This window comes from Talpa occidentalis, unplaced genomic scaffold (assembly GCF_014898055.3).
Source record: "Talpa occidentalis isolate TD23 unplaced genomic scaffold, MPIMG_talOcc4v2.1 talOcc4.2, whole genome shotgun sequence".
Classification (NCBI taxonomy): Eukaryota; Metazoa; Chordata; class Mammalia; order Eulipotyphla; family Talpidae; genus Talpa; species Talpa occidentalis.
Window position 1 is genome coordinate 148,180,917 of NW_023602073.1, and position 273,339 is coordinate 148,454,255.

The 273,339-nt window shown below is 44.5% G+C and overlaps 1 protein-coding gene across 4 annotated transcripts; it reads right to left on the minus strand.

Annotated features, from left to right (window-relative positions):
* Positions 1-2,517: 2,517 nt before the first annotated feature.
* On the minus strand, positions 2,518-199,720 carry PLEKHG1 (pleckstrin homology and RhoGEF domain containing G1). 4 transcript variants are annotated; one of them, XM_054697956.1, is made up of 17 exons: positions 199,671-199,720; positions 146,913-146,971; positions 80,022-80,527; positions 51,998-52,098; positions 38,602-38,671; positions 31,899-31,945; positions 28,918-29,068; positions 27,486-27,617; positions 26,633-26,815; positions 26,440-26,535; positions 26,148-26,234; positions 21,028-21,061; positions 18,288-18,383; positions 16,800-16,838; positions 15,296-15,318; positions 11,161-12,805; positions 2,518-5,923 (listed from the first exon to the last, which is right to left on the minus strand). In XM_054697956.1, exons 3-17 carry the CDS (start codon positions 80,427-80,429, stop codon positions 4,908-4,910), a joined length of 4,128 nt encoding a protein of 1,375 aa, XP_054553931.1. In that variant the 5' UTR covers positions 80,430-80,527; positions 146,913-146,971; positions 199,671-199,720; the 3' UTR covers positions 2,518-4,907. The 4 variants fall into 4 exon arrangements, with proteins under 4 accessions (XP_054553931.1, XP_054553932.1, XP_054553933.1 ...); XM_054697957.1 differs by lacking the exons at positions 146,913-146,971; positions 199,671-199,720 and adding an exon at positions 103,236-103,568; XM_054697958.1 differs by lacking the exons at positions 146,913-146,971; positions 199,671-199,720 and adding an exon at positions 93,775-94,297.
* Between the last annotated feature and the right edge of the window lie 73,619 nt (positions 199,721-273,339).

A 273,339-nucleotide genomic window follows, 5' to 3' on the forward strand; every position in this document is an offset into this window, starting at 1 on the left:
TAAAGATTAGCTTGTAGTCAACTCATCAACTTTTTGCATTTTGATAATTCTGGCTCAACAAGTGCATCACTGTTTTCCCTTCTAAAGGAAGGGAAAATGATCAGTGATGTTCTACTTTCCACAGAGAATGTGAGTGCCATCTCAAAGCCTGTAGGAGATTGCAATTGAATTGCAAATATATTCAATTGCAATTGATTGCAATTGAATGCAAATATATATTTGCATTGCACTGAATTGGCTTTTCCGTTATGCAGAGCCTGCGCAGTAAGAGGGAGCCCCAAGACTCAGAGCTCTACCCTCCTGAAAAGCCGGGGGTGGGGGAGTGGGCTTATATCACATTTTGGGAGGAGGGGCTTGGGAGAACAAGAGCTGACTTCCTTTGCGTGGGGACACAGGCGTGCACACTTAACAGGAGAAGTGGGCAAAGTGGACAGAGAATTGCAGAGTTGGCTGAAGCCCAGGGGTGTTGGTAAGCTCTTGCCTGAGTGTGGGCTGGGCCTCAAATTCTTCTGATACGTGAGCACCTTGTGGACCTAGGTTTTCTTTGTCTGGAGGAGTAGAACTTCCTTTATCAGGAAGAATAGGTTGGGCTTGATATTATAGCAAAGGGTCCATTTGTTATCTGATTTAACTGCCAGGCTGGAGAACAGAAACTGGTTAGACTTGGTTAACAGATAAGCAGTGGGCAGAAAGAATCGAGGCTCAGTTTGGGATGGATTTCGACGTTTGGGGCTGGTTTCATTTATAGAGGATTTGATTCTGCATGTGTTTGGAAACATACAGACCAAGATTAGCAGATATTAAAGAAAAGAAACAACAGCCCAAAATGGAGTCCTTCATGCCAGGTCCCACCAGGACTTACTGAAGTTTCAGCCTCTCCCCTAAGTGGGAATTTCAACAAATCAATCTGGGCAGCACCAGTGAGTTCATCTGCATGGTAAGAGCTCTTGTCTTCCCCCAGGGAAGGTGGCTTTACCGGAAAGAATCTTTTCTTTTGCCTTCTTCTGACCATAAAACCTTCCATTTTGTACACCCCTTTGCAGAACCTTCCCACCTGCTAGATGGGCTGCTGCCTGCTTCATGAATTGTTTGATAAAACCAGTTAGATCTCTAGGTTTGTGAATTTTGCTTTTTAACCTTCTACACCAAGCAAACTGCATTCTATTAACTTATATCGATTGTGCAAGACTATTTTGCATTTATTAACCTTTTATCACAGCATAGTTTCTGTGCTATTAACCATAAGTAAGGAAAGAAAAATGAGATAAATTAAATATGAGAAAATGCTTATGTCTTCATACTTGGGAAAAAAACAAGCAACTGAAAAACAATACAGAAGAAAGTTCCAGGTCTCATAATAGGGCAGTGTTTGAGTTAGAGATATACAGTGGAAGAAGGAGGTGCCTCCTTGCAAAGTACCTGTCCCTCAAGAGGTTACATTAATATAAAGAGGTGCTGGTTTTGGTTCATGGACATGCATGTGTCTCCTCAGAAGACTACACTTTCCAGATCTCCTTTCTACTGTTGTTTATGCATAAGCCCATCTTGTAGGTGATAGCTGCTTGCTCTTTGTTTAAGGTTACCAAACTCTTGTGACTCAGAGAAAACCCTATATTCAACCTCAAGGTAGAACAGTAATGTAAGTCTGGTGGGTCCTTAGTGTGAAGTTTAGGAACTCTCTACTCATACACACTAAGGAAGAATTTAAAAGCCACTTTCCTCTATATGAAGAAAGTTAGACAACTTAAATTTTCATTAGAATTGAGTTCGGTTTTGTGCTTGTGTTTGGAAATAGACTTGCTTTAGAAAGTATCTACAATTAACAACTTATATTAACATAATTTTGTTTCCTATAAAATTATTGTCTATCCAAAAAAAAAAAACAACCCAGAACATGAAATTACATGAACACAATCTTACTTTGTGCCAAAATTTTTACATCAATTTTTGATTCAGTAATGAAAGTTAAAAGGACATCTTTTATTACTATAAGAAAAAAATCTAATGATTGTTTTAACTTAGCCACTTATCAGGAAAATAAATATTACTGCACACCTGGGCCTCCCTTGTGGTACAAGAGGTAAAGTCTCAGCCCTATGAAGCTATTGGCAGCCACTGCAGTATAAGTTGGATCCCCAGCCAGGGAGCTGACCCACATGGTGCAGCAGACCTCTCCTGACTCACCCACTGCTCCCCTCGGCAGTGTATTTCATTTAATCACCAGTCTGTCTCTGGTGAATCCTCTCACTGCCCCACCCCCACACCTCTGGCCTACACCCCGATTCTTGCATGCATAAATAAATCTCTTTTTAAAAAAGAAAATAAATATTACTGCACACCTAAATACAGTATTTCCAAAGATAGAGAAAATGATGTATCAGGTGCCACTGAAAAACAGCCTGACATTGTTACCTGAGCCATTTTCTGCTCATAAGCAAGACAAGTATTATAACTAAATGCAGTTTGGAATACTCTTGAAACTTTCTAGAACAAACACATTAATTTACACTATAATTTGCTTTGTCCTTTACAAACTTTATTAAATAATGAGCATTACTAACTTTCATTATCTTATATACATTATTTAAACTATGTTTTCTAGGTATTTTGCACAAAGAATAGAGTAGGTGAAAAGTGAACTTATAAAAAAAACTGAACATTTAATACAGAGACCTAATAAGAACTTGCCATACTTTTAAGTACATATAACTTCCCCCCAATTATATACAACCCTACCCCACCTCCAGAAGAAAATGTTTAAACAAAAGCACTTCATTGATAATTTTGAGGGAGTCTATGAACATGATTTTATACATATACACACAGCTCTCAAAATCTTCAACCTGGCAAACAGAAGTGATTTATAAAACTACAGATTTGTTCTAGAACCTAAAGACAAAACACAGACATTGAAGACAGCAAAATATTCACCTCGTGCAGCTGCGGGGTGGGGGGCAATGTAGGAGATATCAAAGTTATGTAATAAGACACTGGTGTGAAGAATGAATAACTTCTGCAAAGAAGAACAACAGCAATATAGAGACTATAGAATTTATGTCATACAAACTGAAAAGCAAAAATAGGACACTGCTTTCCTGGGACAAGAAGAGTCTTGTAAGTTTTACAAATGCACGTACAGATACCTTTAAGTCAAGAATATCATTTCTCGCAGTGTATCTCTTTTCTGATACTGCTTCATCTTACAAAGTCACATTATGTGCAAACAAAGGCAATGAAAGAAATGTTTCCAGAATCCTGCTATCCAACATGGATGTTGTTTTACAAGCTACAAGAAGAAAGGATGGGATGGAGATGCAAGAAACTTGGATTATTTTTTGTTCTTTGAAAAGCAAAACGCCTCTGTAAAAGGATGGCCTCATTTCGTGTTTAGCAGTTAAGAGGCACAGGACTTAAAAGGGGGAAAGAATTATAAGGAGTCATTGATTCAAATCAGTCTCACTGCTTACCTTGAAATGAAAGGCCAGATCCCCTTTCTCTACACATGTTATAACTTTCAAAAATGAAAACGGAGAGGGTAGAGCAGGGATCACAGAATGTAAAGTGGTTGACAAGGAGAACACACTGGCCACTGTTTGAGCAAACATTTTGTTGCATTGACTGGAGTCTTCAATAAAATAGTCTTTCAGAAAGTGGCAACACACATGGCCATCATTTTCCTCTTTAGCTTCTTTGATTTTGCTCTCTATTCACAAGGTCTTGCTTTCTCCAGTTTTCTTCCAAAAAGTCCTATTAGTACATAATATCACAATGAGCCTCTCTGAAAAGAACTTAATTGTAACAAAAAAGTGAGGTGCTCTGGGTCAGAGCTTAGTAACCCAAGACTGTGTCCTTTCTTGTGCCTCAACACAGTAAGAGGCCTCCATGCTCTACCTGGTTTAGAAATTTCAGTGCGGCCAACCAAACTTTCAAGCTGGAACTGGGTCATAGGGCTGAGTACTAAACTTAATAAAATACATAGGAGAAACATGAAAAACAGGAAAAATACAGGAAAAGTGCTCTGTTTTAACTTAGCTTGTGGTTTGCTTTGTGCTGATCAGACACGGCACACAAAACATGGGACGGCATTCCTGCTCCCACTTCAGGGGTCACACAGGAGACAGTCACATGCCCAGGGTCAGCCCATCTTTTTTATCGGTTAAGTCAAGTTGCCTATCCTTGCACTTGGTTTTCTTTAAACCATTAGGGGAATCATTTACATTATTCCAGAAATCAGAAAATGAACACAATGAGCAGCACATTCTCCAGGTCTGGTCCAGGAATACAGGTAAGGATTTTAGAGAAAATTGGTCCTGCTACATTCTATTTCTAAGGGTTGCAGTTTCTGTGTTGTAATGAAGGGGTGCAGGAACACCAGCAGAGAATCCCCACACGGGCCCTGGAGGCAACACTCCAATTGGCTGAACTGACTCTAGGATCATGGGGAATGAACATGTCAGAAGCATAATCCTTCAGACAGCTTCCCTTTTCCTTTTCAAGACATGAGCATGGGCGAAAAGGCCCTTTGGGTACTCGGACAAAACTACTCATGGCCCTAGACCACAGGAGAGATTATTGCATTCCATAAGGCCTGGGCACTGTTGTCAGGATATGGGAGAAAATATTGCCTCCATCATGTTTTAAAAAAGGCCTAAACATTTTCAAGTAAGACTGACTGACGTGAACAAGAAGCCAGCGTCAGGAAACCTGCAGTTTCCGTGCTGACTTTGCTACAGTACGATCCTGGCCGCATGGCCAGCCTCTCAAGGAGCCGTGCTGTAAAACAAAGTATAGTTTACACCTCTGGTTTTTACGAAAGGGTTTTCATCTGGCTCACAGAAAACACCTCACTGGTCTTTGTCATTGCAAGCATGCTAAGAAGTCAATTCAGGCAGCTACTGTGAGGAACCCTAGGCAAAGCTGCTTGAACTGAGACACTGAAACTTCTCCCTTAGAGACTGGACAATATTCTGCTGATTGGGAGAGGGACCCCTCCAGAGATAATCGTTCAGTTTGTCAGAGTCGTTGTACGGGGTCAGGTAAGGCGGAAGTCCAAGTTTGCCACCGATTGCCTTTTTTGGGGTGCGTGGACTGTTCGCCTCCATAATCTTTGGGTCAGATTTCTTTCCACAGCTGTGGGAGAGCTCTAACTCTGGCTCCTCCTCTTCTGACTTGATTTCCACATAGTCTTCTTCATCTCCGTCAGTCTCTTTGAAATTGGAAAAATAGTTCTGTGTAGCTATTTGGACATTTAAGGGGACACTTCTATTGACCACCAGAACCTTCTGTGAGTCTTGGAGGGTGAGGTCTGAGCATTTTTCAGAGCCCTGTTGACACAGGTCAGTGACACCTGGCAGCAAGTCCTGGTGGCTCTCACACCTGGAGCTGGCGTGTAGAGAGAACAGCTGTTTCTTTCCCACTTCACCAGGGTAGTTAATGGAGTCCACAGACTTGTTGATCAAGATGGAGGAAGATGACTGGGACCTGTTGTAAGGCTGAGTGTTTGTGCTGACTCCCTTCCGGCCCAGCGAGTTGTAAAGGCCCTGGCACGAGCTCTCTTTGTTGGGCTGGCTGACCACCACACTGTGTCTCTGCATGGGGCCCAGCAGCGGGTCAGAGGTTTGCAGAGAAGGCACAGAGCAAGCTGTGGACAACTGTCTAGGAGTACTCTTTATATTGATCTCAAAGGTGGGGTATCTTGACTTCAAGTCTTGCTCAGGCTGGGGACAGAAATCTGCTAACTCTCCATTACTGTAGGTTGAATGCAAAAGCCAGTCCTCGCTACCACGCTGGGTCTGGGAGGGTGAGGAAGACCTGAGGATGGAAGGTTCCTGAGAGATGGCCCAGTCATCCTTCGGCGTTTTAAAGGGAGTCTCTCTGAACACAATCTGGTCATACAGTTGGGAATACTCGGCAATCCTGGCACCTGGAAGGCAAATATTGTACCATAAGTATACACAGGATTGTTTCTATATGTGACGATTAAAAGTGAGAATATAACATTCTAACCAGCAGAATATACAAATTTAAACAGTAGAAAGGACTTGCATGTAAGTTTGAGACTGAGTCATCACCAACCACTAAGCAACATTAATCAAAGGCTCTAACGTTGAAAACAAAAAGACCACTTAGACATTCATTTATCTGATCCTGGCTTGTTGTATTTCAGCAGCAGGTCTACACGTGGTCACTATTTGTAATGAAAAACGTCAAGTGTTCTTTACAAGCACAAAATGGTATCTGTGTTAAAAAACACACATCAGAAAAAACAAAGCCAGCACCGACCCCTGGCCAACGGAAACACACTAAAACAGTCACCAGAATGGCATGGCTGCCTCCCACTACGTGCCAGCTCCTCACCCAGCTCGACTGCACCCAGACGTTTACTCTCCAGGGTCTGCTCTGGTTGACTTTCCTGCATCGCTTGCTTCCAGCCACCTCCACAGCCACTGGGGAACCAGCCTCGGGAGGTCCTCACTGCCTGTCCTTCAGAGCCATCTGTACTGACCGACCTTCATCACTCCCCATTACCAAGGAGCCAAGCACTGCGGCCTATGGTGCCGAGACATTAAGAGTGAACTATCCAGGTATATAATTGATAACCTGAGGCTCTCTGTTAGCTCCCGAAGAGGATTCCACTGGGGCTCTCGCCACTTCAAATAAAGCTCAAAGGCCCTTCCCTCTCTGCTCCACTTCTGAGTACAGGCATTTCTAAAGACATCAGCTGAACACTGACATGGGCATCCCTCAGGCTAGCAATGATGTAAAAGGGGGATACCAGAGATGTCAATTTCAAGAGCCATCTTCCCCTACCTCCCCCATCCAGGTAGTTACGCAACCACCCAGAATCAAAGAATTCCATGAACCACAGGCTCCACACAAGGGTGTCTGTCCCAGACACAGTGACCAGCAGGGGACGTGTCATTCTCTTCTTTTATAAGCTACGTAAGTTTTTAGTAAACTACTGTAGTAAATTATTCCTTGAGTTTAAACTAAATATTTAGTTGAGTTTCTGCTATTTCTTTGGAGTCTCTTTTCTATGAGGACAGAAAACAGTCTGGTTTATTTCATGTGCCCTTTAATTGCAACCACCTCAAATTTCTTGCTCTGCCCCACCCCAGTCAGGGTAAACAATGCTTAATTTTTCATTACAGGTTCTATATTCAGATCCTTTTGGTTTTCCAAGTCCAAATTCCTTGGAAGTACAGAGATGATTAGTTTAGAATTTCTAGTAGCAAAACCTTGAGGCATTACTCCTCAAAGGTTAAAGATACTTAATACCAATGAAGATTCAGCAATCCCTCACGAAGCTGGAAGTCTCCATGGCGCCTGTGTTAGGCGGCCTGGAATCTGTAATGTTCCATCCACTAGGAAATCCAACCCAAGACACTAGACCTCAGACCCAGTCCCTAGCAGACCCCTGGAGGGCAGCCTGCCCAGACCTCTCTCTCCCATGCTATGGCCTGAGTCCAGCCCCACAGCTGCAATCAGGAAGGTTCTGAACTTTCACAATTTCCTGGGAAGATGACAATTTGGGGAAAGCTGCGAGAGCTAATTAAAACATTTGGTTGGAACATACCGGTATCAAAACATAACCATAACGTCTTAAAAAAAACAGCTAAGTCTTGACTTGAAACACCGTCGCCCAGATGATCCAGCCTATGCACAGTATTTCTCATGCCTTTTCCTGCTTTATCATGCTCGCCTCTTCTTCCTGTGCTTGACCAAGTCCTACACATCTCTCAAATCCCTCCATAAGGCGGACCCTTCTATAAATCCTTTTCTGACAGATTTCTCTTCTATGAAGTCTTGTGAACATGTGTCCCATACCACGTAGCTGTTGGTTGTGTGAGTACATGCGTCCTGTGCTGCTTTTTTATGTGGGTTAGTTTATTATCCCAGTGAGTCCATGAGCTTTAAATCTTGGAGCACCAGCCCCACATTGTACTGAGCATAGTTCTAGCCAGAAATTGCTCTCAAGAACTCCTTAATCACACAGGTAATTTTTGGACTGCCTCCTTTTATTTTCAGTACACTGTTAAAGTGGATGTGCCTTTTCTAAGTTAGTACCAGCGAGTGGAAAGGTAACCCAGCAGTCAGTACAGCAGGGGAAGCCTTTGATTAAAATGCTGCCAAAAGATATTTCAAAATGGGCATTATTTGAATAAAAAGTATCTCACAAAGTAGATGATATCTAAATTGTTGGTTTTTTGGTCTCGGCTTGACCTTCTAAGAGGATCTCCGGCTTGTTTTTTGCCAATATGAGTAAGAGGCAGGGTTCCAGAGCAATGCAGGCCATGAATGAGAGCCCCTGAACCAAATGCCCAAGAACTGCCAGCCCACAATGGCATCTCTAGACTACAATGCTCAGTATTAGCCAGCTGGCTCAAGTCCTCCCTCATCCTCAGTTGTGGGATCAGCAGTCTTTACCGAACATGTACATTATCATTCTATGGCGACCCCGCAGCTGTCTCTGGCTTATTCCTCTTTTAGCAGGTTGAACAAGTAGAGTTCTTTTGATTATAGGTAAAAATCTGAGAGCAGTAAGAACAGACTGTTTTCCAGACAGAGAATTAAAATCAATACTTCTGATGTGGCTTGAAATGGAGACCAAAGCCTCTGTGCTCTTTGGCTTCCCTAGTTTACACAAGAAGCAGCTCCCCACACCTGTATGGAAATGTCCTCATGGCAAACATCACACACACCACACCAAAGGACCCCAGAGGCCTCCCTGGCCCCAAAGACTACCAGGAGGAGGCCTGACTGAGAGAGGGCGAGCATGCTACCACGGGCTGTAATGGGGGAGTGACTAGACCTGGTTGGGTGACTTAGAGGCGGAAATCTGACCCGGGGCCTGTAGACCCTGGCTAGACAGCTCAATAAAGGTGCTCGAGCGTTTCGGCAGGTGAATAGGGTGCTCCTCCGTCCGCACAGCACCGAGAGCAAGCTCCTGGCAAAGAGGCAAGGCCCACACGAAGAAGTCTGGAGAATCGGTCCGCGCGACGACGACGTCCTGTGCCCAGATAAACAAGAGAGAGAAAAGGAGTCATCATGTCAACTGATCGAAAGCCTCGTGGGCACAGGAAGTGGTCTCGGTGCACCCAGATGGAAGGCTCCTCAGGTCCGAGAGATGGCAGGCCCTAGGGACGTGCTCCTGCGGGCAGCAGGAGGAGACTCCGCTCTAGAAGATGCCTTTGGAGAGATCTTCTCCTCTTAGTTGGGGAGAACGTCGATAGTAGCCCACCATGTCAAGAGGACCCAGACAAGCTGAGAAAAGATGCTATGGGATTCCCCGGAAGACGCCAGGGGCAAACCAAAAAGGAGAACAAGCCCCATGTGAAAAGAAGCAAAAGAAAACCCCAAAGGGAAATGAACTTAATACTTAAAAAGGGGGGGGGGGTTTGGAAGACTATTCCAGGTAGCGGTAAAGCTTAAGGAGTCAGTATTGAAGGACCAGCTTCTATCAAGAGGGCAGGTATTCATTTTAATGGATGGTCTATATTCACAACAGCCTGGCCCCAACGATGGTCACTTTTACAGGGCGGTCTGCGGGCAGAACTCATCGGCAGGACCGCAGTATCACAGCTTTGTTAAGCATTAGCCCAGATTCCCTTAGTGCTGGTGTCGCTAACACGACTGTTTCCACCGCTGTCCAATCCCCCCTCCCTGCCAGTCTTCCGCAGCCGACTCTCAGTCACTCAGTCCACATAGAACAAGAGACCAGCTCAGCAATACTAGCACTGGAAAAAGGACATGAATTCACTCTCACCAGGAGAAAATGTATGTGACCTAATCTCCCTCACATTCATACAAAAATCACTGTTACCTTTCATTTAAAACGAACAACTCTAGGGAGTCTGTGAAATCCAGGGCTTACCTCCCCTCTCTTTGAAGACACTTTACTGGATGATTAACTCAAGAAAAAGAGTATAGCTTTAGACAATTCTAAAACTCTACCAAATTAAAGAAAAAAATCCCTATATATTTTCAACACGTAACTTGTGGATTTATTTTGGCCTCGGCTGGCCCCTTACTATTCTCTGGTGTCCACAGAGATAAAGACATCAAACCCAAAGAAAGAGGTTAGGGTGTCAACCTGGCCAGCTGGGCCATGTGCTCACGGAGCTTCTAAACCTCCTTGATAGAGAACTTCACCTTTCCTGTTAACTGGAGAATTATCTCCTGATTTGATTCTGAGGTGATGCTTTGTCACAAAATTTAGGGCAGAGAGTCTTAAAAGATGATTGAAAGGCCACAGTTTTAAGGTTCAGATTCCTGAGTGCAGCCCCAGGAATCGCTCCAGGTCTGGAGGTGAAAACCTCCTCAGGTGAGCACCAGAGTCCTCAGGAATTTTCTTTCCATGACAACCACCTGCTTTATTCATAATCATGCTCTTCCCGAGATGAGTTAGTTTGCCCTTCAGGAGCCTCTCTAACTTAGCTGGGGTACGTGCTTCTTTATAACAGAACAATGTCAAACCGTGACCACCTTGTCCTTTAGCCCTTGTGGGGTCAACATCAGACCTGAGATCTTAGTTGAGTTGTGCACAGAAAAGGCGGTGTGCCTGGAAGAGGAAACTTCTTAGAAGCGTACATGAGAAAACCGAATGAGATGGTGTTACGTACACAATAACAACTATTTAAAAATCCAATGACAGAAACATGTGAGAAAACACTGAGTCACAGAGCAAGCAGCTCAGAAAAAAATACAGAAAAGGACTTTGTCTTTGTAGAATAATCTCTACAGGCATTCCTGTAGAGATTCTAGAGCAGAGTGATCCTGCTTCTAAGGCCTGACGCTCACGCCCGCTTCTCCTCTCTCTCACACATTGCAGACACAGAGAAAGCACTAGATCCCCCAGGAGAAACCAGTTGCTATTTTTGGTTCACCAGTGAGCCAAATACTTCAGATTATATGAACATCATAACACCCCAATTCTGTAGTGACAACAGTACACACAAGACCCCGGAAACCCAATCAGGATCTGACTCTTAAGACTTTGGAGGTGAAGCGGAGATGCTTAGGTGTGTCTGCGTGTTCGTAAACCTGTGGTCTCCCTTTAAGAAAATGAACATCTGAGTGACAATGTTCTCAAGCTCTAAGCCCATCGAGAGCCCAGAAGCTGCTCTCCGCAAGGAAGACAAACTGTGTGGAGGAACCCACCGATAGCGGGCCCTCCTTGCTTCTTTTCTTCTAAGATGGCCGCCAGGTCTTTGTGCATGGATTTGTGTTGCTGGGAGGCCGGTGGCTGTTCCAGCTCTGGGCTTTTCACTTTCAGAAGCTGATTGGCCTTCTTGATCTTCTGACTGTACTGCCTGGCCATCATAAAGACCCTGCTCTTGGTCTTATCTGAGGCATCCATCCCAGGGTCAGGGTTTTCCAGGTCTGTTTGGGACAGGCTGCTGTTGGCCAGGTCATAGGGATTCTCCATGGGAGGCATTTCACTGGCCAGAGAGAGCTGGTGAAGACTCATGAAGGAGTCTTCCTTAGAAATCAGGTCTTCTTTGAAGGGGCAAGGAGACCTGCTAGCTCTGCCGGGCCTGTTTGTCGGCGGTGTGAGGAAGGCCGGGCTCTCGGGCAGCGAGAGGGTGGACAGGGCATGGGCTGTGTCCCTGCTCAGCTTGGGCATGCTGGCGGGGTGCAGCCGGCTCTGCATGTCATCTTGGCTGACTGGAAATGCCGCGAGGAGCCGCTCTCTGGCCTTGTCTTCATTCTTCTTGATGTAATTCTCCAAGTCATTCCAGATTTCGTCCACTTCCTCGGAGAGTTTGTCAGATACTGATTTGTCCGCCATTGACAAGTTGCAGCTGGGGGAGTTGTACAGCAAACTCAAATACTCGTTCTCAGTGGCTGCCTGGTGGTGAGGCGTTTCGTCCTCACTGAACTGGAGGCTGTCCTGGGAGACGAAGGGCCTGAGGCTGTCGCAGCAGGCAAAGTCGGCCTCCAGGCCGAGGAAGGTGCTCCTCTTGGGCCGCTTCAGGCTGCTGCTCTGGCCGCCCAGGGAGGGGGCCTCTGGGAGCCCGATGGTGTCATAGATGTTTTCTTCCACCACCTCAAGTTCATGTGTGCTTTGGTTTGATGCCTCTTGACCTGTTAGAGTTCCATCTCTTTTGGGGTACAGAGAGCTCTTATCGTAGCCAAGCTGCCTCTTAGAGAAGACTAATTCCGGGGTGCTCTTGGGGCGAACAGACTCCCTGGTGGACTTGAGGGGAATGGATTCAGCTGCCTCTCGTTTAGCAACCATTAGTTTTAAGTCCTCATAACTTATATTATCATAGACATGGTCTATGTCATCAATAGTCAACTCGATGGAGGACCCAAAGGGAGTCATTCCATTCTGCCCTTCGGTTTTGGGGTCACTGTGCAGTGTCCTTTGGGGGCTGTACTGGGAGCCATCAGCGTCCCTGATTCTGACCTCAGGGGCACACGTGTTGCTCTCGCCAGCGCTGCTGGCCCGCCGAACAACCCTGTGGCCTGGGCCGGGGGTCTCTGTGGACTCGATCTGGCCCATATGCCAGCTGCAGGGCCGACTGGAGGTGCTCTCTTCGCACAGCCTGGTGGAGTTCAAGTCCGAAGAGGAGAAGGATGGCATGAACATCTGGTAGTCGTCATCATCATCCAAGTTCTCCTGCGGGGAGCGCCGGCTGGGGAACAAGGCTTGCCGGATCTGGTGGTCAGTCCAGATGTTCCTGGCGGCCCCGCCCCCGCGAAGCACGCTGATGATGGCAGAACTGCTCGGCTGACTATTCCTCTGGGCGGGAGACGGCCCTGCTGGAGTCAGATGGGGAGATCCTTCCTCCCGGGAAACCTGAGGAGCAGAGAGACACATTGATTGGCCTGCAGCGCCATGGTACATAAACGATGAAGTTGTCTCATATTTTTACATTGCTTCTCCCCCCTCCCCCCAACCACAGCATAATCTTCACAGAGAAAAGTCAACACTGTTGACTTGAACTGAACTGAAAGTCACTTGAGATTTTTTGCAACAGGAATAGAAAAGACAGGAGCTAATATTTATTTAGAAACTAATATTATTTAGAAACAGGTGAGGTCACCTGTAGACATTCTGCAAACTTTAAGTTCACCATCACTCGGAAGCAGATATGATTACACCAGTTTCACAGAAAGGAGATTCAGATTCATAAAGATTCAGTAACTTGCTCTCCTTAGTCAGAGGTAAGGCTCTGACCCTATCTCTTGCTCATTGCAGGAATCCGCTAAATACAGAAAGCTCTGAGATAATTCAAATAATTCTGATGTGCAAATAACAGATAGAGATAATTGGCAAATGTTATATATATATAAATATGTCTATCTATCTCCAACGGTATCTGATTTCTATTTGGAACTCTACTCAGAGTCTTGTTTTTTAAAGATTTATTTTTTATTTATACAATAGCTGGGGTACAGGTCAGAGGCACGGGAGGGTGAGAGGATTCACCAGAGTGAATCAGAGAGTGGGGAGTGGGGAACAGAAAAGGCAGACTGACTGAAATACATTGCTGAGGGGAGCAGTGGGCATGACAGGAGAGATCTGCCACACCATATGGGAATCTCTGTGGCTGATCTGGTATCGAACCCACGCTGCAGAGGCTGCAGACAACTTCACAGCGCTGCACTCAACCCGCTGCACCACCGGGGAGGCCTCTACTCAGAGTCTTACCATGGTTTCTGATAGACCAGAAACCCCTTCAGGGGCCTGACTGTACACCCCAAAGTCTGCAGACCCACCCTGTACCCCATCAGCACTGCCTTGGTTTATAGATTCTAGGCAAAGAGCCTTTGTTAAAGGAAAGCAATTAAGTCTACTACTAAGCTAATGAGATTTTCCTTCTCTTTCAAAATACGCTTAATTAAATACTATCTAGATGCCCGTTAGGAAGTAAAATATGAGTGAGATTAATGATTTCTAATCAAAGAAAACAGTGGGGTCTTTTATAACTTGGAATTTTTCTTGATCTAGCTTGCTGGTGCAGAGAGGAAGTGGGTTGCCCTCAGCAGGTACAGGATTAGCTTCAAAGAGTTGAAGGGTTAAGACCCTTTCAAACTAATTATTATCAGAGGCCTATTTTCTGATCAAAACACTATTGTAACCTATTGGCAATATCAAATTAACAAGAATTTTTCATCACTTCTCAATGAAACTGGGAAACATTGCCTTGACTATCTACCCACCAATATATTTGTCTGCCTGTCTGTCAGGGAAGGGAGAGAAAAATTGAGAGGGTAAGAAAATTTCATCCTGAATGTCATTTTTTAATTAAAAATTTAAGATAAAAAACCTAATGAGTCTAATTCTTTGTTCATTTTTTTCCACAAAGAAAAACCATGGACCACGCATGATCTCAGAATAACTGAGCACACACACATATGGATGGATAGGTATGTATCACAAACCATATAATATTTTATCTATGGTTACTTATTTGTGCTATTTTTTGGTAACCCTTTAGTATAGCTCTCTCTCTGTCCACCTTAGATTTTACTGGCATACCGCTTTATAAAATGTAGCCAAACTAAAAGAGCATTTATGAGTGGGGTCAGGATACTGTGGCTGTGTGCTCAGGAGTGGAGAGGCAGGATCCCAGCCAAATCGTTAGAGACAGAACATAAAACAAGAAGCCACAATAAATTCTCTAGGAATTGTTACTTAAGCCACGTGATCAGCGGCCATATTGGATGTGGTTTGTTCAGGTCAGGACACAGCATCTACTTTACAGGTAATGCATTTGGATATACAGTTTCTTATTGAGCCGACCATTTTTATTCTCCCTCCCTCCCCTTTATCAGAGGAGGAAAAACCAAATGATAAGCAGAGTTTCATTATATGACAGGTGATCACACCTCTTCTACCAGCAGAGGACTAGATCCCCACCCTGTGACTGAAGGCTATGCTGTGAGAAGGTGGCAATCCTCAGGATGCAAGAGCTTCCATCTCACAGGGGCAGAGGCACAGGGGATTTGGGGTGGCCACACCGGCCCAGAGCTATACTTGGGGAACTTTCTAGCTTCTGAGGGAAAGGTGGGGTAGGTAGCAGTTCCTCAGATAATGTAGTTCAACATCACTTGTTTATAACATTCATGGAAAAAAGGAACAAAATGTTTTTCAAGAACCTGATTTCACTATATATGTCCTTTCATTTTAACTTGCAATTTCCAAGAATCTATTGATGAAGTTAAGTGAGGACTTGCTGTTGTCAAATGTAAAATATAATTTACCCTTGCAATACAGGCTAGGGATGAGATAGGTAAAGAAAGGTAATAAACATGTTAAAATAAGAAATATAATGGTGCTTACCTTTTGGATGTCTTGTACTGTTTCTGAAAAATAAAGGATTTTGTTTAAGTTTGAGGATTGGAAATTATCACACACGGGGTACACATTTATTTTATAGGACTTTTAAACTTTGTTGTTCATAATTGAAGCACAATAGGCTTCTGTACCCTGTAACGCTAATTTTCTAAAAATGCCTCTCAGTTATTCTAGCCGGATACCATGTATTGCATGAAAATGGTTTCATATGTCTGCGTGTTATGGGTCTTCCTTATCCCTGAGAATAGTGGACCAGCTCATGTGATAACATTTCAAAAGTTTCCCTCCCTCAGCCACATGCCTATGTCATGAAGATCACTTACACATAAGACTTTGCTTCTGCTAATTTGTAAACAATTTATTGGTTTCAACTGAAAGGCACGGCAGTTAGCCACAGGCTCCCGTGGCTGTGCTGTGTGACGCGAGTGGAATCGTGGTGAGAGATTTAATAACCATGTCCTTAGAGAGACCCTACAGGCACCCGGATTATGTGTCTCACCTTTAAAAATGGTTCAGTTACAGAAGCATACAAGAAAAACGTAATTGGACCCTCACTGCAAATCCCACCCCATACAGGTAACCACACTTAACAGCTGGTCCCATGCCCACTGTCCCCATTTAGCCACCAGCACATTTTAAAAAAAACAGAGGTGCAATTTGCAACGTTTTTCCTACTAAATATATGTAGACACCCCTGTGAGTAGACAGAGGTGCATGCCATTCTTTGTAACAGCTACAGAATATTCCATGTTGTTTTCTGGGGCATGCTAGGACTTATTTTACCCTTGCACACCAGATGGGCATTTTGAGAAATGTGCTATCCAATCACGTTACCAGAGGGAGAGAGGGTAGAAGTAAAGATGGATGTGGTCTAATGGTTGGTATTTTGTTTTTAATTATTTGTTTAATTAAAAAAAATTGGGGCCAAGAAAAGGGCCCTATTACAAATGCTGCAAAGAACACACACACACACACACACACACACACACACACACACGTGGAATTGACCAAAGTGAAATTGTTGGGTCAAGGTCACTATCAATTTTTGCTCCAAAAAGTTTGCAGAAATGTATGCACCTACAGGTGTGGAGTGCCTGTTTTTCTGTATCTTTTGGCCAAGCTCAGAGTTTTCTCCCCTCTATTTGTCCAATTTAAATGTGTGATTTCTCTGCTTAATAATTTGGGTGACTTTTTATAAATTTTGTGGGCAGTTGTGTTTCTTGTGAGAAACTGCTCGGTGATATTCCTTTTGTCTCTTTTTTTTGATGTATGGGATTTCTTTATATAATAGGGATGTGAGTATTTTTATGCTTGTCACTTATATTGCAAACATTTCATGTCATTTGGCTTTCCATTTTATAATAGTGCACCATTATTTATAGAATTATTCAATCTTCGATCTGTAATTCACCTAGTATTTATTTTGCATATGATTTAACTTGGTTGACGTCAACAAGAATAAAAACAGAAGAGATATTTTAGGACTTACCACTGGTCTTCAAAATTTTATGTGATCTTGAGGAAGGTTCTGGGAAAGAAATGACAGCATCATTGCAGAATCAGGTCAAGACTTTTCTCCTTATAAATGAATTATTAGTTCATAGACAAATAAATTACATTCTAGAAATTTTCAAATTTACTTAAAATCTCATTGCTTAGAGATACTTACCAGCAAGACACACATTAAATTATGTAATCAGGAATTGCATAGCAGAAACCTAACCCTACCAACTAGGGGAGCAATTTCCTTGGCCTTAACTATAAGCTGATGGTGTTTAATTTTATATTCTCATGCCAATCCCCTGTCCCAAGACTCAGATCTCTGATGCTGCCCACCGATCTGACATTCACCCTACATGCCCACAGATCTAGCAAACTCAACGTGTTTCAAACTCAACGTATCCGTCCCTCCCTCTTCCCAACCCATAACTGTCCTCAGCTGCATTTCTTATCCTGGGTTCAGTGACATTACCCCCCAAGATAAGGGATCATGACAGCTCAAATTTCTCCTGTTTCACTCATCACTGTCTTGTGGGCTCCCAATGATGCTCCACCCCAGTAGGCGCTGCCTGACTACTGTCTCCACCATCTCTCACCAGACGACAGAGACAGCCTCCTATGTGGTCTCTCTGCCTACTTTGTCTTCCACATCGAACCAGATTCTCTTGTTTAAAAGGTAAACATTTCATAATTTGCAGGACCAAGTTCAAACCCTCCACATGGCCCACTCTGCTGCCCATGATCAGGCCCTCGCCTGCGTCCCCTGTCATATCTCTTTCCATTTCACCTGGCCCACATCTACCTGATGCCCAGCATCACTGGTGGCCCAGCCACCCAAACAACTAGCAACAAAAGTCTGACCTAAGGCTCCAGTCCAGGGACCCAGCAGGTGCAGTTCCTGCACCACCTGCTTCCCCAGTACCAGCCTCCTCTCTCTTTCCTAGAGGGGGGACCTAGTCACTCCCCATGTTTGCCTCTCCACTCCTCCTTCCATCCAAACTCTGCCATAACTTATCACACATATCTGTATCTAGTCACTGTTTTGATGCTAGACCACAAACTCCTCGTAAGCAGAAATCCTGCATATTATTTATCCATGCAATCCCGGTTCTCAGCATAGTGCAGTGGATTAGGTAGGTCCTCAATAATTAATGATTTGAATAAAAAAAGTCTGGAGTTGGGTTCAGTTAAACTTTAGGTTTGAATAATCTTTTGCACGTGTCATTTACAGGATATAACTTTCCGCTGGTGATGGTTAACGGGTTTAGGTACCTGCAAGCTAAAGGTAAGATGCTACAAAACTAGTCGATTGATAAGTTTAATAGCCACTGGGAAAACAGAAAATTAAATAGAAAAGTGTATTCATATTGACGGTGAGCTCAAAACCTAGAAGGAAAATGCCTTCTTGTCAGACTGAAAGGGACTTTCATGAACATTCCCCAGAATTGTTAAATTTTGATCACAACATCGTACTCACCGGATTTTCTTCTCAGCCGATATGGAGCAGAACCATCTTTGGCAGCACAGAATGCTTTGGTCTCTCCCTCGGGACTGTAGCAGAAGCCTGGGTGATCTGTGAAGAGAACCATACATGTCTGTAAGAAGGAGGTGTTCAGCGAGTTCTCAAGAAAAGCAGGCGTGGCTGGTTGTGGATATCTAAGGATTTGTGCTTTTCATCGGCTCTGATATCATCCTGCATGCTGTAACCAGTGCTATATCTCAGACTCTGTTTACACAGGGACTTCTTTCAGGAGCAGTGTGTTAGCAAGTTAAGCTCCCTCCCACGTGCACTGCATTCTCTGTGTGCTCTTTTTTTTCATTCTCTAACCAAGAGCGTTAAAGGCTCTACTTCAGCATTACCCCCCAAGAAGGTTAAAATATCACTTCTGCGGCTCTTTGACCCACAGAGATCAAAACACAGAGGTCAGAAAACTCCATTAAAAAAACCCAACGCCCACATGGCTCAACTTGTTATCAAGGCTTCTTACAGATAAGTGGCTGGGGGTGCTGGGCCACAACAGTGGAGAAGACTTCTCTAAAAACGTCTCGAGGAGTCTGTGCCAGGCTGTGGTGCTGCAGGCAGTGGTGCCTTTCAGGAAGCTATGCCCCAGTGCGGTCTAGTATTTTTCTAGAAATTGCTTCTGTGACCGTGTGATGAACACTTCGACCATTAAAGGTTTTATGTCTTCAAGAGACATGCAGATTTTGGATTAAGAAAATCTGATCTAATTATAAATTTTTAAAATTTTTTTTAAAGATTTATTTATTTATTTAAGATTTATTTATTTATCTATACAAGCACTGGGCACAGTCAGAAGCGCGGGAGGGTGAGAGAATTCACCAGAGCCAGAGCGGGGAGCAGAGCAGGCAGAAGGACTGAAGTACACTGCTGAGGGGAGCAGCGGGCGGCAGGAGAGGTCTGTGCGCCATGTGGGACCCATGTGGCCGGGGGGCAGCCGGGGATCGAACCAGCGCTGCAGAGGCTGCGGGCAGCTTCGCAACCCAATGCTCAACCGCTGCGTCACCAGGGAGGCCCTGATCTAATTATAAATTATTGCAGCATATCCAGTGACATCCATTTCAGGACACAGGCAGAGACTGGTATTCTTCAAATTGGGGAGAAAGCTTTTCAGGGGTATCCAACATAGTTCTGAGGGCTGTAAAGACTACATGCTCTTCTCCCTTGGCAATTATATACATTTATATATATAACATATAATACAATTATATATATATTATTTATAGTCACAGAAATAAAGTCATTTGGTCCCACGGACTGGCCAACTCCATTCACATTCAGCCAAGTTCAAAGTTAAGGAAGACAAAGCAGCATGTTTTCTTAGGCTGGCTGCTCTAGCCAGGCTGGGCTCAGAAGAGAGGCATGTGGCACCACTTCATGCCTTGAAATCATTCTGGGTACCCACGGAATCTTGCTGGTTTCCAGGAGCACAGCCAGAGCCCAGGATCAAGTCCACAATGTTATGTGAAGTTAGTCACAGCAAGAGCAGCCTCTTTACCCCCTCTGCCTTCATCTCTGCTCCTCATTCTCATATGCCCACCCATGACCTGGGCTTCTCTTCAGAGTGTGCTATAAAACAAAACCTTACAGGGCCTCCCTGGTAGGGAAAGGGGTTGAGCGCTACACTGTGAAGCTGTCCGCAGCCTCTGCAGCACGAGTTTGATCCCCGGCCAGGGAGCTACCCACATGGCGCAGCAGACCTCTCCTGTCTCCCCACTGCTCCCCTCAGCAGTGTATTTCAGTAGATCCACCTGTTCTGCTCTCTACTCTGTCTCTGGTGAATCCTTTCACCCCCCACACTTCTGGCCTGTACCCCACTTCTTGTATGCATAAATAAACCTTAAAAAAAAGAAAAACAAAACCTTACAGAGATGTCCACTGATGTGGGGGCTAGAGAAGACGGGGCTGGGAGCCCCTGCTTGCACCCTGGTCGGGATCTCCAAGCACCCTGTTCTTGGGTTATGTTAGACATGAAGTGGGAACTCCATACCATGGCTGGGCTCACCTTTCTCCTTTTGTTTTATTTCTTTCTCACCCTGCAGAGTTAACAACTGGTTGGTTTGTGGGTAAATGAATCAGTATTTGCCACTGAGCAAGGGTTCCCCAAAAGTAAGTTATTTCAAAAGTTTTAAGTAAAAGCGTTTATATGAAAGGTTCTGGAAGACCTGGCTGTAAGTCTTAAAAGCACTCATTTCTCTTTCTGTTGTTTAATCTGGGAGGCCCCCAAGATGTGATTTATGTGGTAGAACAAGGTATGGTTTTATAGGAAAAACCTTCCATCTATCCTTGGCCTCCTCTTATAAATCTAGAAATACAATCACATGTGTGAGGTGGTAGGAATTTTAGACTTCGCTGCTGTATGAGGAAAACCAATAACCATCTAGTTGGTGATTCCTGCACATAATGAACACAGCTTTTCCCTCCGAGGAAATACATGACAGGACCTTCCTTGTGGGTGGGGTCTGGGTGGGAGAAGAGCAGACCAAGAAGAATATCTTACAGTGCTGGAAACTCAGACTGTGCCAGGACTCACGAGGTGAGGGAGGTAGACTCAAAGTTGCAACAAGAGTGTGTGTTAGGAAGACATTCTATGGCCTGCCAGCTCCATGTATTAAACGGTAAATAGAGCACTGCTGCTTTCTTATAGCTGACATTTTTCAAGACATTAAGGTAGAAATGGGAGGAAAACAAAACTTACGAATGGCATCCATTTCAAGTATTGCTTGCTTGGCCTGAAAGAAAGAAAGTGTAACTATAATTACAATGACCATTTTTCTTTAAATGACTAATCCTAATGTGGGTTTCATTTCACGTGAATAAGTGGATTTTTAAAAACTGAAAAGAAAAGAAAAGAAAACAAAAAAACAAAACCTGAGCATTTCTTTCAGGCATGGGATAGAAGAGCGCCCTCGTGTGGGGAGAGGTGTTACACAATTGACACACCACAACTAAACTTAATAGAGAAGTGGGAGGGAGAGAAAAGGAAACTTCTAGCAAAGGTTCCCAAACCTGACAGATCATTAGCATCTATTGGCCGGATTATTATAAAATGTGAATTCTTGCTCCCCAAGCCAGGTCTATGGAACCAAAACTCCCCTAGATTTATACCACCAGACCTCTCCCATATTGTTGGGGCTTTATGATTATTTTAAATTGATGGCAAGAAAAGTTGCTGAAAGTTTCCTCATTTTGGGTGGTGTACAGTCATCACCAGCTGACTCTCCTGCTCTCTAAGCACCACTGCACCCCCTATCTTTCCGTGTACCCCAGGATCTCCCAGAGGGGGAGAGAGACGCAAAGTCAGGCTGAAGGCCATGGCTCGTGATCCAGACTTGGCACATTTCACGCCCGCCTCTCAGTGTGTTTTCTCAACTGTCAAAGTTGCTACTTGGAGCAAATGACAGGCACTCAGCCCAGAGTTGCTGCCCTGTGACCTCAGGGCCTGGTCTGGGGAAGCTGGATGCTGGCTTCCTCTGCACACACATTTCTCCCTTTCTGCCCCGACCTTCTGAAGATGAATTCTCTGAGCTTCTTCTTGCTGCAGTTATTGCCACATGTTGTCAATGTTTAGGGGAAAATAAAAGATAAGTCAATATCCTAGTGTGAATCACTTTGCCGTAGGAGTCAAAGAAAAAAACTCCTTTAGGTAGTAGCCTTTCTCACCTCTTGAATGTCATTTTCATTTTCAAGGGTGGTATAACAATCTATAAACATGCTAAAAATAATTTAAAACTAATTTTATTTGCATTGTGTCACAATCTGTAATACTGCAGTAAAAAATACTTAGACTAAGTGGCAATCATTTAGGGAGGGAGCGGAAGGAAACAGCCTCAATGCAGTCATCTGAATTTCGAGAAAACATTTACATTTCTATAATATTCATATTTCTGCCATACATCAGAATTTCGGATTACTAATTGGACTTAACTTCAAACACAAATGTGGGCTCAATTTCTGTGAAATGCATTCATAGAACCATGGTGACATATGACACGCACTCTACCTTTATTCTCCATTAATTTGGGTGAGAGCTAGTTGATAGCTCATGTGGAGGAAGGGATGCAAACCAGGTCTGTCTGACTCCCAAGAGCATCATAACCCATATGGCTACTTCCCAGGAGTCCCCTGGTATCTATAAACCTGACTTCAAAAATTCAGAATTTCCTATCCACTCTTTCAACATTTAATTTTTCAAAAGTACTGCTTTCCCGTTTACCACCAGGGGTCACCCAGGGACCGTCACTGACATAAAGGCCTGGCGGGAAGTTAACAGGTGCTAAGTCAATCTGTTCCCAGCAGTCCTCATGTGCACATGTGGAAGAGTGAAAATGTAACCCCCAAATTAAAAAAAAACCTGAAAACTAAAAACATTGTCAAGTGTCAGATGGGTGATACATTTTTGGATGTCTATAATTTCCCTAATGCATTTCTTTAATTGGAAAAAATATATTTGAAAGTTTCAGGAAAATAATTGAAGAAATGTGAAAAGTTCAGCTTAGTAATCCTGCTTAAATAACAGAAAATTATTGAAACCTTATAGTTGATAAATTATATTAAATAAGTGTGTTTTTATTGTCACTGGGGGCCAAGTGATTACAATGGTCTTGGGAGTCAGCCAGACCCGCGTTTGAATCCAGGCTCGGTCATATATTCGTTGCATCTATTTTGGCAATTAGTTTAAAGTCTCTGAACCTCTATATTTTTATTCTTCTAGAAAGGAAAGAGTAAAACTTAATAAGGTTTTTTTCTTTTTTTTGGGCTGAGGGTGACATAAGAAATATAAAGTCTGTAGTATAGTGTATGTGTATGTTCAAGAAGCCTAAAGCTGAAAAATTTTTAGATTCTTAAAGGATCAGGAACTTGAGCAAAAAACAGTACAATTTTCCTGTGACCAATATTAACCACTGTAACACATAAAGGTAAAAACTGCCCGGAATACACACACCCTGCGTGGGAGAGGGACAGGTATGTCAGCTGGTTTCATTTTGCAATGGTCTGTAGTTGCCTTTGGCAGGGCTGGTTTTGCCAGGAGACAGGTAAACACTAGGTGGGGCATATCAGAGCTACTTTGCCATTGCTCAGAAGGGTATCCCAAGGCACAAGGCCAAAGACCAAATGACTATCCACGAAGAAAACATGATCACCTGTCTGCCTGAGCAACCTCACGTCTCCTGACACTCTGATGAAATGGGACTGCAGCTCAAGTCAGAGCACACACCTATGGACAACCATTCCTGGGGAGAGAATCACAGCTGAGAATGTGTTTGCAATGCTTTCCGCGAAATAGACAAGGACCAAAACTGACTCTCCTTTCTTGGAAATCCCAGTTCCTTCTTCCATCCAGTTCCACCCTCACTCATGGTCAACAACCCCCTTTTCTCTTCCACCTCGCTCCTCCCTAGCCCCACAGGGACCATTTCACCATCCAGGTGGATGATCCATCCTCCACGCTCACCTTGGTTCCTCACTATTTTACTTTGATCACCTTTTCCTCCACTGCAGAACAATCACACACAATCACAGTCATCCCAGAGCCTTATCATCGCCCCACACTACCCGATCTTTAAGACAGGAGCTCAAAACTTCAGCTACAGATCTCCATATTTCTCTCCCTCCACTGGGTCTCCTGCTGGACTACTTCTCTGGCCTTGTAAGACCAGCAACCCTTCTGCTCACGGCTATTTCCCCAGCTGGCTTCTCTGCGCATGGAAATCAGGCTCCATCAGAGCAACTGTGCTGATTAGCACCCCCTTCTGTTGCCCGGTCACCCCCTCACCCTCACCACCTCTGCCAGTCCCCAGCCCTGTGCACCAAGGCTCCTCATCACCAGCTTCCAAGTCTTCTAAGAGGATTTTTTTTTTTTAACCAGCTCATCACACTGAGCCATAGATCAGCTGGGCCTCTCCCCAGGGATTTTGCTCCCTCCCACGGACTGGCTAGTCCATTTTCTGCAGCAATTGTTCCGAAGCTTTCCTCTCTCCCAAGCACCCAGCCCCACCTTAGCTTCAGCCCCCCAGCAGATGACATCAACTGTGGCGCAGTCAAACCCTTTCTCTCGCCTCACGTCCACGCCACATTTCTTGGTCTTCGGTCTTTCTCCTCCCCCAGCTCACGTTAGGCTTTTTGAAACCCTGTCACGCTAGACGTGTGTTTCCGCCTCTCCCGGGGCTGCGTTACTGCAGCATCCCTCCTCTGAATTGACTATTTCCTGTTTCCTTCTCCTCCCCAGTCTTCTCAGGCCCAGGTGATCCTCACTACACAATGCATCTTGCTTTGATCTTGCTGCTCCGCAAACGACCACATTTTGTCACTTTAGAACGTCATCAATGAAAAAAAGAAAGTCAACACCCAGCCTGTTCCTCCCTTCCCTCTGACGTTATCAGCCCGATGCCACGTCTCCTGCACCCTCTGTGCCAACTCTCAACTTCCTCTTTGATTGTTTCGACCTCTGGAGCATGTGAGACTGTTCCTCTACCCCCTCTCTTTGGGATGCTTTCCTTCCTTTGTTTCCACCCTGTTTCCTTCAACTGGTCGTTCTCCAATCCTCCTTCCTCTTACAGACACCTGGATGTCGAGATTCCCAAAAGTTCTTTGTTTTACACAGTTAAGGGGCATCTTCTCAAATCTCGGGGCTTCCACTCCTCTCTGCGTGGAGCCAGCCTCGAGATCCCCAGCTTCCAAGTCTTGAATTCCCACCTGCAGTCACCCCACCCCTGCACATGTAACCGTAGATTTCACCCCTCCCTCACCCACCTACCCGGTTCCTCCCCTTTGCTGCCTATTTCAGAACTCTCCACAGCATCCACTTGGCGCAGCTCCTGACTCATCCTTGACTCCTATTTCTCCCTCTCCTCATGCGCCCCGTGGGCAAAATCCTGTTTCCTCCAAGCCCATGATAAACAGTCTGTTCTCCCTCTCTTGTTGGGGATCCTTGGCAGTGCCCCCCCCCCTTTTCTGGACTAGCACGCTGGTTTGTTCATTCTCTGTTCATTCTCCTGCCTCCAATGTCACTCTTCCAACCCATGTATCTTACTTGACCTTATTTGACCTTACACTCTCGGTTCACAGGGGAGACCATGCCACCATCCCCCAAAACATTCAGCGGTCTCCCACCACTAATCCAGTGCAGACTCCTTAGCATGTGATTTCAAAGCCCTCACAGCCTGGCCACCTGCCTTCCACCTTTCAAGTCTCACCTCCCACCCCACCTCCGAGGACCAGGCACAATCCCAGTGTGCTCATTGACACCTCTTTGACTTGTTTATGTGCTTCCCTCAGTTGGCTTACCTTATCCTTTTCCCCTGATTAATAAAACATTCCTCTTCTTTCAAGTCTGAGGTAAAAGGCATATGCCTCCTCTCCCCACTGTAATTGAAGACCTACCCTTCCACAACACTTAGCTTATACCTCTATTAATTCATTTTGCTTAGCTAATTGCCGATGTGGCTAGCTCTCTAAGTTTATAAGTCCCTTCAGGGCCGAGTCTGGGTCTTATTTCCCCAGCATTACCACAGACCCCAAGCCAGCTGTACTCACAATAGGTTCTTAGTACACCTGTGACTAATTCTCATAACTCTTTATTCAACTATTTCTTAGACACTTTCTTAGGGCTTTTCCTTATTTTTCATCTTTCAAATTCAAAAACAAACAGCAATTTACAAAACTCAACCCCTTCACAGAGAATCTTTTCAGATATGTGATTGGTTTGGTAGATCCCCTACATGTCCCATTTTTCAATTTTCTTTATATTGAAGTTAAAAATCTACTCCTATCAGGCTGCCTTCTAGAGTTGGATTTCTTTTCATTTCATTGTCTTACCTTGGCTGGAATCTTTGCTGCGTGATTCTCCAGGATCAGTCTCTTCAGGTGCAGAACCCACAGGCGTTTGTCTTGCTGGGATTTAGCCTAGCAGAAGGGGATTTGGGCAGTCAGACAATTCACATCTCTACCAGTCACAGGACACAGGTGTTACTTTAACTCACGACAAAGTGGGAAACACACTATGTGGCTGGGAAGTTTTGGTAGAAATGCCTGAAAAGTTTTGTGAAGGGACATGGCATTCATCATGCACAAGAGAGAGCTTGCTGGGTGGCAAGGGAGCTCCTGTTACCTGAACTGTGTGCTGCAGCTTGGGGTTCTTATAGTGGAAGACACTGAAGCTGAGAGGCTCCTTGGGGATCACTTCCACAAGCATGAGGTTGCCACACTGGAGGGAGAGAGAGAGAGAGAGAGAAGGTGAGAGTCACTTGGAAGAGAATTAACAAGCCCCAAAATCCTCGGCTGTCCCAAGTATTCAGGCCTACCAGGATGTGAGCTTTGTATGTAAACGTGTCATCTCTCTTCTTCGTGATGAGAAGCAGCTTGTCAAAGAGGAAGAGTGTCCGCTCATTCTTGGCACGCTGGATGCGGAAGGTACCCTCGAGTACCAGTTCTCCATAGCTGGTCAGGTCTGGCCCCTTCCAATTAGTGAGCAAACTCTGTATCTCCTGTAAAAGAGAACATTCCATGTGGTTAAACAGGAGGTAGGAAGGTAAGACTTTGACCTGGCATGGAGGTCACATAACTTTGTGTTTTGTTTTTTAATAATGCATCTTTTGAGGTGACCAGCACATGATCATTGGCCCAGAACCTATCAAAATTTCCCAGTGATTTAGGACTCAAAATGTTGTTCTGGAGAGAAATTTAGCAAACTTCACATCAGTCTTACTTCAAAAACGAGGAGTCTGAAATGAAGTCTTGGCCTGGGTGAAGGTGCAAATGACCTGGTTCCAGACTTCATGCTCCTTTTCCTGAGTCCCTGCCTCATTACACACACACCATCATGTGATTCTGCATGAATCAGTGAGAGAGGCTCACAAACCCTTTAAATAATTTAGAGAAAGCTGCTTTCAACAAGAATTACTTATTTGAGATTAACATGAGGTAAGGCCTTGGGAGACTCCCTTTCCTAAGTTGGCCCTTGAAGGGGCTATGAGTACACTATTCACTTAGAAGTTACGCTTAAACAGTCGTGTTAAACAATGACCACTGTTACTGGTGTCCTAACCTCTCTATGAACCATGATGACGACCACGAATGAAGTGAGCAGCCTGATGCTTGAATGGGAAGATGATAATGAACTGGTGCACCCTCCTCCCGCCGACCCTGAGGGCTCACCTGTAATCGGACTGCATGCTCATGTTTCCGCTTCATGTCATTTATGTGCCAGGCCACTCGCTGCATGGTGTCTATTGCGTCCAGCACCACGTCATAGCCTTCTGTGTCCTTGTCAAGGTGATTTTCTATTTCCTTAAACAAAAGAAGGACTAGTTATTTTCCTCTTTTGTCTTATGTAGCCATGCAACAGAGGGCACCTCTGTGACCCCCGTGATAAGTTCTTTATATTTTAGTTTTTTATTGATGTAGATACTACCATTATTACTTAACATTTTGAGATAACTTCCTAGACATACCTGCAACAAAATGGTAAGCTAGGCTCTCTGGATGAAAGTCTTTTTAAGAAAAGATTTTTAAAGTAGTATAAAAAAACAAAAGTCATAGTTTACTTTTATTGACTACCTGTGAGCCAGCAGATATTGGCAACTGATAGAATTTGAACATAGACAGGGTACTCTTGCCTGGAGCCCTGCCCTAACCACCCTGCTACACTGCCTTTCTCCTGTTGTTACCCCTTCTAATCCCACCTACAGAGAGATTACTTTCATTAAAACTTTTTTCCAGGCCTCCCTGGTGGCATTGGGGTTGAGTCTCTGCGCTATCACACCATAGCTGCTGTGACCTGAGTTCAATCCCCGGCCAGGGAGCTGACCCACAGGGCCCAGCAGACCTCTCCTGTCTCGCCGCTGCTCCCCTCAGCAGTGTATTTCAGTCAATCCACCTGTTCTGTTCCCCACTCTGTCTCTGGTGAATCCTCTCACCCCCTAGCATCTCTGGTCTGCATCCCAGCTCTTCTATACATAAAAAAATAAATACATCTTTAAAAAAAAAACAACTTTTTTTCCACCTTGTCAACTTCCCTAGAGGATTAGACATGAGAATGTGAGAGCCGTGTCTACCTTTATTTCTAAGGTCTCCTTGCATTTTGGACAAATCACAGGATGTGCTATAGAGAAAAGACATCTTGAAGTGAATCTAAACCCAGCCCTAAGATCGCTCCACTTTCTGCTCATCTGTCATCCGTCACCTTCCTTTTCCAGTCCCTTCTCTTTCTGCTCATACTAAAGCCAATCTATGACGAATAGCTTCTCCCTCCCTCCCAACTGCCTACTGAATCTGGGCTCATGGAAATAAAATAAAACATAAAAATCTGTTTTCCATTAAGCTGAGTGTTCTCTGCCTGAAACTGTCACTGCCCAGTGCAAAGTTCTCGAAAGACCTATCACAATCAGAGCGAAAAAGAATCTTTTCTTTGGGCTGTGGTCACTGGGGCTGCAGGCCCGGAATATAAATGTCTCTAATTCCTCAAAGCAGATTAGTCAGTTGTAAAGCATGAGGGTGGAAAACACTTCCATATGTCCCCCGCCATTTTGGCTATTTTCTCCCCTAAACTTAAAAGATACACAAGTCTCTGTCCCCTGCAGAAACTTACATGCAGAAGGAGATGATACTTGAGAATCCGCTGAACTGGCTTCAGGAGATAGGACCCCAGAGGCAGGGAGTGTTTCAGAGTTTCCTGTCGTTCCCTGAAGAACTTGGCCAGCACCTTGTTCCTCATGCACTCCGTGAGCACAGCCACCGACCTGCAAGAAGCAGTGACGTTTTTATCTAAATTGCAATGCCGAACGTGGGTACTCAGGCACTAAATACCCTAAACTGGGCAGCGCAGCAACAGAGCTAAGCTAGACTAATGTGGGGTATATGAGAGAAGGGCATCCATCTGGGCGAGCGAATCAGCAGAAGGCACCCTAACGGTGTGGCTGGTGGGGGAGTGTGCTGTAAGCCCACACGCCTGCCTCCGGAAGACACAGCCCTGGCCAAGAGACTGCAGCATGCCAAAGGAGAATGAGCTGGACGTCAGCCCCAAGGGCGCCCCCATGGGTGTCTTTGTGCAGTGCTCACTTTCCACTGGCTAGATGGAAGGCATGGGCACCTCCATACTAAGAAAAGGGGTTCCCTCTTCCCATGGTCACAGCTTCTGCTGGTCCAGTTTGCATAAACTGCACGATATAACGGCCCTTGGGGACCTCCTAGCACAGTTGGCTTCCCTTTGGGCATCTTTGCACGGCTCTCTCTCATACCTCTGCTGGCTCTCCTCATTCTAAAGACAGCGTCTGAGAGGGCGAGACAGCCTCGCTCCTCAAGAGTGAGTCACTCAGCAGTGTATTCGCAAGGTCACTCAGAGTCCTCTTCCATCCCAGCGGGCCCAAAGGTGATGCGTAGCCCCTCACATACCCAGGGGCGTGGTGGCAACAAGGCTCACATCTCCTACGTAAAGCAAGCTGCTGGGCTGGTGGAGTCACACGCACGTACGGGAATATCTTGTGGTCTTGCAAGAAAGCAGGTGGAAGTCATTCTAGCCCCTCTGTCCCCAAGTCAGTCATATATTTTCAGGATTAATTTGAAAATCAGAGAGAACCAAACCATAAAGTGAGATTCCTGGGAAGGCAGAGAAACAGTCTTCCTGATGAAATTATTAGACTCTCCAAGTCCATCTATTTTGAGAAATATCAGTCCAAGCAGATCGCTAGCCTTCTACGCTGAGATGTCAAAACTGTTCTTCATCCGAGGCTTGGGGACATCTCTATTAACAAGTAGAGTCAGAATCAGTTTCCGAGTAGCCCTTTGGTCATCTGAGGGCTTGAGCTTTGCGTGAATATAAGAACTGCCAGCAACAAGTTCTGAGCAGATGGGGGTCCCTGTTCCCAGAAGTCCCGGGTTGGGGGGGTGCATCGGAGGACCCTGACCTGACTGGGCTGTGCCTCTGCCTGTGACTCTTCCCAGCAAAACTGCTGGGAACACCTGTCAAGGTGGCAGGTGACATTTAATATCACCAGCCTGGTCCAGAGGGGGAGAGGATGCCAGCTCGAGGGGAAAGGAAAGCTGGGCCCTCAGACAGCAGCTGGATGGAGACAAGGAACAAGTGGACACATTTTTCTATGAGTATGAAAACAAAATTGGGCAGGAACCAGACACTCTTGCTGCACTGAGAAGGCCTTGGGAGCATGTCTGCTCAGACGCTTCTTTTCTTCTTCAAAGTGAGAGTCAAAACTCAAAAATACTCCCCGCAGGAAACCGTCCTTAGCTCTCCTCACTGCGGCTTGTTCTTCCTTCACCTCGTGCATCTTCAGCATCCGTTACACACGACGGAGCTCACACTGTGTCAACTTGCATCTGTTGATTGGATTCTCCCCAACACATGAGTCTACTGAGTCTAGTTGTATTCTGAATCCCCAAGAGTAGAAACTGCTAGAAGGCAAGCGGGGTTCATCCCTACTTCCTGCCCACATCCTCCAAGCTTGCAACTTTGCTCCATCCAGGAAAGGCTCTTAAAAATATTTGTGCACAAATAATGTTGCCTTCTTTGACCCTGAGGCCACCTAGTAGAGAAACAGCTGCCTTAATTTTGTCCTCTCCTCTTTCATTTCTCTGTTAGACACATCTTAATATAAACTTCCCAAACTGCCAATTCAGAAGGTATTTCGTTGAATAACATGCTTGTAGGGAACTTGACACAGACATAATCCCCTGAAGAGCTGCTCTGGTGGCTTGGGTCCTGAAACTGAGTCCAGAACTTCATTGATTCTCTAGAGTGGAATGTTTTCCCTTCCCTTCAGGAAGAAGTTTGGTGGCGTTGAGGGCCAAAGCTGTGATTTTCCTGAATTTGAGTGTTGGGGCAAGGCAGGCTTTTTGCTCCAGGTTCACGGGACTTAGCTGAGCATCCTGACATCTTCAGATAAAGGTGGAGACAACAGGGCCTCCCCTGGTGGCGCAGAGGTTGAGTGCTGGGCTGTGAAGCTGCCCGCAGCCTCTGCAGCACCAGTTCAATCCCTGGCCACCTGTGAGGGTCCCACATGGCGCGCAGACCTCTCCTGCCGTGCCCGCTGCTCCCCTCAGCAGTGTATTTCATCAGTCTGTTGTGCTCCCCACTCTGGCTCTGGTGAATTCTCTCACCCTCCTGCACTTCTGACTGTACCCAGTGCTTGTGTAAATAAATAAATAAATCTTTAAAAAAAAAAAAAGGTGGAGAGAACAGAACCTGTCTTATTCCCAACTAGGCGATGGTCTCTCAGTGTTGCCCATACCCATAACAACACAACACACACACAGAAGGGTTCTCTGACAAGCCTTTAACGCAATGGGTTTCCTTTGTTTCCCACTAAAGTGCCAGCTATCTTTTGGCCTCATTCAGGGTTTTCACAATTTTCCCCTACACTGATCTGTGGGGAGCCCCAAAGTCTGAGCAGGTCAATGTCTGAGAATCCCTGGATTCTACTATCAGCATGTCTTGCTGTGCTTCCCACAATGCTCTGCTCCAGGCAGACATTCCTCAGAGCCACATCCACTGGACTGATAGGCTTGCCACCAGGTGGGAGGGGACCAGGCAACCCCGCACACACACACACTGGGTACCTGGGGTAGTTGGTGCAGTACTGGGTATAGATATGGAAGGCTTCACTCTGCAAGGAAACAAGAGAGGCATTAAAGGCAAAAGGCAAAGGCATCCACACTCCTTCAAAAACAACAAAGGGCCCTCCGTGGTGGTGCAGGGGTTAAAGACAGCGCTATCAAGCTATGGCCAGTCACTGCAGCCGGAGTTCGATTCCCTGGCCAGCCAAGAAGATGACCCACATGGTGCAGTAGACCTTTCTTGTCTCACCTGCTGTTCCCCTCAGCAGTGTATTTCAGTCAGTCTGCCTGTTCTGTTCCCCACTCTGTCTCTGGTGAATCCTCTTACCCCACCCACCCCTGCACCTCTGGCCTGTACCCCAGCTCTTGTATGCAAAAATAAATTAAGAAAAAAAAAAGATTGTACAACTGGATCCAAGAAGAAATAAGAGCATCACACTTAGGTCCCTGAGGAATGCTGAGATACATTTACAAATAGATTCAAAACTGCCTTTTTCCTATCAAGATGGGTGGGTAAAGAAATCAGTTGTCCCTCTGCAGGACAGTTTTCATTTGCAAGTCTGATGTCAAGCAGCACTTACATGATCTATAATTTCAAGACTTGTTCAAAGACGATGAAGGTGCAGACACCTATCGAAGCATAGACTTTAGGAGGGTAAACTGGAAGATGCTCAAGGTTATTTTTTTTGGAGGCACCCAGTAATCTTTTTGGTCCTGTTCAAAGCCTTTCACAATTTCTCCTACACTGGCAAGGAAAAGCCGTAGATGAAACAGTGAAACGTCTGAGGCTACATTTTCACACTTTGATTGTAAAGCGGTCAATGAGAATAAATAATTCAAGACCACTGGATTACCAGCTCTTGTAAACTCAAAAGGAATTACATTTTGAAAAAGAGTCACAGCCTAATGCTTTGGTAGTGTTTCACATTCTGCTTGTTCTAAAGCCACTTCACACTGGAATCACCTGCGACTCCCAGAGAATAAATTGTGATAATTTTAATTTTTTTCAGACTTAAAAGGAATTCCAGTTAAAGTCCTTTTTGTTAAACTCAACTAGGATTAATTGTTTTCTTATTAAAGTTGCGAGCATATTTAAGAGGAGAGAAGATGGCCTATAGCACCCCCGAGTATCATTTCTGAAGCAAATTTGAGACATCATGTCACTTGTATTTTAGTAACTGTCTCTGAAATATGGCCTTCAAGGCGCATCACTGCAATGTCATTTCATATCACATTTAAATAATTTCCTAATATTATGCCTGTCAGTTTTGGAATCCAAACAACAGTCACGAACAACTGATCTCCTCTAATCCATCAGATCCCCCTCGATCTTTTCTGCACTTGCAGTTTGGGTGAACACACCAGACGGCTTGTCCAGTAGACTCCCCAGTCTTGGTTTTGCTGACTTACCCCTACGGCTTCCTTTCATGCGTCCTCTGTCCTCTGCACTCCTGTGGCTTAGTAGAGGCTTAAACAGATTTAGGTTCCATCATTTGGCGTGAATCATTTCCTAGGTCGCATTGTACTTCCATCAGGAGGCAGGGCCTGCTCGATGTCTCTCTTTTTCTAATGTTAACAACTCCTGGTAATTATTGCCTAGATCTATTAATTCACTAGGGGTTGCAAAATGGTGATACTTCAACTCTATGGTTCCTTCTTCATTCTTAGCTGGACTCTCTCCAAAGGGAATATTCTGATATTAACTCTTTGATACCCTGCAGTTTGTGGTTTCACATGGGAAAGGCAGGAAAAGGTTTCATTCTTTTCTTTAATTTTCAAAATAATGCAGTGGTTCACTAGCATCCTGCAAAGGTCACCGGCCTGGTTTTCTAAAATAGTACCGTGAATTCATGAATATAAATGCATTTAATGAGTTTCAGTTGTTTTCAGTGAGTTCTCCTTACCAATGCTCAGATGATCCTAGCTTGGGGCACGAGGAGTGTCTTTTTGAGACTGGTGACCTGACCTGGAGTCTCTGGCGGTGGCTTCCTAGTTTCTGGTTGATAGGATGTTCCAGACCATCCTATACGATCCTGCCCCACTCAGTCTTCCTGGAGCCCTGATACTGTTTTGCAGGAAGTATTTGGAGCCTCAATCTGGGCACTAGGGATCCTCGTTTACTGCCAATCATCGTTACTTCTAGGCCTTCCAGTGGACAGAATTAGGAATATGGCATTTTTAAAAGATAAAATGCATCCTCAATTCAAATTTGCAATTCATATTCAGGACTACAGTATTTCTTATTAGCCTCATTCTCACCTTGCCTTATCTTGCTCTCACAGGTCAAGGACACTAAAGAAATCCTCATTTGCTTTACCCCACAGCACGTTCAACAGATTCAGACCAACAACACCAAACCCCCCATGTGAAATCATTACTGAAACCAGCTAAAAATGTATTTGCTTTATCTTGTCCATTGTGCCTTTTAAAATCGGTTGGGATTTCCTCTGTGTGATTATACCACAAATTAGATACACCCATCTGGCCACTGCTTCATTTTGCTTTCCATTTTTTGGAGACCACATCTGTTTAAGGTCAATTATAATTAGGTAAAATATGTACATGGTTTCAGAGTTAACTCAGCAAGGCATATTAAAGATGTCCAGTTTCTATTCCATTCCATTCTAGTCTATTCTACCCTCCCCCTCTATAACCAATTTTTAATCTTACAGTTAATCTTTAAGAAAATATATACACATTTAAATAGATGGATATTCTCCACCATTCCTAGACAAACAAAAATAAGGTAGGCCAGTGAATTCTCAAACTTGAGTGTGTACCAGAAGCACCTGGGGGACTTTGTAAAACTGGAATTACTGTGCCTGTGTCAATCTGGACTCTCACCACCAGTGTCTGATTTAGTAGGTCTAGGTTGGGGCTGACTTTGCATTTCTAACATGTTTCCAGATACTGCTGCTGCCAATGATGTAGGAACCACACTTTGAGAAGCAGAGGCTTCTATCATGTACCCCACTGCTTCCTAGTAATACATAGAGATATTCTTTATCTGCTTTTACTATTTCCTAGCATTCCATTATATGGATAGATCGTGGTTTCTCCAACCAGCTTCCTGCTTATGAACATTTGGGCTATTTCCCTATATTGTGCACTTCTAGATGTAAATGGATACATGCATGCAGAAAAATGAAATCTACATAAAATATATCTATAAATTATACCTATTATTGCAAGGGATGGAATCACATTTACTGAATTTTTGTTACTATATCTTTGGAATCAATTTCTGGAAGCAGGCCTGCTGATGTCAAGAGTGAATTCCCCTCTAAGGGGTCTGTGCTACTCTCATTGCCCCTAGTTATAGGGGGACCTGTTTCTCTCTGGTCATGCCCACTTAATATGCTGCCAAATTTTCCAGCACAGTACTAAAGAAAATCTAAATAAACTGCCAACTTCAAAAAGGTGGAAAATAAACATATCTTGATTTGTGGCACCTCCTGAGAAAGTATATGATCTACTGGCCCTGAACCTACAGTTTCAATGCCACTATGTCCCCAGGAGACCAGGCAAGAGCCCAGATGGTTCTGGCCTCCACCTGGGCCCTTCACACATTAGGTCTATCTGTCTGGCTCCCCGAGGCACTGAGCACCCAAGCCTGCTCCATGAACAGGAAAGACAAGTGATTTGGCCAACGTCTTCTAGTAAATGCAGATCAGACTGGAGTCTTTCTCTGGGTGAGCTCACATACGCTCTTTCCTGCCCCCTGCACAACTCAGTCTTGGGTTGAACAAAATCAGGCTGATTTTCCTTAAATTTAGAAACTTCTGGATCATTTGAAATACCAAATTTTGAAAAAATGGCCTCCATGAAAATAGGTGTAAATTATATTGTATGCTGGACCTCTCCTGAATGAGGTCTCCAGACGTCTGCATAATTGTCTTTCTGAGCACTCTGACACCACGGCGCCCTTGCTGTCTTAAATTAGGGGGCTGTGATTGGAATCAGCTATGTATACTTAGCATAGAATCAAATGCATAATTCATCTCAGATTTATAAACTCCATGGGCAATTCAAACAGTGGTTTTACACAAAGATCAATAGCCAAAAGCTAGTTAATCCTTTAATGCTTTTTATTAGATAGACCACCCCAAATCATTTTCAGAAGTGTTTAAGAAAAGGCAATAATAAAGAAATGACACAAAAACAGACATTTCATTCTGTTTTTTCAAATTGCCATTAAAGAGCGCATAAAAACAAGACATTTGATTATGAAAGATTCAAAATATAAGTGAGTCAGAGCTGGCCAAAGGGACGCAAGCGCACTCACGTTCACTGAACGAACAACCAGAGTAAAAAAATCTGTACGATCTTAGGGTTCCTTCTGTCACAGGGTATCTCTGTCCCCCTTCCTCTTCCTCTCCCTCTTTCCCTGATCCTTCTCTCTCCCTCATGTATACACATATATACACACACATGTATACACACACATGTATACACACACACACACACACACACACTTTTGATTCCTGAGCTTTCAGTGGACACTATGAGAAAAGCTTAAAATGCAAGAAGCGTAAGGGTAAGATCATATTGACTTGCATTCACTGTGCTGATGCTGATATCAGCACTTAAGTGAGGATAATTGCAGTAGGTGGGTGAGGTGTGGTGTGGCGGGACACCCCAGGAGAAAGGAGCCCAAGGAAGGGAGCCGAGCAACTGGGGGGAGCTGGGGTAGGGGGGAGATAGAGGGAGGCCGGATCTCTGAAAGAGAAGCTTAGTCTCTCCTAGACGCTTCCCAGTGTCACCTGACTGACAGTCAAGATAAGGGGTGTAAATGAGGGTGGAGAGGACAGGACCCCCAAGGAAACGGGGTTCAGGTTTTGCAGAGGCCTGTGCTGACAGCTGCTCAGCTGGGAAACAGTTTGGCCTGCTCAGTGGGAACTTATTTCTGCCCCTTAAAAGAATGGCCTCCACAGCTCGTTCTTTCACGAGCAGCAGGTGAGACGCCTTCTCTTTTTGTCCCGAAGCGTTTCTGTAGCCTACACTACCCCCACACCCCAAAAGCCAGGTCAAAGATGAAACTCCGTGTCAGCCCCGGTGATTCAGATAAAAGCAAAAGTCAACTGCCAGATTTACTTCTTTCATTAATGGCCTCTCAATTAAAGCAATTTTCCATTCTTCCTCGGGCTTGAGCAGCTGGTTGTGTTTCAGAAAACGTAACATCTCCTAAATCTCAGGGTGCTGAGTGAGAAGCAAGTGGTGCCAGAAGCAAACACTCCCTTACCCGGCCCTGCTTCCATGTGAGAATGCCGAGCCCTCGAGTCGGTCTTCTAATTAAACTTGGCATTATTACAATGAAGAAGATTGGGGAGTTGGCAACGTGGCACATAAACAAACTTTTATGTGAATAATTAAGCCAGAGTTAAGCACATGCTGGACCGTCTTTAATCAGCTTGTGATTACAGTTACCAGTAAAAGCCCAGCGTTTCCGAAAGCGTCCTTGCTGTTTATGTGCTGCGGTTCTTGTGACATCTCTTCTTTGATATACTCGGCCTGGCTTTTCACCCACTTCTCCCGATTCCATTTCCCTTCTCCTTTTCAAGTTCCTTTAGGAGGGTGAATTCTGACCCGGGTAACTTGGGCACCGGATGCATGTGTAAGCAGGTGTGCACATTTTACACGTTAGGCCCCACCACCGCCACACACCCCCACCCACAAAGTGTTTTATATACAAGCCCAACCACTGCCTTTAAGGGATCACACTTCCATAAAACCCAGAGTGTGATGTTTGGATTCAACACCACTGGGCCGAGCTGCAGCCGTCAGAAATGACCCCCTGGAACAAGTTCGGAGCCAGATCAGGCTGGGAGCTCACGTCACCTTCACCTTGGACTCCAGCACTCTAAACGAGGTGCTAATTCTCAGCTGATCCCAAAGCACCATCCTGAACTTGGCTTAAACCTTTCTTTGCACATCTGAGAACACAACTGCAGAAATTCCATGAAGTTCTGGCGTAAGACAATTTGCCTGAGGTTTTCCAAACAAAAGCTATGGAATATTTAAGAGAAACTTTAGGATGCTGTATGTAGAAAGTCATGGGAAGGACTGCCTGGTATGTTCCAGAACTCGACCTCCTATCCAGGTACAGAGTATGGACGGTCATTTAACCTTTGCAGATCAAATCCTTTCTTTCTATTTCTCTAACTCATCAATACTGCTTAGGAAGAATCGGAGAATGAGAGTACATTTTTAGGTGCTCTCTTCACCCCACCACCTCCAAATGGTAATTACACGGCTTAGCGACTGTTACATATATTGTATATAAAGCATTTATATTCTATCGGATTCCTATCGCTTCTCGGCCTTTTGGCTAAGATCAAGAGTATATTCTATTGGATTCTTGTAACTGGTCTAGTGGCATTTTACAAATATTCATTTTTCTAACATTCTTCTATTTTGGATTCTACTTTCTCCAGGTTTTAAGTTCTGCTCAGGTAACCTGGGTAATATTCAGTTACTACACGAAATCTAGCACCACCATTATGCTGGCTTTCCCAGCTCCTGGGGACAGTAACTGTATACGATTTTTGCATGCTGGTGAAAAACAAACAAACAAAAAAACAGAGTAAGACAGATCAGTGGTTCACTTCATCTAACACAGAACACGGCAGTCATTTTAACTTTAAAATGCAAACCATTTGTCCTCTGTGTCTGTCTTGCTTGGCCTGGAGAAATGAACTCTGCTCACCTTGGACACGAAACATTCTGCTATGGCCACAGGATCATTTTCACAGTTTTCCAAATCTTGCAGAAGTTCACTAATAAAAAAAAAAAAATAGCCAGAAAGCATTAGATTGTAGCCTTATGGTTGAGGACATTTTAGTTAACTTAGAAGTTTAAACATTTAGGTGGCATTTATCAGGAATCCTATTTATAGTTGCATAACTGAGGATCCATTGTCATCACCAAGGTCTAGATAAGGAACTTCCCCAAGGACTCCCTGGAGCAGAGATTTAAACGGAGGCGGACTTGTAACTCTTCTACCCAGAAACAAACCCTGCCTGACATTTAAGTCTTCTAGAGGCTTATAACTGCTCACATTCTCACACTCATTCACTCACTAAACAATTGTGTAGGTTCCATGTACCATCCAAGCCAATGGGAATAAATGCATCGGTGAATAAAATGGAAAATGACCCCTGGTATCCAGAAGCTTGGAGGCCATTGGAAGTCAGTCATTCAATGAAAAATTACATAATAATTGTAAAATTATAAATGGAAATAGAGCTCTGATGGAAAGATATGCTGAGGAGGAATTATACCTTCAGGCATAGTTCTATATTATATTTAATGGCTTACTATTGTAAAAAACTGTATATCTCATGTGGATATACTATAACTAATCTGTCACTGATAGATAAAATTCTAAACATGGAATTGTGGGTCAAAATCCACCACCATAGGGCCTCCCCAGTGGCACAGCAGGTTGAGCGCAGCACTGTAAAGTTGTCTGCAGCCTCTGCAGCTGGGTTCGATTCCCAGCCAGCCAGGGAGATACCCACATGGTGCAGCAGACCTCTCCTGTCTCCCCGCTGCTCTCCTCAGCAGTATATTTCGGTCCATCTGCCTGTTGTGTTCCCCATCTGTCTCTGGTGAATCCTCTCACCCTCCGGCACCTCTGGCCTGTACCCCAGTTCTTGTATAAATAAATAAATCTTTAAAAAAAATCCACCACCACAATCTGTTGTGCTTCCTTTCTGCTTTGTTCTTACACCTCCCCCAGTTTTTTTGGCTCCAGCTATTCCTTTTCTAAACATACTTATACTGTATTTCATTATGTTTCAATTTCAGATGTCCCAAACTTTCCCTTTTCCTATTTTCTCAACAAGTTCTATTATGAAATTTGATTGGAAGTCAGACTACATTTTTAAGAATATGTTAATATAATTTTCAGCTGAGCCTCAGAGTGTGTCATAATTACATTTCCTTTTTTTGTACAATCATGTTTTGTCTGGAATTAACATTGCCTCCTTTTTTGCTTTGTTTTCAGAGCAAACACCCCTAAATTATCCTCAAACATCGTGTCAAAGGTACGACTCTCTTCAACACCAATCTGATGATGCTCTTCACCTTGACTTGTGGGGGATGACTTTTGTTTCTTAGACACCATTTCAGATGCATTCTGTCCTTTGGGAGGTAACAACCACCTATTTAGAGGTAATAAGGGTAATAGGTAACAACTCAGAATCTTCCTACTTCAAAATGTTAAACCCTTCACATTGATAATATCAGTGGGTAAATAATTCTTGGTTGGAAATCATTTTCTCTGTCTTGAGGGAACTATCCTTTGCCTTATGTCAATTCTATCTAGTTGCTATTGAAAGGTCTGATGTCATATTATTATTTTGGACTTTCCTTCCCTGCTCCTTGCTTTCTGCACAGCTCCCCTTTCTCTGATTGAACACTGTGGCTCCTGTTGTTCATGCAAGACACTCCTCAATCATGTGGGATTTGTACTTTCCTGTTTGAAGGTGAGACACAACAATGTTCACCATAAACTCTGTGCACGCTCGTGGAATGTTCCTTGACCCAAAGCAGCAATTCTCAAACTTTTCCTGGGGGAGGGGTCAATTTGGTTTACACTCTTAAAAATTCTTTATCTGGGTTATATCTATCAATACTTATTCTATAAGAAATGAAAATCAAATACTTTAAGAATTTTTCAATTAACTTAATAATGCATTCAGTATATTAATATAAATTGCTTCTGGTGGAAAATTTTATAAAACAAAAATCACTGAGAAGCATTGTTTTTGATTTTTTGTCAAATCTCTAATGTCCACCTTAACAAAGCACCAATGAATTCTCATACCTGTTTGTTTATTCTATCTGTTATAATTTGTTACTCTGGCTGAATCACATAGAAAACAAAATTCAGTCTCACATAGATGTGCCAAATAGACCAGCCTCTTCAGATCAGGGTGGATAGCCTTCTTTGAGATCACAATGACACTCCACTGACAAACCCAATATGAAGCCACCAATGCTCCACACCTGTTACTGTAAAACTCATTAGTCTAGGTCCGGTCTGGTGGGCTTAAGTCTCAGTGCTATCTCTGCTTTGGCCTGAGTTTGATCCCCAGCCAGGGAGCTAACCCACATGGTGCAGCAGACCTCTCTTCTCTCCTGCTGCTCCCCTTTGTAGTGTGTTTCTGTAAATTCACCTGTTCTGCTGCCCATTCTGTCTCTTGTGAGTCCTCTTACCTCCTGTACCTCTGGCCCATACCCTAGTTCTTCTATGCATAAATAAATAAATCTTCAAAAAAACCCAAAAGCCCATCAGTCTATCTCATACACTTTGACAGGATCTTTTACAGTGAATAGTTTCGGGATAGTCCCAATTTCAAACATTTTTTTCTAATATTCCAATAAAAATCACTTTGTAATATTAATTTTAATTAGGAAAGCTGTCTAACATTTGCATTAATCTTTTTGATAGAAAGATGAGCATGATTGAATTAAAGGCAGTTGAAATCTGATCACTGGGACCTTAACACTGGATGAAGAGGAAAAAGTCAAAGAAAAAAAAAAAAAACAGCTAAGAAGCAACATTTCTGGGTCAGCAGTTTCCATTATTGGAGGATGGAGTGCTCCTAATATAGGTTTTGTGTCCAGATCTTTCAACATAAACATTCTTTCTGAGCAGAGAAGAATTCTGAGCAGAATCCATTGTGTTACTTCTCAAAGCTTAAGAGAAATGGTCCTCGGCAACATTTAACTCCTTGTGTGCTAAATGCTATCCCCAACAGTGGACGTACTGGCAGGCGGAAGTGTCTGGAGGGAGCCACCCAGCTCTGGGGATGGCTTACTGGTACATGGATGACTAGCATTCATTGCTCAAGAACCACAGAACTGGGATCTTTGATTCCCAGACCCTAATTTTAAGGTGAGGAAACCACGGCTCATAAAAGGGAGGCAGCTTACTTTAGGTAACACAGTCAATAATTAAAGGTCAGAGCTGAGGTTAGTATCAGGGCTCGTGGAGCACCCATCTTGCAGTCTACTCTAAATATGTCTGTTGAAAGATTTATTCCAGATTGAATCATGAAACCATTAACTCAAAACATTATATGCTCTACGGTGTTAGCTGCAGTGTTAGTTACAATAGCTATGGCATGGAAACAACCCAACTTCCCAGTGACAGAGGACTGGATCAAGAAGCTGTGGCCTGTCCACACTATGGAAGACTACTCAGTCACAGGAAAGATGAAATGTTGCCATGTACACACCTAAATGGAAGGTGTGGGAGGGAATTATATGCAGGAAAGCAAGTCAGAATGACAAAAACAAATATTATTTACATAGTGGATGATTCAACAAAGCAAAATACTTACAAAAACTAGCAGACTAATAAATAAATGAGGTTTTTGAGATTAAGAGGGAGGGAGAAAGGGTGAAAGGGCTATAAGAGATGGTGAGGACATGAAATTTTTTTTTTAAAAAGACAGGAAAAATATCTTTATCAGAAAAAAATAAAAGGTAAACAATATCTACTTCCCATTAAGGGTCCTAGATGCATTTACCCACTGTGTTACGTGACTATGAGGATCCAAGAAAAAAAAAAGTCTTGTGTATCAGGCATTATTATAGTTACTGAGGTTATGGGGTAAAGAACACGGACTAAATATAGGTATCCTTGGTGCTTATATTCCAATCGTGTTAATCTCTGAACAAACAAACACAACATCCTACAAAAGACAACAGTGTTGGTAAGGATGAGAGGAGCTGGAATCCTGTGCACTGTTGGTGGGAATGGAAAATGGTGCAGCTGCTATGGAAAGGTGTATGGAAGGTCTTCAGAAAATGAAAAATAGAACCACCACACGTTCCAACAATCTAACTTCTGGGTATTTATCCAGAAGAACTGAAATCAGGATCTTCAAGAGATATTGGCACTCCCATGTTCAATGCAGCACTATTTGCAATTACCAAGATATGGAAACAACCTAAATAACCATGAGTGGATAAAGAAAATGTGGCATGTGCATACAACAAAACATTACTGAGTTTTGAAAAGGAAGGAAATTCTGCAACATGCAACCACATGAATGAAACTTGAGCAGGTTATGCTAAGTACAATTAGTCAGTTACAGAAAAATAAATCCTATGTGATTCTACTTATAGGAGGTATCAACATAGTCAAACTCACAGAATAAGAGAGTAGAATGGTGGTTACCAGGGGCTAGGGGGAGGGGAAATGGAGGTGTGCTAGTCAACGGGGTAAAGTTTCAAGCCAACAAGTTCTAAAGATTCCCATTCCTGAGCAGCACTGTTCCTAACAGTGACGTATTGTAAAGAGGGTAGTTCTCATTGTAAGTGTTCTTAGATAATGAAATAAAATTTTAAAAACCTATTTTGCTAAAAGAAAAGAAACTAAATGAAATTACAATAGAAAAGCACATACCATGGTGTATTAATGCTTATAAAGGAATGGTGATGTGAAAAATAAAAAAAGAATTGGTTCTACTGAAAATCAAAGCAAAAATAACATAATATGACTTTGTAACTTGTGATATGAAATAAATTACAAAGGCAAAGTCATAGCGAATGAGGCTGGGTGAGGGCAGGAAAGTGTTGGAGTAGTCAAGGAAGGCTCTCTAAGGAGGTGATATTTGAGAGCAGGGAAGAGGAAGTCATTAAAGGACTCAGTTGTGTGTCCAGGACAAAATGAACTTAGTGTGTTCTTATGTGACGTACAGAAAGGAAGCACTTGTGGCTGGAGTGTAGTGAATAATGGGGTGTGGGAGACACAGGAAGACACTAACCATTCAATAGTAGGTCATGTCCGATAGCAGCACAGATGGGGTCATGGCAAGTGGTTTATCAGGCGCTTAAGCCACTTCCTAAAGACCAGAAAGAGGACTGTCCTTCTAGAATTATGACCTCTTGGGGTGGGGACCAAATAATTTCAGTGCATCAGCATAACACACAATGTGCACCCACAATTCTGGAGCACACTGGCCAGAAGGGGTAATTCACGGACTGTGTTTTCTACTCAAAGCTAAAATTAGATTATCCTACCTTCAGGATTTGGGTATTTTCCCTTTTCCCTGAGTAATTGTTCCAGATATTTCCTCCTTTTTGAGTATGACTATGAGAAAGAACACAATTAAAATTTCTTGGTTGAGCTCAAGTCCCTTGTTTGGGGGTGACTACAGAAAAAACTCTTTTCCTTTACAGACCATTTTTACATGTACAGTTTTCTCTGACCACTGATGTGACCTTGAAAGCAGAAACCACTGATTCTGCTGCCTCATATTGCTGAAAATCAGGAACGGGGCCTCTCCGCTTCCTGTCTGCAACAGACTCCAAGCACCACTTCCTGTCACCACCCACCTAATGAGGTCAGCTGACGTTTTAACTTGTTGCTTCCACAGAAGTACATTTGCTTGTGGGAAAAGAAAATGGGTGAGGTTAACAGGACCAAGTGTTCTATTAACTTCACCAATATATTAGCACTGGCTGGAAAAGTCTTTAAAAATTGTGTGAATAAAAATTTTTCTACCATCATGTGTTAAAGACAATTTTGGTGAAAATGAAATGCTCTTTAAGAGGAGATAACTAGCCCCTCCTGTCACTGCCTAGCTGTTTTATATATCACATGATTCACTTTCTAAATAACAATTCAAAAAGAGAAAAAAGCATGGCTCAAATAATTTTTCTGCTTAAGACATATGGTACTTTCTCTGTGAAGCTTTTATTAGTCCCCTCAGACAAAATTAACTACACAAAACTTGGAGCTCTCAAAGCAATACCGTCCATTCCTTAATTATATGACTTATTACCTCGGGTGCGCAGTGGTGTCATTCATCTTTATATTACTGGACTTAGCCCAGTGTTTTAACACAGCAGTGACTCAACATGGTATATGGAATAAAGAGAAAGTGTTATAGGAAAAATGAAAAGTTTTGCTCTCACCTTTTGAGAAAGAGAGCTTAGATTCATTTGCTAAGAATTAACTTAAAAATAGATATTCAGTATGGAGGAATGGTCTCTATATCCTTACTCTTCAAACTTAAAGAAACATTCACATTTCAGTTCAGACAACTCCTTTCTATTTAAAAGGCAGATGCTGTATCAAACAGTTGGCACATCTTTGGTTACCAGAAAAAAAAGTTTTTAGATTTTAGGGGTAAGTTAAAATGGGGAGAGTGGTTTCTTTTGACTGACCTAATTTTCTGATCATTGGAGGATTTATTCCAGACACCAAACCAGAGACTTAAATATCTAGGGATTATGAAAGAAAGAGAGAGTTGGCTAAAAAAAAAAGCAAACAAAAATAAAGTCTTGATTGTAATTTATGACATTGTATATTGGGAGATTTTGTGATATAACAATTTAAACCTAAACATATACCAAAACTGAAACCTCATCATATATCAGGACAGCACAAGAAAAGAAGTTATAAATGACTGTCATTTATGAACATGTATGAAAAAATTCTTTAAAAATACAAACACATCAAACTCATCAGTACATAAATATATAAAACATCATGACCAGAAACCATACTGGTTTATTCCAGTAATGTATGTATGATTCAAGTCAGAATGCCTATTAATATAATTTACTACTCTGTGAATAAGAGAAGAATCATAGGCTAATTTTCTTTATAAGAAAATTAATTTATAAGAAAATTTTATAAGAAAATTTCTTTATAAGAAAAGACAGGTCAAACATTCAATAAAATTCAATATTCACTCATAATAAAATCTTAGCAAAATAGGAGCAAGTGTTTACTTAAATTCCATAGAAAACATTGTACTCTAAGGTTAAATAGTTAAAACATTCTTCCTAAGGTAAGAAATCAAATAAAGACACCAACATCTACTCAACACTGAATGGGAACATTACCCAAAGCAATAAGACATAAAAAAAAAAAAAATAAGAGGTAGAACAACTCAAAGGGAGACAAAAAAATCTTCCTTGCTTTCAGATACCATTGTCTACATAGCAAATCTGAAAGGATCTGTAAACCAATACCAGAACTGAAGGACAATTTAGAAAGACAGTCAGATATGTGTCAACATATCCAAATACATATTTGATACCCATAAATAAAAAGCATTCTTAGATGACAATTATAGCTCACTAAAAAACAGAAAAAATATTCTAGTCAAAATAACATCAGAGGAAATAATTTTTTTTAAAGTTACACATATAAAATGATGGTGAAATTCTTGTAAGACTTTATTGTAAATCTTATAAGACTTTAAAAAAAAGCTTGATTAAAGCGATATATGCTTACAGATGGGATGATTCAGAATTGTAAAGGTGTCAATTCTGCCAAAATTCACCTATAAATTAAGTGCAATTTCAATAAAAATCCCAAAGGACTTATTCACAAAACCTGACAAACTAATAAAAACGCAGAGTTAAGGACGTCAAAGCCAGCAAGAAGAACAATGATGGATTAAATAAGAAGGCAATGTAGTTTAGGGCAGGGATGGATAAAGAGACTGATGAGACAGAAAACTGAGCTTCAAGATAGAACCACACATAGAGAAGGAAGAATGTGAAAATGTAAATTAGCTTAGAAAGAATGTGGAAATGCAAATTAGCTTTTCAATCAAGTATGACAGGAACAATGGTGAGGATTATAAAAATAAGAATTTGGATTTCCTATCATATACCGTATACTTCCATCCATTTTAATACAAATAAGGACAAATGTGAAAAGCAACATTTTAAGGCATTTAGGAAAAAAGTATATTACCAGAGGGCAGGAGATCATTTTTTTAACACAACCAAAATTCACAGAGTATAAAAAGCACATTTATGTACTGTCGTCAAACATATATTAGACAACTTCTTTTCAAAGAAAGCAAAATAAAACTGAAAGGCAAGTCTCCTTCCAGGAGATGTCTATCATACACACAATACACAAATACCTTGATAGAATCTACCAAGAACTCCTATACCACAGCAAGAAAAAGAAATACCCTTGGGCCTCCCCAGTGGAACAGTGGTTGAGCGCTGGGTTGCGAAGCTGCCCGCAGCCTCCGCAGCGCTGGTTCGATCCCTGGCTGCCGGGTGAGGGTCCCACATGGCGCGCAGACCTCTCCTGCCGCCCGCTGCTCCCCTCAGCAGTGTACTTCGATCCTTCTGCCTGCTCTGCTCCCCGCTCTGGCTCTGGTGAATTCTCTCACCCTCCCGCACTTCTGACTGTACCCAGCACTTGTATAAATAAATAAATAAATCTTTAAAAAAAAATAAGAAATACCCTGATTAAAAAATGGGCAGTGAGTATGAGGCAGAAATCCACAGGAGAAATCTAAGTGATAAACCACAAGAGAGCTGCCCAGTCTTACTGCACCATCATTCCACAAAACAGTAATAACCTCAATGGAATATTATATCACAGTTAAAACAAGTGACATAGAACTACGCATCTCAAAACAGTGTTGAGTGAAAAATTTATAAAAGGCTGACACAATTTGCGCCATGACCATGTTACCTATTTTAAATACGTCCACATATATGATAATGTCAACAAAGATCTTGGATAGTAGTTAGAGTTTTTGTGGTAGAGTGGGCCAGATTATACTGACATACTATGCACATCTCTTCCAAGTTCCAGCTTGAAATCTGCTGTTGAGGAAGTGTTTATGCCATTAAAATTGGCAAACATTATAAATTCCAATTTCCTCTCCATTTTTCTCACCTTTGGACAACTGGTTTACCAGCATATGTTTCTCTACAGGGTGGAATTCAATTTGAGGGGATAGAGAAGTTACATGTACTCTTCCAATTACATGTAATCTCCTTATGCTTCAGGGAATTTCTAAAGCAAATATGGCACAAGGAAAGGCTTTGACAGAGTGGGGGTGGTTTATGGACATTTATCATATTACTTTATGCTTTTCTGTATTTTAGAAATATTTCCTGAAAAAAGAATCCAGTCAGCTGAATTTTTCAGTTCAGTATAAACCATTTCCTTTCTGCCCTCTTTAATTTTAGAGATTTAAATCTTGGTTAGTTGGTCAAAGTAATATTATTATGTTGAAAACCTGGACCTTAACTAATAATAGAAACTTTAAAGATTTTATTTCAAGCACCAACCATACATCTGCCAGATAGTCATATCTTTGAAATCAATTGATATAGGGTAGATAACAAAGGATTCATAAGAGGCATTATCATAAAAAGTCACATCAGTACTCTCATTTAACCAAATACATTGTAACAAAGAAATGTGGAAGCTCTAAATTTAGGCTCCCATTTTAAGAGAAAGGAAATAATGAATAGGGACAAAACAGTACAGACAATTCAACTGTAAAAATTAAACAAGAAAATATTTTTTAAAATAATGATGATGATACTAATAATATTAATAAAATTAGAAAATACCAATACCAAGAGAGATTTGATAAATCACGTATTCACATTAGGCTAAATTTAATTTCACATCTTTGTCCTTGAGCAGAGGACTTCCTCTACTCTCCAATTGATTTCTTGTCAATAAGAAGTATATACAATGTGCATCCTGTGTCCCCAGGAGAGCTGGTAAGAGAATTAAGTAAGATGATGCTTGTGCATATAAATGTGATTACAAAAGGGACAGGCACGAACACGGTTGTGTGGAGTTGTGTCACTGCCGATGTCTGACGTGTCATCTTTAGGGTGCTCATTTACTTCGACTCAGGTTTGTCTTAGACATGTCTGACTTCCTTGTTCAACAAAAAGAGCAGAGAGCTTATGCAAGAACGTAAAGCTCTTCTCAGCCTACTCACTTTTGCAGACTGTACAGCCGAGATCCCTTCTTATTGAGTCAAAGGGCTTCCAGCCTTATCTTTCTTTAAATTAGGAGAAACATGAAGCTGTAAAGTCCAGGGAGCAAACCCCCCCTGTGGAGTATGCCCCAGGATCACAGGAACACAGGAGGGAGTGTGGCTGATGGCTGGGGCTGGAGTCAGAGAAGCCAGGATGAGGCATATAAAGAGATACAGCACATAAAACTCTATGGCTTCTGGCACGAAGCAAACACTAGATAAACAGTCATTACCATCAACTTACAGCCAAACCACCAGAAGGCTTAGGTCAAGGGCTTCCCATCATTTGGCCTCCCCATTTCTAGAATTCCAGTGCCATTAGTGGGAAAACACTAAAAGGGGAAGCTACTAAAAAGTTCAGAGGATTTTACCATCAGCAACTACCAAAAGGCGGTCTGCTTTAACACATCAATAGTGAACAGGTAGACTCTACTAACAAGCATATGGATTCTCCAGTCCTGGTTCAGTTTTCTATGCCCTGTCTCTATTGTCTTTCTGTGTTTGTTTCCTGTAGAGAATATTTCTTAACCTTGGCCACACATTACAAATATCTAAGGACCTTTTGAAAAATTCTGATGTCCTGCCCCACCACAGGCCAAATGACTAGAATTTGTGGGGCTATTTTTTTAAAAAAGAGCTTTCCAGGTGGACTGAAAAAAATTAAGAGAAGAATTCTACTTTCTGCTGGAAATGTCTCCTCGCTGACAACACTGCACAGCCTCTTCAGAGACTGGTGGCAAACACAATGGTTGCTATTTGCAGGCAAGAAGCAAAAAAAAAAACAACTACAAAAAACCAAAAAATAATCTGGAAAGGTTCAGCAAGATCACCCCTGTGGTGCTTAGATGTTGCTGGAAGAAACAGCACGAGATAAGGACCTGGGTGCAGCTTCACATCCATAGGGTGTTGTATAGAATAAGAAACCTTTGGAACTCTTCTGCACTGTTGGTGGGAGTGCAAACTGGTCCAACCACTATGGAGAGCTGTGTGGAGATTTCTGGACCTACTAAACATAGAGCTTCCATAGGATCCAGCAATTCCACTCCTAGGTATTTACCCAAAGGACACAGAAACATCAATTCCAAAGAGCACCTGCACCCCTATGTTTATAGCAGCACTGTTTACAATAGCTAAGCTTTGGAAACAACCCAAATGCCCAAAAATAGATGACTGGATCAAGAAGATGTGGTACATATATACCATGGAATATTACTCAGCATTCAAAAAAGATAAACACATGCAATTTGCAGCAACATGGATGGCGCTGGAAGGGATCATGCTCAGCGAAATAAGCCAAAATGAAAAAGAAAAATACCGGATGGTCTCACTCATAGCAGGAATCTAGAAAACCTAAATAAGGGACCAAGAAAATGAATATAAGAAAGTGAAAATCAAAATCAACAAAAAACTATGAACCAGAGACACTTTTTTGGGGGTGGGGGGCGGGAGGGGAAGGATTGGGGTCAGAATGGGGCGTTTGCAATTGTATGGGGGAATATAAAAATAAAATTTATTATTAAAAAAAAAAAAAAGAATAAGAAACCTTTGTCCTTACTTCTTCCCATATGCAAACAGCTCTGACTGTTGACTTTGTAAAATTAAGGGACTGCTTTGGTGTTGTGAATCATGCTTCTCCTTTGTCAATTAACCAAGAATGCTAGAAACCCACCTCCTTTAGTTAACTGAAAATGTTAGAAATTAACTGGGAAGCAAGGCTTTTCTTTGTAAAGGAACAATTATGTATTCTTTCTGTGCACGTGATTTACCTATAAAATTAAGACCAAACCCCTGAGCGTGGACCAGTCACTCAGAGAAACCTGACAAGTCTCCTGGGTCAAGGTCTGTCATTTGGCACTGAACACCTTCTTCAACAAACGTGTCTGGTATTAATCTTAAATTCACTTCACTGCAGTGGTTATTTCAACTGACAGCCTGGTTGAGAACCACTATCTTGGAACATCCCAACTGGTGTTCACAAAGTCTACAGAGTTAAACGACAGAGACCTTGCAGCACTGACATTTCTTACATGCCAGGCTTTCAAAATTAAAGCATGTGCTGATGCAATTCAGCAAACATGCCTCCCAGTGGTCAGGCTCCTGCTAGGTGTTAGGGATTCAAAGGTGACGAGTGAGATGTGGATCCTGTTTCTGCGGAGCTCACCTATACCATTTTCAGCAAGCAAAGAGGGGCAGGATTTATAATTTGCATTATAGTTGAGTACCCCATTGATAGGGCATTGTAGAATTTTATATAGGGATTTTACTGTAGCAAAATGACCGATCATTGGATATTATTTTGGTGCTGACACTGTGCTGGCAGTGAGCTAGGAACTTTGTGCATCAGCTCACTGAGATTCACAATAACCTTGACACAATAACCTTGAAGTCGATGTCCCTATTGTTTCCATTCATTCAGTCCACAAAAAAGTCTGAATGCATGTTAGAATAGTAACAAAACAGACAGATCTTCCCCATGAGGTGTGTGAATAGGTATGAGGAGGAAGGAAACCACAAACATTATCCCAAAGTCAATCATATCGTCTGTTAGAAATTGCAAAATGCCAAGTTTCACTGAGCAAGGAGGATCTGAGAGCAGATTTAAAGTAAGGAGTGGTTATTCCACATCATTTAAGGACTAACCCTACAATATATATACGGCTCAACTGTGATATGAGCCCAGAAATCTGTGCTGTTAACGGTGATATTAGGAAAACAACCTGTTCTTTCACCTGCCCATTACCTTGTCTTCCCAGAGGCTTCACATTATAAAAGTTGATTTACTTGATCCAATCCTGATCCCTGTTTGCTCTGTTCATTACGGTAATTTTTGAGCCCAGTGCCTGCTACATAGTAGGTACTTAATACATGTTGGAGTTAAATCAATACTTTTAATTAATTTGAATAAATATATATTATGACAAAGTATTTATTGATTTATACTGTGCCTTGCCCATTCTCTAGGCAGAACATTTGAAGAAAAAATCAGTGGCAGTGAGGCTGGACTGCACTAAGTAAACATGTACTTCTAGAAGGTGCTGTTCATGTTGGGTTGTGGAAGGAAGATGTGATTGCTCTGTCCAGGGAAGAGCTCTTGTCTTTGAGCCTGGAGGGTAGATGCAATGGAATATAGAAAAAATGTAAGACTCATATAAAAGCAAATATGCTGCTGGGTGGAAGAGTTCCTGGCATGGTAGCCCACAAAAATCTGTAAGTTGAATCAAGGATTGTGGGGAATGTTTTCTTAGGCTGCATTCATTTCAGAGACATTTGTAATGTTCTCCCATGAGAATAATCTTGCGAGTGTTAACTTACCTATTGAAGTGGTAGATATCCTCTATGTTTCCAAAAAGGGCTGAACTTTCTTCCGTCCCCAGAGGAAGTTTTGCTTGGTCCCGTATGCAGTCAAGATAATCCTGCGAAATCATGAGAAGAGGTCTTAAGTATCCCTGTGATTCTCTGAGACATCTTCAGTGACGTAAGATGTGTCTTTAATATCAAGTTCAAGTCATTATTTACCATACTAACATGCTCGCTAGCTCTACTATGAGAATACAATCTTTTATTTGTTTTGATAATGCCTTTTATAGCAAGGGGAAAAGAGGATGGTGTACACTGATTTATTTAATATTTTAGAGCTTCCTTAGATGGATAATATAATGACTACAGCTGTGGAAAATGTCAGAGTTTTGCATAACAAGTCCAACTGGAGTTTCCTTGACTAATTCATGTGATAAAAGATACTCCCAAATTCAAAGTGGGGCACCAGAAAAATAAAACTCACGACATTTCTCAACAGAAAAGGAACTGTAACTGTGTGAGGTGATGAACATTTACTTACTGTGGTAATCATTTTGCAGTATATGTATGTATCAAATCATTATGCTTTCTACCTTAAACAAGTATGTTACATGCAAATCATATCTCAATATAAGTGGGCAGAAAGTAACAGAGTTGTTTTAAACATAAAGCTATCAATTGTTAAAGTGCAGAACTAAATTCTCCCTTAAATACCAATTTAGAAAGAAAACCTTAAAAAAAAAAATAAGCACACAATTCACTTCACGCTACCAGCAGGCTATGTTAACAAGCCACAGAAAAATCTGCAAGGATTTTACACGGTTTAACACAGAGCCAGTTTGTAAACAGAGCTGATGCGGGCTCAGACCCACAGTGGGTTAAACGTACGTGACTTAGAAGCTATTTGAACTGCTGAGAGAGGGGAAAAGAGCTTTCCGTCCCGAGTGCTAGAGTTCATAACTCAGTGTTCCCCTCTCTCCCTGCAATGCTCGCAAAAAGCACTCTGTAGGAGGCAAGCAAACAATAAAGAAAAAAGTGAAAACAGCTGAAATAACGTAAAATAAAAAAATAAATACAATCCCCTGCCCTGGGCAGAACAATGTACTGTGGCTCTGGCCCAAGCAGCCTTCTGCAGCCTTTGAAGGAAGCAGCCCCGCGCAGAGGCTGCTGGGCCGTGGAAGTCCCAGCCCTGGACTGCATCCCAGCGACCCATTGGGAACACAGGAGATTTCAGACACGACTCACAGACAGCAAAACAGAAATTCAAGAGTCGTAGATAATTGTTTATCTTTTAATAATCCGCCTTTGCACTCCTGCTCTGTAGGATGCTCAGGTAAGACGGGCAGGGCTTCATTGTTAACTTTCTGGGGCAGCATCAAACAACTCACCATTCTAGCTCTTTAATAATAAACTCATTGTCATGCAGGACCTGATGTTCATAAACTTTTTTTTTCTTTTTACAGTCGTTGTGGTAACATCTTCTCAAGAAAATGGCCATCCCTTAAGAAATCAGCTTCACATGGCTGAAGCGTAGTTGCCATTAAACCCCACAATGTAAGACCTCGTCTCCTTTGTTTTATGAATGGAACAATCATAGGGGCTCAAGAGTCTGCATAGGATCTGGAGTGGCCAGGCAAGAAATGCTAACGGCTTGGGTGGATGTCATAGCACACTGAACAACACTAAAACCAAACCTACAGTTCCTCGAAAAAATAAATGAGTCCTTGATGTTTTCATGAAATTCCACATGGTGCAAAAGAATGTGGTGATATTTAAACTGCATTAAGGGTTTATAGCTGCCAGTCATTGCATACTCTGCTTTAAAAGGACACAATGTCTTCAAAATTAAGAAGGATAGAAGGCCAGAAAGATCTGGATAGTATGAAATTAAAAAGTAAAACAGAAGGACACGGACAGGCCTAGTTCACACAGATAGCCTGATGAAGGGTGGGACGCATTTAACAAGAAAACAATCTTTTTTCTCACTTCAAGTGCAAAGCGCGCTCATTTGCAGAAACCCGATACTAGATTCTTCATGAGGGAAAGATTGAGTTAAGGGGCTTGAAGAATTTCAGCTGGGGTGAGAGACAAAGAACCCTGGCCCCCGTCCAACAAAGGGTGGCCCATCTCCAACTGAAAGCAGTTCAAAACCTCAGAGCTCATGGTAGAGAAACTAGATTTTAAAAGCCGCTTGTTTTCGGAAATTGTTGAGAAAATAGATCGTTACGAGTCCAACTTTTTGAAGGCCACTCTCAAGAGCAGATCAAAGTTGTATGGCCACAACTTGTTCCCCCACTGATCATAATTAAGTCTTTTAAATATGATACTTTGACCCTACACCAGTTACTGAAAACTATCGTAGCATGCCCTGCATTAGCAGCTGTGGTCGTCTGAAGCCAAAATGAGAGGTTTGCAGCTCAGTGGTAATAACAGTTCATTCTGTGCTCAAATGACAGAGTAAAGCACCAATGAAATTTATTAAAGCTGGTCATGCTGCTTATTAATTTTATTGGCCTGACGTCAGCATCCATGGTTTCCCTACTGTTCGCAATGAAGGATCAATTTTAAGCCTCTGCCTTGAAGACAATTATTCTCTAAGAGGATGAAAGAATTCACTTTATTTTGGGGAGAGAAGGCTGAGGAGATTCACAGATAAAAGAGCTTTTCACCATCTGAATTTCATCTAATGTATTTACTTTCTAATCCATTATGGCCTCATGGTCTCCCCTGTTATAAGATTTGCATATGAGTGCCCTTGCTCCCACTAGCTTTTCCATTCCTGTAATGTCTGTTATTGAAAATATCCAAAGCCTAACTCTAGAAATGAACAGGAGCCAGTTTGCAAATTGCTTACTGACCTGCAGCAAGTGTGGAAACTGAGAGTAAATGTGTTGAAATTTTAACAGAATATCTGTTACATGTAATGATAAATTTGGGGTTGTATTTTGCATGATTTCTTCTGTTTTACTAGTAATTTAGTTTTGATTATATTTTACAAAAGTGTCAGTGTGTGACTCACTGGGTGCGTGCTCTCTCTCTCTCTTTCTCTGTGTGTGTGTGTGTGTGTGTGTGTGTGTGTCTTGTTCCTCACCCTAGAAGGCTAGAGAAGCCCTTGTCTAGAGAACCATCCAGCAAAGATGTGGTAGAAACAGAATTCAAAATCAGATTCAAATTCAATGTCCTCAGTAGTTTGCCTTATTTCTCTAAGATGCCCTGAGAGAAATGAATACCTCCTGCCTCATCTCCCTTCTTCCTCCATAAAAATTTCTGAACTGTTTCAAAATTATAATCTATTTAACATGATAGTGAAGATGAACCATAAAAAAATGTATTTAGAATTATAAACTATATCAAAGTGTTCTCTTCACTTTTCTTTCCCAAAACAGCCCCATGGGAGAAACAACACAGGAGTTTCTGCTTCTCACATTCAAAATTCTGATTTGTGGTTTTATGGTTTATTCTTTGGTCTAATGTTTGTTGTTAGCATGTCCAAAACTCCAAGCTCTTTGATATAACACTGAGGTAAGATTCTTTAGTCTTTGTTTTGGAGGAAGCACCGTTTTTGTTTCTCCGACTCCTCCACCTTTTCAAGAGAGTGGCCATCTGTTTCATCCAAAAACCTACCTTCCAACAACCCAAATGCCCCACAATAGATGACTGGATCAAGAAGATGTGGTACATATACACAATGGAATATTACTCAGCATTCAAAAAAGATAAACTCATGCCATTTGCAGCAACATGGATGGAGCTGGAAGGGATCATGCTCAGTGAAATAAGCCAGAAAGAAAAAGAAAAATACTGGATGGCTTCACTTATAAGAGGAATACAAATAAGGATACAAATAAGGGATCAGAAACAAAGTTATTATAACAAAGTGAAAATCAAAATCAGTAAGCAACTATAAACCAGAGATATTCTGCAGGGGGGCAGAAGGGAATAGGATCCAAATGGGTGGGAAGAGCGCCAGGGACTATGGTGATGGTACACGCGTGAATTGGTGGTGGGAATTTCATGGGGACTATAACCGAGATGAGAAAGCATATATTGTAAAAAAAATGAACGATGTGAAATATAAATTAAAATGATAATGATTAAAAAAATTATTAAAAATAAATAAACATACACCAAAAATAAAACAAAAACCAAAACCCACCTTACAGATGCCATGTATTGTAGTGGGATGCCATTGACACTACAATAACTGACTTTTCTATATCGATTTACAGTTTAAAAGCACACTCACATTCATTCATACAAGCCCCCTTCCCTCCCTTTGACTGAGGACATAAGAGTGCATGCCTAGCTCCATTTTACAAGCTAGGAATTAAAAAAATGAATAAAACATGATCCTATCCCCTAAGGAGCTCGCCATGTAGTTGAAAGACAAAGGTAAACAAACAAGTACCATACAGTTAAGGTCCTATGACTGATAAATATTCAGCAGAGGAGAGAGGAGGCAGAGGAGGAAGTGGCCAATTCCAGGGCCTGGGGAGGCTTTCTAGAGAAGGCCCGAAGCTTCGAGGTTGACCAGCAGTCTGAACAGAGGGGGCGAACACAGTAGGAAGAAGACACCACCACCAAGGTAGAGAGGAAAGAGGCAAGAGTAAAGGAATCATGTGTGGTCAGAACACCAGGGAGCTGGGAGGGGAGGGGAACAGATAGATGCACCCGGCACAGACCCAGGTGGGGCTGCCCAGGGAGACGGGGCTGGCCAAGGGCATCGTGAATCTTGGAGAATCCTCCACACTTGAAGGTGGTGGCCATCACCGATGGACATGACAAGACCATCCTGACTGTGGCAGAGAAGAAAATAAGAACAGAAGCTAGAAAAGTGCAGGGGAGGCCGGTGGGACCTGTGATCTGCACGGTGATCAGGCAAGTCCTCAACAAGCTCCACAGAGGAGCATGTTGGAGGTGGCAAAAGAGAAGCAGGAGTCCAGGGAAGACACTGCTGAACTGTAGGATGTGACGTGCTGACTCTCCGACGGGCATGTGGGTGCCTCTCCCTTCCCACAGGAGGAGGAAGGGTGCTGCTCCGCCAGCCACCAGCAGGGACACCGTCTCATCCAGCATGGCCATGAGCACATGAGAAGGCTGAGGCTAGCTCCTTGGCTTCTCTTCCATTTGGCTGCAGCCTGGAGACAGCCTGATGCTCCCTCTGGGGAGAAGGCCCAGCCAGCTCCGTCCTTCCTTCTGGTTTTCTCTCCCAGGTGGCGGGTGAGAAAAACAGCCAAGGCTACCCCTGCAGGCACAGACTGCAGAGGCCCTGCCAGGGTGGTTCTAGGCCTTCCTGGCTGGCTGCGTCCTGGGTCCTGTGTCCTGTGTACTGCGCTTCTCACACCAGAGAAAAATTTAAAGACAGCTCTGGGGAACGTGTGATGAAAAGGAGACCAGGCATATTTCTGGCTCTTGCTCATCTGGTAGGTTTTTAACTGGCTAGGGCTGGCTCATCTTGTTTTTGGGAGAGAAAGCTCTGAGAAGAGACTGGGGTTCTCTTTTCTAGCTGTTTTCCTCTGTACAAACAGTGCCCTTAATGACTTTGATAATGGCCATGATTGGTTCACAGGCCTCTTTCCAAGTCCCACATCTGTATTTTTCTCTTCCATTCCTGATGGAGTAGAATAGAAGAGGTTGGTGGTCTGAGGAGAAAGACAGAGTGTCCATTTGGGACATGGGAAGATGGTGGGAACTGTAGGACACCCCCAAAGAGGGGCTTGTCAGCACAGGATCTGGGATGCGAAACTGAGCAGTCTGCCCCAAGAGCTCAGTGAGGCAGCAAGGCCCACCAATGCCTCTTTGGATCTAGTCTGATGAAGCATTGATGGAACCAAAACGTTTCCCATGTTTCAGGATCAGGGCATGTCAGGAGCTAAACACAAGACAGTAGCTTTGGAGCATCTCAGTGCCTGCGAACTGCAACCTTGGCAGCTTTGGCAGGCCCAGGCACCTTGGGAGAATCTCCCCTTTGCAGCAAGAACCCCAAATGGCCCTCATGAGGGGAAGTAGCAAAGCACAGTCACAGCTGCAAGGCCACGGGCAGCACAGGACCCTGTGCCCTCAGTCATGGGAGACTGTACCCTAAGTGGGCGCGTGGGAGGGGCTTATGGAAACTGGTGTACTAGACAGACGTGTGCATTCCACCATTTCCACATTGGTCAGGGAACTGAGGGAACCATGGAGTCCTGAGTCCAGTGGTTAGAGCTGTGCACCTGATTTGGAAGTGAGGGACAGCGGAGGATTAATTTTGAGATACTGGGAGGAAAGTGGAAGGAAAGTGGTGAGATGTAGGACTAGAGAACTGGCTGATCCATTCATGCACCCATGGAGCCACCCATCAATTTATGCACCTTGGCATACATGCATCTATCCAGGCATCTACCCATCCCCACATCTATCAAACCATTCATACTCCGCCCACCATGCATCCCTCCATCTACTGAGCTATGTGCCTATTCATCACTAACACCCATCCATCCATCAAAGAGAGAGAGAAAGAGAGAGAGAGAGAGAGAGAGAGAGAGAGAGAACCCCACAAGACCAAAATGAGAGTGAGAAGCTGCTGCTGCTGAGATGACATGACTTTGCCTTCAGAGCTTCCCCTGAGGGTATACTGATGAACGGGGAAAGCTCTGTGAAGGGTGCTGAGAAGGCTGAAGGACGGCTAAAGCACTGGAAGCTTTCAGCCTCACTTACCTCCTAGCCTCCTTTTGATACTAAGACATCAGCAAAAACATCAGGAAAGGCCTGGTGTTAAGCTGTGGCAGTGACACGGCTGCCCTGACTGTTTCACTTACTCCTCCTGAAAGAAGGTGTGCTAGGAAGCTCCCCTGGGGGTAAGGTGGGACCCCTGGGCTGAGAGGGGGCAACTGAGCAGTTCTTTCTAGAAAGAAAACTTGCAGGGTGGGTACAGGCCTTCTGTGGAGAAGAAAGAAAATACCTTTTCGCTTGTAGACAATGGGTAATATCTGATTTTTCTCAAAGACTTCAAGCACAAGGTATTGTGACCTGGCACATAAATATATGAGCGAGAAGGAGAAACAGGATTAGCGTTAATAGAGTGAACTTCTGAGGGCAACACCCCCATCTTTCCTACACTTTAAGGACCATTATAAACAGCAATTGTCTCTACTCACTTCCTGTGGACAGCAGGAGGAGTGACTTGATGTATATAAATATAACTCAACCTAACACGTGATCCGAATTAAAGGAAGAGCTTGGTACAAATAGAACACTAATATCAATATAACACTCTTGTTAGAACAAGTAGGAAAATTCTTATGTGTCTCACCTGTCATAAAAACACAGCAGAAAAACTTAATATTCTCTTGCTTTGTTAAATATTTACTTCGAAAATGGCACTTTGAGTCTTTGAATTACCTTGACAAAGTTCTCATAGGCAAGAGCTTTTCTTGAAATGAGAGGTGGACACGTGGCCATGGTCTCTATTACATATTGAAGTAGGGTCCTTATTTATAACCTACGAGTGCTTCTCAACCCCTACCTCGTATTCTTTAATACAATCATCGCTCCTATCTACAAAAAAAGCGGAAAGCATTTCTGGGACATGCTTTGATGTATACAGCATATGGGATATGCTGTATGTTTATATACATCTATGTGCTAACTGAATGCACATAAATGTAAGAAATGCTTAGAATCTTAAAAATGGGCAACCAGAGAACTTGCTGGAAATGCTGGAGTAAACCATAGCACCTGCCCCAGAGTGCTGACTCCACAGGACCAGAAGGAAGGCGCGCCCCCTCCCCGGAGACTCGTCCTTGGTCCTCCTACTTTTTTCCAACTCGCTTTGTATTTTCCCTGCTCCCTGGGGGGCTTCCCACAGCCTAACTTTTTACTGCCTCCTCACACTCTGGCTCTCAGACTGGGCAAGGAAGCAGACATATACAATTAAATGTGGCTGTAACCTTTAAAGAGGAAAAGGGAGAAGTCTGATGAGGTGGCGGAGGGATGTGGTGCCTTGGCAACGCTTTAAGTACCTGAAAATAAGAAACTGATTCATCTCAATTACAATCAAGGTATAATTTGGAACATGCTAATTAAGAAAAATTAAATAAAGCCCAAGGGGCTTTGTATATGGGAAAGAAAATAAAATAAAAAGATCAGTAAAATAAATTACATTATTAGATCATCTGAAGTTTAACTCCCTGCTGCTATTTATTATTATCATCATTATTATCACTGTTATTATTTTTATTGCTAGGTACTAAGCTCATTGCTTCACATGCATTATCTCATTTAATCCTCTCAGCAACCCCAGGGGGTGGGTCCTTGATGAATCCATTTTGCTGGGAAGGTTCCAGTGCTTCCCAAGGTCACACAGAGAGTGAGAGACCTGCTCACTGTCCAGCCAGGACCAGTGGACTCTATCCTGGGCAGTGAAACCCACACTACTGTTGGACGGATGTAGTCCTTCACCTAGCGTCGTGAAGCTGTAGGAGAGGTTTGCTGCTGTCATCCGGGCCTAAATGTGGTTTTCGTTAGGTACGAGGTGGAACCCAAAGGCAACTCTATTTGACTAGCACCTGCCACAGGCCAGGGTGGCCACATGCTGCCCCTGAGGGCCAGTCTGTTCCACGGGGAACCTGCTTCCTTTAAGTCTTTATCAGCCCACCTGCCAGGGTGTGCTTTTCCCTCAGCAGAGAACACCAGCATTCCAGCCCCTGCCACTCCGCTGTCTGCATCTGCTCAGCCTTCCTGACCTGCTCACGATGGCTCTGCCTTCTCCCCAGGGCACGGCTCTCCACTCCTTCAAAACATCCATTTCCCTTCCGGCCACCCGCAGCCCATCAGCCCAGCCCTCGGGATGCGCACAACTGTCTACAGCTCTCCCCATATGGGAGTTCTCCCCCCACTGTTAAATCCAGACTAAAATGGGGCATGACGGAGGGCCTGGATGGCGGAGCGCAGAAGCTCTAGAATTAGGAGTTGCTACAAAACAAAGATCAAGCAGCAATGAGCAGAGGAACAGCAGCTGGGAAAGACCAGATTTCTTCGGAGACATCACAGGCTGGGAAGGCCTGTTTAGGGCCTGCGTGGGAAGCTCCTGGAAGCCCACGCGGAGCAGCGGCTGTGGACACGGGAACATGTGCAAGCAGTGAGCTTATTAGAGCGAGTCCTGGCACACCCCACACAACAGACACTCCAGGTTTTCTCGGCGGAGCTCCCACTATCCCTGGGGGCCCCCCAGGGCGGCCACTTCTGAACACGGATGGCCTCGCGGCCTTCACGCAACATCAAACACGTTGCCACCGATTTCCGTGACAAAAACACTTCCTGTTTACAAATCAAATCCCAGACCACCCTTTGCAGGAGCATGCCTGAGTCCAGAGCACCAGGAGACTAGACAGATGACGGGCCCGTTAAAACTGTCTTGTTGCCCCCACAGCCCCAGTTGCCGCCCGTTCACCCAATCTGGACGTGGCCGTGAGGGCGCCCTGAAGGAGCCAGGAGAAGCACTCTAGATCATTCCCACAGTAATCGCTGTGTACACAGCAGGCTCGCAAGTAGTGCTCACTCAGTGACTAAAAAATAAGGGGGTAGACCCCAGCAGCCTCGTGCTGTTTGTGCCAATGTGCTTGGGACTCTAAATCCGAAGAAAAATTTTCTGTAGGCCAAAAGGTGGGGGCCGCCAGACAAGAGCTTTGAGGAAGAAACTGGGAGACATTAGCTCAGCTTCCCCCGTCCGTCCGAGTCACAAGACTGACTAGGACCTGCAAGGTTGGGCTGTTCTACTTGGGGATCACAATGCAATGAGGCTTTTTATATTAAATGAAAGAGTCTGCACAGGATAGCTCTCTTCCTGGGCAGTTTTTCAGGCCACGAATGTGATTATGTTCCGGCGGCATTAGGTAATCCGCTGCTAAATATGGGGATGCATAGGCTAAGCTGTTCCGTCCATTGTGCCAAAGACAATGGCAGCCCCAACCTGCCGTGCTGCTTCTCTGGCGGTAATTTTGTGATCTCATCACAGTATAAGCTTGAGCAATTTCTTGACCCAGAAACAGCCCTGGGCTGCTGATCTACTGGGGAACAGGGAGAGGCCCCACCAAGGGTAAATGGGGGTGCTGGTGGCCCCATGATGGGATGCCCCCAGAAACTTGACTTTCTCAGAGTACTGGGGCTTTTGTTGGGGTAAGTTCAGAGACTTCGGTCTGTCGTCCGGGCGTCCTGGTCCCCATCTGTGGGCACAGACTGAAACATGTGATTTGAGGAAAGTGTTTTTCTTCCTCTCAACTCTAAAGCACATGTCGAAGGCCATCTTGTTACTTAGAACTAAGAGAGAGAGAGAGAGAGAGGTTGATTAAGGATGAAGTTTTCCTAAACGATTTTTCAAGAAATTGTCTATGATGAATTTCTAAGGCAGCAATATTACTGTAACAGGGGGGTCCCCAGGAAAGGGGGAGGTTCCAGGTTCCCTGCCCCACCCAAGGGAGGGTGGAGCTGAGCAGGGAGAGAAGTAGCTGCAGAGGAGGCTGAGGAAGGAGGAAGCAGGATGGGGCCAGAAGGAGGCCTGGAGGAGGCACATGGAGCAGAGAGACGTGCGAAGAAACTGCGCTTGCCTTGTGGTCGTGGACGGGGTGACACAGATGTGGGTGAGACCCGTGGGGAGGTGACAATGGCAGGTTTTGTTTTAATTTTGATTTTGCTCTTTTCCTCCCAGACTTGTCTGGTTGCTTTTGACCCTTTTCTGTGGGTCCCCACTGGAAGGTACTTTACAGTTGTGGCAGGCTTTGGGGCCTTTCTCTGGGCCAATCCCATTTGGATGGACTTTTACCCATGAAGGGATGGGTCACTTTGGATGCCTGATTGAGAAACTAGATTCTTTGCCTTTCCTGTATTGTTTTCTAGTTGTATTAAAGTTCCTTCTCATTAAAGTCTCCTATGTTTTGTGTTGATACGGCGGATGGCAGAACCCATTTAGAACAGGCAGGTTTGCGGGGTCTGGGCTGCCCCTCTCCCTGCCCTGTAACATTACAACCTGAACAAAGGTTTTTCTGGCACTAGATCCAGTTTCCATTTGCAAATGGGGACCATTGGCAGATCTGCTTTCCCTGGACAGCAGATTTATCCACACTACATCATGGCACGAGGGAGAGAGTAACTCCCTCCTGGAAGGACCCAGCCCTGGGTGGGCCCAGATGCAGTGTGATGGGATTAGGTACCAGCCCCAGAGCCTAGGCCCAAGAGCTGGGCCATAGGCATGTCACTGATCTCACTGAGACCCCAGCACTCTGGTTACTAAGTACAGATAACACCATCACCTGCTCCTGGTCTCTCTCTGAAGGGTGAAGACAGGCCATGACAGAGGTGCCCAGCACACCTTGCAGGTAGCAGTGACTGCTGCGTGTCCACCTGAGTCTCAGGTTCCTTCTCAGTAGAGAAGGAAAGTAGGCAGATCAGAGCTTCTTTTGGCTCAAAAGCAAACAAATTCCTGCATGCGGGCACTTTATGCAATTCCCCAGGACCCTTGCCATGGGGCTATGGGCACCTCAGGAGGGCAATGCTCTGAGCAAACAGGTGCTTCTGGTGGACGGCTCTACAGACTGTTAGGGCGACATCTGCAAGAAGGGCCTGACGCATCCAAAGCTTCCAGACCTGGTCCTCTCACTTGCAACATCCACCCAGATAAAAAACCTGGCTCTCCTTCCTCTCGGCCATCACTGTTCATCTCCCACCAGATACTCAAGGACACCCTCACTAGCCCCTTGCAGTGGGTTGACTTCCCCTCACTTTTCAGATGTACCCCGTCTGATGCCTCTAAAACTCAAATTTGACTGTCCCTTCTGCACAGGACCATTCACTGATTTCTCACCGCTGTTACTAGAGAGGGGTCCTGCAAGGTCACACCCCTGCCTATCAGCCAAGGCTCATCTTACCCCCTTCTCCCTCTTCTCTCCAACACAGAGACCCTCACTTCTTGTACTTTCAAGTCCTCTGTCTTTGCATTTTATTTTTCTTTTTTTAAGATTTATTTATTTATACAAGAGCCGGGGTACAGGCCAGATGCACGGGAGGGTGAGAGGATTCACCAGAGACAGAGTGGGGAACAGAACAGGCAGACTGACGAAATACACTGCTGAGGAGAGCAGTGGGCGAGACAGGAGAGGTCTGCCACACCATGTGGGACACTCACCGGCCAGCTGGGATCACACCAGTGCTGCAGAGGCCTCGGACAATCTCACAGTGCAGTGCTCAACCACCTGTGCCACCAGGGGAGCCCCCCCCCCTTTTTTAAGATTTATTTATTTATGCATATAAGAGCTGGGGCACAGGCCAGAGATGTGGGGGTGAGAGGATTCACCAGAGACAGAGTGGGGAGCAGAACAGGCAGATTGACTGAAATACACTGCTGAGGGGAGCAGTGGGCAAGACAGGAGAGGTCTGCTGTGCCATGTGGGTAGCTCCCTGGCCGGCCTGGGATCAAATTCATTCTGCAGAGGCTGCGGATTGCTTCACAGTGTTGTGCTCAATCCCTCGAGCCACCAGAGAGGCCCTGTCTTTGCATTTTCTGTTCTCACTGCCAAGTTTCTCCATCCTACAGTCCAACCTGGTTAATGCCACCTTCAGAATCTTCCCAGGAATCTCTCTCTGACCCTTCCTGCCCTCAGGCTGGGTTAGGCTCTGCTGAGCATTTACATTATGATTCCATGTAAAAGGGAGCAGGGCAATCTGCGCAACTTGCTATCCCTATCTTTGTATTTCCTTCTTTCCCACAAAACTGACCTCAGCAATTCCCAGAGGTTTTGCTTTACCTTCCCCATCACTGAAAACCTGTGGATGAACAACAGTGAATTCCTGTAAACCTGGTAGATCTGCTGATGGGCACAGCAGGGCCGGCCCGGGGAGGCAAGGGTTAACCCAGTCCTGGCCGAGCTCTAAGTGGCAAAAGCTGAATTGAATTGTAACCCAACCCGCATTCCTCTCGGCCCCCTCCCCTTCCTTTTGTCTCCACTGAATTTTTACTAGCCAACCTCTCGAAGGTGGCAAAGGTTCCTCAACTCTGCATTCTGTGTTTAACTCTCCTCCCACCCAGCTCACTCCCGCCTTTGCACAAGAAAAGCAAAGCTTCCCTAATCAAAAGTAGATTAACTCTCACCCTTTTCTCGGAGAGACTTTGCATTTGGAATACCATTTATGAAGCTATCAACAGACCCCTGGGTGGAGTGATTTATCCACCGCTTTATGGAAAACTGGACAAAGCAGCCGTCTTTTCAGCAATGTTGTTTGTTGTAGGCCTTGGCGAGTGGCCAGCACCCCTAACCCATGTCCCCCTCCTAACCCATCTCCCACTTAAAGCTTTCAAAGGTTAACAGCCGAACTGTAAACCCCATTATACAACTGATGGCACACTTGTTAACATTTCTTGTTGCTCCAAGGAGAAGAAAAGGGTTTTTGAAAAGAAAATATTTTAAAGTACAATTTAAAGGAATGGCTCACTTTGCTCCCTCCTCCCCAAAGCCTACACCCCCCCCCCCAGGGGTCCTGGAGGCAGAGAAAACTGAGGCCTAATTTTGCCTCAATGTGACTCTGTCATCTGAAACCCCAGTCTCAGGCTGCAGCTTCTCCATTTGAAAGTGGCTACTTTTGGGGGGTGCACGAGGGGTGCTGGGTCCTTATGGGTTCTTTTATATTCATTTAACAATACCCGGAATCTTAACACACAGAACAAGCATTCCACAGATGCTTGCGATTTCTCACCACCTCTTTTGTTATTTTCCTAATTCCCTCCCTTACAGAATAAGGGGGATTCTCACTGTTACAAGAGAGTCGCCTCCCTTGTGAGGGACCAGGGATTGTGCAAGAATTCTCTTTCAAAAAGTTAATCATAACTAATGAGATTCTGATACAGGTTACAACAGGGATGAACCCTGGGAATGTTATGCTAAGTGAAATACATCAGAGACAGAGGACAAATATTGGTTTGTTCCATTCCTGTGAGGACCCTAGAACAGGCAAATTTGCAGATCAGGATGGACTGGAGGTGGCCTTGGGGTAAGGGGGGTGGGGAGTGTTTTGAATGGAGACAGTTTCTACTTGGGATAAGAAAAGTCCTGAAAATGGAGAGAGGTGATGATCACGTGACACTGTAAATACTGGGTGCCCTGGCGAGTAAACTTAAAAAAGACAAAATGAGAAATTTCATGGTGTATATCTTGCCACAGTTTTAAAAAAAGTGAAAAATTCAATTATATTAAAAAAAGTCCGTTTGCTAATGAAGATCAGACATTGTAAGATAATATATTTATCTTTCTCTTTGTAAGATAATATATTTTCTTTCTCTTTTTTAAAAAGATTTATTTATGCATACAAGAGCTGGGGTGCAAGCCAGAGGTGCCCAGGGTGACAGTGGGGAGCAGAATAGGCAGACTCACTGGAATACACTGCTGAGGGGAGCAGTGGGTGAGACAGGTGCACCATGTGGGGCAGCTCTCTGGCTAGGGATTAGCTTCATAGTGCTGAGACTTAACCCCTTGCGCCACCAGGGAGGCCCAGACAGACAATATATTTTTGACACTATACCAAACACGATGAAAAGTCTCCTTGGTATCTGGGTGCACCAGAAGGGACTCTGGAGATGCTCAGGGCAGGTACTGACACGTGAACTCAGCAGGGTGGAGGGGGCGGGTTTGCATCCATTCTAAACAGCCTGGCATCAATTAATCCACTCTGTCTCCTTAGCGCCTTCACGACCATCCCTCCCTTGCTGTGAACTAGGAAGCCAAATAATGAATCTTATTTTAAATATGTAGGGTACAGAGGCTCTCGGTGAGAGCTTGGGGCCTCTTCCCGGATAGAGACATAGGATTTACTGTTTGGCTTTTGAGATATCTATTTTGACTGCTCAAAGAACTTACTTATTTCTGGCTCATTCTTGAGAGCCAGGGTTGGAGGAGAGGCCTGGTGAGTCGTCCTTAGATTTAGGAGTTTTAAACCAGGCTCATTCACAGAGAATGATGCTGAGGTCAGCCTGGCTGACTGTCCATGGCACACAGCTGACAGCAGTGTGAGCCTGGAGCCCCCCAGGGCTGCCTGGGACATCCATCTCTGCTGGACTCAGCTCACGTCAAAGTTCTTAAAATAACCTCATGTCCCCTATGGCCCCCCTCAATGATACTGGACATGAATCCAACTCCATGTAGGTGTGTATTGCGTCTTACAACACAATGTAACACAGCCTTCTTAAGTGATAAAGTTCAAATAATTTTCAGAAATAAGACCTTAACAGAGATTACAACCATAGCACTGTTATGATACCTTAAGGCCTACCAGAAGGCATCGCCAAACCAATACCAATGATATGAGCAGTCACGATAATCAGAATAGCTGTCATTTGAGTCTTCACCACACGCCTCACACTCTGCTAACCATTTTACTTGTATAATCTTATTTAATGTTCACAATAATTCTATTAACTCATCCTGTTTTACAGGTGAGAACACTGAAATGCAGAAAATTTTCGTAATTTTTCCAAGAGGGAAAAGGGAAATGATCGAGTCAGGATTGGGATTCAGCTCTTGCAGACTTGAGCTTTTTGTGAGTTTGTTACAGGGGGGATGGAGAGGTGGTGGTCGGTGCTGCCGAGTCTGTTGTTTGCTTTATAACCACAACAAACTTCCTCTAGGACAGTGGAGCTCAAAGTTGAGAGCCTATCAGAATGTGGAGACCTTTAAGAAAGAGGGATACCACCCCAGAGATTTGGGTGTTATTAGCCCAGGCTGCAACTTAGGTGGCAGGAGTTGCAAAAGCTGCAGCCCTTGCTTTAGAGAAATGCCTATATTCGAGCTGTTCCTCCTAGCCAGATTTCTCAGGTGATAGCTTTTAATTGCTCAAATAACAACCCCTTTGAACCCCTTTATGAGGGCTGACTCTCCTTGCTGCAAACGTAGCTGGCGACCAGCTAATTGCAGGCTCGTCAGGGATCTTTATGATGGTTTTTACTTATCCCTGCTTTGGAAGCGGGGATTTTCTTCCACTGGATTTTCTCATCAAGGGAATTTTTTTTGAACATTCCAGATCATTTTGATAAATTTACCTTTTTAATAATTACCCTTTTGACCTTCTTCTTTTCAAAGAGGCCCTGGCACTCCAGAGCCAGATCCTCGTTCAGAACGGGAGTAGGCAAAATAGGGTCACAGAATATCCTCCAGTCTGTTAATTATCTTAAGTGGAATAACCCACACTCTCTGGTCTTGCAGAAACCAGTGTCCCACCCTCAAAAGGCTAGCTCCATCAGTGTTGGGGGAAAAGGAACTCTTCCCAGATCACTTTAGATCTGTCCCCCGAAATAACTGAGGAAGTGACCCTATCTGTTTCACTTCCCTTCTGTATCCCCACTCTAGTTTTGTCTCAACTGTGGGGTGGCTAGACACAGAAGGGACAAGTTCTTCCTTTCACACTTGTCTGTCAATTTTATTCTTCTCAATGGTTGAGATACCGAAGATGGGGTGACAGAAGTAATACGTGCCCAGAACATTTCATTAACAAGTATTTATGAGGACCCTCCCTCTCTGGCGCATATCAAGCACTCAATACATGTTTCTAAGTGAAAAGTCTGGGAGACAAGGCCAGGCTACAGTTCTGGCACCACCAATACTTAGCTGCAGGGTCTGAGGCTTGAACATCTGTCAGCTGTTGGGTGTGACAGGCCTGTGCTAAGCACTTACAGGTGTTGCCTCATTCCACACTTACCACATCCTATGAGGTACGCAATCTCTCATTTTAAGATGAAGAAACTGCAGGTAACAGAAGTTAACTAATTGTTTGAGATCAAAGGCAGTGACAGAACCAGGATTTGTATCCAGTTGGAGAAAGCACTCCATTCTCAGGATCTCTATTTCCTTACCTATAAAAAGTGCCCAGGTTGGGGCCTCCCTGGTAGACTAGAGGTTAAGTCTCAGCACCATCACTGCTATGGCCTGAGTTTGATCCCGAGCCAGGGTGCTAACCCACATATGGTGCAGCAGACCTCTCCTGTCTCGCCCGCTGCTTCCGTTAACAGTGTCTTTCAGTAAATCTACCTGTTCTGTTCCACACTCTGTCTCTGGTGAATCCTCTCACCCACTCCCCCTCACCCCACACCTCTGACCTGCACCCTAGTTCTTCCATGCAAAAATAAATAAAAGCTGTAAAACAAATGCTCAGGTTGGACTAGATAATTCATTTATCAAACATTCATCAGATACAGTGCAGACTGCTTGACATAGAAAACTTGTCAACACACCTCAACCTTTCAGAATCTGCTCCGATTTCACTGAGTTATTTTCCAGTTCTAAAATTTGGTATGATTCTACTTAATTGAAAATTCAGTGCAACTGAGAGAAATCGAAGCATCCACCTGTGATGAATGCATACACTCAATGTGGCCTCGACACAGAACAGAATACTATTCAAGCTTAAGAAGGAAGAAAAACCTGATACATGGTACACCATGGATGAACTTGAAGACATTATGCTGATGCATTCAAAAAAGATAAACACATGCAATTTGCAGCAACATGGATGGCGCTGGAAGGGATCATGCTCAGCGAAATAAGCCAGAAAGAAAAAGAAAAATACCGGATGGTCTCACTCATAGCAGGAATCTAGAAAACTTAAATAAGGGATCAGGAAAATGAATAACTATAAGAAAGTGAAAATCAAAATCAACAAAAAACTATGAACCAGAGACACTTTTTGGGGGTGGGGGCTGGGAGGGGAGGGGTTGGGGTCAGAATGGGGCATGTGCAGTTGTATGGGGGAATATAAAAATAAAATTTATTATTTAAAAATAAATAAATAAATAAAATAAAATTAGGAATTTTCAGGAATAAACTGAAAAGGGTCACCTTCTCTCAGGATTTATTGGCAAAATTTCCCTAATTGGAGATACCCTCAAAGGACAAAAAGAAGCCCATAAAGTCTTCAGGAGGATGCTAATCTACAGGTTAAAACAAAAATCAAAAAATCATATGGAAGTTTCTATAAATATTAAAAAGAACCACCAGATTCCTTGGTATCAATCTGAAGGATGCACAAAGCACTAATTCAAAGGGATAGGATAACTCCAATGTTTTTTTGCAGTGCTATTCACAATAGCAAATCATGGAAACAACCTAAGTGCCCAATGACAGATGAGTGCATTAAGACAACATGGTATCTATACATAATGGAATACTACTCAGCTCTAAAAAAATTACAAAACGGACTCTAGAAATTTGACCACAGAATTGACACTACCAGAAGGAAAGGGTGTGTGGTGAAGAGCAAAGGGAGAACAGGGCCCAATGGACCATGATGGGGATTTGGGGTGTATTGGTGGTAGGTGGAGAGAGGTAACATACATCTAAAGAGGTGTGATTTTATGTCCCTGAATCATACACAGTGTTGTAAACCAATGTTACCTAAATAAAAAATGATACAATTTAAAAAATAAAACTATTAAAAATCAAATACTTTAAAAATAATAAAAATTATCTCATATTAAAAAAAAAAGACATTATGCTGATGGAAATAGCCAGTTACAAAGGGCCAAATATTGCAGGATTCCGCTTATATGAGGTGTTGAGTGTGGTCTGCTTCATGAGCAGGAGCTGCAGGGAATTCTCATAGGTACAGTGTTTCAGCTTTGCAAGATAAAAAGAATTCTGGAGACTGGCTGTATGCACTGTGAATGTACTAATGCCATTAAACTGTACACTAAAAAAGGCTGGTGATAAATTTTAAGTTATATGGGGTTTTACGATTTAAAAAAAAAAGTTAAAAGAAAAAAAGAGATTTTCCGAGGCTGAGGGAAGCGGGAAGGGAGAGGTACTGTGTACTGGATGTACAAGCTCAGTTTCAGCTTGGGGTGGGGAACAGACCTGGTGATGGGCAGTGGTGATGGTCTACGGCGACGTGACTGTTCTAATGTCATCCGACTGTGCATGTACCTGGCTACAGGGATGCATTTTATGTATATTTTACCAGTATTAAGAGATTAAAAAATCTATGCGAGCTGCTATATAGAACAATGCTACACTCCTTACGCGTCAAGGCAGTGTTGGTGGGCAAACAACAAATGGTAAAGGCCAGAAAACAACATAATTTATAAAAGTATGTTGTTGACAAGTTGTGTGGCAATCCAGGCTGCCTCTTGCTTTTCTAGGTACTACAGAGCAGGGCTGCTTGAACACACACACGCACACACACACACACACACACACACACACGAGCTTTAGGCTTATCACATGACCTGGATAAATTCTTCTGTGTGATTAATTTCACAAGGTACAGCATCTTTTCTTTGGAAGAAATTTCTGGCCATGGGAAACTTCTCCTAACTGAAGTTTGGTTTGTTTAGAACATAATTTCCTGAATTCTATAATTTTCTACCCACTCAGTATAATTGAATATTCAAGATGGCAGACACCCAAAGAACAGCAGGATTCTAACCCAACTGAACTGGACCTGTTTTAGCAAATCTTCAACAGAATGTTGCCTAAAGGCAGTCTTTGAAATATATTAGCAGCTCTTTAGCAGACTAGTAATAATAGCTACTCAATCTCCTGAGTAAACTGAAGTTTTTGAAATGTCTTTTCATTAAAAATCAAAATGTTGTCTTAAAAGAAAAGCTGAATAGACTGGGAAGAGATTTTTAGCTGCAGGTACTTTAAGAAGTGCTCGATCTTACAAATAAAATTAATGTAGATAGTTACGTCTGTGAAAAGTACAGTTTCCATTTTTTTCCCCCCAATTATGTCATGTCTTTCCTTTAACACATTCTCTAAATGAATGTGCAAGTGTCGGTAGAAAATGGTATTTTAATTTTAACATCAGAAACACAGTAATATTTATCCCTCAGTCTCTCTGGTGAACTGAGGCTCATAGAAAGCAAATGCTTAGTTTGTGCAGGAATATTTGATCCAATTGTGCAAATCCTTTCAGTAGAAGAAAAAAAATCCCACAAATATTTGTATTTACAAGTAATCATAATTTGTCAGTCCAAGATTAGGGTAAAAAAATTTGTTACTTTTCAGAAATATGAATAAGAGATCTGGTCATTCTTTTAAACTTTTTGTTCTTATAAGGTAGAAATAAAAAAGTGCACTATGGGTTATAGTTCTTATTAGTTTCATTTAACATAAGTGGATGAGTATGGTTTTGACGAGAGGTATGGAATTCTTCACTCTCCCAGTCTGAGTAAAGAATGGAGTACAGTGAGACCTCTTTGAAAGAAGTTAAAATATTCCAAGGAGTCAGTGTACTCAGATCTGCTCTAGTATTTGTTTTGAAGACATACTATGATTTCCACGTGACTAATACATTAGGGAACAAATTGAATTTAATCAAACTTCTGAATTTTGCCTGTGCTTGTACAAAATTTCATACCAGGTGAATGCAGAAAATTGTATACCCAGTTCCAGGAGGCAGCATGGGAATACAAAGTCATGTGTATGCACCTCAAACACCATCCAGCCACAGGCCTGTCACCTGTGCTGTAGGCCACACGTGTCCACGGTGGAGTCACCACTCTGTATCTGGGACATCAGGCAACCTTCCTTCCTTCCTAATAATTCACAGGTTGCAACCTACAGATGGCTTCCTCCTAGATGAGCTGATCATTTCCCTCTCTGCTTTCCCCTCTTCTCGTTTTATCTTTAGTTTCTCACTCCTTTTTTCTTGCTCTCTTTTCTTCTGTCTTGACCATCTCTATGCTTTCTCCCATCCTTCCTAATTACCTCCCCCTTTTGCTTTCCTACTCATTCCTATCCATATTGCCACTGGAAATACTGAATATCTCAGTTCATAAAGTGGGCTGCTCGCCTCTCATAGTTCAAAGGCAAAGGGTGGCAGGTGTGGGAACCAGGTGACTTCTACAAGCAAATTCAGGTGTTTTCAAGGTGAAGCATCATATTTACAATTGAATGCATGTATTTCTTAACTACTTAGCATGCAAAGATTGTGCCTCCATTTTTGTCAGTCCTGCCTTTTTTCAAAAGCATCATGGATGATGTTTGTGAGAGCCATACTCAGATGCACTTGCTCTATAAGCTCTCTCTTCCCATATGATTGTGAGGGAGGGATTTCTAGGGACACACAGGTGAGAGGTCACATGATAGCAAAACCAACTGTAAGCATCTTGAAACTCATATAGCTCTTTCCCTCTACCACCTACACATTCGCTTGAATTTTAGACATTTGATGGAAGTATTAACAACAGTCCTTATCGATAACTGTTCCCAGATCTTGGATTCTTGCAACCTGGTAAGAATCTCTTATAAAACCTGACTTGGGCCCTTCCAGTATCCTGGACAAGCAGTTAGGCTGACCTAAACTACCTGTCCCAGTCCCAAGTTTCAAGAAACAAATCATAAGTCAGGATCATCAGGGAACCAAGGGTGACATTTCCATTATCTGAGACTTATTATTTCTCAGGGAGACACTGAAGAACCTCACTGCATCTATAATTATTGAATCAACTGATGATCACTGTACTATTGCTACAAAGTTCTTAGTGATTTGAAAATTGTCCTCCAGATAAAGATGAACAATATAACTAGACTACTGTTTATCAATAGCATGTTTATTTCTATAAGTTCACCTCTGAAAAGATGCAAGCTGACTTCTCACCTATGGAATAAGAGCAAGAGTATGAGCTGCTTCTGAGCCTGTCTCAGAAACCTCATGTGTTCTTGTGTATACCTCCATGACTTCTCTTCTAGTTGAGCGAGATGGATCAGACCACTACAGCTGTGGAAACAATGTACTGAAGATGACAAACCTCATCAGCTTGGGTCCCTGAATGACAGCATGGAGCTGAACTGCCCCCACTAACTTGTGCACACACACTGTACTGTAAAGAAAGAAATGAACTTCTATTATATTAGGCTAGCACATTTGGGGGTCTATTAGATACAAACTTCATCAGCTTGGGTCCCTGAATGACAGCATGGAGCTGAACTGCCCCCACTAACTTGTGCACACACACTGTACTGTAAAGAAAGAAATGAACTTCTATTATATTAGGCTACCACATTTGGGGGTCTATTAGATACTGTGGCTTAGCCCACCCTAATATGTGTTCCAGAGTAGTGCTTCTCAATCAGAGACAGTTTTGCTCTGCAGGGTCTATGTGGCCAATGTCACAGACATTGTGGTTGTACTACAGGGGAGGGGAGTGGTTCTATTGGCCGCTAGTGGACAGAGGCCAAGTTTGCTGCAAATGCACATGACTAACCTCCATAACCAAGAATTATCCAGTCCAATAGGTCTACAGTGCTGCTGGTGCCAAGCATTGCTCTACTGAGCTCAAGAATAAGACCAAAAACTTTGAACACTCTGCTTGATTCTAAGAATAGATTTGCAATAACAGTTTCAGTTCCAGCTCTACCACTAACACCCATGTGGACCTGGACAAGTTACCTTTCCCTCTAGACATTCTGTATTCTTGTACTGATATAGCCAAATTACAGTATACCCATATGGTGGATCAGTGAGGGAGGATATAAGTGCTTAGTCCCATGCCTAGTATATGGTAAGTACTTAAATGTTATAGTTAATATATTTCTTAGTGTTTTTGTGATTATCAAGGCACATATCTAGAACACGTAGAAGTGGTAGCTACTTGGTGTGATTACGAGTGTTGGTGTCCATTGAGATGATGTGAATGGCCATCGAGTATAAGGTGTCCCTCTGGTGATACTCACTGCCTACTATGCTCCCAGGAGGCTCTGATCAATACAGACATTTGAAATGTTTCCTCTGAGTTTTGACTCAAGGTCTGACCACAAAATCTGGAGAGAATAACCTAAATGAGCATTGTTCATGAAGTACATGTGAACTTGGGACAGCTAACAGCTACACTAAGAGCGACTCTGCAAATCTCAACTGGCTTTGCTTTTACTAAGTGCTGCCCACTTTGAATTGTCTTCACCATTCATCAGCAGTCAGTTAAATAGCAGAAGCAAACTTTCAAAATAGGCAAACCCATGAGGAATGGAAAGAAGAAAAAGACCTGGTCCCCACAGTTCCTCCCACATTAGGGTGCGTGGAGAAGAGATAAGCACTCGTAATCACTGCGTTTCTACCTTCTCTGTTTTGTCCTTGTTGATGTGGAAGAGATGTGAGTGAGGTGGGGTGGAGAGATGGGGGTCTGGTAACAACAGTGATAATAGCGAGTCAGGGAAGTCAATGCTCGTGGTAAGACTCAGGGGCATCATGTAGAGTGATTAGATTTGAAGAGCTATTTGAAGAATAGCTCTTCCCCAAGCAAACAACTATTTAACAGGTTTGCTTCTAAATTATCATAGATCTTAAAGGGTTTGAAGAAAGATCTCATTCACCCATTATGATAAAAGCTCTTGGAGGGGAAAAATTAAAGAGACACATTCCAAAAAAGTGTTCAAATGCTACGTAAAAGTGCATGAAATCATGCCAAGTACTACAGCGTAAGTTCTTTATTAAATCCACCCACATAACAAGCCTTCATTAAAACAATTCCTGCCAAGTCCGACATACTAGCCTTGAACATATTTTCCCCCTGGTATTCAAAAATCTGTAATCTAAATGAATTTCATAAAATGTGTCAGTTTTAAGTTTTGAGTGTAAGTATTGAGTGAAGCCATCTGCAAATAAAAAGAATAAAATCTAGGACAATTCACCTCTTCTCAACAGCCCTCTCCCTTGGTTCAAAATCTTTCTCCTCTTGCCAAGAGTACTAAGCAGCCAGGGCTGGTCCAGGGAATGCCCACGCAAAGTCATTCTCTCACGGCCAAGGGGAAACAGTTGCCAAGACATGAGCTGCCCTTTCCACACCAAACAATCTTGTCTGCCCAAAAAGGATCAAAAGAAGCCAGGTTTCATCAGAAACCACATCCAAATCAACAGTGTTGTCCAAATCAACAGGGGGGAGGGGAGGGGCCAGTAGCCCAGGACAAGAGCAAACCCAGATTCCATTTTATCCAGGTCCCAGCCACCTCACGGCCCCATTTCCTTGCATGGCCACTGGGTTCTTGTGTTCACTTTGTGCAGATCTTGGAGGAGACCTACTTTGCAGCAAAGACAGTTTGTTCTTCCAGCAATTTGATACCCACAGTCCTAAGTGCAGTCCCCTCCTTTAAGCTGGGGCAATAAGCATGTTACTAAGTATGTGAAAGCACCCTTCTCTCTTCTGCCTGACACTGTCTATACTATCACACAATAAACAGAGTCCAGAGAGACTAATAAACTCAAGAGCGGGGGTGGAGGGTAGTGTTCAGAGATGGCTATTCTAATCCTTGTGCAGCTACGTCTTTTGAAAAATGCCAAATGCTTTTCATAAAGCGATGCTTAAGGCTCTGAGTCTTCAAATTTTAAACATTGAGTATGATATTCCCTTCTTAGCTTTTTTTTTTAATATTAAATTTTATTTTTATATTCCCCCATACAATTGCAAACGCCCCATTCTGACCCCAATCCTTCCCCTCCCGCCCCCCACCCCCCAAAAAGTGTCTCTGGTTCATAGTTTTTTGTTGATTTTGATTTTCACTTTCTTATATTCATTTTCCTGGTCCCTTATTTAAGTTTTCTAGATTCCTGCTATGAGTGAGACCATCCGGTATTTTTCTTTTTCTTTTTGGCTTATTTCGCTGAGCATGATCCCTTCCAGTGCCATCCATGTTGCTGCAAATTGCATGTGTTTATCTTTTTTGAATGCTGAGTAATATTCCATGGTATATATGTACCACATCTTCTTGATCCAGTCATCTATTTTTGGGCATTTGGGCTGTTTCCAAAGCTTAGCTATTGTAAACAGTCGTACTGCATGGCTAAAGGTGCTTGAAAAGGATTTTAGCTCTCTAAAATATGATAGACAAAATAAACTGATGTCACACAATATTTTACCCATTTTTTTCCACTACTACACATATCTGTAACCCCCTCAAAGATGGTTTAATTTAGCCTCACATAGTTCAAAGATGCCATTTGGAAGTAGGGGTAAAACTTCGAATTACACAGCATTATGTAACATTATGAACTATTTAAAAAACCTTCCCAAAAGGTTAAAACCAGGTCATGAACTGTATTTGGGACCAAATCTTATGAGGTTCTCAAAGACTCTTTTACAGGGCCTCCCCGGTGGCGCAGTGGTTGAGCGCTGGGTTGTGAAGCTGCAGGTGACCTCTGCGGCACCCGTTCGATCCCCAGCTGCTCCCCGGCCACCTGAGAAGGGTCCCACATGGCGCGCAGACCTCTCCTGCCACCTGCTGCTCCCCTCAGCAGTGTGCTTCGGTCTTTCTGCCTGCTCTGCTCCCCGCTCTGGCTCTGGTGAATTCTCTCACCCTCCCGCGCTTCTGACTGTACCCAGTGCATGTATAAACAAAACAAACAAACAAACAAATAAATAAATAAAACATGCCTCTATTGAAAAAAAAAAGACTCTTTTACAGATCATTTAGGAAGATTAAAGAAACCCAGTCTACCCATGAGAGTAGGGAGTCAATCAAAGTTGCCATTGAACATGAAAGAGACCCTTATTTTCTACTTTCTGACTATGGATTCTCTCTCCACAAAGTGTATCATCGGCCATTTAACTTTTAAAATGTGTTTCCCTTATTTTATTATCTCATTTTATTTGTGAATGTTATCAAGAGTCATATATAGAAATGGAAATAGCAGCAGCTCCATGGTCCCTTTGAGTACAGAGACAGTCAAGACCTCACCTCGTTCTCACTTGCTGAAATATGAACAGCACAGAGTGAAAGACTAGGATGTCCCGGCAAAGGAGAAGCCAGAAGTCAGGTCTGGCCCAGGGATGCCCCTAAAGTCATTCCCTCAAGGTCAGGGGGGAAAGAGTAACCAGGATATAATCCATCCTTTCCACATGAAACAATCTTGTCCACACTAAACTAGAATGGGGAGGAAGCCAGGCTTCACCAGAAACCACCTTCAGATCAACAGGGTTGCCCTTGAGGAGGTGTGGCCCAGGACAAAAGGTGAGAAGATTCTCTTCTCAGAAGCAAGTGGCTCTGATAACCTGGTGTCAGAGTGAACTGTGCATGTCTCCCAAATGAGTGAAAACATCTACGGGTCTTTGACAAAGGAGTTTCTCCTTATAAATTCTAAAAAACTAAAATGTAAACCTGAACTATGAAGATTATGTAAGGACAGAGTATAGAGATAAAATGTCCCAGGCATGGGAAAAATGAATTAAATGGAGAAGGAGGATTGAAGGAGACTAGTTAGATGGGTTCAATTAGGTGGCGTGCAGAAGAAGTCTGAACTGGGCTACCGCATGGATGAAAAGTGAGTACGAGTCATCTCTATAAAACAGATATCCTATGAGGCAGGTATTATTTATTAGTCCCATTTTACAGTTGATGAAACATATGCACAAACTTATAGTCTTAAATGGGTTCTGGCAAATGATGGTCTTTGGAGCAAATCCAGTCCTAAAGTTTTGCTGAAATTTCCATGCCTGTTCCTTTACATAAAGTCTCCAGTCCTGAAAGTCTAAAATATTTACTAGTTGGCCTTTTCTAGAAAAATTCCACCAACCCCTAGTGTAAAACAGAATAAATGCATGGATAAAGAATGAAAGGCAAGCACACTATGGATAGCGCCACATAGACCCTCTACAAAGACTTTCTTAGAAAAAACATTCTCTTGATGAGTTTCTTTCATTCATATCTTATCGTATATCCTTTCACTCAGGACTTAGCAATCAGCCTCTGAAAAATCTCCTGGAACCCCAGTTTGGTGACTAATTTCTTTCAGTACTGTGAGTTTTGATTAGGCAGAAAATTTTTCAGAAAGAAAGAAAAAAGGACAGGCCAAAGAAACTTTGACAAGCCTAAGATCCCTGAGAGGTTGTAAATTTTTTGGCAGTTTCACAGGTATTTCTCCTCAAGTACAAATGACATCATTGTTGAAATAAAAAAAAAGAAAACAATTGGCCCCATTATTCAGCATTTGGTAACACATATTGTTTTGGTTGAACATCAATTGATCGGTCTATTTTTACTGGGAAGTTAGGTCATCGCTATTTTTAGAAGACAGTGTCCAATTTGTGGGACTCAACACACATTCAAGTCTTAGAATTTGTCCTAAAGCCATAAGAACGTCTGTATTTGGTGGAGAATGTGCTCATCGGCACTTAGTCCGCTATGATTTGGAACATATTTTAGACTAGACGTCTGAGACAGGAAGGAGACATTAACCAATGAAAGCAGCAAAGTGAGGGTACCTTTAAAATTCATCGGTTTGCTTTTGAAATATTAATATTTTTAATCGTTAATTGAAATGGGTTACATCTAAGCTGCTCTGGTAATTCTCATTTTATCCTTTAAAAGCTATCTATAAATCATAGTCAAGTTCATAATTGAATTTCCAGAGCGTGTGATCTGGCACAGGGCTCAGCTCGATTTGCATGGACTCAAATAATTTCTGTAAAGTTGTTTACTACGAAAGTGAACAGAAAGTTAATGCTGGGACAAGGCAAAGCCCGAGGTTTTTCTCTGCCCTTCACCACTTCCCCAAAACCCTATCCCATAGGGAGATTCTCCCAGAACAGTGGTTCTGAGCACCCTGCACCACACAGCCTCACCTGAGATCTTCCACAATCCCATCGCCACCATCATACCCAAGCCGATGAGCGCTCAGCCTCTGACGGCAGGACAAAGCGTCAGTAGTTTTGGGGGCGACACTAGTAGACAGTTGTGAGTAAGGTGAAGATAGCCTGCCCCCCGCCACCTGTCCATCAGGAGACCCGAATTCCTGCTCCCTCCTGGGGAGATGGCTCCAGGATTCTGAGATCTTTGCTGCAGGCCTGAACACAACATCCCGGTGGGCACACCGGGCTCCTCATTATTGCTTCTCTCACGTAATCAATTCACTAGTGCAGACGGGAAGAGGATTTGACACAGACAGTGAGCATGGCCTAGGGCTTCCCTTACATTCTGCTGTTGAAACATCTCCCCACCTCTTCATCCTAGGGCACAACGCATCGCTGACACCTGACCCTTCACTTCCCACGCACGTTTATTCCTCGTGACAACCTTGAAAAGCCAGGGCCACTTACCTCGACGATGCTTTTTAAATCTTGCACGTAAGTCCTTTCAGTCTCCAGAATTTCCTGGACAACTCTATCCACATAGAGGAGCTTGGGGCTGGCGGCCGAGTCTGCGCTGGCTTTGGGGGCCCCGTGCGCGTCCATCCTCCGCGGCGCCCGGGGCGGCCTGTCGCCGGCCTGGTCCTCGGCGCGCTGCCCAGCCGGGCCCTCGCCCTGCGCCTCGCTGCTGGACAGCGGCCTGGCGGGAACCAGCTCCAGCCTGATGGCCCCCGCTTCCTTATCCTGGTGAAACATGCCCAAGTGGCTGTTGGAAACCAAGGTCATTCTGCTGCCGAAGGACCCGTGGCTGTCCCGGGAGGAGGCCGAGGACGACGTGGAGCCGAAGCTGACGGGGCGGTCGCTGTCGGAGAGCTCCATGGCCCTGCGCTCCTGCCCGCGGGGCGGCCGGGCTGCGGGGCCGGGGGCTGGCGCGGCTGCTACAGCTGCGGGCACTTGAGGCCGCAAGGGGTGCGCATCTGTGGGCGGGAAGAAAAGGGCACGGTGAGCAAGGGCTTGCAAATTCTCGCCAACCGAGGGAGGTGTGAACCTCACCCGTGGCAGCAGGAAGTGCGAGGAGCCTCCGTGGCTGGCTGAGCTGCAAAAGTGGCCTGGGGGGCCGGAAAGCAGCCTCACCTGCCAGACGGAGAGCCCCGCAGCCTCCAGCCCCCGCCCCAACCACCGGCCTGAGTCGGGTGTTCTGGGGCCGCCAGTGCCCTCTGCACACACACACTGAGGTCTGAGCAGCCCTGCATCTAGTGCCTCGAAGTGGAACCACCTGGAATGACTAATGAATGCACCTTGACCCAGATTCACTGCATCGAAGGCCCAGGGCCCAGGGCGCCCGGGTGGAAAGTTTAGCATGCACACCAGCGATTCTCGTGGCCCGAAAACACACCTGACGGGGCCCTCTGGAATTTTGTGTTCTAGATTTTAAATAGTCCACCAAAGCCCCACACAATGGTAAGCCACCTGGAACCACCACTACATCAAGAATGCTGACAATGTCACATTTTACTTGTATCCTGTAGTAAAGAAAGCGCTGCGTGGTCGCTAACAGTGGGCAAGAACATAAAGGCAAATATTAAGACCCACCTCTCCTTTCAAACCTCCCCCTCACCACATTTCTGTAAATCCCTTCTTGAAAGGTGACATTCCGTTGGTCTACACAGAGTTACAGTATTCCCAGATTGGGCTGACTGCAATAATCCATAGTAAAGCCAGACCACATGGCACTGTAATCATAGGATTACATAATTAATTCTATAGGGACTCAATTATGAGGAAAAAGATGTACTTTAAAAGAAATGGAGCTACTGATAAGAGAATAGCTGCAAAGTCAAGAGGTTGATTCCTACCCACAGCACTTAAATCTTGAGTCCAAAAAGGCCCTACGAATGATTAGAACCTTTAGAGGGTCCAATTTTCTTTATTTGTAGGACGGGACCAACATCCCCCTCCCATACTGATAATGAGATCCTAGGTTTACAGAAACAAAATGTTTCACAATTGAGAGTGTGACTAGTAAAAACATTTGCTTCTTTTTAGCAAGTTACCATCAAAATGCATGTTTACAGGTTTTGTGAGAAAAACAGAAAAGTGTAACTTACGTTTGGAAGGTTATAATAAGACAAACACAGTAACATGAAAATAGATTGATGATCATTTTTCAAAAGAAACATGAATTTGGTTTGACTCTAGAATAAAGATCAGCCAACAGCTGGTACCAATATTTGTAGAACGCTAAAAATCCATCAAGACAATATCTTGGTGTTTTTGAGGTAGTTTATATTCATGGCAAATATTAATGCAAACTTATAATGAAAATATTAAAATTATGAATATGAAATAATGGAAATAACTTGGGTCAACAAGAAGGAATGGTAAGAAATGTGTAGGAAATGAGTAATTTATCAGCATAACCACTACCACATGGCTTAAGTTTGCCACAAATTTTTAAAGCTTTTGCAATATTCTTTCGGCTTGCTCTATAACAACTTTACGGCCTATAAAACATGGATTGGTTATAGTAGTTAAAGTGCACTTGCTCTAAAAATCATGATCCAACTTGAGTATGGCAAGAATCCAAGAAGCAGCCAGCCATTTTAGCATGCTTGCAGCAGGGACACCCACTCATACTTGGGACTGGTGTTAAGAATGTCCTGGGCAGCTGAAAGTAGGAGCAGACACAACATGTGTTTCTCCACCTCGGCTTCCACCATAACTACTACCATGAGGCTGATCTCACTTTCAGAAATGGGCATTCATTTGGGAAGTCTATGAGGATTCTTTTTAAAATTTTTTTTAATTTTAATTTTATTTTATATATTTTTACATCATTCTTCATTTTTGTACAATGTATGCTTTCTCATCTCAGTTATAGTCCCTGTGAAATTCCCACCACCAATTCACCTGTGCACCATCACCATAGTCCTTTGTGTTCTTCCCACCCCTGTTTTGACCCTACTCCCCCCACCCCATGAGGATTTCTTTTATGAGCCTGTGAGTAAGGACAACGTAAGCCGGATGTAGTCTATATGAAAGCCAGGGCATCTGGAAGGGTCTAGACCAACTTACCCCCATAAATCTGGATACACTGGCCTCTAAGGAAAGTTCTGATTTTTTTGAAGACGAGACCCAATCTGCTTTCCAATATACAAAGCTATATTTAACTCTTGGCAAATATTCACTATCAGGACTAGTGAAAATGAACACACTAGAGAGACTCATTTCTTTTCTTTCCTTACTTTCACTCCAACTTATACAGCCACATGACAGCAAGGATGAGAGAAAAACTACAGGGTGTTTGAAGGAGTCCATGTTGAGCTGCTGGGGATGATGGTGCCTTTTATGTTCTCAAGGGCAGGAAAATGTGAGATATGATGAAACAGGGGATCTCTTCACGGGTGAATCTCCAGCAGCAATGTGACTGCACCCTACTCCAAGGAAGGTTGACAGGTTCTAAAGACCAGGCCTGTATTCCAGCCACTGGGAACAACCTACTCTTTAGACAGCCAAAGGGCACTTTATAAATAGACTATTTGAGATATTTTGTATCTGTAGTATTTAGCTTACTGCTCCAACTAAACACCTTCCAAAATTACCAACAGAAGCGAACCATTTAGAGCTAAATCACATAATGGCATATAATATGAGACTGCATTTGCTACTGTTGATTCATTGCTTAGAAGATAATTACAGTTTTCTCACATAAGGAAATGTACCTCATAAAGACTGTCTAGTCTTATTCTCACCTCCCTCAAAATAATTTAAGATTTCCACCCTGTCTGGTTTATTTTTCCTGACACAACTCATCAATTATTAATATTTATCTCTACAGTTTTACTGTTCAACACAGCTGTCAGTAGCCGCATACAATGATTGGGTGCAGCTAGTCCAAAGTGAGACGTGCAATAAGTGTAACAGGTATATCAGATTTCAGAGATTTAGTATGAAACAAAACTGTTAGAATTTTTATGTTGGGCCTCCCTGGTGGTGCAAGGGGTTAAGTCTCAGCACTATGAAGCTATTGGCAGCCACTGTAGCACCAGTTCGATCCCTGGCCAGGGAGCTAAACCCTTGGCACAGCAGACCTCTCCTGTCTCGCCCACTGCTCCCCTCAGCAGTGTATTTCAGTAGATCCACCTGTTCTGCTCCCCACTCTGTCTCTGGTGAACCCTCTCATACACACCCCCACCCCCGCACCTCTGGCCTGCACATCAGCTCTTGTATGCATAAATAAATAAATCTTTTGAAAAAAGAATTTTTATGTTAATGACATGTTGAAATAATATTCTGGAATACTGTGTTGAATAAATATCTTCTTAAAATTATTTTCCCTGGTTAATTTTACTTTCTAAAATGTGGCTACAGAACATGACAAATTTTACATGTGACTTGCATTATATTTTAGTTGGACAATGATGACCTAGAAATCTTCAAAGTAATTATGTTAATCTCTACAATTTAAATTTACTTCCATTTTAATCTTTGTTCAAATAGTAAATGGAGAGGAGTGTATGAGTGTACAATTTGTACGAGTGTACAATTTGAGGATTATCTTTTTTTTTTAATACTCTGTTCCTAATACACATATTGCTATGAGTTAGTGAAAACAGAACTGGGGGGCAATTGCTGTGTCTAGATATTGGGGTAACTGATTGCCCATGATATAATGAAACACCCAGATAGAAATGTAAAAAGCAACAAAACAAGCGAGAGATTATGGAAAGTTTCTGTTAACACTTGGGTAATTTACTGCTTTGCTTTGCTTTCTTTTTTATAACCTCTGTCACTTTCTCACTAAATCTCAAACACAGAACCAGCTTCTGAAAACTTGCAAACAATGCTAATAGCTCACATCAGTGGATTTTTTTACTATAAATACGCTGAAAGAAGCTGGTTCTTCCTACCTTGAAGATCTCAGTCTATCTGACTCTTTGAAAACCTGGAGATGGGGTGGAAGAAGCCCATAAAGAGGGGTCTCAGCGTCTCACCGAGTGTCATAACTGAAGGTATTTTCAGTCTAAAGCCGTAAAAATAGACTATTCCTTCTTGTGTCATCATAAAAAAAAGGGGGTGGGGCCTCGCTGGTGGCACAAGGGGTTAAGCACAGCACTGTGACGCTGTCTGCAGCCTCTGCAGCACAAGTTCCATCCCTGGCCAGCCAGGGAGCTACCCACATGGCGCAGCAGACCTCTCCTGGCTCGCTCGCTGCTCCCCTCAGCAGTGTATTTCAGTAGATTCGCCTGTTCTGCTCCCCAGTCTGTCTCCGGTAAATCCTCTCACGCCCGGCACTTCTGGCCCATACCCCAGTTCTTACATGCATAAATAAATAAATCTTAAAAAAAAAAAAAGGCTACCAGCTCCTTCAGAGATGGTCTTTCACACAGTCTCCTTCACGACCAGATGCCTCTCTATTTTTTCTAGGTGAAAGAACTCTCATTCCTTGGCTCTTCTTTGTTCTTCAAACTTCCATTATTTCAGTTGCTCTCTTTGGAATGTCACCGCCAGAATCCAAAGCAACCGTTCTTGGCCCTCTCTTGTCTCTCAGGCTGGTCTAGGGTTGAAGCAGAACTTTCCATGGCAAGGAAAGCCCAAGATTCCTGTGACCGTGTTTACATGTCCAAGGGGCCTCGGGCTCCCTGCCCTGCTCTGAGGAGAGCGCTCCCCAGCCAGGCTCCTCCAGGACTCAGCAAGGGCTGAGGAGTGATGGGGATTTCCAGATTCTGCTCATTGTTATTCTAGACTTCAAATAGCTCGTCTGAGTTCCTTGGCAGGACAATCATGGAAATCAAGAGAATGTCTTGTGCTTAAGACAAATGAATAACGAAAATCATGTAGTTCCTTACTACACCAAAGAGGCCAGCAACAGAGACAGAAGGATCAGCAAGAAGTTATTCTATCGGCCAGCAGACTTCACTTAACACAGAGCCAGTCTCTTGTTGAACCATAAAGTTGTAAACAACTGACTTCATGGTTAAAAAAAATTAAGCCAATTTATATAGCATTGGCCAAGACAACTGTCAAAGACAATTTATGACATTTACATGACAAGGACAACAGCAGGTTTTTGAGGAGTTTCTCCCCCAACCCCCACACACACACCCCTGAGCACAATGATAGCTGAATAAGCCACCAGATAGCAGCAGGAATTCTTACCCCTTGGTTTTCTAAAATACCAACGTGGTTCTTGTCTTAATGACAAGGCTGTGACTGCAATTCCACATGCACTTTACCACTCAAGTGCTAGTCATACTTATTTGTAGAAATAAAGAAGTTGGAAATAAAGAAGTAACCATTTAGCCTCCATGTTAATTTCTCAGATTGACAAGGCCCTATGGTTATGTAAGGGGTTAGTCTTGGAGGAAACAGGATGAAGGGCATATGGGCTGGAGTACCTTTGTAACTTCAGTGTAAATTTAAACATTTTCTAAAATAAATAGTTTAAAAAAAAAATCTGTGACCATTTAGGAGTCAGTAAAGCAAGCATTTGCACCAGAAGATCAGGAGTGGGAAAAGAGGCTTTGCCAAAATACTCTTGTTCAAATAAGAGATGAAGGATTCAATGAGGGATGAAGATTCCTTCCAGTTGTAAAGTCTGATACGAAATATTCAGATAATTTGCTAACCGATGCCCAGGCCAGTCCGTGGAAGCTGACAGGTACAGATGTTAGCACGGTTGCCTGAGCTAAATGGTGACTGCAGAACGTCTACATTTGAGGGCACCGGCTTAAATAAATGAGGACCTAAGGGAATTTCATTAAGGATTTTTATGCAAATGGAGTCACATCTACTTTTACTGTCTGTTGTGTTTTTTTGGGGGGTGACTTAGTGTGGAAGGTGAAGGAGTTTTTGGGGGCAGGCGAAGGGATAAAACTATCCCTCACATTATCACTTTCACATGGTTAGTTGTCTACCCAAATCCACTCTTTTAGGAAATAGTTTCAAGTGAGCTCCCTCCCAGACTCCCTGTTCTCGGACATGGCCACGTGGTCAGCTTCTCACCAGGGGACACAGGTGCCCTCTGGGGGGGGGTCTGTCCTGCACTTCCTCTTCCCTTCCCACTGGACCCGACAGGCAGGGCCCTTTCCTGCTCTGTGAATGTGAAACCCACGTCCTGTGGAGTACGCAGAGCACAGAGACAGAGGCCTTGCAGCAGCTGGGGCTGCATTGCCCCAAGCCACCACATGGAAATGTCTGGTTGGCCTGAAGCTGCTGTGTTGGGGAGACTGTGTGGGGAGTGCACCCTGAGTGTAGGGTGATGCCCAAGGTCCCCAGCTTTCTGAGTGTATCCAGCTGAGGCACTGGATATGTGAGCAGGAAATCTTCAAAGGACCCTGAACCTTCAAATGATGCATGTGGGACTTCAACTTCAAGAGCCTCTATATCAGAACCACCTGCCAGAGCCCCCCTGAACTCCTGACCAGAGAAACCTTGAGTGATTATGAATGACTGTTTTGGGTTCAAGCCACAGCACCCCTGATTACATCATATGAGTAGCCTGACCCTCAGATGCCAGTGCTTTAACTCCATATCAAAATTATCCTTAGGGAAAAAATAGTATCAAAATTAATTCAGGTGTCATTACTACATAACAATTTTATAGATGGAGAAAAATTATGAGAGGTCAGGCAGCACCATGCTCAAAGTTGATTGTGAACCCAAGTCCATGTTTCTGATTTCTAGTTCCTTTTTCCTTGGGCTGAACTATAGATGGGCACCACAGTTAGGCAGGACAGGAGCCTAAAGCTCAGGAAAGGGAAGACTCAATATAAACACTGTGTAAAGCACATGGCCCGCAGTGAGAGTGTGTGTGTGTGTGTGTGCGTGTGTGTGTGTGCACGCACACCTGCACACGTTTGCGTGCATGCAAGAGCTCATAGGACAAGTCAGATTATAAGTTATAACTTCCTCTTGGTCAGAGGATTTGCGTATCTGCCCTGGCCTCACCATCCAGCTTTGTATTGCAATCTCTGCATCTCTGTTCCCTCACATGGAAGTGATGCAGCTGCACTTGGTGACTTCCCCAGGTCCCATCCAACCTTGAGGACAAGACTCCAATCCTGAAATAAACACAACTGCATTTGCCCACCCCGAGCTAGAGTCCCAGCAGAAGCAGCAGCCGCAGATAGCAAGTTTCTTTTACATCCTACAGCCTTTCATCATCCAGGTCTTGGATGATGAAATATTTATCAATAACTTTGCCAAGAGCTGAAAAAAATCTATTTTTAATTTAGATTAAGTAGTAAGCTCTGCTCCAGCATCAGCTTGAACAGTGCCTTCCTGTTGGTGTGGAAGCATCAGACTCGGGCAGTAGATCAACAAAGATAATCACACATGGGCCCCTTCTGAATTGAACACCATCAGCTCCAAAAACATCTCTGCATTGTTGAGAGGGAGGCATTGGGCTAAACAGCATTTTCTTCAAGAAAAAGGAGGGGGAGGGTAGAAAAGTCCAAGCGACGAACAATAGTACCCAGCGTAAGTGAATCCATCCATAAAGTACACTAAGCGTTTTCTTAAAGAAAAAGGAGGAAGGAATTCAAAGTCTCGAACAATAGAGACCTGAGTAAATAAACCCATCCTGGAGAAGGTACAATGTAAAGCTATTAAATGTCATGTCCTCTCAAATGCTTAAGGATGTAGAAAATGGTCATAATATACTGTTGAGTCAAACTGTAGTTTTTAAAACATAGTACAGTGTTATCCCAATTTTGATTAAAAATAACACATTTATTATGCACAATAGAAAAAGATAGAAAGAATATACCATAAAATATGAACACTGGTTTGACCAAGTAGGAGAATATATGATTTTCGCCCTTGGCTATTTATCTGTAAATGTCACTTTTTCCCAACTGTATTACTTTTATAATCTGAAAAGTTTATTTAGGAAAATTAAAATCACAGTCTCAAGTTGTATCAAATATTTAAATATTTTAAATTAAAATAGTGATTTTTTTATGGTCAATAGATGGTTAATGAAAAAAGTCAAACGCCTCTCTTTCACAATTATTAGTATCACTGAATTAAAATAAGATTCTTATGGGCAGCAGCACCGCAGACAACCCATGTCTCCTCCCCAGTCCTTCCTCCTAACAAAAGTATTTCTCTCCCATAAACAGCAGAAATAGAAGCTGTATTTAGCCAACTCTGGTGACCAGGCTAAATTTCATCACAAAAGTTGCTAAGTATAAAATTTGCACACATTTATTTTGCTTCCCCAGCTCCGTCTGCAAGAACCTCATAAAGAAAGCAGCTTAAAGCACTGAGCATGCCAGGCACGACCGTTTAGGATTTCAGTTTTCTCCCCAGATATTTCCACCGAACTTGAGCAAAACCAAACCAAAACAATTTGGCAAAACCCATTTCAGACTGCAGGTTAAGACGGAGAGGCAAAAATCACCTTCTAGATTAACTCCATTGCGGGAGAATTCTTTTCAGTACACCGAGCTTATGACACAACAGCTGTAATCAATCCAAGGAGCCGCTGTCCCCACCGTGTCAGAAAGAAACCCACAGCGACAGTTTCTCCCAGTGGCGGTGGAGGGTGGAGAGTCTCCTGCTGCTTCACAGAGCCGGAAAGAACAAGTTAGTCCGGGCCTGGGCTCCTGGGGCACGTTCCCATTAGCACCTACCTGCGCTCTCCCGGGGCTGAGCCACATCGCCTGCCTTCAGCTGATGCAGTGACCTCACAGGCAGGTAAAACCAGCAGCCTGACTAGTCTGTGCAGCTCCTTCCGTAGAAATATTGCATGAGTCAGCTTTTATCTCTCAAAACCCAACACACAAAGGCTTCACAAAAACCTGATTTGCAACTTTCCCTCTGCCTTTCCCCCTAGTGTGCAGACCACAGCCTTCTGCATCCCTGAGAGCCTGAAATGAAACATGACATCATTCGATTGAGAAACAGGACAATAGGCACCACTGTGGGTAACTTGAAAATGCACACTTCGCCCAGCGACGCCCTGCCACTGCCATTCTTTTGTGAACTTCAAATACAGCCCACAAGCTGCTTGGCTTTACCTTCCTGCTCCCGCCCCCGTTCTCATCAAGCATTCTCCACAAAATAAGCAAGAGCTCCGGAGCGCTGATATTTTCGAGCTCACTTCCTGAATTATAAGTTTACTTCAAAGTAAAAGGATGCATCTTTCACACCAGTCTCAACATCAAGTGGGGGTGGGGTGGGGAGCTGGAGAAAGCTCAGTGGAAGGCGGTTTGCAGCCTTTCTGTTAACAAGACATTTAATCCCATGTTAAGAAAGCAGAGTTAAACCATTTAAGCTTGACTGTTTTTTTTTTTTAACGTTCTAAAGAACCCATCTGAACACAACACCTAAAATGTAAACTTTCAAAAACCAGTTACATTCTCTGATTTTATAATCATGAATACGAAGTGGCCAAGAAAGATTTAACTCTCTTGCTTGAGAAGGCGAGAAAGTCCAATTATTATGGCTTTCCACGTCCCTAGCACCACCTATTCTTCTTAAAATGCTGACTCTGTTTTTATAAAAGATTCAAAAGGTTCATATTTGAAGAAGATACTGAGTTCCTTCCATGAAGGTCTCCAGAAGTCCAAAAATGTTACTGAAAACGGATACCATTGTACCATGGAACTAAAGCCCAGAATATGGATTACACCCAGGTGTCGACACCAAACACTAAAACTATTTCAAAGGATCAAAATCCTTTAAACAGACACTTTGTTTAAAACATTCATTTGGGGCTATGGAAAATAACTTTAGCTGACTGTCTTTAATATAGCGATTTCAGTCATGCTGATTAATTTTAAACTAACAGCATAATAGGATAATTTGTTTTAATGCCTATTTCCTTTCAAGTAAGGCTGATCGTATATTGGGCCACTTATATAAGCCATTTGGATGAAAGATTCAATTCAGAAGACAAATGTTGAAATGCTTTTCCCCCACAAAATACACCAGCTTGATAGAAAGTGACACATCATGGATGCTGAAAAGGCAATTTGAGAGCCGAGGTCCTCCCTGGGCTTTGGGGACTGTCTAAATCTTCGGATCTGACCTCCACAGGGATCTTTCCTGCCTCCCCAAAGTTGTTCCCCATACCCGTGCCCCCATGTTGCTGTTTCTGTTTAGCTAAAAAATCAGCTCAAATCTTAGGAGCGTCTAATCTTCGGCCACCGCTCCAGTCCACTGCTCTCTGCATTTGTTGAAGACTATTTATGACACTTGGACTATAAGCCTCCTGTGGTCTCAGAGTTAGTTTTTTCCTGTCTCTCTCCCTCCTGGGGTTATCAGCTGGGGGAGCGGGGCACCGTCCTATGGAGTAGATTTGATATTCCTGGGGAAGACAGGAAGGTCTTAATTCTTAGGTGGTAGGGTGGGATGAGGCTCATTCTTCTGGGCCTCTCCTCTCAGCACAAATTAACTACTTTCATCATCCAAGAAAGAATTACTATACTTGGATATTTTTGTGCCAACAGACATGTTTTTAATAAGCCATTTTTATATATAGTTTTGTAAATGAATGGTAAATCAATAAAATGTGATTGAAAAGAATAAAAAGGCCATTTCTGAGAGATACTGTGTACATTACAAGTGAGCAAAACTAGCAGCGGTGCCTGGGGTGAGACACGGGACAGCCCACTACATGGACACCTGGGACAAGCAACGCAGCTTGGAGTCAGCCAGGGTGTGACAGCACAGGCCTTGGGTGGGCCCAGGGGCCAGACACTTGTTAGGCCGCCCAGGATGCTTGTCTCAGCAGAGTCACCCTGTGTAAAAGTTAAGACCTTTCCAAACACTTGCAAGTAACTGAACCGTTACCTGCCAGCACCCACTAATGTGGAAGGGTCATAGTATTTTGCATCTGATTTTCCAGTTTATATTTTTTTATTGAGGTAACACTGGTTTATAACACCGTGTAAGACTCAGAGGTGAAGGTTCACCCCCTGAGATTATGTTGCTGCACCTCTCCTCCCTCTTAGGCACCCCTCGTTCTCCACCTGAATGTATTTTTTTTTAATGATGAGCTTCTTCAGAGTAGGGAGGACACACACAATTTTTTGTCTTTATGTTTATCCCAACACCAAGTATTTGCTGAATAAATTAGCTATCAGTCACCGTCGAGAGCCAGAGAGTGACATCACAGCTACCTCCTCTGTGCACGTGGTCAAATGAATCCCAAACCAGGCCAAAGGCACAAGCGTGCGTGTCCTGGTGACTTCTTGCTGCCTCACCATTATTTTTCCTTTTGACTAAAATTAATAGGTGAAAAGATCATTTATGCTCAGCAAATACCTTTTTAAATGTTAGTGAGATTGACCGAGATAAAATGCACATTTAGGTTCTGTTAGACGAAAAAAAAAAAGTTCTTATTGGAAAATAGCTTTTTCACAGAGCTGGTTATACATCAGGGAGCCTAGAAACTCTTCACTGTATCCTCATGTGGGGGGGGGGGAGCTAAGGCTCGGCAGCAGAGCAGCACCCCAGGTATGTCTACATCCAGCAGAACACAAATCAACCAGTGAGCCAAGTACAAACCTGCCTTGTGGCTTAATGGAAGGAAGCCCAGGAAGTCCCAACATTTAAAGACATCCTTTCATTTTTGATAGCTGTGTAGTATTCCATTGCATGCATATACCACATCTTCCTTCATTCATCTGTATGCGGGCACGTAGGTGGTTTCCACACCACACCCACCACCAAAGCATCCACAGTCCCTCCTCATAGTCCTTTGTGCTGCCCTGCTACTTTGTACTTCCCCCTCCCCACAACAACATCTGCAAGGGGAGATCCTATACCTTTAAGATGCAAATAACCAGTGTTAACTTAATAAAAAAAGAAAAAGAAGGAAATAATGAAAACATCCTTTCCCAGAGAGCTGCCATCAGGCCCAGGATTCCACTATGAGAACCAATGCTAGTTGGTTTAAGTTACAAGTTGCCAGTTCTATCTCTAAGATGGCCTGGCAAGGGCTAGGGAGGCCTGGACACAGCTGTGAGAACTGGCCTGCCCATCCTTCTTAGGAATTATCTATTAGCTAAAGAATGAGGCCAGAAGGGCACTGGTTGTTCGGGCTGGGGGCTGTGGCGGGGCGGGGGGTGAGGGGGGGCTCATATAGCGTGCAGTTCCAGGGCCCAATGGGCTCTGACCTAATTGAAACACTTTGCTGACTTTGCAGCCTGGCAACAGCCCCAAGAAGCTAGGCAGTGAAGGCTGAAAGAATGGCCGAGAGAAAGGAAGAGGTGGAAAGGCACGCCTACATTTTTTGGATTCAGGAGAAATTTTGCTTCATACAATCAATATCAGATAAGGCAGATTAGAAAATAATCTCAAATTTTCAGACCCAAAGACCTGGAAACTATAAGGGCTTCTACAAAACAATTACTATTTTATATAGAGAGCAATTTTCATGCTGAAGAAGGGACAGATTCTATTTATCTTGTGATTTACGATATTGTCATGTGACATAGGACACGAGACCAAGACAACTGGTAAAACCAACTATTTTCTAAAGCAAGATCGATGGCAAAACATTCTTAATATATAGTTAGTTTGTTAGAACTGTTTTGAAAGTGAACAGCTTGAGATTACCATCTGGTCTTGTGCCACAGCACAGAAGAAAGGTGATGAGCAGTTAATCCATTGCTGTCAAGGGGTGTCACACCTCCCCATGGATGTCTCCTCGCAGGTCACAATGACCTTGCTTCTGAAACAGGCGATGTTCTGGTACCCTCTGCATTGCAGTTGTTTGTTAACAATCCACATGCACCCTTCCAGACAGGGCAGCCCAAACCCAGAGGATATCACCAACTCCAAATTCTGCCTCGCTATCGTTAGACAAAGCAAACGATAAACCTGTTCCACAAACAAAACCTCCAACCTGGCTTTTCTTTTTAAAAGGCTACTTGCAAAGTGCAATCATTTTAACAGCATCTGATTTTGTCTTCACAGATGTCAAAAAAAATGCTTACTAAGAGCAAAAGATATAAATCTAAGGTGGGCAAAGCTCTCAAATGTAGAAGCAATTAAATGAAGGTATGGTTTTTTTGGTTCTCATGGGATATTAAGTCTAATAATGGAAACCAGACTATAAATAGCAAATCGTTACCAGTACTCAAATTATAGAACTCAAAATGTAATTTTCCATCTTCTACTGCACTCAAATACTAGTGTTAAGTCATGATCATCAGACTTGGAGAAAACAAATAAAGCACATTATTCATAGGACTTTTTCACAGCTTACCCTCTCCTTGAAATTAAGCCACGACTGAACTTCTCTATCCGATGTCAGTCTGCCATGAAAACCCACAAGAGCTTCTGGAACGGCCTCTGTTCTTGAACTCAAGATGCTGGTTTCAAGGAGCCCCTCCATGGCTCATTTCTCTGCCTCTATAAAATCACTGGCTCTATTTTTTTTACTCTGTTCTTTTATTAGGACATTTTGGTCTTCATTTTCCAAGACAATGAAATCAAGTTATTTCTGAACTAGATAATTTTTAGATATCAAGTAAGCAGTATGTTACAAATAGTCTCTGGCTTCCAATAAGATATCAGTCGAGTCTTTAAGGACACCATTGGAGGACTCGCTGTGCTAAGCACAATGAACTAATTATCCCTGAAAGAATGCAGTCTATTTGCAGGCACATTTTTCTCCAGGAGATAGCACACATCTAAGCCATTCATAACCAAAGGCATTCAACACAATCTATACTTTTGAAAACTCCCTTTAAAAAGTACTTGAACTTGTGAAATGGGGCTTGGATGCTTTGCTCAAATCCTGCAGCAATATTTTCCAAGATACTAATTCAAATAAGAATCTATTACAGTTTCAGAGCAAGAGCCATAGAAGTTCATAACCTTTATGTGAGCTTGTAAAGCCAGTTCATGTCCCGGGAGAAGAGGGGCCAGCCTCCCTCAGCCAGTCTCTCTCTCTAGGGCCAGGGTGATGAAGTGATGGGGGGGACCTTGCTTGACTTCACCATCTGCATCCCCTCCTGCCACCCTCTCCCCCCATGCCGTCATCATGGTGGACAGAAGGACAGAAGCAGCAGAGGTGAGGATGTACTCTTGTGTGAGCATAAGGGGGATATAGACAGCCACTCAGAACAGGGAGGACCCAGTCTCTGAACTGGTTCTGAATCTTCTCCATACCAACTGCCACCCTATAGGTTCATCTGTCCCCAACCCCAAAGCCACTTTCTTTCTTTCTTTTTTAAAAAGATTTATTTATTTATCTATCTATCTATTTATTTATTTATACAAGCACTGATTTCAGTCAGAAGTGCCGCAGGGTGAGAGAATTCACCAGAGCCAGAGTGGGGAACAGAACAGGCAGAGTGACGAAGTACACTGCTGAGGGGAGCAGCGGGCGGCAGGAGAGGTCTGCGCGCCATGCGGGACCCTCACTGGTGGCTGGGGATCGAACTGGCACTGCAGAGGCTGCTGGCAGCTTCACAGCCCAGTGCTCAACCGCTGCGCCACCAGGGGTGGTCCCCCAAAGCCACTTTCAATGTCAAATGCTGACAGCTGAGCCTGTAAGACATACGACCCAAGAACAAGTGGATTTATCCCGGGGAGGCCACCTTATTTCTAGAACTGAAATGGGGTGGCTTGAGCTTTGGTTCGTTTGGCCTTTTGAATCAAGTCACGAGGATAATCCCATTCCAGCAGAAATTTTTAAAAGGCCAAATATAGATCCCACCCTGGAAAGCAGAACTTACTCCTTGCTATAGGAGTTGAGGTGACTTACTACTTTTCAGGATTTTTTTTTTTTTTTAACTAAAGAAGGCAAGGAGGGCGGCCAAGCGCAGGTGTATTGTTACAATGGTCATAAACACCCATCTGTTGCCCCGTCTGCTGATCTTTGCTTTTCAGAGCTTTGGCACAAACCGAACAGCCCCCACCCTTCTCCCTTCGTACTTTGTCTACATGGGCTTTGATTTCTGGAAGCTTCTGTCTAGGGGCACTGGAAAAGCACCAGATAAATAATAACAAGTGTGTCGAGTGTGGGATGCAGCGGGTATAACAAGAATGTGTCCATAAGCATTTGCTCTGTTGTCTAAACTGTCTCCTTACTTTCAAACCGCCCTCCAGGTGATATATATTGAACGTGGGTAGTAGCTTTACACTGATGGTAAAATGAAGCAACCGCATTTGCCTTTATCTACCGTTCCCGTCCCAGTCTTGAAGTGAGCTGGCTGGATTCGTCTTTCATCTTATATTTAATTACTTGGTATCCAAGCTGAGAGCCAAACTTACTGAAAGTTCTTGTGAGTCTAAACACTCGCCTAATTCCCAGTTCCCACAGGGGTACATGAAGTAACTTGTTTATGTTGCAGAACAAAGTAAAGGAAAAAGCTCTCTGTTACCTACAGGTTTAATCTTAATTAGGCCAAGAAACAAGTGTAACCAAATTTATTTTGGTTTATTCTGACTACAAATGATTGAATCCTTTACAAGTATATGATAGGAAAAAAGAGGAGGAAGAAGAAAAAGCTAAAACAGTAATGTTACTGGTCTGAGAGGTGGGATTAAGGGGGGCGGGGTGCTCCTCACTGCCCACTGTGACTGGTCTCATGTATTGTATACGTATTTATGCTAGAAGGACAGAATTAATTAACGTGATGGTTATTCTACCATGTGCTGACCTTCCTGCCCCCACCCTCCTCTGTCCATGCCCTCATGGCAGGCCCCTGCTGGTTGACTCATGGCATTTGGCTAATGGGAGACACCAATTTTATGAAGCAGATGAGGAAAACTGGGGCCCTTTTCTGTTTCCTGGCAGATTTAGGGGTCTGGTATCCAAGGCAGTGGTTGTGTCCAAGGCAGCCTGGCCTTCAAAGTCTCAGTTCTCACTGGGCTGCCTTAAAGATTGCGCCCCCTTGTTCCTCGGGGTTCCTGGGGGTTGCCCTGGAGAAAGGTGGCTAAGCCTTCCTGCTGCTGTCTCTGGGCCCTCACATTCCTTGCTGGTTCCCACTGCTTGGATAACTAGCCCTGTCATTAAACTCTTCATTTGAACCCACTGAGCCAATTCAGTTTCTTGCCAGGTCCCTGACTGGTACAATTTCATGCTAACTCTGGAATCTCTGGTCTAGAGAGCTTATAAGGGTTTGACTTCACATGCTCAGTCAGAATGTTGACCACAGCATTTCACAGGCAGGTATAGTGCCAAAGGTTAGCCCCCTTGATTTATGGCCTGCTTGAATTAGGTCAATGAAATAAACATTTAATTAGAACCTAGTCTACGCCAGAAATATATTTTGAATTTGCTATCTACTGAGATACTCCTTTACTCAACCAAAATTTACTGACCCTCAACTATGTGCCAGGAATGATCTTAAGCTAAAGATAGAACAAAACTGACAAAAAAAAAAAAAAATCCCTGCCTTTACTGAGTTTATTTTTAAGAATATATGGAAGTTTATTTTTATATGGAGTTTATTTTTAGGAATATATGGGGGAATATATGGACTAAGATCCTAAAATGAGAGAATATCAATATTGCGAAGATAATTTGAAGTTTTCTAACCTAACTCCTTACCTGGTGTTTGAAGGATCGCTTACAAATTTCATCAAGTATGCACAGTCTCTGTCTAGAGCTGCCAGTTACAATTTGATCGCTGCCAGTTATAATCTTTAAGGGACTTTCCACATTGAAGTTTGCCAATAACACTCCAGGCAGGCATAAGACAAATCACACCCTGCCGCCATTTTGAAGCTCCATCATCACTTGACACAGAGGTTTCCCCCATTATCTGAAAGTAGAATGTTCTTGTTTGGTATGATTTGGTAGGCTATTTTTTGGGATCTGTTAAGATTCTTAAAACACTTTGGCGGAAGCTATAGGAAAACCAGATCTTGAGATAGGGAGAAGGGGATCAAAAGGTGGTAATCTTATTTAAGTATTGCCACAAAGGCCAACCCCCTCTCAACCCATTGAACCCTGCCTCCAAGAATCATTTAGGATAAGCGTATTACTTAATAAATATTTGGATGAAGAGACACATACATCTGGAAGACCTGATAGTTCTACTAGACAATTTTGTCATCTTGGGAAAGTCACTAGCCAATGTGTGTTCCAGATTCCTTTTAGATTACTCTGGAGTGAGTGCATTGAAGAACACCTTCCACAATTTGAAATTTAAGATTCCATAGTTTTGGGTGATGTATCCACACAATGACCCTCTTCTAACTCCACACACGTCTCTCTTAAGTCTCCCAGGTAAGCAAAGGATCTTAAATGTGGTGCCATTGATAGTCAGATAGCCATGAACTGATGCAAAAACCAGGAGCAAATGGACTTTGTAACTGCTTTAAATTACCTATAATTTCTTACATGGTAGAACTTGTGCTAGACACCTTAACTCAACCATTATCAACAGAAAGATTATTCCCCACAAAAACTTAACATCATTTGACAGTAGACCAATGTCTAATATCAAGATTATGCTTTTTACTTTTCAGTGATGTCATCTCTGCTTTCTGCATTTGCAATTTCTGCAAAACTGCATTCTGGAAACCTGGTTGTAACACAGACTGTGAGATAACTTGTTTTACTACAGGGGTATATAACTTGGGGTTGCATCCCGACCAAATACCTGCCCTAATGTATTCCTGTAATCACGGTACATAAGAATTGATTTAACAATGTAACTGCAACATTTATGTTCCCATAATATACCAATAATGGAAAGTGTGGCTTGGTTCAAATTATCCAAGAAACTAACTCATGTACTTTAATGCAAGCAATTATGCCGATTAGAACATATTCACTGTGCGGGAGTCCTGGTTGAGCCTCTGTGGAAATCAGGTGAGTAAGACTGGGAGGCTCTTTCTGTCTTCAACCAGGTTCACTTGCTCTGATTGACTGATTTTCAAGAGGACTATCGCAGGAGTAGAGGGAAGGAGGGTGAGGTCTTGTCCTTGTGCTGGTGACAGGACAATTAAGCAGGCAGTGTTTAATCTTTTAATGTGACTTAACCTGTACCCAGAGAGCTGGTGAGGCTTCGTGTGAGCTGAAGATCTCCCTAGAAATTGTGATCTGAGTGTGGGCAGGCAGAATGTGACCAGAAGACCTCTAGTATGTCAATAATTGGCTTAATTTTCTTTGACTTGATAAATCACATTTTGAAAATCAGGGGTATTTCACATAAAAATCTAGATTTTTTTGCTTGGGGAGGGGGTGTCAAAAAGGAAAGAAAGAAACATTGGTTACCATGAATCTTACACCTGCTGAGTCCCTTCACCTTCTTACACCTGCTGAGTCCCTTCACGTCTCCAGAGACCCCACCACCCCCATCAGTCTTACTGCTCTCTTTTTACTAGTTTCTTATCTATTTCTTTCACAAACCTACAGCATTTGAATAAATGTTGGAATTTGTTTAGGGTCTCCATGAAGGAATTAAGAGAAAGGCAGGCTAACTATTGATTCTGTCAAATCAGACACCCAAATACCCCGGAATCATAGTTTTTACATTTCAAAACCCTGAGACAATAGGGCAGACCATATCCTGGGATGAATGACAGGCAGGGCTGGCTGCCCACAGGGGATCCCTGCCACCACAGGCATCCATGAGGGACTCCTTCCTGACACTTGTCTGAAAAACAAGTCAAACTCAACTAGAAATGTCCACAGTTACACACCATTCCCTCATTTCTTAAGATATTACTTTTGATATACCCTTTTACAAATAGGTTAGAAGACTTAGAACTGGAGAGCTTCACCTCATCCAAATGAATAGCTGTAAGATGGGCTTATGAGCAATAAAAAAGGTGAAGTAAGCAGTCCCCCAACTGGGTGGACATTGGTGCATCTGGACACTGAGCATTCAGGGAGACCCCCAGAGGCATTATTTAATCACCCATCTTTTTTCTAGAAAGAGGAGAAACCCCCCGTTGGCATCCATACCACTCATTTCTGTCTGAACCCTGGAGATAAAGTTTCATGCACAGAGGATTTGCAGACGTTACCCACATCTTTCTGAGGAAAAACCTCTGTGATATGTGATCTCTTCCCTCAGGAGGAGGTGGGTGAGGGGCTAGAGAAACAAAACCAACTACTTTTCCCCTAATCCTGAGGTAGACCAAAAGCAGAAAGCTAAAATCTTCCCTGAGGGAAAAAGCTACCCCAGTCTGAGGTGGATCAAGCAAATCTCACCAACTTGTGACTGTGAAGCTGTTTATGTTTCTCTTCACAAGTCTGAAACCTGTTCACAAGGCCACCGGTTTTCAGCTCGACTCCTGGCAGGCCTCTGGCGTGCAGGCCAGGGAGCCTGGGCCACCACTGAGGGCCAGTGCGGAGCAAGGTCGGACACCGGGTTCAGGCCTCTGGGGCCAGTCAGGAGCTGACTTTCTTCTGGGATGTTCTCCAGAAACCCCATGACAAGAATGTGGTAGAGAGAAAGGGATTCTTTTTCTGTTCTACATCGATAAATCCCATTCTGTGATTTTGACAAAAGTGCCTCTAAAGAGCAAAAACATTTATAATTTATGAAAATGATTTTCTGATAGCATAGTTTCAAAATATACTTTGCATTTCATTCTTTTGTAGACATTTAGGAATTTTCCACTACTCCTTTCTTTCTTTTTTTTAAATTTATTTTTGCATATAAGAACTGGGGTGCAGGCCAGAGGTGCGAGGGGTAAGAGGACTCCCCAGAGACAGAGTGGGGAGCAGAACAGGCAGATCTACTGAAATCCACTGCTGAGGGGAGCAGCGGGGAGACAGGAGAGGTCTGCTGTGCCATGTGGGTAGCTCCCTGGCAGGAGATTGAACTCAGGCTGTAGTGGTGACAGCCTGAAACTTAACCCCTGAGCCACCAGGGAAGCTCCCTCCTTCTTTATCTACATGAACATAGTTTTTATTTAGGTGTAGTCACAGTGTGTATATTTATGGTAACTTATTTATTTTCTTGCCACCACTGTCCCTTACACCCGTTGACCTTCTCTCCCTACCCGCCCCCTCCTTAGGGAGTGTATGATAATTTGCAATTGTTTTGCTTTGTTTGTTCAACTGTGATGATTCCTTTGTTTACTCACAAATGAAAACATTCAATATTTGTCTTTGTCTTTCTAAATTGCTTTACCACACATCATCCTCTCAAGTTCTGGAAGGACTTTTGATGCACAGGGTAGCATCCCTCTTCCCCTGCAGCTGAGCAGTATTCCACTGCAGGAGCTCAGCGCAGGTCCTTGACCCGGGCCTCCATCAGCGGCACTGCCATTGCACCCATGTCCTCGCTATCATGACTGATGCTGCCATAGACACTGCGGAGCACATAGTTTTCTGAATTGATAGTTTCATCTTCTGCAGATAGATGCCCAAAGGCGGGACGGTGACAGTGAGAGATTTTAATCTTTTTAGACATTTTAGTTCATAATGGTGCTATAAACCAAATGCTTAATGAGTGAAGTCAGTGAGAGCTGGTTCACATTCTAAGCCAGCATCTTTCCAGGTATGGCCCAACACCTCCTCAGTCACGGCTATGGGCTGACGTGCCCCTCGAGAACGCGGAAGCCCTAACCCCTCGGGTGACAGCGGTGACGGCATTTGGAGACATTTGGGCCTTGAGGGAGGTAATTAAGGTGAAATGAGATTGTAGGGTGGGGCGCTGATCTGATAGGACTGGAGGCCTCCTATGAAGAGAAGATGTCAGGGAGCTTCCCGGGCCGTGACACAGAGCTGTGTCCACGTGAGGATGCAGCCGGAAGAGGCCTTCTGCAGGGCAGGAAGAGACGGCGCCTTGATATGAGGTTACAGCCACCAGAACCATGAGAGAGAAATGTCTGTCGCTCCGGCCGCCCAGCCAGTGTGCCCTGTGATGGCAGCCAGGACTGGCGGAGAGTCACCGTCAGTTGTGGTGTCCACAAGTGCACAGGTGAACTGAGGACGCAAGTCAGGTTCCCTGGGAGGGAATTCGGAATTCGGAATGGGCTTGGTAACTAAGCTCCCTGGTTGCTCAAGGCCGCCCTCAGCCCCCACGCCCTCCCTCAGACTTCTAAGCCCATCACTCAAAGAGAAGCTTTGCAGGGGCCAGTGGGAGAGACTTCAAGGTTCTCCCAGAGAGGAGCAGAAGATCACAACTAGAGCTAGTCAGGAATCAGGCTGGGGCCCAGGGCAAGATACATTCTGTTCATTAGAGCATACATTGCCCGGGTCCGGGCTTCTGCTCGAGGGACAGGAGGGAACTCGAGGCCCAGTGTAGGGAGACAGGGACCCTTTGGGTCAGAAGCCAAAGTTGAAACAAAGGGCGATGTGGTGCCCCAGTTGTTGCCATCTCCAGGCTGGGGGTGGCTGGTTGGGGGCCAGCAGGCTGGTCTTGTGGTCCCCGCCACCTTCTCCTTCACTTCCAAGAATAAAGTAAGATTGATTTTCAGCATCACAACAGGCGAGAAACAGGGTCGGACCATCATACACCAAGGATGCTTTCAACTCTGAAACTCAAAGGCCAACAGAAGATAAATATTTGCTGTAGTTAAACTTGTTTAAAGACTGCTCATGAAATTGCCAGGATTTACTAGAGTGAAGTGTTGGTTAAACCCAAGACTTGAAGTTAATTTAGTTCTCTGTCGGGGGTAATAATACCTCACAAACAAATTCAAAGGCGTAAGAACTTTCAATGATGTAAAAATGTTACATAAATCCTGCAGATTTTAAGAAATCAAGGTGTTAAACACTAATCAATTACCATTTTTTTAACAACACATCCCTCCTTTTTTTTTTTTTTAAGATTTATTTATTTGTTTATACAAGCACTGGGTACAGTCAGAAGCGCGGGAGGGTGAGAGAATTCACCAGAGCCAGAGCGGGGAGCAGAGCAGGCAGAAGGACCGAAGCACACTGCTGAGGGGAGCAGCGGGCGGCAGGAGAGGTCTGCGCGCCATGCGGGACCCTCCTCTGGTGGCCGGGGAGCAGCCGGGAATCGAACCCGCGCTGCAGAGTCTGCGGGCAGCTTCGCAACCCAGCGCTCAACCGCTGCGCCACCGGGGAGGCCCTGAATTACCATTTTAACAACAATATATTCTCTGAGGATTAGACCAGGGTATTACCATTTTTCTTAAAGTGATTCTTATTTATTTCTCCAGCAGAGACCCATAGATATGCCGCAAGAACCTTACCACATTAAGGCAAATTTAACAATAAAGTAGAACAGCTTCTTGATTTATTTTTATAAAATAAGTATCTGGGCCTCCCTGGTGGCACAGGGAGCTCACCTACATGGCACAGCAGGCCTCTCCTGTCTCCCCGCTGCTCCCCTCAGCAGTGTATTTCAGTGGATCTGCCTGTTCTGCTCCCCACTCTGTCTCTGGTGAATCCTCTCACCCCCTACATCTCTGGCCTGTACCAGAGTTCTTGCATGCATAAATAAACCTTTAAAAAATAAAATAACTATTTACTCTTCAAGTAGAATGAACGAGCTCTAATGAATAGAATAAAATTTTTAACTATGAATCAAGTCAAAATCTGAGACACCCCAGTAGGCAACCTGTCTATCCTAACCTGCTTTCGTTTGGGATAAAATCAGGGAAGGCTGCAGGTACTAAAGAAGAATGTGGTTTCCTTACTGTGAGATGGAGCACCTGCGAGTAACTGCCCTTCCCTGCAGGCAGTACCTGCACTGCACCTGAACCAAGTACCTGTTCCTGTACCTTATTCTCATCTGGCAGCCTGCAAAGATGGAGGGAGAGTGCCAAATAGCAACTCACAGGTCTGGGTGAGGTCCTTGGGTTTCTGCAGATGCAATGAGAAAGCCCTGGTTGATGGTGAGAAGCTCCAATGCCTTCTGATGGTGCTTCACACCCAGTGGTGCCCCACACAGTGTGTCCTTTGTGTTTGTGAAGTAACAGCAGAGGTCTGTGTCTCATCTGTTGGAAAAATAGATCTATATTTTGAAAGTATAACAGCTGTTACACTTTTGGAAAATAATGCCAAAGGGTGAATTATGAAGTGAGATACACCTAGTTTCAAGTCTTGGACCTAGGATTGAAGGTATGATCATGAACTTTAACTTCAACCAACCCATTTCTTTCAAGTTGGGGATCCTTTTAGTTTTAGTTTGATTTAAATGATAAATCACTTATAAAACCTGCATTATGTTGCATGGTGCCTAATACACCAGCTATCGATTAGTTTCTTCCCTCTTAAGGACCAACAACTACCAATTGTTTCAAAAAAAACCCAACTCATTTTATTCATTTCTTTCTAGTGACAACATGGAAACAAACGCAGGGCATTATCGCCAGCTGTATACTGGATGATTTAGTACCCAGTTCCTTCCTAAATATTAGTTCCCAAGGCCCCAATATGCCTTCCTACTAATACAAATTTTTCAAAAGTTATTTCTTTAACAGGTATCTGGGGGCATTTTTATGATATGGCTCAGATACAGGAAATAAAGTTCTGCAAGCTATAACTCCTACCCTCAAAATCCAGAATATTTTTAGGGGGAGAGAGAAAGGTCTGCTGATACCTAATGTGCCAGGTGTTATTTACATATTTTTTTAAAAAGATTTATTTTATTTTATGCATACAAGAGCTGAGGCACAGGCTAGAGGTGTGGGGGGTGAGCGGATTCACCAGAGACAGAGTGGGGAGCAGAATGGGCAGATCGACTGAAATACACTGTTGAGGGGAGCAGCGGGCAAGTCAGGAGAGGTCTGCTGTGCCATGTGGGTTGCTCCCCGGCCAGCAGCTGGATCGAACTCATGATGCAGAGGCTGCAGACAGCTTCATAGGTTGTGTCTTAACCCTTGCGCCACCAGGGAGGCCCCGTTATTGACATACTTTGGATGAACTCCTCACCACCCCTAGGACACAAGTGCTCTTATCTCCATTTTATGGATGAAGAACCCAATAAACAGGAAAATTCAGTAGTCTGTGTGGGGGTCAATGCAAATAAGTAGAGATATCAGGATTTGAACCAAGATAGATGATTTCAGACCCTGTCTTCTTAATCACATCACATAATTGCTAGATTTGTAAATCTGCACCACAGAGAGGTTGGGGTATGTGTCTTGGGGTTTAGAAACACTTGTCCATCAACCTTCCATTTTATAGAATAAGAAACTGGAGACTGGAAAAGAGGACCCTGAAGGCACACTAGCCCAGTGGTCCCCAAACATTAGTAGGCATCCAAATCCTCTAGAAAGCCTGACACAGAGACGGCTGGCTCCTACCTCCAGGCTGATTCTGTGGGCCTGAAGCAGGGCTGAGATTTTCCAGCAAGTCCTCAGATGTTGCTGGTGCTGCTTCTCCTTGGAACACATTTTAAGGATCGGTGACCTAGTCAGTCAGTGGCTGAGCTGCCGAGAGGCTTCTGCTCTTCCCACTTTGCATCTGGAAGCTTCTCCCAGGCACGTGGTGCCATGATTCACTAGAATATTGGTACATCATTACGACCTTCTCCAGCTCCCAACACATAACCATCCCAAACAAGCCAAATTTGTACACTGCGGAGGGCAGTATTAATCTCACGAGCTAGTCCCAAACTTGGGATCTAGCATTTGGCTCTTTCAATGCTAACCCTAGCAGGAGTTAACCGAAATAGCAGGGGTCCCTGAGTAATTGCCAGGATGTCTTTCCAGAAGTGAGGGATGATCAGACAATTTCAAAGTTTTCTTTTGTTTACATTATAATTCAAAAGGAATTTTTTTGTTTGTTTGTTTATTCGCTTAGCCAAAGGGGTCCATTGCTTTTCATTAAGATCCCAGTGGAGTAAAATATTTTCAAAATAGGGACATTAATTATTGTTTAAACTTGCCATGTTAAAACTGCTCAGTTTTCAAGCCGTCACAGGGTGTTCTGAGCTTAAGGGATTTGGAGAGTGTAGGGTATGACTGAGCTAGGCACATCCTCAGCACTCGAGGGCGTCAGCTCACTCTCAGCCTTATTGCTCCTATTATTTGCGAGAGCCCGGGAGCTGGCCCCTTCGCTTGGGCAAGCAGGTAGCATCAAATGCAATGGTCCAAGCAGACACATGTCAGAATCAAGACTCCCTTCCCCATTAGCAAGGGGATTTAGAGGCAATGACAGTCAAGAAGCATAGAGGACGCGCCTACATTTACAAGGCAATTTGTCTGTTACCCCGGAAACCTCACAGGACTTAATCCCTAGTAGTTACTTAACATTGAGCCAAGAATCTCCTTGGAAAAACTGCCAGTCACTGCAGACTCAGGTAAGAGTCCTACAGTTCAGATATTTTTATTAAAATTTTTATTTTGAAATAAGAATAAACCCATAAGAAGTTTATGTATGTTTATATCTGATATAATACGTAAGTTCTCCTATGGATATATACACACAGACATATATGCATTTCCCTATGGAGATAGATATGCACACACACATCTATATGCACATACCCACATCTATATGCACACACACATCTATATGCACACACACACACATACACACACACACACACACACACACACTGGCCCTTTAACAACACAGGTTGGAATTGCCTGGGTCCACTCCTAAGAGGACTTTTTCCAGTTCCACATTCACAGATTCAACCAACTTGATTTCCATTGATTGAATCCAGGGATGGGGAAGCCCATGAATATCGAGGGCTGGTGAGCTGTACCAGGATCGCCAATGCCTGGGGGTCGGTGTCCCTGCACTGCAGGTCCCTGACCCGTTCAAGGTCAAGTGCATATTGATATGTTGCAATATAGACACAAAGAAACCTCCGGTATCCTTCACTCAGTCTCCCCAAGGGTGACATCTTGCATAACTTCAGTACAGTAAGGAAACCAGCACTTTGACATGGCCCAGTCCACAGAGACATTCGCATTTCACTGGCTTTAAAGATGGTTTCATTTCGGTCGTAAAAGGCATATAACCAGAGCAGAAACAAAGAGCAGATGTAAAGGCGATGAACATGGTCATGGTCATCTGATGCTATTTCTGTTGTAACTATGGGAAAAAAATGAATGCTGAGCACATACATTGTATACATAAGACTCTTCCTGAAAAAGGAACTAAAATTTTTTTTTTCCAGAAATTGAGCTTAACAATTATTATCAAATTAACCTGTTTCCAGGTCATCTGTAGGTATGGGCAGGTGTTTATTTCTGAAGTCACTTAGGTGCTTTTAAAGTGAGAGGAGACCCCAAGATTTGATATATACAGAGCCTAACCCTCCTCCAACACACACACACACACACACACACACTATCTATATCTATCTATATATATATATATATATATATATAGATAGATAGATAGATAGATAGATAGATAGATAGATATAAAATTGTCATGAAAGAAGAAACAAGAAGCTTGAAAACTTTCTATATAGCCTGGCCTGGAGTGGTGCATAGGAGGATTTTGTTATTATTCTCCCAGTGGTATTTAGATACCTCATTACTATATTCATTATAAATTGGTCTTATCAACTCATTAAAGGTTCTCCAAATATTCTTTTTTCAGCATACTTTGTTTTCATATATATATATAAAACATATATATATATGAAACGTATATATATATAGGAAACAATAAAATTGCCTCTTCAATAGGCTCGGCTGGATAAGAGTTTAACTCTAACTCATTTTACAATACATAGTCAAGAGAGGGAGTCAAACCACTATTATACCAACAACTGACTAACAAGTATTTTTCAAAATTGATAGAAAACAAAGTAGTTCTCACATGATCTATTGGTCTGATGCACTCACCACCTTACATAAAACAAACAACTCTTTAATCCCATATTAAAAAAATAAAATCCTATCAGTAAAACAAAAGGTCTTCGGAAGCGCATAAAAAGCAGGTTCTTGAGGTCTCTCTGGAGGACTAGAACTACTTTCCTAGGCAGGTAACGACATGGTGACATTTTCATTCTTCACCATAAGAAAGCTGTTCTGGTGTCAGGACACTAGGCAGAGCATCTCCCTTCTGCACCGCGGGGGGCTGTCTGTGTCCATCTCCCACCCCTGAATGCGGCCAGAGCAAACACATATTTCAGTAGGTGGAGATGCCAAACTCCCCTCCACTTGTACACAAAGAGCTGGCACCCCCCGCTGGGCTCATCTGAATTCTGAATAACTAAGCTCAGGGCTCCCTGCTTTCCTGGCCAGCCCTAGGCAAGATTCTGAAATAGGAGAAGCTTGTCCTGGACCACACTGCTACCACCTCCCCAGTCCCCCAAACCCCTTCTCTCTTCCTGTTCTGTGTCCTTAAATCGCCCTGCCCCCCAGGACTGTCTCCTTCACGGTCCTAGGCCTGGCCATAAAGATTCTGCAGACACTGAAAGAGAGAGTGAGCACAGGGCACACACCCCGGGGAGCTTGGGCCTGAACCCCAATCCAGTGGCCCCTCCATTGCCTTCAACATGTCAAATTGTTCTCCAGACCTAAGGAATTGAAAATTTACTATTTTATCCATTTTTTAAGCTCAAGAATTTACCAATTGTTTGTCATGGTCCTTACTCTTTCAGAATCTGACCTTCACATACATATATTCTGTTTCAGCTCCTTGAGAAATTTAAAAATGTTTACATGTATTCTTATTTTTAATATGATTTCCAACCAATCTTTAACAAAATGTAGCACAGTGAATATAAATACACATTACATATATATTTGTATGATATATTCATATCTACATATGTGCATGTTATAATGACAGATATTCTGGTAGATTTTAATTACACATATGCATATCTACATATATATGTATAGTTATACACGTGTTATTAAAAACCACTGAAATAATCAAAACCAAGGAATTTTTCCATTGGTCATATAATTGTTTCATATTTTCTTGGTTATTAAAAAGTAACTTAATGATCTGAATTACAACCAAGTCTTCTATTTACCAGATAACATTAAAACCTCTATTAAAAAAACTCTATAAAAGCATTCAAATTTGGTTTCTAAAACCACCACCATCCCACCACCAGCAGTCTGTCTCATGCACATGACAGATACTTTTAAAGAATCCTTACCACAAGTGCTTTCTCCTCTGCACAAATGATTTCTCATAACTCTGAACTGAAAAAGTTTTGTAAAATTATCCTCCCGGATCAGTGACACGGTTTTTCAAATAGTGGTGGGCTTAAGATTCCTTTGCCTAGAGATATTTGGCAATGAAGATGCTGTAGTTCAGAAACATCCCCATAAGCTGAGATCCATGGGGTGAAGATAAAACAGATGGAACTGCATTAAGACACCCCAAGAAATGCATGCACACACGTGTGTGTGCATGTGTGTGTGTAACTAGATAGCGCAACTGTTTAATGCAAGACTAACAAGTCTCTAAAGTCACCCACTGATTTCAAATTAAAACTGCAGATTTTATTCCAGAGCTGGCAGCCTCCCTTCAATGCTGGCCTGAAAGGGAGCTGGGGGTTTCGGGGAGAGGGAAAGTCATCACCTGAGAGCAGTTCCGGCCTCTTGCCTGTGGCACTAACAGAGTCTCTTGGTTTTAGTACAAAACCCATGGCCAGACTTCCCAAGACTCCCAACTTTAGACATCAGAGAAGCCATTTCAAGGATATATGGGGACTTTTACAAATATTTATGTAGGGAAGATTGAAAATATTCTCTGTATCTGAATTCGTCCTCATCATAATCTTGATATATAGCCAGGGCTTTGGACCCTACTTTAGGCTGAAGACCAGTGTGCTGTATGCTCTGCGTGACTTAGATGAAGTGTCCCCCAAGTTCCCTTGACTGTTAGTGAACGTGGTCAAGAAAATGACAAATGAACACTTTTTTAAGGTGAAAGTTCTAAATTTGAATTATGTTAATGCCTCGTGCCCATTTTCTTCTTGACTAAAATGACTGCAATAAACACAGTTGGTCCCACTCCATCCAAGGAGGGCACATCTTGTTTCAAGAAAAAGTCAACCACCAGAAGCAGCTCCTCATAGGCATCTTGGAAGGAAACCTCAGCAAAACTCAGGAGCCTCAGTTTGGGAAGGACTGATACAGCACCTGCTGCGCCTGGCTCCTTCAGTTTGTACGTGAAGACTGTTATCCCTATTTCAAAGACGGGCAGTTCGAGACTTAGCAAGCTACGTAACATGCCCCAAACCACACAGCTGCTTAGCAAAACAGCCAGATTTTATCCAGATCTGTTTACTCTGGGGTCAGTGTTCTTCATCACTGCCTGTGCTCTAAATTTCAAGGGGAAGGAAATTAGCAGTTTTCTCTGTAAGGGAGAAGCCCTACCTGCCATCTAGGGTCCTAGTCTGTAAAACAAAGATATTTTACTAGTGAATTCTTTTTTTTAAAAAAAAAATTATTTTATTTTTTTATGCATGCAAGAACTGGGGTGTAGGCCAGAGGTGTGGTGTGGGGGTGAGAGGACTCACCAGAGACAGAGTGAGGAGCGGAAGAGCCAGATCTACTGAAATCCACTGCTGAGGGGAGCAGCGGGGAGATAGGAGAGGTCTGCTGTGCCATGTGGCTCAGCTCCCTGGCTGGGGATCAAGCTCATAGAACTCATGCCACCATTGGCTGGCGATAGCTTCATAGTGCTGAGCCTTTAACCCCTGTGCCACCAGGGAGGCCCTGCTAGTAAATTCTTAACACGCTCCATGTCCTTGTCTCAAACTAAGACCAATGAAAGGCAACTCAGTATCTAAAAACCAAAGGGCAATGTGCTATGTTTGCAGCTTTTAAGAAGTTTTTAAAAATGATCAGTTATGAAGAATTATATTTGGTCAAAATATCAAGGTAAATTCAAGGTCAAGAAGCATAAAGCGTTGAGCAACTTCTTTTAAGGAAAATGCAAACCAGGGTTGAGTTGCAAGTAGGACAAATATTGTTCTTTGGAATGGAAACTTGTTTCTGAATCTCACCATGGAGCAAAAGGCTTATAAACTTTCAAAAAAAATAAGGTTCACATGGAAACAAAAACACAATAGGAACTTCACAATGGAGACCAACTGAGATTAAGGGTCCTCCCACGTCTTTTAAGAGCTATCATTGGCTATTAAAATATCAATGCAGGAATAACAAAACACCAATAATTCTAGTATTCCAGGGGAAATGCTATGCTGAAGTTTTAAACTTTTGTTTATAAAAAGGTATTAGGGTAGGAGATAAGGGATGACTAAGAAGGAAAAGGCTGCTTCTAGGAATTCTCGGGATTTACTTACCATGAAGACCACATAGGAGCAACTGATAGAAATTACTGGCACTTGTAGAGCAAGTTCTAGGACTTGCTTTGAACTTAAAAACAATCATTAAATTCATTCTCACAATAAGTCTACAAGGCAGGTATCACCGTCATGCCTATATTGCAAAAGGAGGCACTGAGATGAAATAACTGTCCATCAAACAACAAGAAAGGGGTAAAACTGGTCTTGAACCAGACATTCCAGCTCTGGGTCTGGGGCCGAACCTTTTACTCCCTCATCTATAATAATTCCCCATGGCAGGGGTCCCCATGCAGGGGCAAGGACTATCCCCACAAAACTGAACTAACAGTGGCTTGAAAACAGGAATTTCTGCTGTGTCTCTTTGGCAAAGGCCTTTATAAATGAGGCTTAAAATGTCTCTCTCTGAATGGTTAACGGTCCAGATAGAGTCAGACTCAGGCAAACCACGAGGAACAGGTAAAACTGAAGATGAGCAAGGCAATCCCTGCATGCCAAGCAGTCCCCATTTTTGGGCAGGGGACCATGACACACAAACTCCCAGGGGGCACAGCTTCCATTTGCTGGAGGTGTTATTTGCCTCTTTAACCATTTTGCCTGCTTCCTAAGCTGGTCACAAGCCCCCTGAGATCCTGATCCGGATCCCTCGCGGCTCTGTGTCTCCCCCTCCCTCCCCCATGTCTTTGGGTGAAGTCAGTGCTTTGTGGATATCGCTGTGTGATTCCCACACGCTGTGGGCGTCTTCCCACAGAGCCAGCCCGCGCCGGCTCTCCATGGAAGCTCCATGGAAGCGATGCGTGTAGAAGTGCCTTGCAAGGGGTGAAGCAGCCAAGAGCTAGAGAACAAATCCCGGTGGCTGGAGAGAGATGGAGCTCATGGGGAGTGGCTGGTCTGAACCAAGGGACTGCGCTGGAGTGTGACCAAGGAGAGGGTGGGTCCGGAGGCTGAACCTTAGAGTGTATCCCGGGGAATCAGAGACTCTTCCGTAGTCAGCTTGGATCATTGACTGATGACACACTGGAGGAAGGAATCTGCCAAGGGTTTTGTTTGCTGACATGAGAGCTTCCAAGTCCCAGAGTTAGAATGATCAAAGGGAGAGAAGCCAAGAGCCGAGAAGCAATTTCCAGAAAGGGAGGGGATGGTGATTAAGTCACGCATTTTAGCTTAGTTTTTTTTGTGAACACGCTGAATGGCAGGCCACCACTCTACACATTCAACATCCCCACACGGTGCTCACAAAGGAAGAAGTAGAAAGTCTTACCCAGAGACCGCAAACCACACACGTTCATCTCTGCTCCTCAGTCCAGTGAGCTCTAGGGAGGCTTCTCCAGGTTTCCACCACTCCCTTTCCAGCAGGACTAGCCTCGCATCCTGAGCCCAGAGTGAGGAAATGTAACCGAGCAGCGAAGGCCACGTGCATTGGGACACAGGACCAACAGCAGGGGTTGGAGCTCGAAATCCTTTGGATTAAATCTGGCTCCAAAATCATTACTTACATTACTGGGGTAAGTGGCTGAACCACTTTGAGTCTCAATTGCTTCTTGTGTAAAATGGGGACAATTTAGCATGTTGCTGAGAGGACTGGTTGAGATAAGGTACAGAAAGCATTTAGCTGAAATCAGGTACACAGACACCAGAATTTGTGTTTTCTTGGGTCCTGTGCGCCTCTGCTCAGCATCTATAAATTGTGGGGCCAAACTAATAACCAATATTGTTCACATCTCCCCTGTCATCCAGAGTACATGCTCTGAACCACCTCTGAGACAACTATCAACACAAAAGTGGAATTCCCCCTGCCCTGCTCAGCCCAGGGCCCGGGACCACACAGTTAGGCCCAGCGCTGTGCCCATGGTCTGGTGGAATTATTCAAATGAGCCAGTTCTGGGTTGTTTACGCTGCCCTGCAGAGCCTGATTTCCATTGAGCATTTACTTAATTCTGTCCATTTGTTTAATGTGCTGCATTTCTTACATTTGCTTCTTCTAGATCACAATTTTATGAGGCCAAGGATAAGATTAATTAATTCTTTTATCTTTCAAGCATGCCCACTAGTCTTACATATAACAGGTGCTCGTTAAAAGTACTTATTACATCACAAGCCCTATGATTAATCTAATTAAAATAAGGAGTTCTTGTCAAATGGTAATTATATAGCTAATTATGGGGGGCTATGGAAAAGGGTTATATAGCTGATTTAAACTAAATAAACTTAATATACATCAGAGTATGAGTTTATTAAATTCCATCAGAAAACAGTGACAGGTATAGCAAAGTGCTTTAAAGTATTACTGTCACATTTAGTCATTACCATTAATTATCAATAGAGTTACTCTTATTTTTGGTTTACAAATATAGAAAATATTCATTTATAAACAAACAACACACCAATCTGTGAAGTATAGTCCCTCAGTGTTCATTTAACCTATGCCTGAAATTGCTAGGCCATCTGTGGGGAAAGGTTAAAAGTCCCACTTGGAGTTTATAGGAGTATAACCAGGTTACTTCAAACCACTCCTAGTTGTAAAGAAGGAAATGGGCCATGCCCTGGCTGGCACCCAGACCCACCCTTGGTCCCTGTTCCATCCGTCTAATTTGAAACTGAGTGAGGAAATCAGGTTTGGGTAGAATGAAGTTATAGTCTCTTTAATGGCCACTGAAACTTTTCCCAGCCCTCAATAAATATTAGGGGATTAGCTCACTTTATCATCTGACTTTCCTCCCAGCATAATTGTTGAAAAAGAAAGTTGGTTGAGATTTATTTACAGCCCCCTCTTCTCACGAGGTGGGTGGTTGGGCTTGGGAAGGAATGAGAACCATTCCATTGATACAAGGAGACACTGTTCCCCAGCTGACACAATGAAGGAAATGGTGGTTTAGAAAGAATCTTAAAAATTACTCAAAGATGATTATAGGCTGTCACTGAGAAATGAGGAAGGAAGGGCTTTCATTTCGACTACAGGGTGTACAGCTCTACAGTCAGAAATTATTATTTTATATTTGGGCCAGTGGTAGTCTGTATGCCTTTGAAATGTAAAAAAAAAAATAATAATTTAAGTACCTGTTATAATTTACAAAGCATCAAGATAAATTACACAGGCCTTATATGAAGCCAGGTTCCTTACTTTATAACATCTTGCATTTCATGTTTCTGAAGTCACGACTCTCCAATGGTCATTGAATGTCCACTCTATATAAGACACTGGGCATGGTGAATATAGTGGTATCGATGCAGGGAACTCTAACTGGGCTCATCATCGAGGTAAGGAGGTAGGACCCAGGGAAAACAAACAGTGCACACTGTATATACTAAGCTACAAATGCATGACACAGCAACACACCTGTCATGTGTGCATGGGAGGGCGAGCTCCTTGAGCTGGAAGAGGATTCATGGAAGGACAGAATTTCTCAAATATGCACTAAAATGAATATGACTTTGCTTGGCAAAGTAAATAACTTAGTTGCAATTTGGAAAATTCAAATATTTGGGCCTCTTTGGTGGCACAGGGGGTTAAGCACAGCACTGTGAAGCTAACCCACAGCCACTGCAGCACGAGTTTGATCCTCGGCCGGCCAGAGAGCTACCCACATGGCGCAGCAGACCTCTCCTGTCTCGCCCGCTGCTCCCCTTAGCAGTGTATTTCAGTACATCTGCCTGTTGTGCTCCCCATTCTGTCTCTGGTGAATCCTCTCACCACCACCCCCACCTCTGGCCTACAGCCCAGCTCTTGTATGCATAAATAAATAAAAAATAAATCTTAAAAAAAAGCCATAAGAAAAAAAAAAAAGACCCAAGATAAACTGCTTATCAGTTGGGTCACTCCAGTCATCCTCAATAAAAAACATGGCCAAATATTCACTAACGGCAAGAATTAGCCATTGTCACATTTGCTGAGCTAACTTTCAACACGTCACAGTGAAATATTTACATTACATAACGCATGTCCTTTTGCCATTGAGGGATTCTATGGAGTGTGAAACAATTGCAACTTTACATTTTTCTATCAAAGGAAAATATCATTGCTCCAGAGACTAATGAACTAAAGCATAAAGAGCATATTCTTTTTTTCCCCCTTAAAATCTCTTCCCTGGCACCTAAAGATTAAACTAAAAGATAGATCTGTTGAACAACTGCTCCATGGCAGGATCTGGACCAGACATTTGAGATAAAAAGATTTAAAGAATAAGATTTATCTATAGTCCCTGCCTTTAAAGAACTAATAGAAAATAAATACCTTCCTAAGTTTAATAAATATCAACATACCAGCAGATTGAAAACTACCTGGCCAGGTACCTTCATGACCAGGTTAGAAATTTAAGTATACTTAATGGATAGAGACCAATAGGAATTATGTTATAAAAAGAAATGAAGTTATAGAAAGAAATGAGATGGGGTATGGCTGAATCTTGAAAACACTAAAGAAAATAAGTCAGACATGAAAGATAAAAGTCAGACATGAAAGATAAAAGCAGTCTGATTTTACTTCTGTGAAATATCCCCACCAGGCAAATTCATGGAAACTGAAAGTAGATTAGAGGTGACCTAAGGCAGGGGGAGGGGGGGCGGGGAGCTACTTAATGGTAGGAGAATTTCTTTATGGAGTGATGAAAACATTTTGGAAGTAGATAGTCTGGTGCTACACTAAATTGTGACTATAATTATTGCCATTGCACTGGACACTTAAAAATGGAAAATTGGATGTTAAATATATTTTACTACCACTTAAAAAATGAATAATGTAATTTACTACAAACCATCGAATTGTACCCTGTAAATGGTGACGTGTTTCACATGGAAATTATATCTCAAGAAGGCTGTAAAGACAGACCATTGCTGACATGGGAGGAGATTATTTTGTCATCTTGTGACTCTGAACATTATTAAATAAATATGTCAGGAGCAGAACCAGGTGCTCAAGTGTGAAATACTATGACTCACCCAGCCTACTGAATGCCCAAGTTTTACAAATAATTGATCATACTTTCAAAAGTCAGAACACAAAAGAGTCTTCTATCTTTTGGTTAAATAACCTGGTTAAATAACTAATTTGCAATCTTGCAGTGACCACTTCTCAGACCACTTTCAAAATAGTCTCTTGGCTTGATTCTTTGTGAACACAGTCATCTTGAGACGTATGGCTGGAAACCACTGTCACGCCACAACAAATTACAACAGTTAGTGTTTGCACCATCTTAAACATAGGTCAGCTATAGAACAGAACATGCCAGCAACTAGCAAAATGCCTGGCACATACTGGCTTTCGATGTATTTTTGTTGAGATGAAAGAACACTGGCATTCACTGCTAGGGCAGGTCTCAGGCTCTGGGCTGGGAAAAGCATTTGGGGGGCCGAAGGCCAGCTCAGATGCAGACGATCCTGGAGTGTATTACCTATGGGCTCATACTCTCTTCCACTGGCTCTGTGTTTCTCGCATAGGTCGCATAGGTCGCTAATGGGTAAGATCAAAGAGTTCCCTTCTAAATAAGGACGTCATTAAGACGTCCACGCAAGAGAAGGAAGAGAATTAGGTTGGGTATTTTAAAATGTACTTCACTCCATTGAATATGTGTTTCAGAAAAGGCCACGATAACTTTTGGAACCAAGTTACCAGGAGAGCCCCATTTGGGTCATTAGTTTTATTGTTACCTCTAAACAATAGTAACAGAAAATAAAAACAATTAATGGGGAAACCCAGAAGCGAACTGCCTTTACCATTTCCATACCAGAGGGAATAAATAATGCGACTTAGGTAGAACTTGCCAAAAGCCAGTAAAACTTTTCTGTCCTACTAGAAAAATAACAATAACACGGAGCAAGGGTTACATCTTAAAATAAAAGCTTTTGAAGGAAAAGAAGGTGGGAATAATGATTTTCAGTTACTGTGTGACCGTGAGGGGACCTAGGTGTTCAAGGGGGAAAAGCAATAACCTCCCTCCCACCAATGACTGAGGCGTCATTTATCATAACCAGAGAAGGTTATGATGGACTTGCCAATATAATTGAAAGGGGACAAAGCTGGTAAACTCGTTGTGACCTTCCCCAACCCTTCAAAAACCCATCAGCCCTAGCAAAGTGCCACCAACATACCCTGGTGCGGAATCCCTTCGGGGCTCTGTGGGGTGAGAAGCTTGGATTCAGCCCTCCGAGGAGTGCTGCGGTTCCTCCAGCCTCTGACCAGGGCCCCCACCATGGTGGTTGGCAGCTTGCTCCCAGGCAGCTGCGGCCCCGCCGGTGGGGAGCGCTGGACGGCCCTGTCAGCCCGTCACTGCCAGGAGAATCACGTCCACCTGGGACAGGTGCTACACCCAAGGCAGACAGGTCCAGGCAGTTCCGCCCACCCACATGCTCATCCTTCATCCTCCACCCACATGCTCATCCTTCTTGTGTTGTTAGTCCTCCTCGGGAAATGCAGGGAAAGTTGGGGAGGGGGGAGCAGACAAATAAAGAGGAGCCTGTGAATACCTTCAAGCAGCAGGAGAGGACGGCCAATATCATCGAAGTGCCCAACTCCTTTATCGATGGTTCGAGTCTCATGTTCATTTTTACTTGGAGAAGTAAAGTTTTTAAAAATGACTCTGTGGGGGAGGGAGGGATGGGGCATGTAATGGGTCCCCCCTCTTTCTTCCTGCCCTATTTGGGACCATCAGGCAACTGTTTTTCTAGAGAGAACCATTCTTCTAGACAAATAGAATTTGTTTCTAATATACAAAAAGTATTTCTAATGTTCTGAGCACTCATGCTACCGAATGCCATCAGCTTTTGTGGATGAGGAAAACTGATGAAAGAATTTAAAATTCACAATCATGTGAACTCTCAAAAGCTTTGTAAATATGATTCAATTCCCATGACCTAATTCTTTTCTTGCTCCATCCAGGTGAGTCTCTGGAGTTGCCTCATGCAGAGGAGCCGGGACCTGCCCCACTCACCTAGTACCTTGCTCACCTATGCCCCCTACTGGCCGGGAAGCCAGATGCCATTTGTAGCGACCCATGAGTTCATGAAAGCTGTGGGCGGGGCAAGTAGTACTAAGTTTTAGAATCTCCCCAGTATCTTTGTATGTGAAATTTATTCAGGCTGGATGGTACTAAGATTGACTTCATCTTGGGCAGCCCAAGAAGTTTTGATTTTATTTACTGCCCTTATGACTTTTTATGGACTATGAAGATAGAATATCTTATTTTATTCTTTCTTCTTCCCTAGTCACACCTTATTTAATAATCAAAATTGTATTTGCAAGAGACAAATTCCCCCAATACTCCCAAATCAGTCAATTAAACAAATAAAGGCTGCAGTTTATTAAAAAGCAGCAGTGATGGAGGATATGCCCTTTGAGGATATATCAAGTTCATTCTTCTCTATCATTCACTCATTATTTTGACACTTCCAAAACTTAGGAAAACTCGACGTTACTGTCGATGGAAGGCATGCAGAAGCGCAGGATGAGAATGTAAAATGGTATGAGGATAGGGAGCTACTGGCTTTGCTCCCTCCATACTCCAATCTCAGGGTGGGGCTCAGCAAGCATCTCAAAAGTGTGCATTTTAGGGGTAGCACTGAAGAGGGAGCCCTCCTTTCCAAGGGCAGCTCCTTCTGCTAAGAGGGCTGACCAGACTCTGGCAGGGTTCAGGGGAGAGCTGCTTGGGGAGCAACTTCCACAGTCTCTCAGTTCCTGTGACCCCAGAGTCACAGCGACAAGCAGCACTGCCTTCTGTTGGTGACACTCCCTGGGGAGAATGGGGTGGCATCTGGGAAGGGGCCAGAGGGATGTCAGGCACTTAACCTGGGGGCTGGTCTTGGCCTGGAGTGAGGGATGAAGCAGGGATCTTGAGGATGGTCCAGGGTCACTCATCAGGGGACAGAATCAGAAGGTGGGAACGTGGTATGTGCATTTACCATGAACTGTCTCCCCTAGTTACTCTGGGGCCAAATGCAGGCTGACTGGGCTGGGAATGAGGAGTAATAGGGATTCCAGAAAAGATTCTAACAAGAAGAGTGGACGCCAGATTCTAACAAGAAGAGTGGACGGGGCTATACTTGGGGGTGAAGTGGCAGAGATATCATGGTGATGCTTAGCTATAAAGACGCTCGAGAGCACCACTAACCACTTCCAGTGGAGCTCGTCTTTGAGGCCTTCATGGTCACTAATGCCACATACTTGAGGTCTCACTGCCAAGATATAGAACAGGATTTGCAGCATTTCTGAGAAAGAGCAAACTTCCCCAATTCATATGTGGAGAACCCTGCACGGCTGCTGCTGGCACCCACCAAGGAGCTCTGGAGATGTGGGGGAAAGCAGGAGAACGGAGCCAAGGGATACTTCAAACAAAGCCTGAGCCCCACACTTGAATTTTCTACCTGCCTCGGGCATGCATTCTCACAGTTCTTGGGCTCACAACATCAGTTCTTCTGTGACACCCACCCACGGTGTGTGTCTGTCCCACTCACCCATCAGGAATGCTTTTTAGCATACAGATTCCCAAGTCCTCCCAGAAATGTCAGCTCTAGAGGGGTCAAGACAGTCCAGGGAGCCTGTATTTCCTCTAGCCCCCCACATTTTCTGACACTGCCAGCCAAGGAATTTTGACTCCACCCCAGGTGGGCGTCTTGAAGTCGGTGGCCCTTATTGCCTCTGTGCCCAGCGTAGCGTGTGTGTGGCCTGCACGGAATTTGCGGGATGAAGAGAATCAACGTGGCGGCCCAGCAACGTCCATCCCTCGTCACCACACCAGCCAGGCTGCCTGATCCCTCATCCTTCTCCAAGGCCACCCTGGCAGCAAAGCATCTCATGACATCATCTTGTCTTTTCTCCATGCCAGGTCCCTTGGGGTCTCCACATTCCCCTCATCTGTGACTATCTGGTCCACAACTTGGGCTGTCAAAGGCCCTCTTTTCCTGTGCCCTTCACCCCACAGGGAAGGCTCCATCCTTGCCTCAGACGGCCCAGGCCTCAGTGCCACTGAGGGGTCCACGTGAACGCTGGGCTCCAGGCTCCCGCAGCCTGGGTGGCTCTGGTGTCTTGTGGGAGGGTCGTGGCGGGGGCGGGGGGGCCTCTCAGTATGGTTTTCCCCACAGGAAGCTGTGCAGTGACCATGGCTGCTATGGGAAACGAGGTCAGGAAGAGGAAGAGGAGTAATGTCCTGCCCGGCAGGTCAACCCCGCCCTTCCCCTCCGTACACACACACTTCCTCCACCAGAACCCCGAGCCTTCAGCCTCCCACCAAGGTGCAAGGGAAACAGCGAGCACACGAGGTCATTCCACCCCCAGCCCCCATCAATCTTACTATGAGACCCCCCCTCTGCTCCTGAGAAGGGGCGCTCTGAGGAAGGAAACCCACTTTTTTTCCTTAGACAGGATATCTAGAAAACCGGAATCACGCCATAGGCCTTAAAAGCCAACATGGCTCATCACAAACCTTGGTTCATAGACGTTTGCTTCTCCCCTCCTGGTGACTGTGAGTGACCAGCAGTTCTCTCAGTTCTGCCAAAATAAATCCTGTCCCCCGGTCCTGAAATGGGCCATTTGCTTTGTGATCCGTGGGCCCTGAGGTAGCTCTGTGCACAGGGGTGCCTGGCCAATGCTGACCGACAGATGCATGCTGAGCTATGGCGCTATGTTTTCAACACACAGTAGGCCATCAGGCTTTAGGGCTCCTGCCGCCTCTGTAGCAAGTGTCTGCCCGCCTACCAGGGAGGAGCTGCCAGGGGAGGAGGCTGCGCCTGCCAGTTTCCTTCTGGCTCCTGACGCTCTCTTGCCTCCAGGTGGAAAGGGCACCCTGGCCTCTCTCAAGTGCTCACACACACTTCTCTTGGGGGCAGGAACCCAGGGTTAGATCAGGAGGGAGATGGGACAGGTGCCACCTAGGCTAGCTTTGCTGCTCTTTGTGCGGAGAGCTTGTGCTGAGCTTCACTTCACTTCTCTGAACCACGAGGGTGACACCCACAGCTGTGCTCCCGCGTGGGAGGGGCAGCCCCAGTTGAGGCTGCTGGAGGGAAGCCCGCTGATTGGGAGTGGACTCGAGGAGGCCACCTGCCCCCAGAAACTGGACACAATCTCCACGTCGGTTTGATCAGAGAAGGAGGTGGGGAGGTCAGTCTCCATCTGCTTTACTCCTTTGTTTCAAGTTCTCAGATGGCTGAGAACTCAGAGAGGAGAGGGTCCTGATTGCCTTGACTCCAGGACCCAACATCTGGCCGATTAGCTCATGGACATGGCATTTGGAGAACAGAATAACTTCTGAAGATTGATGCTCCTGGCAGATGCGGCGCCATGTGTGGGCCACTGGTGTTTATTTGGCAATTTACAAAAAATTGTTTCATTGCCACAGTTAATTTTATAGTCATGCAACTGGCTGTTTTGGTGATTGGTGAGCAGTTATAAACTTTATGCCACATGCTATTTTCAGTTTAGCAGCTGAATGAGTCGAAGATGATAGGTGCACAGGTGAGTGGCTCTTTCTAGAGGGTCACGCTCGGCCTCATTTATTTCTTCAGCCCAAACATGTGAGCACCAGGCCGGTATAGCCAAGTCACTATTTGACATCTCAGCTTTGAGACTTCACAGAAAACTGAAATGTAATATACCCCAAATGGAACACAATCTTCCTCCCAAACCTGGCCCCCTTCCAGGAAATGGCACCGCCATTCGTGTGGATGTACCAGCCGCATTGGGAGATGTCCTGTCCATCTTGTCTCTCTCACTCCAGATATTCAAGTAATTACCACCTCATTTTTCTTTTGAACTTCTTAACTCTCTCAGATGTCACTTGCTTTTCTCCATCCTCCCCCTGGCCAGTGTGCATTTGTGCAAGTGTCATGCTCTCCTGGAGGGAGCAGGACTAACACACCATGATCTTTTCAAGTTGCAAATCTTATGTCACCCTACTCTTACCCTGTTAACCCCATGGAAGCGCTTCGGGTTTTTCATTTCTTTTAGGATAATGATCAAATCATTAGCATGGTCTCTAAAATCTCCTGTGTCTAGTCCCTGCCTCCTGGCTAGCCTCATGGCCTTCTCCCCACAACCCTCCAGGCTCATTGCTCTTCTTTGCATTTCTGCAGGGAGTTCTGGTCTCCCCACAGTGCTTCCTGCTGTGAACAACCTCCCGCCCCAGCAACTCCAGGTTGCGGGTTGTCACCAGCTCCACAAGGCAATTCCTGTATAAATTATTCCTTTCTAGCATTTATAATTTGCAATCAACATCTGATTTAAAGTCATCTCCCTCACTATTCTACTCTGTAATGTGAGTGCGGGTGCCAGCCATGTGTTGTTGGCCACACAAAACCCCCAGAACCTGGAACAGCACCTGGCACACAGCGCCTCCTCAGTGAGGACTTGTTCAGTGAACGAATGACTACAGAGCACTGAGGACTTTGGAATAACTGGTGTGCATGCTCTTTCTATCACACCTGTCGTGATTTTAAAAAACATGCTATTGTTATAATTAGATCTTAAGTTGTGGTAAAGAAAATAACCTGTAATTATAAAATCATTCCCATGGGAAAACAAGACCTAGTGAATGTACCTACTTTATTTTATGGATTCTTTGAAAAGAGCATCATGGGGAAAGTGGGCTGTTTCTATTTACCTGCTACTTAGATTTCGATTCACACCATCCATGCCCCCTAGAAATCCTCTATGTGGATGAGCGTGGCTGGAGAATTCAAGAAGTTTGACAAATCACTTAACATCTCCTTGCAGTGTAGCATCCATTATAAGGCTAACACGTAGGTTAAAGTGAATTAAAAACTGTTAAACTTGCACTTGAAGAAAAACACAGCAACTCAGATAAAGTGACAGCAATGGGGCCTTCTCATGCCAAACCCCTCACATGCACAGCAATGATTTCGGCCTGAGTCTTTTCCTCTACATCAGCGGCTCTCTCACCTTAGTGGCCCTTTTGCTCACACATACAGTTTATGGAGACATAGCTAACACATTGTTTTTGTAGAAAATTATTCATGAATGTGTTTGTGCTTTAATATTTTTCAGGGATTTACTATCTATTTTCTCAGAAAGGAGAGGGTGAGGATTTTTAACTGATTTCCCGTTCACAATTCAATGCTACTCTGAGATTTCAGGCTTTAGGAACTGCATTATCAATGAGAATGTAAAATGATAAAACCCAGATTTTCTGACTAAGTTGAAAAGGCACCTCGGACTAGTTTGCATATAATTCACATACTCATTCATTTGCTCATGGATGGTTAGAACAGAGTCCCAAGAAAACCTCGACACTTAGACAGAAGTAACCACCTGCTTTAGAAAAACCTTTGTTATTTCTAATCCTACCCTGAAATTTGAACCCTATAAAACCGCAAAACTCTATTTTGGATGAGTGCAGACCCTTAAACCAAAGAGGGTGCCAACATTTTTTTCTCTCTTTTAAAAGAGCATGTGGATTAATGACATGGCGTTGACTGACCTGGATTAGCTGTCATCCCTCTCTGCACAAAATTAATTCCTACCACTTACATCAATTAGATGGGTCAAGATAGGTAATTCAGACTGAACCTAACATAAAAGCTTCTGTTTACTGAGGCATCTGAAGTTGAGATGGATAATTTCTCCTAAGAAATAACTTCTTTCTACAAGGAGAGTAATTCATGTCTAAGGAGTTAGGTTGCTCCATGCTTACCTTATAAAATTATTAAAGCTTGCTCAGGCACTGATGAATTTAGGTGTTCATTGGGAGGACTTTCAATACATTTGACTAGAAAAAGGTGGGAGGACATATTTACCTTTCATTTTGGGGGGTGTATTTTGTCCTTAAGCATCAGATGATACAGCACCATTTAAGGGGTTGCAGATACCATGTCCTCTAAAGACAAAGGAACACATTGAAAAGACCTTATAGATTTCCCTCTTTACTCTCACTGAAAACATTCGGTATTAGACTTTTAAATTAATGAACAGTTGCCTAACTTGATTTTCTAGCTGATGGAATTTGGGCAATCCCAGATATGAGTACCTTTAACCAGGTAAACTCCTTAATAGTGACCTTTTTACCTCCCAATCAATGGTATAAACCGCCTCCTGATGCTACAAGAGGTGCAGGGTACCCCCACTACCTAAAAGTTCGCGTGTTCCTAGGAAAGCTTTTTTAGGCTAATATGGCTTAAAAATAAGAAGCAATTGACATTAGTTTATATGGAAAAATTGAACATTCTCAGACCCCCAAATCAACCTAGATTTAGATCAAATTAGATCAAGTAATGCATAAAATCTAGAATCACAGTAGCCTGCATAGAAGCAGGAGTGATGCAGCAAATGCACAGGCGTCCCCAGGAGGAGCTCGGGGCCACTCCTCCTGCTTAGGTGCCGCTGCCTCTAGCGAGCGAGGCTGCTGCAAGCTCAGCACTGGAGCTATTTTTGCTTCTTGCCTTTTGTTGTAAAAGCAGAAATCCTCTTTGGACTTCTTCACTTGACAAATAATGGGGGTATTTCTGAAAAGTGAGGTGACATAATGGGAACTTTTGGAATGCAGGGAGATAAGATACCTGCCTATCCCCGCCCCTCTCCCCTTCAGGAGCCTTGTTGAAGCTTCTGAATCTGGCAGTTCCAGAGAGCTGTTCTTTTTCCCATTGCCAGCATGAAAATAAGTACAGAAATACAATTCTTATGCATTATTTACCTGGTTATAGCTACTGCTATTAATAAAATAGCACAAAAGATAGTATTACAATGCACCACATCAGGGATAAAGCAGGCTAATATATTTTGCCCTCAATATAGCCAGGAAACAGACTTTTCAGACATTGGATTTCAGAAATGAGAACTTCTTTCTCAATAATGACAACATCCCCAAGGGGGACAGGTCAGGTGTTGTGGTGAACACGGGCCCTCAACCTAGTCTCAAGTCTGTTTGTGTCAGAAAGAGGATTGTGTCATGAAGATGTCCCTAGAGGCAATGATAGAGGAACTGAGTCCAGAAGAACGAGAAGTAGGAGTCGGCCAGTTTGGGGTAGGGGGACGGGTGAAGAGCAAGCGTAGGCAATGCTTTGTGCAAATGTGGGGGTGCCTAATTGGGGGAACTGCAAGCAAAGCAGTCATGTAGAAATTGTGGGTTGTGAGTGTATCTGTGTGCGCATAGGTGTGCACGTGTGTGTGTAACAGCTGTGAGGAGGAGAGGAGAAACAGACTAGACTGCAGACAGCAGCAGCAGCCCGGTCACAAAGGGCCTTATATATATCAACCAAGAGTCCAACTTTATCCTGAAGTAATAAAAAGATTATGAGAATGTTTGAAATGGTGGAGTGTCATGACCAGATCTATGTTTTGTAAAGAAGGAAGCTGGAAAACAGCTGGAAGGAGTAGGGAGACAAGCTGGTAGCCTGGGCCCAGGCAGCCGAGGGGAGAAGCACAGGGTGTAGAAACCCACCTGACGGGCCTGGGGGGAGTGGAAGGATGGGGGCATCAGGCAGCTGAAGGCCCCGTGGTGTTGGCCCCTGGGGGGCTGGCATCACATTTCGCTCCCAGGCTGGGCCTGGAAGAACAAGGCCTCCTGTTCTTTGCTTCAGGACTGGAGGGTGATTCAGGAATATAATGAATTCTCCATGTTTAGATTTAAGCTCCTTAATATTGTTTCCCATTATCATTTTACGAGTCCTTTTAAAAACATGCTTGAAGATGTTCTGTCTAAGTGGATTTGAATTGCACTAGTCACTCCTGCAGATCAGCTGAGAATCTCTCTTCTCTACATCTCACAGTTTCTAACCTGCAGTTGCTCAAGAAACGCCGACTTCACGACATCCCTGGGATTAGTTCTCAGGAGGAGCACAGCAGGCTTAAAAGCTCAAACTTAAATAATTCTTACTAAATAGAGCCAGGCTCTACCCAAAAAGATCGGATCGATTCACACTGCCAACAGTAATGGGCGAGTCTGTTTTCCCAGCAACTTATCTAGCTTTGGTCTTTGACTTTTGTTTACTTGGTAGGTGGGAAGCGTTTTCACTCAAAATTTATTGAAATTAAATGCATCCACAGATTTGGCTTTCTAGTTGTTTTCTTTTGAGTGAGATGTTTGTATCCTTCAGCCATTTATCCAATTAGAATCTGATACTGTGCTCACCTGTATATAAATTCGTGTGTGTGTGTGTGTGTGTGTGTGTGCGGTTTTAGGCAAGTCTAATTTCCCATATGTGTACATTCTTTTTGTTATACTTCAGCTTTTTAAAGGGTTTTAAATTTGACATAAATGCATTTTGTCTATCTTTTCCTTTTTAGTGTTTTTCCTTCAAAAAATTTATTTCCTTTTATCTCTGACTATGCTACTCCAGTTCTTTAATTCTCTGGGAGGTTGTCGAGGGATACGTTATATGGCATGTGGTCTGAATCCTGGATCTTTTTCCTTTTGTATTGAACTTGAACTTGATGGTTAGTAACTTTACTACTTCTTACTCAATCCGTCTTTTTTTAATAGCTGTTGGATCACAACACTGCAAGAAATATGTATGCAGTTTCATTTTTGTGAATTAAGTCTACCTTAGATTCAAATAATCCTGTGCTTATTCTCTACTAAAAAACAACAACAACAACAAAACTTTATCATAAGAACAAGAAGTTCCAAGACTGATGATGAGTGGATCAAAAGATGTGGTATGTGTTCACAATGGAACACTACTCAGCAATCAGAAAAGATAAATTCATGCCATTTGCAGCAACATGGATGGAGCTGGAAAGAATCATGCTGAGCAAAACAAGTCAGAAGGAGAAAGATAAATACAACTAAACTATCTTAAAAAGGGCATAAAAGACTCAAGACTCCCAATTACACTGGAAAAGTGAAAACTGAGTGATGAGGTTGGAGGGATAAGGCCCGCCTCTCCCAACCCCAATCCCACCTGAAAAGCATAAGAAAAAGAACAAGAATGTCTGAGCCTTGGTGAGAAAATGTACCAGAGACAGCGCGAGTGGGTAAAGGCTTGCACTTTGGTGTCTGACACACCTGCAGAGCTGTTGCCACCGTGTGGTAGAAGAAAAATGCATGTAAAGCTCTAACCCTCACTAGCCAAACTCTCACAATGTTGCCTGTGATTAGGAGGCAACTCATACGAGGGTCAGAACTTCATCAACTCATACAAAATTTTGAGTTTACCACTACTTTTCCAAACAGGAAACAGTTCCCAATTTGTGTACCTTTTCTAAGAAAGGTGTGAGGTGTCGTCTGGAATGATGAGATTTGAAATAAAAGTGCAAGTCTAGTAGCATAAATAATTAGTATATAGTATAGTTCAGCAATAACCTGTAACCATAGCTAGAACCAGCTGGCTCTCTGCAAATCAGATGAGCTTATATAACTCCTTGGGAGTCAGTGGATTCTGGGAACCCCAGGGGGAAAGTCAGGTTGGCCTCTGAGGTCATTAGTTCTGTCATAATATATTATTACAGCAAAAGAGCAATTATCCAAATTCCTCAAGAGATGAGAAGTTGTGCTAACTGAACTTTCTGGTTACTTTAGGGTTAACAACAAAACCTTCTTTCAACCCTTGTTAATTTATTTTCTCTTTTGAACTGGGTCACACAAGTTCCTACCTCAGTAAGTAAGTGCCTTGTCTAAACTAACTTTCCCCTGTGACTCAGACTCTTGCTCAGCCTCAGGGCCAGCTCCGTGGACAAGGAGCATCCCAGCAGAGTCCAGGAAGAGGATATAGGTGAGGTGAGAGGGATAATGAAGACATAAAGGATAATACACCTCAGGTGGTTTCAATTCCCCCCAAAATAAATTCCTCAAGTATTTGCTGTGTATATAGAGGGGGAGAGCGAGGTAGATTTTCTTCTGGAAACTGAATTTAGAAAAAACAGTCCACTAAGAGTTCTGACGTAGCTAAATTTTCCTTGGTGACAGGTGCATAGAATGTTCTAAACGAGAGTCCAGCGCCCCAAGAAGTGTTTTTTGACACTCTTTGAACACCTAATAACAAGCATGGCCTACAGAGAGGCAGAAGAACGTCAAGTCTGTCTCCCAGGCTCTTCATCTGAATATTTAGGGGTTCTTCCGTGACTGGCTTGTAGGACTGGATGAGCAACAGCCCTGCGGAGGTCACAGGAGACTCAGAAAACTTAAAAATGGTGCCGTCCTCAACCGTGTGCTGCGCTTGAAGAGAAAAGAATCTTTCTATAGCATGGAGCTTGCCTTGCACGTGTTTTTGGAACTTGTTTCTATGATGATTTGCCCTTTAGAAGAGGATGCTAAAGGTTAATTTTCTATGCCATAAGGACTGCAGACAAATGCCAAAATTCTATTCCCAGACCTAATTTATATAATCAGAAATAAAGCATTCGAGCTGCACATCAAATAGTCTCACTTTCTGGCAGACTATGAAAAAAGTCAGTTTCAGTGTTTGAAGTAGGCATTTGTTTATATAATGCAACCAGCCATGACTGCCAAACATAATAATTAAATGCTTTAACAAGTGAGAAATCATGCCAGAATATGTAATTTGAGGGGGAAATAAGCAGAGTTGATATGTAGCAGAAAATGCTGAATTATTTATTTCAAGCTGCTCAGAAGCAGATGTGAATCTGGAGTCTACCTGCAGGAACACTCAGAGAGCAAGGGGAGCAAGAGAAGAACCCAGCATTTAGTTCAAATCTAATTTATAAACAGTGCTCTTTTTCTCCCACCCAATTTAAAGGAGTTCTTGATCTTCCTTTCACTGTAAGATCACCTGCAAATGAAATCAAGTATCTGCAAAGAAATAGCCAAAAATCATATTTTTCTTCTTTCATTCTTTGGATTATCATGGCCTTCAGTTTGGACTTGATCAGCATTTCTTTTCTGGAGGCATGAGTCCATGACAAGGGAGTACTTTTATGTAATTTACTGACATAGAAAAGTAGAGTTTTAGACCAACCCATCTTTAAAAATTGCTTCCAATTCTAAAATCGTTGATAAGATTTTCAATTCTAAAATCATTGATAAAGGGCATAGTGCATTAATAAATAGCTGAAGTATTATGTATCAAGGCTTTAATATTACTGAAAATAATAATTAAAGACATTCTTTAAATATGTCTTACATGTTGTTATCAGCCTAATATGTACAGTTGACCCTTGAACAACTGGGGTTAGGTTACCCTTCTGTAGTAGAAAATTTGTGTGTATAGCTTTTGGCTCGCCCCAAAACTGAGCTATAGTAGTCCCTTGGCATCTAAGGGTCATTGGTTTCTGGGCCCCTGTAGATACCCAAATCCATAGATTCTCAATTCTCCTGTAATTGGCCCTCTGTATCTGGGGGTTCCACATCTGCAGATTCAAACAATATGTGTAGAATTTGTGAACGTGCAATTGGAATATTGAATGTCAATTGTATTTATTGAAAAAAAATCAACATATAAGTGGACCCAAGTTGGTCAAACTCGTTTATTCAAGGGTCAACTGCATAGTATATGTAAATAGCAGCTTAATGTGCATATTTACATATTAAATAGCTTTAACATTAATTTTATTACAGATGTGAAAAAAACAAGGCCTCATTTTTTTGCCTTTTCTTATTTCACTTTCTTGCTATTATTGGGGAATGTGGCATCAATTAATTTAGGTTTATAGTTACAATGAACAGCTCATTAGACCTTTTCAAAGGGTTCAGCTTCCAAGACAATTGTAAAATCATCCTTAATTTTGATGATCACTCATCTCCATGAACAAACAATATAAATGCCCTCTGGCTTCCCCCAGGACCTTAAAGGAACAAAGGGGGGAAAAAAGAGGAGGCAAGAGCAATTTCTGAGATTTGCATAGCACTTCAAAGCACTGAATAACTTTATTCAGATTATCCTCTTGGAATCAGGGTCTAATTTTTCTCTATGGCACAGAAATAAGCCAGAAAGAAGAAGATGTTGCACAACTTACAAAAGGTGAGTTAGGTAAAGAAATATTGGTGTCATTCTCCTTTTCTATTACACAAGTTGTGGCTTCTTGATAACATCACATCTTTTGTATGTCCTGGAGGGTCATTTCTTTCATATCAAGGATCCCCTGGGCTTTGACTAGCCTGATTAACTAATGATTAGACAACTACATCAGAATCATATCTGGTGACTCTTTTTCTGCTCCTATCTAGACATCATTCCTACCCAAGAGTCTTCAAAAAGCTAAACTGGATGACATCATCCCCTGCTTAGAGTCTGTACATGTATCCCGTTGCATTTAAAATAAAAGCCAAACACCTTGCCATGGCCTCCAAGACCTGCAGGCTGCAGTTCATCTCTGCCCCAGTCCTATCTCATTGCCCCACTGTCCATTGCTCACTAAGCTCCAGCCTCTCTGGCTCTCAATTCACTCATGTGCCAACTTCAGATAGGTCTTCCCTAATCCCTACCTGCCAGTGAAAATCCACTCTTTTAAGTATCCTGTTCTCTTTCATGCACATCACTCACCACAATTTGTCATTATACACTTTAAAATTATTTTCAACAACACCAGGCTCTTCAATTCCCTCTATGGACTTCTATTTCAACCACCTATCCTCAGCACCCACTGCCACAGGGCCTGGCTTATGGACCCCTCCATAAGTGGCCACGTGAGAGACTAAGCAAGTGCAGGGACACTGACTTGCTGGATTCATCCACAGTCTCAGACTCTGGTTCCTCCTTACCCATCATGTCTCTGCCCTTTACCCTTCAGAGGAGCACTCCTTAGGATGGAGAAAGAGCACCATGGGAGTCATAACATGTGATCTGCCTCAGCCAACATGGGTTTCACAACCAGAAATCCTTTAGCTGTGAATGCTTGTGTGATCCAGGCTTCCCCCATAATGCTTACAATGGCTAAGGAACCCAAAGTTTGCCAAAGGAGTACATGAAAGCAAAACCTTTTTATGCCTCCAGCTCTTGATGGCATAGTTCTGTATTACAGACAGAGGGTTGGTGAAAGCCAGAGAGGGTGGCCCTGTTGGGCTTCTCAGTGTTGCTGTTCTGGAGTACACTTCCACGTCTCTGTCTTGCTGCTAAGCTTACCCTTTATTGCTAAGCTTATCCTTACCCAACATTTATCTTAGGCTGCCTTTAAAACTATGATTGAATGGATCATCATATTCCAATTAAAGTCAGTGGGAGGCAATGAAAACAGAATCTATCAAAGTCAATTTTTATTACAACACTCTCCCAACATGACTAATTTTTGAAAATTGATCCTGTTTATTTACTTTGAACACAGGCACACGTGAAAACATTGTATAAAATTTTCTTTTCTTGATTATTTTTCTTGACATGTCTATCAAAATCCCTGGGGCTTATGAAGGAAAACAAGCCTCTATTTCTTTGAGAGAGCACAAATAAAGATTAATAAAGCCACTGTTTTCCTTAAATACAGAAATCTCTCAGTAATCTCAGGAATGGTTGCAAAAGGAAATTAGAAATACATTTTAAGGTCAAAATCTGGCTTAGCACAATATCAACATGAAAGACACCTTTGTAAGAGCCCTACTGAAGTTAAGATTCATTCTTTACAATTGCTTCACTGGATTCTGCCGAAAGGACCCTCATAAATAGTTCAAGGAACTTTGACATCAGGAAGGTACTGAAAGTAATTTAAGCAAAAATTTACCCCCAAGAGCATCTCATGATTTTACAAGTTAGCTAATGAGTAAATTTTCTCCCATTAGATGGAAGGCTTGTAGGTTTCAGCAGAAGGAAATTCAAGAGTCAGGCATCAAACCCCGACAGAGAATGCCCTCTGCGGGCTCTCAGCGCCCTCTCAGAGCCTCTTCACCACCCCCGTCCCAGGCAAAAGTCCATCTTTTCTTTCCCTTTTCTCCTATTCATTGTGTACAATACAGACACTTCCCACTTGCTACAATTATAAGGCTTGAAGGCTTTCACCCCCCTCTTTTTGAGCACTAGCTCTAAGTCAGGAATCCCCTTTTGTTTCTCCTGAGTCCACAGGGTAGCTGTGCAAATGTTTGAATTACGAAAATGAACATCAGCATTTACAGGGATCTTTCTTTAGCCCATCCTATCAAACTAGGTGGAAGAGAAACAAAGAACCCTTGAGAAGGAAGCTTAAGTTAAAATGTTTAAAAATAGAGTGGGATTAACAATTGCTTTGAGTCATCACTACCATAAAATGCAAAGATTACTGCCAGATGTACAAAATATACGGGCCACGATACTTTGGCTCTAAGTTTCTTTGCATTTAAGGTCAAATGAGACCAATTCTGTTTTGTATTACTTTGTGCAAAGGAAGAGAACCGGATAAATCATGTATTTGGTATCATCAGAAGATTCAAATATTTTTTCAAGAAACAAATAAAAACTTTAATAAGTGGAGGAAACACCATTTTTCATATATTACTGTCCTATTTCCCCTCTGCCCCCTCCCCACCCCGCCCCATCAGCCTCTTTTTAGTGATTTCATATAAAGTGAGTCTGATGGTCAAGTCCTTTGTGCAAGTATTTCGGGTCAGACCTGACTGGGAGCTCTGAGCCCCGCTGACTGGAATGCTGAATTCTTATTTGGTCATCGGCCAGCAAGACTCCATGGAAACCAGTGAGTCCCAGCAGATCAAAGAAGAGTTTAGCACTCAAACAACCCAATAATAGAAACTATGCTCAAACGCGTACTATTTTTCAATGAACTATTAGATTTTATTGTGGAACTCAAAATATCATAAAAAACTCAGAAATTTACAAAGGGTACTGTTGGCTCTCAAAGAAAAAACACAATTCCTTTTTGGAACTGTCCTGAATCACTTTGCACTTTGATGAGAAGGTATCCTGGTGTTTCAGGCTTCCATGATAAGTTTTTTGTTTTGGTGTTACTAAAAGTTACAGGTAGGATAACTTAAAAAGGTAGGATAACTTAAAAGTTACAGGTAGGATAACTTAGTTGATGCCTTAAGTCCTATCCTGGCAGGTGCAATTAATAGCTAGGGTCTCTTCCAGTCTCTGTGCAGGCACCAAGACACAGTCATACATGGACACCGGAGACCTGTCCGAATTTGTGGAAATCTCTCACACCCAATAGTGACCAGTTTTAAAAAATAGCAAGTAGTCTCAGAATCAATTTACTTTTATATTCTTGGAGAGACCTCTTCGTGCATTTGCCACACTCGCACACAAGTCTATCTTCAAAGACTTCTGCCCTTTATGTCTCTTTAGATCACATCTCACATGTAGAAAAAGGGTCTTATAACCTTTTATACCTGCTAACTAAGAAATCTTTTCAAGAAGCCAGCAGCACTCAAAAACCAGAAGACAGTGTTTTTATCTGTTAATATTTGTGCATTTAATATCACATCTAGTTCGAAAGGGGGATCAGTTCTGTTTTTCATCACTTATTTCTTTCTATACTTCAGAATTCACTTCCTTCAAAGGTTTTGAGCAGCACAGAGACTGTGTAAGGAAAAACATGTGATATTTTTCCTAGGTAATTTTAATGCAGGGAAGTATTTCTGCTTGAATTAATAAAACATTGTTTAGACATATCTGTTGCAAAGGAAAAACTAGACTTCTATGAATGAGGAAAATTCATTACATGATGGGAAGTTGTCACTGGGTGCTGTATTTCAAACTATTCTTTTCCAAGCTATTTCATAATGGTAGGTTGTATATGACATACAGAAGTCCATTCTTCCCAGACTCCATTTTAGTGTGGCATTAAGATAACATCACACTGTCCCTTATAAGTGCTGAAAACACAAGACTCAATTGCAAAGATAAAAGAAACAAATCAATCAAGCCACGACACAGCAGGAAGAAATGTTCTATTTTTTCCTCTAAGGTTTTCTAATGACTATTGGGGAAAGAGGACAATGAGCGATTTTTTTGTCCTCTAGTGATGGTGGCAGAAAGGGCAAATGATTTAAATAACTGGCAAGGTGCACACAGATTGTGTTGTGAATCATTCTGAGTCTAACCTCAAAGTCAGGAACACACTTTTGCATAGACATAGCATAAAGGACAGATTGATTACACAATTGCTTACATTGGTCTAACTTGGATTCTAAATGCTGTAGAAACCTGTTTGCCTGATTATAACCTGGTACCATTTAGCTGTCCCAAGTTCAGAAGCAGCTCAATTATTGGACTGTTGTGTTTAATTCCTGTTTCTAAAGCCTATGTCTAAGTCTTGATTATAGAGGGAAGAGAGCAGAAAATATTTTCTAACAGTAAATTTTATTTAAAACCCCATGAGATGGCCTCTCTGGTGGCACAAGGGGTTAAGAAGCAGCACTACGAAGCTATCAGCAGCCACTGCACTATGAGTTTGATCCCCGGCCAGTGAGTTGACACACATGGCACAGTAGACCTCTCTTGCCTCACCCGCTGCTCCCCTCAGGAGTGTCCCTCAATAGATCTGCTTGTTCTGCTCCCCACTCTGTCTCGGGTGAATCCTCTTACCCACCATATCTCTGGCCTACAACCCAGGTCTTGCATGCATAAATAAATAAATCTTAAAAAAAAATAAAACCCCATAAGATATTAGAAGCATCTGCCCCAACTCTGCACAGAATATAGTGTGACTCTGGCACATGCTCCAAAGAATAAAGCTCCAACTGTCCCAGGGCAGACTCCCATGTGCAAGTGGCTCTGCACAGCCATGTCAGCTGGACCTCATGTCCATTCCATGCCAGTCTTAGAACAGAAGGTAAAGACAAAAAACCTCAACTGTCACAATGGGAGACATGCTCCCTCTCCCTTAAGGGGCCAAGAAATAACTTGAGAGTTTTGTAGAGGGATGGACAGTCTGCAAAAGTATGTGGGAATAAGAGTCAAGAAGGATGGCAGAGCAGAAAGATGGAGGAAAAAGCAAATCCTCAGTGGTGTCAGGCTTTGCTGATTCAATGAACCCAAAGGCTACACTCCCTCCAGGGTAGTTCAGTCATTTTTGTTTGCTTGTTTAAGCAAATTTGACTGGAATCTCAATTCTTGTTGAAAGTGTTCTATCTGATAAAGCGAAAAACCTGTGAAAGTATGAAACTTAGGGAGAGTAGGAGATAAAAGATATAATAAAGATATATGTGCTTGGCATGCCAGATAAGAAAGTGCCTTACACACATATTAAAAAAACTAGCAACAACAAATGTTGGCGAGGGTGTGGAGAAAAAGGAACTCTCCTGCACTGCTGGTGGGAGTGCAAACTGGTCCAACCACTATGGAGAGCTGTGTGGAGATTTCTGGACCTACTAAACATAGAGCTTCCATAGGATCCAGCAATTCCACTCCTAGGTATTTACCCAAAGGACACAGAAACATCAATTCCAAAGAACACCTGCACCCCTATGTTTATAGCAGCACTATTTACAATAGCTAAGCTTTGGAAACAGCCCAAATGCCCAAAAATAGATGACTGGATCAAGAAGATACATATATCCAATGGAATATTACTTAGCAATCAAAAAGATAAACTCTTGCCATTTGCAGCAACATGGATGGAACTAGAAGGGATCATGCTTGCGAAATAAGCCAGAAAGAAAAAGAAAAATACTGGATGGTCTCACTCATGGCAGGAATTTAGAAAACCTAAATAAGGGGCCAGGAAAAAGAATAACTATAAGAAAGTAAAAATCAAAATCAACAAACAGCTATGGACCAGAGACACTCTATGGGGGGGGGGGGCTAGGAGGGGAGGGATTGGGGTCAAAATAAGGGGGTTGCAATTGCATGGGGAATATAAAAATAAAATTAAAATTAAAAAAAAAAAGAAAGTGCCTTACATATCTTAGTTTTCTTATCCTGAACATACACTAATTGGTTATAGTTAAAATTCTTTAGAATTTAACTCTTTGATTTGCTGTAAATCTGAAGTATGAAATACTCACCATTTGCTCTAAATGGTTCAGTTGTGAAACACATTTTCCTGAAACACGATACCATGTTATTTAACCTGTTTACTGAGCACTTGTTTAGCATAGAAAGAGCAGCTTGCTTTTAAGGCTAAAACCTGGTGTGTGGGGTGGGGAGAGGCTAAATTCTCTCTCTATATAAGTAAACACTTGATGTTTAAATTGGTGTTCCAAAAGCATGGATGGTTTGTTTAATTCCAAGTCTGAACAAACTTCCGAGAAGTAATTGGAATTAATTAGAAGAAAAGGTTTTCTTGGCTATCTCTCAAGATGGTCAGAAGAACGATCATGGGGGAAGAAAAATAAATGAAAGTGTCCAGTATCTCAGAGGAGGCTGGCAGGTCGTGTCATGGCCCACATCCCATCTGTGTTGTGTGCTCTGATGCCACCCCCTGAGCGCCACAATCACTTTCATAAGTGTTTAAAGCGTCTCAGATTGGAAAGCTCATAGCTCATAAACATGGAAATTTTGGGAATTTTATCTTGTGTCTAAGAAACACATAGTTGAGACCAGTGTCCAGGTGTACAAAGTAGCAGGACTGCCCTTGAAATCCAAAGTATAAAAGGCCTGCATCCCCCATGAGAATCCAGAGTTTTCCTATCCTGTCCTATGCTCACTCAGCTCCAACATGCAGGCAGAGCCAACATAAAAAGGGAGCGTGTTCCAAAGAATTCCTGCTACAGGTGGAATATAAAGAAATAAAACAAAGGAACAGGCAACAGCTAAATTGAAACAAATTCCAGAAATCTGACTGCAGAATTGAGGCTTTAGCAGTGCAGGGGTGGGGGTGTGTGTGGGGCCCATGGATGGAGTGGAGGTTCTGATAGAGGGGGTAGTGGGTAACCTATATCTGAAGAGTTGTGAACCTGTACCCCTAGATCTTATACAGTGCTGTAAATGAGAAAAACAGACCATAACAAAACAGAACATAGCAGAAACAGAACGTAACAAGACTCCTGGCAAAGGGTTGTTTATTTCCAAGCAAAGCGTATTCAGGATCAGTGGGGTATGCAGTTCCCAGCTCTGCCTGTAAATGCTTTTAATCCATCCTGTTCCCCAATGAGGAATCCAAACAGAGGTTTGCAGTGCTTCTGTAGGTGAATATGTCTAAAGTACAGAGGGTGACCCTGGCCGAGGAGCTGAAATGTGGAGGGAATGGTGAAGACTGGCTTCATTCTTTATCCTGTCCCTTCCTCTCTCCTTCAACTCACTCTACAGCCAGCAAATTCTCACCTTGAGATACGAGGGAGCAGGAATCTCCTGCTTCTTATGTTCCTCCTTTCTACAGTCCACTCTTCGGAATGATTTACTCCCCCCTCTTCCTCCCCTAGAGGGCTGGTCAAACAAGCCACATTGCTGCCAAGGTCTCTTCTCAGAATCCTCCGGCCTTTGCTACTATTCACCGCAAAGCATTCCATCTCAGCGCTTGCCACAAAATAGGAATGCATGGGCCTTAGAGTTTCAAAGTTAAAACTGGGATAACATATAAATATGCAAAACTTTCCAATGCTGTATAATCATAATGTGCTTCTATTACAAACTGAGGTGTAAATGAACTCATCCCTATCACATGATTACTCATTTCTGTATTACTAATAGTTTCACAGCCGAAGCGTGTATCTCTAAATTCCAAGGTCAAGACACAGGGCCTGTAAGAAATGTTGATGCTCATTCTCTAGCTGTAGGAAGTTCTCTAGGGGATAAGGTTTTCCACAAATATTGAAATTTCAATTGTTCATGGGGTCCAAATAGTAATAATGGCAGCTGGCTCCCCAGGGACTCACATGCATTTCAGGCACAATTTGGGTTAAGCAGGCTCTGTGGGCCTGAGGATTTCCCATACACAGCTTTATGACAAACGAGGAAAAAATACTCCAAAAATATTTTTCAGATGAACTTTTGGAAAACAACCCTGGCTTGCATGGAAGTGCATTGGCTCCTGACATGTGTCCTGCATATGCACGGCTTTATGAGTGGAATTCTCATTAGTTCCCGATCTTTCCTTATAGAATCTAAATCTTGAATGTTCAAATGTTCTTCGAAAGTTTTGAATGTTTGAAAATTTTCTTTTGGAAGGTCATTTTGCCACGAGAAGCCTGGCTAGTTGGCAAGGCCTTGCCTTGGTGGTTTGTACTGAGCCAGCCCACACTTTCTTGCTTTCTCAAACTTCAGTAGCTTTGCCTCAAGTCAGAGGAGTGAGACTAAAAGCACAAAGAAAGAATTCACTCACCAGCCGGGTACCGCCAGGGGCCAACTTTCCACAGGTAGGCAGTGGGGTTCAACTCTTCACTGCCTGGTCCCCAAGAAGGGAGAATGCTATTCCCCCACCCAGGGAGCGCTGGTCCACAGTTTAATTTCCCAACATTCAGCCTGGCAGACCAAGGAAACTTCTTTCTCTCCCCCTAAGTAAATACTGCAACAAATAACTTTTTCTAAATAGGCAACACTTTGCCAAGTCAGTAATACATTTTTTGCTTAGAAATTAGACTTAGTGCAAATGCATTTGAAGGTGATTTGAGGGTGGGCCACACAGCTTGGCAGGTGAAATGTGCTCACGACTTATTTCAACTGATTGATCTTTCATCATGCCCTGTATTTTTCAAAAGGGTGCCCTCAAACTCCCAGTTAAAATTGTAAATAAAGCATGGCGTTTTAAACACTGGCTCTGACTAGGGAGTGATGAAAGGAAACTAAAAAGCCGATAATTAACAAAACCGTTCCTTCAGTTTGAAAGTGCCACCAACGTTTTTATCTCTAAGAGATCCCCTATGATGGCTCTTCCTCAGGCAGATTTTTATTGCCCCATCATCCTCCCCAGGGAAAACCTGGTTGGGGGAGGGGATAAAAAGTTATCTGGGCTGAAGAGGTAAAGAAGAAAAATGAAAAGCCTCCCAGGGGGGAATAAAAAGGAAGCTTGGAAAATAATAGCAATGAAGAAAGCTAAGGTGGTTTCTACTCCAAAATTAAAGCAAATATACAGCCAGGTTTTAAAATTGCCCAAGGCTTATAAGATCATTTCATCATGAATACTGGAAAGTACAATTTCTTTCTTTATTGTATTTTCTTACAGCTTTTAACCTTTTTATTTACAGGCTTGTCATTGTTATTTTGAATATTTCGTCATGGAAAATGTTCCACTTACACAAAGTAGAGCGTATAAGGAGCCCGCATGTGGCTGTCACCACGCTTCAGTAACTGCTAACTCACTGCAGCCTTAGAAATTCATCTCTGCCCCCCTCTAGTTCCTTTCTTCATGGAATTATGTGGAAGAAAATCCAAGATATTCTATCACTTATATGTAAATATTTCGGCATGTGACTTCAAGAGATGAGAACTTAAAGAAAAAAAAATTTCTTGGAGTTTAAAATTTTATTCTGCAACTTGCTTTACATTCTGTGAACAAAGGAATTTGGGCTGATATTTGAGATGGAAACTTTTACCTGGGAATCCATTATACTTAAAACCAACTCAGCCAATTGATTTCTGGTGAATGATGTGAAATTTCTAAATTTAAACAACACAGTTGGTGAGGATAACAAATAAAGCGTGCATGAGAGCTAGTCTTGAGACTTTGAATTTCCTTAGTCCTTCAGAGCAGGAATTCAGAGCACTCAGAAGAGTCAACTCAGTGGGCATTTCCAGAAGGATTTTTAAGATCACAAAGCAGAGTCTCCAGACACTACGTTATTAAAATTGCTGTTGGAATTGTTCAGGTACTAAAGATACAACAGTGTTACAGAAGGGGCGCATGCAATCAGACTGGAGGAATTTAAAAAGGAGGAGGAATTTGAACTGAGTTTAAAAGGATAGATAAGGTCTAGATAATAGCAGCCCTGCTGCTCTCTCACGCCATTTGAGGACCTGCGAAAGGCCGGGCTCCCTGGACCCACAGCCAAGCTAGAGCGTGTTTATTGTCATAATTGGGTAGTTGAGGATGGCAAAGCCCTGGCTGGGGCTTTCGAGAAGGACATGTGCTCAGGTGCACACTCGGGCCCAGCTGACCCCATACCTCACTTTCACACTGAACCCAAAGAGTGGAGAGAGTTCTGTGTAGTACAAAATATATTTTTCTAGAACAGTTGACTCAAAGATGGGGGAGAAAAGGTTGGAGCTCACGAGCAGACACCGACACGCCTTGGTGAGTGCAGAGCAGACACCTGTCATAATTACCCCACACTCTGGCGCAGCAGGCTGTGGGCGCAAGGAGTGGGAGGTTCACCAGTTCAGAATTATCAGAGACAAAGACCATCAGGTCCCTGGGCTTTGCTGTGGGAATCTGGGGTGCACATGGCACAGTTGGCACCTCACATTCCAGGGCAGAGGAAGGGTACTTATAACATGACAGAAAATAATTATTATAGTGTGACTTCAGGCAATGCCTTGAATTTCTGAAATTTTCTACCCCGTAACCTTATAGAATTCAATGAATGATAATAACTGCACAAAGCTACAAGAATTGAGTAAGAACAAGTATGCATAGTGTGTAGTTTGTAGTCAGTGCTCAAATGTTCTTCTTTTTAATGAAGGAGGCAGAAATGGAGAAGGGATGACACAGTTGGGAAGATGAATTTAGTGAGATTTGGTGACAAATCTGAATCAAGGCTAGGGCTAGGGAGTGGAGGAAGAGCGATACTAAATATATTTGAAGTGATGAGACAAGAGAGAGACACCAAATATATTTGAAGTGATAAGTCTACACAAAAATATCTTCATTCCTCCAAGAGAAGTTAGGAGGTACATCAAGACAAAGTGACCTTAGAGGTGATTGGCAGATTCCTAATTAAAAACACCCAAAAAGAGTTAGAACTGAGGGAAGAGAATGAGGAAGAGATGGAAAAGATGGTCTGGCAACCATCTGACTAAGAGGCTGTGGCCATAACACTCAGTTTCTGAGGACCCGTGAAATCGCTACTCTCTGAATGTGCTTCACAAATCAAAGCAATAGATATGAAGTTACAACATTTTAAGAAACCAGACTCCAGATTTTTGGAGACAAAGAAAATTAAAAGAAAATACCCTCCTTAATGCAGGACTTAAGATCAGTGGCAGCGCCGCCTCTTTGGATTTTAAAACACAATGGTTGCTTTAAAACCCGACTTGACTCTGGAAAGTCTTTATCACGAATGTAATCTTCTTCCAGAACAGGCTTTCTTTAAGGCCTACAAAAAGCTCGGTGGCATCAGGCAATAAAACACAGATTTCTTAAAGTATGTGTAGCTTAGCAAACGCAACTGAAGTCACAATGGGGGAGATCTTGCAGGCAGATAGGAAGGAGGCGCTGGCGGAGGTGGGGGTACCCTGCGTTCTTCAGTCAACCTCCAGTCACTGTGGGTCATTCTGCTTCCCTGACTTCTCAAGCTTGCTGAGTCCAGTCCATTGCTTCTTCAGGCTTCTCAGATAAGACAATTAATTTCTGTTCCAGACACTGAATTCATTATCTACAGCGGCTAAAAGCAGATCTGGCCCCAGCGGCGTATCTGGTTCTTTGGACATTTTATGTGACAGCCTTTCCGTGCTTATTAGAGGGTCTCTGAGTGAGCCCCTCGGGTCTAGCCAAGCCCCATCACCAGCTGCAGACGTTAAAGACACAACCGTCAGTGGTCCTCCGAGAGGCCACACCGCGTGGGGAGACCGCAGCCTAGCCAGACCATTTGTACCTAGCTAGGTTGCAAGTGAAGAATTTGTTAACGTTTCTGTGCCCAACACAGAGCTTTGAACATCAAAGGAAAAACGGAGAACTGAAGAAAAAAAAAATTCACCAACAATGAGATTCCAAAAGGGCTTTCTTAGAAGAGGCAAGTCAAAATAGAGACAAAATTAAGAAAGGATACACGACTCTGATTTAACTGACAGCTTTGTTCACAAGCAGTGGGAAACAAGCATTATTTTCAGACACAGAACATTCACCAGGGGGCGATTGATAGAGTATGTCTCTGGGTTCCCTTTCTACCTCCTTCGGTTCTCTAAGTTTCTGCTGTCACCTTTCACGACATGTGGCTTTGCAGATATGTTGTCTGCAGACGTGTTTTGCCTTCTCTGACACACTTTATAGCCCTTCAAAGGACAGACAGAGGCTTGTTTTCTTGCCTTTGCTTCACTTAGAATTCTTAGTGCTTCAATCACAGTGGGCATTCACTTAGAAAAGGGGTATCCTGAAACAGGTCGCTTTTAATGATGTTTTCAGAACACCTTACACTAAGTAATTTTATGCTACTTCTCTCCCAGTCATCGGTGGCATATGGACCGCATTAAAATCTATCAAATGTTACTAGATTGGAGGTAGCTTGAGAGCTACGGTGGCTTTCTTCCACATTAGAATGTCCGATGACTGAGTGAGTGTCATCGTTTGCTGATCCTTGACCCAGTGGCTAAATTCTTTAAGATGCCCCAAGTTTTATACATGAGCCATAGAGGACAGTCCGGGGGGACAGCAAGAGGTGAGGGCAAAATCCAGGGCAGGCTCCATTACTGGTTATCCAGATGGGGTGCATGGAGCTATTAAATGGGGATGTGGCCTCCAAATGTCCTCCCCCAGCGCTTCCTAAAGGGACAGGGCACAAGTCGGCTTCACCTTGTTATATTTCTTCCTGTAACTGACCTCCATGTTCGTGTGGCTCACGTCCTCCCTCCTATACTTGTCCGGAAATTTGCAGTCGCCAAACTCCCTTCCAGGGTCGATCACAGTAACTAACAGGTTAGAGAACTAGAAGGCAGTAGAGGGTGTGGGGAAGGAAGAGGGGCTCCCTAGGCCCAAAGTTTGAGAAGTCCCACCTGCAACACTGCCTGTTGAGGGTATTTAGTGCAGGGCAGCGTGGCAAGGCTCTCCAGAGAAGGGAACTCACTGAACTTTGCTTCAGTCCCAAAGTGACTGGACTATGAAGTCCCCTCCCCCTCCTTGTTTTTGACAGAAAACTATTACCATAATTTTACAAAGCTGAGGACATACCGTCCTAAGAATCCCCCAGTGCTGAATGCCAAGAATAGGAACTAGTTCCTCACTCCAAAGGTCACCCCTTTGCGAGAAAACAAGTCCTTATTATTATTAAAATTAAAAAAAAAGCAACAAACTTATATCCTTTTCCTCTCAAGAATGGCTGGAGATTCCCTTGCTCTGTTCACCAGCTGTAACAAAGGACCTATACTAAGGAACCTGCCTTCTCCCCACCTTCAAAGGACATTCAGTCTCTAGGCCAGTTTAAGGCGTGCAAACGTCTAAGGAGATTTTTTAATTTTTTTTTTTAAGATTTATTTATTTATTTATTTATACAAGCACTGGGTACAGTCAGAAGCGCGGGAGGGTGAGAGAATCCACCAGAGCCAGAGCGGGGAGCAGAGCAGGCAGAAGGACCGAAGGACACTGCTGAGGGGAGCAGCGGGCGGCAGGAGAGGTCTGCGCGCCATGCGGGACCCTCCTCTGGTGGCCGGGGAGCAGCCGGGGATCGAACCGGTGCTGCAGAGGCTGTGGGCAGCTTCGCAACCCAGCGCTCAACCGCTGCGCCACCGGGGAGGCCCGAGACTTTTTTAATTTAAAAAAAGTTCATTTTAGTCAAATACATATAACATAAAACTTATCACCTTCATCACTTTTAAGTGTGCATCCACACTGTTGTGCAAGCATCTCACAACTCTTCAACAGGAGAGATTTTTAATGGAGGAGATGCTCAATGCTTAAAGCCATTCTGTACAAGCTGTAATTTTGTGCTATATTTAGCCAGTATAATATCTTTAATCACTGATTCTACATTAAAAACAATCATTTTCACGGTATCGCCATGTCAAGAGATAATCAGGGTTTGTGCATGGGAAGAGATTGAAGCAAAGTGTCTCGACCTCGTAAAGATCTCCCACAGCACGCTGTCCTCCAGCTCTGGGTCAAGAATCACACGATGGCTGGATTGCTAGCAAAGGCGAGCTCAATATAACCACTTATTTATTCACAGTGTGAATCAGTTATGCTGTAAACCACTGATAATACTTTTATTAGCTGCCATCTGACAAATCTATCAGCCCTAAGTCAGACACTTACAGGGCCCTGGGGGCAATGTCACTTATAGGACATGTGAAGGGCTGGACAGTGTCCATTCCTCCCGAGTGAACCTTCTCTGTGTAGTTGCAAGTTTGAGGAGTAACAGGCCACATTCTAGTCTCACAAAGACTTCAGCTTGAAGACAACACATTTCCAGGTGCCCTGGGGTTGTGCACAGCCTACAAATGCTCATGGTGGGGCAGTAATAGTTGCCAGGTGTGGATGAAAGAAATGAGGGTGATGCTCACCCTCCAGAGAAGAGCACGGTCACATAGTAGGGCCACAATACACCGTGGCAGCAGTGCTGAGTAATGGCAAATCCAGTGGGGGGAGGCACACCACATCTGATCTTTGACATCTCCCCTAAAAGCACTGTCTTCTTTCCCAACCTGACAGTTTTAGGGATTTGGAAACTTCTAGCAAGACCAGTACAAATCAAGATACCCTGGTCACTGCAGTGCCTGGCACCTGCCTGGGAATGTCTAGCTGGCATCTTTCTGTTCCCCAGGTCGCTCGACCCTGTGATGGACATAAGGCACTGAGGACAAAATGGAAGGGCAAAAATAGGTCAATATGCATGTACCCACAGGCATTATTATTATTATTATTATTTTTTTTTTTGGTGATAGCTCATTTGATGCTGAATCACACACATACACTCAGGTGGTACCAACAGAAGAATTCCCCTTCTGGTGTCAACAAACCATGCCAAACAGGCCTGTCCTCCTCCGATTTTTCAAAAGTTTTTGCAAATCAGAACCACTTAAATCAAGTAATGCTAACAAAGCTTGGTTGAGTCCTTCCATTTACACCTCTACACGTCAAGAGCTGGAGAGAGGGGCATGTCTCTCTAGAATTCTCTTGCTTTTCTAGCTTAATCTGATTAAGTGGTGGCCAAAGATGTATACTGTCCTGCTATCCAGGAGAAGACAGCTCTTATAATATTAATAACCTGGCTGATTAATAGGATGATATAATATAAATGTAACTATCCGGTGGATTCTCATTTTATACGGATGGATTATATGTCTTTGTATATTTGCCCAGACCTGTGCTAGTCCGAGAATTGGAAGTAGGGGTTCATGCACATGCCCCCAAAACACTTCACAACACTCTAAAGGTTTAACTTTTTTAAAGGAGAACAATGGCTCATTCATTCTGCTGCAAACATTGGAGCTTCTCTTACACACGTGACTTTTTCTAGATATTAAGAGTGAGCCAAGCAGAGGCCCTGGCTCCCAGAGAGTTTATATTAAATCGTCACCTATTTTGAAGAGGAAGTTGGTCAGACACGCAACACATTGAAAGCTCACGAGTGACCCTCAGGAGAGGCTCTGTGCACCGTTTATGCCGTCCTGCTCCTGGAGACCAACACACGTATTTTCTCCAAACCCAGACCACTGTTTCAGAAACAAAATCAGATCAGTCACAGTAATAGAAAATGCTGTATTGTCAGTGACACAGATCGGCAACTACAGAAGAACGAAAATTCTGGATTCCCACAGCAGCGATGAGGTGGGACCAGCCAAAGTTCTCCAGGAACCCACAGAAGAATCTGAGTCAAACCTTGCTTTCCACGTGGGGAGAGCACAGTGGCCTGTGGTGGAGGAGAGCTACGGTGACCACACCTGAGGGGAGAAACCCTTTTCTATCAACAAATTAACAAGGATGCAAAAAAATGGTACTTCATGAAATAACATTAATATTAAAGAGTCCCAAGTCTTGCTTTTCAGTGTGAATTACTGAGACTCAATATCAGTGCAGACGACCTTAAGTTCACTGCTGAAAGCCCAGTTCTCTCCTTACGCACAGCGTTGTGCCCCTCTCCCGGATGCTGCACTGATGTGTAATGCAAGGTCACGTGCCATGTTGTAGCACAATGTGATGTTATAAGGCCATGTTGAATGAGGAAGTTAAGAAATGGGTGCAGGTAAGTTAATCAGGATCGGGGACCCCAAGCCCATTTATCAATCTGAATAGGAACAATTGGTTGGAGTCACGGTGCCCCCCAAGCCAGAAAAATGAAATGCTCAGAACACCAACACAATGATACAATGCTAAAGAAATGGGCTGAAGCTCTTCTGGGGAAAGCAGGGCAGGTACCTGCGAGGCTCAGTGGGTCTCAGTAACCTAGGAGACCTCACAGCCCCAACCAATCAGCAAGAGACAAGACTGTGACCCAGGCAGGGACACACGACGACACCTCCTGTGGGATCCGGCGCTTCGGCCCTGCCTCTGTAGAAAGTACTAAAAGCTGCATTTTACAACTGCCTGAGTATCAAGAAAAACATAATCCAAGCTGGGTTCATTATTATATTTTCATTATTATCATATTCATTTTATTCCTGCTTTAAAAAGAAATTATAATTAAAACAGTATCCTGGGCTCTGGGCTCTGGGCCTAATGGATAAATGCTGGACCACAAGCTCCTGACTTTTGTGCTGCTTAGCATTCCAGTCTTCAGTCAGGCCAAGGGACTGCTGGGACTTGCTTGCCAGCAGGGAAGGTCTGCGGTAAGAAAACCATTGTTTTACCAGTTAATGAAACACTGATGAACTTTGAACTCTGATACAAGCAAAGTCATCTTTACGCCATTAAAATACCATTTGCCTTTGTAATAGTGTCGAGTCCTTCAAGAATAATGCAGTGTATCAAATATTTATGAATCCAATAAAACAAGATTATTTTGCTAGTTAAAGGCAAGAGAACTCTCACCCCCGTTGCACTTAAACTTTTCATTTTGTTCTTATTTTACTGTTTTGTTGAAAAAGAAAAGGCTTTGTGTAAAATCGAAACTCTAAACTTAGGACTAAACGTGCGAACGCCAGGCCGACCAGGCCCCGTTTCGGCTTCATTTCCTCCACCCTTCGCGTGTGCATTCGATGCATAATTGACCAACATTAGCTCAACATTCCAACTCTTGAACAAATAGCTTGTGATGTGGTCAGAGCATGATAAATTAAGGTACTTGGGAAAGAAAGCGAATGAAATAATTGCTTGGCTCTAAAAAAAAAAGGCCTCTCTCTTCCCTTCCTTGGTCTTTTATCATACATTGTGGCTTTTTAAGCGCTAGATCTGCAAAACTAGATTGAGACTTTAAATCTTGAAGGAAAAAGAAAAAACAGTTTAAAAGGACAAGGAATGACCTTTCTGGCCAATGAAAAGAATTTCTTAATATTACTTAGAAGACAAAGTCAGGAGCAAGAGCATGTGGGTTGGGATGGTGGCTCCTGAGTGGGTCACGTAGGGGCTTATTCGTCATGCACGTGTTTTAAGTGCATTATCCTTGTATTTCAACCTTCAATTACCATATTATCTATTCTGTCTTCCCAGATATTTCAAAGCAAGAAAATTTTTGCTGACAGAGTGTAGTCATTAAAGAATAGCTAATAGACCGAGATTATGAATATGTTCATCTTTCAATATGTTTCATACTTGAGTGAAAAAAAGAAAGCAGCTCACTTTTGTCCTGGAAGTCTCTCCAATATCTTCGTTCTCAGACTCCTGGCATCCGTCTTCACCTGTAGTAGAAACATGAAAACAAATTGCTTTTTACTTAAATATTACTTATTAGAGTTATTTTAGTGGAATATGGATGAGATATCAGGGGGAATTTTAAGCGACAAAAGGAAGATAAGATACAAAAAACTCAGAATTTCCCCACGAAAATGCCCCATCTATGCTGCTGCTCTGTAACAGACTTACAATAGCTCTAATGAAAATTTAAAAACAAAAACACTTACAGGCTGTGGTGTTTGAAAGTCACTGAGGCCCAATCCTTGACTTTCCCTCCCCCTTGAAATTCAGAGGAGACTTGGACTTTCAATAGCACAAAGACCTTTGTCCAGTACTTGTCAAACTCTAGGAAGAACTTCCCCAACTCAGAGGAGAGAAGTAGCTGAGAGGAGCGGAAGACAATACATGGTTTTACTCAGCCGCAACCACCACAGTCTCACATCTGACACAAGCCCTTCACAGGATGGGCCAATTTTCTAAGACGATGGCCACTCAACCCCAGTTCCTCTCAAGTTCTTGAGAGAAAATACAAAGTAGTTGGGGTGAGAGCAGGGTGGAAGTTCATGGGGTGATGCTGACATCTGGTCCACTGGGGATTGCTATTTTTGTAGTCACTGCTTTTGAAAAGAACCAGAGACATTTCAATGTTTGTTAAGGTTCTGAAGGGAAAACAAATGTGCTAGAAATTTGCTTGCTGGGCACCTTCATGACAAAAGTTATGAGACTATATTCCAGTTGCTCGAGGGGCAAATCAAAAAGAATGAAAAACTAGTCAAATAGCAGTACTAGTGGTAAGTGTGAAAGGCAGGCAGGTGGGAAATAAATGTGAATTATTCTACAAATAGAGCAAATAGAGTGCACACTTTAAAAAATATACCTAGTAAAAACTTTGTGGTAATAGTTGGCTCCATCTAAGTCTAAAATCTTAGATCATGTTATCAAAAATGGGGAAATAAGTGAGGGTATATAATAAAAGTGAGATAATTTTATTTTTATACAAGGAGTAAAACAAGGTGGTTTTCTTATGACACAAGTGACTATTTTTTTCCCCTGTTGTTAACTGAAGAGAACAAAGAAATGAATGACATTTATACTTTAAGTTCAAAAACAGCAATAAGTAAGGGACAGTCAGAAATAAGAATAAAAGCCAGAATTCATAGGTTTTGATATTTAAGAAGCAATAGCCAGCTCACTGCAGAATGAAATACCTCCTAGGCAGATTTCAGGCAAATCTAGTTTGAAAATCCAAAAAGATGCTAAATTACAGGAAAATATCCCACACATGGAAGAGACTAAAAAATTGAAAGTGCTGTATAAAATATCCTTGTGAATAAATGTGAACGTCTCAACAGGAATAGTTTTCTAAATTGGCACTTAACTAGTAAAACTGAACCCCCCAAAACAAAGCTGACACATGTATAAACATAAACGCTGAAGAACACAAAAATTATACAACTTACTTCAATGGTTAGATAATGTCCAAACTCTATAAAGATTTTCTAGGCTGTAGAGCAAATGGGGTTCTCAGTGTACATAATAAGCCGCCAGAGGCCTGAGAACCCAACCTGATAAAGCACACCCAGAAAAAAATAAGAGACTTGTTTGACTTAGATAAATAAGATGGCCAAATACTAAAGAAAGTGGTCAGAAAACTTGCTTTCTAGTAGATGAAAATAATGACAGAGTATACATTGGGTTATTCTGTAAATATGTCTATTATGCTCTGTTGATAGGTCACAAGAAATCAATACAGATGCCTATGGTCTAGGATGCCAGAACTGCAAGCGATAATCTCACACGTGTCTGATAACTCTCAGGAACCTAGACATAGAAGGACCATTTACCACCATATTTTAAAAGATCTCACAACAACAGGAAATATTTCTCTTAAAAAGTCAGGAGTAAAATAAAAGATACTCCCAGTGCAGTAGTAAAAGGGAATGAGCAGACCAATTTCACCAGCAGTTGGTGACAAGGGGGAAGACATGGAAAACTCCAGAGAAATATCTAGAAAATGATCCTATGGGAAACAGGAAAGGTGCCTAAGATGGTCTGAAACACATATGCTTGACAAGCAGTAATTTATGCACAGGGGTGGCAGCGAGGCACAAAGAGTGACAAGGGAGGGCGTGATGACAAGTCATAATCAGGAAAATGATGCTCATTGCAAAGAATTTATCTAGAAAACATGGGGACAACACTTTCCTCATAGATGATAATACAGAAGACAGATAAAAATAGAGGTTTTTTTTTTTTTTTTTTAGAAAGGGGGAAAAAAAGTATCACCCAGCCAGAAAATTCAATAAGAGGTAAGCCAATGAATTTATCTTTTTGACCAGTAGAAGGAACTACCATTATAAGAACAGCAAGAGGCTTTTACAATCAGCGATGTTTATTTATAGGTCAATCCTTACCAACCTCAAGGGCTGGTCTATAAACTCAAGAGAGAATTTTTAGAAAAAAAAAAAACACATTAAGGATATTTGATTATCCGGCCTTAAGTGCAAAATCCACCAATATATTGTGCTCTGGCATTAAATACAAATAGAATTTGATGTGAGAAAGAAACCCACAGTACTTCAGGACAATTTTGAAGGTGGGCGAAATGTTGTAAGTAGCCACGGAAAGATGCTATTTTTGTGATGAGAAGAGGCTGATAGTGTTATTATTGTTTTTGGCCAAAGAACAATGTTAAACTTACAGTCTGGAATACATGCTGAGTGATATTTAAAATAAGTTACATCACAACCAAGGTGAATTTGAGAATAAAAGTAACAAAATGTCAGGGTTGGTATTATAAAAAGGAGAGACCCAAGTTCAATATATTGCCATGTTCCTTCACCGTAGTGTCTGAGATAAACTTACCTTTCATTTTCAGACAACAGAGTGAGGAAAGACCCCGAAAGTTATGTGTCCCTGACAATAACTATGTAATCCATCCTAGTTATTCTAGAATGAATGTTAATGAAAATTGCCCACAAAGGATCCAACTTTGTCCTTCATGCGTAGGACAGGATAAAAGCTCTGCTGGCTCTGGAGGCCCACGATACCCAGTGACTAGGTAAAAACAGCCTTTTCCTCTCAAATTTTATTAACTTGTCAGTTATTGGCATAACTATATAACTTGGAGGATACTTTCCACACCTCCATAGGTGCACATGTAAAAGCAGCCGTTAATGAACAGAGTTGGGGTGGTTCACACCACAAAGTTGCATAATGATTGTGCAAAGACCCAAAGCATAAATATTTTTCCCTAAAATGTCAACTATTTGAAATAGGGGAACACCAAAGATTTGCTAATAAGCATGAAATCAGTTATCTTTATTTCTTGGGTAAAACATTTGCGCGTTCATAGAAGGAGCAAAGTAAGAGATTTTCAGAAATCATAGACTTTCTACCAGTGTAGACTATCAAGTCAGACTGGTAATAATGTTGAAAAAGAGCAAATCTTCCAATGTTCATCCCATAACTATCTAGAAAGTATTATTTAAATCAGTAACAGAAGTGGTCAAAGAGACAAAAGCAAAGTGAGTATTTTTTGAGGGGATATGCAATTTGATCCTGTAAATCCAAGAGGAAGCCCTGTTTTTGGACCTGAGTCCTATATTTGCTCTACACCCTTCTCCCTGGAGCGCCCCCCACATCTGTCCATTCTGGCATGGCAATGTGAAGTCATTTGTGACTCAGAGCCACTGAGATATAAAAACCCCTTTCTTGCTTCTACCTGTCCTGCATGGAGCGGCCTGGTGTCAGCCAGAGACCATAAGCAAGTAACCACAGCTAGTGTAAGACAAACCTTAAACTGGCTTCTAAGAGTGGGCAGAATAATGTCATCTGCTGTTTTAGAAGCTGTGTATCCACTCACCCTCCTGCTGGCAGCCAATCCCTGTCCCTCTCCTACCCCTGTGTGCCGAGCGACATTAACTAGGCTAAGTTATTCATCCTGTTTCCCCTCCCTGACCCAGGAATCGTATCATGAGTAGGCACATGGCCCAAGCCACACCCATCAGTACCAATAAGATCTAATTTGGGATATTTATTTAAATTACTAGAGAAATAGAGCTTTTCCTACTCCTACAAGACGTGGATGAGAGAGGATTTAGAGATTTGAGGCAGCCATTCTGCAGACAGGTGGGGTCTGAAAATGAGCCATGTGAAAGAATCCCATTTTGATAAATTTTGTGTGCTTTTGAGCTATAAATGCAGCTCACCGTAGACTTTTGTACCATCCAATGTAACTTGCTTTCTCCCATTCACTGCCCTGTGTGTGATTCCTCCCTATTGTTTTGCTAACTATATAGTAAAATTATTTGCATGATGGACAATATTTCATTGCATTTCATTGGATAACTTGTGATATATTTATATGTTCTACCTTTGGTTTTTAGGCTGTTTCCTTTTTTTCTTACTGCAAGCCAGGCTGTACAGGGCTCCAGTTGATGGAGGTGGGAAGAGGACAGAATTGAAATGATCAAACATTTTAATAAGAGTGTTAAACAATCACTTGGATTTTTCAGTCATGCATGATTATTTAAATACCTTAGACTTGGTTTCATTCTTTAAGTATTTCAGTATTTCATTCTTTAGTATTTAAGGATTCATTCTTTAAGTATTTAAGATTTATTATGTAGAGATACACATTTCCATTTTCATTGGAACCTCCAATGGCAGAAATTCTAGAGCTTTCCTTGAAAACTCAAATCAATGTCAATTCTGATTTGATATCTCCAGCTGGCCATTTCTTGTTTTGAAAGAATTCTAGTGGGTCTAACAATTTTAGAATAAAACCCTGGAATATGGAAGTGGAGAGTGGGGAAGGGATCCAGATCCTTTAACAACTAACAGTAATTGGTTTCCCAATAGGAAATACACTCGTTCTACCCACAATTTGATTAGATTATGTAGTGAAGGTCTGATATAGAGCAGGCACTGTGCCAGGCATGGGATTACCAAGTGGATAAATCAGCATCTCCAAGGAAAACATCTCATGTTACAAAATGGATGGTTCTTGGAAACTCATTGGGAAAGCTACATACATAAGGCAATTTTTAATAAGTTTGAATTGTTTGCAGGAGCATTTTAACAGACAGATTGGGAAAAAAATTGTCAAGATGTAGGCTCTATTCCCTCGATCCTAATGTTCTATTGCAGGCCCCCAAGTCTCATCGGGCACTTCATGCTGCATGCAGAACACTCAGGAAAGGATTGAAGTTTTAAGACAAGTTCAGTTTTTACTTCGTATCAATTCCTGGGTTGCACAGGAACACACACCAGTACTCGGAGGACTTAAAGTTCTATCTGCACTGATATTGAATGCTGCCCAAATACAGACTGTATTTCATGGTAAACTGGCTATGAGTTTTCAATAAAAGAACCCAAAGGACTATAAGGACTCTGCACAGCAGATTTTGATTGTCCAGACCTTAGAGTTTTTCATTTCCCATTTATTTTTTTAAGATAATAACATGTTGGCATAGTTACTTGACAAGAGATTATTAATTCTACTAGTTAATCAGAGATCATGTGTTTAGTGGGTGACTGCTTCCTCACATTTCTTGTTTGTAAAATGCAAAAATGTCCCTTTTACATTTTTACAGAAAAGTGGGCCTAATAGCTGGCCACATAGGACTGAGGATTCCAATACCATCTCCCTTGAGTTTTCAGTGTTGGAGGTGACCCTGGGCAACATGTGAAGTAGCGGATGGTTCTTGAGTGAATGACCTTCACTCAAGTGTGGATACTGGCAGTAGGATCACAACGAGGAATACCAGTCTCATCCCAAGAAGGCAAGCTTTGCAGGGATGCTTACCAGAGAACAGAGCTGACAGCAGCTGGATTACAAGTTTTAGAATGCAATGATCGATACATTCCTAACTCACCTCCTTATCACCCAGGCAACCTGCCCCACCCCTAAAATGTCTTGAATGCACCCAGCATGAGACTGTCCCAAGGCCTCAGGCCCTGAATTCCCAGGACAGAAGACCCACCAGGGAGTGTGCTGAGGGGGCTGTGACACTGCCCAGGGGTGGCTTCGGTTACCATGTGCTCTTGAAACCATAAAAAATACAAACAGCAATATTAAAGTTGGGGGCTTGGTAGCACACCAGGGGAGAGAGATCATGGGTAAGGCAAGACTTTCCAAAGAGCGTCAAGTCCAGACATGAATAAGAAAAAGGAAGGAGGCTCTGAAAGTTTATAGGGTTTTGGCAGATTTTGTTCTTAATGAAATGGAAGAAGTCAAAAAATGGATGACATTTCTAAGCAGAACAATTTCATAAGCAACACCATGTATAGACCAGCACAGACTAACATCTAAGAGCTTCTTTCAATCCAGATCAATCACTTTAAGCAATTCAGACTGTGTTTGCAAGCGACAAAAATGAACAATGTTAATCAACATAGTGAAATTCCCTTACATGAACAGAATTCAGATGTGGCTTTTCAAGTTAGACTTTCTTGTAAGTAAAATACATGTTCGTCAAGGGAAACTGAAGATATCATGTTTCCTTGGGTTAGTTATTTAATAAACTAACATTTTGGGAGATAGTTTCAAAAATCTAAATTTGTGATTGCCTGATTATTTAAGGGTGAAGTAATGATTTTATTCTTAAAAAAATCAGGCTTCTGCAAAAACACTCCTTTTACTCAGACAACATATGGAAAAAACTGTTACATCATTTTAGTATGTTATATTTAGAAAGGTAATTTCCTTTCACTGAAGGCCTTTTTAAAAAACTGTCCCCATCCGTCAAGAAAAACAGGTTTTGACATGTAAGGTTTTTTTTTTTTTCAAATGAATGACCAAATATATTGCAGAGTTCTCATTTAACATTCATGTTAAGGATATTTCAATGAGTTTTCAGGTTCAAGGGGAAAAAAGGAAACACGAACACGGAGGGCAGATTTCCAATAAAAGCCTTTCCATTCACTACCGATGATTTATTCACCTACATGGTCCTCAGCCTCTCAGCCTCTCACTTTTCTGGAAACATTTGCTTTGCTCCTGTGGACTGTTTTTACTTCTAAAAGGAGGGGGAAGGCTAACATTGAATTATGAAGTCCATGAGGAAAACAGGAGGGTGATAATTGACATATGCAAAGAAACCTTGTCATTTTAACTCTGCCCTTGAGGAAACTCCTTTTTATGAAACCTGTCTTGGCACCGCCCGTCCAGGCTTACACAGTTATTTTGTTGACGTCAAAAGGTTCACACTGACAGTGACTGCCAAGGAGGCTGAACTTAGAACACTTTATCTGCATGATGCTTTTGGTTTTTCTTTCACAGAAAACCATTAGGATTTCCTTCAATCCATCTTGCAAGTTCTCATGGTATTAAACATGGTTATTTATTAGAGACTATATTTTATTTCACAAACATTGTGGATGTGGTTTCTCCTTCCCAATTCTATAAGCAGATTCTTCTTTCTTCGGGCTCTGTTTAGGCATATGTTCAGGTTGGATACTTAGAGATGCAAATTATACAGTATGGCCATTTATTGTATGATAATGGAGGTAAATACACCCCAGAGCAGGGCAGTGGCAGAGCACAGAAATGCCAGGGAGAAGACATACAGCACATTTCACTATGAAACTAAAATCCAGTGCCAACGAAGAAGCTCAAACATGGCACCTTCGGACATAACAGCAGTTAGAATTGCACTTCCCCACCTAAGTGCCCGGCAAGTTCAGATACTTGCTTAGCATCTGTTTCTCCATCAGGATCTTAGGAGGCCCCAATTCTTCTGTGCATGTCAGAACGCCCATGGCCACGCACATGGTGCTTATTCACAAATAGCCCTTCAGTAAAACACTGTGTGCAAAATGCCATGTGCACCATGCTCCCTGCACAGGGGGTCTCAGTGGGGTCTCAAATGGGAAAGTCAAGATGTTGTCATAGATGCTGACAGGACACAATCTTTGAGAGAAGGAGGCGTTGCAATGACAAGAACAGGGAATATAATCAATGGTATCTCTGAAAAGAGGGGAGGAACCAGGACCTGGGGTCCCAGACCTAGCATTAAATAAGCTCAGGACACTTTTGTTATTGCAGTAAGGGGCAAGTGACAGTGACTGGAGGATTAGAAGGAGTAACAGGCAGTGGTCTAGAGTGAACCTGAGTGATTTCCATCTTCCCTGGCAAGTAAGTGACAAGATCACCTTCTGGATGTGATGGGCAAGAATGTCTATTTGGGAAGAATAGAGAAAGTTGCAAAAATGTCATTTTGAAGAATTGGGTATCAGTTCCCTGGAGGAAAAGAGTAAGTGGGCCAGTGTCACACTCTGTGCCATCAACCACCATGTGGGCACAGGCTTGGACAAGGGTTTAGCAGCGACAGGTAGGACAGGTGGGTTGTGCATAGGCAAAGCTTTGGCTTTGCCATCAGGAGTCTTGGGTGCAAGCTCCAGCTCTGCTAGAAACACACTGATTTGGAGGACCATCCCTTTCCTTAGGCTTTAGGTTTTGCCATTTGTAAAATGACAGGGTTGCAAAAGAACCTCCAGTTTCCCTTCTTTATGAGGCCAAGTCTTTATACAATCACCAGTAAATGAGTCTAATGATAGCACAATTAGTTCAGAGTAAAAACTTAGAGTTGAACAGGGACCATTTTTACTGTATTGGTCCTTGGCCTTCATTATTTTCTGACCAGGATTACCCCAGTCCTTCTGGTCCATTTCCACCCCTACCGCCAACCTGTCATCTATGACAAATGTGATCAGGTGACTGCTTTGCCTCAGTCCTTCAAAGCATTTCCCACCCTCGCTGCCCACTGGGTCAATTCAGTCTCCTCACACTAGCTCAGGAAGCGCTTTGTCATTGGTTCCCGCCTCAATCACTGCTTCTCTGAAATACTAACTGCAATAATGTTCTTCAAAAGAAAGGAAAAAAAGAGAAATACAGGATTTTCTCCATGAAAGCATAAATAAAATAAGGGTTAAGCTAATCCTTTAAACATAATTATTCTCAACTGCAGTGATCTATGCATTGCCATTTTCTATTTTAAGACAGGTAGTCTAATTAAAAAATACTGAACTCAGAGGTTTGGGCCAAGCAGTTCTCAGAAGCAATAATGAGAATTTTGTGGTTGAGTTAAAATACACTAAAGTAAATTCCTTTTCACTTTTCAAGGTGAGTACAATATCAGTTAAAGCCTTTCCAAAAGAAATGGACTTTCCAGAGGAAGTGAAGAAAGAACATAAATAACATTATCCCATTCATTAAAAGAATGGTATTCAATGATGTTTACACAAGTGGTTCTCACTCTCTAAACTTAAGTCTAAATATATTTTAAAAGCTGTATGTAAAGTAGTAATTTACTGAAGCCAAACCACAAAGAAATTTCAGGAATGCATCCAGGTTATATAATTCTATTCCCTGCTATATAAAAAGAATTCTAATGGTGTCTATTTTGGTCATCTATTGACTAATTGTTACTGAGAGGAATTGTGGAGGATAAAATAATCTGAAAAATTTAGTTGCAGTCCAGTTAAGTTTCTAGGTAAGAGGCAGTAGAAATGTCAGTCCCACCGAATAGCCATTTCTAACGACCGAATAGCCATTTCTACTAAAGAGTTGCCTGGCAGGGGCAACCTCTTCCTGGTCACTAGAACGCACCTTCTCCCTCCCTTTCTTATTCTCCTGACACCCTTTTTGCCTTCATTTCAGGGCTCCTTCTCGAGCTGTGGTGCTCCTCAGCCAGAAACAGGCTCAGAGAGGAGTCCCAGAACCTTCTGTGTAAGTGGAGTGGGAGAAGGGAAATAGAATAGATTTTAGGGACTAGCAGAGAGATGGAAGAAAATATATTCAAGAGACAGCAGGAGAGTGTAGGAATGTAGAAGAGCCCAAATTGTTCCACAGAACCAAGACAGGCAACTTCACTGGAGTTGGGGTTTTGGAGGGAAATAGTAATACATTCTAGCTAAAACAATAAGTTAAAGAAGTGTTTGATGATGGAAAAGAAATTCTACACAACCCAAGAAGATCATCTGTCACGATCACCCTTGTCAGTACCAAACTTTCTTAAGGGTTGGAAAAGTATTCAGAGATGGTCCTATTTCTTTCATGCATAAAAGATCAGGAAGGAAGGAAGTGCTCATATTATTCAACAGACAGACGTCAAAACAGAGGACTCCATGGACCGAAAAATGGAATTTATAATCTATATGGCTAAAAACTCACTTAGTAGGCTACAAAATTGAACCAAGAAAATCTCCAGAACATATAGCAGAGAGAGAGAGAGAGAGAGAGAGAGAGAAAGAGAGAGAGAGAATATAAAAAAGACATGGAGAATTGATTCCAAGAGGTCCAAAACCACCCAAAGGTGGCTACTGGGGTTCTAAGTGGATATTTATTAATATTAGTAGGGAGCAAATATTCCAAGCTAGAGAAGACTTCAGATCATAAAGACACCTCCCAACTATAAAAAGAAAATTACAGGTAAAATATCAGAAGTAAGGGTAAGTAAAAATCCCCAAAAGCTTCTTGGAGGAGAGAGAGAGAGAGAGAGAGAGAGAGAGAGAGAGAGAGAGATCTGCACATACACACAATCAAAGATGTTGTAAGAATCAACCCAATATCAGACTTGAGGGCTGCACTGGATTGTAGGTATCCGAGAGGAAGCCCTCAGGGGTGAGGAACTATCATTTTGCATTTAGACTAAACTGTTGATCAAGTGTAAAGGCAGAACCAGACATTTTTAAACATGCAGCAACAGAACTTATCATCTCTGCATATTATGTATAAAAAGTTACTCAGAGAGACTAGCCTGCAGAACAGAAGTGGAATGTAAGGAAGAGAAGAACATGGGGTACAAATAAAAAAGCCAAATATGCAAAAGCAGAAGAGTGTTTATAAAGAAATGAAGCTCAGGCCTCCCTGGTGGTGCAGGGGTTAAGTCTCAGTGCTTTCAAGCTACTGCCAGCCACTACAGCACGAGTTCGATCCCTGGCCAGGGAGCTGACCCACATGGCGCAGCAGATTTCTCCTGTCTTGCCTGCAGTATTTTTCAGTAGATCCGCTCATTCTGCTCCCCACTCTGTCTCTGGTGAATCCTCTCGGTCCCCAGCACCTCTGGCCTACACCCCAGTTCCTTTATGCATAAATAAATAAATCTTTAGAAAACATGAAGCTCTTGGAAAAATCTCCCTCAAGCAATAAAATTCACTGATCCCGGATGGATGGGACTTTTCCTCTATGGATCTAATTGTGTTACTTGGCTCCACAGGGAATATCTGCATATTGACTTCTGATGTGCAAAAACTACAGATGAAACAAACATTCATATTCACACCGTCACAGTAAGTATAACAAAACAACCACGACACTAAAAATTACAGCCTGACATTTAGGAAGTTACAGGTAAGGGTTGACCCTCCTGGGACCCAGGGGGTTCCCAGGTGGGAAGTGGGGGCTTTCTGTGCTGAAACTGGGCAAGTCCTGGGAAAACCAGGCTTAGTTTGTCACCTTTGTCAGAGGGCACAGGGGATGAGTGAGGGGTGCTAACGGCCTCCTTTGGCAGAGCCAACCAATGCTTTAGAAAAGAGCTGGTGACACCAACTTGAATATAGCAACTGGCAGTAGCTAACCCCCCTGGGGAAGTTAGGTTTTTACATTCATTTCATCCCCTTGCGAATGATTTTGATTTTTAAAACAATGATCCATTAAGAGTAGAATTCATCATTTTGTTCATGAGGTATCTGACTTCCAAAACTGAGACTATTTTCCAAATGAGAAAAACCTAGGACTCCAAACATGGACACTAACTAAAAATGATTAAACAAGGGATTTTTATCTCAACTCTGAGTTGAAAGCAAGAGTATAAACAAAACCTAGGACAGGAAGGTCTGTTCCTTTGTGCAGGGGCAGTGTCTGTGCTCTTGTGAAGAATGATGGTCACAGGAAAGGGCAGGAGGAAGTCCTCAGTGAACCAGAAAAAGGGACCCACTGAACCGAGTTCATCAGGTAACAAGCCATGAGCTGCTACGCTGCCCCCCCACTGGCTGGTGGGTAAATCAGGGTGGTCCCGGTACCCCCACGTAGAAACTGCCCGGATGACACATGACTTTTGACGAGTGTGATATATTGCACTAACTCAAAAACAGCCATGAATGACATCCCGTGACAGGGCTGTTTTATGCCAAAATTGTTGTTTCCATAAAGCTCAAAGTAGGACTTCTTTTCATGAGCATTAACACTTTGAAGTTTGTCCAGTGACCCTGAAGAGGGATTCATATCTATAGATAAACTTGTTTTGTCTTTAAAGAGGACCTGAATCTTAGGTATGCTGGTCCACAGTTATTTGCACAGGAAGCCATTAACTTATCTACACATGATAACACAACCAGGAAAGATAATAATTGTTTCAGTCCTGTCAACTTAAGAATGCCCTCTGTTAACGCCCAAAAGATAGGATATTTATTTGAAAATCAGAGCAGAGAAAGCCCATCATCCCACCTTCTGTAAGTCACTAACTACCAAGCACATAATCAACGTACATTATAAATGTTGACAGTTTGCAATTGTCATCCATCAGCCCTTGATGAATTTACTAAGTTCATGGGTTCTCATGTTCCCTGCAAAGCTGTTAAATCAACTGTTACCTTAAAAATCCAAAGTCCAGAAACTGAGAAAAACCCCAAAATACCACAATCATAACTCATTGGAAATGGTGACGATGACTAAGATGTATGAACTTACAAAAGGAATTTAAAAAAATGTAGCTCCAGAGAAGCTGGGGTGTTGATCTTCCAAGTGAAGACAGCCTAAATCAAAAACATTAAAAAGGTCACAATTACACCTAACCAGACACACTCATTTCTCTTGAACTACAAATTACATACAGTTAGCCACAAACTCCAAAATGAAAAGCCAGACAACTATGATTCCTCTAAAATGTCCATCCACGCCTATCTTATTTTTTGTTTTAATTATAAGACTTCTAAAATTCACATCCAATTATTTTAGGGCATTAGAAACATTTTGATGCCATTTATTAACAATGAGATTTGCAGTATATATGTCTGTGCAACTCCCCAAACCAACACTTTTATAAAGCAGTGAAAGCTGCAATTTACTTGCTCTCCAGGAGACTAATTGAAATGTACTGGAATAAATGTAATGAAATAATGTAGGACATTTTTCCATTTGTGTAAAATTCATAGTATTCTCTTGAAGCCCTTTAAGAGTAGCCACCCTATCCACCTACATTTTCATTTCCGTTAGTTCCAGTGACATCTCTATTGAATATTCAAATTAAACAGGGCTGAGAATTAATTATTTTTCCAGGGAAAGAGTCACCCAGCTACTTTAAAAGCTGGGTTGTTTTAAGTTTCTGCATAAAAAATATATCTCCTAGCTCTTCTTGGCAGAATAATATCTTATAAGCCCTAACCCTGCCTGAAGTCAGTTATAAACCACAGCCTTGTAATTCTCAGGCAAAGATGCTGGTGTTTGTAATAATCCAAAAACATGAAAATGATGATATCCCTCCAAGAATGCACTACATTGTCTACAAAATAAAGATTTATTGTTGTTTCATTACTTCATTACTTTAATGGGTTTTCTCCCAGAATTAGGCTTAATGTCTGAATTGCATGTTAAATTTTTCCATATGTCTGAATATAAACCATTTGATCTAGTGATGCAGAAACTGATTTATTCTTTCATCTAAAATATTTTACAGGCTAATTTTTATTCACTTTATTTAAAAAAAAAGCTAAGGACTCGATGTGTTTTTCAAATTAGCCTTGAATATGGTTCAATCATAGAAGCCAACTTAGTAATGGGAAACTTACTGAGAGCATACTCTGTATCTTTGAGCCTCCCTGTTCTTTTTCCTCTCCAATTACTGTTTAAAATCTCCCCAAATCCATCTAGTTTGCCTAGACTACCCTTGGTCACATGTTTTTCCTACCTATAGAACTCTTTTCATGTTTATTATTCTTTACCGCTCCCAGGGTCACTTGATGACATCCTAAGCTTTGTTTTATCCTCCAAGGCCTACAGGTTAGTCAGCCTTTTCCTCCAAACTAAGCTGAAAATCCATCTGATGGTTAGCTGGTCTCTCCCATGCCACTTGGTTACTCATGGCACGTAAGTCATGCTCTGCAGAGACACTGGCACATAGTAGGTCCTCACATGTATTTGAGTCACAGCCATCCATGTGCATCCAGCACAGTTCTCCATTATCAGAAGGCAGAAGTAACAAGACCTGATTTTTATACTGGACATTGAGACTTATCCCGGCCACATTTACCCAAATCAAATCAACATCACAAATTCCCAGGGACACCATGAATGGTTTTCTTTCATTACCACCTTGAACTTGAATTTATATTTTGTTGTTGGAAGTTTAGACGACTTCTCGATTCGTCTTATCAAAATGTAAAATTACTACATGAGAAAACCATTTTAAAGAGGAGGAAACATGCACTAGCAGTATTTATTAGGGACACATAATGTGTCCACAGGGGCAGCCTCGCTTTTCCAACCCTTCCTACCTCCATCCCCTTGGGCCCCTGAGTACCTTCTTTTTCTCCTGGTGGGTCAGGTCCTTACTGGCTCTCCCCTCAGCCCCTCACCACTCTCCACCGGTGTCCATTCTCAACTTTGCAAGGGCCCAGGAAGAGACCAACACTGGGCTAGTTGCCTTCTGTCTACCCTAACTGAGCTATCCGAGGCCGAACACGGAAGGAAGGCCGCGCAGAACGATGCCACAATAAACGTATGAGCACCAACCTCGCTTGGGTTCTTGATGCTTTTCCAACATCTTTTGACGTAACTCAATGGGGAGTGAACTGAACACCCATCATGCACCAGGGTCTGTGCTGGGCGAGCTTGATCCTTGCTCAGCTCCTGTTGTTCCTCTCTGCAGCCTTCCAGCTCACCACACTCCCTGTTCTCAGTAGACTGTCCTCTCTGCTCTATTGAGGAAAATGAGGCCCCCAAGAACTCTCTTAGCTCCTTAGCCTTGCAGCCACAAATCTGCCTCTGACTTCTCTCTTTTTTACCACTTCCGCAGGCTCAGAGGAGGGGATGGCTAGAGTGGACGAGAGGCGCTCTTCCCCATACTTGCAACCCTTCCCTTCGTGTTGGCTGTTTTCTCCCATCTGTCCAGAGGATGGCATCTCAACCATGCTACAAAGTGTCCCTATGCACCTGACCCACCACTGTCCCCTCAGCTATTATCATCTTCCTGAGTTGACCATATTTCTTAGGATCACTGTTGATGATCCTCTTGCTCCCCATCTCTCACGGACTCTTTCTAGCTTGGCTCTTCTAGTCCACTGTCGAGATGATGGGGACACAAGCCCGCAGAGACGCCCCTCTCCCTGCTGACTCACCTGGAGCCCATCCTTGCATCTCCCTCTGTCTAGAGAACAGTCTCCAGGCCAGTGACCCAGGAGGGGAAAGCCTCATGTCTCACTCTCCCTTGTGCAAGCCTCACACAGGCGGCACCAGCAATACCCAGGATGTTGCTGTGGCCTCCTCTGCCAGACGCACCATGTCCTGCCCTCGGGACCCCGTTCTGCTCTCCTGCTGCCAGGTATGTGGCCCCCACTCTTCTTCACCTGCTCAGCTCCCCCACCTCCCCAAGGCACGGCCCCGATACAGCAACCTCCTCAGAAAGCCCCCCCTGAGCAGGGGGCCCAGAACATACTGCTCTGTCTTCATGAGAACTGTGACCTCAAGGGCAGAAATCCTGTCTCATCTGTGGGATCTTGGAGTCACTGTTCAAAAATGCGAAACTGAATTATGAGTCTTCAAAGGAGAGCAAATCCATTCTTTGGTTGTTCCCAGATGTGAAGTATGTTTTTCAGCTTAGTAAAAATAAATAACTGGAGTTTAACAAAAAAAAAAAAAAAAAAGAAGAAGGCGGCTTGCATAAGGTATTTTGACAGAAGAGTTTAAAAGCCTAAATAAATAATTAAGTCATTGGCAAAAATACCAGCTAAGTTAGTGACGAGAAATTCAAATGAAATCATTAGAAGTGCATGCAAACTTCAGGCTTCCACAGCCTCTCGCTCACAGCCAGCTAGCTTCCCCCAGAAACTTTCTGGCACATAAACCCAATAGTTAGTCATATGTATCATTTCATGGCAAAATGAAGTCTTCGAAAGTAATCTTTAAAACACTGCTTGGAGGTAGAGCTGCCGCGTCCCTCCCAAAGCACCCCCTGCATCGGGACAGACAGCTTGGCCCACGGCCGGGCAGGTCAGCCTGGCTCACCAAGCACCGCGGGTGTCCTCGGATCAGCGTGAGACGGGGCTGGTGACCCGAGGAAGGCCCAGTGCGCTCACCACACAGTCTGCAGACAGGACGGCTAGGGGTCCATTTTGGGGGTGGTGGGGGAAGATGTGCTTTCAGGGAAATATCTGGAAGGTTAAAACCAAAAGTGTTTTAAGTGCTTGTCTCTGATGGTAGAATTGAGGCGATGTGGTTTTTCCTCCGCACCCCCAAGCATTATGGATCACTCATTCACTCTGTTTTTTTAAGTCCTTTTACATAATAAATAAACCAAGATGCATCCCACAGACCTGGGCAGCTCTTATGGCCTGTGGCCTCCCATCATTCCCTGCAGGGGCCTCCAGCTGAGCCCTGAAATCAGTCCTGACAACAGACAACAGTGAGCTTCCCCCCCAAAACATGGTGACGTTTCTGGGGACTGAGATGGTGAGCAGGATGCAGGAAAGGGACTGAAGCTCCGGCATTTGTGTGTGTGAGTCTGACAAGATTTTCTAAATGCATCTGACTTCTCCCAAGACGCTCCTGCAGTTGTCCTGAGTGCCTAATCCTTCAAGACTCAGTTCCCCTGTGACATCCTCGGGGAACCCTTCCCCAGTCAGTCAGGTTTGGGTTAAATGCCCCTCCTCGTTGCTCTCAGACCCAGCCCATGTCCACCACCCGTATCTGCTCCCCGCAGTATCCCTCAGTCCTGTCTGCCTTCTCAGCTAGCGTACATGCTCCCGGAGGCGGCCACGTTTCTCTCATGTGTCACAGCAGCAGGAGAGCCTGGCCCAGGGAACAGACTAGACTGAACCCACAGGCACAGGGTCTGCGGCAACCAGGCGCCTTCCCAGAGCGGGGGGACACGATGCCCAGCTGGCCTCAAGGAGCCATGGCCTTGCAGGAGGTGCAGAGAGCTCAGCCGTGCTCCTGGAGGGGCAGGTCTCGCAACTCATGCAAGCTCTCAGGGTCTCCTAGGAGAACGCTTAGGAGGCCACGGGCGCGAAAACACAGGCACGTTTGTGACAAAGGCACATCACCAATAAGCACAACACACGTCTCTCTATACCTCCCCACCCTCCCCACTTGGCCCAATTCCTCCACCGCTTTACCAAGACGTCTGTCAGCCTCCCTCCGCTGGCACTCTGTCTCTCAGGCCAAGAGCAACCTCACCTACTGTCTAGCTCGGCATTGATGTCCATTCTTGTGTGATTTTGTAGCTAAGTGAGAGGCTATGTCCTTCACCCTCCTATACAGGCAGAGAATGGCACCCGAAATTTAATTGGGGATATCCCCAAAGTGACATTTTGGGGGCCGTATTCAGCCATGTTGGACTGATTCAGTCTGAACAAGAATTTCACCTAATGTGCCAGCGTCAAAAGTCTGTTACGGAACCGTGCTGCAGTCATGTCCCAGAATGTCCCTGTCAGGGCAGTTTCTTAAGTCTAGGAGGCAACTTCAGGCTCTGCGGATCAAGGCGTGCTTAGTACTTGAGCTGCTGCCTTTGCTGGCCTCCATTCCTGCTGTCCTCTGCTAGGCCCTCCGCGCCCCTGGTGGAGGTGTACTGAATCACCTGTGTGGTCTGGGGCCTGTTTGGCAGTCGCTTCTCTTGGTATGGGTGGATTGTTGTCAGAGGGGAGTCTCCTTCCTAGCCTTTCTCCTCATCTTCCCCAGCTTACACAGAGCCCTCCCCTAATCACTGTGTGGAACTGCATATATTTATTAGAACAAGATTACATTGTGTTTGTGGCCATGAAAAGCTCTGTTGCCATCAGCGAAAGGCAAGTCAACAGAGGCAAACTATTCCAGACAGACCTTGTTCTCTGAGTCACGTCCCCGGCAGCTGACACTCACGAGAGAATGCTGAGCTCAGGGCCAGGAGAGCTTCCCTCGCTTTCAAATGTCCATTCCAAACACAAGGCCAGGACTATGTTCTTTTGCAATCATTGAGAAAGACTTCATGAAAAAGTAATTACACGAATAAACAGTGAGGGTGATGTATGGCACTAAAAATCACAGCATCGCAGGCTGCGTATGTACTATTGATGCAAAAGATGACCCTTGTCAGCAAGTAGAGGCCTGTGTGGCCGACAGATGGTGACTATGGAAGTGGAAAATGCCAACTTACTGCTGAGCCTGAAGCCACTTTTTCTTTTCTTAAAAGGAAAGCAGTCTCTCCTCATCCTGTTCATATCAGCATGGGATAATGTGGTTTACATTAGTACTTGAGATCTTAAATGAAGCGGAAAGACTTAAACATGAGCAGGCTCAGAAGAAGATTGCTCTTCTTGTACCTTAATGTTCCCCATAAAAATAAAGGATTGGGTTCTATTTAAAATTGCCATTTAGAGCCAAGATTCTGGAATTTATATACTGTGATTCTATGGCTATGTAACATTTATATTAAAATATGTATATTTATGTATATAGAACATACATATGTGTAACTGACCCTTGAACGGCTGAGCTTGAACTGAGCAGGTCCACTTACACATTTTTTTTTTTTAAAGATTTGTTTATTTATGCATACAAAAACTGGGGTACAAGCCAGAGGTGTGGGGGGGGGGTGAGAGGATTCACCAGAGACAGATTGGGGAGCAGAACAGGTAGATCTACTGAAATACACTGCTGAGGGGAGCAGTGGGGTGACAGGAGAGGTCTGCCGCACCATGTGGGTAGCTCCCTGGCTGGGGATCAAACTTGTGCTGCGGTGGCTGTCAATAGCTTCATAGTGCTGCAACTTAAACCCTTGAGCCACCAGGGAGGCCCCACACATGGCTCTTCTTGCACACAGATGCTGTAACCTATGGCATCAATAAATACAGCATCAGCATGGTATTGTAAATGTATTTTCCTTATGATTTTCTTAGCAGTACTTCCTTTTCTCTAGCTCACTTTATTGTAAGAATACAGTCTGTAATACATGTAATATGCAAAATAAGTGTTACCTGTTTATATCATTGTAGGGTTTCCAGCAGGCTATTAATAGTTAAGTTTGGGGGGAGTCAAAAGTTATGTGTGTATGTTGTAATGTGTGGGGGTCGGTGTCCCTAACCTAATTTATACCGGGCCAGCTGTATAAACAGATTGCTGCTCTGAAAGTCAAAACCTATGGTGTAGACACAAATAGCCAACTGGTCTGTGTAAAATTCAGAACACTTGATAGCCAGTACACACAAGTTGTTCCCCAGCCAATAAAAAACTCTTTATATTCATCAATTGACTCTCCTACGACGAAAGTATTACTATTCCCCCAAAGAGCAGAGGGTCATACAGAAGCCAAAAGGCTTCACTGTGTGACATTTGCTCAAACAAGAGTCATGACTAGACCCAAAAAAACCATTAAAAAGTCCTCAAATTCTCAAGCCCGATCAGGATGCTGCTCCCAATGCTGGGCCTCTCAGGAAGGACTAGCCCAAGGGCCTGCGGTTCCCGGGCTCCACATTCCTTCACCCTGGTTTCAGGTGTGACTCTTGACTGCTTCAGCTTTCATACTGAGGACCCTTCGATTTGCCTTGATCTGGAGCTTCCACAACTGCCTAAGCACAGAACTCATGCGTCCCACCTGGGCAGGCTGGAGCCTTGCTACGAGGCCCCAGAGTCATCAGCTGAGGGCAGGTGGACATGCAGCTCTTAGGCCTGCCCAGACCTCCTGGTTGCACATTTGGCAAGTTCCCTGGTGATTCCTACATGGAGCAAGTAGGGAGGCCTCAAGATTTCACAAGACAGTGCTTCCTTGGGGGCAGCTTAGCCAGAGTAGATGCTTTAACCACAACTTCCTCATAGATGCCCCCAGCCCACCCCTCACCCCCTCAAACATCCACTGTCCCTCTTCTCTAGAACAGAGTGGTCTCTACTCTGCCTGCTCAGCAGAGACCTCACCTTCCTTCCTGCCTGTGAAGCTGCCCTGGGCAGCACTTGATACTCCTCTTCCTAAGCCAGCCTGCAGCCACAGCCCACAGCCCGCAGCCCACAGCCTGAAGCCCTAGGGCGCTCCCAGGGTGTGGAGGGCCTTGGGAGGCCTTTGGGGCCTCAAAGGCGGCAGCAGCAAGCTCTGTGAGCAGAGGCCACCTGACATCCACCGTGGCCTCAGGACAAAGGAGGGGGCCATGAAGACTCAGCCAAAGACACAGCATCTGAGGGGACCTAAGGCTAGGAAGCTAACAGGTCCCAAAGTCAGTCAAGAGTTTAAAGATCGACAGCGCCCAGAAGTCACCAGGCAAAGCATGCACGCAGTACACATCTGGAACTCAGTAAAGATGGACTGAACTAAATGAATCGGAGGTGCCCTCCTTATCACCCCTATTCTGGAAGTGGCTTTTACCAGCAGCGTAGACACCTGAGATTCTAGACACTGACGGTGTAATCGGAAGGCGGCTGGTCAATGATAAGGTGGGGTAGCCCAGATAAAGTCTGTCCTGATGAGCTGGCAAAGGCAAGCTGTGTCAGATGTCCCCATACACCTCAACCCTTCGCCCTCAAAACCGCTGAGTCTCTGCTTCCACACTTCTGTGACTGCATCACCTCTGACTTCGCAGAGATGGCTCTGTCAGTCAAGGCTCTAGACTTGGCCTCAGCCACAGACCCTCTAGTTACCGCTCTGCCTCACAGGCAAATTCATGGGAAAGGCTTCTCTTTCAACTGAGTGACTCTGAAAGCACCCCCACACAGCCTCTGGTGTCCCTTTCACCCAAACATCCCACATCTTCCCAAGTGGGGCTCAGAACACATTCCTCAGACGCCTGCTCAGCCTCTGGACCAGTCCCATTTCTGTTCATATTTCAAGGCAAACACTGAATGAGCAGAGAATTTCACTGATATGCAGTTTCTTGGGGAAATTCATTTGCCTCTTCCCCACTGGCACGGCTCCCCTCTTGCTGCAAGATGGGTTCTCACAGGTGGCAGTCACCTTTCTCTGCCAGGTGTACAGCCCTGAGCTCTAAGGTCCCCAGGCTGTCTGCAGCCCTGGCCCTGCCCCCCGGCACTCCACTGTCTCCTCCTGGCCCTTTGCTGGCTTTGGTTTCTTCTCCATCCCTCATGGCTCAGTCTGGGCTGAGCTGGTGGGTCTCCGCCTTGCTCCTTAGACATCAGCAACCACAAAATCACGTCCCCAAAGTCACACCCCGCTCGCTGCCATGGGGAAAGGGTCCTGACTTCTCACTCCAGCTCCAAGCAGTTCAATTTTGTTTTTCATAGCCATACACATTTTTCCACATAAAATGTGTTGATAAAGATCTTGTGGCTTTAAACGACTTGAAAACCATCACTTACCTTTTAAAGGATTTATTTATGCATGCAAGAACTGAGGTGTCAGCCAGAGTTGCAGGGGGTGAGAGGATTCACCAGAGACAGAGTGGGGAGCAGAACAGGCAGATGAACTGAAACACACTGCTGAGGGGAGCCGCGTGGAGGCAGGAAAGGTCTGGTGGGCCATGTGGATCAGGTCCCTGGCCGGGCATCGAACTCACGCTGCAGTGGCTGCCCATAGCTTCACAGTGCTATCACTTTACTCCATGCACCACCAGGAAGGCCCCATCACTGACTGTTTCAAGGAAACAGGGTGCAGAGTTTCTGGTCCCCATATTTAGGGGACCCACGCCTTTCGTCATGCCTTTCCTGGTCAAGGATCAAGTACGTGCATGTGAATAGCTTCTCCACTAAATCTTTGTGTCCCTGTGACAAGCTCAGATCAGGCAGTGCTGTCCAAGCCTCTGACAACCACTCAGCTGTGTCACTCTCAACCAACTCAAATGGCCTCTCTCTGGAGCTTCATGTCAAGAACTGTTGATAGATTCTGCCTGCTCAGCCACACAGGTGCTTGGGATTAGTCCATCCAGCCTTTGCAGGTGCCTTTCCACCTACCGGTGTCACTCTGTTCAGTCACGACACCGTTCTCCAAGCACAGTTCACCTGGGGTTCTGGGGCCAGATGCACACAGAGCTCAGAACACTCTAAGTCACTCTGGTTGGGCCTGGTTCATCTTGCTCCCTGGAGTGGCTGATCCTAATGGTTCTGCATGAACAGCCCTCTGGTTGCCCCACTAGCCATCACTTCCGGTGCCCCAAAGTTTCTCTTTGGTTTGCACTGGTGCCTCTTCAGGGATCTGGGCCCACTCTTGTCTACCGGGGAGCAGAGGCAGGCACAGCAGCTCGGGCTGTCCCTAGCCAGGGGTCAGGAACACCCTTCCTGCCAACCTTATGTGGCCACTGGGAGTTCAAGAGAGAACAAGTACATCAGTGCCGACACGTATGCCCCTAACCTATGACTCCCCTGCGCTTCCCCACTAGCAGCCCCGCCACCTGCACAGAGGAAGAGGGAGAAGGCGGGGGAGTGGCAAGGCTCCTGGGCAGCACTGGCCAGAGGCCGAGGGCACGCACTGCCTGGCAGCAGCTTCAGACATCTCTCCACCTTTCTCACCTGGCGCTGTGACCAGTGCCCAGCCCACCCAAGTCAGACTGTCCACCGCTCCCCACAGACACCCTGAGAGCGCCTTCTGGCTCTCCAGTTTGCCAAGACAGATGGTAAAAGAGATAAAAAAGGGATTCGGACTTTGGAAGAAGTTTTAATTTTTTTTTTTTTTAGTTTTAAAAACGATAAATGCTCACTGCAAAAAGGGCTTGAGAAAAACAAGGAAAGGCAGTGCTCCTGACTCAGACAAGCACAGTGAGCACTGCGGTCATTTCCGCCCCGTCTTCCTGTTTGTTTGTTTATAATGGAGAGTGAAGATTCCACAATTTCGTGTACTCTGACCTTTTTTTTTTCTCTTCCCACTGAGCAGAGAGCTAGCGACTGAGCCATGAAGGATGGAAAAAAGAAATCTGTTGGCCTTTTGGTGCTTGCAGCAAAAACACTCCAGAAAATGTCATTTGTTTTCAGAAGATAGAGTCCTGAGAACAGCGAGGTTGTTCCGAGTCTCAGAAGGTCAGAGACCAGAGAAACTCAGGTGGACAACCTGGTGGCCGTGGCAGAGAAGACAGACAACCTCTTCTCTGGGAGGCCCTAGAGCTGAGAAGCCCTTGCAGAAAGCTGGTCCCTACAAAGCCTTGTTCTCATTTCCTTGGGGCTTGTCCCCTTAGAGCTCCCCCCAGCCCCCCAGATACACCACCTCTTCTCACCAGCCCGGTGTGCCCCTTCATCCCCACCTCAGAAGCCTACATCCATGCCCCAGAGCATCTGTCATTCTCCGATTCTCCAGCTAGACAAGTGGGGAGTAGTTGCTGGTTCCGGGGAGCCCTGAGCCCTTTGTGGTGGTGGTGGTGGGGTGTTCTGAAATGCAAACTTTGAGCTGTGTTTTCCTAGAACTCTAAACTGCACAAGGCTGTTCGGTCACTTTGGGTCTCTTGTTAGGTGACCTAAAGAGGCCCGGTTGCGGATGACTAGCCCACTGCCCAGGGCCGCGTCCGAGGACCCTGGGTACACGCCGTCCTGCTAGGCGACGGGTCCCATCTCTCCCCGGGGGTGGGAGGTACCTCCGAAAGTGATACAGCATCATCTACTGTATCACTCCCCACAGCTTTCCTGCCACCACAGAGCAGACCAAGATCCTGGTGGCATCAGACAGGCTGAACTGGTTTCTTGGTTTCAATGAAACAAGAGAGAAAAACTGCAGTGACCAAGGATGGTGTCAGAGGGACAGGTGACCAGAAGCTGGAGCTGACATGTAGGTTTCTCTCAAATCAGGCTGGAGAATGAGCTGCTTTTTACTGCCTTTGGGGTCATGTAGTCCTGAAACCTGGACTCCCCAGGATTCTGTATTCCCAGGCCTGTGTGATTTTCTTGCCCTTTCAGTCATCCACAGTATTTAGTAAAACAGCTTTCCTTCTGAGTAAGAGGAGTGAGCAGGCTTTCACCCCCTGAGCCCACCGAAACTGTTCACGGAGGTCAGCAAGACCCCCTCATTGTAAAATGCGCAGCCTGAGCCCCGCACCTAATCCACTCTGCAGCGAGTAACATGCTTTCCCCACTTGGCTTCAGGGAGGTCATGATCCCCAGCTTTTCTCTGGTGCCAGCTGCTCCTCCCCAGCATCCCAGTCTGGGTCTTCCTCTGCCCCCTCTTTAAGTGCTGGGTGGCCCCAGGATCAGCCTGCCAGGCCTCTTCTCTGTCTACACTGTTAAGAGAGCCCATCCAGCCCTAGTACTTTCTGCCGCAGACATCTCAGTGGGACTACAAAGCCATTAACAGTTGGGGCAGAATATTAACCAATTCCATTGAACTAAACAAATCCAAGCTGACTCCCTTCAGGGGAGCCAAGTTAATGCCTAATCTAGACATGGAGGTAGAACACAGCAGGGCGAGGATGTGTGTGTGTGCACCCTTGTTTTCTTACCTACATGCCATCCCCAAACAAATGCACATTTGCTCAGGACTCTTGAAAATGGATCTCAAAGGAACCTAAAGAGAAAATAGGACAAAAGTGCTAAGTGTGGAAGGTGCTGCTTTGTGCTATCCAGGCCAGGGGCAGCCTACTAAGTCGACATCGCTTTCAAAGCTTAACACAAGGAAAATATACACAGACCCAAGAGGAGTGCGATTTACAGTGAAACAGAAAACCCCACTCAGAGAAGGAAGCAGCCAGACACATACTGCATTCTCTAAACGCAGGGATCCATTGCCAAAGTCACGGCACCACTGTCCAGTCTCACTCCAGCACCGGCATTTCTAGCACCATCGCTCCAATGGCACCAAACTTTCCGAACCTCTACTGTGGGTGCAACCTGCTTCCCACGTGTCATGTCAGACATCAGAATAGTCAAATTTGCAATATTGATTCTGTACCAGAATGGGTTCTATTTAAAACATCCCATCATCATGTGGTTACAAGAGTATCATTAAAAGGAAATATTAACGGAGGCCTATATCGAGCCTGTATCGATTCTTAAAACCCAGAATAAAGGCTACATTCCCCCAACTCCCTGCTTATACCATGAGGCGTCAAGCAGGGAGGGTGACAAAGCAGCAATTGTTTATTATTATCTAATAATCTGGGACTCAGCTTTCTAATGATGGCAGCAGGCTGTGAGTGCTGCCAAGAGCACTCGAGGCAAGAGGGGAGTGGAAACCTCCTCTAATTGTGGTGAGCGTATGTTGACACAGATATTTATTCAATCCTTGTAGGCCGGGCACATGTAGATCCAATTCTGTTAACTTTGCAATCCTTCTAAACAAAATCTGTGTCCATGTGGGAAATTTCAGGTATGAAGTAATTCTTTTAAATTCATAATTGCAGACTAGACTAGTAAAGATTTTTTTTTTTTTTTTTAAGATTAAGGTCAAAAAAACAGTGTAGTTTCCCAGAAGGAAACCAGATGTTTGAGTTTTCTTCTCAAAAATGATGTGAGTGTTGATTAAAAAAAAGACCACTGTTATATTTAAGCTCAAGTTTCGTTTCTCTTTCCTCCTGAGATTTGCATCCAAATTGTCTGTGGAAATGTCCACCCCTCTTAATGGAAGAAACCCTGATAACCTTATTTTCAAACAAAGAAAAAGACCTTTCTATTCAGAGCAGCAGTCTTGCAACATTAGCGAAATCCAGGAGCAGAGATAAGAATCCTTTGATTCCTTTACAAGTGCAAGTTATTTAAGAAGAGACTTTGTAACTTCTGAGTTAGAGCTTAGGAAGAAAAATGATTAAAAACTTTCCTTCCATCTCTGTATGCCACAAAAATGCCTTTCAAGACATAAATATTTTTCATTTTTCAAATAAATATTTTGTCCAGAATTTGACATGGTATAAACAAACATGTCTGTTTATGGACTTGCTGGCTTAACTTGTCTTATCACGTCCCTAGAAACAGGGTCTGTGAGCAAAGTCTTCCCTTGATCTCTCCCAGGCGAGCTCTCACCCCCCAGAGTCGAGACAGGGATTTTTCATCTTCCTCTCTGTCCTGCTCACTGCCAAGCTTCATGGCTACTTTTCTCTCCTAACTGCCCTGAGTTTACTAACAACTGAGTGCAAAGGTATTTGACTTTAGTTTTCCATAACCTTGACCCTGGGGACTCCCCAGGCACACACACAAGTTTCAGGATGAAAGTGGAGCTGTTCCTAATACAGATGGCCGCCTACTTACGACGGTTGGGCTTAGAATTTTTCGACTGTACAACAGCGCACAGGTCAGTGCACATTCCGTGGACACGAGCTTTGAATTTTGATTTTTTTTTTCCCCAAGCTACTACGTGGGTGATAGACATTGGGAACCACAGACACTCGCTCGAGATGCTGGGCGATCGTGGGGAGCTGAGACCCCCAGTCACAGCCACCCGATCCTTAGGGTACAACTGATACCCTACAGCCTTTCTCACTTTTAGTGCAGGATTCAATACATGACATGAGTTATTCAGCACTTTACTATATAAGATAGGCCTCGTGTGAGCTGACTTTGCCAAACAGCAAGCAAATGTAAGTGTTCCAAGCATGTTTCAAGCTAAGCTATAATGTCGGCTAAGTGGACTAAATGCATTTTGACTTGAGATAATCTCAACTCACGATGGGTTTATTGGGAGGTAACCCCAGTCGAGGGAGATCTGTGCTTGATGGACTATTGTCCTTCCATCCTTTGAGCTCTTTAATACTGTGAACCTTCTGAAACAGCACTGTGAAGTTCCCAGTAAAGAACTTGTCCTTAGTCATGTCCTGTAATGCGTGGCTGGTGTCACAGATGAACCTTGAAAATATGAAAGCCATTTGCCAGCAAGGATCTGAGTCCTGTGGATCAGACAAAGTGGGTTGGCCAGTGGGTGCAGTTGTGGGAACTTCTCCCTTCTCTCCAGAGCACCTGGCAGGGATGAGGACCCACTTCCGAGTGTCCCCACGCCTCCTTTACAGGCAGAAACACACAGGACATCAGTCCTGACTTCTGATCATAGGTGTTAGGAGGATCATCCAAAACCAGTGTGTTCAATCCACAGTGTTTAGGACAGATGAGGTGAAATGCAGCCAGGCTAATTCTGAGTCCATGCCTGAGGATCCCTGGTGCAGATAACACTGTCTCTATGTAATACTTCTATCAACCTTCCTTACAGGAAACAAAATGTGGGTCTTCATGACCTGCAGGAGACGTCATACATTTTGGACAATAACCCCCTGCCCACAGCCGATGCTGTAGAAACTAAGTCTGTGTCCATCATGGTGTTTTTAAATTTTTTTTGCCATTTTTTTCCATCACAACTATTTTTTGGTGGTTGTGATACACAGCTACCATTCCTCATCCTTATGGATGTCACTGAACATCTCCCACTGCCATTTTCCTACAGAACTGTAGCCAAGAAAATTAACAAGAATTCCATAACCCCATCGAGCATCCAGCCCATGCACAAGGTTGACCAGTTGTCTGTTACGAGTTGCATGGTACACACACCCCCAACATGCCTATGTTGAGTCCTTACCAGGAACTCAGAAAATGACTGTAGTTGGAGGAAGCATTCTCAAAGAGGCAATTAAATTTAAGTTATTGTGGGGAGGGGTTCCTAATGCAATATAATTCCTGTCCTTATAAAAAGAGGAAATCTGGAGAGGAACATCTGAGCAAAGACCAGGTGAAGTCACAGAGAAGAGAGTCAAGGAGAGAGATTTCAGGATGAAACCACCAGCACCAGCACCTTGATCTTGGACTTTTAGCTGCCAGGACTAAAAGAGGGGACGGACACTCCTGTTGTCTCAGCCCTCTGAGTCTAGTGCTCTGCTCTGGCTACCAGCTAATTTACAAGCCTAAAATGACTTTATAGTTTTTAGTCTGTGACTCCATCTAGGCTCACTCAGTATATTGGTTGTGAAGAAAATTAATGGGCTTTTATTTCAGACAAGCTGGATTTCACACGCAGAGTTGTTTTTTCATGCAAAGCAGCTCTGAGGCGAGCCACTTATTTTGGGACACCCCTCCCCTCCTAGAAGCCACTGGGAGCGAGCACTGCCAGCCACTGTGGGTGTTAGGAGGGTGCTGAGGACTGAGAAAGAAAACAAAGCTGTCTAAAGTGCCCTCACTCAAACTTTCTGCTGGAAGGTGGGAGGAAGAAATGATGGCTCTGCCTGTAGGAATTCCGAAGGTGATAATCGAGTCTCCCCACTTTTCTTTTACAAACTAGGACTGCCCCGGCTGAATCTCCTAAGACGCTGCTCTCCAGCGGTGGCACCCCAGGCTGGACAGCAGGTCGCTCCTCCCTCAGGGAGCCCTAAGTAATCACAGTCGGGATGCGGGTGAAAGGGAGCGAGGCAGCCGTTCTTACTCTTAATGGAAAGCAGTATTGAGCGTTCACTTTGCACTGGGTCCTGGGCTGAACACTCTGGAAATGAACTCACTTGTTCTCAGCAACAGCCTGTGGGGTGGGTACTGTTTTCTCCTGACAGAGTTGAGCCAGGAGGAAAGCCAAGGCTCTGGTATTGAGGGGCCTGGAATAAGGCAGGGTTCTCCCAGGTGGGGAGACTGGTATAGGGGGTCAGGATGCCCAGGGCAAGGAGTAAAGATGGGTCAGGTAGAAAGACACCAGCATGGCCAAGGCCCAGGGGCTTCCAGAGGCCTGGAGCAATACTGGGAGAGAGAGCTGGAAGAAAGTGGGGTCTCATCACAGGGGTGAGGGGCAGAGCGAGAAGGTGCAGTGAATCCTACAGGTGTCGGTGATGGCTGCAGGGCCTCACAAGGGTACTGTGCCCTCCTAGGAGCTCCATAAAGAAGTAGAGATACACATGGTTTCTACTCCTCCATTAGGAATCTTATATGAAAGGTAAATGTAAACAACCCACATATCTGACTACAGACCTGAGGTAGGGTGGTAGTGGGAGCAAGGAGGAGAAGGACAAGGGTGGAGGATGATGGTGCCCTGCTGGTGGGAGTGTTGTGGTGACAGACATCTGAGGCGGTGTGCACCTGTACCCTCAATCACACCGTGTTGTAAGCCAATGTCACTTTAATAAAAAATAGTACAATTAAAAAAAAGAGCTCTTGTGTTTGCTCATTAGTTCTCAAACTTTTTATATTACCTTTCATACTCTAAAAACTACTGATGACCCAAAAGAGCTCTGCATCACAAACAGCCATGCTTATTACATTAAAAACTAAAAAGGGGCCTCCCTGGTGGTGCAGGGGCTAAAGTCTCAGCACTGTCAAGCTATCCACAGCCACTGAAGCACGAGTTCCATCCCCGGCCAGGGAGCAACCCACATGGTGCAGCAGACCTCTCCTGTCTCCCCACTGCTCCCCTCAGCAGTGTATTTCAGTCAGTCTGCCTGTTCTGCTCCCCACTCTGTCTCTGGTGAGTCCTCTCACTCCCCGCACATCTGGCCTACACCCCAGTTCTTGTATGCATAAATAAATAAAATAAATCTTTTTAAAAAAAATTCAAGATATGTATTAATTTTTTAAAAATAACAATCATAAACCTCCTCCCTGTTAATATAAGTGCCATTTAAATGAAAATAATACTTTTCAGCCCAACATTTGGTGAGAAGAGTGGCACTGTCTTCCCAGCTCTGGGACTGTCTTGAACATCTGGCTCTGCGAGGACAGCGGGGCCCTCCCGGCCACTCCTGCCTTCAGTGGGTGGTGATGCCATGTCACACAGTCTCTGGAAAACTCCACTGTACGCTCGCAAGAGCAGAGTGAAACAGGCAAACAGTGTTCCTGCTGTATTACAAAAATAGTTTTGGCCTTGCTGACCCCCCAAAAAAGGTCTTAGGACCCTGATGGGATCTTGGGCCCAATTTTGAAGACTCTTAATGGGGTGGGGAGGGGGCAAGTGGGGCTAAGAACAAACCCGAATGCTCTGCTAATTCTCACTAACAGACTCACACGGGCCCACACCTTCTTAAAGAGCTTCCTCGGAGGATACCGCCCCGGGCCTGACAGCCCACGCTCTCACAAACTCTGAGATGTTTTTCCCCAAGGTTATTTAACTTGCAAAAGGAAGGAGAAAACCATCTGCCCATCTGTTTTCCTCTCTCTGGCTGCACCTGTGTGGTTGAAGGCACAATCACATCAAATGTGACTTAGGTGTCAGTTGATGAATTATAGAGTCAGGCTGCAGTGAGCAGACGTGAAACCTCAAGAATGTGTCCCTGACCTGCCGGCTACTTGACAAATGACAGCGGTGGCCTCAGTGAGCTTGCTCCCTCATTTCCTAAGAGCAACAAGAAAAGATGCTAATTAAGACTCCCTATCTGCAGGCACAGAAGGAAGGCGGCCCTTGTCCCTGACACAGGGCGGAAGCAACACACTGACTAGATCTCCCCTCAGCCCTGGGGGCTGCTGCTCTCAAACCAACACCCCCCCACTTTGTTTCTCTAGCCCTTTAAAGGGCCTTACACACTTTTCAGGCACCTGGGAGGTAGGGAAGCGAACATTTGTTCATTTCTCATTTCAATTTAAGGGGGAAGAATCCAGTTTCCTGTGGAGATAAAACACAGGAGCACATTTTATAGGGACCCCCTGTCTGGAGGGTATTCGGGGAGAGGGTCCCACTGATTCTGCTCTGGGAAGGTGATCTGGGAAGGGGACAGGATCCTTCCAGGCAGGTTCACTCCAGGTAGCCCCACTTGCTCATCTGGCCCAAGAACGTGGTCCAGGAAGGAGAATTCTTGAGGTAATTCTGCTTCCTGAGGTGGTCTGGACCCAAAAATGGCAAAAGGAAGGAGAGGGTAGGGGTGAACCCCAAAGCCCCACGATGCTGGAGTATATCTTGGTGTCTCCAACTATTTCGACTTTTGCAAATTTCAAAAAAAAAAGCCTGTCCCTGTGAAGGCTTGACCGGCGTAGCACAGGGGTGAGAAAACTATTACTCTTTACCTCTGCACTAAAAGGACCACTCACTCATCACGTAGCATCTAGAATGACATCTCCCCCGTAATCAATGCTCACACCACATCTTTGCTTTCGTCAGAAGCATTCATTGACCAAGATTATACTTCTGGCCCCACAGCGTGGTGTTCTCACTGGCTCTCTGCTTCTTTCCACTGCAGTATTGTGGAAGACTGGCTGGCACAGCCCAGCAGACTCCAGAAGCTGACAGAACTCTGGGGAGGGGGGTTGTGACCGGGCCAGAAAGGGAACCAAGGCGCTAGTGTGAGCGGGATTCAGACACGTCCTTCTTCTACAGCTCAGGGTCAACTGACACCACACGACTCTCATGCACAGAAGAACAAGGTGATAAGGTGTAACCCCAACATCACAGAGGGTTGTCAGTGTTCAAGTGACGAGATGAGCAGTGGAATGGCAGACGCCTCACGAAGGAAGGAGGACCAGACGTGCCGATGACGACATGTTCACACTCTCTACTAGAACCGGTCACCCTTGGTCCCTCCTGGTGCTCGGCACCACCACCTCCGTCCAGACAGCATCTCCTACTTTGCAAATTGTGCCCTCATGTTGTTTAAATTGGTTTGCATGACAAAACACTCTAGGCCAGATGGGTTGAGAGGGAAACTGAGGCTCAGTGCAAATTTTTGAAATTTGCAGATGCCCCCTGGCATCTGCAGCCCTTGGAGGCCCTGGATAAACATCAGGCGTCATTATTATTCTAACTCAGACCTAGCATTTGAGGACTTAGCCTATGCCAGGCCTTGTTCCAAGCCCACTGCAGATGAACTCAATTCCTTCTGGCGACGACTCCAGGGATCTACTCCTACAATTAAAATTCACTTAAAGTTAGAAAACTGAGACACAGGAAAAAGTGAAAGACCTTCGGAGACTTAATCCAGAAAAGAGAAGTCGGAGGTTTTTCTCTCTGCAGTGCAGGTATAAATAGCGTGGTTCTCTTTACTTCTGCTCATCACTTAACACCTTAACAGATGAGTTATTTGGGTAACAGGAAGGGAAAGAGCCTCCCTCCCCGACCCCAAGCCCTCTCTACCTTGCTTCCCACCTTCCTCTTCTCTGCACTGGTCGCTCCTGAAAACATCTCACGTGTCCTTGTTTCTATCCCGTCTCCCTCAGGTAAGGCAGACCCCCACAGGGGCTATGGTTCTGTTCATCCTGGCAGCTCCAGGGCCTGCAGGGCCAAGAATGACGCCTGGCATAGAACATACACACACACACACACACACACACACACACACCCCCCTCTCACATACCCCTCACACCAGCCCCAAAAGATAAGTAGCAGAGAACACACCACTGGCTGGGTTCACCCCCATTTGGATTAGTGGGTGTGGAGCACTGGATGGTCACAGAGGGAGTGACAATGTTGACAAAGAGCCCTTCCCCACCTGCACAAACACTGCGGGGCTCTGGGGGGACAAAGAACAGGCCAGGCGGCTGCAGCAATCTCCTGTGAGATCAGGACCCACCAGGTCTGGCCTGGGTGTGGCTGGGAATGGGCATAGTCGAGGGTCATTGCGTCGGGGCGTCTTCCTGCCCTGAGAACCCAGCCAGGCTGCCAGCATCTGGGCTTCCTGCCTAGGGCCTTGAGAGACCTTTGCAGGCATAGGGTTAGATGATTTCTAGTGGGCACATGTGCATTGGGATTTTCTTTCCCTTACACACACACACACACACACACACGCAAACACTTACTCTTGTTTAGATTAAAACTGCAATTATGAGAATTAACACAAAATAAATACGGGTAAACACAAATAAAGATGAAAAACAAACACAGTGAAAACACAACGGGCTGAGGCAGTGTGATGGTGGACGAGTAGAGCGACTCTCACCAGAGCCTAAAATTGTTAAAATCAGGTGTAGTGAGTCAGATCGTAAACCTTCATGAAATGTCAATCATAGAAATAAATTTAAATGTATTAAATGGAACAATAAATTATGACTACAAATAAAAGAAAGGCTCAGATATCCCAAACTCGTCCTTTCTGAATGATGTCACTGCAACCTAAAGCCTCCTTGGCCTGGATGGAGGCGCAGAGCCCGGCGCGTGCCCCTGAGCCCTTCCTCCAGCTCTGCGCTCAGCAGCGCCACATCCACGACTGGAACAGCCCCAGGGGGATCGCTCACACGGTGGGTGCTGGCCATTGTTGAAAATCTGAGCTGGCTTTGTCTCTTCACGTCTAGGAAACCGATGGAGAAGATGCAGAAGACATCAAATGTCAGGTGTGCCTGTCTGTAACTGTGACGGCACAGAAACAGCGGCAAAATTGAAAAAATTACTCATCCCACATTCCCAACCCATGATCCCATCGGCAGAGTGACCCGTGTCACAGAGGGAGCGAGGCTCGGGCACACCCACATCTTTGTTTCACTTTTATTGTATTAATGTAAAAGAAAACATCGAACAATACCCACATCGAAACTCCATCTGCTCACAGGTTGGCGGTGAAAGTAAGAAGTCTGGCAAACACTGACGGCAGCATTTTATGAGTCAGTTTGCATTTTTATTATTATTAGCAAACTGTGTGCTAGTCAGCTTTCCTTTGTCCAGTACAATTCATATTGAACATTCACTAACGTGTGGGTGTATGTGTGTCCCCAGTGGAGGTGTGAATGGACACATGTGAGCATATGTGCAAGTGTGCACACACACACACAGTCACCCAGGGTTTGCTGAACATTTAGCAACACACACATATCCCTTTCCATGGTTCCTGTGTTTGGATCTATTCCCGGGCCCCTCAAGACCTGTTCCCACACCCCAGGCCCTCCACAAAACAATGCCTGCTGATATACCCATCAATAGCTGCAATCACTTGTCTGTCAAACCTTCAGAGAATGGAAGGAAATCCTTTGCATTTATAAGCCCTGGTGAGCTCTGGGGGCTCCACCCCCCCAGCTTGCTCACATCAGTTGGCAGCTTTATTCACCATTCACAGTCAGCATTGCTATTCTTAACTTTCTTGGGGAGCTCGCAGAGATAAACACCTTGAACCTCACACAGGCCTATGGGAAGCACCGCTGAGGAAACCTCCAGTTAGTATTTCCAAAGGCTGCACACCATCAACACATCATCTTCTAGAAGTCCCAGGCTATTTGAGTAGCGAAATTTTTTAAAGTACAAGTTTACTTTGTACACTAGTAATTCGCTGGTTAATTCCATCTCATCAGCTAATTTTAATTTCACTAGGACATCAAGCTTGGTTTTGAAATTGCAATAGAACACAATTCCATTGACTCAACTGGAGAATAAAAGCACTGTCTTAGCAGAAACTTTTTCAAAAGGAAGTCTCTTAATTCTTCCCTGGGCCACCGTGAAAACAAGTGTGATTAGAGTGATTGTTGTTCTTCAGACTCAGTGAAGCATAATGGACCCTAAAATCTTCACCAGAAGCTTGCCTCCAAATGAGTGTTTTTCTAGCTTAACAAATCTTCCCACTCAGGATACCCTGTTACAAAGGATTTCCTGTAATTCTCTGAGAACATGCCATAGGAGAAATTTCACAGAATTTAAATTTCTGAAAAGATACGATTTAACTAACGACATATCTTCAAATTCTCAAGCTTGGCAAATCTTTGTTTTCCAAGTTCTTGATTTTTCTTTCAAATCTTCTCACTAATATTTAAACCTTCACTTCCTCAATTGTCTTAATTCTAGAATTTCAACATCTAACCAATGTTATTTTCTCCACTCATAGCAGAATATTGCCACCTTAATTTTTTTTTTTAATGAATTAATTCCATCTAATGGATTCCATCTTGGAGTCCTTCAAGCAAGTGTTTGCTGGGTTTTCTTTTCCTTTGCAACAGAAAAGCAAGTTCTTACAAAACATCAGGCTTAAGGAGGCAAGGAGACCGTATCAGTTTTCAGGTGTTTCCTGAAGTCACCCTGAGTAACTGACATCTCAGCACGATTAGCATCTTTAAGAGTTTCCTCTCCCGAAGGGACAGCAGCTGACTGTTACTAAACAGCGCTGCCAAAATGAAATGTTTGTTGGAAATGTCAGTTGTTAAGCGAGCATGAGTATTAATATTTATTTACACTTAAGCAGGACATTTCCCAGATGTTACACATTTTAAATACTTTGTTTTCCTTTTAGAGGAGACACCCAATAGCCGAGTACTCTAGTAGCTTCTGTGAGCCCCAGCTTTGTGGAGCATGTGAGCAGTACAGGTCAAGGCCTTGGGGTGCTCCCACACATCCAAGAGCCACCTTCCTTTCTTTCTTAGCAAGTGGGTTGTCCCCCAACCAATCCTCTCCTACCACAGGGCAACCCTCCACTATTAAAAATTTAAAAAAAAATTAAATTATTTTTATAACAGCGATGTTGGTTTGCAACACTGTATATTAATTAGGGGTACAGATTCACACCTCTGCAGATGTAACTTACCACACCATGCCCCCCACCATGATCTTTTGCCCAGTCCATTGGGCTCCTGACCTCTTGGCTTCCCACACTGCCCACCCCTCCCCACCTTGGGAGCCCAATTCTGCATTTAGATTTCTATGGTTTGTTGTAGTTACTTTCGTTTGTTCCTTTGCTTTGTGTCTCTATATCTCTCATATGAATGAAACAATATGGTATTTGTCTTTTTCTTTCTGACTTATTTTACTTAACATAAGCCCCTCTAGTTCCATCCATCCACATTATTGCAAATGGTTAAGATTTCTTTTTTTTTTTTAATGGCCAAATAGTATTCCATTGTGTGTACAAACACCACATCTTCTTCAGTCACTCACCTGTTGACGGGCACTTCAGCTGTTTCTATAGCTTGGTTATTGTATCAGTAAATAGTGCTGTAATTAGCAGAGCCATGAACAGAAGCAGCCCTCAATTTTACTAGTATGACTGCCTGGAAACAAAATGGCATCTCTCAGGTAACTAGATAGAAGGAACTTGAGTTCTTATGAGCAGAGAGCTGCTGTCTAGCCCTGGACATACTCAGACCTGTGAGTCCTCCTAGTCCTTCACTCCCACTTGCAGCTGAATCCATCCCTGACCCTTTCTCCAGGTCAGAACGAGCATGGAACAAGCTGTCGGGCTCTGAGCCCAGCACTGCTGCTGATCAGATCAGGGTCCATCAACAAGCTGTTAACCTTTTTTAGACCACAGTGTGCTCATTTATGAAATGGGAAGGACTACACACAATCAAAGCATTTGTAATCATGACATTAGTAATATGTGCAAAGCTTCTGGAATATCCCATGGACTCCTGAGTGCTCAGCGTTACCCATCATGCCTACTGCAGCCTCTACTCTGTCAGTCAGTCTGGGGTGGCGACTCCTGCTGCAGCAGGGAACTGCAAGACAGGAGGCAAACAGGACCCAGAGGTGAGGCATCATAAGCATCACCCCTGCTTTCTGTTCTCCTCAGACATGCTCCCCAGATGCCCAGATATGACAGCCCCTCCAGTCTCTTCCTAACCTAAATTTCCACTCTGTTCTTCTCAGCAGACTTTGCTGCCGCAGACCCTTTTCACAGAATTCTAGCCTATGTGGAGTAATCTCTGTATATGTTTTCTGTTGTAAGAATTTTATTCACTGCATGAGGCTAGATTTCCCTTGGAGAGGTTTATAAAGAAGGGGCTGCAATGGAAGTGAAAGGGAAAGAAAAGACAACAGCCTCCAGAGGCATGAAGGGGGGTCAGTGAGAGGAGACAGAGAACCTGGATGGTATTTGTGGGTGGGTTTTAGGGAAAGAGGCACACGTGCCATGGAAGGGGCCCAGTGATGGAGATTCTGGTATGAAGCCATCGGAATTGAACCATGTGCTTTGAAATCCCTGTGCTGTGGGAAGGATTGAGTTTTACCAGGTGTTAGGTCAGCCAAAGCCTTCTTCACCTCAAACGCCAGGTTATTCAGCTCAGAGTAAAGTGCGGTCTTGGAAACAGGGCAACAACTTCCAGCCACGAAATGGAGAGGGCCTTCCTTGCGTCAGGTGCGTGATGGCGAGGGAGGGCATGACGCTGGGTCTGAACCCATATGTAGGGTAAAGAAAATATCAGGCTTTTCTGCCCTTCTGCCATCAGGATAGATAATGGATCCTTGTCCTGAATGCATGCCTGATGGCGGGCACCTGGAATAGGGTGTGGGCATAGGTAGATGGGATTCAGCTGAGCTAAGACTGTGCTTTTTAAGGGCGGCGTCACGGGGACGCCAGCAGCAGCAGCAGCAGCAGCAGCAGCAGCATCAGCAGAAGCCGAAGCCGAAGCCGAAGCCGAAAGAGAAGCCAAGAAGCAGCAGAACGAATGCTAGAGAGCCCAGATAGAGGCCTGGGCTCTATCTGGAACCCCAAATAAAAAAACCTGCAAAACTACTGAGGACTCTGACTCCTCCTTTACCCGGTCTGCATGGGATCAGAAAACCTGCACTGTGGCCAGTCCGGCCTTTACACCATATGACAGTGACTTGTCAATGTGTTACTGACAAGACTCGCTGTGACCTCAAAATGGACCAGGGAGCCCAAGGTGTATGCCAATAACTTACTCAGAATGGAGTTGAAAGTGTCACCCAGTCATCCATTCAGGGGCCTGGCGGAGTAGAACCCTAATTTTGGCTCCCCCCTTACAGGAGAGTGAACACTCTGACTTTGAATGTAACTATTTTTGTTTAGTGCTTATTCAAAAGAGAAGGAAGAACTATGAGGATTTCTTTTTAAATCTCATTATTAGCAGTAAGAGTGCTTCAAATTGAAAGGACTTTGTAAAGAGCAACAACGTTTTTCAGTCTTGCAGAGACCACACAAATGTGAGAAACCCTAAAGGGTCAATCTGGAGAGAGAGGGGAGAGAGGAGGGGGCAGGGAGGCTGGGGAAGCTGTCTGGCTGAGAGCCAGCTTCCACTTGGCAGCCCTTTGTCCCCCATCAACCCTGGGGGGCCTGCCCCTCTGTCTGGGGGAACGCTCTCCTTGGAGGTTGCCAACAACAGTGGCTTGGTGACAAGGGAGGGACCACAATCGTCCATTAAACAGCTGCTAAAAGCCAGGCACTGTGTACAGTTGATTCACTGTTATTGCTGCCCCTACCAATCCATGCAGTAGTGAGAGTTGCCCTCCGCTGTGTGGGCAAAGCCAAGTCCAGTTAAGTAGACAACACTTACCCCATTCAGCTCTAAAGGGATCTTCATTCCCATTCAGGAAGGGGTGGAGACCCTCCGAAGCAAGAAAGGCAGGTTCAAAGACAGCCCAACCCAAGGGAGAATCAGTAATTGCTGATTAAAGACACTGGTGTTAGGGCCACGAGATTCTTCACCCCCACAGTGACGCCTCTGCTGCCTCATCAGTCAGGGGCTTTATTCTATTTATTTATTAGCCTGAGACCACAATCCCTGTTTATGGAATCGTCTTCCCCAAATAAAATTGTACAATACATCCTACCCACTCATTCGTTTAAACATCGCAGTATCTCTTGTGTTCTTGGATGTGACGGTGAACAAAACAGGCAAAGAAAACAAAAACCAAAAAATCCCTGCTGGAGCAGGGAAATTTAACGGCCTGCAGGGTAAGAGTTGATATTAAGGAACTAGTGCAATTATTAGGTGTATTTATTGTCGGTGGTTGGAAGGAAATGTGTGTTCTTATCCATTGGAAATGCCCATTGAAATATTTACGGGTGAAATAACAGGATTGCTGGGATTTGCTATTAATACTCCTAAGTGGAGGGTGGCATACTCCTAAGGAGGGTGCCAAGGGGGGAAACAGATGAAACAAAATTGGCAAAATGTTTCTAATTGTTGAAGCAGGCAGATGAGGCCATGATACTATTTCCTCTACTTGCACTTATTTGGAAATTTCCTTCATTAGAAAATTCCCTCCCTCCCTCCCTGGTACGAGTCACTGATGCCCTGTCGATCAGAGAACCCAAGGTGTGATGCAGAAAAATAAACAGGGCAGAGGAGTGGGAGGTGCTGAGAGGAGGGTGGGCAAACATAATGTTTCTTTGTTTCTGCACTTATTGTATACATAGACATTCATATAAAGCGTGGGTGAGCTGGACACCTCCACCAGGGCATTGATGCACATGAATAAAAGGATAATTAAAGGGCATCTGCGTTTCTGGGAAAGTGAAGAACAATTGGAGTTCTATGAAAGAGGTGGACTCTAACGAAATGGCGATGGAAAACAATGGCTAACATTTACCTCACTTTTTCTGTAAGTTAGAACCAGGCGTTGCATGTTAAGCGACGATTGGATTTGATCCTCACCATCACCTCAGAAGCTGGTACCACTGCTTCTCTATCTGCAAGGCGCCACCCCTAGCTTAGGGAGGTTAAATAACTCGTTCAAGGGCACACAAATGCCGCATGGTTGGAGCTAGTTTTAATGCAGGTAGCTCCGTTCCAGAGTCTGAAGGGTCCCCGGCCCCCCAACACCCCTACTGATGGATAAAGGTAACGAGGACACCTGCACCGAGAGCTTGACTTGCTGTTTTTCAGACTGTCTGCCGCACACAAGAGGTTGTCTGGTGCTATGGCTTCTGTGGAGAATCAAGGAGAGTGTGGGGGAGCTACCTGCGTGGAGTGGAGGCAGATGTGGGGGGACAGTTGAGTAAGGATTTTTTGTGGATGGCTCCAGATGGAAGACATTGCGGAGATCCAGGAGGACATTGTGAGACACTCCCTCAGGAGCTCAGGAGTGGGGCAGCAGGATGGTGCTTCTCCTTCGGTTCTACTCCCCACCCCACCATCACCTCCTACCACCCACCCTCACCCGCACAGCCCCGTACGGAGGCTGCTCATCTCATCGGAGAACATGGCTTCGCAGTACCAGGACAAGGAAGGGCAATTGCTAAGGAGATAATGACATATTGAAAAGAGTGTTCAAGCCTCTCTCTGTGTGGGGAGCTGTTCTGAAGCAGTGGAACCAGAGTGTGAACAATATAAGGTCTCTCTTCTCAAGAACAGACAAAAAACAAACATCCATTGTGGGTGCTGATAAATGCCACAGCTGAAAACGAAGTGGGCTAAGAAGGCTGTGGTGTACACAGTGGGGGAGGGGTTCCGAAGAAGACTTTGACAAAGGGACCCCTCAGCCTGGAACTGGAAGAAGTGATACAGTAAAGATTGACTATCCAGGGAAGAATGTTCTAGGCAGATGTCATGAAAACACTCTGGCGCTGCAGCTTGGGCATCCAACTGGGGACCTGCAAAGTGGCAGCAGGACAAAGTGAGGGGGCTGAGATCAGAGACAGAGCAGGGACCAGCCAGGGAAGTTCTTGGGGGCTGTTCCATGGACGTGCTTTTGACCCCAGGGAGCCAGACATTATACATGGAACCCATCAGAGGAGTCTGAGTCAACTGACATGTGAGCGGGATCACTTTTCCTGCTGTGCAGCTAAGAGACAGGAGAGGGTATGAGTTTAAATAAAGACACCAGTTAGGAATCTGTTGCACTAATCCTGGGAGAGAGGAGACTGGAGCAAGTGGGTAGACGGAGAGAAGTCATGGGGTTCTGAGGGAAGAGCCTATAGTTTTGGGGGTGGTCTGCCTTAGGACTAGACCTGAGGCCCAAGAGGGGATGCCAGAGAAGCCCTCTGGGCTCTCTACTTGGGACTGTCATCGCTACTTTAAGGTCTACCCTCAACCTGTCCTTTGGGTTCAGTCCTCAGAAGAGGCCTCCATGATGGATTCACATCCGTGTTCTAGATACACCAGTCAGCGCTGACTCATCAGTTCCACCAACGGCCTCGGGACAAGCATCTGGACGTACAGGAGGGGGCAGGAATGTGAATGTGGGTAGAAAATGAAATGTGAAAGTCACTGCTAAGTGTTGGACAAGACAGGAAAGGGAAGAAAATTGGTTTGTGACCAATAATTTGTAGGACTATCAACTAAGAATTGGATAAAGAGGTGTGTGTGTGGGGGGGATCCCCAGGAAGTTAGACATAGCTCTAGAAATGGAGATCATGAGTCCAATTCTGGTGAGTGACTTTGAGTCAATTGTGCAAAAACCGATCAATCCCAGAGTGCAGGTGGGTAAGAGCAGGAAGCTCGACAGGCCTGCAGAGTTTTTCTCCTGACTTATTTGGAAACACAATAGGGCCGCTCTGAACCAGAACATCTGAATCAGAATATCCTAAGAGAAATTTTGCTTCATTATTTTCTAAGAGGCATAATACCTAAAACTGGCTGCCAGAATTGACAAAGGGATGGATTTCAACATGAAGGAATCATTCAAAGACCGATCTTAATACATGACGCTTACAAATAGCAGAGCAACTATGGCACCAGAATATTAAAACGACATTCTGCAATGTGGCTTAGCTGTGTTTGTGTTTTCCAGCAAGAGTGCTAAATTCTGAGCATGAAAATAACAAATACAGACTCCTCAGACTTGCTTTTACGTTTTCAGCTCCCAATTGGGAAGCTAGAATTAAGGTTATCATCCAAAACCCACACTCCAGCAAGGGCATGGGACTTGTGAATCCCACTTTACCCTGGATCTAGAGACCTGGAGTGAACTTCAAGTCAAACAATGGGTTCAAGGTCAAGGTATCCCTGTGGCCGTGCCCTCCACTGGCAACACACGCATGAAAGCCATATTATGTCTCCGCCCCGAGAGACTCACAACCCACTCAAAGGTCCAAGATGCGCCCCACCCCCACCCTGTGAATAAGGAGCGAGTCTATGGGGTTGGAGGAGGCTGATATCCTGTCTGGAAATGCATAACCGCCACTCAACGGACTTGGAACATTAAAAAGATTTCCTACCGCTATAATTTCTCTGATAGTTGTTTCCATTCCAGAATAAACACTGTTGAGTTTCCAAGTGCACTATAAACCAATGAAAGGCAGGCATGAACACTCATATTTATAGAGCACCACATTGACTACAGAGGACACAATTTTGAAACCAACAGCTACTGGACTTCCCTTGCAGAAAATCATTTGAACAAAAACGCTTTTCTAAAGAATCCTTTATGAAGTGCTAACTCAGAACTCCTCTGGAATCTTCCATGGGGTTGCTTCCCTCTCCTTCCTTTCCCCCCACCCCCAAATCTTTCTCCTTCTTTAAATATTTAGCTGCCTACTCAGGATTTCCTTTTTTCATCTAGTTTACAAAACAGAGATTTGCACTTGGATTCCTTAAAGCTGATTTCGACCAGTAGAAGGAGAAGTTATTTTGTTCACACACTTGCTTTCAAGTTGCTCATTGTCTCATGAGGCATCCACTAGATGCTTGTCAAAAACACGGCAAAGTCAGTGCTATAGATGGATGTGATGTTAAGGAGGATGCCAAGGGGCTGGAAGGAAGGGCCCCTGAGCTCTGAGGGGCTGGGGGGCTTTTCCATCAAGGTCTCCCAGAGGGCATGGCCCACACTCAGGGACTTTGTTCCTGCACCGGGGGTGGGGGTGTATGATGGAGAGAGCGCTGTGGATGTGAAAGGTGGGACTGGAAGCAGGCAGCACAGAGCGAGTAGCAGAGGCCGCTGTGCTCCTGAACCCCCAGACTTCTTCCCCTAACCCTGAGTCCTCCTGACCCTAGTCCAGCCCCACGTCACCCCTTGCCCTTTGTGGCTCCCTGGGCTTGAATCAGATGAGGGAGCCTCCAGCTTCTGAGCCCCAGGGGCTTTGGGTGGTGCCTTTAAGCCTTTGAAAAAAAAAAAAAAAAAGCCTTTGAGATAGATCTTTTTTTGATTACGCTGTTGTTTGTTGAGGCAATATCGGTTACAACACCGAGTGTCATGTGTGTGCTTGAGGGATACAGGTTCACACCTCTGTGATGTCGGAGTACATGTGCGCACCCCTTCAGACGTGTGTCAGCAGGCCGCCCGCAGAGCTGCAGGAATCCTCCACCTAACCCTCCACGTAAGGACTTGGACACTATAAAGACCCTCCCAGCCCCCAGCTCGCCTCTCCAGCTTCATCTCCCGCTCACCCACTGCTGCTCCCTGCTCACCCGCCGGCCGCCTTTTCTTTCCTAGAATTTTCAGAGCTTATTTCTCCTCCTTAGAGTCTCCATACTAACCCCCCCACCTCCTCCGAGCCGCCCCCCCCACCCCAATGTTCTTGGCTCAGAACTTCTAGTCACTTTTTTATGCTTTCGCCTTGACTTCATGCAGCTCAGAGCAACCTTTCCGCCCACCCAGGAAAGGGAGTACCCCACCCCACCCCACCCCACTCCCCGGTTCCCTCTTCACTCCAGATTTGGGCTGTTTTGTTTCTCACTATATTCCCAGGACTTAGAAAGTTATGTTTGTTGAATAAACCAATGTAATCTAAATTCTCAAGTGTAATGAATATTAGGTCTCAACTACACTAAAACAAACAAATAAATCTGTTCTTCTTCCTTCTCTCCTACCTTGCCATTTGCCTTAGAAAACTGAAGGCTGTTCTCCCACCCAAGGTGGCTCTTTGGTTATTTTCCATGTTGATTTATTGTTCCAGCTGTCTAGTGGCAGGGAGTAAAACTTAAGTGCGATGCCCAGGTAAGCGTGAAAACAGAGCCACTATTTACCAAGGGCTTAGCATCTGTGCTCGATGCTAAAGCTACCTCATGCATTTAAACATTATAACGTGTTTATGATATGGGATTATCCCCATTTTTTTTTTAAAGATTTACTTATTTATTTACGCATAGAAGAACTGGAATGTAGGCCAGAGGTGTGGGAGGTGAAAGGATTCACCAGAGACAGAGGGGGGAGCAGAACAGGAAGATCAACTGAGCTTATACTGCTGAGGGGAGCAGCAGATGAGACAGGAGAGGTCTGCTGCGCCCTGTGGGTCAGCTCCCCAGCTGGCCAGGGATCGAACTCAGCACCAGGGAGGCAGGGTTTTACCCCTATTTTAGAAGCACTTTCCAATAACTTTCAAATGACTTGCAAAAACTGCCTAATTCTAGACTATTTCCACATTTCAACTCTGACTATTCTGACCTGAGATAAAACAAACTTATCTCTTCCATGCACACCACTTCCCTCCCAATATTAATGTCCAGAAACAGTGTTTGGACCAGTACTAGAGCAAGTAAGCAAAGCCAACAAGAGAGTGTTAGATTAGACTGTTACAGCAGTCTAATTACTTCCATACTGATACTTCAATACTTCTAACACTTCAATACTATTGAAGTATCCAGTCAGAACTTTTCTCATTCAAAAGTGTGGTGTATCAGTTCTGAACACTTACAAAGCCTGATACCTGTCTATGCCAGTAATCCAAAACCAGTAAACCAAAATCAATACTCATGACAGAGTAGGTCAAAAATCTCGTTTTGCTTTTCAGGAAGATCTGGATTGTGAAAGGCCTTTTCACAAAGACCCTGCTATTGCAGATACCATGGCAACACAATTTTTAGAGCTTCATACTATTTACTTTCCTATCAGGACACATTCTAAAAAGAAAGTTAAGGGGGGAATGTGAGGGCTTCATAAGAATGCTACTGTTTAGAAGTCACCTGGATCCTAAGTTGCTGGAGGTGACAGATCTTTCAAGCTGATGGCACACCATGGGTCTCCGGGTTCCGTGTGCCATTTTAGTTTCAAGATTAGGTATCATTAAATATTGTGGCTAAACGGCACCTTCAAGTTGAATTTGAATAATTGATAAAGGGGAGGGAGAAGAATAAGCACTTAACTTCTATAGACCATGAAAAAAGGTTGAGAAAAGCCAAGGCCATCAAGATTTGCTCCATAACTACATCCAAAGGCTTCCAGCATTTCCCAAAATCCTTTCCTGTAAGAGTCAATCTGAGCTAGCCCGTAGGCACACCCACCTCCCTGCCATTCCCTGCCCATCTCATCACCATCCAGGGCTGCCCTCTTTGCTCCCTGGCAAGCAAGTCTTGAAAAACTCTTACAAAGGAGGGGACAGACACAGCAAAGGGAAGGCTTGTCTTTAAAAAAATTAACTTTAAAAGTCTGTGCTTCCTCAAAGGTGCTCCTCAGCCACCCACTCAGTCATCCTCAACTTCAGATTGTGTTTCTTAACTTTCACAATCTATGTGTTCAGTTATTTCCATTTTTGTGTGTGAGAGACACCTGGATATTTAAACTGTAAGCTGTTTCAGACCAGCTACAGATCCCCTGTTGAGGCAGCTATAATATTTTAGCACCACATAGATGCTTAAACTAATAACAGGTTTACATGGTTAAAGGGAGCAAAGGCAGGATCATATATTTATGCTCCAGATTACAGTCTGCCTCCCTCCCGCACATCAGAGAAGCTCAGATGTTAGTGTTTGAGGATTGTCTGTAATCACAGCCAGGGGAGCTGAACTCTGATGGCCTCGGATCAGCCCCTCCACGCTGCCCTGTGGCCTCACGTCTTCCCCAGGGACCCTCCACTCCAACCAGCTTTCGAGCCACGAGTCAGAGATAGCCACGAGTCATCCAAGGTGGACTCTGGTTAATACACATCCCAGCAACGCCTACAAATGGCTTTTCCTTTGCATCTACTTGTTTCCAAGGACTTAGATTTCTGCTCGAGTTCCCATGGGCTTTGAAGACCTCCCACAGCACAAGGGCTTCATCATATGTGAAGGGGGAGGGAAGAAGGAAGCGGCTCAGAAAAGGATAAAGGGGGCCTCCCTGGTGGTGCAGGCGGTTGAGCGCAGCACTGTGAAGCTGTCCGCAGCCTCTGCAGAGCCTGATCGATCCCCACCGGCCTTGGAGCAACCCACATGGCGAGGCAGACCTCTCCTGTCTTGCCCGCTGCTCCCCTCAGCAGTGTATTTCATCAGTCTGCCTGTCCTGTTCCCCGTTCTGTCTCTGATGAATCCTCTCACCCTCCCGCGCATCTGGCCTGTACCCCGGTTCTTGTATAAATAAAATAAATCTTTTTAAAAAAAAGAGAAAAGGATAAAGGTCTGCGCCTCGCTTCCTCCTTGGCCAACTACGGGCTGACCTCTCCCTCGCAGGCAGGGTGCAGGAAAGAAACTTGGCCAGGGCCTCAGTCACAGAACAGGGAGTGGGCGGGAGGAGCTGAAAGTATCCCCAGAGGAGCAGATTGCAGGGGATTGAGGAAGGGCATGCTCACCGTGCGTGGAGGGCCAGCACGCTGCTGAGTGCCAGGGGCCTGGGTGACATGTGGAAATAAAAATCAAAGCGCATGAAAGCGCACTTGACTTCAGCGAGACACAGCTGAGAGTTGTCAGGGCTCCCACTGAGTCATCCAGAAACCAGGGTGTTAAAGAAATATTAAACAGAGCAGGGACTGAAGGAGAGACAACAGACTCAAACTGGGTGCAGAAAAAGACCGTGATGAGGTCTCAGTTCAGAGGGTGGTCAGAAAGCAAGGACCTTAGCAGAAGTTTCCTCTCTAAACAGGGAGGAGGGTAGAGAAAACTGCAAGAGGACCCTGGACTTCCTAGAGGAGGGGGGTGGGTGACTCTAAATGGAGCGCTTTCCATTTCATTATCAGAAAGGTCAGACGCATGATCAGCCTCTTGGGATTCAGAGACGAGAGGGAGAATTCATGTTAGATTCAATCTGGAAAACAGAAGGATGGAAACTCAGAGCTGCTGCCTTCATTGCCCTTAGGAAGTATTTCTGGGTATTCAAGATTCACTCTGCAGACAGCTGCCAAGAGGAACTATCTGGATGCAAGAGCAGCTCAAGTCTGCTCCTCCAAGTACGTGCGGGTCAATGTCACTTAAACAGGGTTTGCCAATGCACTTTGTTTATGAAAAGAACCAAACTGAAGGCCTTAAACTATTTTTGAAATTCATCAGCTCACAAATGTCTTACAATACTTTTACTGACTTTATTATTATTTTACTCTTAGCCAAGCACAAGTCGACCTCCCAGAACTAAGAAGAGAGAATCTCAGTTATGATTAAACCACTGGAGCCTCATCTGGTACAGAATCATAGAACAACACTCATTTATTCAACGGCTATTCAGTGAGCACATTCATGAGTGACTTCACTGATGTAACTTACAACTTATGGATGCATCTTACAGGAGACGGTGTCAATTTTCTTGACAGCATTTCTTTTCTTAGTGGTATATTAAGATGGTGTTTTCCAAAAGTACCTTAGGTTTGATGAAACAGGAAATTGTCACTCATTAAAGTTGTGGAGTCAATGCTGCCTTCTCTGGGAGGCTTCCTGGTGTGGTGCCACACATCTCTCACCCCGAAACGGCCCCCTTGCTGATCATGCCTCCTTAGAGAACGTGTCTCTTGTGTTCACTTGTGCATCAAACATCATCACAGGTACAGGAGATTCTCTATGAATGGGCTTGGGATGAAAAAGTTACCACTTAGTACATGTCAGGCCCTGAACTAAAAGCTTCATGGAGAAAAATCTCATTTATTTTAGCAATTAAGAGGTCATTCTTGGGCCTCCCCGGTGGCGCAGAGGTTGAGCGCTGGGTTGCGAAGCTGCCCGCAGCCTCTGTGGCGCCGGTTCAATCCCCGGCTGCTCCCCGGCCACCAGAGGAGGGTCCCACATGGCGCGCAGACCTCTCCTGCCGCCCGCTGCTCCCCTCAGCAGTGTACTTCGGTCCTTCTGCCTGCTCTGCTCCCTGCTCTGGCTCTGGTGAATTCTCTCACCCTCCCGTGCTTCTGACTGTACCCAGTGCTTGTACAAATAAATAAATAAATAAATAAACAAACAAATAAATAAATAAATAAATCTTAAAAAAAAAAAGAATCTATTTAAAAAAAAAAAAGAGGTCATTCTTGTGCTCTGCTTTCATGACTGGGGAACTTTCAGCAGGACAAGCCTGGATGAGACTCCAGCTCGGCAGGATCCCTAACCTGATACACAGGCAACAGGCTGTTCTATCTATCACCAGAAAGCCCTGGAAATGGTTCTATGCTTGATGCTGTGCCTGGCTGAAAGGTGTAAGGTAAGGTCCCTGAAGCTATGGAAAGGAATAAAACTCCTCCCCCAACCTGGAAATGTAGAATTTGTCTAGTGGATCACCACATGCCTCTGTCCTTCAAAGCACTTGATGGATGAGGTCCCGTGTGACGACAGCTTTGCCCAGTAAGATGAGCAGGACAGATGGCTGTTTAAGCTTTGAACGGAGGGATCCGCCATTGGTGAGAGGGCACTGCCCATCTACTGTGGCTTGAGTTACCATGAAGGCTAGGGATACAGGCTCTATAGGAGGAGATGACAGGAGAGGGTGGGCAGAAGGGCCTGGCGACCATGCTTGGGGGCTTGAGCTTCATTTCATATGTCCATGACCTTCGTCAATGATGTTTCAATGTGGGCTTTATTCCATGCAGCTGAGCTCCTCTCTCGGTTCTGGATCTAACTCAAGGGAGAATGTTGAGATTCAGCACTGCCATTCCTATGCCAACCACTCACCATGCCCAGCAGGCGTCTAACCCCAGTATAAAGAAAAAAGAAAGGAGAGTGACTGTAGTGACAAAGAAGCTCTTGATTATAAATCACCATATCGTGTCAGCTTAGACAGACCCTGTGACATCACACTGAAGGGTTTCACAGCATAGAGTATTTCATGTAGAAAAGAGCTGACCAGCGACAATCACAGGACCAATGCAGCCTGCTGCCTGTTGTGTTTCAGTTTGTGAGTGAGCAAAGATGGCTTCTACATTTTTTAAATGTTTTAAATAAACAAAAAAACTTTTACAGTTGAAGTCTATATGAGAGAGACATACATGGAGAACAAAATCTAAATATTATCTGGCTTTTTACAGGAGATTTACTGCCCCCTGGACAAGAACTTCCCACCCTCCCTTTCAGCCAACAGCATTCAGTGGACCAGAGTCCCAGGGAGCTCGGTCAATTCAGCCCTTCAGAAATGAGAGTTGATTTAGAGGTATAATAATTCACTGATTTAGTCATTCCTTTAATGACAGTTGCAAAGTTTTAGCCATTATTACATTCACACTCATTTTAACTTGATCTGTCTTCGATATTTTAAAAAAGATGTCCTTTCTCGTACTTCTGGGTTTGCTAGCTTTTGAGCAAATACTACTATGGTTTGATCTTCCTGCTGGTGAGCATAAGGGGCTCAGCAGCCCTGCAGCACCCGGGTTGCTAAGGTTGCCAAAACAATTTTCTTAATTAAAGACCCTCAAAGACCCGGACTCTCAGCCCATCATTTGTATATCAAGTGGGTGTGGCTGGAATTTTCTTAGAACTTAGTCTAACCGTGACCTGCTCTAGGATTACGTAGGGGTGGGGGAAGGAGAGGGGGGTTATGGAGTTACAGATCCGTGAACCCAGCATGTTCTAGTTTTCCATCCATCAGTCATTCAATATTTACCAAGAGAAGATGTTTAGGCTTGGAAATTTTTACTTGGTGAATATCTCATTGGAAAAACACTTTTCAGGTAAGCTTGTGTATACAGATTGAGGAGATAAACATGATTCAAACATGAAAAGCAATTCTCGTGTCATCTGTGAATCACTGGGATGGGAATCACCCAGGCGCACCTGATGCTTGTCTGCTGCAGCTGGGTCACCCGGGGCTCAGTGGTTCTGCCACAAACCCGGCCCCCTCACTAGGATGATTGGCCTGTGTTTCTATCATCATTGCTAAAGCATCTCTTGTGTTTCATCAGCACGAGCAATATAAAACTGAACATGCAGTCATCTCTTAATTACCTTCAAGCTGGCTCCTCAGTCAATAAGTTCTCTTTGGCACAGGCACCCACATCTCTGAATGCCCAGATGGCTTGGGGTCAGCTTTTCATCTTATAATGCAAGATTGGTGCAGGCGTGCATGTGATGACATATTAATACTTGAGATGGCCGCCACACACAAGTGTTAGGTGGCTTGTTGTCTTTGTCTAGAAAATGTCCCCACCCCTACCTGTTCTGGAATATATGGACAGTTTGCCTTAGAAATCATGTTTTCCCAAAATCATGTTGTCAAAAGCAACAAGTGATTTATTTATTTTTTCTTAAAGAATGAGTCGTTATGTTTAACTAAAAATATCTCCTTGCCAGCACCATGTCTAGCTCATGTGGTCTGGGGGAAAGAGAAGTGAGCCTGAGTTAAATCATAGCCCCGCCAGGTCAGAGCTGAGTGACCGCCAGCAAAATCTCCCACTCCCGGGACTCAGTTTATCAACCACAACCATCTTTAAGGCACACAATGTGCGCCAAATACTGCGAATTATTTCATTAATAAATGTCAATGCTCAGCACAGCTCCAGAGGGAAAGGCCATTGTGTCTTAAATTTAGAGGAAGAAATGAGCAAAATTGAGATAATCCAGAAAGAGTGATCAACTATGATTGTTACATTTTCCTGATGATAAAATAATCTATGTCTAAATAATTTCCTGGTGGGGGTCAAGGTCTCAGTGCCAAGGAGCTACAGAGGCAAACTTCACACAAAAGCCAGCTGATTCCAGAGCAATCTTTCTTACCCACTCGCACTGTTCTAGATCTTTTGACATGCAGGGCTGAACTAAGTTTTCCAAGATTCAGTCTAGCTTTAACATCCCGTGGATTTAATCATCCTTCCAGGAGGCTTGGAAAAGAAAATGGCAATTGCTTGAAAGATCAACTACTTCAATGAAAAGGGTGTGGGGAGAGAAACCTCTAAGAAGTGGATTGCAGCTGATAAGAGTCAGAGTGTAGACGCAGGAACGGCTTTCAGTTCACCAGGGGCTGGAAAGAGTTAGTGCTCTTCAAGCATTTCTCATGTGTCAGGCTCTGCACTGTTGCATCTTCATTAAATCACTAAAAAATCATTGTCTCAAAGGAGAACAAAATAGTCCTGGTTATTCTTGATTTTGAAAAACTATGTTCTCACTTTTTATTGATCTGTTAAAAAGTGATCATTTCACCTCTTTGCAATACTGGTTGATCTCCCAAGGAAAATTTTAAGCTTGCATTTGGGAACAATCATACCTATTCATGGCACTAGAGGCAGCTGGAGCCCATGGGGAAGGTGGGGACCAGCAGGGAAAGTAGGAGGGAAAAGCAGGACCAGGGCATGGACCTGATGGCCAGATGATGTTCTTGCTTTGCCCTTCAGCACCAGGGAAAAGAAACGGCAGACACAGATTGGTTCTGACGGTCTAGTCAGCTGGGAGAACCTGGCATGGAAAACCTTTCTTCAGATGGCCTGCTGGCTGAGAGACGGCACCGCACACAGGACAAAATGCCAAGTGAGGAACTCAGAGGCTGGACTTAAAGATGGAAAAGGACCAAATATTCCTTTTGTATCTAGCACTTAAATCTTGTAGACTAAGTTTTAAGACGCTGGGGGGAGAGGCCCTGAGGTGTGCGCAGCAAGCTCTAGAAAGTTTCCTTCACATAAATCATTATGCCAAGGAGGAAGCCAAGGCCACCAAGGGGGGCGGCCAGCTCAGCCTCGCCTGGCAAAGCCCAAGCTGGCATGAAGTTTTCCAATTTCCTATAGGATGGGCTTGGGAAAGTTTTAATAGCATTTGATCAAAATGCAGACTGAACACAGCTTAAAAGTGTGCCAACCTCAGAAATGCAGAAGTCAGGAGGTGACGATTTTAGCACCTGAAACAAACTGTATTGCCCATCAGGACCTCTGGGCCTGAACCTCCGCTCAGTGACAGCTCTGACCTAGGTCCATGTTCTGGTCTGGTTTACAGACAAGACCAGGCGGTTCTGAACCGAGCCCGAGCCAATAGCATCTCGGAGACCGACTGGGGACAGTCTCGCCAGACGCAGCACACAGGATCCCAGACGAGTGTGCAGTAGCCACGGCCACCTGAGGGTGGTACAAAGGGAGCGCAAAGGACCAGAACTTCATGAAATACCGGCTTGACAAAGCAGACTCAGGCAGCGCCTTAAAAAAGAGCCGCCCGCCCCAATGTTTCCAAAGAACGGAATGAAATTCAACAACTTCGGGACTTTTCCCAGCGAGAACCCCCTTAAGCCTCCGGCTGCGGAACCAGACGCGCAGCCCCGGCCAGAAAGTGGCGCGAGCTGCTGGCACCGCCCTCAGCGCCCGCTGTGCCACCGGGTCAGAAGGATGGCACAGCTCGGGCAAAGCAGGCGTGACCGCACACTCCCGCGACGGACAAGCCACCCCAATGCTTGACACCACCCCCCACACCCCCCAAGGGCCTCTTCGCGGAGCTGAGCCGGCGAGCTCTCCACGGGCGGGGCCCCTCCCCGGCCGGAGCGCCGGTGCCCGCTCTAGGAAGCAGGCGCTGGGGTGGCTTTCGGGGACCCCCGTGGGAGCTGAGGGCCGCGTCTTGCAACACTACTGGGCGCCCAGAGAAGCCGCTTCTCGGAGGCGCCAAACCGCGGGCGGGGGCGCGGGGCCCCCAGGTGGAGGCTGAGGCTGAGCCGGGCCCGGACTCGGGGACCGGGGCGCGGAGGCGGGACCCCGGGACCGGCCGGCGGCGGCCGCGGGGCTCGGCGGCGGGAGCGCTCCCCGGCTCCCTGCGCCCCAAGCCCGAGGGCGCGCGCTCGGAAGAGGGGCCCGGCACCCCAACCCGCCAGCCCCCGGCTGCAGACCTGGGGCGCGGGGCTGCGGGCTCCAGGGCTCCGGCCGCTGCGGGCGCGTTGCCCGGCCCCGGAGAGGACCCGGCGCGCTGCCCGGAGAGGACCCGGCTGGTGCCGGCCCCGGAGAGGACCCGGCTCGTGCCCGGCCCCGGAGAGGACCCGGCGCGCTGCCCCGGAGAGGACCCGGCTGGTGCCCGGCCCGGGAGAGGACCCGGCGCGCTGCCCCGGAGAGGACCCGGCTCGTGCCCGGCCCCGGAGGGGACCCGGCTCGTGCCGGCCCCGGAGAGGACCCGGCGCGCTGCCCGGCGGCCCCGGCGCTTACCCGAGGCGGCTCCGCGCTGGCGCTCGGCAGGGCGGGCTGGCCGCGGAGGCTCCCGGCCACAGCGCCCGCTCCCGCCCGGCTCGGCCCCTCCTGCCCGGCCCCGCCGCTCCCGCCCGCCCGGCCGCCCCGCCCCGCCCCGCGCCCCGACGCCGGCCCCGCGGCCGCGGCCCCCGGTCCCTCCTCCGCGCCGGGGCTCGGCCCGCCCCTCCCGGGCTCGGCGGCGGGGCTGGGGCAAGAGAAGGAGAAAGAGATCCAGCGCTTGGCTGGGACTGTCTTGGAGCGCCGCCAAAAAGAGCAGCCAGATGACAGCCCTGGGGGAGAGCGGGGCAAAAAAAGGCAAGAAAGAAAAAGACGAAAAGAAAGACAGAGAAAGGCCCCCGCCGCGGTGCTCGCAGGCGCACCCCTGGTCTCTCCCGGAGCGTCGGGCTCCGTTCTCCCTGGACCTGATCACCGCCCCTAGGACTCCTCTAAAACCACACTAAAAACAGTGATTTCAGGGCGCCGTCCTCGAACCGCGCAGAAGCTGCGGGCCGTCCGCGTGGAGAGGGGTGCGGGGGAGCCCGAGTGCTCAGACCCTAATCGCGCCTGTTCATGAACCGACTCACCTTCGCCAAGAGAAAGTAAAAGTGCCCGGGGGGGGGGGCGAGGGGCCCCCTGCGCGGCAGCCCCGCGGAGGGTTCAAGGCACCCGCCCCGCCGTGAAATTATGACTCCAGCCAAGGCGCCGAAGATGAACTTCAAAGGCTGCAAAGTGATTTCTTCACACTTATCTCCCGTCGGAGGCGGCGTATCTTGCTTGCCTGTTGGGTTTTGTGATTTATAGGGCCGCCTTGTTGACAAGCTTGCAGCTTGCAGCTTAGCTAGGGATGTGCGCAGCCTCTCTGGGCCTCAGTTCCCTCACCTGTGACATGGGCTGAGGAGATTTGCCGTGTGTCATTCAAACAAGGTGGATGGGCAGCAAAGGCTCAGCGGACTCCCGGGCACACATGCAGGCCGGGCCAAGGCTAGTAGCGTTGTTGGTTTCCTCCTGTGCTTTTATGCACGCCGGTGGCCATGGAGATGTAATAAAGACATGAAATGAAACAAGATCTTGTGCACAAGCCCACACAGTGCGCGCTTCTCTCCCTGCAAGCTGCAGGTTGGGTTCTGTTTTACTATTTATTTTGCCTCCACACTGACTTGTATGACCTAAGGAGACTGGGTTATGGTTGGAGCGCATTTGCCAGGGTCGATTTGCAGTGGGAGTAAAGCAGGTATTGGCCTTCAAAGCGCCCTTTCAGTTGGTCTTGCCAGAACCTTGTGGGGTGAGCAGGGCAGGTGCTGGCTCTGTCACTGACAGCAAACTGAAGCTCAGGATGTGTGATCAGACCCGCTCCAGTACCTGGACCTCACACAACACGGAGCCTGTCATGCACCTCTCTGTTCTGACTCACATGTGGTTGCTGTAGCTCCTATGAGCTAGGTGCTGGCCCTCATCTGCCACTTCAAGTACTCACAGTCCAAGAAACTAATTGACAAGTCTGTTTGTGCTTGAAGGGTGGGACTGGGGGGTCAGCGGGAGCGGAAGGGAGGAGAGCCTGGACTTCCTGATTCCATGCAAATGCTCTCTCTGCAGCTCTACTCCCTGGCCCCACTAATCACACATTTCCTAGAACAGTTGACACAAAGTGAAGCAGTTAGTGAAGCCATGTGATCTGCCCACCGCTGCAGACTCTCATCTCAAGAGCTGCCTGCCCCAGGCAGATAGGAGTTCTGAACTTTGGTTCCTTAATCTATGAAAATGGTTATTAGATATCCTGCCCAACCTACTTCCCCTTTATTAGTAATGGCAGCAGGAATGTGACATCTCTTGATATGGAGTGCCAAACATTACACCGGGCACCTCACACACATGGCCTTCCATCCAAGGAAGTGGTGCTTGGCCTTCAGACCAGAAGAGAGTGGTCATGAAATCACCTGGTCTCACTCACCGTCCAGTGTGCGTCTCATCTATCTGTGTGGTCCATTGCTTAACTCCCCTTCTAACTCAGAATACAGGTCAAATGCTTCCTGGGTGGTTGGGAGGACTCACAGATGGGAGGACAAGAGCTGAGGAGGCTACTGTGCAGCACTCCTTGTTGGTGATCTTCACCTTTGACGAGGAAAAGAATCCAAGGGGATAAGTTGCTAATAGCGCACCCAGTATCAGGAAAATTCTTCTGGCAAGAGGGCTTCCTAATACCACTGTTAGTCAAAGTAAAAAACGGGAAACAGAAGCCATCAAGTATCTCTGAAAGACAGAATTTAAGAGAATTGTCTTCATGAGTGATGACAGAGCCAAGAATCTGAAGGAAGACAGTGAGGCAATCCAGAAATTAACCCAGAAGAAAGTCACCACCCACCCCAGGCTGCAGGGGCAAGGGTGTTTGTGGTGGAAAATCTGTGGGAGCTGGATAAATGGCCACTCCTTAGACACTGGCAGGCAGGGGGAGGGCTGCCCTGGTTCCTTCCCGGCCCTTCCCCTGGCAATCTAGTGCTTTCCATTGGTTGTAAGGGGACTTACAGCCTGCAGCCAGCAGGGGCGTCTTCGCCACCATTCCTGTGATACTGAGCAGGAAAAGGGCAAGGAACACCTGAGGGCTGCCAGCCAAGGCTTCGAATATCCCGTCAACCCCACCTTTTTACCCGCCCCCCAGCCCCCACCCCCGCCTGCCAAGAAAATCTCAGATGTAATCTGTCAACCATATTCCATAGGAAAGGGCTTTTGCTTTGGGGGATTATTGAGTGTCTCTCATCATATCTCATTCATTTCTCCAGTGTCCAGACCTGGTAAAGTAGATACTACAATCCCCAAATTACATGCCAGGTCACTGACACTCAGGAATTTTCAGTGACTTGTTCAAGGTCACCCAGCTGACCATGGCAAAGTTAGTTCCAGACACAGAGCCCTGCATTCCAGCTCTAGTCGAATTAACTCAGCTGTTCACAAGGAAGGGTAGCATGGCCATATAATCTGGTATTCAGTTGCACTTCAGGGTCATAATCCATGCACATATGGGAGTTAAAAGGCTGGATCACGCCTCGCTTTCATTTTACAACTTTCGGTGATAACTTTTATGATGCTGATGATGGCGGTACTGAATTTACAACCATGAATGAGCAGAAATATCAAGTCCACAGGATTAGATGTACACCTGGGAGAAATACTAGTAGCATTTTATCTTCTTCTTTTTTTTAAAAAAAAAAATCTATTTCAGGGCTTCCCTGATGGTGCAGGCTGTTGAGCACAGCACAGTGGAGTTGTCTGCAGCCTCTGCAGTGCGGGTTCGATCCTGCCCGGCCGTGGGGATACCCGCATGGCGCGGTGGACCTCTACTGTCTCACCTGCTGCTCCCCTCAGCAGTGTATTTCAGTCAGTCTGCATGTTCTGTTCCCTGCCCTGTCTCTGGAGAATCCTCTCACCCTCCTGCACATTTGACCTGTGCCCTGTGTTCTTGTATGCATGAATAGATAAATCTTTTTAAAAAAATCTATTTCAATTTCAAGTTTATCTTTCAAAAAGTGATTCAGCTATTCTGCCTGTTTTAGGGAGATTTGGGTAAAAGAGGGCATTAGTGTAGCGTCTCATGCAGAGAAGACAGAAAACCAAACAAGTAATTGGTGGTAGAATAACATCTACCTTCACAGTCTCCCCAGCCTGGAGTGCTCATCCTTTTTCTCAAGCCTCTAATTAGCTAAAAGATTTAAAAATTATGAAGTTATGCCAATATCACAGGGTCAAAGATAACATAAGACATGCCCATGATTATTAGGATCTAGATGAGTTGCACCTTAAAGTAAAAACAAATAAATTTAAGGTCTCCTGGAAACCCGGAGACTGCGAATTTCTCTCTTGCTGACCTGCAACACACCTGAGCTGCTCCTTACTCAATAGTCTCCTGGGTTAAGACCTGGTATCCCGGAGGCAAGTGCAAAGTTATTATCTATGGGGGGAAATGGAGTGAAGGGTTATCCTGCCCATTTCCGGACTAGCAGAGTGAGTGTACCAGATCTTCTTTAAAAAAGTGTTCTTTCCTACACCTGCACCCCTATGGTTATTGCAGCACTATTTACAATAGGTGAAACCTGGAAACAACCCAAATGTCCGAAAATAGATGACTGGATCAAGAAGATGTGGCATACATACACAATGGAATACTATTCAGCAATCAAAAAAGATAAACTCCTGCCTTTCGCAGCAACGTGGATGGAGCCAGAAGGAATGATGCTCAGTGAAATAAATAAGCCAGAAGGAAAAAGAAAAATATCAGATGGTGTCACTTATAGCAGGAATATAGGGGAACCCAATAAGACATCAGTGTGAAGAAATAATAACAACACAAAACACAACAAAGCAAAAAGGGGCAATTATAAACTAGAGACATCCTGTGGGGGAGGAGGCGGGAGAGGGGTCAGAGGGAGGAGGGAGGGCCACAGGGGACTGAGGTGATGGTGCACGGGTGCCTTGGGGAAGGACACTCTATGGGGACCACACGTGAGGGGGTGGAGGAAGCAAATATTGTTTATAAATGAACAATCATGTAAAATATAAAAAAAAATAATATTAAAAAAAAGTGTTCTTTCCTGCTGCAGGGATGGGCCTCAGAAGAGGAGGAAGAGGACTCAGTTATCAGCCCAGGGGAGAAGGGACTCAGAGGCGCCCGAGGGAGCACGGAGTGTGCCTGCATCACAGAAGCGCGTGACAGCGAGAGTGTGAGGAGCCCCGGTTCAGTCTCATTTCCCCCATTTCTCAGTTCGCCCAAAATGTCCTCGATTTTGACCAATACAGTAAAGCAAGACGGATGCTCGCACGCGTTACAGTACTGCAGAAAAGAAGTTCAGAACCTGAAGCGTTTCAACTTGGAGTTAATTCATCTTGGTTACTCAAAATCCAAACTTATTTTGTGCAAATGATAGGAACATCTCTGCAAAATTGAGAACATTCTTAATTGTATTATGCTGAAATAAAGCAGCACTAGGTAGTTTCCGCTTCTGCTTCACAATTATCTTTATTAATAAAGTGCAATACAGGACATTTGGAAGCTTCTGAAATCAGTTCATTTTTTGAGCTGTTTTTTCCATGTTGGATGGACTAATGGGAGGAGCTACTTCCAACTTTATTTCTTAAAAGAAAATTGTATTACTGCACCTGTGCACATGCCCATGCGCATTAGGATCTAGATGAGTTGCCCATGATCATTTGTTTGGTCTGTGAAGACTTCCTCTGCATTGGGCATCTCACACTTATGGCTTTCAGGGGCCAGACCGATAAAACAAATCGGTTGATCAGCTAAGGGTGGTGAGACTATGGTGCCTCCTGAAGGCATGTGAATCCCAAGTTTCTTTAACAGTGTTTTGGCCAAACATTCCCTAGCCAAGTTCTTCCTGTGGACCTGCAGCTTACTCCTTGCCTTTCACCCCCTGTTCCTCTTGGATAGCTTTTCAGACACACACGCAAAAGGAATCTCTCTTCCCGCTTCTCTCCTCATCCCCTGACTCCCTCCCCTACCCCTCACCTAAAGACACAGTGTCCACCGCTTGAGAAAACATGAATAGAAAATACCTTTCCTTCCTCCAAGAATGCAGTGCCATAAATCCTATAATTTAAATAATAAAATAAGCACGAGGAAAATAAGAATACTTTTATCCATGCAAAACAAAATTAAACAAATGTAAACAATAAGCTAATGACAGAGGCCTCCAGCATGTTTTTTTTCCCCCTTCTGTATCTCTTTCCTTTTCCAGTTTTAAAAATGGACAGCAAATCATTATGTTCGGTAGACATGATAATGACACCGTAATTCCACGCCCACCACGTCCCAGCACCACCTTAAGTAGCCTGCATGTGCAACCTTATTTAACCATCACGACCGGTGTATTTTCTTCATTTTAAAAATGAGGACGCTGAGTCTCAGAGAGCCAAGCAATGCGACCATGGCCTTTTAATTAGTGGGAAACAGTATAGAAATTTGGAATCAGGCCCCTATGACCCCACACCAACCCTTTTAGTGCCACGTGCTATTAAGGTTTGTCATGCAATGTAAGATTCTTCAGCTCTCAATTTTGGTCACCTTCCTGTATGACTTCTGCACTACCTGAGTGTTTCCAAAGTGTAGTTCAAGGACATATGGCACAGATGCCCTGATAAGAAGATGCTACAAACAACCACAGTTTACAGACTATTTTTGAAGTCTAAAATCCAGCAACCCATAAACAGGAAGCTACTACTTCAGTCATTTGTACCAAGGTCAGCCCTAACCTGAATTCATTTCACAGTGCAAGGTCATCTTTCATAGTTGCAAACCATAATTTTTAAAAAATATAATTTACTGTGGATGTCTATACATTTAACTTCAGAAACATTAAGGTGTTTGGGGTGCTACGTAGACCCCAGTAGGTCTGTTGCAGAATACAGTAGATGCACTGTGTTGCCTTTTCTAAAACACCCATCAAAAATCTCCCACCTGAAAGGAGAAATCAAACATCGTACAAAAACGAACAATGGGGCCTCCTTGGTGGCCTAGGGGTTAAGCCAGTGCTAGCACCACGGCCTGAGTAAGATCCCCAGCCAGGGAGCTGACCCATGTGGCTCAGCAGACCTTTCCTGTCTCCCTGCTGCTCTCCTCCGCAGTGGATTTCAGTAGATACACCTGTTCTCCTCCCCACTCTGTCTCTGCTGAATCCTCTCACACACACCCCAACTCTGGCCTATATCCCAGTTCTTTCACACAAAATAAATTAAATAAATAAAAATTTTACAATAAAGTAGTAATTCTGGGCTTCCCCTGGTGGAGCAGTGGTTGAGTGCTGGGCTGCGAAGCTGCCCGCAGCCTCTGCAGCGCTGGTTCGATCCCCAGCCGCCAGCGAGGGTCCCACATGGCGCGCAGACCTCTCCTGCCGCCCGCTGCTCCCCTCAGCAGTGTACTTCGGTCATTCTGCCTGTTCTGCTCCCTGCTCTGGCTCTGGTGAATTCTCTCACCCTCCCGCGCTTCTGACTGTACCCAGTGCATGTATAAATAAATAAATCTTTTTTAAAAAAAGTAGTAATTCTTTTAAAAAAAGAACTATGATGTACACATGTATATGTATGTACGTGTGTGTGTATACACACACACACACAAACCTCCTACAGCCTTGAATTAGGGATTATGAAGCTGAATTTTGAAAGCTGCCACCCTATACTGAGCAGATACTATTAAAACTGTGTTCTGTGACTGGTGAGAGACAGCGGTGTGCTGGGGTTGGTTCATGCGTATCGGCAAGAGTTGATTGCTAAAATGTCAGGATTTCTTAAGCCAGAAAGAAAAAGAAAAATACCGGATGGTCTCACTCATAGCAGGAATCTAGAAAACTTAAATAAGGGACCAGGAAAATGAATAACTATAAGAAAGTGAAAATCAAAATCAACAAAAAACTACGAATCAGAGACACTCTATGGGGGGGCGGGGGGTGGGGAGGGGAGGGGTTGGGGTCAAAATAAGGGGGTTGCAATTGTATGGGGAATATAAAAATAAAATTTATTTAAAAATAAAATAAAACAAAATGTCAGGATTTCTGAGAGTTTATGTCCAAGTGGTAGCTTGAAATCAGAGATGGTAGGAATATTTACACCACAGAGACTGGAAAACACTTCCAAGTAGGGCCTCTCATCCGCCTCCACTCCTTCCTGTGGTTGTAAAGCAATTACTAGCAAACAGTGGGTGTGGCGGTGACGTAAGGAAGGGGGGAAATGTCTCCATGTGAGCTCTTGCCAGTCTACCTGCAGACAGGAAGGTGTTAGAAGAAGGTCTCAGCAGAGAAAGAGCAAAGGTGGAGTTGGTTTCTCTGACAGGCAAACCACTTTACAGAGGCTGTTTTTGTCTTGTTATCTAGCAGGTAATTTTGCTAGAATAAGATTATTTGGTGCAGTTAGGCTTATCTGGAAACTAGAGCTTAGAGAGCTTTGCTCATGTGGCCAAGGTTTTATAACTGGCAAGAAGCAGTGCAGGAATTTGGAGGCCCAAAGGAATTAGGGGGTGTATACATTTGAGGTACATTTTATGGGTGCATCATAAAAGTAGATCTTGCCCATCCAAGTGCTCTCTAGAGAATTTGGTATTGTGAAAAATAATTGCTGCCATGATGGGGCAATCCCAGGTTACAAGAGTTGTGATGAAGAACGAGATGTAGGTCTCCCTCTCTCTCCCCCCCCACCCCAGTCTCTCAAGGAAGACATGACAAACAGTAAGATGGAGGCTCTCCTGTGCAGACGTTGCACACAGAGGCAGAGCAAAAGACCAGTGGATCTGCCATTTGTGGCAGAGACAGTCACAGGGTCTCCTGGTTTCCAGCCCATCTCACACTCAACCCAGGCAAGACGTTTGAACTTAGCTGCCATTTGGAGCGTATGGTTTGGATGAAGTGCACACAGTTAGTGCTTAGCTCCCACAGATTTGGAGGGAAAAGATTTTTAACCCATGGAAGTCCACACTCTTGTACACACGTCAAATGGAGTTTAGTGATTATCTTGGTTCTTTTCCTTTTATCTTCAGACTTAACCCTTTTGCCTGAGAGGAAAGAACTTTACAGTCAAGGTCTGAACATACATGGCATAGAAAGGAATAAAAAGGAAACAGTAATTATAGGAACAAAGTGATCAGCAGAAAAGGGAAGAGCCCCATAATTATCCTTCTTCATTACGCCTGCAAAAGGTCATTGCTACTGTAAATTGGCAGTGCTTTTCAGACACAACATCGTATTAGAAAGAATTATCTAGGGCCATCACTGAGGTTTCTATAAAAACTGTTTAGAGACTGCTGGCAAATTGGGAGACAAGATATTCAGTAGATTCTTATTCCTTTTCATTTCCATTTTAAATGGTAGCTATGTTTCTTGGAGAAAAATACCAACTTATTCCAAGCAAAACTTCTGGAAGGATTTTCAAGATTGAAACCAGGTTCTCAAGGTTGTTCATGCATCTGTTACAAATGTTGTTTGACAATAGGAATAAAATGGTCTAGGTATATCACATATCTAATACATTAAAATATGAAATTTTACCAATAACTATAAAGCAAATACAAAATTAAAAAAATTAAATCCCATGAAATTCTAAATTTTCACAAACTCAAGTTTATTCACATTATCAAAACCCATTAGCATTTTCCTATTCATTTAATTCAGCAAAACCTGATTATGCAATATCAATGCATTGGTATGCAAAATAAGATGCTTCATTTTTCTTTGGAATTTTGTGCTAGAACAAATGGCAGCAGAAGCCAAAGAAATCTCCTGCTTTTCCTAAATTTATTTGAAAATGCACTCTTAAAATGGATTTCTTCATTTTCACAATTTCCTTTGACTTATTCACCGTAGTTGGGCAATTGACAGGACTAGACACAAACTGTCTACCAAATATCCAGACAGAAATACGACAGAAGATGGAAACCCCACAAATTACAAGGTGGGTTTTCAACTATACCCCATGTGTCTGTGTAGACTGGAGCCCTTTGTAATGTGATTAACTTCAGAGCCTCCCAGTATACCAGTTTCTGTAATTATATGACTTTTCTGTAATTTCATGATTACTTCCCAGCAGCCAAATATTTTCTGAGAGTTGACGCTCACTTTTCTAGCGAGGTGTTTTTGGAGCTCCTGTTTCTTTAAGGAAATGCATCCTTTTACTTTTCAAGAACAGAAGGGTCATTTAGAGATATTCAGCAATATTCGGCAAGGGAGAAAGAGAGATGAGGCCAACCTTGATGTTGGCTAAGTAACAAATAGCTCCTGTAAACTTACTATTAAAAATATGACACATAAAGATGACATAGACATGTATATCCTAGGAGCACTGTTCTGTTCTGCATAACCAGGAGTGTCCCCAGAGAGTCAGTAAAGACTCCAAGCCAGACTGGCCCAGTGGCCAACAACCTGCTCCTTCTCTCTCCAGGAAAGCTGCTGACCATGCTCTTCCAGGTCACGATCACCCCCCACGCAGCCCCACCCCACTGCAGAGCTGCTTTCAGAAAGGAAGCTGGTCCCTGGGCTTCACTCAGAGGTGGGGCAGGTGGTTTGGCCGAGCTCACGTTGGAGGACACACCCCAATAAATACCAGCATTGTCCAGTAGGCCCAGGGACTAAGTGGGAGGTATGGAGCTCGCGTGTGAGGTTATAGCTGAGGAAGGCAAGGAAATAATCATCTCCTTGTGGGTTATCATGGGATGTGGACCAGTTAACTACTTAATGGTCTCACCAAATTATTCCAAATTAGGAAGATGAAAGACGAATTACTTGATAGGTCTAAGACACAGATATTTCCCTTAAAAAATGATGATGGATATAAACCTTCAGAATATCAGTCATATCATCATTCACAAGTCGCTCAGTAAGACTTGAATACTGACTGGTGTGTCTGCTTACTTGTTTGCATTGTTGTTTACACACTTATATTTGTTGCTTTAAAAAAATAGCATATGTGGGTCATCCCATAATGCGATATGTTAATTTTCAATTAATCAATTGCTGATCATTGCACAATATTTTGTGTTTGAAGACTTCCTTAGGATTGTTAAAGAAAGATGCTTGAACCAGGGGAACCCTACTCTCGCGTTACACTCCGAGTGCAGACAGATGAGGCGAACCTCCACTTTCAGCAAAGTTCGACAGAATCAAGTTCAAATTTCTTAGCCTAACATTGAAAGCCTTTAATTTAGCCCCTATCTGACCATCTTGCAGCACATTATAAAGTAATAATAATGATTATATTATTATATATTAGGAATAATAATTTTTATATTATTCATATTCTATCCCAAAATTTCAGTCTACCAAATCCACCAATAAGCAATATTCCCATGTCATCACATGTCATATCATGTGAATTTCGATTTGGCCAGGAATGTGCTCCCCCTTGCTCTCCAAGGAAAAGTTGTTGTGTTAGGTTTTCACACTTCTTAATTCGGTTTTCCTAAACATCCCAGGGATAAACTTCTTGCACAAAATGTTCAAACTGTGAACTGTCCCTACTCTTATCCCCACACTGCCACAAGGACCGAGGTGTCTTACCAGGTGTGCCTCCAAAGTGTGACACTGACAATGAGAGAATGAAGCAGGTGAGATGTATTTACATGGCTTCGTAACAGCCAGGCCTGCACATACATGACTTTTTGTTTTTTAGAAACCTCAGCAAACAAAATTGGTATAATTGAAGGTAGTTATTCACATAATAAAATGACTCATTTGATGGGTCCTTTAAAGTCATGGCCTCTCTGTGAAAGTATTTTTTAATAAATATCTAACCACTTGACAGAAGCATAGAGGATAAATAAATGAGATTAAAAGTAATTTTAGTTCTTCCCTCATGCCGCTCTTCACAGGAAAGGGCATGTGCTATGTTGCCATAGAACTTTCTAGAATCTGATGCGGTTTGGCTTCTTTTCTGTGACTGAGATGAGGTTGAAATTTACAAACATTTGCTGAAGAGCAAACCAGGTAATCATAGACGGACTGATTTTGTTCTGAACTTGAAAGGAATTTAGAGACTGTCTACAGCAACAAGTTGCCAAATCACTCTTGTCAAGAAAATGAAAGAAAAACGACAATTTATTTGCAAATAACTAATATGTGGAGGTGTTTTTATAATTGAATTCTGCTATGAGAAGAGATAGACCAGTCATGGGATAAGGCAGGTTTCATGTATGCCTGAATCATATTAGTTTTCTATTGCTGCATAACAAATATCCACAAACTTCACAGCTTAAATTAAATACTCAATTATTATCCCATTGTTTCCATAGGACAGAAGCCCAGCATGGCTCAGCTAAGTTCTCAGCTGAGGATCTCATGAGCAGTGTTACTGAGGTTCTAGGGAAGAGTCTTCTTATAGACTCATTCAGATTATTGGCAGAGTTCAGTTGCTTGTGGTTGTAGACCAAGGATCTGCACTGCCTCACTGACCATCAGTTGACTCAGCTCCATCCTGACTCTTGGTCCCTCCAACCTCCCTCTTCATGCCAACCACAGTGTACCTGACACTTTAGTGCCTGCAATGCCTCTGCTCTCTTCTTCCAGTACCAGGGAGACAGCTACCCTGCTTTTAAGGATTTGTGTGATTAAATTAGGTCTGTGGACAAAATCCTGATTTTATGGTCAGCAGAACCATATTAAATAATCATGGGAGTGATCGCTGTTTATAGTCTGTTTCTGGGGATCAGAGCATGGAATCTTGGAGCCATTTTCAGGTGTCTGCCTACCTCAGTTTCTCAGGTGACCCTGATGAGATTGTTACTAAATTTCTATTGGCCTTAGTGTCCTAGCTGTACAGTGGAATGAAATCATACCTTGGAGCATCATTGTGGTGATAAGTGAAATGAGATAGACATTGTATTTAAAGCATCGTGAATAAGCCACAAAGGTGAGTGGCCTTTCCCTGGCAGCTCACATTCAGTTTTGTGCCTGGTTCATTCTTCATGCCAGAGTTTTTGTATTAAAAAGAGGAATGAGTCTTCTCCCTTGCAAGTTTGGATGTTCTTTCAGAGTTTTATGCTGCTGTAGTGCAATGCCCAGATTTGATTTTTCTTTAGTAGCTAAAAACTTATACATGTTGCATGTGGGCATAAATTTAGAACTTGGACAAGAGGGGAACTTGCCAAAATTCAACCTTGGATAGTTTACATCTGACCTTCAAAAAAATACACACATGATATCTTGGCAGTAAAAGTAACTTTTTGGTGGTGGTGGGTAAGAAAAATGTATATATAATTGCCGGAGGTTAGTTTATCCTGCAGATTTTATGGGTACATTCCTCAAAGCCTATTTGCTTTTAAGGCTACAGAACCTGATGAAAGAAAGTATGGTTCTGCCTACATCTTCAGTTGTCAGGACAGCACAGTCCTTGCACTGTGGTGCTTTCTGCATTCTCTCCATGCACTGGTAGGTTTTTATAGATCCCCCTTCTTTATTAATATGAATATGAACAAAAGAGCCAACAGCCCTTAAATCCATCAACTGGCTATAAATCTAAACAGCTGCATTATGAGTCACTCGGAGATCAGCACAGTGAATGGGCTTCTGTGCTTCCCCCCAGAGGTGGAGACCACCCTCCTGAAATGGTCATTCTCCCCTAAATCAGGAACATTCAGCTTGGGTAAGGGAAGTCTGAACGCAGCTCTTCACAAATCTTCAAAGGCAAGAAGGTAGGGGTGAGGTGATGGGGCATCCACAGACCTAAGTACTGGAATTAGTGGGAGCAGAGTGGCTCATATTGTCAGTTTCAAAGACCTTTCAACCACTTCCTGTCCCTCATGTCCCAGCCACAGAAAGGAATTAGTAATTTCTTTATATTTATATTTACCTCCTAAGAGTATTTTCAGGGTTAATGGAATAGCACACACAAAGACTGCTTTGAGTGGAGCATATTATCTGGTGATTATGTACTTTATGTCCTCTATTCTGAAGCTTAAACCATAGATAATGACTAATGACATGGTCTTGGAGGAAGACAGAAAAAAAGAAACCCATTTGTGCTAGTTCAACCGCATGCAGCCAGAAACCTTCCAATCCACAAATTCTTTGTTGCTTCTTTGTTCAACAAAGTCTGGATTAAATCAAACCTTGGGAAATAGGTTATTAGCTTACTGAATTTTGGGGTCATCAAAAGGCCCCTTCCTTTACCATACACTATGTAGATCATAGGTGCCTTAAAAGCTTGTCTTCAAACAACTGGACTCTTTTCTCATGGACATAGATCTTGTAGTACACGTTTCTGGATATTAATTCTCTCTGGATAGAGCTGAAGATGGTCCTACTGAGGGCAGACCGAACCGATGCTTAGGATCCATCATAGAAGTCACTTTTTAAACTCCCTGTGTCTCTGATAGGTTATTTTCTTTTAGCTTACAGCTGCTGTCACTCATGGAACACATATAACTAATCTATTTAAAGTCTGTTTAGTATGACTGACAGGCAGCTAACAGGAATTTTTTTATTAACTTGAAAAAAGAACAAAAACACGTACTATGCACTATAGCATGTGGAAGGAAGATGGTAGGGGGAAAGAAAATTTCATAACAGCCACTGTTTATGGAGAGATTTCTGTATTGCTAAGTCTTGCTGTTTTCTGTTGTATTATCTCATTTAATACAACAAAGACCCCTTTGTAAAAGGCATCCTCATTGTCAACACCATCTCCGTCATCATCACCTCCATGGATGAAGTAAAGGAGGACAGAGGGGCTGGAATTCCCCAGGGCCACCCACCTGGAAGGTGCTGGGGCTGAAACTGAGTGGCTCATTGATGCTGGAGCTCTGATGCCCATGGCTTTGTGCTGTGCACTGGCGCGCGCTGCAACCACACAGCCCAGCCTCCTGCCAGAAGCGAGGAAGCTGCATTTTAAAGGCAGTGCTGAGCCCACTGAAAGGCCTTTTCTTCAGAAGAGGAAACCACTCCAGACACATAAGTGACGTTACACAGAGACCCTTTGCTTGGGCTTGGTTGAGACCCAGATCCCAGTGGGGTTTGGCCACGGGCCTGCCAGTCTCTGTCAGGGAGGGTGTGTTGAGTTGGTGGGGGGCTGGAGATGCCACGACCCCTCACTGCTGGCTGTGGATGGGCTGTCGGGCCGCACTTAGGACAAGCTGCCGGGAACAGGGAGCTCATTCTTCCTGCAGCCAGGCACAAAGAGGGTGGACAGGCGGTGAGGCAGGGGCAGGCATGCGGGCTGGCTGGAAGGAGTGTAGAAGCCCTGGGGGAGGGTGGGGTCCCCTGAGATGCTGTAAGACCACCTCTTCTTGGGTTTCTGAGAGTGAAGACAAGATGGACAGAGTCCTCCGAGAATTTGTGCTTTCTTTCTAAGATGTCTCAGAGGCACCTGGTGGGTGTGCACGACAAAGGAGCACCACGCCCCTTCCCTCCACTCTCCGGGCTTCCGCTCCCCATGGGCACAGCCACTCAACATATATCCTGAGGATGTGCACAGGGAGCTTTACCAGTAACAAAAGCTAGAGTGGAGTGTGACCGATGCATCGCCACGCACAAGGCTGACGCAGTAGGAAGTGTTATTGCAAAATAGCACAAGGCTCCTTGTTTTATTATTTTTTTATAGCTTTTAGGGTTTTTTTTTAAGATTTATTTATTTATTTATTTTTCCTAGGCAATTTGCCTTTTCTTTTTTTTTAATAGAGGCATGTTTTATTTATTTATTTGTTGGTTTGTTTTGTTTATTCAAGCACTGGGTACAGTCAGAAGCGCGGGAGGGTGAGAAAATTCACCAGAGCCAGAGCGGGGAGCAGAGCAGGCAGAAGGAACGAAGTACACTGCTGAGGGGAGCAGCAGGCGGCAGGAGAGGTCTGCGCGCCATGCGGGACCTTCCTCCAGTGGCCGGGAAGCAGCCGGGGATTGAACCGGCGCCGCAGAGGCCGCGGGCAGCTTCACAACCCAGAGCTCAACTGCTGCGCCACCAGGGAGGCCCTTTTTAAGATTTATTTATTTATGCATACAGGAACTGAGGTGCAGGCCAGAGGTGCTGGGAGTGAGAGGACTCACCAGAGACAGAGTGGGGAGCAGAACAGGCAGACTGACTGAAATACACTGCTGAGGGGAGCAGCAGGCGAGACAGGAGAGGTCTGCTGCACCATGTGGGTAGCTCCCTGGCTGGCAGGGGGATCAAACTCGTACTTCAGTGGCTGGTGAGAGCTTCACAGCACAATCTTCAGCACTTGTGCCACCAGGGAAACCCAAGCCTCTGTTGTGCCCAAGATCAGCAGACTCGGCGAGCATAGCCTCCAAGAATCCAAAGACAGCTGATGTAAATGCAAAAGGGAGTTTATTATGGGCTCGAGTCCGGGCCCTCGACACGCACCGATGCAACGGCAGAGGTCGAGAGCCCGGACTTGAGCCCGTCCCTTTTGCCTCATCAGATTGGACCTTGGATTCCAGAACCTGCAGTGCGGCCTCACTCATATGCAAGAGAGCAGTGCTGGGAGGCTGAGGATGGTGTGGCTTGCAGAGCTGCAGCAGTCCTGAGCAGGCCCGGGGTGCTGTCACCAGCTGTGCCCCAATTATGAGAAACCATGCTCGCTGCTAAGCAGAGAGGCCTTGTCATAGCATGAGAAGACTGGGGAAAAATTGCTTGCGAGGTTTATATAAACTCACATGAGAAATAGGAGTAGGATCTCTTTTTAATTTTTAGTTTATATATTTATCTTTTAATTCATTTATTTATGCAATAACACAGCATTACAACACTATATAAATGGGCATCACTGCGAATCAACCATGCTTATGCTATCTTAAGTTCACTGGTAAAAGTTAAAAAAAAAGAAAGCAGATCTTTGAGGAAGGTGGGGCAGTGAAATCATTTTTCCTTCACATAGCTAATTTCAGCATGTAAACGCTCTACATTGCAGCAGAAATACTTCAAAAGAAATGGTAGAAGACAAGCATTAGACACAACTGTCCTCTCGAGGTGACAGCTATGCTAATATCCCTGCAGGGACCCCTAGGTGACTGTGGTAAAGAAGCACCTGAACCCCACTAGAGGAATTTGTTATCCTCATGAAACCTGACCCAAAGCCACTTGTCATATGTCTTTGCTGTGAAAGCAGCATAGACTTTTGTTATCTCTGACAATAACCAACAATAGCCAACAAGGACCCCAGGTGCCCCCATGAAAAGGAAGCCAAATTGTGGGGCGGGGAGGGCAACATGTCCTTTCCTTGCCCTTCTCAGGGTGAAGGAGTGGAGACATCTTAGGAAAGCAGAATAAGAATCAGTAGAAAATTCATCCAGAGTGGCAGCTGGTGCTTAGTAAGTGGAGGCAGGAAAAGTATCCTAACTTTCTAAGCTTTATGCTATGGGAGGTGATAATTTTAAGTCACCTGAAGAGCAAAAGAACTCCGCAGTGCTCAGAAGTGCGTCACCATCGTGGGGAGAGACTGTCTTTCTTTTTTTTTTTTTAACTTTTTTTAAGTTTTTTTTTTTTTAATTTATTTATTTATACAAGCACTGGGTACAGTCAGAAGCGCAGGAGGGTGAGAGGATTCACCAGAGCCAGAGCAGGGAACAGAACAGGCAGACAGACGAAACACACTGCTGAGGGGAGCAGCGGGCGCGGCAGGAGAGGTCTGCGCGCCATGTGGGACCCTCACCAGTGGCCGGGGATCGAACAGGCGCTGCAGAGGGTGTGGGCAGTTTCGCACCACAGTGCTCAACCACTGTGCCACCAGGGAGGCCCGAGACCATCTTTCTAGTTAAATGTATTGGTAATTCACCCCCAGTGTCCAGTCCATGACTCACCTAAGCAGCCCTTGTGCCTTTCTGGATGAAAGCCTCTCTCTACAAGTTTTGGGCCCTGTGTCTCCTGGTGTGGAGAAAGAAGTTTGAATTAAAAGGAGGCATGAGAACTCGCAGGAGTGTGGAGCCAGCCATGCAGAGGAGCTCCTGCTTCCTTGAACTGAGACTTTTCTTATTGAAATTGTTATAGAGCAACCCCGATATTAAACGGGTTCCTGGCTGTGGGTCCTCACCCGCGCGCTTTAAAGGGACTTATGAATACTCTACTACAGACACACGCAAAAGGGTTAATAAAAGGTTTATTTACAAGGGAAAAGGAAATAAGGAAAATGTACAACTCAGGGAGAAAATAGGGAAATAAAGTCTTTAATGCGTCCTACCCGATCCGACGACCTGGAAACCCAAAGTCACTCTCAGAGCTAGACGGACGCCGCGAGCTGGCCGAGGGCCCCAAAATGGAGAGAGCCCCAAAGCCCACATGTCTGCCTTTTGTATCCACCTGGCTGCTTAACCCCACCCTCAGGTCCCAGCCACCTTCCCTTGGGTGGTGATGGGATTTGGAGTTCCCAGTGTCTTTGGCTTTGGCCTGGGGTGGGGGTGGAGTCCACAAAGCCTGTATGGAATTTGCTTTGGGGCAGCCTTTTCCCCCTAACACTGGGGTGGGGGTGGAGTCCACAAAGCCTGTATGGAATTAGCTTTGGGACAGCCTTTTTCCCCTAACAAAATGAAGATGGGGACAAGGGTCAGGAGCCCTGAGGAGCCCGTGTCTCTCCTGCAGGTGTGTGTGGGGGAGACTTCTCACCCCTGAATGAACAGAAGGGGTGAAAGCTGTCTTTCTGTGGCTTTCCCTCTCCTGACACCTGCGAGATGTGCTAACGATCCCGTGGAAATCTCCAGCAGAGATTTCCAATAGATGATAAAGAACTCAAGCAGGAAAAGGCAGGATCAGCCTTGCCCTTCCACATCTTCCTAATCATGGAAAGAAAGTACAGGTTCCCTTGGAGAGATTTAATTTACAGAATATGAAAGAAAAACTTGTCCCCATTAAAGCACACATTCGGTGTTGTGTTCATTTTCTGGCTTTGGGCTGTTCGAAACTAATCCTGAAACCACTTTAAGTCATGCGTTTAGATACATGAACACAAAACAGGAGTATACGTTTTCAAGATACGTAAAAACGTAGGGAAAAGCTCTGGAAATGCGTACAACAGAATGACAGCTCAGGGGGTCACTATGGAGCAAAGAGGCTGGAGCTGGGGCTTTAGCCATATTCCCCCCAGTTTAACATGCCCCATGGAGAATGTCTTCCACGCATTTACCATTTTCCTTGAAACCTCTGCAAACTTGCTAATTGTTCTTATACCTCAGCATTCTCCACTTAGGAGTCCAGATGAGTAATTCAAATTGGGGAATTATCAATAAAAGAAGGCAGCCTATTAGAGTTTGATGGAATTAGAATTGTTGCATTTTTCATCTAGTTTCCCTTAAAATAGGTAGCACTGCATCCTCTCCCTCCTCTGGGGAGAATACCCCAAAGCATGATTTTCTGAGTCTGAATAGAAAGCCATTGTTCCAGGCTCCACCAAGTCTAGAGAGGAGGCTCAGAAAGTCCCTCCTCTCAGCACCGAGGAACTGATTCTCAGAACCAGTTGAGAAATAGAGGTGGCCCAGCCCGGTAGGCAGCCAGCCCAGAACCCCTTCCCTTCCCCCCCACCCAGCCCCTCCTACGCTGCTGGAGGCTCCCAGCATCCGCCAGCCCTCCCCGGCCTGGAGGGACCACACCCTCCCTGGGCTCCTACTGCTTTTTTATATGCATCTCATGCTCAGGTCAAAGGAAACCACCTCTTGTTTCCTGAATATTCCATGCTTTCCCAGAGCAAGCCTTGTTGTCCAGCTTCTCCTGCCTACTGAAATCATCTCTTCCCAGTTCCCACCTCCAGTGCCAGAGTCTCCACCTCGTCTTTTTGAATTTGCTCAACCAGATGTCATGTCTTTCTCCCCGACCCCTGTCACCTTCTGAGGGTTCCCCTCATCTAGTTGGAAATGTACACGTTGCATTTCCCCCGGAGCAAGCAAGCTGGAGAAGGCAGGGCGGTGTTGGAGTTACACATGCCATTCCTCCTACCTGCCCACAGGCCAGGCTTTAGGCTAAGGGTTGGAGAAATAAAAATTGACAGGAATTGTCCCTGTCCTCCTGGAGCTCTAGTTTAGAGATTTGGCTAATGGCCAGTGTCGTGGTGAGGCGAGGATCTGTCGCTCCCAAACCAGGAGCCTCTGATCTCTATCCACTGCAGCTCTCCAGGCGACTCTTCTCTGCAAACTCCATGTCTCAGAATGAGAGGAAGATTCACTCTGCACATGGGCCTGGGTAGAACGCCAGGACGCAGGGAGCCCCCTTTTCTGTGTAGAGGGAAGAGGACAGCGTAAGAAAACAGAGAAGAACATTCAGTCACAGAAGCAGAAATCAGAAGCAGAAACTCATCCCTGTGATCACTGGGAGGCAGCTAAACACTGGAAGTTTTCCGCTTGAGGATGTGTGTGTATGTGCATGTTTGTATGTGAGCAGGTGTGTTTATGCACACGTACATGTGTATATATATGTAATGTGCACACACACAAGCTGTGTGCATGTGCATGCACACACATTATGCATGTGTGTATATGGGCATGTGTGTGTGCACAGGCATCTGAAGAGAAAAAGTTGTTGGAAATCTATGGTGCTCTGAGCCCTCACCCCACATTCCTCCCTGCAAGGGTTGGGGGGCCTGGCTCACATCGCAAGGCTGTTGGGTCCGGTGGGCCTTTCCCCACCAGTGGCTGAAAGGGCTGGAGAGCTGAGCGTCCAGCTCCTCCACTCGCTGCTTGCTCTGGGCACTCTTGAATACATATGTGGCCTTCGTGAAGAAAGGAAGAGAAATGAATTGGATGCACGTCATGCCCTGGAGTGCTGGCCGGCGAGGGCAGAGCTGGGTAGCGTGTTGCTCTTGTTATAGAGCAGCCCCGATATTGAACGGGTTCCTGGCTGTGGGTCCTCACCCGCGCACTTAAAAGGGACTTATGAATACTCCACTGTGGGCACACACAAAAGGTTAATAAAAGGTTTATTCACAAGGGAAAAGGAAATAAGGAAAATGTACAACTCAGGGAGAAAATAGGGAAATAAAGTCTTTAATGCGTCCTATCCGATCCGCCGACCTGGAAACCCAAAGTCACTCTGTAACAGGGTGGTCCCCTCCCTGTCCTATAACAACTCTCCGAGCTGGACGCTGCGAGCTGGCGGAGAGCCAAAATGGGGGATCCCCCAAAGCCCACGTGTCTGCCTTTTATATCCACCTGGCTGCTGAACCCCACCCTCAGGTCCCAGCCACCTTCCCTTTGGTGGGGATGGGATTTGGAGTTCCCAGTGTCTTTGGCTTTGACCTGGGGTGGGGGTGGAGTCCACAAAGCCTGTATGGAATTTGCTTTGGGACAGCCTTTTCCCCCTAACAATTCCCCCCTTTCACTTTTTGCCACCAATTCCATGGTGATGAAGATCGAATATATGGAGGTTGGGAATTGTTGGGAATTCCCAAACATAAAGGTGTTGAAGCCACTAAAAGTGATAGCTTTGTGTTTATGTACATAAGGCAAAGCCAAGATTTTATTTTTATTGAAAATTCCAGGGTATCATACATTTTGTGCTTTAGAATATAAAAGCATTAGTTGCTTCAAATTGATTGAAGCAAGACTGCATTCACTTTATTTCGGGCCACCTTTAGTGGGCGCTGGCAATGGGGCTTGTTCAGGGACGGCACCAGGGGTGACTGTGACAGGGAGGGTGCCAGGGCTTTGTGGGGTGAAGCCAAGTGTCAGCAGGAACTGCTGCGGATCCGCCTGTAACTCTGACGTCAGACTTCTCCATGAGCCCTAAAGTGTCTGCGTCATTTAGCCGAGGCAAGAGTGCCAGGCTGAAGTAAGATATTGTATTGGCTCATCCACAAGACTGAGCTCTAGCTCCCTTCCAACAAAGGAGAACAGCTTTCCAGAGAATGACTCAGAGGATAAACAACTGTTTGTCCATGCACAAAAGAGGAAGTTGTTTCAAGATGTTTGTGAAGGAAAAAGGAAGAAAGGAAGCAATTAGACACTGCTTTTGTCCTCAAAGAGGCTAGCTGAGACTCACCTGGTGTGCGCACCCAGGAAGAGCATCTCCTGGGCCAGCCAAGTGGACAACAGAGGCTCCTGGCACTGAGGGGATTGGGGAGGGGGCTGGAGTCACCCCAGAGGAGGAAAGCGCACTGCGGACACAGGCAGGTGCCCTTTACCACTGTCCTTGTCTCTGCCTGGATTTGGTCTGGACGCTGGATTCACAAGGAGGGGCTGCAATTCCATGCTGACCACGTCCTGCACTAATAAAAACAGCCACCGCTGTGCATGAACAGCCATAGCTCTGTGCCTAGTGCTAGTCTAAGATTTTACACCTGAGCCCGCAGGGGAACTCCAGGGGGAGGGCCCACTTACGATTGCAGTTTTCCAGATACGGAAACTGAAGCCCAGAGCTGTCACCTTAGCTGTCGCGGGCTCTCAGCCAGTAGGGGCAGAACCAGGATTTGAACCCAGGCACCGGGATGTTTGGTTGGGAATTCCTTGCAGTCTTACTGATATGATTTGATCACGTTGGAGTAGGTTCGTAAAGCAGCAGGCGAGGAAAGGTGAGGACGGCAAGGAAAGAATCAAGTGGGAGGTTGAAGAGAGCCAAACCTGCCTCATAGTCGCCATCATTTATCAGGCAGTCTTTCCATAAGGGCTGCATTCGAGGCATGGGGCAGACAAGCATTACCCCATCCATTTTTTAGATGGGAAAGTTGGGGCGCATCTGGTTCTCCTTGGGGACTTGAATTTTTATAGATGCCACATTGGGGCCTGTTCCACATTGTCTGTCATGGGGAATGGTGAGGGGGAAAGGTGGGGAGCAGAGGGGTACAGAAGCCTGCTGCACTGGGCCAACAGAAACAAAGCCAGGACAGCTGCTGACCAGCTGTGCATACAGCTGCGACTACCCGGCCCCAAAGGCAAGCAGGATGGCCCTCATGTGCACACTTGTCTGTCTGCAGACCTGGGTGACTTGTCCACTCAGGACTTGTCCACCCAGCACAAGTCAAAGTCTCTTTTGTCCTACTGCAGGGGAGACATGTGCCCATCAGCAGGCCAGTCGTGCTGCAGGGGTTCACCTGGTCTCCTGCAAAGTGTAAGGCCCACGAATTCCACGCAGGAAAAGCAGCATGAGTAAGAATGCACTGGCAATAAAGGACGAGCAGCCTCACTGTGTGTCCCTGACTCATGTGGCAAATGTTACTGCTCCCCTCTGCATGTGGGCCTGGCTCTAGGTGCTGGCAATCCAGGGAGAGCCAAGTCCAGGGGCAGACCAAGTCCACTAAGCCACCAAGCTCACCTTCCAGGGGCAGGAAGGACTCTCACCAAATAAAACTGTAACATACAAGGCGGTGTTGGTATTGTCCACTGGAAGGACAATTGGAGGTAGAGAAGGGGGCAGAGAGAGCCCAGGGAAGTGCTATTTTAAAAGGTGGAAAATCTCTTCTGACAAGTAAAATTCTGACAGAAGTGAGCGAGGCCACCATTGGGATATCAGGGGCTGAAGCACCCTGGGCGGGGTGATAGCCAGTGCAAAGGGCCAGCGGAGGGGCATGCTGGGAGTGTCTGAGAAGCACAGGGGAGCCAATGTGGCAAGTGTTTAAGGACGTGAATTCTGGGAGCTGAGGCTCGGAGAATGCTGGGACCAGATCGGGGGTGTGGGGCAGGGGATTGGGTGGGGTGGCGGGAGGGGTTTGCATACCATGGCAGCAGCTGTATATTTCATTTTGAGCATTTTGAACTGAGTGGTGGCGTGACCACAACATGTTTCTAAATGACCCGCTCTAGCTGCTGAGAAGAAAATTGTCTGTAAAATAGTGGTCCAGGGTACTTCTGGAGCAGTAGATGTTGTGCTTGAACCAGTTCATTTTCTTAGGAAACAAACTAGCAGAAGGAACGTGGAGTCAGACCGTGAGATTTCACCTTGAGAGTGGGCTAATGAGAGGTCTGCTGCGCCATGTGGGTAGCTCCCTGGCCTGGCCGGGGATCGATCTCATGCTGCAGGGGCTGCGGACAGCTTCATAGTGCTGAGACCCAACCCCTGAGAGTGGGGTAATGAAGCTAGACTCTACTCGGAGGCAGTGTGGAGCCACTGGCGGAGGCAAGCAGGTTGTCTCACTTAGGAAAGCTCAGGGCTCAAACCCGGGGGTGGCATGGAGCTGGGTCAGGCTTCCCCCAGGCCCCAGTCCTGGAGTCTTGGGCAACCATTGAACCATGCTAAACTTGAGTTTTATCACCAGTAGTTTTTGTCTATTCCTTGCCTCTCTCTACCGCAAAGTGTTCTGACGAGGATGAGGTGAGAGAAATATGTATGAAAGCCTCTGGTGGACAGTGGCTCAGAGAACCGAGGTAAATACGGCGGTGATGATGATGATGATGATGGTGGTGGTGTGGTGGTGATGCTAGATTGAAAGGGGAGCCTGGATGAGGGTTCACTGGGGAGCTGATCCCACTTGTCCAGGTGAGCCATGGAATGGGTTCGAGGTGTGGGGAACAGGAATGGGAGCGCCCAGTGGCAGAGACATTGCAAGGAAGAATCTGCAGCTCCCTGAGGTGGACTGTAAGAGTCCGAAAGGTCCAGTTATGGCTCTAACTCTTGTCAGTCCAGCCCCAGCATATCCTGACACCTGCAGGGACCTGTGCGTTCTCATGCAGAGATCGTTGCTGTCACTATGGGCTTGACAAAGTGATGGGTGGAGATCTGGAGGGTCAAGGGCTGTTTCACACACCTGGTAACAGACCCTGGTAAGAGAGATAATAAAGGAGACAGAGAAATAACTGTCAAAGAGGAGAGAAACCAAATGAAAATTGTACCTGGAGGAACGGACAAGGAAAGATGGTGTGGAGGAGACCGTGGAGGTGAGAAAAATGACAGCTTGGATTTGAAGTTGCACAGTGTGAAAGAATCAGCATCAGGGGTTTTGGTTTTAGGACAGGAAGCAGAGTGAATGGCACCAGAAATAGGGCCATTGGGAAGGGGAGGTCGCTTGAGGAGGGAAGATGCTGTCCAGCGCATGTGACTGCAGGTGAATTCTGGAGACAAGAATTGCCGAGGAGCTGTGAGTAAATGAAGGGCTTTGGGGAGAATCTGGGGACAGAGGTGAGTGCTAAAGCTAGAGCCTTGAAAGTGCCCAGGGGGCCGGGGTGGGAGGAGGGGGGCACGCAAAGGCGGCGCAGGATCAGACGGAAAGACTAAGCACATGGAAGACAAGGAACCGTTTAAAAGGCAAGAGAGTCCGAAGTGCTCACCTTCAAAGGGGAGTTGAGGAGAATGAGAAGCCACCCACTCACTGAATTTGAATTTGGGAGACAGTCTCGGGAGAGAGACCCAGCGAGAAAGGAGGAGGCGGAAGGGAAGGAAGAAGATGCCCTCCGGGAGCGGGTGTGGGTCATGGAGGATTTTGCAAGAGGAGGCCCTGTTTCCAGAGGCAGGTGCACACCCCAGGGGTTGAAGAAGGGACTGAATGGATGGACACAGGCTTGAAGATTTTAGCAAGAAAATGAGAAGGCGGAAAAGGAGGTAATAGGGATTCAATGTCAGCAAGGGGTATTTTGGGGGGCTCCCCACACCTACCCATGGCGGGAGGGAAGTGGCTGCAGGCTTTCGGCAAGCGGTTGATGGTGCTGACTGCCAGGCTCCAAGCAAGGGGGCCACTCCCCATCGGGCCTCGGACGTAGGCCTCTTGCTGCTTTTGGCTTGAGAGCAACAACACATTATGTTAAACGATCACGTGTGACAAAACGTTCCCTTTGAGGTAAACTGACATAAAAGAACGTTGATTCACGACCAGAAGACGGAAAGCTTAGCACCGTGAAATAATCGTTCTTTCATCCTGTGGCCACATCTTTTGCTGACAATTCCCAGGACATGTCACAGAACATTTATCCCGCCATTCATCTTGAAGGGCTCCGCCGGGCCCCTTGAGCTTGCGGCTTCGGTGAACCCGGCCTCCTGGCCTCCTGGAGACATGGCCCCAGCGCGGCCCCCTCCGGGAACCAGGCATCTTGTTTGCATTTTCAGCTGGTTTGCGAAGGAAGTGGCTTCCGAGCGGAGCACACCCACGCCGCTCACTCTGCTTGTGTTTGGCACCATCAGACTCTCCTGCTCAACGCTGCGGGAAACAAGACCACTTTAGAGGCTGAAACCCTGGAATTGGCTCCACATGACAATAAAAACCATACAGCTTTTGCCTTCCGCCCTGCGAGTTCCTCTGAGGTTATACTCCCTGCCCTGCGTTTCACACTCCTAAAAATCAGTCCTTCTCAGAGATTCTGGCAAAATTGAAGCACTCTGAGGGTGAACTTGATCTGTATTTTTTAAATATTTGTTCCTTTTACTCAATGGTAGTCCGTTTGCGGTTACTGAGACCCAGCCCTCATCATGCCTGCACTGCACGGCTTTGAAAGAGAGCAACCCTTCCTTTCATGGCTTAGTGAAGAGGACAAATAACAGTGAAAAAGGGGGTGCTTGGCTCACCTGCCACACCTCAGCACTCGCTCCTTAAAAGATGCAAATACAGTAGGATGGGTGGTTCACCCCGGTTCTTGGGTCAACAGAGCATCGCATCACATGTGTGTTCCAGCACCGAAGACCAGCCCACAATTTCAATCCCATCCCCCTGAGCCCCTGTGAAGGACTCCACAAGGCATCTAGAACTTTCCATGACCTAGAAGCCTCGTGTCCATCAATGATGCTGACAGCAGCCCCTCCCTCTGCCAGGTGAGACGAGTGAGGTTTCCATCCTTTCACCAGTTGGCACAGAAGACCTTGCCTCCCTTCCCGGCCCCCACACCTGTCAACACCTGGGATGATGCACAGGCCACAGGTGACTTGTTTTCCTGCCTGCTGGATGACAGCTTCTGTCTGAGCCCAGTGGCGGGGCCTCTGCATCCTCCCTGCTCCCAAGGGCCACGGTGTCCCTCCGGGGAGGGACTCTGACCTCCCCAGCAAACTGGCTTTTGCCCGTTACACCGCATTTGAAGTGCTTATGGCTCTCTGTTGGAAACAAGGACAAGTTCTGCTTCAAGATGACTGATTTGCAAAAGTTTCTGTCATCACTCTGCAGGGGTGAGGGAGGGAGAGCTTGAAATATACATACACACACAGTAGAGAAACGAATCTCCCCAGGGGAAACGAGACGCTTCGTTTCAGACATCCAGGTCCCTGAAACCAAAACATGCATGTGGGGAGGAAGGGCTGTGCTTGAGTTACACAGAAAATTGCCCGATCCGCTGTTGCCTTTGTTTGCGTAGACACAAAAGCGAACAGTATTTAAAGTATCCGTTGTTGTCCCCATCACCGAGACCCAGCCGGGGGTGAATTCCCTTTATGTTAAGGAGCAGGGTCCAGAAAGGCTGGCGTTGTGCCAGCACCATTGTTTGTGCTGCATTTTGGTGTCAGCAAAGTCAGAGAGAATTTGTTTTAAGGATTATGTCCCGAGCTTTTCCGATAGGGCTTTCCCATGGAAGCGTGGGAAGGTGGGAGTCTCGTGCGACCCCCGACAGGCCCGTAAGCCTGAGGGAAGAAAAAAGAAGTCCATGAAGTGACAGAGCTGAGGCTGGAACGCTGAACTTCACAGGCCGGGACAACTTTGTTTGTAGAATGTTAGCATCTGCCTTTGACTCGGTATGGGAACTATGAGACAAGCCAAACAGGGTCAACCTGATAAGGATTATGTCGACCAGGACATCTTCTGAGTGTCTCTCATAGCAAAGGTTATGGCAGCCTCTAACTTGCTAAAAATCAAAACAAAACCCTGGAAAAATGTTCTGGGAGAGAAAAGAATGGCTGTTTAGAAAGGAGAAATCAACCGTTCTTCAAATGACGATTTTGTTTCTTTCTTTTTTAAATTTATCCACCCTTGCAAACAAGAGCCGCAGCACAGGCCAGAGGAGGTGGGGGGTGGAGAAGACCCACCAGAGACAGAGTGGGGAACAGAACAGGCAGACTGAGTGAATACACTGCTGAGGGTAGCAGCGGGCAAGACCAAATGACGATTTTCTTAAGAAATCTACAAGTAAAAGAACATCCTTTTGGCAGAGGATCAGCCCAACAGACAAAGGTAAAGCATTAATAAGACAGAGAAAGAAAATTCAGTGTTGAAATTGGACGCATAGAGCATAGGGGAGATGACAATAATTTTCTTTTAGGGAACCCCTCTCAAAGAGGATGGAAGCACCCGCTCCCCTTTAAACTTCCTAGTGCACACTCCCAGCTTTTAAAATCTAGGCACCATGTCTGATTACACAGTAGAACAGAAACAAGAACACCATGGAGAATCATTATGGAAAAGGGCTGCAGTGGGGGTTTGCACCCCAAGAACAGATTTGGGGAAGGGAAGCTCTGCTTTAAAATGGCACGTAGCTCCTGAACCAGAAGGAAAACCAACATTCTCTTGGGCCGTGTTGAAGGTGGGTTGCAGGACCAAGATTTTACTTTTGACAGTCAGACCCGAAGACAGAGGTGCTGGGAGCCCCGTCAGTGTCCTGCTTCTGTGGAGGGTGAGCGAATGGTTTGGAAGCCCAGCTGCCAAGGCTGGAATTTCTGAATTCTCCCTCGATCTCATTTCCCCTAGCATATGGGAGAACTAGAAACTACCTCGGAGGTTGTTACCAGAATTAAGTAGGCTGACACATGCCAGGTGTTTAGTAGAACAATGTGTCACACAGAGTAAATGTCAGCTATTACTATGGTTTTTACTTTCCTGGGTGGGGGCTTGACTGTGGGATGAGCTGGAGCTGCAGGGGGAGTGCCTGGCCCACTCCGGTGCCACGGGCTCCAGATTCCATCACGGCCTGCAGTGTGAGCCCGTTTCAGCTAACGAAGCCTTTTGAGTTAAAGTGGCGTCCAGCACCAGGAGCCCTTGGAAGTCTTCGAACATAGCCAAGCAGGTGTCTGTTTGCAGCAAGAAATGAAGTTTCGAAGGTAGACAGTGCAGGCAGTGACCCCACTGGCAAGATGTCACGGTAGTTGTGTTTTTCTCTGATAAGTTGCTTTGCAGAGACTGAAAGCGAAGGAGAGATAGGAGAAGAAAGTGAGAGGGAGGAGTAACGCAATGTCATACGTCAGCACGTCGAGGTTTCCTGCGCTGCAGTCTGGGCGCTGCAATCTGGGCGCAGGGTTGCACCACATAGCACAATAAGAAATACATAGTTTCCGAATTCAGCTGACCCCTCAATGTAGCTCAATTTTTCTTTCTTTTATCCCTAAGCAGCTGCCCGCCCTTTCCGTGGTAGAGGGACACCTTGACCACTTGTTCTTAAGTCCTGAGCCTGACCCATAACCTCTCGGCATGTGACTGTGCTTTGGGGTAAGATGAAAAGGCCCTCAACTCTGTTCCTCAAACCCCCACTCATTGTCCACTCTTTTATAGGCTCATTACCTTTTTGGGAGACTTTGAGGGTAAAAAAGTCATTATAGATCTGTTCTGCTCCCCATTTACTCTGGTGAATCCTCTCACCCCCTGCACCTCTGGCTTACACCCTAGTTCTTGGATGCATAAACAAATAAATCTCTTTCTTAAAAAGTCTTTGGCACTTCCTTACAGACTGTCTTTGCTTTCTCTTCTTTGGAGAAATGTCTCCTTCGCTCATTTATAAATCGGGTTGTTTGGTTTTTGTTGTAGTTGAGTTGTAGGGACTTTTTCTATATTCTGGAGCTCTCTGTCTCTCTGTCTCTCTGTCTCTCTCTCTCTCTCTCTCTCTCTGTCTCTCTGTATGATTTGCAAATGTGTTTCCCATTCTGTAGGTTGCCTTTTTACTTGCTCTATCTTTGGATGCACAGAAGTTTTACATTTTAATACCCAATTCATCTATTTTCACTTTCGTTGCTTTAGTTTTGGTGTCACATCCAAGAAAGCATGCAAAATTCAACATCATAAAACTTTTGTCTGTTTTTCTAAGAGTTTATAGCGTTAGTTCTCCAATTAACTCTTTAATACATTATGAGTTAATTTTTAAAGATTTATTTATTTATTCATTCATTCATTCATTTATTTATACAAGCACTGGGTACAGTCAGAAGTGTGGGAGGGTGAGAAGATTCACCAGAGCCAGAGCGGGGAACAGAAGGACCGAAGTACACTGCTGAGGGGAACAGTGGGCGGCAGGAGAGGTCTGCGCGCCATGTGGGACCCTCGCCAGCAGCCGGGGATCGAACAGGTGCTGCAGAGGCTGCGGCAGCTTCACGGCTCAGTGCTTGACTGCTGCGCCACCAGGGGAGGCCCACTATGAGTTAATTTTTAAAAAAGATTTATTTATGCATACAAGAGCTGGGGTACAGGCCAGAGGTTTGGGGGGTGAGAGGATTCACCAGACACAGAGTGGGGAGCAGAACAGGCAGACTGACTGAAATCCACTGCTGAGGGGAACTGCGGGGGGACAGGAGAGGTCTGCTGTGCCATATGGGTCACCTCCTTGGCCAGAGATGGAACTCGTGCTGCAGTAGTTGTGGAACAGCTTCATAGTGCTGATTCCTAACCCCTTGCCCCACCAGGGAGGCCCCCATGATGAGTTAATTTTTGTATGTAGTGTAAGCTAAGGGTCCCCCTTCATTTTCTGTATGTGGCTATACAGTTTTCCCAGTATCTTTTGTTGAAAAGACTCATGGAATGTCTTGGCATCTTTGTTAAAAATCAATTGACTAAATGAGAATTTACTCTGGGTTCTCTAGTTTATTTTCTTGGTTCATGGATCTGTTACTATGCCAGTATCATGCTGCTTTGGTTACTGTGGTTTTATAGCTCCTTTCTGATCGGTATTTTCCTTGGCTATATGATTTTCAAATAAGCCTGTTAGTTTGTTTTGACACTGTGAAGATGTCGTAATCATGTTTTCTGGCCTTTGTTGTTGTTCCCTTGAGTATAATCTTTACTTATTCATTAAAGGTTGCTGAAATATTTACTTAGAAGTGTAGACAGCACAAGAAAATGTTTGCTTAGAAGTGTAGACAGCACAAGAAAAATGTTTGCTTAGAAGTATATGTTTGAAATGGATTAAAGTATCTATGTTTCAACTTTTTAAATTCAATTCAAAATGCTCTTTTTTTCTTTTATGCAAGAGCTGGGGTAGAGGCCAGAGGCGCGGGAGGGTGAGATGATTCACCAGAGACAGAGTGGGGAACAGAACAGGCCCCATTGAGGGGAGCAGCGGGGCCGACAGGAGAGGTCTGCCTGGGAATTGAACCTGCACTGCAGAGGCTGTGGACAGGTTCACAGCGCTGTGCTCAACCTGCTGTGCCACTGGGGAGGCCCCAAAATGGTCTTTTTCCCATTTTGATTGAAGAGGTGAAAGTTCACCGATCTACTGTAAATGACTAGAGTAGATGGTCATTTAGGACAACCATTTTGTAAATAGTGAAATACCCAAGTTGGTTTCCAATGAACTACCTATATGTAAGCATTGCTATGCATACCTCCCTGGCATGGGAACAGTTATTCTGCATAGATCTATTAGTGCTTCTATTGTCTAGCAACTGTTTCAAAACTGAGCTGAGAATTATTCTGATTCAGGTGGGGGATGGAATGTTTAAACCGATATGACGCTGTCGCTGGGGCACGGCATCACCATGGCCTCAACGTCCGCGCACACCGACCCCTGAGGCTATCCGAGAGTGCACCTGTCTGTTCCCTTTAGTAATAATTCCCACGCCCCCAACTCATGCCCAGGTCGTAGCTGGGGCCTAGAGTAGATTTCTCAAATAGCACGTTTAATATTTGTGTAAAAGAGCAAAGCACACTGGGAATCTCAGCAAACTTACTGCGGGGACGAGCTGGCTCTCCTGCATTCCTCCTGCAGCGGCCACGGACCCCGCAGTCACAGGAACAGGCTGGGTCCGGACACCGGGTAGCTCACGGACACCTCAAAACGGAAATCCTGGCACACCTCTGCAGCCTCTTCAGCTGCGACACTCTCGGGCCTCTCTCTTTTCATGGCTGGTGCCCCACGAACTCAGTTTTCATGCCCAAGCCTGCAACTCATTCTCAAGTCTTCTGTCTCCTCCCCTCCGCCCAAGTCCAATGCTTCAGTAACTCCTATTATATTTTTTCTTTCAAAAGCTCTTCATATCAGTCAACCTCTCTCCCCTCCCAGAGCTAGCTATGGCCTCCCCACTGGTGCTCACCCACCCCCACCCATTCTTCCCAGCAGCCTGTTGCCTTTGTCACATTTAAACTGTCCTGTTACACTTCTGTATAAAATTGTGCAGTGGTTCCCCATTGCTTCGTGACTAGACAGCAAACTCAATTCCACGGCTTACACAGCGCTACTTGATGTTACCTCTGCCACCTCTCCAGCCTCCTGTCCTACTGCACACACATGACACTTCCTTGATATCATGCCAAGGTTTTATGTGCAAAGCAGAACCTGTTCACAATTTCTCAGGTAGTAATTTGTTCTAGATTCAGAAAAAATATTAGGGATTGTTCTCCACAAAACACACTATTATTGCTACATAAGGAAAAACAAGGAAGACACATTTCTTGCCTTGAGAATGTGAATGGTCCTTTGGCCGAATCGTGCATCCTTACAGAAGACTGTTCTTGTCAGAAGCCACCATCAATATCAGCTGGACTCAGGAAGGGGGGGGTTCTATGCTCACCTGGGCCCACAGATGATGAGCTGGCTACACCTTGGCGTGGGGAAATCCCCGGCTGAAAGGCTTCACCTGTCCTACACGTGTTGCTCATCAGCACTAAGATCTGCCCAACAGCACTAAGATCTGCCCAATCACTACTGTGGGTTTAACAACAAAATGCATGGATGATAAATGAACAAAATGTGCACATTTGATAGAGAAGGACCTGATATGTGTGTGCATGTGGACAAGTGCCTGGTGCACAAATAGCATCCTTCACCGATTTATTTTGACTCAAAGAATGTTAGTGCTGCAATCTGTGGGCAGGTTAGAGGTGAAAGGCAGGTCCTTTAAGGAACATAGTCAATGAAAGGAAGGGCCTGGGAAGCAAGCAACAGAGGACCCCAGAGCAGGGCAGCTGGTCCGGCTCAGGAGAGCTGTGTCAGGGGTATGTGACATCCCTGGGGGACCTGATCGGGCCCCAAGCTGGGCAAGGCAGGGCAGGGTCCTGTACTCAGCCTTCTCCTTCCCACCTGCTCAGTCTGCCCCCTCCCACCCTGCTCTCCCAGACTGGCTCAACAGAGAAGAGATGTGGTCACTCCAGGAGCATCTCCCAAGGCAGCAAGTGCATCAGGAGCAGTGCACTTAATTAAGGAGAGAGCGCCCAGATGGGCTCCTAGTTATTGGAATGTGGAGAACTTCATTATAGAGTGCGACAAAAATGCATATAAACAGACTCCCTGGGCAATGAGGTCATGTATTCAAAGCACAATAACAGAAAGAGAGCTTAGCAGGGGCTCCAGTTACTTCCCCCTCTTCCTACTCCCCCATCTCACTGGTTTTTTTGACATGGCTTCTCTCCCCACCTTTTCAAAATCTCTTGCAAGCAGCTGACCATAGATCTGACTGAGGCACGCAGCAGGGGAGGGCGAGGGTGAGGGGTCAAAGCAGGGGCAGGAAGAGCATGAGGCCGGGGAGACGGGTCACAGGGCTGTGGTGGGGCACCCCGGACAACACCTGAGGGGAGAAATCAAATACTGTACAAAAATAAATAATGATATAAGAAAACAAATTAAGTAATAATAAAAAAATTTCTTGCAAGCAACCGGGAGGGGAGAAGCTGAGCCAGGAGGGGCAGTGACGCCCACAAGTTGGAGATGGGTAAAGGGATAGAAAGAGACTGAGGACCAAGAGACATTGGGGTGGGGAGAAAGCAGAGCATAAGCCACAGCTGTCCCCAAGGGATATTTTCCTTAGAACAGCTCCAGAGAATGAAGCCTCGTAGAAAGCCCACGGCTCGTCACAGAGTTCCCCCAGCGCACTGCTGGCCCAGCCCCACTGGCCGTGTGACCCCGTGTGAATCTGTAGCCTCGGTGCCTCCTGGGCCAGCAGGGCTGGGTGAGAGGCCTGAGCTGTCCTTTCAGCTCCATTTCTAACTGTCGGGCCAGGAAGGCACAGGGCAGGTTCGCTACGATCAGGCAGCCGGGTAAAGGAGAATCCTGGAGCCCTTGGTGGCTTTTCAGGCTTTTAATGATCTTTCTACGCCATTTGTAGTGAGGCGACCGGTACACAACAGGCAGGGAGGCTGGGGGACGGGGCGGGGCGGGGGGCTGAGAGGATCACCAGAGACCGAGTTTGGAAAGAATAGGTGGATCTGCTGAAACACACTGCTGAGGGGAGCAGCGGGGAGACAGGAGAGGTCTGCTGCGCCATGTGGGTAGCTCCCTGGCCGGGGATTGAACTCAGGCCGTAGCTGTGATAGCGCTGTGACTTAACCCCTAGGCCACCAGAGAGGTGCCTGGGGTCTTTCTGTGGCCCCCCCTCCATAGTCACTGGCTGCTTCCAATTATTCCCTCATATCCTGTGTTTGGAGACACAGGAAAAGGTGTTGCTTCTCGAAATGTGCTGAACGGCCCAACGCCATCACTTTGTGACTGCCTGTATTCAAGGGCTTCAAGTGTCAACTTACGTTGGAGCTAAAATCAAAGGCACGTGGTACCAAGTCTGAGCCTGAAGTCATACATCAAGCATCTCTTCATTCCTGCCCAACTTCTGCGCCCAGCCTCCCACTGGCGACCTTGGCCGGGTCTCCACCTGTTCTATTTGTCACGTATCCTAGACTTTAACCTGAGGCATCCCTCCAAGGTCATGAGATTTCTCCTCTTACCAAAAGACTACTTCCTATTCCACTTCAGTTCAGTATTTCGAGCGTGCCCCCAGGGATCCCTTCACAGTCCATTTCCCGTCACACTAGAAACGACCTTCTGGTCATACTCCCTCCGTGGCCACCCTCTCCTTCACGTCCAGCGCTCCAGCCCTTGCACCTTCCAGCCTCTCCCTTCCCTCCCCCAGTCTCTCTCTCCCTTCTTGCGCCCCCTCCTGCTCCTCTCCCTCCTGCCTCCGTCCCTGGTAGCAGCCTGGACACAGAGCCTGAGCGCCCGAAGAAATGACTTGTGCAGGTGTCGGTGTGGAACTGTGCCTCCTGCGGGGGAAGGGCCCAGCGCCTGCCTGACCAGGGGTGGGCTGGAGCCCCTCATGGGGAGCAGCTCTTCTGGAAGCTGCCGGGTGCCTCTATTTCCACACTTTTCCAAAACGCATAAGAGAAAACAAATCTTTCGAGAACTAGAAGGCAGCCCCAGAAGGCTGTTTCCTCTGCTCCAAGGCCAGTGGGCAGAAGGAAAGGAAGATCCTGGACAAAACAAGAACAAACACTACGAACCAACATAACGCACCGTCCTGGCTTCTGCAGGGACCTGTCTTCAGAGTGAGCGTCCTGTGGGTGACAGTTGTGCCCCTGCACTGGGGGATCCCGCCTGTTCATGCAGGGTCACCCTGCATCAAGGCTGAGCGAGCTCAGCAAGTGAGGAGAAGCTTGTCGTTTTCACTTCCAAGCAAATACACAGGAAAATAACAGCAATGACAAGCGTAGTGATTGGCCATCAATGACAGACATGAAAAGCTGCCACGGAGGCGTTTGGAGACACAGGAAAAAGTGTTGCCTATTGAAATGCAGCTGATGGGTGGCTTTTGAGCTGGTCCTGAGCCTCAGGGCACCCCCTCTGAAATCAGGGGGTTCCTGGGAATAGTTGTCTTTTCCGTCTTTTTCTGGGAGATGGTCTCTTTAGGGGGATAACTTATCTCCTCGTGGAGTAATGTCAGGAAAAAACAGTATTTGTTTCCTTTGTATTTTAAGACTTCCTCTTTTTGGCATCCTTCCTTGAGGATGGTTTTATCTTCTGCAGAGACAGGAAGTGAATTGTGCTGGCAGGCGCGTCTTCTGGGCCAGGCCTCTGTCTGGAGCTGCAGACAGCCCCGGAGCCTCTGACGCCCCGGGCTCTTCCTGGGGTTCAGCGCAGGCTTCCCCAAAAGCCCAAGTCTGAGAGTCCTGGAGGGTTCTTGCTATTTACAAAATACTAGTTTTCTCTTCCGATGATGAGGTTAAGTTTCAGCTCATTTCATGTCCTTCTAATCTGTCCTGCAGCTCTGCTGGCCGACAGCGTGAGCCCCAGCCTTTGTCTCTCACAAGCAAACAAGTTTTCTCAGTTTCATTACTAACAATAGAACAAATGACATTGTGACCATCCTTGGAATTTTTGCTGCAGATTCTAGGCTTGGGTGGGAGGGGCGGTGGGTGCACAACCTAATACTACTTTGTTGTGCACTTCAAATGAACTGTTGAGATTTTTAAAGAAATGCTACTCTCATTAAGATGACTCAGAGAAATTATTTCATCTCTCTGTGGCTCATCTATAAAACATGAATATTTCCCCTCAAATTTAGCAGTGCTGTGCATTAAAAGCTTTGCCCTCCCGAGTGTTTTGATTTTCTTAAATGAAAAAATAAATTGAACTTTAACAATAAAGAACAAAGGATAATACAGCAACTATGGCACACAGATTTCCATGCTCCCAATTCAACTTAATATTTACTATATTTGCTTCTAGCTCTTTCCTTTTCATTCGAACGCAAGGAAAGCATCGTAGACCTAGATGACATTCATTTTCACACCTTTGCTGGACCTGCCCACCTTTGTCACACCCTGCATTTACTGACTTGTGTGTATGATTCAAGCTCATTTTCATATTTCATACAAAATGTACACACATAAAGTATGGGGGCACTTTTATGTATAATTTGCTTTTTTATTGAAGTAAATGGTGTGTGTATGAAGGATACATATTAAAAGTTACAGCTCAATACTGTTAGCATACTTGCACACCCACCACCCAGAAAAAAACAACAGAATATTGCCAGCACCCCAATCCTCTTTTATTTCCTTCTCACTACCAACCTTTTATTGCTAGAGTATATGTTAGCATTTCTTGCTTTTGATTTCTCTATTCTTGTAATTTTTTGTCTAGCTTCATTTGCTCCACATTTATATGGAATTCACACATGCTTTTGCATAAAGCTGAAGTTCATTTATTCACTGCTGTATAATACTCAAGCGCATGAACCTATGGCGCTTATTTCTCCACTGTACCGTAGATGGACAGTGGGCTGTTTCCCTTCCGGGTCATTAGGAATAGGGCTGCTATGAAGGTTCTTGTGTAGTATTTTGACCTTCACATGTCCATTTCCATTGGGTCTCTAACCAGGAGTGGAATCGCTGGGCCATGTGCTAGGACTATAGCAAGCTTTCATAGGCACTGCTAAACCATTTTACAAAGCATTAAAGCCAAAAATTTGTGTTTAAAATGTATTAAAATAACATTATACAGTAGTGATGGTGTAAAATACAGCCATATATAGTTCTGCAACTTGTTTTTTTCCCACCCGACTTTTTAAATGACCCACTGATGTGATAGTAGAGGTGTAGACCTACATCACGTGACCGTTCGCTGTGTGTGGATCACATGTTATTCATGAATGCCCCATTGACTAGGTTGTTTCCAGCACTTTATTTTTGCTACGAATGTGGCAATTTAGCCTCCTTTTAGAAATCATCTGTAAATGGATAAGAAATCCTTTAGTTCGCTGATTCCCAGATTTGCCCATGTTACTTGAACTCAAGCCCCTTCTCTGGTGAGTCTGGCATGTCCTCCAGAAATTTGGGTCTTAACCATGTTCCAGGTGTTCTCTTAGTTCAGAAGGTCCAGGAAACACTGCCGCCCTCAATTATGTCTTTAAAAGTGGACTTGATTACAGGGCGGACACATCTTTAATTTCACTAGACACTGCCCCATGCTATCTGAGAGACTGTTCCATTGATTTGCCACACCTGTATCTCTACACAACAGACATATTTCTCCACATCCCTAATATTTATTCTCTTCAGACTTTGGACTTTGTATTTTTATTTGACCAGTCTGATAGGTTAAAAGGAGTATGTTTTTTTGGTTATATTTCTCTGACTACCACCAGCAATGATACTTGTTAGCATGTGAATAAAGCATGTGCCAGCCACTGCTTCAAGGAGTCAGTTTGTATTAACTCCTTTTATTCATCCAACCCCCGGAGGCAGGGAGCTGTTTGATAGGGTTAGGAGCAGTAGATACAGAGGTCAAGTTGCCTGCCCAAGGTCACTGACCAGCACATTCCCCTTACTATAAATTTCACTTAATATCATTTATCTACTTTTCTGTTGTATTGTTGATCTTTTCTTTATTGATATCTAGAATTTTTAAAAGTACAGTATAGGTGGTGGGGTTTTTTGTTTGTTTATTTGGGTCTGTTGTACATGTTGCCAATAACTTCTCCCAGTCAGTCAGCCTATGATTTTCCAAAGTTCAATAGATGCTGTCAACCATTCAGTCATTCACCAAATGCCTGTTACTCATGGGTGTGGCACTACTGAAGCCAACAGACTGCAGGTATCTCTGCTGCAGTGGGGCCTAGTTCCAGTGGGGGACAACAGAAAACACATCAGCAATAAATAATGCAGGCCAGCTGGTGACAAGTACTGTGGAGGGAAACTAAGGTGGGCAGGAGGGGGGCTAGGGATGGCTGGGTGTGTGGGGGTTGGGGGTACCGAGCTGAGGAAAGGGGAAAGGCCTTTGCACTTTCAACTCCACTGGGGAAAGCCTGACCAATGAGGTGGCATTTGGATGCCCTGAGAAAATGTGGGAGCAATCCTGTGGATTTTTTGATGAAGACTGTGCCAGGCAAAGAGAAAAGCCAGTGCAAAGGCCCTGTGGTGTGTTCCAGGAGCAGCGGCAAGGCCCGTGTGACTGGTGTTAGTGGAGGGTGCAGGGAGAGTACAGAAGGGCACCCAGAGGAGGGGATTAGGCCCCGTGGGACTCTGGAGACCAGTGTAAATACTTTGGCCTCTATTGTGAGCGCTGCAGGAAGCCAGCTGAGCTCACTTAATCTTCACAGGCTCTGGGAAGTTCCCTGAATTGCCTGGCTCATGTAGTTGGTAAGTGGCAGAGCCACGTGCGAGATCAGAACCTCCAACTCCAGGACCCCTAGAGCATAGCCCAGCTGCCTGCCGGCCTTGCACCTGCTCCATAACAGAAGAAACCAGAAGGGGAAGACCTGGCTGAATGCAGAAGTATTCAGCCGGGACACCCCCTGTCCCGGCTCGCCGGAGCAGGGAGGCTCCCTGGGACACAGGGCTTTCAGCACTAAAACTGGGATGGTCCTGGGCATGCCAGAGAAGTCAGAAGCCCAATGAGCTGGCTGAAAAGGCACCAATTAGCTGCTTCAACCCCCAGCCTCTCCAGGGCCTTCTGTGCTGCTGCGGTAGAGGCTGTCCAACCTCTGGAACCTTCCAAATCAGACTCAGATCCAGAACTTAGGGTTGCTGTTGGGTCTACTATTAAAGTATCATTGGCGTAACAAAGGTTACCCTGGCTAGTGGGATTACACAGGGTTTCTTTCCCCTCCTGCCTATATACATTATACGGTAAAATTATTTTACTATAAATACGCTCATATATGTGATGTGATAAAGTAGTAGTTCATCTTTTCTACCTTTTTCCTGAGTACCTAGCACATAATAAGTGCTCAATAAAAATTTTTTTGAACAACAAATATACGTATCGTGCGACAAATAGATGTGTACTTGGGTCATAAAACACCAGTAGTGTACGTAGCCTCTGAAGGACCAGTACTTTCACTGGTGTTCCTCAAACTTAGTTGCATCAGAATCACCTGGAGGGTGTGTTCAAACAAAGATTGCTGGGCCCACCCCCAGAGTTTCAGATTCAGTTGCTGTGGAATGAGGCTTTCTAATCAACATGCTAACAAGTTTCCAGGTTGCTGCTGCTGGTAGTGCTGGGGCAGGGAGAAAAACCACACATCCGAGAATAGCCAGCCTAAATGAATGAATTAGTTAATTAATTATTGGTTGATTGGATTTCGATGCTTGTGTGGCCATTTAACTGTGGAGTATAATCTTGTTGACAAATTTAGTTCAATTCCCAGAATAATTTATACATGAACTCGTTCCTTCTTCTTTCCCCATTCAGGGATTGTTTATTACCCTCTTTCACTGCATCCAGGGACAGCTACAGATGAATGGGACACAGTGATTGCCTGTTAAGTGCTGAGAGATTTCAAGAAGTATGAAGTCACTTTTTTTAGTCCCTAACTGCCAAATGAGAAATTGAATTTAGGAAGACTATAAAGAAACTTTAAATAGAATATGTTGTTCATTGTCAATTCAAGGAAATTGACTTTGATAAATGTTCCAGGGGCTTAAATATAGGGGTGTCCTTTATGAATTCAGCTTTCAGAGAAGTGGGCACATGAGGCCAACTCCATGGATTCAGGCCAACCAATCAAATGCAATCAAGGGTGGAAAATAACATGCATAAATGTAAAGTCTTATGCTTGAGCTTTAAAAAAAAATCAATAATTCAAGGGCAGCTCATGTGAAAAAGACCTGAGAGTTTTAATTGGCATTCATCCAAAATCCATACACAGCAAAGCAACTTATTTAGCATTTTAGGGATACATCTGACAACTAGTTTATGTTGGAAGGTTAACCAGGAAGTAGCATTACTTAAAATTAGTTTTCTATAGACTCTTTGTGTATGTGTGTGCATGTATATACAGCATGTATGTACATACACACACACACACATATACACGGGCATACTTCTATGCACAGTAAGAAGTAATTTGTAGGTTTTGCTTTAAAAAAATCTTCCTTGGCAATATGATAATAGACAAGCTTTCTCTGGTGGTATTTTTCAAAGTGTGGCTCACAGGCTACCAAAATTAGCATCAAATACCTTTGTCTCCTGAGCCAAGATCTCTGGGGATGGACTCTATAACTGACTATATTTTAATAAACCATCCCAGGGAATTCTTTTGCATGAGTTTAAGATTTCCTTCTCTATGTCAAAAAAAGACAGTCTTTTTAGGAAGAGCTTGGCCTTACACATATGGTTACTCTGTCTTCTAATTAGGTTTCTTAATTTACTTAGAATCATCTCAATTCTATTTCTTCCCTTTTTTTCCCACCAGACCCATCTTCAAAGCACACAGAGTCACTGATAAATATCACATAAAAACCTATCTTGGGCCTCCCCTGTTGGTGCAGCAGTCCAGTGCTGGGCTGCGAAGCTGCCTGCAGCCTCTGAAGCGCCGATTTGATCCCCAGCCACCGGCAAGGGTCCCACATGGCAAGCAGACCTCTCCTGCTGCCCGCTGCTCCCCTCAGCAGTGTACTTCGTCAGTCTGCCTGTTCTGTTCCCTGCTCTGGCTCTGGTGAATTCTCTCACCCTCCCGCGTTTCTGACTGTACCCAGTGCTTGTATAAACAAACAAACAAACAAACAAACAAATAAATAAATAAATCTTTAAAAAAAAAAAAAAACCTATGTTGCAGATTGTCTCTGCTTTAGCCACTACGGAGCTCAACCTCAAATTTTGGGCCTGACACAGGAAATTGCCCAGAAGGTGATGGGCAAAAATACTTTGTGTTCCACCTTACTTTTGGCTACCACACTTGTTTTCTCTTTTCATTGTTTCATTAAAACCTTTCATCCTGTCTGCCTGTTTAGAAGTGAAAGTGAAAAAAAAAATCAAACTACAATTTTATATTGTTTTCAGGCAGATAGGTATTGAATGAAATAAGGTTTACTCATTGACATGTGAATAAAGAATCAGATTATCTCAGAAAAGTGAATATATATATTTTAAAACCATGTTCTTAAATGGTTTTGAGTGGAAAATAGTTATCAACTACTTGTTACTAAACTTCACCTTTATCTTTTGACAAGGCAGTTAGGCACTAATTGAAAGAAAATAATACCAAGAGAGGAAGAACATGCCATTTGCAACAACTCCCAGGAGTTGTGGGTTAAAGTGCATGGAAATTTACTCTTCCTCCCATATCCAGGAAATAGAAAGCCAAAAAAATAAGGCTGTGCCTTCTGTTTAGCAACCTGCAGCCCTAATGCAGCCACCTGCTTCCCTTCATAGGATGCTGCCTCTGATCTCCCAGGTTAAATCTGACATCGGTCTCCCCATAGATGCCAATGAACCAGAATACATATGAAGAGGTCATTGCCTGGAGTTAATTTTCTTTTTTTTTCTTTTTAAAAAAAATATTTATTTTTAAAAGGTTAACAAAAGGTATATTTACAAGGGAAGGGGAATGAGGAAATGTACAACTCAGGGAGAAAAGAGGGAGATAAATTCTTAAATGTGTCCTACCCAATCCACGGATCTGGAATCCCAAATGACCTGCCAAGACCAAACCTGCCTGGTTAAGAGCATGAGCCAAGTGCGCCCTCAGACCCCACTTACATGGCTGGTTTTATTCACAAGCAGAGAAAATGGCTGCTTAACTCTGCCCTCAGGTCCTTGCAACTTCCCTTTGGGAATCCTGGGATTTGTAGTTCCCAGTGTCTTGATGGAGTGGGGGTGGCATCCACAAAGCCTGTATGGAGTTTGCTCAGGACATCCTTTCCCCCTGTGGAGTTGATTTTCTACTCTTGATCCTGATGGGGACTAGAAAACCAATCCTATATGGAACCACCCCCCACAGCTGCAGGTGCCATCTGGGGCTGCCGAGTTCTCAGGTCACTGCCAATTGGGGCTGCTAATTGGGTCTCAGACAATCCCAGGCTTAGAGCTTTTATTGTAATCACAGTTGGGCTAAATAGGTTGGGGTAATAGTGGTGGCCTCTTGCCCCTCGGAGACGCTGAAAATCTTTCCAACACAGAAGCCAGGGCCATGTAAAGGGCAGCAGAATTTCCTGCAAGGCTTCCCCAAATAACTCTATATAAACAGAATTCCTGTTTCTGATGAATGATTACCTGAATGTCCTCTGCTGGGTGTGTCGTTACCTTTTCTCCTCTCAGTCCCCAAATCACCATGCTATAGGGGAGTAGACTCCCTGGGTGAGTTGGAGAAGCTAAGGTGGCTGGGGGCTCTGGCCAGCCCCCGACAAACTATGAGCTCTAAAGTTCCTGTGACAGTACCAGAATCCAAAAGAGAGAGAGAGATGAGTCCTAGGAAGGAGAGAATTAAGAAATAAGGCTTCCTGGGCCTCCCCGGTGGCGCAGCGGTTGAGCGCTGGGTTGCGAAGCTGCCCGTGGCCTCTGCGGCGCCGGTTCGATCCCCGGCTGCTCCCCGGCCACCAGAGGAGGGTCCCACATGGCGCGCAGATCTCTCCTGCCACCCGCTGCTCCCCTCAGCAGTGTACCTTGGTCCTTCTGCCTGCTCTGCTCCCCGCTCTGGCTCTGGTGAATTCTCTTACTCTCCCGCACTTCTGACTGTGCCCAGTGCTTGTATAAAATAAAATAAATAAATAAATCTTAAAAAAAAAAAAAAAAAAGAAATAAGGCTTCCTGATGATGCAATGAATGGAGTTGCATCTGGAAGGGAAGCAACTCTTCACTTTTGTTTGTGTCATTGTCCTTCATTTTGTTTCTTTTTATAGCCAGTTACCTGTGCATGCCCATGAACTACCTTGCCATCCTAGGGAAAGTGCTAGTTATTAGTCAGTCCCCACCTTAAATAAAGGCATGAACTGTCTTCCTTTAATACTTTCTTGGCTAATCACACCTTCCCCATCTTACATCTTCTCACTTTTGATACCTGCCTCCAGTACTTGTCACTTACATCCCCTTTACACTTCTGCCCCGTCTAGACTCCAGAACCTCAGGTCCATTCCTTTTCTACCACAGTGCAGCAAGCACTTCCCCCACCTCACACCCCATGAATGTGACTGGATCCAGGCCCTGTGCCAAGCCTGTCACTGACATTATTTCATATGCACTTTACAATAATGCAAAAACTGGGTCATTCATGTGTTGTTTGACCATGTTTAATCAACATCAGACCATGGTGGTCCCAATAGGCTAAACCATATATAATATACATTATATATAATATATATGTAGTATATATATGTATGTAGTACATACACACACAGAGTCTAGGTGTGTAGTGGGTTAGAGCATCACAGTTTATGCAATTAACACCCAGTGACATTTGCACAATGACAAAATCACCTAAAGATGCATTTCTCAGAAGGCCCCAGTGGTTGCCATCATCATCGTGGTCTTTAAGGAACACAAGGCTGCAGTATAACACCATTTCACAAAGGAGGAAAAAGGCTTGGTGTGTGGCTCTTGCAAGGCACAGAGTGAGGTACAGGTGCTCCCCAGCTCTGCCCCCTTCTCCAGCACCCAGAAGCTGGGCTCCTTCACAGCACACACACCAGCCTAACATTTCCTCCAGGTTCAGCCCTCCCTCAGGGTCAGAGAAGAGAGATGTTTGACCTCTCTAAAACTAACAAACCCTTCCTTTGCTTCCCTTCCTTTGCTTCTTTTTCTATTCTCTATGGTTCTTCATCCCCCCATTTCTTCTTGTACCTTGGACCCTTCATTCTCTACTCTTTCCCTTTCATGAAAAAAGATTATGTCCATTTACCACCTTGTGCAAACTACCAGGAACAGGCAGCCCCTCCAATGACTTGTTCAGCAGAGTGCTGAAGCTGTGCAGCTCTGATACAGGGCAGCAAGGGGCACGGAAACCGGCCAGAGACACTGCCCAAATAGTTTACTGGTCACTGTCTGAGTTCTTAACTCGTGTGTGCAATTGCAAGACTGCTCAGGCTCAGAGAACAAAAACAATGGGATTTATTTAACAAACCAGGGAAAAACAAAGAGTCACTGAGGCCAAAAATGGCCGTTTACCTCACCTAAAGCAGTGTTGTCAATTCCTAAACAAAAAGAATCTAAGATGGTGTCTTCCTGCCACGGAGGCCCAGAACATGCGGCTCTAGGCCAGATTCCAACTCATGAAAAGAACAGAAGACACTACAGGAGCTGCTGAACACAGCACCAGACAAGCAACACTCGAAACAGCAGCTGCAGTGGCTGAATGACCTGACAAAGGGCCACACTCACGCACCTCAGCAAGGTGTCTTTGTCTCCCCTGCCAGGCTGTAACAGCAGCAAAACTGAGAACAGTTGCAGTCGCTCGACTACTTGCAAAGCCTCCAAACTTTACATCTCTGAGGTTGGCTGCTGGAGGCCTCTCCACCTCCTTCAGACCCCACAACAGGCTTCTGGAAGGTCAGCACGGTGGGGGCCCAAATCGCTGACCGCAGAATCACAGATGAGATAATACTGACTCCCAAATGCCATATCCTGAACACCGAATCCTGGGGGCTGCTTCTGCAGTCCCTTATATTTTTTATCAAGGTCTCCACCCCAAAATGCAATACATTTTCGCATTTTCCCTGGGGATATGGATCCTCACCAGCACCCCTCTGGGGCACCACCTCTGAGAGTCTCTGGCTTCAGCTACGGGTTACAGCTCGTCCCTCAATGAGGAGACAAGGTATGAATTAGTGTAGCGTGAGCATGGAAGCTGCTATTGGGGTGATGAGAGGCGAGGATGAGAGAAGGCTAAGTCTGGGAGGATTTCTGCAAGCAGGAAGTGGAAAGGAGGCACCGGGCCGGGGAACTAGCCCACGGGAAGGCACAGAGGCAGGAGCACCTGGAGAGTCCTTGGCAGAGGTCGCGTGGGCATGGAGAACATTGTGGAAAAGCGGGGCACGGCTCTGCTGTAGGGGCTCTGCCAGCCTCGAATCATATCATGCAGATAATGCGTAGGGAGGGACAGCGTGAGAATGGGACTTGGGAGATTGCTCTTGTCACCAAACTCAGAATGGACCAGAGATGGGAACTGGGAAGGTGGGACGTAAGGCACGAGGCTGCTGCAGTAAGCCAGGGAATGCCCTGGACAGCTGTCCTGTGCCTGGCTGGTGTCAGAAGAAGAAAACATTGATCTGAGAGACATTTCGGGGGTGTAAGTCACTACTCTCTGGGGTAGAGAGAACCTCAGAGGCTCCTGAGCTTGGGCGCACATAATGAGAATTGGCAGAGTCTAACAGAAATAGGAAATTCTGCTGAAGAGCAGGGTAGGAAGGGCAGGACGTAAGCTCGGTCGTAACGTGTGCTGTTTAGCTGTCGGTGGGACGTTCTTGATGAGACTGAATCTAGCAGGGCTGCAGCGCTCCGGCTGTGCTCTGGAAAGCAGTCAGCTGGGAGATAGGTTGCCGAGGCCCTTCTGCACATAGGGGATGGCTCTTAGCAAGGGCAGAGTATTTAGCAAATGTCCACCATGAGGACACGGCACTGAGCAGAAGCCGTGTGTGGTGACCTCTTTAACCCTTGCCTTGTGATGGGTGCTCAAGAAATAGCAAAGAAATGAATGATGCTCAACATGCGTTGGCTAATGAATTATGAAGTCCTGTGTAGTAGCCACCCCTCATCCGTGGGGGTAAGACTCCCCAGTGGATGCTTAACACCAGACAGACCTGAACCCTATCAATACATTTTTTCTATACAGACATACCCATGATAAAGTTTAATGTATATATTAGGTACAGTAAGGGATAAGCGACAATATAACATAGAACAGTTATAAGAATATACTGTAGTCAGTTATGTGAATGCCTGAGGATGAGCTCTCTCTCTAAAGATCCTATTGTATGGAATAATGTACGCTGTTGACCAGGCTAATTGGAAGCCTGGAAAACAAGATCACGGATTAGGGACTAACACTGTATACATGAACGAGAAGAACATGCCAAAATTGCCAAAGTTTCACCAAGCACCTGAGGAAATCTTTGCTAGACAAATAGCCGGAGGCCGTAATGCCAGAGTAACCAACCTGCCCTCCCTGCCCCGTGGGGATTTCTGGGACATGGCAGAGATTTGCTGGCTTGTGAGCCTGTGTTTCCTGCCTGCAGCGGAATTCTGGGCCATCTTTTGTTTCATTCAGTTTCAAATCAGAAGATCCTCTTGGACCTGGCTCTCAGCTGGGAAGTGGAAACTCTGTGAGCCGCCATGGAGGAAGCCCGCGCATCTGGCAGGGTCTCCCAGCTGGAACCAGCATAAAGAGAAAATTAGGAAATAATCAAGCAGGCTGTGGTGCATTTCATTGTTAGTATTCCAGTTACTGGGAGGATGTCTCAAGTTCTTCCTGGTATACTGCCTTGAGAATTAAAAGAAAGAAAAAAGAATATCCATAGAGCCCCACTTTGTCGCCCTGAGCACCCCAGCAAGAAGGTATGTGGACGAATCTGTGAATAAGGGAGCTGGCACGGGTGGTAAACACGGCCTGTCAGCACGCTTTCCATTTGCTCACTGCTCTCCTGGCAAGGCCGCTGCCGCAGGACAAAGCCCATTTTGTGCTTCCCACAGCACCCAGGCTGTACTTTCGAGGGTTTTTCTTTCCCCAGAAGCCTGCCTGAGAGATGTTTAGCCCATTCCTGCAAACAAAGAACAAAATCAGGCCACTGTTTTGCTGGCATTTGGTGTAACCAGGGGCCATCTCGAGCTCATCGTTTTTTGCATATTCAAAAGAGGCAGAAATCTTAAGGGCAGAGAGAATTCCCTCTGCTTCAAAATGTGCCCCCGGCCCCAACACTAAAATATTCCTAAGACTCTGTAAAACAGGCCGTGTGTCCGTCCATCTACAGCCCTGCTCTGTGCCCACCTCTGTCACCTCCAGGGATCTGGCCCCGTGGGAGGAGCTCCAGGGACGGAGGCCACGTGATCATGGGGAGGCAGCCTGCAGCCTGCAGCCTGGGCAAACACTCGTTCTGTTAGAAAGTTCCAGCCACACTGACTTAAAATCTACCCCCTGGGTTACATTTAATACTTCTTTTACATCATAGCCCTTAAAACATTTGAGAGATGTTTAACTCAATGTCATCCATGGTCACCGACTGCACACAGAAGTTAAAGGAGATATTGTCCCTCTCTCCCTTCCTTTCTCCTACTTGTTCTCTTTTTCCTCCCCACAAACAGTGCCGCACGTATACACCAGGCCCTGTGCTAGACACCTTGCCTCCCCATGGCACCCTGCACATGAGGGACATGCAGAGCTTGTTGCAGACTCATGAGGTCATGAAAGACCAACATGGAGTTAAGAGGCTCTGAATTTAAAGTCCATTTCTACTTTGCCACTTAGCTATAGGATTCCATCAGGTTTCTTAACACAATGCACATCAACTTCCTTAGTTAAAATATGGGACAATGGGCCCTATTTTGCAGGGACAGAGGTAATGAGAGCACAAGGTGAGGCGCAGTGCTTGGGTGGAGCAGCAGCTCAGAGAACGAGCTGAGCGGGCCTGCCGTGCTGTGCTTTTAGGATAAATCAGAGCAGGGATGGCTTTGATCATCAAATGTGCCAGCTACAGATGCAGCTACCTGTGAGCTTGTTCCACAGCATGCCATCTGTTTTTCCCTTGAAGTTCTTGATGAAAATGTTGGCTGGGAGATGGCCTTGGAAGAGCCCCCTGACCCTTGACAAGGGCACCACGTTCTTTCTTTGAAAAACATTCTTTGGTCAGGGCCATTGAACCATTGAACCAATGTTCAATTTAGAACATTGAACCAGTTATAAATAGACCAGTGTTCTCTGGCCTGTGTTTCTCCGTCTCTTCCACATGGGTACTGTGAGAGGTCTTGTCAGCTGCTCTCCTGCCATCCAGAAAGTCTGAGTCTGTGTTGTGCCTCTGGTGCTCAGAAGAGCCCCTCTTTGCTGTGCATTCTCATTGGGAAGGCGAGCACGCCAGTGCTGCACTGATCTGCTCTAATGCAATGTGGTGGCACAAATCCCTGCTGTCTGACTCAGATGGGATGGGGGAATTCACTGGATGGGGGGACCTGAAGGGAGGTTTGTTAATATAAATGTAGGAAGAGTATCATCACAACAGAATGGAGAAAGAAAACAAATCTTAATGACTTCGCCATTGAGCTCAAGAATGGACTCACGCTTATTCACAAAGAAGCAAAGACAAGTAACTGATAAAGTAGCCTCTGAAGGGTCCAATGAATATTTATACATAAGCTCTTCTCTCCCCTTACGTTCTAAGACTCACCAGGATCTGCAGATGTCAATGCACCTCACACTCCCATTTTCCAATCCCCGCAGGGGAGGGAGGAAGGTAGGTTCCAACTGCAGTTGATATTTACATTCAGCCCAACCCTAGAATCCCTATTAACAGTTCTATGGAGTGCTTGTTTACAGGTATGATCACATAGTTCTTCCAACAACCCTATGGAGGGGGACCATGGTTACCCCCATCTTACAGCTGGGGAAACAAAAGCTTTGAGAGACTGGACAATTTGCTGAAAGTCACTCAGTTCTTCAAGGAACAGGGTGAGGTTGCTGGCCCAGTTCTCCTTCACAAATCATGTTTACAGTCTCATTGGAGGGATTCATTTTTGACAACTGTGACTACACTAGTAAGGATTCCAGGGTTGGCCCAGAGAGACAGCGCCGCTGAGCCCTTTTGGCGTGCCTCCACCTGCTCGGAGGAGCCCAATTGTCTTGGACATGGCCTGCTACTATGTGCCCTTCTAGGTGGCCTGGCCTTGATGACCATGTCCTCTGGAGTGGACTCCCCCATTTCTACTGGTGGCTCACAACCAAGGAGACATCTGCTCTCTGGAATTCATACAGCTGGGAAACTGCCCTCCTCATTGTTTTGGAGATGGGTGGTGGTGTCTTGGAACAGCTCAACTGGGGGCTGAATCTCATTACTGACAGAATTGTGACCTTTCAGGAGAAAATGGAAAATGTCATTGATATAATATGCAAAGATGATGTCAGTGCTATGATATGGGAGGGAAAGAGATGGCCCATGTGGGGTATTTATTTTAATGATATCACCATCATTTGTTATGTGGTTTGAATTAAATAGAAGTCTTTGAGTCTAAACCCCACCAATGATCTCTTAAAACATTCTCTTGTTTTGTCTGGTGTCATTTTGCACCCAATCTGTTGCAGTTCCTGGCTGAACAGAGCTCTTCATATTTCTTTATTCTTATGACTTAAACTCAGAAAGAAGGGGCCTTTATTGTCAATCTAATTGTACTCATATAGACATTCTCTCATGAGAGGAGGAAGAAGTGTGGTGGCTTGAAATGATGGGGCAGGAGAGATGGAGCCCAAATCATGGATGAGTTAACTTAGTCTGCTTAGGGTTGAAACACACACACACACACACACACACACACACATTGCTCTTTAATTAACTCACATGTCTTAGTCTTGTCTCTTCTACTAGATTATAAGCTCTTAAAGGTCTAGCTCCATGTGTAGTATCTATACCATGGTTGAGGTAGCCACTTAAAATCAATGAATTATACTTCTAGTGTCTTCTAGGTCCCAGCAGGGCTTAACAATCCAGATAGAAGGAGCAAACCCAATTGTGAAAAGTGGTTGGAGTTTACCAGGCAGAGGCAATAAGAGAGCCAGGCAATAAAGGAATCAAAGGTGCTGACAATGGCAAGAGTTTTGCTTTGAAGAGAAAACTGGATGAAATAATTTCCTCTGGTCTACTGTAAATCAGACTGAAGAGAGCAGGTGCCTATAACAGATTTGTCTACCTCCCACCTATGGTTCTTATCGTGGTAGAACATGTTGATATGGATTCATGGAGAAATGTCAATAAAATTCTCAAATTGGATAGGAACAGTGCCCATCCTGGGGATCCCTGAAGGCAAAATGGATCAGGAGCTCTTAGTGGAATGAGTTGGGTTTTCCAATGAGGCCTCCCTATTTTGAGGCTGACTAGGTGGCCTTGCCTTGTTAATGGCATGCCCTGCAAGCAATTCAACTCCAAAAGCTTTGATCTGAATACTTTCTAACCTCAGAAGACAAAAAACTTTGCCTTAATTATACTTTGTTTTTTTTTTGGAAAGGCCTTTTACTATGGATAATGGAACAATAAATAATAAAGTCAGAATATCTGGACTCAGGCCTCTGTTTTCATTTTCATTTTGTGGTTAAGAAATTCAATTTACCTCTCAATATCTTAACTGATGGCATTCAAGGTCAAGGTTTCTTCCAGCTCTAATATTCTCTAATTCTATTATTACTCTTTGGGATTAACCAAGGAAATAATATTAGAGAAATAATATTAGGGAAAGAGAGAAGTATGCCCATTGTCATCTATTCAACATTACTCTGGAGTTCAAGCCAGTGTGTTAAGGAAAGACAAACAAAATGTACAATACAGAGAAAGAATAAACAACACAGATGATATGATTATATACAGATGTATGCACAAATTCAAAAATATTCATTAAATATATTACTAGAATTAATAAAGAGTTTGGCATGAGCTGGACCTTACAGCATACTACAAAAAACAATTTTATTTCTATATGCCAGCAATATGCACTTAGAAAAGGTCTTGAAATTTAAAATATTCTATTTAAAGTGTATAAAAAATATAAAATACTTAGGAACAAATCCAAAAAGGATGTGTAAGACTTCTTTATAAATAACAAAGCATTATTAAGATAAATTTTAAAAGACTACATTAGTGGGGCTGGTGGATATACCATGTTTATGGATTATCAATATTATAAAGATGTAAAGACATTAGCTTCCCCAAATTGATGTACGGATTCGATGCAATCCCAATCTCAGTTCTAAAAATCCCAGAAATATTTATGAAGAAAATATATGGGAATACTTGTTCTGTTGGTTATCAAGACTTCTTATGAGGCTTGATATTGACACAAGTATAGCCAAGAAGACTATGTGACAGAACAGAGTTCAGAAACAGACACACATATGCATGTGCATGCTTTATTTATGGCAAAGATGGTACAACAGAGCAGAGTGGGTAAAGGATGGTCTTCTATTAAATTGTACTGTATCATTTGGATATCCATATGGAGAAAGACAAAATTGCCCCTTCTTATACCATACTGAAATCAGTAAATTCTAGCTGGATTGTGAATTAGATGTGAATGGTAACATAGTACAGCTTTATAGGATAATAAACAATTCTTTGTGATCTCAGGACAAAGAAAACTTTCTTAAACACAACACCAAAAGAACTAACTACAAAGAAAACTTTGATAGAGAAGAGAGTCCAGGACAGAGATCCAATGAATATGAACTAACAGAAGAAATGCCCTACCAGCTTAAACTGAGGAAAAACAACTGGAAAGTATTGAGGAAAATTAAGAGAGAATGGAGTGAGGGGAAATGAAGAATGGAGTGATCAAGAATTTTGAATGCTCCCAAGAGTTCAAGTCATATATAGACTGAAGAATGTCCACTGGGTTTAGTGAGAAGGAACATGGGTGAGAATAGTTTTAGTGGAGAGAGAGAACTGTGAGCCAGACTGCAGAGCCAGAGGCATGGTAGGAGCTACGGGAGGGCCAGAGGGTTCAGATAACTCTTGCAAGCATTTCATCTTTGCAGAGATGGTGAGAGATGAAGTAATCATTAAAGTGGGTAACAGTTAAGAGAGATTATTGCTATTTTTTTAAATGAGAAAGCCTTAAGTATATATGATGCTGCTGAGCATTCTAGAGAAAGGGAGGGGGGATTTAGTATCTAGAAAAGAAAGAGTGAGGGGCAAAAAAAGATGAGGTCCCTGAAAAAGCAGGGGGTCATGGGAGGTATCTGAGCACAGGGGCTGGAAATTAGCCTCAGCCGGCCTAAGAGAACCTCTTCTCTGGGAATGAGAGGACAGAGGAAAGGATATAAGTGAGTACAAGTTAGTAGCTTGCAGGTCCATGTCAGGAACTGAGTGGCCTTCCAGTTGGTATTTCTATTTTCTCTAGAAAATACTGAAACTTACGATTATTAACACTCACTGTGTATGACACTATTCCAAGTATTTACTCTATAGAAACTCAATTTATTCTCGGAACAGTCCTAGAAGGGGTAGTTCTATTATTATTTTCACATTAAATGGGAGCATGGAAATAGGTTAACTAGCTTGCCCAACATTGCATAGAGCCCAGATTTACACCAGGTAACTGGGTTCTGATGCCCACAGTCTTGACCATTATTTCACCCTATGGTTTGTCTACACTCTCTTCACAGCATGAAGACAAGGACAGGATTGGAAATGCACTGGTGGAGGACAAGTGAGAACAACTTTTGAGAAACCACAGAGGGTTTTCGAGGAGGGGTCAGTGGCTCCAGGAGACTGGAGACCATGCATTGCCAGCTCAAGTGTGAAGACCTTCTGAGAATGTTCCATGTCAGGAACAAGCAGAAATCAGCCTGACTTCCCCAAGCAAAGGAATAGCTCCTTGGAGGGGGACTCAAATACAATAGTAGGAGGCTGTTCAAAGAATAGAAGCCACTCAGTGCTGGCACTCGATGTTGCTAATTGTTCGCTTTCTGATTTTTTTTTTTTTTAAGGAAAGGAAGACTGTGCTCTTCTCCAGAATTACCCTGGGAGAAAAAGTTAGAGGGAAATTCCAACTTTCAAAGTGACTTTTGAAAGGAATTAGTGGGTAAACAGGATATAGTAGGCCTATTAACAGAAGAGGTAAGGCTCAGCCTAAGGAAAGGGTGAAATGAAATTGTGGACTTATTGACCAAATTATGCAACTTTAATTTCATAGGAACACTGTGCTTCAGAGAGAACTGCTGAACTGTCAGGGTTATTTATATCCCAGGAGCACCCTGTGAGCCAAAAACTATGACTCAAACGTCCAGTCTGGACAAGCTGGTCTAACATAAATATTCTCCTGATCGCCACATTAATGCTTATTTTCAACAAACTCCAGTTGACTGACTGGTTGGCCAAATGACTGGAACCATTCCCAAGCACAGGCTGGATTCTAAAAATTGAGATGAGAAGGGAAAAGGACCTAAGAAGTTTTCATATATTAGAAAGAAAAGAGAAAATGCACCATGGATGTTCTAATTGTGCAGATGTACATAATCATGTTTATATAGTGACATGCTGGTCACGAAACAAAGATCAACAGAGCCTCCCAGAGTGACCAGGCAGTGGTATTGAGTTTGTACGTGGGTATGTGCAAATTTATCCATGCAGAGAGTGTCCCCAACTGTCCCATAAATGATAAATGAAGGAATACTTGTTACAACCAGGAAAAAGTTTAGGAATCACCTATCACCTATCCAACCCACTAGAACAAGAAAAAAAAGCCAAGTATAAAATATCACTAGGAGGGTATGGAAAACACAGGAAGATTGTTCCAGTCTACATAATTTTCTACATACTTGAAATTCCAAAGATTGAAGTGTACTCATTACACCTCCAGAAAAGATCCGAATGAGCATGCGTGCACACACACACACACACACACACAGAGTTGCAATTTGGTATGATTGATTTCTGCAGAAAGAGCAACTATAAACCAGGGACAGGACAGTCTAAAGCAGAGACCATTTGGAAGAAATGTTTCTTGAGAGAGGGCAGACAAGATGGAAACCCAGCATCTCTGTTGAAAGGAGACGAACCTGGGGTAGATTAATTGCACCGTGGGTAAAGCCAGGATAAAGGAGCAATGGAAAATGAGAAAACACAACCAGGGCTAGACAAGAAATGCTGGAAGAGTTTAGAATAAGAAGAATAGCTCAGGACTAAGGTCATGGACTCCAGTCCAGGGACACGAAAAGGCTGGGGCCATACTGGATTATTGAGGAAAACAGGCCCTTCCGGCTGTATGCTCACATTTGATGTGATAACCACATCTTTCTGTGGGGTGTAATGTGCAGCTTTTTTCAGACACGAAGCCCTGAACTGGATGAACATGGCTCTGTGTATGTGTGGAAACTATTATGGCAACGAGAAATGTGAATTCCTGGACTTAAGGCACACCCTTATTTGAATATAGACTGAAAACATCTTTGAAATCATTGTAAATTACTTGGCTCTGCATTTATTTAGATTCCTCACACTTATGCTTTCATAGGAGAGACAACAGAAACAACTGAAAATCATCTTCCTTTCAGAATGATCACATGCTTTCACCATCACATGAAAAGAGAAACATTTTCTCCTTTCTACTCTAATTAGGAGCAGTGCAGCTTTTCCATCTGGTTGGTGGTGAATTGCATGTGAAGTGAACTGATGAAAATGGACACGTTGGCCTCTACAAAACCCATAAAAAAATTCATCAGATAGCCTCAACCATAGGAACGGCTAGGTTACAAAGATTGTTTTTAGGACTAGTCTTTCTGGTTTTATGTCTGCAGATCGAGATAATCATAAAGTGATATGACATCTCACTGCAAGTCTTTTACCCTACAAAATAACCACCAAATATCATGGTTTCAAGTTATTTGGCAAAGGTCTCTACACTTATCATTAATTTCTTCCATACATCTTACCTTTGTAAACATTTGCTTATTGTCAAACATAAAGGAAGAGTCCTGAGAATTTCCCATTTGTTTCTGCCCCCAACTATATTTGGGAACCAGAGTGCTCTAGTTTGTCTCTCAGTTTTTGGAAAACAGCAATTTTGGGGTTATATTTTAGGTATCACTCTTAATAAGTAGAAAGAATATTTGATGGTCTCCAATTTTTGTAGAAAGAAAACATCTTCATATCTTTTCCAGCAGGGAAGGTGGCTTTTTGAAACTGTGGAAATGAGAACTGGGGAGAAAGAAATTCATTACATATGCTTTGTCGGGTGAGACCATCAGTATGGAATTGAGAATCGGATCCATTTTCTGAAAAAAATTTCATTAAGAAAAAGAAAGTTCATTTTGAGGAAAAGAAAAAAATATCCAGGTATAGCATCTTTGCCTGGGTTGGGGCCTTGGGTGAGGTCCCAAACGACCCCTGGGAAGCAGCAACATAACTGCCAAGTGGGATTCCATTCACAACTGGAGACTTGGGATATAAATCGTCACCAGATCCACTTGGGTGTGGATGCCAGATGTAGGTAGAGCGACAGGCACGTGCCATATTCAGGTAATAATACTTTTTTAAAAATTGAATCTGAATTTGAGTGAAGTGCTACAAAAGTAGGTTATAATGATTAAAAAAAAAAAAATCCTGGACATGCACATAGCACACAATTAGCTCACGGCCAACACTTTCAAAAACCAATAGACGCCATTAAACATCCTGAGCGCTGGGATGTTAAGAGGGAGGGAAGTGGGTGGGGTCAGCAGGCCTCTCATATTGCATAAACAGTGGTTCTGCAATGTAGACAGTTAATTTAATTATTTTCAGCATTTATTTTTCTAAATGAAAACAGCTTTACCCTTGTCCTTATTCCTAGATGAATGTGAGTCCCTTATAAAAAAAAAGAAAAAGAAAAAAAGAAATCAAATCTATACACTTGTCATCTGGGACCCCGTCTAGATTTCGCAGCTCTATCTACCTGTATTGGGAAGCAGCTCATCTCCCCTGTTGATGCCAATCCCAGAGCAAAATGTCTTTGGAGAATGCAGATGCATGGATGGGGTGTTAGCAGCATCAAGGAAGGGGCCTCAGGCCATCTGACTGGTTGTGGGGAAGGGAGGAGAGGTGAGCGCTCCTTGGGGGCAGGGGGACTGGAGTCCTGGGGCTGGATTAGTCAAGAAGTAGGAGCTCAGGATGTTAGCAATCAACAGAGCAGAGGAGTGGGGGCAAGCTTAAAGCTTCAGGCAGGGGCCTCAGTTGAAACTATGAATAGGGGCCTCCCTGGTGGTGCAAGGGGTTAAGCACTGCATTATGAAGCCATTCCCAGCCTCTGCAGCACGAGTTCGATCCCTGGCCAGCCAGGGAGCAACTCACATAGTGCAGCAGACCTCTCCTGACTCGTCCGCTGCTCCCCTCAGCAGTGTGTTTTAGTCAGTCTGCCTGTTCTGCTCCCACTGTCTCTGGTGAATCCTCTCACCCCCCCACATCTCTGGCCTGTGCCCCAACTCTTGTATGCATAAATACATAAATCTTAAAAAAAAAAGAAAGAAAGAAAGAAAGAAACTGTTAGGGGGTAAAGGCTGTCCTAAAGTTAATTCCATACAGGCTTTGTGGACGCCACTCCCACCCCAGGCCAAAGCCAAAGACACTGGGAACTCCAAATCCCATCACCACCCAAGGGAAGGTGGCTGGGACCTGAGGGTGGGGTTCAGCAGCCAGGTTGGTATAAAGGCAGACACGTGGGCTTTGGGGGACCCCATTTTGGCTCTCCACCAGCTCGCAGCGTCCGGCCAGCTCTGAGAGTGACTTTGGGTTTCCAGGTCGGCGGATCGGGTAGGACGCATGAAAGACTTTATTTCCCTATTTTCTCCCTGAGTTGTCCATTTTCCTTATTTCCTTTTCCCTTGTAAATAAACCTTTTATGAACCTTTTGTGTGTGCCTGCAGTGGAGTATTCATAAGTCCCTTTTAAGCACTCGGGTGAGGACCCACAGCCAGGAACCCGTTCAATATCAGGGCTGCCCTATAACAAAACCACGAATAGTATAATCATTTAACAGTGCACACCGGGCACGAGGGTCCTAGCTGAGTAAGGCAAGCATCGTGGGCCACAAGAACTAGGATCCTCGTTTGTGTTTGGGAGACAAAACTGATTAAAGGCCAAACAGGCACACTGGAAAATGCAAAAAGCTGCATTTTATAAAATGTCAGATGATGATGATTCTGTAGCTTTGGTGAAGGCCCAGCTGCCCTGGTGGTGCCTGGGACGAACGCCTCCTGGTCCAAACAGAGCAGATGTGGGACCGGGGAAGTTTCCACCAATGAATTATGACATTTTTAAGTGAAATAACAAAAGTTATTAAAACAGCTAGGTACAAACTTAGATACGCTTTCTAATTATTATATTTAACTAGATGATTTTTAAGAAACAGTCGGTGAACAGAAGTTACGAACCAACTTTCTAGTTTTTAGCTGTTGTGATTCCTGCTCAGTGGAACCACTTGTGAGCGTGTTTAATGGGGTTACTTCCTAGCTTGTAACTTATGGGTCTCCCCTATGACTCCGCTGCTGAGCACTCCAGAAGCCTGCCCGAGGGCCCATGCCAGCTGTGCGCCAGGAGGGCCCTGTTCACTGGCCTGCCTGCATCTTCACCCACCCTCAGCTGTTTGCTCTTCCACCTCTTTCGGTCTGATAGGAAGAAAAAGGACAATTCTGACTTTAGAGAAAAAAATTCTATTTTGTTCTTGTCATTAACACATAAAGCAACCACTTTACAACCTCTTGATTAATTCCTGGTAAGCCTCTCCCAGCCATCATCCATCTAGAAACAATGCTGATTATTGCAGCTCCCAGAGAGGAACAACACACAGAACTGATCAGATTAGCCTGATTTATAGTTTTAAATATTTTATCTTAAAATCACCATTACTGACTTTTAAGTTATTCCAAAAGTGCACCCATTATAAATGTGCAGCTCTATAATTTTGACACCAGTGGTTGTTCTTAGCCAATAAAAGGAATACAATGAAAGCTCCTCTTCGATGTGATTCATCTTTAAATTCCTGGATGGTAAAGACGTACTACATCCCAGAAAAGAACCACTTTATTCTATTCCTGTAGAACACTTTGAAACAAGGCTCTCAAGGAAAGGAATACCTGCCTTTATTGAGTAACTATACTCACTAAGTTGAAAGGAGGTAAGTGATAAAATCAGTGGAAATTGGAAGACAGTCCCCAAAGTTGATTTAAAGTTATCTATTCACTCAGAAATTTCTGAGCTTATGTTTTAAAATTAAATATTCAGGCAAGCCTGGCCATCCCCAGTTCTCTATGTGCAAGGCCAAGAAGAGCAGTCTGATTCCAGGGTTGGCCAGGAAATTTCCTTCCTCTGTGGCCTAACTCTAGCCGGCTTTGGAGCCTGGGTCATTCTACCTCTTTGAGTTTGTGAACTGCGAGCAGCAGTCACTGACCAAATTTGAAAACTGCTGCTATAGTCAAGAAAATGTCTTCAGACTAACATGCTGGGTGATCCTTCCTCAAAGAATTTCTAGGGAAAAAGAAACTTTTGCAGAGCACATACTACAAAAGAATTCAAGACTGTAGAGTTTATTTGTCTTGCGGGATTGTCATTGTCATCCAGACCAGTGCCATATCTGATGGGTTTTATGCCTGAAGGAGCTTTAAAATACTGTGTCATGGCTGGCGATTGACACAAGTTCCTACATGAATCATTCTTTAAAAAAATAAAATCACTGAACTCTATTTTCTGGGGTTTGCCCTGGGGGGGAGATGATTTAAAGTGGAATCAGCGTATTTCAAGGTGGGGAAATATGGGAGGAGAGAACTAGATGGTGACTCTTCAACACAAGTAAACTCACGTATTTTAAGACTCAAAATCCAGATACGCTCAGACTGTCCAACACACCAGGAATTCTGTGTCTTAACACACAGTGAGGACGTGTCACTTTCCCCTAAGTAGTTTCTTTCCTGTCCCTTCTTCTTCTCTCCCTCCTGCCTTGATAAGAAATTTCTAGCATTATTAACTCCAGTCTCCTTTGTGGACAAAAGTTCCTTTATTTTTCTTCTTCTTAAAAGGAGAGACAGAGAGAGAGAGAGAGAGAGAGAGAGAGAGAGAGAGAGAGAGAATTGGGCACAAGAAGAAATAAACACAGAAGTTCCCTTTCAGCTTGTCTGCTGATACCCGGGGCACCAGGGCAGAAGCTGTGAATTCTCCTGGCAGGAAAAGATGCGTCTGATCTGGGGTCCATTCAGGGCAACTTGCACTGTGTTTTGAGAAATGTGTGGTTGAGAAGCACAGCTCTAGTCGGAGGAGTAATGCGGGCAAAGTTCTAGGGTTGAAACCAGATGGCCTCCACTAAAATAGGATCCTGTGATGGCTATTGTCATTTACTTTCATTTCCTGAGGTACCATGGTATCTTTCCCCAGTAACTCCCGGGGATCTGCCTCCTTTTTAGTGGTTACCCATCACTGTGGTCGGAAGCGAAATCCCAGGCCCCACAGAGATGGTGTTTGGAAGTGGGAGCTGAGAGGGGCTTAGCTGAGCCTCACGAGAGAGCCTACAGGTGCCCACAGTTCTTGCCCCAGGTGAGCACATGCCTAGAAGAGAGCCTCATGGAACCATGCTCTACCTGGGTCCCAGACTTCCTGCCTCCAGAAGTGAGAGAAACAGACTTCTGCTATTTATGAGCTACCCAGTTTCTGTCATGAGAGCAGCAGAAAGGACGAAGCAGCCCCTCATCATGTGGTGTGGTGGCCGCCATCACCCCAGCGCCTGAATATCTATTGCTAGACATTTAGGTTATTTTTAGCTGTTATAAACAATTGCCCAATCATTCCCATAAGAAATATCTCTGGAAGAGAACTTGCTGGGATGCAGAGCACATACTTGCAAAGCCTATTTTGGTATTTATTCCTGATAGGCCTCCAGAAAGACATGCAAGTTTATTTCCCTCCAAAAGCCCATTTCTTTGCATGTTTGTGACTCTGAACACGTGAAGTCATTTTTGCAAGTCATTTCAGTGATGACATTTACTTTGTTTTTTCCCCTTTAAATTTGCTTTTCTAGATAATGAGACTGAGTACTTTTGTTGGATACGTGTGTTCTTCTTTTAGAGAATTTACCATTTTGGCTCTTTGCTTATGTTTAAAATGTTATCTTTTTCATTGTTCGATCGGAGTATTTTGTCTGTCATGTATGCTGCTCAGATTGTTCTCCATTTGCCATCCTATTTTAATTTTGTTTATAGAATTTTTTCCTGCACTTAAGCTTTACACTTTTATGAAAGTATAAAATAAAAAAATCTGTTGTGGAAGATAGTAAACCAGCCAACCCCTGCACTCAGGCCCTCTGCAATGCGGCCTGCACCTGCACCCATGGCCAGGAAGCTCCTACTGCCCACTTGTGCCTTGGCCAGCAGAACGTGGCAGAAGCAAAAGTGTACACCATCTGCTCTCCTCCTTGAAAGCTTACTTCTCATCAGAAACATCCAGGGCAGAGGCTGTGATTTCTCCTGGCAGGAAAAGATGCGTCTGATAAGAGACACGTGGGTCAGATGCCTCCACGAAACCAGAACCCAGTGCCAGTCAGGATCCAGCCCACCTGTGAACAGGTAGGTATGACCATCCCAGATGGTCACACCCCAGCCTGCCTGCAAGCTGACTACAGCCTTGCAAACAAAACCAGCAGAGGTCAGACATACCTGGCCCTTCTCAGCAAAACTGCCCCGATGGCCTGGAGGCTTGCGAGCCACGAGAAAGCACGGTCCTTGTACAACACTAAGGTTTGGTGTGGTTTGCCATGAGGCAGTATATAACTGGTTCTCCCTATTTTCTTCTAATATCAGGTTTCGAGATCTTTTTTGGTTAAGTATTTAATCCATATATGGGCTTTTGTGTGCATAGGGGAATGGAGTTTAGGGGTTTTTGTTTCTTTTACTAAACGTGCAGCTAATTTTCTCAATATCATTGGTTGAAATTCTTTCACACCTGATTTGAAATGCCATGAATTCCACGGCATGATATGAATGAAATTCCTATTGCACAAGGGTTGCTTCTGGACTCTCGAGTATGTTCTATTGAGTTATTTTCTTTTGTCTGTAGCAATAAATTACACAATGTTTAATTTCTCAACTTTAGAGTATGACTCGCTATCTGGAGTCCTCCTAGGAAATCACGTAGGAAACAATCATTAGAATTCAAGGGGAAGGATATTGTCTTAAATACTCTCTGTATTCCCCCTAGGATCCAGCTAACTTTTATGGATATGGTGCTGATGGCAAAATATTTTTTGAAAGAGAAAAGATTTGATCTTTCATATTGTGAAATAACTTTGGGAGTCTGTGGTTTACAGAGGTGACAGCTATGGTCATATCTCTTTTTATTCTCACAACGCTGTAAGGTTAGCAGTCTGAGAAAGGCTCTGTCATCATGACATGGAGACGAAGGAGAAGGAAGCAGAGAAGGCGGAGGAGAAAGGCAACATTAACTCAAGGTTCACTCAGTGCTGGCTCCACACTGAACACAGCCATGCTCTCCCTTACTTACATCTCATAGCAACTGTGCGGTCAGTACTGTTTTTAGGTCCAGTTTTCAGAGGCAAATGCAGGATTAGAGAAATTAAGTATCTAGATTAACATTACACTGTAAGAGAGAGTCAAAATTCTAAATGCATATGGACAGAGGGAAAATTTTAAATAAAAACACTGAAAAAAATACACCTATAGGTTAGCGATTGTTTTCTCTTAATGATGAGATCACAATGATTTCCTTTTTTTTCCATATTACATTTTCTGTTGCCCAACTTTCCAGCAAGAAACACATCTTACTAAACAAAATTTAATCATCAGACTAACAGACTACCAGTAGCGCCCCCAACAAAGATGGACTCTTTTAGTCATTGAAATCTACTGAGAGTCTCCGATAAAATGGTGGCTTGCTTTCTTGGGCAGTTTGGTCAGTCATGACGCAGGAGAGAGGAGTGTGGTCACTCTCTATCCTGTCACATTCTTCCCCAGCCCAGTCCATCATCCTCTCCTCTATGCTTTTCGTGGGTGGATTCTACTCCCAGCTGGGATCCTGCCTTTGGACTCTCCAGTTCATACCTATGTGAAGACTGGAACCAAATCAATCCACGAATTGTATGCAAAAACAGTTTAGATGATAATTATCTGACAAAGGAGTTTAGAAGTCAATAAAGGGTTTAGTTTTGTCCCCTTATTCCAATTTCTGCTCCTCAGGACACCTGATGCCTAAGTGTAGGCAACTGTTGGGTACTGATGCCATGGGGGCCACATTTGCTTTATTGTAATGATAGAAAAATAAGCATTGTTTTATGAGGACAGGCAAGAGGAGATAACATTTAGCCCAAATGATAAAGCAGAATAAAACTTCTGAAAATAGGCAAAAATAGGAAAGAAATAATTTGACCAGAGAAAAAGAAATAACAAGAAAAATTGAAATAAATAAGTCATATAGCATATACCAATTTTTTTGTAAGTCTATTTAGTATGAATGGACTAAATTCTCCTATTAAAAGACTAAGACAAGCATTTCTTTGGTTTTGTTTATAAAGAAATACACAAAGTTTAAGGAATGAGAAAAAATAGAGGGATGAATAAATATACACAGCAAATACACCACTGCCACCACAACTTCCTTCTTATTTGCATCAAAAAAAGTAGGCCATTTAGTTGTAAACTCCAAGGTCAAAGAGAAATGATAGACTTTGTTTTATAATCCTATGACAAGTATGAACATCTGGAGAGATGAATGCTTTTCCTTCTCTTTTTTTCCCTCCTTTCTTTTTTGTGATAATGACTAGTCTTATTGCTGAATGTTCACATCTCAGTAAAATAATTAAGTACTAAGAGGATCCAGGAAGCCAATGTGAAATCAGTAGCTTAAAGGTAACAACAATATTGTTTTGCAGGGTGGAGATTCTGATTAGATTCCATTAAGTGTGTCAGTAAAATTAAATTGGAAATGTTACTCACATCTAAGAAAAGAAATAGAGTGTAGGCAACAATACATTCTCCAAACATGTGGAAAGGAAAAAGTGAAAAGCTTAAACGAAAACAGAATCCAAAACCAGGCAAGAAAGGAAGAGGAAAAAGCATAGAAAATACAAAGTTTAAGATGGTAGAAAAAGCCTCAATTCATCCATTCTACAATTACACTAGGGAGAGCCTATGAAAAGCCAGTACTGTTTTAAGAACTAGGGATACAGCAGTCAACTAAACATAGAAGATCTGTCTTCATGAAGTTTCTATCCTAATGGAGGGAAACATAAACCAGACAAAGGAAGAAATCCTGTGGCAGGTCTTTCCGTGATAAGCACAGGCCAGACAACACAATGGATCTGTTGAGATGGAAGAAGGCCTCCCTGAGAAGGTAGTGTCTGAAAAAAAGAAGAGGGAAGCAAGAAATTGAAACTTGTGAGCAAATGGAAGAACATTCCAGACAAAGGAAGCCTGTGAGAATATCCTCAGGCCGGGACAGGCTCAAGGAGGCCACGCAAGCAGAGGGGAGGGCAGGAAGCTGCAGGTTCAGAGGGAGGCAGAGCTAGGTCATGTAGGGCCTGGAGGTCACTCAGTGATGTGAGTTTTTCTCTGAGGGAAATGGGCAGTCTGTAGAGGAGTTTGAGAGGCAGGTGAAGATCTGATTTATTGTTTTCAGGAGGATCTCACTCTGGATGCTGTGATGCAAATGGACTCAAAGAGAAAAAAGCAAGAGACTGTTGGGTAGCCAGGGGAGCTTGGCCAGGGAAGGTGGTGAGGCCTGGATGGGGGATCCAGGTGGTAAGTTCATAGAACCGGTTCATAGAACTGGTATAAAGCGATGACTCAGGATGACTCTAAAAGATTTTGGATCTTTCAGCAGTGACAGTGAGTAAAAGTAGAATAAGCCTGTCAGTCAAAGGCAGAGACTGTTGGCTAAGATTTGAAAGTATCCCTGTCTATTTCCTGGTCCTTCGTTTGGTTTTTCTATATTCCACATATCAGTGAGACCATCTGATATTTTTCTTTGACCTTCTGACTTATTTTGCTTAGCAAATCTTGCAAGCTGGCCATAGGCCTGAGGCATAGGATAGGGGCGGGAGGAGAGTTGGGGTCAAAACAGGGACGGGAAGAGCAGAAAGGACTGTGGTGATGGGTCATGGGTGCTGTGATGGTCGGTAGACTACGGGGACTGCACCTGAGGGGAGACATCAAATACGGTCCAAAAATTAACAATGATGTAAGAAAATAAATATGAAAAATTTTAAAATAATAATAAAATAAAAGCATCTTTGGTGATATGCTGTTTACAGCAGCATGTCGAATATCAGCATACAGAAAGGTTAAAAACTACAAAGGTGAAAAGTCATGAGACAAATATCGAAAGACAGCAGTCTGGTCCTGGCTATATTGATGTCAGACAAAAGAGAGGTTCACTCTTGTATTCTCTGCCTCCTCCATCTTTCTCTAACTATTTGGCATTTGTGAGTCCTGTGCTCCCTGGGTGGGTACCAATGATACTCTACTTTGGACCCACCCCCAATTTAGGACAGCCCCCAGCTGGTAGCATGAGGATTTTATTTTAAACATCTCCATCTGCTGATTGCTCCTCCATCAAAAATGGCCATTGTTGGGGAGGGATGGGGCTGTTCATTTTTAAAGTGACAATTAAAGTGGATTGTCACCTCCACCAATTTCGCCTCTTCCAAGCTAACATGACAATTCTCTGTGAGAAGCTTAAAAACCAAAGGATCATTGTTAGGTTTTTTTCTGAGCAGCTCCGGGCGGAGCTGTTGAACACGCGCTTCCCTCAGGACCACCATGTCTGGGTTTGGTCAGAGTGGCGTGGAGCAGGCTACGCCTAGGAAGTTTCTATGAGAGGAAAGAAGATCAAGGGAGCTTTGCACGGTGACGCACTGGCCCAGGAGCAGCCAGGGATGCCGGCTCCCTCTGCTCACCGGACCCTTGGAAGCACCTCTGCTCTGGGGGTGCTAACGGCAGGTGTCCCACTTTGAAGATTAGCAGTGATTATACATTTGATTCATTTGTTCCCATTCCAAGTGCACAGTAAATGTGTTGCAAATAAACTGTTGTTTTTGCCAAATGAGCACGATCTTTTCAAAAATTATTTTTCTAACTTTTGTTTGGAAAAGTGCAAATGTACAGAAAAGTTGCAAAAATTGTGTAATGAATACTAGATATTCTTTATGGCAAATCACAACTTTTAAGCATTTTTCCACATTTGCTTTTCTTCATCCCTAGATGTACCATCCCCTTTGGAGGAAAAGCAAATCCTTCCGCAAAAATACAATATAAATTTCTCAGCAAAGAAACCCTGATACAACACGACTATTTAACACGTGACCTCTATGTCAATCTCCCAAATTCTCCCCAAGACAAACTTTATAATCTTGATTTTTCCTATCCAAAATCCCATCAAAGATCACTATGGCTTTCAGCTATCATATCCATTCTATCTTTAGTCCAGCACAGTTTATTAACCATTGATTTATTTTTAAACAAGTACAACCTTTAAGAAACTTATTGCATTTTGTTTTGAGAAGCAGTGTAATCGATAAAAGTTAGCATCTGTTTACAAACTGTTTTCTCCCCTATCAGAGATGGACACTGAGGACCAACTAAAATTCGGAGACACACCACCAAACGAAGAATCCACACAAATTGACGTTAAGTTCCTCTAAAATTATCATAAAAGTAAATGAAGAGATAAGAAAATTGAAAACTTAATCATTGGTGATTAATCATTAAAACTTAATGAAACTTAATCAGTGGTGTTTTCCAAATCATAATCAGCTTTTTCACGTGAGGAGCATCTGCTCAATACTGAAAAATAAAGTTTCTGGAAGCCACAGACATCCATACAGTGTGGTGTCGTCATAACTGCTTCCCTCCTATCAAGAGCCCTTAATGGCCTGCACCTGCCAGTCCCTGACTGCCCACCTGTTTACTTTTCCCTTCCTGTGTGTGTCCTTTGCCACAGCCAAAACCATACCCACACAAATTTCCTATGTCTCTCAAATTCACCGTTTATCCACAAGACAGGGCCCATCCTGTCACTGGCATTAATAAGAATCATGTGGGCAGTTTATTAAATACTGGGCTCCAGCCCTAGACACTGCATTAGTGAAGCAGAGAAGCGCGGTACAGTGTGTATGTTTTTAAACTGATTACCCAGGAGATTCTCACGTGACCGATCCAGTGGCCTACCTTGGAGAAGCGCTGCTTTGGGAACAGTGTACATCTTGCTTCTCAAAGCCGGGGCTACACCCAGCTGCATCTCAGTATGTAGAGCCGGTCAGCAGTGCTGCCTCTGGGGCTCCACCCAAGACATTCTGGTTCGGAATCTGCCTCCTAACAAGATTCCCAGGTGATCTGAGTGCACATTAAAGCCTGAGAAAGCGCGTTAGCACACAGAAGAGATGCTGGCCATATATTTTTGTCAGGGCTGTCGCGGCTTTGGGCTGTTACATTTTAGAAATCTCACTGAGAAACAGGACATGGCAGACACAGTTCTCCAATTTGGTTACCATTCTCCAGAATATGATGAGTTCTTCCTGAGATTATTTTATTCTCCCTTTAACAACAACAAAAAAAATCTTCCTGGGAAAAGAATGTGCTCTTTTCAATCCAATATCATTTCCTTCAGGCAGCATTTGACATATCAGGCTCATGCTCTTGCTAAGTTCACATATTTGATTTGTTGACTTAAGCCAAGATATTGGGGTGATCTCCCAATGAGCTCATCTCCTCTGATGAAACCAGGAAGGTCCTCCTGGTGTCCAAGGGATAAAGTGTCTCATCTACTGGGAGAGGATGGACACTCCTTGGCCAAGAGAAGCCAGAACATCTGTTTCAGGCGAGCTCCATCCTGTTGGCTGAGCTGAGGCAGCAGGGCTCTCTGGATAACGCACTGGATTTTCATCAGAAGACATTGCCATGGTCATCTAGGAATGATGGAATCCACAGGGAATAAAAGATTATTAATATAACAGTGGGCTAGTGTAGTGGCAGGATGGGGCACACTGCAGGTTTTCTGATCCAGCAGACCGGGTTAAGGAGGAGAGAGTCCTGGAGCCCTAGGTGGCTTTTACAGGCTTTTATTAGGATTACCAGGTACACGGCAGGCAGGGGCGCTGAGGGGCTGGGAGGCTGATAGGCGAGAGGCAAATGAGAGCCAAAGTAACTCCATTTTCCCTACGATTACTTTATGTGCATTTTATACAGCTAGTAATTTTCTTAGAAAATTACTCCTCTGCCCCATCTGAAATTCTCTTTGCTCTCACCTACTGGGCTGGAAGGGACCAGTCACCAGCAGAGATAAGGCTGCAGGGCTTCCCAGACTCATGGTAAGCGGGGGGCACTCAGCTCATGAAACTTATTGGAGAAGCCCCCTTCTCTGCCCTGATCTGGAATGTACCACTTCTCTTATATGACCTATTGCTGCTCCCTCCAAAGGGCTGTCTGACTCAATGGCCCTTACAGTGACCAGCCTATTGTCAGATGGTCCCCTCTACTAGGGCCCTTCTCTTGCCCATGAAATTTCTATATCCGGTGTGAATCTGTTTGCTACACAAATACAGTCACTGACCTTTTCTCTTATGTAAAGAGTAATTGGAAAATACACAAATCTGGCTGGGCAGAGAAAAGTGAATGTTCTTGGGTGGGAGGTCACAAAAGCTGTTGGCTGAACTGTGAGCTAAGTGCCAGCTGCTGGCAGGTTACATTCTTGTCACACACTGGGAGCTCCAGGCAAGGAAGGAGATCAGGCTCAGGTAACAAAGAATAAGGTGGAATTGCGGCGAGCTGGAACAGGAAGGCAGGTGCCCTGCACGCGGGGCTAGTGAGCCAGATGCTCAAGTGCAGAGGGAGAAGGTGAGCTCAAATCCAGTCCATTTGGGAACAGTCATGCATGTGGTTGAGCGCCTGTCTCCTCTTCTCTGTTACACCCCTTCGCGCTTCGCATTCATGTGAGTCTTAAGAAATCCTAAGCATTATGAAATGTGAGATTTCTAGGTCAACAATTTCCAAATGATGTATTAAGGTAGCTAATTCTGGGAAAATAGAATAGGCAACCGAACTTGACAATCTTGAGCCGAAGTCCCCAGACCACTCGACGGGAATCTCAGAAGCCACCAGACCAGCTGCTGAAGGAGGCCCTAACAACAGCTTTTAAATGACTGACAATATCCTTAGAGCCAGCCCAGCCTGGCTATGGATGACTGTGGACGGCAGCGGATGACTTATTTCCTGGACTGAACAAGTCATTCTCCGGGTACTGGTGGGGTCCTAACAGACCAGCCGTCTCTCCCACGAAGGACTCAGGAATCTGGATCCACAAACTTGGCTGCTCAGAAACAGACTTTAGGAGCCCAGGGAACTGGTTCTAGAGGAAGCTGCGTGAGTACGTGGGGTGACATCTCAGGTCTCAGTGCTACAGTCCTGGGGGCCAGAATTGCTCCTGGATGGGCATTTAATATGGAGGGGAAATGGTTTTAGTGTCAACTGCCAAATAATCAGGGAAAAAGGAGCAAAGACGACGGTCAGGGAGGAAAGTTGAGAAGGCCATGGCACCCGGGCGGTGGGGCTGAGCCCCTGCGGCTGTAGCGAGAACCCCTGCTAGCCTGGCAGAACCCCTGCTGGCCTGGCAGAACCCCTGCTAGCCTGGCAGAACCCCTGCCGGCCTGGCACCGGTGCCCTTGCAGAGCCAGCTGGAGGCCGGGCTGGGCTCCGAGGCCGCGAGACCCTGCAGGCACAGAAGGGCCCACGTGGCAAAGACACCGGGTGACAGAGGGCCTGGAGGATGCAAGATTTGTGACAAGGCAAAGCCAACGAGAGGGCGGGGCCTCGTGTGGGCGGGGCCAGCAGGGGCGGGGCCTTGTGGGGGCGGGGCCACGAGTGGGCGGGGCCAGAGAGGGCCGGTCTAGGCAGCACTTTATTGCAAAGTGTCTGGAGAACCACTGAAGAATTTTAAGCGGGGTTGTGACGTTAGCTGTGAGAGTTGAGGGAAGTCACCTAATATTTCCAATACTCTGTTACCTACCTAGAGGAGACAAGACCTTTCCCAGGTACTGGAGAACCTGGAAATTCTCAACTGAGATTATTAGCCATAGAAGATGATAAATGTACTCAGGAATTTCAGCAGTTGATCTGTAGCAGCAGAATTAGGTCCCATCACCAACCCCCAAACCCCTTATCTGGTGCCATTTCTTCACCTACACACAATAAGGGTTTGATTAAAAAAGTGTAAGATCATTTGTAATCCTAGGATGTCCTAATCCTGAGGTCAATTGAAAAAATATGTGTTTTAATTATCATTAATATTGTCTAACTTTTTGCTTTTTTATGGAGGAACCAGACCAGACAGCTGCACAGGAAAAGCAGATGTTTAAAAATAAGTTTCATGGATAAAGTGTATTTTTTCCCTTTTCCTGGCTCCTTTTGACCCGTGGTTTTTGGCTTGACCCTTAATGTGAAAACACCGTGCACATCCATTTCTTAGGCTTTCCACCCCCTCAAACCCACCAGCACCTGGGACAGCAGTGGGGGCCTGTGTGGGGGCTGCCACCTCTGTCCCTTGGCTTCTGAAAAGACAGGCTGCGTTTCTGCCCTTGAGCCATTAGTGACATGATTTCAGCTAAACATGTAAAGTGCTTTTACAAAAATTACATACACCCCTGATCAACATAATTAAGGGTCATGGAAAGGTTCTAGAAAAGTCAGGTAAGAGTTCAAACTTGCCCATTTACTCAGGGGTAACAGTGCCTGCGGCATTTCTATTAGGGAGATAGTATAAGCACAGCTGGCAAACCGGGTTAATGACTAACTCAGTTAAGTGACTCAGATTAAACCCCCACATCCTGACTTGTGGTCACTTAGTGGTGCTGTTGAGAGGGCCATGTTTGGTCTTAAAATATTACCTTTAGACCTTTGACTACCTTTATCTCAGAGTTTGAATCACCTTCTGTTTCTTTTTCAGGTTTTGGTGAACCAAGGAGCACATAAAACACACCACCACCCATTTTGGGATATGAAAGAGTCACTAGAAGCTACTCGAAGTCATGTATTGAGTGAGTTGAACTCAGAGGGTGTGAGCCAGCCCCCCTTGGCTCCAGCTAATTCACTCTGTACCAAATTTACCTGCCTCTGGATGAAAACTGGCCATCATTACCTTTGGAAGGGGGATGAGGGAGGGAAGCGCTACAGAGGGGAGAAGAGAGTTATGTGCATAAGTATCACTCGAGAATTCTGTTTACAACATAGATTATCTGCACATAAATATAAAAATGTGCTCAACTTCATTTACATAAGATGAATTGAAAGTAAAGCAAGATACCATTCCTCTGATGCTTTCTGTTGGTAATACTATGGGAAAAGTAGACACTCATACATTGTTTGCCCAGTCCCTGTGGAGAAGTATCTGGAAATATCTAACACAGGCACATTTACCCTTTGACCCAGAAACCCCACTTCTGATAATCTATTCCGCAGAGACACCTGTTCATATAATGAACGACATAAGCAGACAGTCATTTACTGTGGCATTGTTTGTAATAGCAAAAGACTGGAAATAAGCCAAGTGCAAAGCAATAAGAGATTGGTTATTAGATAGTACAGCCACACCATGGAAGATTACGCAGTAATATTATGCAGTATAAAAAGGAATAATGGGGACATCTATCTATATGTTCCTAATATTAAGAGATCTCTAGGATATAGTATTAAATGAAAAACATTAAGTTACAGGTTACATGTATGCACAGATATATGCGCATGTACAGACACATGTATGTTTAACTTTTGCTAGAAAAGGGAAAATAAAAATATGTTAACATTTTTGTATATTTGCATAAAAAACAAAAATAATGACTAATACAAAGGGTGAGAAGGAAAAAGGGTCACCAGAGAGGGGGTTTAGGGGAGCAGTCCACACGCTTTGCTCCGCATGTGCTTGTGCACACTGATTTTTGCACTGTTGGCTATTTGATAAAATCAGATTTCCAGTCTTCCTTCTATTCTAATTGACTTGTTCGAGATGAGACTCAGAATTCTATATTTTTATAGAGATTTGGAGCCAGATGGGTCAAGGAATGCATGCTGAGAAAGATGCCCTGAGTGAACTTTGTCCTACTTTATTTCATTGGCATTTGGTCCTGACAAGTCAGCTCAGCTGAATGAATTAATATTTAACGGTACATCATGTTCCAGGAACGGCTGCTGGGGTGGGGGTGGGGGGCACTGCAGAGTTGATTGCAGAACCCTAATAGCATCAGTGGGTGCACGGAATGATAGAGAGGTCAGAAGCCTGTAGAGAGAGTGGTCCCATGGCAGGGAGGCTGTCCAGTGGTTGAAATCCCCTGGCAAAGCTGTGTATCCCCGCCTGTCCTTAGAGAATCCAGGAGCACTCCACAGGCGTGCCTGCCGTCTCCTTGTTATGGAAGGAGCAGATCAGAGGGGAATTAGCAAAAACTCCAGCACTGACAGCTGGAATGGCTTTGTGGGTTGAATTGTGTCCACCCCAAAAGATAAATTCAAGTCCTCCTGATCCCAGGTATCTGAGAACGTGACTTTACCTGGAAATGGGTCTTTGTAGACTCAACCCAGTCAAAATGCAGCCACACAAGATTAGAGTCTCCCACCCAAAATGACTGTGTCTAGGAAGAGAGGAGGTGAGGCACTGCGGCCTGGAGACATCCAGACACACGGGAAAGGAGACCAGAGGCGAGGCGGCGACAGCCTGATGCGGCTGTGAAGATCGCAGCCACCGCCAGGAGCTATGGGGAGACAGGAATGTTCCTCCCGAGGACCTTTGAAGGGGGCCACCGCCTTGCCCACACCTTTTGGACTTGCAGCCTCCTGTCCAGCGAGAGAAAAAGGATCTGTTATTTTAAGGCCAGCCAGTTTGCCCAAATTTGTCTCAGCAACGCTAGGAAACGAATGCGTGTGGCAAGAGAGAAGAATGCGTGACCAAGCCAACTGTCGGCCCACAGGGTGTCTGGGAGGTTAGGAAGGATGGGAAGCTGGGTTCTAACTCACCAAATTTTAGGCTTGAGTGGGCATGTCAGGGGAGATCAAAACAGAGACTCTGGGAGGGGCCCCTCGGGATGCCATGGGGACATTGGCGGGCACTTCATGCCTCACCGACTATTAACTAAGTGCCCACAGATGCCTACCGTTCCGCAACGCTGGGTCTCTCAGAATGACAAAGAGGGAGAGGCATGAAGTCCCTCGCCCAGGAAGATCATGTTATAATTGAGAGGTGGGGCCTGTGCTTGAGAACTAACCCCAGTAGGAAGACATACCTCATGATGAATGGAAGTTTCAACTACGGAAGAGAAGGGTGTTGTGCTGGTCAATCATTAACCGTTGGCTTGGCAAAGGAAAACCTGGATTTGCATTGTGTGACAATGTCTGTGGTGTAAATATTTCCACGGTGGCCAAGCTCACTCTCCCCATATGATGCCATTGAACGTGAAGCGGGACAAGATGCTAACAGTCAGCCTTGGAGTATTTGCGACCAGTCCCGGCTGGCCCAGCACCCATGGGTGAGCACTCTCAGGCTGGGGAAATGGAGGGTGTAGGCTCTTCAGGCTGGGCAGATTTGAAAGGAAATGAAAGAGCCTTTCCCAAGTAAGGAACAGGATTGGAAATGGAGAGAAAAATCGTGCTGTGGAACCAGATGCACTGGAGTTAATGCCTCGGCGTAGGGCACTTTCTGTGTGATCTGGACCTCAGTTTACTCATCTGTAAAATGGTACCCAATCGTGCAGGAGTATATAACAGAGACATATAACTTGGTACAGAACAGACACTCAGAAAGGAGAGCTGAATAGCTTTGTTGAAATGTTTGTGTAGGGCTGCAGCGGTATATAAAGTTCCAAACACACACATAGAGTTTATTTACATGCACTCCTCAGAAATATTACGGTTTCGGTTCCAGACCACCATATTAAGGAAATAGTACAACAAAACCAGTTATACGACATTTTTCTCCTCACAGTGCATATAAAAGCTATGTTTACATTGGGCTGTCGTCTGTTAATTGTGCTGTAGCATAATGTCTGCAAAAAATGATAGATAATTAAACATGACACAGAGGTTCACAGCAAGCACCTGCTGGTGGAAAGTGGCGCCAAATAGATTTGCTTGTGCAGGGTTGCCACAAACTTTAAATTTGTGAAAAACCTTTTATCTGCGAGGTGCCATGAGACAAGGGGCCCTATACACACACCTATATATTCACATGAGTGAATATATACACACGTGCGACACAGAAACAAGGATACACGTGCGTCTGTACACATAGGCGGGGGCTCTGCATTCACGAAGGAAAGCTAATGTGGTCACACACAGGGAGGTGACTGTGGCCTCGGAGGCCTCTAGAACATGACATCATTCCTGTTGAGTCGTTCAAGGACATCTGAGGAACGAGAAGCCTTGAGCAACTTAGGAGGGAAACATCCTGCCCTGGTCTTTGAGGCGACAAACAATCCCAGCAGCACCGGAAAAAGCGCTCACGTGAGGATGGGTTCCTTCCAGACTTACGGGCAAAAAGGGATTTTAGATCAGTGTTTATCCCTCAGGAAACAACAGGGAAACAGGAAGCATTCTGCATTCTGTCAAAGAGGTGAGCAACAGCTTCAGAAACTTGAGAAAATTCCTCCCAGAGAAAAGTAAGTGTTGCTGAGGGTGTGATGGGACCAGTAGGAGCATCCGAAGGTGTTCGAGCTGGTGGAGTCACAGGGTGGACAGAGAGAGCTGCTCTATGGTGGGTCGTTCCGTTCGGGCTAGCAAGGTGGGGAAAATGAGCCTTTGGATAAACAAAGTTATTATGGGTATCCAAGGTGCCTATTTTAATGGCTTCATTTCTATGTGAAGTCATTTTTAAGAAACAAAATTGACAAAGCAATGAGTGCCTTTTTAACATGAGAAAAAAAAGACCATATTTTTAAAATTTAACAATAATTAATATATAACATTATATTAATTTCAGGTGATCAACATAATGATTCAATATGGGAGAAACTACTCAGAGGGGAAGAGAAATAACCTATATTTATTATGCCTATCTAGT

Excerpts from the sequence above, each read along its gene's own strand:
- PLEKHG1 (XM_054697956.1), bottom strand. The coding sequence starts at position 80,429 with ATGGAGCTCTCCGACAGCGACCGCCCCGTCAGCTTCGGCTCCACGTCG. Across the intron at positions 26,816-27,485 it reads AGCATGCAGTCCGATTACAG|GAGATACAGAGTTTGCTCAC; the intron begins GTGAGCCCTCAG and ends TCTCTTTTACAG. Across the intron at positions 16,839-18,287 it reads TCGGCTGAGAAGAAAATCCG|AACCTTCCTCAAGATCACAT; the intron begins GTGAGTACGATG and ends TTTCTTTCCCAG.